This window comes from Acanthopagrus latus, chromosome 9 (assembly GCF_904848185.1).
Source record: "Acanthopagrus latus isolate v.2019 chromosome 9, fAcaLat1.1, whole genome shotgun sequence".
In the NCBI taxonomy this organism is placed as follows: domain Eukaryota; kingdom Metazoa; phylum Chordata; class Actinopteri; order Spariformes; family Sparidae; genus Acanthopagrus; species Acanthopagrus latus.
In genome coordinates, this window is record NC_051047.1 from 19,187,814 (window position 1) to 19,461,461 (window position 273,648).

At 42.2% G+C, this 273,648-nt stretch overlaps 8 protein-coding genes and 4 long non-coding RNA genes across 26 annotated transcripts in view; 4 read left to right on the forward strand and 8 right to left on the reverse strand.

The window, feature by feature from the left end:
• Window positions 1–5,374, forward strand: part of LOC119026003 — a 7,116-nt gene extending 1,742 nt beyond the window's left edge. Inside the window, exons 2-4 of the long non-coding RNA XR_005076987.1 lie at window positions 1,663–1,766; window positions 3,889–3,982; window positions 4,059–5,374. This is a non-coding gene — a long non-coding RNA (uncharacterized LOC119026003). The remainder of the gene's footprint in view (window positions 1–1,662; window positions 1,767–3,888; window positions 3,983–4,058) is intronic.
• A 14,104-nt stretch (window positions 5,375–19,478) lies between these two features.
• Window positions 19,479–37,650, reverse strand: asmt (acetylserotonin O-methyltransferase). Its single transcript, XM_037109900.1, has 8 exons — window positions 37,125–37,650; window positions 35,316–35,490; window positions 34,995–35,124; window positions 33,453–33,521; window positions 29,948–30,066; window positions 23,313–23,453; window positions 21,135–21,257; window positions 19,479–19,936 (listed from the first exon to the last, which is right to left on the reverse strand). The coding sequence occupies exons 1-8, from the start codon at window positions 37,224–37,226 to the stop codon at window positions 19,719–19,721; spliced, it is 1,077 nt and encodes a 358-aa protein (XP_036965795.1). The 5' UTR covers window positions 37,227–37,650; the 3' UTR covers window positions 19,479–19,718.
• Window positions 37,651–39,995: 2,345 nt separating this feature from the next.
• akap17a (A kinase (PRKA) anchor protein 17A) lies at window positions 39,996–47,468 on the reverse strand. 2 transcript variants are annotated; one of them, XM_037110729.1, is made up of 8 exons: window positions 47,311–47,468; window positions 46,132–46,482; window positions 45,740–45,958; window positions 45,138–45,350; window positions 43,279–43,427; window positions 42,745–42,985; window positions 41,609–41,707; window positions 39,996–41,386 (listed from the first exon to the last, which is right to left on the reverse strand). In XM_037110729.1, the coding sequence occupies exons 2-8, from the start codon at window positions 46,471–46,473 to the stop codon at window positions 40,484–40,486; spliced, it is 2,166 nt and encodes a 721-aa protein (XP_036966624.1). In that variant the 5' UTR covers window positions 46,474–46,482; window positions 47,311–47,468; the 3' UTR covers window positions 39,996–40,483. The 2 variants fall into 2 exon arrangements, with proteins under 2 accessions (XP_036966624.1, XP_036966625.1); XM_037110730.1 differs by lacking the exon at window positions 41,609–41,707.
• A 2,008-nt stretch (window positions 47,469–49,476) lies between these two features.
• Window positions 49,477–55,568, reverse strand: sowahca (sosondowah ankyrin repeat domain family Ca). The gene is made up of 4 exons (XM_037110726.1): window positions 54,661–55,568; window positions 53,563–53,966; window positions 52,463–52,852; window positions 49,477–52,206 (listed from the first exon to the last, which is right to left on the reverse strand). The coding sequence occupies exons 1-4, from the start codon at window positions 55,007–55,009 to the stop codon at window positions 51,742–51,744; spliced, it is 1,608 nt and encodes a 535-aa protein (XP_036966621.1). The 5' UTR covers window positions 55,010–55,568; the 3' UTR covers window positions 49,477–51,741.
• Window positions 55,569–55,883: 315 nt separating this feature from the next.
• Window positions 55,884–65,724, forward strand: sept10 (septin 10). Of its 2 annotated transcripts, XR_005076961.1 has the most exons (11): window positions 56,026–56,055; window positions 57,093–57,207; window positions 57,750–57,945; window positions 58,106–58,292; window positions 60,816–60,977; window positions 61,405–61,501; window positions 61,853–62,021; window positions 62,098–62,230; window positions 62,611–62,789; window positions 63,402–63,553; window positions 65,271–65,724. XR_005076961.1 is itself a non-coding variant. In XM_037109921.1 (10 exons), exons 1-10 carry the CDS (start codon window positions 56,026–56,028, stop codon window positions 63,415–63,417), a joined length of 1,284 nt encoding a protein of 427 aa, XP_036965816.1. In that variant the 5' UTR covers window positions 55,884–56,025; the 3' UTR covers window positions 63,418–65,724. The 2 variants fall into 2 exon arrangements, 1 of the variants encoding a protein (XP_036965816.1); XM_037109921.1 differs by having other exon boundaries at window positions 55,884–56,055; window positions 63,402–65,724.
• Window positions 65,725–66,946: 1,222 nt separating this feature from the next.
• On the reverse strand, window positions 66,947–68,251 carry LOC119026152. Its single transcript, XR_005077056.1, has 2 exons — window positions 68,074–68,251; window positions 66,947–67,423 (listed from the first exon to the last, which is right to left on the reverse strand). It is a non-coding gene; the product is annotated as an uncharacterized LOC119026152 (long non-coding RNA).
• Window positions 68,252–69,347: 1,096 nt separating this feature from the next.
• Window positions 69,348–183,071, reverse strand: LOC119026232 (E3 ubiquitin-protein ligase SH3RF3-like). 5 transcript variants are annotated; one of them, XM_037110428.1, is made up of 10 exons: window positions 182,366–183,071; window positions 114,923–115,198; window positions 109,733–109,828; window positions 99,951–100,259; window positions 98,928–99,043; window positions 94,749–94,919; window positions 88,891–89,174; window positions 83,499–83,824; window positions 74,906–75,261; window positions 69,348–74,808 (listed from the first exon to the last, which is right to left on the reverse strand). In XM_037110428.1, exons 1-10 carry the CDS (start codon window positions 182,807–182,809, stop codon window positions 74,640–74,642), a joined length of 2,547 nt encoding a protein of 848 aa, XP_036966323.1. In that variant the 5' UTR covers window positions 182,810–183,071; the 3' UTR covers window positions 69,348–74,639. The 5 variants fall into 5 exon arrangements, with proteins under 5 accessions (XP_036966323.1, XP_036966322.1, XP_036966324.1 ...); XM_037110427.1 differs by having other exon boundaries at window positions 74,906–75,264; XM_037110429.1 differs by lacking the exons at window positions 69,348–74,808; window positions 74,906–75,261 and adding an exon at window positions 81,592–82,185.
• On the forward strand, window positions 182,660–183,680 carry LOC119026234. The gene is made up of 2 exons (XR_005077076.1): window positions 182,660–182,801; window positions 183,081–183,680. It is a non-coding gene; the product is annotated as an uncharacterized LOC119026234 (long non-coding RNA).
• Window positions 183,681–191,166: 7,486 nt separating this feature from the next.
• edar (ectodysplasin A receptor) lies at window positions 191,167–231,254 on the forward strand. Of its 7 annotated transcripts, none has more exons than XM_037110736.1 (12): window positions 191,167–191,472; window positions 206,430–206,496; window positions 209,832–209,951; window positions 212,444–212,625; window positions 216,963–217,048; window positions 222,756–222,830; window positions 222,984–223,109; window positions 223,229–223,303; window positions 226,484–226,556; window positions 228,693–228,981; window positions 229,110–229,173; window positions 229,688–231,254. In XM_037110736.1, exons 2-12 carry the CDS (start codon window positions 206,446–206,448, stop codon window positions 230,071–230,073), a joined length of 1,527 nt encoding a protein of 508 aa, XP_036966631.1. In that variant the 5' UTR covers window positions 191,167–191,472; window positions 206,430–206,445; the 3' UTR covers window positions 230,074–231,254. The 7 variants fall into 7 exon arrangements, with proteins under 7 accessions (XP_036966631.1, XP_036966628.1, XP_036966632.1 ...); XM_037110733.1 differs by lacking the exon at window positions 191,167–191,472 and adding an exon at window positions 201,724–202,262; XM_037110737.1 differs by lacking the exon at window positions 191,167–191,472 and adding an exon at window positions 202,289–202,747.
• LOC119026386 lies at window positions 197,885–204,063 on the reverse strand. 2 transcript variants are annotated; one of them, XR_005077132.1, is made up of 4 exons: window positions 203,852–204,063; window positions 201,361–201,456; window positions 199,510–200,883; window positions 197,885–198,519 (listed from the first exon to the last, which is right to left on the reverse strand). It is a non-coding gene; the product is annotated as an uncharacterized LOC119026386 (long non-coding RNA). The 2 variants fall into 2 exon arrangements; XR_005077131.1 differs by having other exon boundaries at window positions 199,510–201,197.
• A 9,358-nt stretch (window positions 231,255–240,612) lies between the features above and the next one.
• On the reverse strand, window positions 240,613–254,544 carry LOC119026327 (coiled-coil domain-containing protein 138-like). Of its 2 annotated transcripts, none has more exons than XM_037110618.1 (15): window positions 254,113–254,544; window positions 253,637–253,706; window positions 253,293–253,407; window positions 253,102–253,205; window positions 252,605–252,768; window positions 252,308–252,445; window positions 252,029–252,148; window positions 251,419–251,496; window positions 251,108–251,227; window positions 249,960–250,112; window positions 249,680–249,796; window positions 247,824–248,028; window positions 245,600–245,773; window positions 242,545–242,683; window positions 240,613–241,711 (listed from the first exon to the last, which is right to left on the reverse strand). In XM_037110618.1, the coding sequence occupies exons 1-15, from the start codon at window positions 254,191–254,193 to the stop codon at window positions 241,585–241,587; spliced, it is 1,905 nt and encodes a 634-aa protein (XP_036966513.1). In that variant the 5' UTR covers window positions 254,194–254,544; the 3' UTR covers window positions 240,613–241,584. The 2 variants fall into 2 exon arrangements, with proteins under 2 accessions (XP_036966513.1, XP_036966514.1); XM_037110619.1 differs by lacking the exon at window positions 254,113–254,544 and adding an exon at window positions 253,797–253,948.
• A 4,272-nt stretch (window positions 254,545–258,816) lies between these two features.
• Window positions 258,817–264,375, reverse strand: LOC119025791 (frizzled-7-A-like). Its single transcript, XM_037109729.1, has one exon. It carries the CDS (start codon window positions 263,006–263,008, stop codon window positions 261,305–261,307), a length of 1,704 nt encoding a protein of 567 aa, XP_036965624.1. The 5' UTR covers window positions 263,009–264,375; the 3' UTR covers window positions 258,817–261,304.
• Between the last annotated feature and the right edge of the window lie 9,273 nt (window positions 264,376–273,648).

Below are 273,648 nucleotides of genomic sequence, written 5' to 3' on the forward strand. Positions count from 1 at the left end.
CACCGCGGGCAAAAATGATCCAGTATTTTCATTAAGAGTTCATTAAACTTCTCTTTTGCCGGCAGCGTAACAGGCCACTTTACATTCACAATTCATGTGTTGATTGTCAGTTTTAATAAGCCGAGGCGTTTGTTTTCATGCTATTCACTCATTGAAATGTGCTTTAAAAAAATCCACCCACAGCTGCAGCGATCGAAGCATTCTCTCATTTATCTTGTGATTTACCTCATCGTTTGCTTTTGCTTGTGTGTTTGTGTGTTAATTCACACACACGAAGAAGATAGTTTGCATAACTATAAGACGCAACAAGAGTCCTCAGTGCTCCACAGCGAGCATCTTACAAGGATAGAAAGATAAAACAAAAAAATGCATTTTATTGCCAGTGAAATTATTTACAGTACTCGTTCACACTGGGGCTGGTGAGACTGTAGAAACCAGCAAAAGTGAGCTAAAAGTATCCAACCAGAAAATTCCCACCTCCTCCCTTCAGTGCCGCTCTAGAAAAAAAAGAAAAGAAAATATTTATATAACCAGTAAGAAAAATAGATTTCTGTGCAGCGCTCCTCGTGTCCTAGAGTGCCTTTAAATATTAAGCTGTGGGTTTTACATGAAGGTGAGGAGAATTATGATGAAAACACCAGAAGAAAATGGAAAACCAGAAACAAGTTAGATTCATTATTTACTCAACAGAGCTACCAGCAGGCTTTGTGCAATAGTGACAGATATCAACATACTGAAGTGTTTTCCTGTTCATAAACATAAATCACCAAGTCAGACAAACTGTTTATTTTACATTGCCTCTTTTGTTTTATATAGCAAGTGATTTCTTAAAGGAATAAGTCTCTAAAAAGAGAAAAAGAAATATACATTCTCAACCCTGCTGATCTCAGGGTAAGATCATACTGCAAATCCATCTTGCATTGCAGCTTTGTTATATGTATTTTAAATTGAACTCAAAGCTTCAAAACAATGTTCTTTTATACATGTTCCCCTGTAATTTACCCTGGCGATTTATGTGTATATATATATATATATACTATATATATATATATATATATATATATATATATATATATATATATATGTGTATATATATATATATATACTATATATAATGGGCATGGGTAAATTACACGGGAACATGTATAAAAGAACATTATCTGTGGAAACATTTCAAAGCTAATTTGGGGTTTGCAATTTGCACTCTTTGTGCAAGATTGTGCAGGTTTGAAATGCAAGTTCAAAGGCGCCTGCTTCCTTTTCATCATTTGTGAAGAAGCCTCAAGGCAAACATGGTGACTGCAGCTATAAGTGTACATGAGGAGGAGGGTGATTTGCTGCTCCATTACATTACCTTGTAATTTTGTACCAAGAAAACATCATTGAAGTGTTGTGGAGGAGGACATAACCAGACCGTTTATGTTGTACAGAGATGCACACTTCCACCAAGGACTATGGGATTAGCTGCAGTATTATTAACCTGACATAAACACACCACTTGTGCAGTGATGAAAATGACGAGTGTGATACAATATAACGGGAGGTTAGTGCTCGGAACTGAGTCACGCTCCTCTGTGTACAGACCCAGAAAGTGATGTTGAAATCTGTCATTTAAACATATTTTATCTAGAATATTTCTCATATTCTGCTTATTTTTTCAAGGATGATGTCAAAGAAAACTGCAGATGCCTCAATCAGCCGCGGTGCTATCGGCTCTGAGCTGCAGCACCGTTCCTCATCAGGATTCATCAGGAAGATTTAGACAGGTAACATGGCATGAATTATTGATAATATGATCGTTTTAACCCTTCAGTGTCATGCTTCCACAATATCTATTGTATCTTAGTTCTGTTTTTGTCCGCACCAAATCATACTCTCTTATATTGTAATTTGATGTGACCTGTAACATCAGGCTCGTTGGCATTTTGTTGCCATGTGATTAATGAAATAATCTCAACTACAATTAGAAATAAACAGGAATACATATATGAATTGATTAAATGCAGCTCTGGATTGATTATGCCAGCTAGCTAGTACAGTAACGTCAGTGTATTACAGTTATTCTCCATCAATCCATTATCTATTCATGCTAGGCCACTATGTAGTTTTAGAGAAATTAAAGAATTTAAAGACATTCAAATTCGGAATTTTAATATTTACAGTATTAATGAGGTAATAATACAAACTACTAATTAAATAAGTTGTTCTGAGAAGAAAATAAGGTCCCCAAAACACTCTTTGAAGCTAGAACGGTGGCAGGGTCCGCCACATATCAACAAAGTAAAACAGCGTGAACCTGTGTTGTCCTTTAAGGTCACTTTGTTCATTCAGTTTATTCAGTCATGAAAACACAAAGTTTGTTGATTGAGCTTCTTTATGCATATAAAAAAACAGTCAATGAAGATCTTTGTCTTCTGATTAACTACATAGTGAACCTTTAATATGTAATATTACTACTGTTCATATGAGGAACCTTGATCAGTGACTTTGGGGGAAGTTTCTGACATCTGTAATCCGACTACCTCGTGCTGCTGACGCGCTGTAGGGTGGAGGTCAGGTTTGATGGATGAGTCAAACACTTCATCGAGGCTGCTGCTGCTGCCTGTGTCCTAATTTATTTGACGCTAAAAGTCAATGTTGACTCATTTCATTTTACGTGACGTACTTTACTTGCTTCATGTAATCACGACACATACAAACAACCTCTCGTGTTGTTTAGGAATGAGGATAATCGTCTTGTAAATGTTCAGGTCAGAGCTCTCCTCCAGGACCTCCAATCTCACTTGCGTGAAGTGCTAAACTAAAAAAACAGAACTTGTAAAATAAAAGCACAGTGTACTCGCGCCCCATCTGTTTTTTTTTTCTGTTTTTGTTTTGAGGCTATGATCGTGTCTGGCCTGTAATCTGCACCCATAAAGTCGGCACTTCTCTTCTGAGCATCTCGTAACGTTTGAGTAATCCTCGCGGACTATTCTGTCAGGCGCAGATGGAAATATGGCAATTTGCATTTTTTTTTTTTCCCCCCACACCACGATCTCAGCTACAGCTTCTGAAATGTTCTGCTCCAGTTTGCGCTCCCTAATCAAACTTCACATGTATCCGCGTTCATTTGGCCGCTGTGGTGTTGATGTTCCGTACGAGCTGATGAGCACAGGAACAAAGAGTTGGACTGGAGCGCCGATATCCTGGGACATTTTGTGCACATGAAGGAGAAGGCTGCCTCTGGCTTATATCCTGCATCAGACCTTTTATTTCAACTTTTGCCATACCTATCATGTTTGACAGCACATTTCCATTCTTTAAAACAGAGTCCAATATTCACCCCCATACTTTCAGATGAAATGAATAGTTCCTACTGTGGCCTTGTATTCATTTTTTTCAACTCTTTGTCATTGTTTGGCTTTTGGTTTCTTGTTTTATTTCGTAGATTATATCCTCATCTGTCAGATTTCAACTTCCTTCTGTCATTGTCTGTTTTCCCGCTCTTCATGTGTATGCGCATGTTACATTTGTTACTTAGCCGTCGTCTATTCCAGTCGGAGTTTTTCCTTTTCGCCTCCTCGGTCCGTCTGTTTCTGTTTCGTCCTGTGTCTCCTGTGCTCATTCTCCGGTCCTCGTGTTTTCCTGATTTCTGTCCCGTGGCTTCTCGTTTGCCCTCAGTTTTTGTGTTTCTCTTCCGAGATTTCATTAGACTTTCCTCTGCCTGCCTGTTGTGGCTTGCTTTTTGGATTTTAGACTTTAGTTACCAACATTAAAACTCACTTTGTGTTCTTTTTACATGCGTGGCTACCGTTTTGTGTGAACTGTAACTCTGTTTTCGGATGGAATATTTTTGTCGCGTTGATTTCTTTGCTACTGACATTCCAATCCCCCTCGTCTTTCCAACAGGCACGGTATCAAACGCAGGTGGTAATTATCGAACGCTTAATCGTCGCCATGATTTTCACGAGCTGACACCTGGGCTCAGAGGAGAGCAGCTCTGGTAATCACCGCAACGTTGAGAGAAACCTTTGCACAACAAAATGTCAATCCGATGTGACGTTCTGTTTTCCTTCCAGATCGGACCCCGCCTAATTGCATTGAAAATGCATCACTGTCACATCACATCCTCTAACCGTGACTGATGAGGAGGAACATACAAGCAAACAGCAACAAAACTGACGGAAATACAAAGCAGCAGCACGAAAAACACTGATTTTCTTGTTTCACGATGTGTCTGACATTACTGACGTGAATTATTATCACTCCCATGTCTTCACAAACATCGCCTTCAACAAGTGAATGTCCTTCTCGCAAAGGCAACTCCTCACTGCATTATGGCAACAGAAAGAAAAAGAAAAGGCGAGCCGCCCCCTTTCGCTCTGCTGATGCAGTCCGCTATCTGTCTCATTGTTTTTTCTCTCTGCGTCTCACGGTTAACAGCGACGACAGATCCTTTCTCTTTGTTTTCTCGAGGCTGCTGCGATGATGATGCACACTCTGGAATGAAGACGGATGTGAGAGGGGAAAAAAAAAAAAACGAAACTCTTTCTCCGCCAAGTCACCTTCTCGTGTGTCATTGTGGAGCGCAGTTATACGTAAGACATGTTCACTGGGTTAAACAGTTTTCTTTATTTTCTATGATCGAGATTATTTGCGGGCTTGCGCTGAACTGTGTGTGTGTTTTTTGTGTGACTACATCCTCCGCAGGGAATTTAATCTCTTGAATGTTGGCACTTAATCCGATCATTAAAGGGTTAGTTTGGATTTTTTGAAGACGGGTTGCATGATGTACTTATCTGCAGTCAGTGGATTACCGACAGCAAAGGGCCCACCTCGAAAAATCATTATCCGTTTAAGTGTGCGCTATATTTAGAATAGTACAGTTTTACCATAACTGTCAGACATCCCTCTGTAATTGGGAACTGAAGCCAATATATCCATATATGCTTTCTTCAAATCAACCAGATGCAAAAAAACAAAACAAAAAACCACTCTGCTTCCCTGTCGGTGCCACGCGCTGCTTCTTCACACCAGGGGTGAGCCGATGGTCATCTACTGACAGGTGATACACCGACTAGGTATAAGTACCTCATATGTACAACCCCACATCGAAAGACCTGGACTGTCCCTTTAAGTGGATCATGTTTCGGGTCCTTGAAACATTTGAAAATCCCACGAACGCTCTGACACTTTGCCAACAACACTGAAAACAACTTCTAGCGATGGTTGTTGCTGTGCAGAACAGTACCGGTGAGAGATACAGGCGGGATACATTATCAGTGCAGTCGCATGGTGAGAAAGGTCAAATAAAGTTTACTGAGTGTTTTTTCATATTCATTTTGTTCAGCATTTGTTTCTTTTTGCATCAACCACTGTCGCTTTGATCTGTTGGTTCCTGACATGTCGACAATGTCACTTTTATCCCTCCATCTGTTCTGTTATCGGTATTTTTTTACTTATTTCGTGCTGAATCCTCCTGCAATGACCCAATTTCTCCGCAGAGATCAGTACACTTTCTGTCGTCTTTGATGTCCTTTTGTACATTCTGCTATATTCATCCCGTCGCACGTCTGTGACAGTGTGTTTTTGTGAAATTGCGAGACGCGAAATGTCTTCAGACAACCCTGAACCGAGTCTTGCATGGGGAGGCTGAGTTGCCCCGGTTTCATAACCAAGTAACGACAAACTCACCAGAGCGCCTGCGACGCATGACTCATAAAGATATGATTTTTTTTGAAATGCTAATGAGGTGAAGATTATACAGAGTGGAAGAGCGAGATAGAGGGCGAGAGACTGAGATAGAGACAGTAAGACAGAGGCAGAGATTCTCCGTATCGCTCTGTCTTTTGCCGTAGCTGATATTCACGTCTTCACCGCTGAACGTATAAGATAGTTTTTAAATAATCTGTCTTTACCAGCTTTAGTATTTCATGACTTTGCGATGAGTCAGAGAGGGAACGAGAGAAAGCTCTCTCCCCCTCTCCCAGTCGGAGTTTAGGCGCTAAAAAGCCTGCAGCGCTGTGAGAACCTTACTTTGCCTCCCCCTCTCCCCATCTCTCTCTCTCTCTCTCTCTCTCTCTCTTTCTCATGATCGTGTGTGTGTTCGTCTCCAGCGCAGTGGAACAGGGCTAAACAAGGTTAAAGAGAAGGTCAAACACAAATGGACACAGTTAATCTTCCACCTGTCATTCTAGCCACGTGAGACGGCGCCTCCTCCAGGAAAGACTCAATTATCTTTGTTTGGAGAAAATAATGCATCTTCTGAATCACCGGTTGATATCCACCAGCGCGCCGGCAGGTGTTTTACCTTAAAAAAAAAAATGTTGTACGAGAACGAAAGAAAATAAGGGTGATGCTGATTGAAACGGGATCAACAGGGGCTGCCGAGCGCCTCCGGCACATGTGCGGATTTATTTTAGTAAGTGTGCCATCATTCCACACACTATCTCACTCATCTTCGTCCCATTATTCATCCCCACTGTGACTCCGTCCTCCCCCCCTCCACCCATCTCACATCTCCTGTTTTTGTGTTCTCACTCTCGCTCTCATGTAATTTTTCTCCCTCCTCTCTCTCTCTCTCTCATCATCCTCCTGCACATCTCCTTTCTCAACACACCTCCATCTTCTTTGCCATTTGCCACATCTCCACCATCCCATTTCTTCTGTTTCTTTTTCTTTTTTCTTCTTTTTTTTTTTCTCCCGGTCCACATAGCACTCCGCCTCTGTCTTTTCCCATCTTCCGGCATGTTGAGCTTGTGAAGGTCATTTTAGTGTTAGAGATGGTGGTTGTAGGGGGGGAGGGGAGGGGAGGGGAGGGAATGATGCAGCTATATGCAACGGCTTCTCCAGATAACTGCAGGAGGACGGATGGATGGATGATAAGAGCGGGAACGTGCAAGCAGAGAAACAGAAAAGACAAGGGGGGGGGGACAGAATTTCCCTGCGACCTTTGTCTGCATCCCAATGAGGACACACTGCGCTGCTGTTTGCATGCATGCCGCCCACGTAAAACCTTGCCTTTATGGGTGCACCAATGCGTGCTGCTGCCATTCGTTTTAATTAGTGGTCCATCATGATGGTCACTGCTTCAAATTGGTTTAAACGACAGCGTCATTATTTTGCATTTTGCAGTTAGCGTGTCCTTGTAACCCCAAGCTGGCTGTTTGAAAACCCTCTACTGAGCACAGATTATGGTTTAGAAGGATGCATCTGTTGAAAGAGTTATTTACTATCAGTGTTGATGGTTACATGTTATAATAGTTTTTTAGCTTTAAGCATCTGATCATGATCTAACGCGTTGCTAATAGGATGTGTGGTAATATTACTATAGTGACTAAGTCCGGTAACGAGCGACTGTTCAAAAGATCCATCCGGTTGCTGACAGCCGGTTAAATGTTGTTCATAGAGGCGCATGACAATATGTCAGATTGTTGAGATTCTCCACAATTCAGTCATTGAATTCATATAACAGAAACCAGAAGAAGTGAGGAATAATTCTGGTAAGCAAAAGAGACAGACAAATGTGTCATCTCCTTTTAAATCCCTCAAAAAGCCCTAATTTGGGTCCATTCTGAAATCATTTATATTCCTTTAGTCTGAAAGCATCCACTGATCCAAAGAATCAAAATGGCTTTTCTAATAAAAGTAATCAAAGCTGTGAATATTTCCCTGTGAAGTCCATCACTTGCTGCCTTCCAGCTTCTTTTGACAGGAGACGTATTTTCTCCTCTTCCATCACAGTGTTGTTGGGTATTTTTTGTATTCTCTGTGTCGCTGCCTACAACATGAAAGTGTCCTCGCCTCTCTCTGTTTAAATTTCACCCCTGGACTATTGCAATTGCTCCAAGTTTGGATAGTCAGTCGGCTGTGGTGGTCAGACAACGCACGCTGTAGCTCTTTTTCTTTTTCTTTTTGAGTTGCTTTGTCTCAACGTAACTGAAAGTGAAACATAAGGAAGACAACTGATGGATGGTTTTATAGTTTATGGAGGCTATAGCTTCACAATATTAATCTATTCCACTGATAATGCCCAGCGGTTATTTTGGTTAAAGTGATATAGGTAAGTAAGTAATATTGTAAAGAAATGCATTAGTCTGAAATGATAAACAGCTAGTAATATGTAATACATGACAAGTAGTTTGCCCAGCACTGCTCACTATACGAAGACGTTTAATTGCGCGTCTTTTCTTTCAGCTTTTCCAAAAACAAGTGTGAAAGTGTGAAAACTGCCAAGTGTTAGCATGCCTGGCTAACTAGATTACTAGTTACAGTAGTAGGCTGATTGGTAATACTACCAAAGAGCATATGATTAGCTAACTGTATTATTCTGGGTGACCAGTATAGGTATAAATTCAAGAAATTTAGACAAGTGCATCCACTTGAGAGAGTTTTGACTAACTTTAGAGACTTTGCACTGCTCTCCGTTGGATTTGATGAGAGTTACACTTACCAGCTAAACTCTTTACCCAAGATAGCATATAACCAATTAGCTGGTCTTAATCCTTAATCCTGTTATTATTTCCTGTGAAGGGGGAGACCATTTTCAAATACAACAAATAAAGCATAAATCTAACATCTGTTGTCTGTCCAAGTAGGCTGCACAGTGTTCACTCATACAGGGATTAGAATAAAACCACGGTCTAATCTTATTGTGCTGTAACGTGGTTTGACTAGATCCGTCCTGCAATTATAATAACAGTGTTGCTCCTTTATTTCTATACCATACACATAAATCATTCACTGGTGGCAGGGTTGCCATGTCTGTGAGACGAAACCACGCCAAAAACCAGATCAGCAGAGTAACAGTGTTTCTATCTTTGCCAAATGTGTGTAATGTCTGCAGTAACACCAAAAATGTTTTGCATGCCAGCAATAAAGGCAGTATTCCATAAGGAGTTCTTTCACATCCATCCTAAAATGACCTGATGCGATTAGTTACAGGTTATTGTAAATAAAATATAGTTTTGTGAATGTGTAACTTAGACAAATGAACTGAAGCCAGAGCAGACCTGATAGCGTTTATTACAGTCCACAACAGACATGGGACCGGAATTGACCCCCTTTGTAATTATGTGGATAATATTGGATATTTTTAAAGATGTATTGACTGCAAAATTGGAACTGTTCCTGGTTTTCTTTGAGAAACCTTGTCACCTCATGTCACCTAAAATATGATGTTACTGTTTGGGGTAAAATCGGAAAAGAAATGTAAAATGTAGTTATCATATCAAAGGAGCCCAACATGCTGCCATAGGAAACACATTTAGAGTTTCATTTAAGCTCGGAGACGGCTCTGTGAATACATTTTCGGTATCATAGCATGTTGACAGGCGCTTGTGGGATTCCACGCAAGAAAGCGTTTTTCACTCTCAGATGAGCAGTTTCAAAAATGTTGTTTGGATTCTGCCAAAAATGTCAGTCCCCCTGCTGCGTCATTGTCATACAGCTTGCTGCTATCGCCTCTTTTCGCCCCACATCTGGTAAATGCACGGTTGTTACTGGGTTTTTTTTTAAACTGGCCCAGTATTTTGCAAATACCTGAGCCGTTCCCTGGCCTCTGTGGAAAAGCGTGTGAAAAGAGCAGACGGAGTTGAAAGAATGCTGCAGCAGAGCCGAGCCTAACCCCAATCCCCGCTGCTCGAACTGACGCACCGAATCAACATGAGTGGAGGCGGCTAATAATCCGTGGAATTAAATGAATGGGAGTCATTTCCCCTTGTGGATGCGCTAACTTGAAAGTGCAGCACAGATTAGTGGCACTCTGTAGCCAGATAACACGTACGAGAGCAGGTGCGTGTTTTGTTTTTTTTTTGCATATGGGATTAGGCCACACCTCTGTCTTATGGATGTGACTTAGCTTCTCAAACAAACAGGCCGTGTGCTTTGCCCGTTCTGATCCCCTCGGGTACGGGGACTGGGGCGACCCTGGCATTTACACTCTAATGAAAACAATCATGGGAAATATGTTAATCTGCCCGGCTGTGGTTGGCTGAGACAAACTGTGCTCTTTCAAAAAGGCCAGATGCTCCTGTGAGTAATCACCTATGGCAACTGAATCCATTTAACCATAACCATTACAGCTCAGTATCTGACCTATGCATGTGATGTAGTTTACACACTGAGCGGCATCAGAGAGATGCATATCCAGCTCCCCCATTGGATTGCAGAGCTGGGCTTATCTATTTACAGTCTCCAAAACAGCATTTTTTTTTTTTTTTTTTTAATCACCTGGGTACCCTTTACAGGTAACGACCGAGGGGGAAATGTATCAGCTTGTGAGGACATCATTATCAAGTGGAAATGACTCTGCTCAACAGTGCGAAATGCTGAGAATGATCAGTTATACACGGTGGACTAATCCTGGCAAACCAGAACAAATGATGAAATGAGCTGAACTCTTCTGCAGTATATAGCTGCTGGAACTGGGATGATAATAGCTGTGAGGAGAAGAATTATTCAGGCTGGTACAGACCTAACATGACTAATCACAGAAGAATACACAGCAAGGTGCACACGCTATTTACACTGTGTAAATGTCACGCTTATCTGCCAAATAGTGATGATAATATGTTTGAGCAACTGTAGAAAAATAATGAAACTATTCCCCCCGGGAAAATAATTATGCAGATGAGTGAAAGTTGAACTCAACTGGCAATTTCAATTCAAGATAAAATACAGATATAGATGATTTGTTATATAGAGTGTTGTAGGGATATATAGGGACATATGTTTTGGAGCTACTATGGAAATTGGCTTCACCATGGTTCCCTCGACAAAAAGCCTATGGGACTTTTGAAATGGATCTTGGATTACTGCAGGGAATGAGCTCTATGAACACATGTTTATGATACTCACACGTTTTGTTCAGCAAAATAATCTTCACAGTTGTACGGCACTTTAACTATAGTCGGCCTGTAAAGACGGACCAGTGAGTAGATGAGTCTTTGTGTTCGGTGTCAGTGACAAATTCTGCAGTCTCATTTGGCCACTTGTTAGCAACCACCGTTTTTAAGACTTGTAAGCTTTATAATTAAATTGTGGGACATTTAATGGTGTATTTTATGTTGTTGAACAAAGCGTGTAAACATCTTAAGCCTGTGGTAACCACAGATCTTATTTCAGGCATTTAACCAAAGACCAATTCATATAACCTGTTGACTTTGGGATGAGGGAACCATAAGTGCAAAAATGCTGACCGATTTCCATGTTTTAGGACTCTAGTATTACCACAGCACCCTGTTACCGATCAAATCAACATGTAACACACTAACATCTTCATTTGTTGTCACACTTGTTAAAAACGCAATCCTCAAAGCCACTGCAGGGAACTTCAGGGAAAAGATAACCAAAGTAAAACATAGTCCATGTTTTGGATCTAATGCAACCTGGTCTCACCCATCTACTACAAACAAATTACATAAATTACATTTTACACTTTGAAATGGTTTGCACTGAATACGCCAAGTCCAGTGTTGCATGTTGGCATTATGACAGTCCTTCCCTTTACTTTCTGAGGAGAGCAGATCTGTATCACGGTGAGTCTGCTTTGTCAATGGCTGGCTAGCTAACTTAAGGGTGGTACAGTATGCTGGGCACAGCTGTAGAACTCCACTTGACTTACATTTTTTCCCACAAACTGGCAGCTACTAAGAGCGACAAAGCACGGATATCGCATGATACCAACACTATTATGTTACTGGGTGACCAGCTTTGGTAGAAACTGGAACCAACTACACGTTATCGACATGACCTGTAACTTATGGACAAGTGGCTACGTTACGTGAACTCTCGTTTCCTGGCTCAAAATCCTGTGTTTGTCTGTCTGCCATCAGCCTCACCGTTTTTGTACTTTATTTGTTTTCCACAGAACTTAATGGCAGTTGAACTTTGGTGTAAACACTGCATCCAATCAATGTCTAAAGTTGAGTTATTGGAAAGCTGATTGAAGCGCCTGGACAATCTAACGTCTTAATTGATGAATTAGTGAGTTTTAGAGTCGCTGGAAGGAGGATTGTTTTGCCTTTGGACAGACCCGTGGAAACTGAGATTGGTATTGATCTCCTCGTCTATCTCCGGGCAAGAGAGCGAATAAAGTGTCATCAATGAGAGGCGCATAATCCTCTGACGTTCACCGGGCCTTTGTGATGAAAAGTTCAAATGTGAACTGTGTAAAAACTTGTTAGTGCTGAACAAGATCTATTACAGAAAAGCACAGGAACACAATGGTTTATTTGTTTTTTAAACTGCCGGTGCGTGGGCAGATAATAGCTGGGAAAATCAAACCTACGCAGAACCCGTTTTAATGGAAATCACCTGGAATCCACTTCAAAGAGTCCGCGCAACCTTTTTCAGGCAGCCACATACTGCACGGCTGACATTTACACCCACTACTGTTAATTAATGGTCTAAATCTAAAAATAAACATGTAGATTACCACGCACGGCATTTCAACTGTCACCTCGTGTGTGGATGTCTAGTTATTAAAACAAAATGTCAGCCGTTTTTATTTTTTTATTTTTTATTTATGTGTCGCGAGGGCAGCGTAATGTTTTGTTTTCCTGTTCCTGGGGATTTAGATGCCACCTTCAGCTACAGTGGTACAAATGCGATGATGACATGTGTCGAGACTTCCTCTTTTATTCTGGCTTTAACGCTGTGAAAAATCACTTTAATAAAGAGAAACATTTGGATCACTCTGTGTGTGTGTGTGTGTGTGTGTGTGTGTGTGTGTGTGTGTGTGTTCCTCAGCTTGGCTAGAAGGAGCGAATGACGTCAAAACAGCGACATTGGTTGTATTTCTGTCCACAGTCCTTCTTTTTTTTTTGGGAGGGGGCATGTGGGTGGGTGACATGTTGCCAGGAGCAGAAGTGACAACCTTTGTCTGAAATATGTCTGCCAAAGTGTGTGTGTGTGTGTGTGTGTGTGTGTGTGTGTGTGTGTGAGTGAGTGAGTGTGCGTGTGAGACAGACCGTATTTAGTCATGCTAAGGGGCAGGACAAAGATACAAAAAACAGAAGCAACAGTAAGTGACAGAGGGGAAGAAGGGCAAAATTTGAGGGATTAGTCATTATCAAGTGGAGAAGTGGAACACACACGCACACACATGCACACACACGCAGTGAGAGAAACACACACACACACACCGCCCACGAGAGTACAATCACCTCTCCAAAGGTCTCCACTAACATACATTTTCTATTTCTCCATATTTGTAGTTCATGAAACTCGACGACCACCTTTGACTGCGTCTGCATGCATGTGTGGTGTGTAGATGTGTGTGGTGTGTAGTTGTGCGTGTGTGTGTAGCCTACAGGGCAGACATCTTTGTCTTCAATTCAATACTGCTGTCACCGGCCCATGAATTATGGAAGTGTTTGGAAGTGACAAAGCACGGCTTACAGCCAAGAGACACTTTTATTGAGCTGTGAGATATGATGGGTGTATGCATGTGTGCACGTGTGTGTGTGTGTGTGTGTGTGTTTGATTGATCCCGTAACCATGGCTCCACTCATCCCATCTTTTCCTCCTCGTTCTCTCTGTTGAGGTAACACTGCCATCACAGCCGCCGCCTGCTTCCCAACATGCAGCTGTGCCGCAGCAGAACAAACAGCGGTTTAGCTGAGGTTTCCTCACCGACAGCATCCGGCTGACGTCGTCTCTGCTCTCTCTCTCTCTCTCTCCCTCTCTCTCTCTCTCAGGTTCCTCTCCAAACTTGTGTTCATGTATTCTTCTCAGCCACATACAGCTCTCGTATTAAAAATATGTCTGGGCGAATATCTGGGTCCCGTTGCCTGTTCAAGAACGCGTGACTGAAATACTAAATAAGTAGGTCATGTCAGGTGAGGTAAACTGTGGATGCTCTCGCGTCAGGTTACTTCAGCAACAACGGAAGAAGCTCTGAAAAGCTGATAACCATTTTATATTTTTCCATCATTGTAAAAAAAACTGCACTTACTTATTGCATGTTCATACTGTGAAAAGGTCCATTTAAAAATGTTTAGGTGATGAGAAGTTGACGGTATTCTGGGTTATGCATTCGTTCACACACATGAATTGCATGGCCATTAATTGGGAATGTAGCCAGAGGTGATCAAGTTAATCAGCTTTTCGCAGTGCTATTCTAATTATTGTCTCTTAAAACAAATACCGTAAAACTACCGTGAACAAATCTGAAGGTTAAATGTGAAGTGGTTATCAAACAGACGAGCAATGTGTGAGACTTTCAGTTAAAAACAATCAACACATGAACAAATATAATGAAAAGAATTTGAGGTTAGAATACTGATTACCTAGCCTTGGTGTGTTCTGTCTGGAAACACAGCTTTATACCTCAGAGGCAATACTGACACTTGTTTCAGATCATAATGTGAGCCATTCAGTCTAATACATTTGTGGAAAATTTAGAAGAGCCGCAAGAATAAATCATTTTATCTCCATTCAGGTTAGCCGGTACAGTCGCAGAACGTCTCCAGTGCACACACTCTATGATCAGGTGGATTTTATAGCTGGGAAATGGAGCTATTTTGGTGCAGGTACCCTGCTATCCTCGTTTCCAGTGCAGGCAGACTCAGCTAATGGAAGAAACATTAGTTTATGAATTTATTTTGTTCATTTATTACACTTTGATAGCTTAAATGTAGCTAACCCATCACTGGCACTCTACCACCTGAAGCTTTGGGCGTTATATTATCAGACAGTTGCCTCTTGCTGCCGTGTGAGACAGGATGAGATGGGGCTAGTTGATTAGCGTGCTAACTCCACTCAATATCTCTTTGACTCAGTTTTTGGACATCATCACTGTTCTTTCCAAAAAAAAAAAAAAATTTAAGAATAATAATGACGGGCTCTGCGCAGACATTTTAATGTTTTATGTTAAAAATCCAGGCCACATTATACAAAGAGTTGTCAGATTAATTTATAGATTATAGTCCTGTTTTAGAGTATGGCATGTACTAATAGTTTTACAAATTAATTGGTTCAGAAAGGAGGAACTGCTAAGTTAGTACATTTTAAAAAAGAAAAAGAAAAAAAAAACACCCAGTAAAATCTAAAACCGGTAGACGGCTCACCCCTGTTGTGTGACTCAGCGACTCTTCTGATCACGCCGAGATTTTCCAGGAGGTGTGAAGCTCGACTCCGACTGCTGTTCCCACAGAGGAAAACAGGTCGTAGCTCTCAGTTTCCTGTGAAAACTTTGGAATGAAAACATAACTACATCACAGAGAGAGCCAGGAGCCCTAATAAGCGCCACACGTAGACACACACATCCTCACAAACACACACGCACACCATACACACACACTCACACATAAACACAAACACACACGCTCTCTCTCTGGGCATAAACTGAGTGTGTTCCCTGAAATACCCTGAAGTTGTTATCTTAAAGTGGCATCCTGGAGCTTGAGGGTGGGAGGGTGCGTGACTTGTGGAGCAGATTTAGAGTGTCCCCAAAGAGTGTAGTACACACAGACACACACAGACACATACACAGAACGACGGGGAATAAAGACACACAGGTGAACGCTGACAATTTCTGCCAATTACTACAGACATGTTACAACACACACAGCAGGAAACGCACGCCGACATACACACATGGCCGCAAGTCACGATTCTTACTGCGTGCTGTAATTAAGAGATTCTCAGGAGAGTTTTTTCTCTTTTTTTCTCATCATTTTAACTTTTCATCTATTCCCTGCAGGCGAACGTGCTTCTATACGTTATAACAAGTGTGCAGGAATCATATCGCAAACGCACACGTGTAAGGCTGTTCTTGCCGAATTACGATAAGAAATGTTTGCTTCATTCGGCGGACAGGAAGTAGGGTTGCCAGCCGGACTCAGGGGCGCTACCGTTACGCGACACGCATCGTAACACACCAGGCGCCGCTAATCTGTGCCTTACTTCGAGATGTTTCCTCCGGTCGGAGTCAAGTCACGTGTCCAGCGTAGCAAAGAGAGTAGAAGAGGCTGGATGTCCTCAGCTCACCTATCTCTCCTCTTCTCCATCACAGTTCCCTATTTATATAGCTCTAAACTTTGGAGAACCATCCATAAAACCCACTCAGGTTGAACCCGAGGCCGGGGCAATAATAGCCTCATGCGATGGAGCAGTAAATGGAACTGAAAAGCAGAGAGGAGAAATGTATGCACCTTTCTCTACTGAAGTGGAAAACATTGACCCGAGTCTAAATCATTGACGAAAAGCGAGGGAAAAGTACTTGAAGAGATACTCTCACAGAATTACAGCTGATTTTGTAGAGGCACCGGGGGTTGAGGGGGTGGAGGGGAGATCTGTGAAGTCTGTTTGAATGCAGACTGCAACCAAATTGTGTCTGAAAAGCCTCTCTGGCTGTCTTTAAGTGAAACTCCCTGCCGTAATTATTCACACAGTTTAATTACTTTGATGTCCTGAGCTGCCTTCCCTTCATCAATCATTTTTTCTTCCTGGGAGTAATCAGAAAAATCAAACAGCGGCGATTTGAAGTGGGTCCTTTCCCTTAAAAAAAAAAACAAAAAAACACACAAAGCAGTTGGATACTTTCATCCGGAGAAAGTTAACTTTCTTTTACCTTGTTCATTAAAGTCTTAGAAAAACCTTGTTCCTATCTAATCAGGCTTTAACGCGAGGGGGGGAGGACTAATAATTACGGAGGAAGTTAAATCAGGTGAAAGAGAAGATTGCAGATTTGGATTAATTCAAATTTATACTTAAAGGGACTTCTAACAAGTTATTTTCTCCTTTTATTTTCACACTTTATCAAGAGAAGATGTTTTCCTGCAGTGAACCACCATGACGTTGGTAATACTGCACCGCGGCAGCACTGGGCGCTGTCGCCCTCTCCGCACAGGTCAAGCTGTCTCCAGCCTCAGCACTTCATCTCCCTTCATTAGGCCGACTCTCTGTAAAACCGTCCACAAGGATTTGACATCAATTCTAATTTGTTGCACTTTGAAGTCTGATTAATTCACAATTACTGCAGGGAGAAAAAAAAAAAGAATGGGAGGATGGAGAGGGCAGCAAGAAGGAGTGGGTGTTACAGAAAAGAGACGGGGGAGAAGGGAACAGTGGTGGTACGGTCCTCTGAATGCAGAGCAGAGAGAGCTTCAGACAATATTGGTGTGCGAAGGCTGATAATGATCTTCCTCAGCTGAAGAGTGAGACAGCTGATATTTTGTGCAATTATCTTCTGGCAGGCCTCATTTTTATGCCAAAATAGATGACGGCTTGTATTAATGAAACTGAACATGAATTATATCCACAAATGCGCTCTCAGCGAGCTGATCGGCACAATAATGTCTTCCAGAGAAACTGCGTCACCGGAGGTGGGGCGCGGCGACACAATGAGTTTTAATAACGGGCTGATATCTGCATTTTGGATATTTCCTGTGCTGAGTCACTGTGAGGAAGATTTATTGAGTCGCGTCCATCATTACAAAGAGCGCGGCGCAAAGACAGCTTTACCGGGCTTTTAAGAGCAGTAAGAGGCGAGCGGGGTTCAGACAGGATTGCGCGATCGGAACAGATATGCAAGGCGGTTCATCTTCTTAGCAAAAAGAGCGGAAGCTCACACCGGCCGCACAGCTTCTAATAGCAGCTGACCTTTTCGGTGTACGGCTAATCATTTACAGCCGAGCAGGAGCGAACTGGGCTTACGTTCTTACTTGTGTGAATTTAGAGCAGGCTTACGTACGGAAATATTCACATTGTAGTACTTTACTGATTAGTCTGTTGATATAGGGTGTTAGATTAAGGAGCAGCTTTGCCACCGATTTAATTTGGAGATGAGTCATGTTCTGTTCCCGGTGATGTAATGTACACTGCTGATGGTGATGCTGCCAGGTGATGATGACAGTGTGTACATTAGTAGTATTAGTAGTATTAACAGGTCCTGTGGGTTTAGAGGGGACACTTACAGAGTCCTCCACAGAATTGAAATGACGCAGGACAATTCTCAAGGGCGTAAGCTGCCCTGTGCATGTGTTCACGTCAACTGATGTATGTTTCCATGTCAAATTATATGTTTCTGTCTTTTACTGTGTTTTTGTGCTTGCTCATGAATGAATTGCCTGCACGGGACAAATGATAATTGACTTAACTTTTATGTTATGTATTTTGTTGAGTTGTGTTATTTTCAACAATGTTCAAACCCAGTGAAACTTTATTCAAGTTAACGATGTGTGTCATTTGGTTGCACATCACTACTTCCAAAAAAAGGAAACCAATGAACACATCTAAAGTTAAAGCAGATGAAACTTCATCTCTAATCATGTGTGCATAGGTCACATCACAGAGATTTTTTTCAGCAGTGATGGCCCTTTAATGACATATTCGCCAGCAGCAAAGCAAGTTTGACCCTGGGATCATTTGTGTTTATTCACGTTACTCATACAGTGTTTTATCCGCTACTGTACAGTAGCTGTAGGCAAACGTTGGCGAGATTTTCTTGCATGCCTCGAGACAGCTTGGCACGCTGCTTGCTCATTGGCTCCCTGACACTAATGAGATTACCTCCTTAGGTTTTGAAAGTCTGGTTTCCAGCCCTGTCTCCTCCAGTCAATAAACAGCTCTGGATGAGAGCAGAATCTGATGTGACTCCAGGAGCGTATTCCTCCAGAAGGTCTGGCTCTGTACCCGACTCTCTGGCCGGCTCTGAGCAGCTGATCAGCAGCTACTGTAAATGTTTTGTGTTGACCAAGAGCCCTCGCAAACACTACAATACATCAACAAATACAAGTGTAAGAGTCGAATCTTCCTACAAGTGAACCATCTCTATATTTATGTGTCAGTAGATGTCGTGACCTTAGCGTAAGCAATGGAGTACATCATACATTTTTCACAGATTTCTTTCAGGGACCAGACGACACAATTACTGCCTTTTACCTAAAAAAAAGAAGAATAACTTCTCTAAAATGGACCCAGGATCAATAGATGGTGTAATAAAGTGACTGTGATTTACTATGGATGCATGGAGCACAGCTGCTTCTCTCGCTTTAATAACTCTCCTCACTTTGTTCTACCATTTATTATATGCTGTGGCAGAAATAATTCTCTCTTAGTCTCTTCCGAGCAATACAGGTGGTATTGCTACTCTGCATTTTCTGTCCACAAAAGTTATGTTTTCATTGCAGTTTTACAGAAGCCAAAGAACGGTTTTGGAACTTTTTGAAGTACGTGCTTGAAATGTGTACATGCAGGTCTTGGCTCACAGACAGCAGCATGCTCGGTGTCCAAAATAATTTATGAAAGCACTCCTGGTGGATGTGAAAGGGTTGCTTGTGTCGATGGAGCCAGTAAAATCAACACAGCACTTTGCAGCTCCAAACAGCTTTCAGCCACTTTTTGCTCTTTTGTTTGAATAGCTGGACTGATTAAGAACCCAGGTGCTGGCAACTGCCCGTGTCCATGTACTACAAGCTGACTCCTGTTCAACATGAAACAGCAGCCAAAGTAATTAAGTGATGAAGAAAGTCTCAATCACAGTTCATACCAAAGAACTTTAATTTGTACGTTTTCAAAGATACCAAAATGTGCTAATTTACAGGAAATGATAGACAGTAATAAAAAATATTCAGTATGCAAAATCAAGCAGCTGCACAAATGGGCATTGAGTTGAATATGTCATACAGATTCAATGAAAAGTAGTTATGTATCACTGATGTTTTACAGTGTGAGAAACTTTTTTGATATGAGGAAACTTGAGGTGAAAACAAAAAGGCAGTTTTCAGTGGGTCTCAGGTCTCCTTGTGTCCCAGCACAGCGTCGTAGATCTTCCCAGTGAGGCGGTGCTGGATGTCGGAGAAGCCGGCGGCAGCGAGCAAGGCAGCGTACTGGGCGGCCGTCCTCTCCCTGCCCTCCGTCTGCACCAGCATGTTCAGGGAGTAGAGCTGCACTGTCAGCGGGCCGGAGCCGTCCTCGAAGAGCAACGCCTCCACCAGCAGCACAGCGCCTCCTGCAGGATGTACCAACGGGTCAGCTCTGTTTGTTTGTTTTACTCCTTTCTTAGTTTTGTTTCTCTTTCTCTCTCTCTCTCTCTCTCTCTCTCTCTCTTTCTTCAGTTTCCCATAAACCCAGTATCATCAAAACAACGTGGTTTAATTAAAACAATAACTAGCCAAACTGAACATGCTGGTATATGTACAAAATCAATCTGCTTGTTTTGTGGGGAGGTAAATCACGCTGTCCATCAGAAGCTAGGTTTCTATTTCAATGTATCACAAAGTTTAACTACAACAACAACAGGCAGAAAAAAATGTGAGCGAATGCACATTTCTTTCATCGTCTTGTCCTCCTCAGTCACATGCTTAGTGTACGTCATGAGTTTGAGAAGACTGAATGACAACCAGGTTTTATGGCGTGCAGGCAGTGGACAAGGGCATGAAGGGAGCTGGGTGGATGGTTTTGGTGCTGAGATAGAGCTGTGTGTCATCGGCATATGAGTGGACACTAAGACCATGTTGGCGGATGATCTGACATAGCATGCGCACTATGTAACTGGCAGTTTATCTACTGTTGTCAACTTGTTGCCAACTAGTAAACAACCATATTTATGATTCATTTAGTTTGATTAAAAAAGGAATGCAATTGGAAGACAAGAATTAAAGCTTCTTCTATACCTTATATCATAGAAGACGAACACAGGTGTAAGTAATACCATTGTTAGTTGTTGCATTGCATTGCCATAACTGAGTGCAACAGAGACATATATCATAATATTACCAACACCTGTGCTTTCTGTGTGACAGCAGGTCAACATGCTCTAAATGTGTCCTGTGAGGCTTTAATGTGACACAGCTTTGTACAGGTTGTATTATCTGTCCAGAAATGAATAGGCTCTCATACTTACATTATTTCCTTGTTTTAAGACACACACACACACACACACACAGACACATGAGAGGGTTTTTGTGCCTCCTCATAGAGTCTGCTGCTTTCGTGTGTGTGTGCGAGTTTGTCTTTGATCAAAGTCAGAAGGACAGACTTTTCTGGGATCAGCTGCATTGTGGGATACAATCTGCCATCTCATTTCAAGCAGGGGAGGAGAAAAAAGAGTACTCATCTCAGTCACAGTCAAAGACACACACGCACTCACTCACACACACACACACACGCACTCACTCGCTCACACACACGCACACACACACACAGACCTGGCTTGCAGGCTTTGTAGACTCTACTAAGTAGCTCTACGCAGCGTTCATCTGTCCAGTCGTGGAGGATTCTGGCGAGGATGTAGAGGTCAGCCTGCGGCAGGGGGTCTTTGAAGAAGTCCCCTAAACAAACACACACACACACACACACACACACAAACACACACACACACACAATTCAGATGCACTGAATCCCTAAGACGCAGCTATATTTGATTTAATTATTTCACATAATTATTAATTATGTTGACAAGCCTTCCAGTAATGAGACACTGATTCTTTAAGTGTTTTACATACTCAAACATAATTAATTAAAAGGGGCTGATGTCTGTTGTAATCATGTTGTGTCAGAAGGATTTGACCCAACAGTGTATTTTCAGCCTGCTGTCCAACATGGCTCAGGGTCAACTTCACTTGCTGCTGTTTATAAACTGTGATAAAAATGAGTGTTTGTGTGCCTGTTCTCGACTCAATTCCACGACTATGCTGTCCAATATAGCTGTATGACCACCCAGAGGTCTGCATAACATTGATGAAAAACGAAAACTATATATCAGTGCTTTTCATTTTCTTTTCGGTTCCTGTTGTGTTTGTCGCCATTCGCGGCAACGAGAACAGCAGGAATTGATTTTTTTTACTCCAGGTTTTCAAGATCACAGACGGCTGAGAACTTTTTCCCTCCATGTGTGGGAGCCGACAGCACAGAGCGCGAGACATAAATTGACAGTTTTGTACACAATGTTTTCAGCCCAGCAGCAGAAGGAGACACAACAGTGACCGCATCAACTGTGTCTCAATTCTGCTTTTACTTTTAGATCAGACTTGGAAAAAAAATCTTCAAGAAGATGTTGGAAACGCTCTCTCTGTACATATAAAAGTGCTCATTCTAAAATTACACAAACATAACGACATAACATTATTTGTTTCAGGTGACTATACAATAATGGACTTATTTATGAGCATTTATTCCATTCTAAATGATGTGTAATCATTGTCTTTGTGTTTCTCTTCATGCACCATGATGGTCCCATTTGCACCTTGTGATAACATGGAATATATTATCTGGATAAGAAAAGGTTAATACAGGTATAATTGCCCACAGAGGGCATTATTATCAGACTGAGATCAGATCAGCCACACTTAATCTGCACCATCCTAATAAGATCGGATTAGAGCCAGGTGTAATGCAATCTTTACAGCTTGGATGCATTCATTGATGGCTAAAGGCGATGTCTTATATCTTTCGTACTGTCAACCAGTCTTATTAAAAGACCAAAACCAACAATGTGTTTGTCCAGCTCTGAATCCCTCAGAGTTTATCTATTCCCCTTTTAAGCACTCCAAGCCGATTCTTCATGAGGAAAAAATCCTTAACTGTTAACAAAAGTCCATAAAATACAAAGGCCAAACACAAAAGCTAAACAAAGGGCTGACCAAAAAGAGCAAAGTAAGAAACGGGAATAACGAGAGGAATCAGGAACCAAAAGCTGGAAACTATGGACGGGAAGACGGGACAGGAAGAAGACAGGGAAGCAGAGGATTGTACTGTGGAACGACACCAACAGCAAGACATTCCCCAAACTGTGCTCATGTGCAGGAATACAGACAGCTGAGTGAATATGTTACCAAAGGAAAAGCAATATAATTTTTAAAAAAAATATAGCTTAAACACTTTGCAGCACAGTGCACCACCTCTCCACACACGGTCATCTACTGCAGGTAATGCCCTGACTAGGGATGTGTACCTCACACAACCCCACATCAAGAGACTCAAACTATCCCTTTAAAGCTCCTGCTGGGAAGATAGTAATACTGAAGCTTAAGGATTTTGACGCGGAGGTCAGCCGCAATCCGAAAGTATTTAGAGTTAAGTATACCCAGAAAAATCTTGCAGAAGACCCTTTCTTTGGCAAGGAAAAATTAAGTAGCACTGATGCAGCGATGGCAACGTGCCCCTATTGTTGACAAGCCCACCATCTCTGCTGGTGTGATTTGCATATTGAGATCTGATCACAGTGCAGGCAGATTTCAGAGCAGGAGCATGCTTATTAATACAAGGTGTAAATGGTGTGTGTGTGTGTGTGTGTGTGTGTGTGTGTGTGTGTTTCTAACTGCACTTGAACTGTCTGTTTATGATTAAAAATGTCAAGTGATGTCACCCAGCCCTAATGACATTACCTTCGTGGAAGCCTATCCTCCGGTCGCCCTCCGAGAAGAAGTGTTCCCTCGACGTACGCACCACCTTGGGGAGGTCAAAGATCGTAACGGTGCATTCTGGGTAGGCTGACGTGCACTGCTTGGCTAATGCTCCACTGCAGCCTGGAGAGAGAAACAGAGAGAGGCACCTTTAGTTACGGCGCAATGAACGCACACAACCTTCATTAACAAGGGAGTTGCACCATGCTCACACTCCACACACAGAGTCAGACAAGTGGAACAGATGCTTTCAGGTATATACCCATTATTTATTTGCATGATTTGTATTCAGCTGTATGTGGCGGCTTTGGGAATATGGTTCATCTAACATTCATGCCAATAAAGCAGACTGAAGTGAACTGAATTTAGAGTGACTGAGCGAGAGAACAAACTGGACAGAGCTCACTGTCGAGGAATCCGACTGAGGAATCTATTCTAGGCGAGGGCAAAGAAAACACACACACACGCAATGTGATTGTTATCTGGCTCAAACCGATTTCACATGCTTGAACCTTTACATGTAAATCATGTTTTTCATTTACGTAACAAGCTGCAGGTCTCCAGGGAGGACAACGCAGGTCTGTTGATTGGTCAGTCACTCCATGACTTTGATCCAGGCTGAAATATCTTGACAACTATCAGAGGGATTGTCACAAGATTTGGTGCAGACATCCGTGCGGCCCAGGGACTCCTCCTCTAGCTTCACCATGAGAGTGACATTTTTGATTTTTTTTGGGTCAACGCGTTGGGTTACCGCAACGCTCGTCATTTATCACTAAGACTTGGACCTCACATCCTGATTGCATGGTTACTATACTATCATTCATAAACAAAACAGTGCTCCACTCATAACGAAGCAACCCGGTATGGTAAGGTACATTTCACAGTTTCAGCTGTTACAGTTTGGGTTGGGCTGAATTGTTAAGTGTCCGTCACTGGCAGAGCTTCAGGATCAGCAGCTAGAGAGGATTCTTGTCACCGTTCAACTCTTGGGTCACAAGATAAAAGATGTTTATAAAACCTGATTACTCGCTGTTGAACGTTAATCATTAGGGGGTAGTGGCCAGGTTCAGACCCTGCATGCATTAAAGTTTGCACGTCTTGCACTGAACGCTGTCTTCACAGAGAGAACAGCAGCTCATCGATGGGCGCAGGTCGGACCTGATTATCTGACAGGAAAATAACGAAATCAAATTAGCATACGAGCACACACAAACACATGAGGGTGGAAACAGGGTGTGTGTGTGTGTGTGGGGGGTTAATGTGGAAATATGAATATTTCAACTTGATGCTTTGGCAGCATTATTATCAGCGTTCACGCTTCATCAAGAAATCTGAATATAAAACACAGAGCGAAGTGTGCGAGACAGATAGAGAGGAAGAGATAGATGAAGAATGTTTGAATGACTGATGGAGAGGCAGTGAGGTGGAATACGGGATCAAAAGATCGCACTTTGACAAACATACAAAGGCTGCCAGACATAGTTGTGTGTGTGCGTGCGTGTGAGTGTGTGTGCGTTTGTGTTTGTGTGCAGGGCAAACTGTCAAACCCAGTAGTGCCTTCCTCCTAATAGGACCTGCTGCTACAGTATCAGTCTGTATTCTTGCTTTATGTTTTTTCACACACACACACACACACACACACACACACACACACACACGGGCGCTTACATCAAACAGGGGTCAGCAGAGGAGAAAAATCAAAGAGCAGCTAGGAGGAGCGAATCCAAACACTACACGCAGCTACGAGACCCCGAGCTAACCCGTCTGCCTTAGTTTGTTAATGAAATCCTTTGACGGGAGATCGTGATTGATACGCTGTGTGGATACTGTTTTGTTTTTCCTCCTCTTTGTTGGGTTTTCAGACTTTTTACTTTCATTCAACCTTTATTTAAATCTCGAATCAATCGGGGCACGGCCTCATTTTTTTTTTGTGCTGTCAAGAGCAGACGTTAAACAGAATAAATGAGCAAACAATACTGTTAAAAGCAGTTTTGTTGGCGAGCAGAGTAGGTTGTGTGGTTCTAATGTGTGTTGTAAAAGGTTCCCAGTTATGGTGACTGAACCAAGCATTTGAACGGGTTAGATAATGAGCATGGGACCAGTTTGATGAGGAAGTGAGGTGTGACGGCAGCCCAGTCGCCAGAATGAAATGTTGGTGGCACTGTGGGCGCATGTCAACAGCTTTCTTGCAACTAGAGAGACAGTTCAGAAAAGAACATCAACTGCCAACATTAAAGTGATAGTTCAGGTCTTTTGGTGTGGGGTTGTGTAAGTACACCACAAGTGTGGAGAAACAGCATGTGCCCAGGAATGCGGACGTTGTACAGGTGGTTAAAATATATATATTTTTTGGATTATGAAATAAGTCAATTAAAATACATAATACTAGCAAAATACTGCAGAATTTCAAATTAAAACACTGAAATACAATAAAAAAAAATGATAATAATACAATTTTTTCCTGCAGCGTTTTTAATTCAGCTAGTGATGCAGTTACATTCAATACGCGCTACACTCAAACTGATGCTTAGATAGTAAGCAGAGGTAAATAAAAAAAAATTCAAAAACACCACAAACATGGCTCCAAACAGGAACAATAGGGAAGATAAGTGCGTTGACAGGGCTACTTGCTCCATTGATGTAAGTGCTGATGTTTCTGTGTGCTCTGTAAAAGTGATTAGTGTTATTCTCACACAAATATGTTCAGGGTTGAAAAAATCTATTAGAAAATGGGTTGTGTACACACACTTTCTATTTGTAATGTGTCAGCAACTAGATACTGCTGACTACGTCTGTATCCGCCAAAGTCAGCTGTGGCAGGGAACCACCGTGGGAGAACTCCGCTGATTTTACACATCAAGATCAGTTTATTTACAATGAGGAGAATTCTCCAGCCTGTGAAAATAGATGTATAATGTACCTCTGTGGCCCTGGAGGAGTTTTTGTCAGTGCTCAGAAGATATCATCAGGGTTATCGCCACGCAGACTTGAGACTTTAACTTTTCAGAGAGAGCCGGCGTTACAAGCTGGGAATGGGAGAGAGACGGAATGCACATTTTAACCGTAGGTTGGTCTTTGGTGAGCGACGGGACTGTTGCAAATATACTTTACTATCTACACTGTCTCTAATTTATATCTGCTTATATCCTGTACTATCACTACATAAAATGGGCTCTGTGAAACTTCGGTGTTGTGCTGGAAGATGGTCGTTAATTCACGTTAGCGGTCTCACGTTTACTACTGTGGCTCTCTGTTAGCGGAGTCCTTCACGAAGAAGATGAAGGTCACATTTTCCACATCACGTTACAGTCCACTCACATATGGGCAATTAAAACACGTGAGCTGATACAAATAGCCACACAGAGCATCTTTAACATTACACATAGCACATTTTACCAACGTTTGTTTACTTCTTAAGTGATGAAAGTTTGAACACACTTGTAGTATCAGGGCTTTATCTGAAGTAAATGATGCGAATATTGTTTCATGACTGAGTTTCTTGCGTGTAGCAGCATGAAGCAGATGGCTATTTACATAAAAATAACAAGACAAACATTTTGCTTCAGAACCATGAATATAATTCCTGTAGAGTTGCCGTAACCTTTAAGTTCATTATGCATTTTTAAACAAAACATAGAACTGAACTGTGTGTTAAATGTCACATTAAAATAAATCTAGGTGAGCAGACCGTCAGTATAGAATACACCTTTTTTTTTTTTTTTTTTTGGTCAGAGACATGATGAAGACTCTGAATGCGGGCTGGCTGATCCCTGATCTGGACAGAGCGACAGACAGAGCACCTGAGCAGCAGGTGTGTGCAGACACAACAGATGCTGTGTGAGAGACAGTGCAGTCACTCCTGCTGTCCGCGCGCACACAGATTTCTGGTGAAGCACCTTAATGCATAAACATGAACACACAACCTCACGCTGAGGAAGTCACAGAGGAGAGGGGGCCGACAGGAGGACCGGTCCTCGATGTGTGTCTGCGGCTGTTGGTGTGTGAGTGTGTGTGCTTTTAGTGGCTTCACAGCTCCCCTGTGTGGTCGACCGAGGTGTCACACACAGGAGGCGGCCAAGAGTGGGAACTAGTGTTTGAACAATGTGCTGTTTCTCAGCCTGACTGAGCTTAATGTTGCAGTTATAATTAAAACAGAGAAAAACGTGTGTAATTTAATGTGTTAGGCACTTTTCCGCATTTCCACGTCAAACTAAAAGACATTCAGTCGAGATTAGAGCATTGTTCAGGGGCTTTATCTTAACCGCCATCCTGATTGAACACAGCGGGGGGCTCTACGAAACATTGATTGCACATTGGATCATCCATCTCTGAGTATAACCTAACATGTGGACATTACAGCTACATTATTATCCATCATCTGCTCCCTCTGATCGATCGAGGGGCTCATGAGCGGAGACAACGTCCGGCTCCTCAGTGCAGTTAAAAGGACGCGAGGAGACTGACTGAAACAGAACCTGGCAACTTCAGCACAACAAAAGCTTTTTTTTTTTTTTTTTACTCTATTATTATTCATATCATGTCACTTTTTTTGGCTTATTTCTTCCTCTGCTTTTGATCCTGCTCTGTTCTTTTTCCTGAAGTCCTCGCTTCACACCCTCACACCGTGCAGTTCATGGTGTGTTCGTTCAGTCTTTTCCCCTCACTTTTTTTTATCCTTGTTGCACTTTGCTCTGTGTGTAAACTGTAAGCTGTAAATCTGATTTGCCTAAAGGAGCTTACACAGCGGAGATCAGTCAAGAAGGCTGTTTTTTCTTTGTTTTGTTTTTTTTAACCTTTATTTATCCGAAGACTGATGAGGCTGCAACCTCTTGCTTCACATTTAGACATTTCACATTCGGAGTGTCACAACAGATGGAAGCTAAATTAGTTTGCAGCCAACTGGAACTGCTATTATTTAATGGCAGAACCCTTGTATGCTTGAGAAAAATCCATGGGCCATATACACATTAATGCAGATTTATGACAATAATGCTGTTTTCAGATTAAGTTGCATATTGAAATGCTGCCACCACAGGAAAACTGCTGATTTTATCCGTTCTCTCGGTTGTCAAACTACAAAATCACATATTACAGTCATTATTGGGCAAGAAGAAGGGTAAATAAATAAACTGTTGCAGCAGAGATGGCTGGATGCTGCATACTGAGCAGGTTAAACCTCTCTGATGCCTCCAACACTCTGTAAACACTGATTTTAGCTTTCAGTGTAGACGAGCTAAATGTGCGTTTGCTGCCCTGTTAAGCATTTTACACTGCAAAAAATGCAGCTTAAAAAAAATGTAAAGAAAACAATGAATAGAAGATGTTTCTGCCAGTGGAAGAAACTAAACTAAACAACAAGTCTTAAGTTCATGTCTCTGAAATGTTATTTTCTATATAACTGTGTCTTATATTAATTTGACTGAGATATTTTTGACAGGAAATTATACTCACTAAGACTTTGAGTGTTTGCAGTGTGATGTATAACAAACAGGACATATCATACCACATTCACATTACATATTTGTGACCTGACCTTCATATCAGCAGATGGAGGTTACAATAGTGGCGTTAAAGGCAAGAAGGCTGTCAAGCCAGTGACCACAGTTCAAGACCGTGTTTCAACATTTAGCTGTGGGACAATCCTGGATATTTTCACAGACCTCTGGACAATATGCAGCCGTGTTTGTTGAGACAAAACAGGTATTTTAAGCCAGACGATGATCTGGTGGTTATAAACACAGAGGATGATGGTGGAGTTCCAGGCAAGAGGGCTGCCAAGAGATTGACCACAGGTGGAGACTACGTTTCAACATTTTTGAATGTGAAACAAGCGGATAATTTTCAGGAGGCCTGTGGACAATTTCCAGCTGTATTTGTGCAGACAAAATATGAACATTTATGAAAAGAAGTCGGGAAATTCCCAGAAGTGTCTGTGGCGTCATAAAAACTGGTATTTTAAGCCAAAACATGATGCTTTCCAAGTGGTTTTGTGCCTAAACCTGACCAGACCATAACCACAGCGCTGTCACAAGGTGAAATGGAAAACAGAACCTCCAGAAACATGAAGTTGCAACACGAACAAATCCGTGGTGTGAAGAACTTTACACGACCAACATTTATTCTGGGAACTGGCAGGTAACCCACAAATTCTGGCTGATATTTAATATTTATTCAAAGAAACCAAAAGCTCCAGTTCCCTGTTTGTTCACTGTTATCTTTGTTCAGCTCTGAAGCAAAAAACATCATTTTAACAGCTCACATTTAAAAAAATTTTACAGACGCAGTATAATGTCAATACAGTGAAACTCCAGGTGGAGGTGACTTTGAGTTGTGTGTGTTGGGAAAGATGACTGATTTACTAAGAGTCATTAACTCAGCGAGCCTGAAGGGTGGGGCGGGGCGGGGCGGTTGCAGTTGATTGTGTGCACACACACGAACACACACCCTACTGTATGAATACTGTATGTGTGTGCGGCTGAGCCAGCTGTCTCCTCTTAACGCATGACTCCGACAATTTTAAATGTTAATGACTGAACCCACGACCTTATGGAAATGAGATCCGGTGACTCGATAAACACACAATCGCGCACACACACACACCAACACACACTTACCTCCAAGGTCACAGATGACCTTGAACGGCGACAGATCGAAGGCCGTGACTGCGTCTTTACCGCAGATGTTCCAAATGGAGTTCATTAACTGCATAAACTTCACCATCTCCTCGTCAGACCTGCACACACAGAGAGGAGTCACCACTGCCTTATTATTATTATTTTTATTAAAGTCTTTATAAAAAAACGAACTTTCTTTGTCATTCCCTGTGAGCTGTCACCTAAGAGGCAACTTGCTTTATGTCCACTAACAAACACACACACACAAACACACACACACACAAACACACAGCGCCGCTCCTCGTGTACAAAGTGGCTCCCCGTGGCGACACAGTATGTGAGAGTGTGTGAGTGTGTGTGTGAGAGAGAGAGCGATAGACAGGGTGCAGCAGAACAGAAGAGCCTGTGGTGACTGCTGCTGCTCTGAGGAATCTCCACCTCATCACCCAGCACTCTGCCCTGCCATGGGGCTACACACACACACACACACACACACACACACACACACACACACCGAGCATCCTCTGTGCTGTAACACTAGAATTCTGTTTATCCAAACTTGCGCTCGGCCAACAAACTTTTCAGATGTCACGCTGACCTCCAGTCGGACTTTGCAAGTGAGTCATTGTCGCGGCCTCAGACTCTGATTACATCGGATGTGAAAAGATGAAATGACTGTGAGGCCAAACAGCAGCGCTGTCAGCTCTAATTTGAGAACGTTTTGGACATAAGTTATTGAACGCCCCCTAATGATAACATCTGCGTGTGCTTCTTGTTCCCCGACTGATGCGCACGATCTCATCCTGTCTCTATATTGGGGTGGTGGGAGGGGGAAGATGCTCAGCCAGGTTAGCTCAATACATCATCGTAACGTCGTGGTGGTTTATGATCCGTCCTTTCTCCGCACAGACATGACTCGTCCGCCTCAACATGCCAGCAGCTCCACTGTCAGAGTCATGGCTCATGGCTGTGTGATCACTGTTGTGCATTTTACTGCTGTCTTGTTACTTTATCCTCTCTGTCTTATCAGCAAGAATAGAAGAAAAGACTGACAAAGCATGTTCCCATGTCCTCTGTGGGAGAGGACATTGGAACAGGCTTTGTGAAGATCATTACATCAATTATGCGTTTTACTGTACGTGATCACTGCGTCCTGAGCAGGTTTGCAGTGCGCTTGTCCTGGATAATGGACAACACTGACAAAATATTAGAAGTATTCATGTCCAACAGTTTTATTTTGAATGTGTTGTCAATGTATTTCCTGTTAACTACCTAGACTCTGACGGCCCACAACAATCTAATTTGTCCCGCCATAGTTTCAAAGTTTTCTGCACAAGGCACCGTTGCATTGCTTTTCCCGCCAATTACATGCAGTGGCCGGTTGCGCGTGAACCTCTGCTACACAGTCGCACCGCGCCAAGGACGTTTTAGCTTTTCCACAGTTTGAATGACTTTTGTCAGTGCACATCTTGTATTGTTTCCCAGCAAATCGTACAAAATAACATACTAACTGCCGAATTTATATACTTTTATACTTTATATACTTTGGATTGGTGCATTTTACAGCACCAGTTTACAAAGGTTTCATATCAACATACAAGCTTAGACAAGTTTGTTGCAGGATGTGATCTATATACTTTCAAGCTTGTTAACCTAAACAATTATTCTAAGACGGGTCTGCCTAAAAAAAAACAAATATACTGTAAAATACTACATTTAATATCATTAACTATGTTCCATTCTTCAGTTACTGGACTACATTTTTTGCAGGACCACATCAAGTAAAATATTACAACATAAATCATCAGACACATCTGTCCTCTCTGGATAGTAAAAGACCTCAAACGTTGTATTCCAAATTCTCCCTATGTCTATATATATTACATATATATATTATTTTATATAAATATATATATTTGAAATATCAGAACCTCTCTAAATCCTCGCTCTCATGCCTTTCTTTCCTCCAAATCTTTTCTGCTTTCTCGGGTAGGAGGACTTGGCTGTAAATTATTCAGGTGCAGTACATGGCTGGTTAAATGGCGGTGAGTAAACAGGAGTCTGAGTCATCCAGCCAGGCTTTGAAGCATCCTGCTCCTTCTCCAGCGCTCTGAGAAGCCGCTGAATGACTTCAGTGGTTGTTTCCTCTTGCTAATTTACCCACAGTATTCACAGGGGAAATCAGCGGGGACAAACAACTGCTCCTCCACATTAAATCAATTGTGTGCAGGTGCTGAATTTTTTTTTTTTCTCACCGGGTATTTTCCATTTTCAGTCAATTAAAGCTGAATTGCAAATTCATCTGCACAAGGGTGCGTTGAATTTTGTGTGAATATTCTCATTCTGCGCTCATCTTCTCTCAATGAGGCAGCTCCTGTGAGATGATCCGCTTCGTTTCAACAGGATATCAGAACAAAAACTGCAAATGCAGTGGTTAATTGTTTAATTAATCAATTATAACATTGATTGGCAATTATTTTGATGCATTTTTTTTATTTCCTTAAAATAACTAACTACAGCTAACTTTTTAAAATGTGACTCTGATGCATTATGAGTAGTAGTCGCGAGTCACTCTCCCTCTCTCTCATCCTGTTTCCTGTCATCTCTCAATCTGTCCTGTCAATCAAGCCTTATAATCAGAAAATGGAAATACTCAAATGTAAGTACAAGTACTGCAAAACTGTACTAGAAGTACAGTACATGAACAAATGTGCTTAGTTACGTTCCATCACTGGTAGCTCACAGTGCAAAGAAATACGTCTGCCTTCACAGTTTTGTTCTTTCTCAGCTGAAGATAAGTCAGTGAACAGTGCAAAACTGCGAGTCGTACATCTGCACGTGTGTTGGTACGTTTCACTTTATTGTTCGGGTTTCAGATCCTGCTGGAAATGTGCATTTTAACATCTGTTTGGTGCAACCGACCCCCTTCCATCACAGTACAACTGCTTTTTAAACCGTGCTCAGATGAGGACATGGGTTGAGAGTGCTTTAGCGAGTTATTCCACAGTGTTTCAGCTTTGATGGCCTCTGATCCCTCCGGGACTGACACTGTTTTAAAGCACGGGGCCTCGGGCCGGCGGATCAAAATCTATTAGAGAACAAAGTGTGAAACTTTCAGCGTGTGACCTCTGAAAACTGCTGACCAGCAGATCAGCGAAGCGTTAAAACTGCGGGCACCAGATACTATAAACACACAAGACCTCAAGGACAATGGCAGATATATTCCGTCTCTCTGCGCTCCGAGCTTCCTCACATCACTGCCCACATCCTCTCTCTGTCTGTCTCTCTGTCTCTCTCTCTCTCTCTCCATCTCTCCCTCTCTGCCTCACACATCCACTGCTGCTGCCTAATAAATCCCACAGGTCTGTTTTTTTTTTTTTTTTTTAGGATGATGTGAGAAGAGAGTGACGGACAGGCTTAAGATGGAGAGACAGGGCTGGAATGTAAATGAGCGGGAGTGTGTTTGTGTGTGTTTTATCTGTGTGTGTGTGTGTGTGCTTCTTACCTGTAGAGAGCTTGAAACAGGTCTTTGGAGTTGACTCCAAAAGCCTTTTCATACTGGTTTCTTCCCTCTCTAGAATAATGAAAACACAGAATTACACACACATGACGTACAGGGTGTGTGACTCATCCGATGAAGGGAGGCTCTCGGTATTGATCGTCTCACTGCTTCATAATCTGCTTGAGCTCCGTCTCCCAGTTGAAGTAGATGAAATCAATAAGATCAAGTGTGTTGACATGAATCACACAACCGTGGTCTGTGTAGTTTAGGGAAATTGAGATGTTTCTATTGCTCACAACCACACACAAAAAAAATTGTTGTTTTGATCAAGATGCCTTTATCTTTTTTCTGTCTCCTCGATGTGTTCTCAGTGTGATGGACTCCGCTCGTCAGCCACAGTGAATCCAGTCACGCCGCCTGACAGCTGCCGGTCCTCCCTCAGACATTACAATGAGACTAAAGATCCATCTTGAGACGCTGTTCAAACAGAGGAGAGGACGGGAATCCGCATCCTCGGGCTACAGATCAAAGCTGCAGTTCTCACAGCCTCTCAAAGCCCACCTGTCTACTCTGAAGCTGCTGTTCTAACCGGACAACATCCTTCTTGTGCATGTTCATGTTTTTTTGGGAACTTTCAGGCACGTTATTGTTTATTTGCTCATCATGTCTGGCTCTTTTGGTTCACCCTCTCCTGCAGTGTCTCTAGGTTATATTTTTACATTTTATTGTGTCAATTGGTGGATGTTCTTATAATAAATGATCTAAGGTTCCTTTCAAGTCACATTAAAGGTACAGTCACAAAACAGAAAAGTTTGCTAAAATCAAATTGCATCAGTGTAGTCAATTTTGAGTTTTGTAAAAGGTGATATAAAAACACTTATGAAAGCCTGAATTTTTATTTTTTCTTATTTTTACCCCAGACCACGGAGCAGCTTTATTCCCCTGGCTGAGAGACTCCTGAACTCATCCTCAACAACAACACTCAGTGCAGGACTCAAGGATGTTAGTTATTTTAGTTTAAACCCTTGTTTGCAAAATGAAACATAAGTTTACCTTGCAAAATAAAAATTAAAACACTTAACCATCACTAAATATGTGAGATAAATTATCAATTTATACTAAGTTAAACTATATCATACAGTAATTTCACAATTTAATTATTTATAGAAGAAATTGTTTACTACTGCTGATGTTTGTAATACTTCATCTTTAACCATTATTTCAATGGCCAATAAAAATTTACACTGGAGGTTTTAAACCTTTGCAGTTGCTTAATAAATGGTTTATAAAGCATTTCGTTGTTTGTTAACAGTGAAATAACTATTTACTAAAGGTGATTCATTATAAATGTACCATTTGTTAATGATGGTCAGATTAGATACAAATCTTAAGGAAACAGGGGAGAAGTTATGACGATGGCATCAAACAAACAGAACATCCAAAATGTGCTGTCATCTGTAGCAGCTTTCCATGATCAGTGCTCCGTGGACATAAACGTGACAAGAACTCTCTCTACTGTGAAACTGTGTCCATCAGTGAACTGACCTGACAGCGTCGGTCAGGTGGTGCCAGCAGAGGTAGATGGTTCTGGAGCTGTACTGGATGGACTGGTAGAGGGACACGGGACTGGAGCGGGTCAGGTAGACGCTGGCCTGCTCTGTGTTGCTGTAAAGCACTGAGCACAGGTGGAGGGGGGAGGTGGAGGAGGAGGAGGAGATGACTGAGAGTGACTCACTGCAGGTGTTCAGACAAAGTTTCACCTTTTATGCCTGAATGTGAGAGAGAGAGAGAGACAGGCGCACGGGACCGAGACAAGGGGAGATGTGCATGTCATCATAATGTAAAGAGGGAAACCAGAGTGTCTACCTCGTCCGTCGTCCTGGTGTGTGTGGAGGAGCTGCAGGCCGCTGCAGGCAGCCAGCAGCCTCTGTGTGCCGTCCAGGCTGGCTCCCACCGCCTGACTGATCTCCTCTGCAGACAGGGGGCGCTCTGCACCCAGCAATACATCGAACACCCCCAGCTCACAGGAGGAGAACACCACCTGGGACAGAGAGAGAGGAAACAGAGTAGAAATGTTCTGTGTACTTGTAGAACTATCGGATCAACTGAATCAATAGTCATGTATCTATATATTCACAGTAATCAGGACTGCATTGTTATGACGCAGCAAAAAAGACTTGAAATAATTATTCAAACTGCAAAATTAGTAAAAGTGAAAGTACTCTTTCTGCAGAGGAAATGTACGTATCAGTGTTTAACTATTATATCTGATGTTTTTTGATTAATATGACTGGTGCATGAATGCATCTGTGTCATTTTGCTGCTGTAAATGTTTAAGACTGAGCTCATTTTAACTACTTTATCTGCTGCTGGATAGTTTAATAGTAGCAGTTTAAGTTCATATCTCTAAAAATCAAAGTCTAGTTTTCATTGGAAACAGAATCCTGTTTTCAGCGTTGTGTTTCCAGGTGATGCGTGAGGATTTTAAAAGAGATGATTTAGCTTAAGAAGTCTGAGAATTTTCTCAACCCAAAGGAAAATCAAATATTCAAATATTCACATTCAATATCACCACATTTGGTGATGTGTTGCTTTTCGCCTGACAGGAAAGGTGTGATCTGAAACATTACTAAAGCTTTCAGACAAACATATCAGGGTAACAAGTACAATTTGCCTCTAGAATATAGTGGAGTGGAGGTACAAAGGTGTACAGTGGACATACCTTGAATTTGAACTAGAATGCAGAATAGAATAAATGTACTTAGTCACATTCCAACACTGATCTTTCAATTAAAGCATCATCATCATCCGTCCACTCCCCCACTCTGTTATAGTGCTGTAGACAATTATGTGCACTGTCTGTACGAGTGAATGAAAGGTGCTGTAAACTGACTTGTGGTTGGTGACGAGGCCAGAAATAGAACCGACACCGGATTCATTTTTCACAAATGATGCCAGCACACATGGGTGTAGTTCACTGTTTAGAAATTTCCTCAGGCTGCAATTAATGATAATTTTTTATCTCAATTAATTGATTTGTGAAATTTTTACACAAAATTTGCCGTGGAAACAGTCACAACATGTGCTGAAACATGATTAAATCAGAGCTTTTCATTTGATTCACTGATTTAGAGGGCAAAGTCGATGACGACAAATGCAAAATAAAAAATAAAAACCCCAAACTCACAAGTTTAACCTTCATTTCAGTATTAAGGAATCCTTTCACTGTAGCCACATACTTTTGACTGATTTGTGCTGAGCTCAGTTGGTACTTTGCGCTCTGGAAAGAAAATTAGAAAGTCCTGCTGTGGACGATAAACAATGAATCTAAAAGATGCCCATCACCTCAAACCAGAGCCCAAGATGGCATCTTCAAAATGCATTCAGTGTGTCCAACAGTCTAAAAACCCAAAGATATTAAGCAGCAAATAGTGTGTTGCATTTTTGATCAAAGAGTCACTTTACAATTGATTTAAAAAGTTGACAATTGATTAAATAAGTAGTTAGTCAGCTAAATCTTCTCAGCTCCTCTGACACTGTGTCCTTGTGGCTTTAATATGTTTGATGCTATGACAATATCAGCCACCGAAGAATGTGATTATCTACACTAACCCTCAGGATGCAGAGAGAAAACTCTAAAGGTGCAGCTCTTTGTGTGACCCAGTGTGTTATTACCTTCGAGATGAGGAATCCTTCCATGTACTCGAGTATCTTTTTGGGGTACGTGTCTGCAGCAGGTGTCCCCTCAGGTGAACACACCTCCTGATGTTCAGCCATGGCCTCTTATTTTGGACGGTAAAGTGAACTTCCCTTCTTCAGAGACGCTTCGACGGGTGAATGGAAGAACGGAGGAGAGGACTGACCTAGACCCAGACAAAGTGCCCACCCTGCTGCAAGCAGTGAGAGTTGCGAGTGGTCTAAGCTGATTACAAGCCAGATAACCCAGATTAGAGCGGGGGCTCAAGTCTGCTTTGGACAAAGAAACAACTCTGTGGAAACACACTGCTGCTTTGTTCATTATCACTCGCACTTGGACACACTCGGGTGGAGACTTTCACTCGGCGCATTCTCATACCAGACGTGTTTCCCACAGTTTTCATGGCCCCCCCCAAAAAACGTGTGTCTGTCTCATGATGGATGTGCTCCTCTCCTCTCCTCCATATGGCCTGATTGCACTTACGCTGAGAGACTAATGGCAGCATCAGACCTAATGACAAAGACTGTCACGTCACGCGCCTTGATGAGGTTATGCAGACACTAATCAGTTTGACGATTAATTATTCATCCGCGCAGTTCATTAAGGCAGCCGTGCACGGACCGGATGTAGATATGGCAGCTGGAGTCAGGGAAGTTGTCACCTTGATCTTTCACATGAGGTTTTGAGGACACACAAAAAGTTTTTTTTTTTTTTTTTAAATGGACATCAGTTGCTCGGATGACAGCTCCGTGATCTTTACATCATTCAGGAACTTTCTATGGACGTTATTTTGTTTTTGTATTTTTATTAAAAATGTAATTAATACTGACTACAGTGCAGTGCAAGAGAGGGATGAAGGAAAACTTCACCCAAAAGATCTAGTTCAGTGGAAAGTTAGGTGGTCCACAAAAAGTTTATTCACAACAAAAGTGTTCATAACAAGTGAAGTAGATGGGGACTTGTTTTAAAACATAAAAAAGAAAAAATGTGAAAATGAACATCTTTCTTAAAATAAATAAATAAATAAATAAAAAAATTTACAGTAGAGTGCAAGAGAGAGATAAAGGAAAAGTTCACCCAAAAAATATGATTCAGTGGAAAGTTAGGTGTTCATAAGTGTTCATAACAACTGAATTAGATGGGGACTTGTTTTAAAAGAGTCTCTGGGAGCCATAAATGATTTGAAACATCATTATTTACTCACTTTTTTTTTTTTTTTTTTAGCCAAGATCGTATCTAAATTAAAGATTAGTGGACCCTTGACTGTGCGTTGAGGTTGTAAATATTTATTTTTTTTCATATCACTTTGGTATCTCAGGGCTTCCGGAGTCTTGGATTACACTGAATGATGGAGCCTTTTTGTGTGTGTGTGTGATTTTAAATGGCAATATGAGCAGTGCATAAGGAGGTGCTGTAGTGCTGCAGAGGAGCCCTCTCCTATAAATCTTGTCCTCCTGATGTGAGAAAACATGTTTATTTTGTGCAAACGCTAACAAGCATCACATCACCATGATTTTAATAGGTTTTTCAATGAATAACAAAATGTTTCCTCCCAGTAATAATAAAACAAATACCAGTATGAGTTATTTAACCACTCTGTGCAGCCCTAGTATCAAGTATTGTACTTTTATACTGGTATTATATCAAGATCTAGGATTTTGGAACAGTAATGACCGTCTTCATCTTCAAACAATGCAGACAAATTTGTTTTCAATCTTTATTTCAACCATGTGAGTGCAAGACATGTTCCATTAGATCATGAGCATACAGTGCACAGGACAAAAGGGCTTTGCCATAACAAGACTGATACAGCAGAGTCAACAGAACTACTTGAAAGACGTCCCCAAAGCTGACGTACAGTTCAGAGAACAGTCAGAACAGTTACTAGTAAGACAAAAGAAATGAATGTTGCACCATGTTGTCTGATCCAAACATCCTATATTTTACTTGGTGCTGTGCTGGTATGACTTGAACCCCAGAACAATGATTAAACTAAAGCAGTCTTAAAGTCATCACTTGTAGTCGAGACTCACACGGAGCAATGAAAGACAGAGTGCACTGCTTGTTGAGTCAGGACCAACATCAAGTCTTCACATAACTCACACACTCCACAAAACACTTTCAAACAGAAAATCTTCAGAGATAAAAACTAAAACTAGTCATCGTGGAAATGCTCGGCTGAGCTCGACGATGAATCCGTTTGCAGGACTCGGTCGTATGTTTCTGAGCTGCTTGTCAGCAACTCAGCCAATACTGAAGAAGTAATCCAAGACATGTTTTTTCAGGCTGTCTGCAGGTCAGCCTAAATACAGAGGTATGTTTCTTGTAGTCAGTGGAAATTTCACATTTGCAAAGAAAAAAGAAAGCAGCCATTTATTTTTTGTCTGGTCCTCTACTTAAAAGTCTTCCACAACTGTGGCGGCTGTAACTGTCACTGCTACTGGATGCTTTTGTTTTCTAGGTGTGGATGAACAGGTTGGTGTCACATCAAAATAACAATCCCACCGTCATTCATGCACACAAGACAACTGGCCTGCATAAAATAAAGTCATCAACAGGTTTTTTTTGAGTACTCAGTAGGATCAGACTGGTGTGTTGATCTAAAATCCATTGGGTTTTGGATTAATAAACTCAAGCTGCAACGTGATGAAATCATTTTTCTAATTTTCAGACAAGAGGTTTAAAGGGGCACTACGCAGTTCTGGAGAAGAAATTCAAACTCCGAAATGTATTATTTACTACATCAATGAGTATTAAAAGAAAACTCAGAGGAAAATAAGGTCCCCAGAACACCGCTTGAAGTAAGAAATGTGGCAGGGTCCGCCACATATAAACAAAGTAAAACAGTATGAAGTTGTGTTGGCCTTTAAAGGTCAGTTTGTTTATTAAGTTTGTTCAGGCATAAAAATAAAAACAGTAAAAATGAAGATCTTTCTTAAAATTTCTTCCCCAAAACCACATGGTGCTCCTTTAATGTGGGCCAAATGTTGCATTCAATGTCTTTCACACATGACAAAGAGCAATATTCTAGAGTTTTATGCCACAAATTAACAGCTGTCAGGAGCTACAATCCAACAATATGAAATGTGAAAGAAAAAAACCCAAAGATTGTTTAAATCAACTCGATAGAATCAACTGCATCATTTACATGCCGTACACATACATAACACACTTTAAAATGTGATTTAAGGTAATTCTTCTGAGTTCCTTCAATGATTTTAATGTATTTCTTATCAACGTTTTTAAATATCTCGCATTGTGATGTAACTCAATAAACTGTATGTGCGAACCCGGGAGGGGGAATAAATCAACCAATAAACCGATCAGATTGATGAGGTCATCGTCGTCTGGAGTGACTCCTGTCTCTACTGTTGCTGTGTCTCCTGCACCTCCGGCTGTAATGACTGTGACTCCTCCTGTCTCTGCTCCTGTTGCTGCTCCTGGAGCTGCCCCTGCTGGGCCTGCGGTGACTGTGCCTGTGGCTCCTCCCCCTGCTGTGGCTCCTCCCGCTGCTGCTACGGCTCCTGTCCCGGCTGGAGCTCATACTCCTGCTGCAGTGGCTGCGCCTCCTTCTGCTGTGGTGACTGGAGCTACGCCTGTGACGACTGGAGCTCCTCCTGTGGTGGCTAGAGCTCCTTCTCCTCCTGCTGTGGCTGTGGGAGCGCCTCCTCCTCCCGTGGCTATAGGGGCTCCTCTCTCTGTGGGAGCGTTCCCGGTCCCTCGCTCGCTCCCTGCTGTGCCTGCTCTTCGCCCCCTCTTCCCTCCTTCCCTCCCGGTCTTTCTTCCTGTCCTCCCCTCCCCTCCTCTCCTCTCCTGCTCTGTTTCTACCCAAACTTTGGGAGTGAACGCTAGATTTGGACACCTGCTTCTCTTTGCTCTCAATGGCTTTGACTCCATTAACCCGGCCCAGGACCCCCAACATCACATCATTGACACCGGGATCAGAGGCCTCCTCACCAGGACCAGTGTGCTCCTCCTTGCCTGGAGGTCTTGAAGCCTTACTGCTGCCCTTCTTCAACAGATTACAAAGCAGTCTCTCCCTAAGCTCCTTCTCTCTGCGCTGGAGCTCCAGTGCACGCTCCTTCTCCACCTCCACCCTCCGGAGCTCCTCCTCCTGCTTGCGCCGGCAGGCCTCCAGCTGCTGAAGTCGAGCCAGTTCCTCCTTCTGCCGAGACTGCTCCTGCTTTTCCCGCTCCTCCCGTTCTGCCTTCTCCTTTTCTTGCTGCTGCTGCTTAATGGCCTGGAGGAGGAGATGGACACAATGTCAGTAATGAAACAACCCAGGCATATTAAAAGGCACCAAAGTATATCTGCCAATCCATCTTAGCATTTATTTTTTTATCCAATGTGAAACAACAATGCCATCCGTGATTGATTAAGAAGTAGCTTTCACTCTCCTGTCTACTGTCAAGAGAGAGTGTGAGACGCTCTCTGGTGTTGCCTCCCCTCTTGTAAAACGCACCTTGTAAGTGCACCTGGTTGTTGCGATGTTGTTCGGTGCACGTTGGTTGTGACTCACTTCATGTTTAACAACATGCTTCCTCCACATGCAGCTCACCTGCTGTTATAAGAACAGAACAACAACTCCATATCCATGGCTGACTTTATAAAACTTACTGCTGATGAAGAAAGCAGATAGCTTTGCTGGTAGAGAGAGAAAGAAAGGCTAGGCATGTCTCTGTGCCTGCATTAAGGTGGACAGTAAATGCAACACTATGTAATCTCTTTTGCGATTCTGAATAAAGTAGATTTTTGAGTCAAATACCCACAATGAGCAGCCCCTCCCCATCACACATACACTGTGGGGTGTGGGGAACACTGCTTTTTAAATCTACATTTAGCAATTTTCAAGATATTCCAGCAACTTACACACAGTAAATTATTCAAAATGATTATTTGCCTTCCTTTTTATGCTATGAACAAGAGATGATAAGAGAATCTGCCTGATGTGTGGCACACTGTATAAAGCTAAACAGATATGTTTTAGCGTCACCATTCCCGTGTGCACATGCTCTACTTATATCTTCTCTGTTATCAGATTTGTAACTCACAACGTAATGACAACTAAGACTCGTCAGCTTTATTCTTTTATTCATCAAAGTGAGGACTGATGAAACCACATCTAAAAGGTTACCCTCTTGTGAAACAGCAGGAAACACTTGCTGGGTTCTGTCCAAAGCTACCAAACCCACCTGTCTGCACATATTAAGCTCACCAACACCTCTGTTTTATCTTGTTCTCTTTAAAAACTGAAGTTGTGGTTTAAAGGCTGGCTATGTGCCAGACTACTTCCATGCTCATTTCTTGGAGTGTTGTCTTATTACTTAATGGACAAATATGTCCTTTAGAGATCAACCCCAACATGAACTCTAAAGAATAAAGTAAGCACAATAAAGAGTTAATCAGGCTTGTGAAGTGTCAAATATTAGAACCTATTATTTACATCTGATTTTAAAATTACCAGATAAAGTATAGCAGAGTTTTCCAAAGTAATAAAGTATCCAATGTGCAGACAGTTACCTCAGTGTTGGTGCATTACACCAGTATCTGTAAGGATGTGTGTGTGTGTATGTTGGTATCCTTGTGCACGTGTCGTACCTTGGCTCTAGCCAGCAGCTCAGCGATGAGCCGAATCGATTCCAGGTTGCGCTGAGCCAGCAGCAGCCTCCTCTCCTCCATGGCGATCTTCATCTGCAGCTTCTTCTGCTCCTCTTCCTGCTGTCGCCTCACTCTCTTCAGGTTCCTCCTCTCTTCTCTCTCCCGCAACTTTTGTTCTCGCTTCCGGATCCTCTCCTCCTTCCTCCTCTCCTTCTCCTCCTCTTCCTGCTCCCTCAGTTTCCTAGGGGAAAAAAAGTAAACCATCTTACATGAATATCTGTTGTTACAGGATGATTTTTTTGTTATCAACTCTTGTGAACAAGGCTTTGATGTAGTGTAGTGTGACTTCCACGGTGAGTGTAAAATTAAATTAACCACGCATGGATTGTTACTTGTTGTTGTTCTTTCCCATAAAATATTAATCTAGTAGTATAACACCAAGCACTGTTGGGTCAATGCCCTGATTCCCAGAGTTACATGAGTCCTTCGCCATCATAAACCAGCTCTCTATTCGTCTTTTGTGGTTGATCGTACCTCTCCTCCTCCTTACGTCGCTCCTCCTCTTCCTTCTCCCGTCGTTTCTGCTCCTCTCTCTGCCTCTCTAGCTCCTGTAACTTCAGCCTCTCCATGCTCCTCCTCTTCAGAGCCAACTCGCTCAAGTGTTTGCTGGTGTCGAAAGCCACCTGAGAAACACACAAGCGCAAAGACACAAAGCTTACAAAAAGTGCTCTCATGGTATACATAGTACTGAGTAAAACGTCTTGGTTTTCCTGCACAAATCTCTTTTCAAAGTGTTCCAATGGACAAGCATTCATGATGTATTTGTACTTCTTTGCATTGTGTTGTGGTAACTGCAGCATGTCCAGCAAAACCCAGACCAAAGTCATGTCAGCATGGATTATAAAATAATTCAAGTCTGATGTTTTGACCAAAAGGTTTAGAATATTTTGGCATAGCAGAGCATTCCTTCCAGTGAAGAACAGATGGTAGAAGATATTTATTACAGCAGCTTGATAGTGAAATTGTAAACAACAGTAATTAGTTAAATAATATAATGAGTTGCCTGTTGATTACCACTGTGCCTTGATTCAAACTGATCAACTAGGCATATGAGATTAATATCAATTTTCAAAATACTTTATGTCATGTGCAAGCAAAATTAAACCCTTCATGCTCAGGCAAGAACTGGTCAGATTATGAGATGCTCTCTCTTCATATATCTACCAACAGAAACAACCAAAACTTGCAACATTTTCTTGTGTTCCTCATTTCTTAAACAGGCCCTCATTATCTTCTTCTACTTTAATTTAGATTTCACAGTGAAGCTTTATTCTGTGGATTAAGAGTCCTGGCTCTCCCCTCCCCTCACTACCCTGGATATAACGATGACACAGCTTGAATTCTCATTCCACTAAAAGGTCTTAAAGCTGCTGCATGTCTCTGAACAACACAATGTAATTGCTCAAATCTGCCTATCCGCAACATTGCTTTAGAAGTTGCGATCGCTGGTGGCCTAACACACAAAACATATTTAATTTTATCACCTGTACCTGCAGCCCATGGATGCAGACCTTTGCAGGTAACATGGTGGTATTCTTGGTCTGTCTGGCCTCTGAGGTCATATAACAGATCTGCACGTGTCTAACATATGTACGCTGCTGTGGGGAAGGATTTTACAGTGGTTGAGAGACTGAGAAAATAATTTTAGCCACATCTTCACAACAGTGAATTAAACCGTACCAAGACATTAGAAAGTTATATCCCAGTACATGCTGTGCAGATTCCCTCAAGCTCTACCTTACAATAATTGTGTTGAGGCAAAAGTTATGCCTTGTTGAACCGCCGATATTTTTAGCTGGAGCCCCATGCGTGAGCCGCCCACTGTCAACACAGGATTCTCACTGAAATTAATTAGGCTTTTCCACAAATATGGTGCCACTCTTTTCTTTTGCAACATACTAGCTCCAATTTGCACTGACTTGCACAGCCTGCCAGGCTAGAACAGTGAATTTAACATCTGGAAAGTGAAGAAGAAAGAAACAGAGCTGCGTTCACCATTTACCTTACTAGGAGAAGAAATCTGTTTTACAAATTAATTTTCTAAAAAGCCTGCCTCGAGTTTGTACTGACCAGTTTCTCTATCTAGGATTGCCAAATTATGGCAACTCAGACAACCTAGTCCAACTGAATTATGAACACCAGGTTGTGAGCTTCAGAAATAGGAAGCATTTAAGAAATGGGTTATCAAATCATGTTGAGGTGCTTACGTTAAGGTAGGAAATACTTCAAAAGTTCAGTCGATATTTGGGTCAAGAAATAATTATCACTTCCCTGTTCTGTTCTTGTCACAACTATCAACATTGATGGTGAAGTGATTTGGGTGTCATCAGTACCTTGATGTTGCAGGCCACTGCCTTGCCATCGTCTCCTTTCAGCATCAGCTTCATGCTGCGCAGAGTGTCCATTGCCTTGGTGAAGCCACAGTACTCCTGGTACTGGACATAAGCCTCGAAGTTCAAATGCCCCCCAAAACTGAATGTGTTGAAGTTCTTGTCCAGCATCTCTTCACGGTACGGGTCCAGCATGGGGATGTCAACATTTCGCACCTACAAACAAAAAATAAATGGCAAATTGACAAAATCAAATATGTTATTTATTTCATTTTTTTCTTTATCTTTATATCAATGACATGGCAATATAATACGTGACTTTTGGTGATTACTTGCAATGCTTAGATTAACATTTTGATATAAGTTTAATAGTTAATGCTTTATAAAAAAAAAGCCCATACATGTCGAATACACCAGCTTTATAAGCAGGAACTACAGCTCTACACAACAGTAACCTTCCATCTCCCTCATTATGTCACTCACATCAGCTGTGTCTTACAATCTAGTGGGACATGACCTCATTTTAAACTACTAAATAAAATATTGTGAATCCCCTGTTCAAGTCAGCTTCCTCCCAAATATAGAAGAGCACAAGCATGTACTACCTTGCCAAATGTCTGGAAGACCGCAATAAGGACCTCTTCGGAGGGCCGGTCTGGGAACTGGCTGTCCTTCTGACTAAACCAGCGGCAGGGAAGTCCCTCTAGGTGGATGGTGTCAGGCCTCTCTCCCGGCACAGTCTCGTTCATGTCCTTGGCATCGCGGAAGAAGGAGTCCCAGTCGTGACGTGTGGGGAAGTCCACCTTGTTCTCTACCGCACGAACCTTTGGGACAGAGGGAAGAAAAAGGTTGATATAGATTCAAGTTACAGTATATTATATATTACAAGATAGAACAATGGAAACTTAACTTTGCAATCATTTTGGATGCTTGATTGCACCACATTATACTAGGAGGTGTTCCCAATAGTCATGATCCACTACAATGTGTGCCTTACCTTAAGTACGTCGGTAAATCCACTAAGTTTGATGCTCTTCCCATCCAGACGGCTCAGCAGGCTCTTGACTACCGTCTTGTTTTCCACCTCGCCCTCAAAGCGAATGAAGTCCATGGTGCTCTTGGAAATTCGCAGGGCTGAAAACTGCTCAGGAGTGACCATGGCCTTTACCCTCTCCATCACCTCCCAGTTGGAGATGCTCTTGCCTGGAAGCTTGAGCTGGGGCAGAGCCACGCTGATAGTCATTTTGGCAATGGGCTTGAGGTACAGGTTGTACTCGGAGGAGAGGCACACTGCCTCTGTAGTGTCATGGACGATGGTGGTCATTGTTGCTGAAGCCATGATGGGAAGCTGGAGGAAGGTTGGAGGGACAGCACAGACTGTTAGCACTTGTTAACTGTGAAATTGAAATAACCCTGAATTAGGACTAGTTCTGGTGCTTTAACTTAGGTTAATCATATACTGTTTTACAGTTTAATGTTGCACTGATGATTGGCAAATACAATAGAAAACATTGCTAACCGTATCTATCCTAGCTGAGCCCTCCAACTGGCAACTGAGCTATCCTTCAATTTCAGAATAAACCACCCAAAAGCTTGGTTCGCCTGTTATCATCATTTATACAAACGTAAACTTCCTCTGAAAACAGATTTACCTTTACAAGCTTCAAACAACTAGCTAGCTAGCGTTAGCGTGACTAGCTTAGCTGTTGCGGTAGCATTAGGGGTCAATTATTTATGTTGGCTCCATTAACCAAGACTAATTCCGAGCTCTGGAAATGCATTTTATTATCTGTTTGTGTCAACACTCTGAGAGCAAGCGTTACGAAACTTTGTATGCAAAGACGTACAAGCTAACTGTAACGTTACTAGCTTAACGCTAGCTGTAAAGTTTAGCTAGCTTTAGTCATTCAAAAGAGGCAAACCCGAGGACTTTCTAAAACGGACATCTAGCGTTAATATCACAGACTATATTGTCCAAACTATTAACGAATAAGCGCAAACCGTTTATAACCGTCTTATAAAAACGGCTAACATTAGTGCTAATTGAAGTTAGCTGTCGGCTAGCGTAGGTTAGCCTGAAGTGTCCTGTAACTCTCTCGCTGTAGCTTTCAAACAAGATCGGCGATATGACATGACGTTATACTACATTACTACAGTAAATCTAACCGCTACTCACCTAACATCAGTTAGCTTCCGGAGAAAAAAAAACAACAACACACGTATTGTGTTGATTTGTGAAGAGCCAGATTCTGTGGAGAATAATGAGAGAGAAAAGCCAAACTATATGTCACTTCCGCATTCAGTGACCTCTGACCTTAAAAGGAACCAACGTACAGCAGCAATATGGCGACGTCATTCAAAACAGTGACACCACGTGGAACATGTGGTAAAGTGTCGCCAATCATCAATACATTTGGTTATAGACAATGCCAGAATGCAACTAAGTACATTTACCTCACTACATTTTGGAGGCAAATATGGTACATTTCATTCCACAAGCTATTTAATAGCTGTAGATAATAATTAATTTGCTAAATATAAATTATCAATTAATAAATAAGGACATATTTATATTGGTTAAAGGGGCTCTATGTCGTTTTGGAGAAGATTTTCAATATTCACAGGATTATTAAGTAAATGAGACAAACTCAGAAATACATATTATATATATTATATATAAATACATTCATTTCAATTCTGACAAACCAACAGTAACAGTATGTTTACACAACAGTATTGCTAATTTTACTGAAGTGAAACATCTAAATACTTCATCACTGGTTTCAAGTCAAATGACCAGTTGAATGGAGGTCAACCGTGTGTAGTCAAAGGCTATTTTTCAATAAAAGACACCTGTATCTGCAAACAACTATTTTGTATATAATATGTCACATTCATTTTGATGATTTTGTTGAAATATTACTTCACTTTGACCTTGAAAGGTCTTATCTGTCAATTAGTATACCAATAAGTCACAATGTATATGCTTTGATTCAGCATTATAAAGCAACATAACATGCTTTTATTGCCACTCTATGTCATGGAGCAACCTACATCCATTTGACTGTGCACATTTGTTCTAAGATGTCCATGGCACAGTTAGTCAAAAGTCACTCTTTGTTTGAAAGTCATCATCGCTGTGGTAACAGTTCAGGGAGAGGGCGAGTGATGGGGATAGATTGGACTTGGATTAGTCCAACTGCGGAGGCCCCAGGCAAAAAAGTTGGCACACTTTCCCTGAAAAGATGGCAGAGGAATTTACATAATAGGCATTACTCCCCTCAGTTTGTATGTAGGTCAGTAGCTGCAGTCAGACAGGCTCTCTACTCCATCCCGATCAGCAGTCGTCTACCAGATAGCCCGCCTAAGGCAATGGACTCCGAAATCTAACAGCCCAGTAAAAGGCACATCACTTCACTGACCTCTATAAATCTGGCTTTGACTCGTAGATGAGCGCAAAAACAGAGATCAGAAGAAAAACATCAAAAGAGCTGTCGCTGGCTCGAGAGCTTTTACAGTTACACAAGCAGCACATTTGTGATTATAATGAGCGTGCACATGTAATCCTGCTTTTATGTGGCTGATTTGTTCTGGTAAACATGAAGCGGACGACAAGACCCAGCAACAGGGAGCTGGAGGAACATCAGTGCCATGAGATGAGCGTCAGGGCTGCGGTTATCTGTTGAGTGCCAGGCACTGAGTCTGTTTGGCTGCAAATATACTATATCCTGTCACACATATGATGGCTTAACTTTCACAAACATTTTATACTCATTTAAATCTTTGGGGATAACAGCTCAACTACATTCCTAATATATAAAATGACAACTTATTTTCCTCTGTCACTTCCTCTAATGTGTAACATGCTGATAAAACCTGGGAAAATCATATCTACACTTTGTGAACTTTAATTCAATATGTTTTCCTCAAATGTCAACCCGAATTTCAACCCAGAAGACAGTCAATATCACTGAGTCTCACTGATCTTGCAAAGATGTTCTGTCTTTCTGATAGAAGTACACACGCACACACACACACACATACAACAGGTGCAGAATGAGGACCGGTTGTCAATATATTGGATGCAGTGTTACACTGGCAGCTTGTGTACAGGAAGCTGTGGATATACTGTAGATGCTGGACCAAAGCTGGCAGAGGGGGTCATCAGATCATCAATTATTCAGCACCACCAGACAAGGACAATCAGTCGGTGTCAGCAGGACTGGCAGACATAATGTCCGGGCTTCATTCGGAGCTCTGACTGGTTGAATTTGACCCCGCTGTTCACTGCATTATTCACCATGACAGCTCTGATCACCATGTGGTCCGTTTGTACACTGACTTGAGAAAAAGAAAAAATATTGCTTTATTTCATATCAACGATGAGACATGAAGGGGAAGAGATGACAGTGGCTCAGAAACAGTGTATTCACATTAAAACTTCACAGTAAACGACGACTTTACAGACATGAAATTAAAAACGGTGTGCGGCATTTACATTTCCCCTATTCATGCATCTTAAAAAGTGACGTCAAAGTGGGTTTGTACAATACATCTCTACATCAAAAGAGTCAACAGTTGCAATTACACGAAGCCCTATGATTTGAGTACAAATGCTACAAAGTAGGAAGGGAACTCGAGGGTGTGTCACTGATCCAATAAGGTTTACATATTTGGGGAAAAAAACAGTCAAAAAGTCAATGTGCTCCTCAGGTAGACAGACAGCATGTCCTGGTTTAGACTCTTCACTATCCATGATGATACAGACATGATCGATGAACGAGTGATTGTGTACATGCAAGGTGAGTCGATACAGGCAGTTTGTTAAGTATAAAATCTGGTCCAGAGTGATGCGGAGGATATCAATCTGTATGTTTGATTGCATATTTGCTGCAGGATTCATCGGTCCTACGCTGTTTATCTATGGAAAGACCTTGACATAAATAATAGAACACTGTAATCTGCTTTAATAGGTCCATACCAATTAAAAGGGACATTTCACTCCAAATAATTACAAAAAAAATCCTATTTATGTAGCGCTGTTTATCCATTTAGATTGCTTGCCTTCTCTCAGGTTTAATGGAACTAGATGGTGCTCAGATCTCTCCTTGTCTCTTTCCAGGAATCGCAACCCCCCCTTACTAAAGATTATCCACAGTCCTTGCTGTGAACAGTTTTATGTAAGAACTGTTTTCTTTCTACCGAGCTACAGCTGCCGAGTTTTTCAGATGGAAGCGTGCATCTACTAATGGACTCATGCGCCCTCAGCTGTGCCGTAGATGCACATTTCCTTCTGTGTGGTTTTACGGTTCAGTTAAAAGAAACAGCTCCAACGTGAGACTGCTCACAGCAAGGTCTGTGGAGTATCCTGAGTTACTTCTTCTCTCTTTCTGAAAAAGGGCCGTTGCTGATGGTTTCACAAGCTAAGGGCCAACTATCTCCTTTACATTCAGGAGAAAGGCACACATCTCTGCCAGAACCAGGAAGCTAACATCAGAAAAATCTACATGGATAAAAAGTGCTACAGGTTAGACATTTTTTTGGTTTTTGGGGGTGAACTGTTCCCTTAAACTCCCCCACAAAAGAAGCAACTTAACACTGAGTGAACTAGACTCACGAGGATTTGAGGTACATTATTGAATATAGAAAGACTTACAGAAACCCTGTGAAATAGTCCAACTGTGAACTAAAGCCACGACAGCCTGGAAATATCCCCCAATCAGTGTAAGTACTGAACTTTTAACTTACTTTTTAGAGCTCCAACTTCCAACATTTTACATCTAAATGTGTAACAATTTGATCGTTTATCAAATTACAAGCATGACATGGGATCAGTAATGGCTGGCATGATTTTAGTTTGAGCAGTTTCTTCCCACAATCACAAACTTTCTTAAAAGTGACAAGTGCAAACATGACAACTGTACACGGCTGTTTGGACGCACAACAATTCTGTGGTTACAACAGTTGGAATACGAGAAATTGCTACTGAAAAATAAAAAAAGATTTGTTCATTTCTAGAAAATAAAAGTCAGCACCGTCCAATCAAAGGAGGTTAAAATATAGAAAATTAGTTCTATGAATATATTACTTTACTCTGCAAACAAAAACAGGAGTTTGGATAAATGTGTGAATGCAAAACCAAAGTGTTATTTTGAAATCCGTCACCACTGTGAGATCAAACTAAAGTGAAAATCTGATACAATCCTTCATGTTGTTTTTGTTCTTGTGTAAACATTGTTCTAGTGTATCAAACAAGAAAACACCTGGTGTAATGACTACCATTTGCTCTAAAACAGAGCCTAGAAATGAATTGTCGTGCTAAAGAGAAAGCTACATGAACTGTGGCCTGCCCGCAGTGATCAACATAAGCCTAAAAAAATTGCAATAGAAACAAAAATAAGTTACATTTTTAGAAAAGCATACATTTGTGGTTTATTTCTTTAAAAAAACCTATAATAATAAAACCTTCAGCTTGACGCTATATATTAGAGTGTGTACTATTAATTTTGGTCATTAAAATGTCTGACCTGTCAGCTTATAAAGGTGAGTAAACTGGGTTTTGTCAATCGAAGCGTGTCAAACTGGTTTATATCTCTACATCGGCGCTTCATCCGAACAGGTTGGACAGTGGGCGGGTTCGGAGAGGGCTAGTGGGGAGCTCTTCCGCTCTTCCCACCTCCCCCGGGTCCCTGAAGGAGGCGCTGTGGATGATCTGGGCTCGGTGGCGTCCTCGATGCAGCCGCGCGTTCAGTCGGCTCAGGGACGACTTCCTCTGAATCCCCCCTTTGGTCCTCCCGGCTGCCATCGCGTCCTCTGCTGACTCGGCAGGTGGGTTGAGGAGTCGCAGTGGGTTCAGGTTGCCTGGGAGGACTCTGGGAAACCTCCAGCCACGCCCCACGGTGCCGACGGTGCTGGTGTTCTCGTTGTCGGACTCGGCTCCAGGTGAGAGGACCACTCCCTCCTCCTGCAGGTCGGCGGCCAGCGGCGGGGAGAGGTACTGGATGGCTCGCCTGCCGCTGTAGTCTCGGGCCTCGGGGTCCGCCTCCCAGTCGGACAGCAACACACGGACCACCTGTCAATCAAAGCACATTGTGTCCTGTCATTTCTACAGAATTTACTGGTGGCTTCTTATCTAAGATTTCTCTGATAGCAGTACTGTACATCTTTATGTTACATCAAATAAAATTATGACGCAAGTTATCTCATTCACTCGTAAAAAGAAGAACTAAATGATTCCAGCAGGAGCAGACAGAGCGTATACAATCATCTCCTGCCTCACTGAGCCGGCGTAACACATGACACCAAACTCCCACCGTCATGTAACCCACCTGTGTGTGTCCATGCATGGCAGCCAGGTGCAGTGGCGTGTATCCAGCACTTGATCTCACATTTACATTCACAGGTACAGCGTTGTCCTTGGCGAAGGCCAGCAGCTGGGAGAGCAGCTCGGCTTTGCCCTGCTTGGCCGCCCAGTGGAGGCAGGTGAAGCCGGTCACAAAGTCTCTCTTGGTCACCAGGCCGGGCTCCACGAGGAGCAGCGACTGCAGGCTCTCCCACAGGCCGTCTGAGGCGCACAGCATCCACTCGTGTTCCAATGGGTCCAGGGTCACTGAGGCGCAGTCGTCGTCGGTGGCCGAGGAGAGGAGCGAGGTCGAGTCTCCGTCGCTCCTCACTGAGTCCCGGAGACGTGAGCCTCGGTTGATCAGAGACCTCCGAACCTGCAGAGAACAGAAGCCTTTAATACAATGATTGTTTCATTTTGTGCAGGTGATGAATGATTTATGGAAACATAAAGATAGCTTTTAGACAAATTTTGCAAATTCACTGCTAAAATTGCTCTTCACAGGAGCTCAGCAGCACTGCAAATACACAACACTTAAATGCATTATTTATTGTCTTTTGGGGAAGACCAACTGAGCAAAAGTAGGCCAAATACCAAGGTGTTAAGCACTCTGTTCAGCATACTTAAGGAACAAAAACAGGTTATTATAGAGGTGTCTTCAACAGAAAACGTTCCTATGATCCTATATATCCCATGATGATCAACAAAAGAGGTAATCACAATAAGAGGTCAAGCTGGCTAAGAGTTACGGTAAGCTTCATTACATCACCGTGTCAGATTTCTCAGTTACATAATCCAGGTGGCAGGGGAACCTGCTTAATTTCATCTAGGGATGACTGTGCTGCATTCAGGTTTTCGCATCACACCCAAATATGAAGCACCTGCTGTGAGAGCTCTGGTTTAGGTGTAGCCAAGCGTTTGACACGATTCAAAGGCAGCAGCATTTTTCTTTCTGTCACATTTGAATCCCATTTTTATAAACACACTTTCTCTCATGCTCAGTTTGTTTATAATGCTGCCATGAAAATAAATCATAAAACAATCGACCTGGAAGGATTTTCATACCAGGTAAACACGGTGTCCTACCTGAGGAGAACTACTCATCATCAGCTCGATGAAGTTCCTGCGACTCCCCTTGGGCGTGTTGATATCTCCGACAGGGTCCAGCCCTTCCAAGGCGCTGTCCTCGGACAGGCAGCTGATGAGCATGGCCCGCTGGGACCCTTTGGACACCCTGCGTGCACCTCTCACCTGCTGGCTGTGGGACCCTGCGGAGTGAGCCTGCTCCAGATCCGGCAACCCAATTACCGGGGCCGACTCACGCCTCCTCCTCTCCCTCAGCTTCACCTCCCCTCCTCCTCCTCCTCCTCCTCCTCCAGAGGTAGGAGACGTTGCATTGGTCTTATTATTCTGGGAGGGGTCTGCAGGTGGATCGTTGCCGTTTGATTGTTTGTCATTGTCCAGGCCTGCTGCTGGTGTGCTGGATGCTCCTGTGGAGACATGTTTTTCTTATCATTGTCATTCAGCTCTGACTTCATAGCAACCTTATCATTATAATCCTCACATGTATGCATAAGGGACAGATTTGCTGTCCTCTTGGCTTTTATTATAAGCCTGAATTATTGTATACTCTTTTGATTACTTTAGTCTAAGACAGCATGGTAGGGACTGGCCTTCATAAACGATGGCCAGGCGATGATATTTGTTAAAGGGGCCCTATGTAGTTTCAGAGAATATTTACAAATAGCACTGAAGTGACGATACAAACTCAGAAATATGTGTTTGACTGAATAAACAAGCAGTTCTCAGAGGAAAACAAGGTCCCCAGCAGGCGTTTTGAAACTAGAAGTAAAGCAGTATGACATTATGTGTTCTATTAAGGTCAGCTGGCTGATTAAGCTGATTCAGTCATGAAAACAAAGATAAATTGTTTAATTAGGCATACAAAAATCAGTGAATGAGGATATTTCTCTTATGAATTAAAATCTTTTCCTAAAACTACATACTGCACCTTTAATGATGGTGTTATTCAGAGGTAAAGGCAAAGTATGTGGGGAGAGCAGATGTAATGCCACTGATTGCATAAATGTGCAATATGCTTTATTAAAAACATATATACGTTTACATAAATCTTTAAACAATTAAGTCACCACACAGTAACACTGATTATGTCACGTCCCTCACCTGTTTGCTCTTTGTTGTCAGGGTTGCCGTTCACATAGTTGCTGTCGTCCTCCTGGATGTTACCGTTGCACTCAGCGTGATCGTGGCCGCCTGTGTCCGCACGCATCACCGACCCCGCGCTGCCTTCAGCCTTCAAACACACAAATTTCACGCCGTCCTCCACCTTCACGAAAGCCACGCTGTCCACGATGCGAGTCAGCGCCTCGCGGTCCACCCTTTCCCTCGACTGGTCATTTTCTCCCAGAGCCGATAGGAAATGATCGATCAGCTCCATCTGTTGGACCCTCCCTCCTCTCTCCATCAGGAACTCCTGCACGGCTCGCTCCGTGCACGGGGACGCCATCATCATCCCCAACACAACGGCCCGAACAAGAGCGCGCAGAGGGCTCAAATTTTGTCGCACTAAGACGTTTCAAAATGACTCCATGTCGGTGCTCATGTCATTCACGGAGGTCGGTGACAACGGATGACAGCATCTTCTCTCCCAGGTTCCTCCTCTCCTCCATGGGGAGTGTCGAGCTCCGGCAGATAGGGGTCGCACGTAGTTGAGCAAACGGCTCGCCACGGCAGAAATCATGCTACATTCATGTGCTCCTCGTAAACACGGCTTTCCAATTAACATTAAACTCTAGCATCTGGTAAACGTGGTCAGATTAAGGGAGAAAGCGGTTTTATTGTCACGCTGTAATGGCGTGAGAAGAAGTTGAGTATATTAGGGGCGAAATGGGATTTCTAGCCACAACCTGTTGATTTGTTGTATTTTTTACTAGACATGCCATTGTAATCTTTTTGGTCGGTAACAGTAGCTAACCTGGCTAACCGAACTAAGTAAACAGGTATTAAATTTATTGTTAAAGTAAATGTATTCAATTTCTAATTCTGAAATTAAAACAAAGCATCAACAAAATAATAGAAATAAACTGTTGGATGTAGAAGCGCTGAATCAGCTTTCCAGTTTTTCTGACAGTCCGTAACATATCATTTAAGCGACTGGGAAAATTAATTTAGGCTGTACCATTATACAAAGAGGGGGGGTGGGGTCAGTCGATTATGACAGTAAATGAACATTCCTTGGCTATACATGTTTACAATTGTACTGTATTTTATTTCAAAACGGTTGTGGATGTTTCAGTTGCAGTGACAGCCTACACTATTTCTTATGTTTTGTTTTAGTCTGAAAGCACAACTACACATCTTCCCCTCATTCTTGTCTCGTTTTCAGTAATCTAGTCTGTCCTGTTGTCGACGGTAGACGTAGTGAGGCGGTCCGGATCAGGGTTCTAAAAAAAAAAAGAAGTAGTTCTTCAGTCAGTTTTGTTGTATTATTTCAAATTGTACCTTGGAAATTAACGTCTGGCTTAAACTATGGCTTCTTCGGATGTTGCCCGTCAGCCGGTGAGTATTTTCCTTCTTGGTAGATGACAAAGGACAGTGTTCATATTTGACAGTTGAGCAGGGAGTGTCCGGGGGGCTAACGTTATAGTTAAGTTAGCTAACTTACCGCTAGCCCGATAACTACTCTCTGTTTGTGAGGTTACTGATAAAACTTGACCAACATTACAATAAAATAAACCCCGCATAAACCCCGTAATATCGACATATATTCAGAACACCGGCTTTTCAACCTCAATTTTAAACTTTTCAAAGGGTATACGTATATTTCTTGCACCTAAACACACCGCGGAGGATGCTAGCTAACGTCATGCTAAATTAACGTTAGCCATTCATCAGTTAAAAGTTTATGAAAACATTTGTAAGTAAAGTGAATTTTTGTTGAACACTCGTGTGCCACAGTTACCACGGCAAAAGAGCCAAACTTTGGGGCATATTTTACCGGTAGGTTTTGTAGGTTGCGCTAGTTATGCAGTTTGTTAAGCGCAACTAAATCGTTACTTTTTTGAATGAAGTTTGGCGTGTACGCTATTCGTACGAAAATATCTTGCCTAAAAACAACTTTGTTGACACACGTTGAAAACAAAGTTTACATTTATCAATGTATGGAAGTTTCCGAGGAATTTCATTACGTCAACAAAGTGTACAACATCGTCAGTGGGTCAGGGTCGCTCCCCTGCTTAGCTGGCTACCGGATTTCGGGGGCAGGTCAGAGGAGGACGTGAAGACAGCACAGGAAGATGGATTAGCCATTGACTGTTCTGTGAAGTAAACCTTTTCTGGCTTACACTTTAACATAGATCCGGCGCTTTTATTATATGTTTTTCTCTCATATTAACAATGTGGTGAGCATGTTTTCAGGTTAGGTTAGGCTTCTATATTAAGAGCCTCTTTTAAGTGAGTAACCTTAAAAAAGTGTGTAAGTGAACAGTTTCTAAAACTTAATATTGTTACTTTTGCTTCTTTTCATATTCAAGGGGAGAATGGTTGCAGGAACTTGAGAATGATCCCTGTGTGTCTATGTGTGATTTCTCCCTCAGGATAAAGGAGTCCGGCCCTTGTCCCTGGCTGGCCATGTGGGCTTTGACAGCCTCCCGGATCAGCTTGTCAACAAGTCCATCTGCCAGGGCTTCTGCTTCAATATACTCTGCATCGGTACCTTGTCATGCACTCACACACATTCATACACAATACACACCCTTGCTGAAGCAAATACACATAGGATGTTGCTACTTAAATAAATTCCTCACTCAGGTGGTGCTACCTGTACACACACACATTGTTTTACTCGATAAACCTGATTCACTGCTATTGTGTGATATTATTACTGCTACATTGCAGTGCATTGTTATCACAGTAGCAGTACTTGATACACTCAATGACTGAGTATTAGTCTGAGTTGGAGCTGAGGTAGACAAGAGATCAAAGGAGCATCTTGTTGAGAAAGATGTTGCTGTATAAATGTGTGGTTGGATGAATGAGTCATATTTCTTACTCAATAATTATCAACCATCTATGTGTTCTTGGAGATTGTGAAGCTCAGTGTTGAGTCATCCTTCTCCTAGCAAATTAGTTTTTGGAACATTGTTTTGAAAGCATTTTTTTTTTGGAGTGACAGTTGTGTGATACTCACACTAAAAGGGTGTGCGGTGAAGTTCATTAACTTGAAATGGTGTCCCATCCCTGGTTGGCTCTAGGTGAAACTGGTATTGGCAAGTCTACCCTGATGGACACTCTGTTTAATACCAACTTTGAGAACTTTGAGTCATCCCACTTTGAGCCTCAGGTGAAGCTGCGGGCTCAAACCTATGATCTTCAGGAGAGTAACGTCAGACTACGCCTCACTGTGGTCAACACCGTGGGCTTTGGAGACCAAATGAACAAACAAGAGAGGTAGGAGAGAGTGTGTGTGAGAGTGTGTTTTTCACAGTGAAAAGGTGTTTTAGATAGTTTGATTAAGAATACATTTATCCTATTCAAAATGTATGGTCATTGTGAACTAATCTGTATTTACCATCTATAATACCATCTGATCTTTTTGTCTGTCTTGCAGCTATCAGCCAGTGGTGGACTACATCGACAGGCAGTTTGAGAGTTATCTGCAGGAAGAGCTCAAAATCAAGCGCTCTCTTCACAACTACCATGACTCGCGAGTCCACGCTTGCCTTTACTTCATCTCCCCCTCAGGTCATTCACTCAAATCCCTGGACCTGGTCACCATGAAAAAACTAGACAGCAAGGTAGGAGAAGGTTCGCTGAGTGTGGAAGTGTGAGTTGTTTTCCTGTAGATATATAATATTTCTCAAGTAGCATAGGCAATTTGAAGGTACCACTTCTCCCAGACTGGGATAGACAGGAAAGTTTTTTTAATTTCTTGTGGGAATGTCAGGCATTCAGGAAAATCAGCCACAGGCTCAACTATGTAAAAAAGAGAACATTAATAAACCAAGCGTTGTAAGTTGAGTATAGGTTGGATTCCCTGCTAGGGATCCAAACAACTACAATTAAGTAATTATGTGTATGTGTAATTTAAATGTCTACAGTAGTAAAATAATAATACGTTTATTTTGTATTTCTGGTGCCGACTAGGGAGGATGGCAGTGTTTAAGTATGAAGTCTACTGATCGCCCACAGCCTTAGTCACACTATTCGTGTTTGTAAGGCAGCCTATCATTACAGCAAACATGCAGTCAAATTTGTCCAACTTGAAAAACAGAAGAATAAGTAATAAAATATTGGAAGAAACTCTCTTTAAACATTACTTTATCATAAAGACAGCCTGAAGATGGTTTTTGTTAGTGTGGTGAAGATTCTGTTAACTGTTGAGGCAATGTTGCAAAGACATTTTATTGTACAAAGCTTAAGGGGATCAGCCACATCAGTTAACGTGCTTTAAAATGACATAACTAGAATTTTTTATTTTGTCTTTACCCGATGTACTAGAGAGGAATGAGGTTTGTAGATGCATGAACATTTTCAAGAGTTGAATTCCAAACACGTTTGACTTTGAAGAGATGTTAGTGTATTGACCTACACCAGTCCTCAGTTCTTGGACTGTATTCTGTAGATATTTTAAAATAGACTTGTTCTTTCTGTTGTGCTGCAACAGAATCCTCGCCAGCATATTGTGTAGAGGAGATGTTGGTATGCCAGAGAGCTTTTTTTGTCAATAGGAATGCAATTTGCACTGAAGAATCAGATTTGGACACTACATGAGACCTTGACAGACTTCTGTGTATGTGATAATTGAAATTACCATATTACAGACTATACTGTGGTTGGAGATGTTTGCTATCCGACTGGTTTGACCCCTCCCTTCACTCTTGAAGTGGTCAGAAACTTTCCCATGCTCCCTGTGTGTAGTGACTTTGTGTTTTTTGTGTGTTTGTGTAATTTCGCTGCTCTGCAGTGTCAGTAACCCTGGATTTGCGTGTGAATGGAGTATAAAAAGCAGTGGAATGCTGTAATCACCTCACGCACACACACTTGAGTTGTCCTTTTGTGCCACTGTACAGATACACACAGAAAGAACCATTTGTTGAATGTGCAGCGCTGACGGAGAGACAGTCAGTCACTGAGACAGCTGTTGGAGCAGATCTCCTAGCATTGTTTTGTTTTCTCTGCTGGGATCTGTGTGTGTTCTGTACGGTGTGTATGGGTGTGTGGTTTGGCCCAGAAGCTCGTCTAGCGACAACAACTCATTCCAGCCCTCTCTTTGGTACGACGAGTTGACGGACAGACATGCAGGAGAGGAATGTGGGAAGACTTGGACAGCAAATTCGGCTGCTGAGCCAGAAATAACATCAGTGAAGCTGGTTTATATAACACTTATCTAAAAGCAGTTTTGAAAAGTATTCTAGATAAGGTAATCTAAACAAATACGGTTGGAATTGTTTGTACTATTGGATGCCGTTTTAATGTGTCTTTGCATGGAGCTTCATGGTATCTTGATCAGTGAGACCAGCTTGTTTTAGCTCTGGTACCACAATGTAAGTTTGCTTGGGAGCAACTCTGATCCAAGTTCTGAAAGTAAACTATTACCTTTTTTCCCCAAAACCTGTATTAAATACAAAACTACATTAAGGGAAGAACATTTAGGGAAGCTAAGTTTAGGAATTTGGGAAATTTTCCCAACATGTCTCATCAGTCACTTTGTGGAAGGTTAGAAGAGCTTTGCAGATCTGGGGAATTTTCCCCTGTAGATTCTGTCCTCCAGCTCCAATCTGCTTCCAAATGCAGCGCTGGTCCCTTTTTGGGAACACTCAGTTCAGGTCATGCAACAGGCTGACCAATGCATGAGTAGCGAAAAGACCAAAGTTGTAAGTAAACTAAAAAGTTTAATTTATCATACTTTAAGGAAAAACTGATGGTCTCCTGTCTCCTTGTTGCTCTGGGACAATTTTAAGCCAGACTCAGTCATGTAAACCTACATCCAAGTGACTTCTGTGATAGTAGGCTAATGTCAAAGGAGACTTGGGTTTGATGGAAACATGTGAGAAGATACTGAGTGGATTAAATGGGACATAATGTCTCTACGATTTCCCACTTAGTCATCTTTTTTCTCTTGCACCTCACTTGTACTTTAACAACTTATTCGTGTTCTAACTAAAAAATAAATGTGTATGTTTTACAAATTGTTGTAAATGTCTAATGTATCTCTTTACATCTGTAGATAATACTATTTATTTTCTGTAATGACTGCTGAGATAGAAGAGTCTGTTATTGTGTTCATGTACATGATCATGTATCACATCCCGCTGCAGGTGAACATCATCCCGGTGATCGCCAAAGCTGACACCATCAGTAAGAGCGAGCTGCACAAGTTCAAGATCAAAATCATGAGTGAGCTGGTCAGCAATGGTGTCCAGATCTACCAGTTCCCCCTGGATGATGAGACCGTAGCTAAAGTCAACACTACAATGAATGTAAGTAAACACACAGTCTGAGTGCTTTCTCAGAGTCGGGATATGTTAGAAAGAAGACCTGATTGAATTGTATTATTTATAGATTTGACAACTTTTAAATATTTTGAGTCAAGCTGTGATGTATTTGCAATAAGTTTATGGTTTGTTTGTGTGGATTTTTCAGACCTACACTACATTTCCCTAGGCCTACAGTTGTTTTATTTTCAGAATTGATCTTTCATTTCTTTGTAGCATCAGCAAGAATTTAAAAATACTGCAGACATGCAGGATTTGTGTACTATTGTGTGAGGGAGGCTACTGAGGGAACTGGTGTAAACAGCTATGACCTAATAAGTATAAATGCACTTTTACATGCACTTAAGTTTCCAAGCATCATTTGTTTAATCCAGCTATGTTTATTTTATAATAATAACCACTGTCTACACAGGGTCATTTGCCATTTGCTGTAGTTGGCAGCACAGAGGAGGTCTCTGTTGGCAATAAGATGGTGAAGGCTCGTCAATATCCCTGGGGTGTAGTACAAGGTAAGATGGATTATTGTTTGCCTGCTTTCCTGTGAATATGATGCCAACAGTCGTTGTGTTAATTGTAGGAGCACATAGATTTAATGGACACCTATTTATCTTTTTCATGCCTGACATCTTTCCCCTCACAAGGACTTGCACACGTCGAAATGAAACTTTGGCTGATATCGCTCAATACACTGTAATTTAATTTTGAAATTAAGGAATATTATTACTGTGACTGTCACTGTATCAATGCTTTTATAGCTTCATATAACATCATTGGATGAAATCAACAAGAAATGTGCAATATTTAATATCAGCTCAATGGCTAACCCCACTATTCATCTCATATTTATCGATGTGTGTCAGTGGAGAACGAGAACCACTGTGACTTTGTGAAGCTGAGGGAGATGCTGATCTGTGTCAACATGGAGGACCTGAGAGAGCAGACTCACACTCGCCACTATGAACTGTACAGACGTTGCAAACTGGAGGAGATGGGATTCAAAGACACCGGCCCAGAGTGCAAACCTGTCAGGTGAGTAGCTCACTGATAAACACCTATGTGGACATGGTGTACAACTGATATGACAACCATGAGTGTGTGTGTTCAGCTTGCAGCAGACCTACGAGGCCAAGCGTCAGGAGTTTCTGGTGGAGCTGCAGAAGCGAGAGGACGAGATGAGGCAGATGTTTGTGCAGAGGGTGAAGGAGAAGGAGTCTGAGCTGAAGGAAGCTGAGAGAGATGTGAGTAGACACACAAACACAAACTCAGCATGTTGTGTGTTAAAAATGGTGTATGTCCTCCCCTATTTAGTAGTTGTTTGGAAAAGAAAACAATGATCAAATGGTAAAAGCACTGTCATGTAAATATGGACTTTCAGCTTTGACCTGCCAAAATCAACTCTGTAGTTGTAATTTGTTACTCATCAAGGTTTTTTTCTTTTGTCACGTTAAAGCATTTTTTCCCCCTTTTTACAATTACACAATACTAATTTAGTGTGGGAGAGCAAAACCACATTATGAGGAAAGTAATGTGTCCCGTAATGGTTTTAATTTGCTACAAAGAAAGAAAGAGTGGGAGCATCACTGTAACTCAGCTCTTTCGTTCTCTGCCTGTGTTTCAGCTGCAAGGTCGTTTTGAGCAGCTGAAGCGCCTCCACGCAGACGAGAAAGCAGCCCTGGAGGAGAAGAAGAGACTCCTGGACGATGACCAGAGTTCCTTCAGCAAGAGACGAGCTGCCGCCCAGCTCCTGCAGGCCCAGAGCCTCACTGCCAACGGCAAGAAGGACAAGGACCGCAAGAAGTAAGAGGCCTCTCTAAAACCTGATGCTGATGTTTCATGGAAGTACTGTCAATCTATAGATTTACACATCAGAAGCTATTGAGGATGAAATGAAACTTTGACACGTTGCCACCTGCTGGTAGAATGAATATAGGAAAACAAATCAGTGTGCATCAGAGTGCATTGAGGATTTTTTTTATTGAAAGAAAATTGATTGCCAACTATTTTGATAAATGATTAATCATCTTAGTTGTTTTTTTTTTCCCAAAGGTGTAACTCTGGAAATTGTGACAGGCAGTTTTCACAGTTTTTGAACATTTCACAGACTAAACGTTGCAGCCCTACTGGCAGGATTTTGCAATCCCACACAGAAAAAGTGTTTCAGTCATGAAGTATTGAATATGAGTGGAGTAGATATCTTGTAATTATAAACACAAAGACAGAAGAACAAATTCACTCAAGGCTAATGCATTGGGGGGGGTAAAAGGCCACGCAGGCTTTAATTGGATGTTTAATTTGCTTAAATACAAACTACTAGATCCAGACAGTTAGATGCCAGTGAATTCATTAACATGAATTTGCTGTGAAATGGATTCTCAGCTCACTTAAACTCCCTCTTGTTCTCTCTTTCAGCTCTGGCTTCATGTGAAGAGGGATCTGAAGTACACTCCAGTATGACCAGTATAACCAGTGACATTCTGCCCACATCCTTTTCCAGCCCTTTTTGGGCCAGTCTCTAACACTAACCAGGAAACGGCCCACACGAACCAGCAGTGTGTGCCAGTGTGAGTTTGATTTTGTGCCAAAGTTTAATGACTGTACCCTTGAACCCTGAGTACACTTTCCTCAATGGTATTTTTAATCTTCTTTGTGGGTTTTTTTTTTTACCTGTGTGTTATATTTTATATTTATCCTTTTTTTAATATAAAACTCTTTAATTTTTTTTTTCCATATACCTCCCCTTTTTTTTACTACTTCTGCTTTTGCCCAGACTGAGGGACACCTCAGTGTGTTGATCCTCCCACAGCCTCCTCACTTGGAATAACAATACACTGAAAGGTTCTTCTTCAGTAGCGTTTAATCTGCCTGCCATGTCTATAGTGAATTATGCTTAATGAGTTGTAATGCAGTCCAATGACTGTGGTAATGAGACAGACATCTGTCACGGGCTTGTAATTTATTGTAAAGCCCCTTTCAGACATGCTTGACTTCATGAGGAGATTTACATACATTTTTGTCTCAATGTCGGAACAAACACCCAAATCACAGAAATACTGGAGCCTTCTGATCTAAATTGTTTTCTCTCCTCTGTTTATGACTAAAGAACAGTTGAAATAAAGGATCATGCCTGGATAATCTTTTAAGTTCCTTAAAGGTCCAATTTATAAGAATGTCCACCTGGACACACACTGACCGTCAGAATTTCACAAGCTGGGAATGACACTCAAAAATTTCATTTCTTATAAATTGGATCTTTAAGATGATACAATGGTAACAGTTTTAAATTACCTTTTTTAAATTTAAATGTTTTCAGAAAAAACAAAGAAAACAACTGAACAGTTTTTTTTCTCCATCTGTTCTGAAGTCAGGGAGAAAACAATTTAGATTCCACTTATAAAAATGTTACACTTGTTTTTTTTGTTTTTTTTTCGAACGTACCACCCGGGCTTCCATACAAACCACCATAAATGAGAAAAATAACATTTCCAGAGGAGAGGACTCTGTTTTCATTCCTCCTCTTGTTTGTGGTGGAGAAAGATACCTTAAGATACATCATGTCACCACCTAACAGCTTGTTATTTTAAACTAATCTGGCATTGTCAGATTGTGTGAAATAGGCTGCGGAATGTAATGCTCCATACATAATTGATGACAAATTTATCAGCAAATCTACAGGGTTGAATAGACGTGGTGCGAACCAGAAGGGAGCGGGTCATTAATGGAGATGGATAATAGAGAGAGGAACAATTGACAATCCATCACTTTTATTATTTGTTCAACTCACAGCTGTTCTCCAGCAGCTCTGCCACTGCAGTGACAAGAAATATAGTGTGAGCGCTGCAGCTCGGTGTGTAATAATCCTGTCCTGTTTCACTAGATCCTTTGAATGCTCTTAACTTAACAGATTTGCAGTTAAATCCAGCGATGCCATAGAATCCATGTCTGAAAAGGGCTCATTTATGAAAGCATGATCACACGGCATTTTAATTCCTTATCCATTTGCCGTTTTATGCCAGATATTTTGCTTTTCTCACACCTCCTTTATGTTATAAGTTACGAGCACACCAGCATTACAAAAACCTGCAGGAGACGCACTGATCCTCCTGTTGTTTTAAAGGGAAAGAGTCATTTCTGAACTTTTATCATCCATCTCAACACAGTTTTACAGTTTTCTAGGAACTTGAGGTTGAGGTTTGGTTTTGGATCTGGTACATATTACTGCATATATTTATATAAATATATATATATTGTGTTTTACTTGCTCCCTTATCTTTTTTTCAGTTGAAGTCTGTCTGAAAAGAGCTGACTCATGGAGAAAATGTCAGTGTTTGTTGAGGGAATGCAGGAAGGGAAGTGGAGCGGATGCATCTGTGACTGTATTTTTTTATCATTCTGTTCACTTCTCTGTGGAGACGGGGGGTTTAACACCTCAGCATTTAAACAGTGCAGAATAAACCAGTAAAACTCTGTGCTGCTGATTTCCATTTACCCACAGACACTGACACTTTATATTCACACTAGTACTTCCGATGTGTTAGTGCCTTATCTGTGTGAAGCCTGTGTAGAAATACACTATCTGCTTAACTTGTACATCCAGGGAAACACACAGTGCCTAATGGAGTAACACTTGTCTAAGACACTTTGGTACTACACTTGTATTTAAGGACTAAACAGTGTTATCTGGGAGCTTTTTTTTCTTTCTTTCTGAATAAATTTTTGTATTTTTGTCATGATACACTGCTTGTCTGTTTTCATCTCACAACACCACATCACATCAACGAATCACAACCACTTTTTCCTTCATTTTATACCAAAAGTTCCAGTTTAAGAAATTTGTTTTGTGCAGGTTCATAACAGTGATCATAATTTTTTATAAAATTGGTCCTGATACTGCTTTCTAATATTGGTGAGGTCACTAATATGTCAAGCATATGTATTTTGATATGATATAAATAAAGGTTTTCTCCATTGTTTAGATGGTGCGGTGCCAGTGGTGGAGTCGGTAGGTTCCACTTTCAAGAGAACAGAGGTTAGACTTGTACTTTTGCTTTGTGATCTCTAAGTCATAACCCAAACAAATCAAGACACACTGTTTTGCAAAAATTAAAAAACCTTTAATAATTGAGCTTAGTGTCTACGTGTTTCAGCTCACAGTCTTTATCTGGGCATTTTAAAAGCAAGTAATAGCTCAGCGCAGATATATTAAGGCTGACGTCATATGCCTGGCGATCTAAGTAAAACTATTCATCACAGGCACAGTACACGTCCTCTTTTTGACTTTTATATGCCCTGATGAAGACACATAGAAGCTAAGCCCATTTATTAAAGGCTTTTTAATTTTTGCAAAGCCTTGGATTTTTTTTATGATTTAGTGATCACAAAGCAAAGAAGAAGTTTAACCTCTGTTTTCTGCTTTCATGAAATTACCTTGAATCCAAAGAGCATCTTTTTACATATATAGTTGTGAAGCAGCACTCCTAAACCAATTTGGCATTTGCTATTCCACTTCCAAACAAGTAAACTGTAAATGGTCTTGCGTTTCTATAGCGCTTTTCCCAGTCCACAGCGCACTCAAAGTGCTTTGCAACACTTGTCACATTCACCCATTCAAACACACATTCATACACTGATGGAAAAGAAAAAAAAAAAAATGGAGAAAAACCTGTTTCGAGGCAACGTTTGTCAAGTTTTGTCATGTTTGTTTACAATCCTCATGTTTGACGATGTGAGGTTCCATTAGAGTTCAGTGCCTCATTTCAGGGTTTGTTCTGTTTAAAAAAAAACAACAATATCTGTGGTCTTTCTCAATCGAACTCATGACCAGAAGCATCCTGTACTGAAGCTAAACTGAAGCCTTTTCATTTCAAGTATCTGACCTTGGGGATTTTACAGTAAGGTGCGATGTGTCCTGGTGTACGCCGAGTGAAAAGCAACACAAAGACAAGCAAGACTGCATAAATGTTTTTGTTAATTTTATGTTCCATTTATCACTTTTAAACGATTGCACCAAAGGAGAAAACACTGTAATTTGTAAAGACTCCTGACATAACTCCTCCTCACTGCTGTGATTCATTATAAAAGAAATGCTACTGTAGAGGCGCTCACATTTCTCTCCCTTTCATCAGCAGCTAAGAGGATAGAGGATGATCACAAGTGTCCTTTTTGCTATAGAGGAAGATTTAGGAGAGAGAAGAAGCTTAACGTCTTCTCTACACATCACTTGACTAAATCTGAATGCACACACACACACACGCACAGATGTACCACCTGGTTGAGGCCTTGTTCCCTGCAGTGTCTTACCCTCCGGCTCTGTTGCCCTTCATATGACTTAGAGCTGGCATGCAGACAGGTAGACAGACAGATCTGGCGTAAAGCAGAGGAAGGCTGATCGATTCCCCGCGGGGGCCTGCAGCACCTCGCTGGGAAGAGGGCGCCTGTGAGAGAAAAAAAACAAAACAAAAAACATATCACCAGGACAAACTGTGGGAGAAGTGTGGCCGTTTATGTGGACTTACACCTCTAGCTGGCCGGGAAGTGATATCTCCCAGTGTTTCCTGCCAGAGCCGAACACTATCTCTGCACTGCAGAAATCTGAAAAATCAAAATCTGCTTCTTGCCTCCAGCTCTGCTTAAATATAGCTGTTTGTGTGTCAGTGTCAAGTTTTTTTTTTGTTTTTTTTTCTGTGTGCACTCACGTCCAAGGTAGCTGTCATACCCCCTGCACTCGCACACACACAGGCGCTCACATACCCTTGTCACCTTTTGCTAGTCACTCTAAATGCAAATGGAGGTGATCATTGGAGACAGGCCCGGCTGCCGGAGAGATGAGGTTGTCATTTAAGGGGAGTGCCGGCGACACTCTGAAATTACCAATTACACACCTCGTTCATGCCAGTGTTGGCTTCGAGAACACGAGAGAGACGGAGGGGGAGAAAGAGGAGAAAGAGGTGAGGGAGGACATGAGGGGAAGATGGAGGGAATGATGGAAAGACATCAGCATGTCAGCGTCAGCTTAATTTCCAAACCTCCTTCACTTGCATGTCTGTAGTGATGAAGACGGTAATATTCTGTCAGACAACTGTACCTGGAGTGTTGCTCATAAAGCTGCGTAAGCTCGTAATGAGCACATTGTGAGTGCAGATAATTAGAACTGGAGCAGGATATAATATGATTCTCAGAACGAATCCTCCAAAGGGCAACTGAGAGGCCCTAATGGGCTATACGGCTAATGTGTTTGCTAAGCATCAGAGTACACAAGTGTTTCTGATCACGCTCTGAGTTATCTCCATTATGAAGCTGCAGGCGGGTGTACGGAAGCACGCTGCTGCCACGGCGGGAAGAAAATAGATCAGTATCACATCATAAAGTGAAACGTGTCGTTGTGACAAGAAGAAGTTGTAATTTATGTTATTATGAGATATTTTCAAACTTCACACGTCCAAACTTGTTATATCAATATACAATTCTTCTTACACTCACAAGAAAGGTTATAATGTGAGAATTTGTTATAAATTCTTTAACATTACAAGATATTTTCACCTTACAACAAGAAAGGTTAATGTTATATTATCGTGTGATGAAATAAAAAATAAAAATTTAACACATTATAACAAGGAACATGTTAAATATTCACTAACACGAGACATTTTATTGTTATGATGAAATAAGAACGGAACATGTTTTAGCAACAAACTTGTCATAACAACATCCTCTTGTTCTTACAACAATGTAAAACGTTCCATTTCACAACACTGCATAACACATTGTAACAAACTCATTATAAAATTGTAATATTTTCTTGCACTAACGTGACGCTAACATGTAACGCTTCATAATGTGCCAGTTTAGCGTTTTAAAATGTTTCACATGAGCAAGATTATTTTCATGTTATTACGAGGTATTTTTGACGAAAAACAAACTTAACTCATTATAGGAACAAACATCTTACAACAAAATATGATTTTCTTGAATTCATGTTTTCATGTTCTAACCTGATCATTAATCGTTAGAAAATGTTCAACATTACAAAAAGATACTTCATTGTTATATCATCACGTTAACATGCAAAATGTTTAAATTTTAATATGTTATATGAGGTATCTTGTCATAATATGACATCTTTTTCTTCTTAATGCTAAGAAGGGAACATATATACTGTAAATATACTGTACCTGAGTTATCACATGATAAACAGTGTCTATCTAGATCAAGAAAAGTTTTTTGGCATAACAATAAAAGGTATCACATTATAAATGGCTAATTTTCTTGTCATAATGTGATCAGTTTGTATAAAGGTTGTTACCTGGCATAACAGCAACAGGCGGTTGTGTAGATGCAAAGATAAATGACACTGAAAAATCTGTTTTAAAACAAAGGCATTTATTGCGAAAAATGCACTTGACATGAAAAAACAATCAAATTAGCCACGGGTCATCAGTACAAGACGATGTATAATGATCACATGGTAGAGAGCGCTGGGCACGGCCAGTGCAGAGCATGACTTCAATGGCACAAAAGGCCTATAAATATTCTGCACAATATAGAATTATATATATACTTTATTTTTTTTTCTTTTTCTGCTTCGCTCGCTTCAACCCAGACTCAGTCCCGATGAGGCGTTCACGCAACACCAACCTTTTTCATAAAGGTCCTTTTTTTAATGTAAAGAGCTACATACAGAGGCCCCCCCCCCTTCCCCTCACACACACACGCACACACACAGACACACACACTCAAACAAACAAGTATCCATAGGAACAAATATGGCCGACATCTAATTCAAGATGGCAGGGTGAGTGCTCAGGCTTCCTGGAAGAACAAAAAAAAGGGAGTGGACACTGATGTTCATATCCCAGTGAAACTACTGGATGTGCAATAGTTTGTATCACGTTGTGTTCGCGTCCAGTGGGAATCACCACCGCTGTTCATGGCTCCTTCTTGTTATTCAAGCCGTCAAATTAGCTCCCGAGTGGTATTTACAACCAGGAAGTTGAGCCGAAAAGAAAAGCTTACATCACGAGGAAAAAAAACAAAAAAAAACACGAACAGCATGAAAACATTTGTTCAAGATATCTGATGTAAAGTGACCACCGTGCAGTGGTTTCATTCCTGATGTTTCGACTGTTGTAAACTCTCCTCCTCCTCCTCACAGCATCAACCTCATGCAATAAAAAAGCAAAAAAAACAAAAAAAAACAAGACACAAATGAGGACTTGTGCTTAAGTCTGACTTGGTAGAAATGAAGAGTCCTCTAGTGCAGCGAGTGCACAAACAGAAAAAGGAAACCGTTTTTTTTTGTGGGATCTGCTGGTCTTTGTCATTGAGCCGTGAGAAACAACAACCAGCAGGCTCATCATTTTGATAAGAAAGTAACTAAAGAGACTAAAGACAGGCTGCTCTGCCTGATAAGAATATGTTTGTTTTTCTGTGTGTGTGTGTGTGTGTGTGTGTGTGTGTGTGTGTGTGTGTGTGTGTGTGTGTGTGTGTTGGCATTTGTAGGCACTAGGGTTTGACTGACAGGTTTTGAAGGCCAATGCAGATATTTTTTGGACTGAAGCTTCCACTAATATCTTCTGCCAAACTTTGACATTTAGTTTTTTAGCACTTTTTTTTCTTACTTTTTTGAACTAGAACACTTCATTAAAGGATGCAGAAATATCACAGTCTGGTTGTGTGAAACAGGACTGAATAATTAGACAGAACTGGTCAATTGAAAAATTAAATAGTAATAAGCATCGTATCCAGGATTCTGACTGAAAAGTGATATATGTCAGTCTAGCCATAGTCTTTTATGTGTGTGTGTGCGACTTCCAGCTGTGACCTGCCGGCAGAAAAAAAAAACCCCTTAATCTAGTGTTTTTGGTTTCATCTGTCACCCCAGATGGACGGGATTACCCAGACTGCACTGCCAGCATGATCGCAGAACACGCTTCCCTCTGTCACGAGTGTGTGTTCAGTTTTCTTTCTCACAGGATTCTTTTCCTCACAATGAGCACACGTTTCTTGTGCTTTCGTCTCCTCAATGACAGCTCACATCTACTTCAAGTTTAAGGCCAACCCGAAAACATTTGCTTTAATTTGATGCCTACACCCTTTTTTTTTTTTTTTGCAATTTTCACTAAATGAAAAGAAAAGATCTGTCATGTAAGAAGCTGACATGACCGTTAACAGAGGAATAACTGGGGTGAGAGGAAACATGTCTTTGAGTCTGAATTGTTTGACTTGTGCTTGTTCTCTGCACGTCTGTCTGCGGAGAGCCTGTTGCAGAGTCTCACATCTCGACTGTTTCCTCTGCAGTCACATCACATGGGAATGAGAAATGACAGAAGTTTCCACCTGTTCTGGCGCCGCAGCGTTTGTTGACTCTCTTTTCCCGCTTTTCACTGAAGCAGCGCAAAGAAACAAAACAGTTCTCCGGCTAGAATTTCGTTTTTGTTGTTTATACCCATGTGACATTTTTGAAGTATACCAAGGAGGCTGGAGTGTGCTTAGCCAATGGCAGACTATTGCCTTGTTATGACCCAGTCAGACATTTGTGTGCTCAGCCAAAGAGCCAGCTTCACCCGTGTGCACATGGCCAGTTTGTTTGTGCTGCATTCCGACACAAGCAGGTGAGGAAAACTGTTCATGCCCTTTAACTTCCGCTCATACATGACCAGTGTTAAAGCAACATTATGTAGGCCAACTATGATTTTTTTTAAAAAAACCTAATGGCACAAACAGAAGCTGAGGTGGGATGCAGGTCAGGTGCAATCTACAGAGATGTGTAACCCTTTAACGGCACTATTTCTACAACAGTATACAGACGACACTGGATAATATCTCACAGATAGAAATGTTTTTCCCTCTAATTTCCTCCGGCTAACAGCTAACTGCTGCTAGCTGTACCTTCCACTCAGTTAGCTTAGTTAGCCATGTAGCTAGCTGACTGCTTGGAACACCAGATTTAAATTTTTGGTGACAGTTTTTGCTTAATAAAGGCTCCATAAGAAACGTCGAGCTGGACTTGTTGCTGCTGGGGTAGTAAGTAACATTAGCTAGCTTGCTAAGTTATACGTCTCTCGATGTTGGCTGCGTTTGAAAACAACTTGCTAGTTTTTGATCACAAGCTAAGTCACCCCGTTTCAACATTTCAAGATTTAATCGGTAGCATGTTAAAGCCTTAAAGAACTAATACTGTCATGATGCTGTGGGACATGGTTTGTAGTTAGCATCTGGGAGTGGATTTACAACTGTGGTGTCGCGCTCAGAAACTGTGGGGCTGCCTGCATAATGTTGCTTTAAAATCCTGCCGACCTCTCACACGTACACACATTTGCACACACACACACACACACACACACACACACACACACACACAGAGTTCAAGCTCTAAGTTTCGCTGTGCTTCTATCTCCAGAAACAGAGAACAAAGGTAGATGGTTGTGGCTGGATGTAAACTAGACAAGCCTGGATCCACACTCAGGACGTAGAGATTCACAGAGCGGACTGTACACTCACTGAAGCCGTACAAAAATACTCGATTAAAGGTCGACAATATCAGAGGACAAAAAGGTGTTGTCAAAGGTTGGCAGTTGCGTGATGAAAAACACGCGTCCCTGCCTTCTGATTGTGGATTTTTCTCCCCCTCGATCGTACATTCTTCCTTGAGCGACGAATCTGCACACGTTTGGTTTCACGATATTGCTGCAGTCATACAAAAACTCTCAAGGGTTTCTCAAGAAAAAGGCTGAGGAGGAGGAACTGACGGTATTGTACTTCCAATAGGAGATTTCCAACTATGTTAGTGATACATTTTTGGTTGGTTAGTTGAGGAAAAAAAGGATTATGATTTTCTTAGTATCTTGTCCAGCCAAAGAGGCTTGTGACTGAAGAAGGATGTGACGAGTAGCAACGGAAATCCCTTTTGTCAAATAAATAATAACTGAGTGTGTTAAAATACTGTATATGCAGATATATTGGCAGGTTGTATCAAATATTACCAAGTGCGTTCTTTGTTTCTATGATCCCACACAGAAGATTACAAATAAATTCTTTCTTACTACATTCAGCAAGCCAGTTTATGCAGTTCAACCCAGCTGTGGGAGATCTAAAAGGATAAATTTAAATAAAAAAGGGTGTATAAATTTATGTAAGGTTTATAAATAGAAAAACAAATCACCTAATTCATACCTTGCACCATCAGTTTTTTAAATTAAAGTTCCTGTGACAGATCATCACAGCATGACTAGTTTGGGACAACACAAACACCTATTTTAACATATATAAAAAAACAATAATAATGCTACATGCATCGTTTTTTTTTAAACATATATCCTGTTGATAAGAAACATATGAGCTTGTTGTCACAAACTAGACACGGAGATGTGCTTACAATGATCCTGGAGTGTACGCTCACACACTTCCCCCCCATCACCTGGCCGTAAATCGTCACTTCTCAAACAAAGAAAGCACCCGAATTCAAGTTCTGAGGTCTCAGTGGAAAGCAGAGCTAATGCTTTTTGTGCTAGTGTTTGCTGGTGGATGATGCCAAGGAGGAGAACTGGGAGGCAGGGTTTGTCTTTCTGTGCTCTCTCAGTCTGTGTGGTTTCAGTAGTCAACATCACGGAGTCTGGTGGAGCCCGTCCGACCTCAACGCTGTCCCCGGGGAGGGACGAGCTGCCCTGTTTCCTCTGTGGCTGGTTGAAGCTTAGGCTAGCTTTCCTGTGTGTGTGTGTGTGTGTGTGTGTGTGTGTGTGTGTGTGTGTGTGTGTGTGTGTGTGTGTGTGTGTGTGTGTGTGTGTGTGTGTGTTTGTGTGAACTGATTGAATTGATACAGGTTTTTAAAGATGGCTATCAAACTATTATTGAGGTTTAGTTTTCAATTTGATTATTCTCAAATCTATAATTCTGGTGTTCATGTTCTATTTGATAAACTGCCTCCAGCGATGTCACTCACTGGCTCCGTTGTCTTGTGGGTAATGTAGGCGCAAGGTTTCGAAAAGCCGTCCACTGGTCAAGCATTGTACTCTTATAATCCTGATCATGCTGTTATTCCACCTATTCTCTTCCCTCTTCAAAACCTGGCGCCTACATTACCCATAGGGCAATTCAGCCACTGAGTGTCATCACTGTAGGCATCTCATCACATTACATGCAGCTTCCTCTGGGGCCACAAAAAAGGCTTCATACTACATTCCAGTAGTGCACCCTAAGACTTGTAAACACAATTTAATGTGTAAAATAGGTCAAGCTACCCTTTAAATCCAGAGACTTACATCAGCTCACATTAAGCTGCTAACCCTTAAAGTTTGGGTAGCACTCTAATAGGGTACACATAACAACCATTGACTAGTTGTTTTTTAGCATGTATATTAGTAGCATATTGGCTCTATATAATTCATAATCTGATATGCATGCTCATAAGCAGGTAGTCAACAGTTAATAGATCTCCCCTAGTGTGCAGTATAACCCTTTTAATAAGGCTTAACAGCTTCTTAAAGCAAGTTTCTTTTTGTTTATCTTATGTAATTCTAGGAAACCAATGTCAGTCCATCCCTGTGTGTGTGTGTGTGTGTGTGTGTGTGTGTGTGTATCTGTGTGTGTGTTTTGGGTGCTTTGTGACTCAGAAACAGGAACAGTGTGCGTTCTTTTGTCCACTCTTTTTCCAGTTCAGAAACTCTCGACGAAGCTGCTGGGAAACAGGCCGGTCTGTCCCGTCCTCTGCAGGGTGCCTTTGTACCAGCCGTCCTCCCTCTTCTTATGGACAAACACCACGTCCCCCTCCCTCAGCTCGATCTCTGCCTCGCTCTGGGGAGGGTAGGGCACCACCACACGATACCTGCCACACACACACACACACACACACACACAGAGTTACAACACACACAAGGCTGTGGGGACGTCCAATCTAAATGAATTTGTGTGTGAGTGCCCACCTCTCTCTGGACAGAGGTTTAGGTTCAGGCCGGAGGACCATCAGAGCACTGCCTGCACGTGTTGCCGGGGGCGACCTGGGGAAATTGGTATCCAGGGAGCCAGACTTCCTGTGCAGAGGCTCCAGCCCTATGGCCCCCATATCGCTCTCGATCGGACAGGAGCCGGCTCGCCCCTGTGATGCCATCGGACAGGAACCTGAGCGGGCATGGTGGTGATGGTGGTGCGGGTGGTGGGCGAGATCGGTGGGGCCGGCCAGCGAGGGGTCGTTGGTGGGCGGGGAGGAGGGAGGTGAGCGAGGTTTTTTCTTGGCCGCCGCCCCCGACAGCAGCTTTAATAAACCTCCCGCTTTCCTCTCCTTCTGAGGACGGACAGAGCGAGGGGAAGGGGATAAGGAGAGGATGAAAGGGGTGAAGACGGAGACCCAGAGAGGAAAAAGACCACAAACAAACAGAGATGCTGGTGAGATTAACAGGAATATATGTTTCATAAGGCCTATCTTGAAAAGTGACACGTCGGTAATGAAAGCGTCTGTGTAAACAATACGTCTACAGAATATTTGCCAGCACAGAACACAAATACCCGGCCCACCCATTCATCAAAAAAACACATTTATGAAACAAATACAAAAATATTTTCCCGTTGACTCCATATGACAGGTGGAATAAAACAGGTAACAAAAGCACATTTGTTTCACCGTGGACAGAGAGTAAACAAGGTGAGTCATTCTCCTTTTCAGTATTCATGGGGACAAAGTCTCACCCGGCCTACCGGAGGACAGTGACATTATCTTTTTATATGCTGCTGCTTCGGTGACATTTATGTTGAAAGGACACAAAAGGACATGTCCCCTGCAATTTCTGTAATTATCCACACACCTCCCTCTGTTTTAAAAAAAAATGTTTGTGATGCACTCATAGTCCCTTTGCTTTGTTTTTGAGTGTGAAGCTCAAGTATGTAGCTGAAGCCAGGAGACAACTAGCTTTTCTTAGCATAAAGACATGTCTGTGTCTTGACAGACAACAGTTAATATATCCACCTAGTACTTCTGAGCAGCATGTGATAACAAGACCCTGCAGAGTGTCTTTGCCAAGAAACGATTATGATAAGTAACTTCCTTTGTACATTTCTGTCTGTGTATGAATAAAAAAAACAAAAACAAGATACAACATGTCAATTTGGGAGTTTTTGAAATGATAATATGGCAGATTTTTTTTTTACTTAGAGCAAGCTGTCCCATTTAAAGACTTCTTTAAATGCATGCAATGTGGCCTTCCTTTCCTTAGCCATGAAGGATCCAACCGTTGCATGCTTTGCGGCTCATCGCATCCAAAGATTCATTGCACGCTGGTGGTGGTTTGAATTTGCTTTCAAATACAGGAGTGGTGCTTTGTGACACAAGGGTAAAGGAAAAAATTCCCCAACCACCAGACCCTCTCATTTAACAACACTCTGTTCGGCCTTCATGTCTAGGGAGGCCATGCAGTCGTAGACCTCATCCTTCGAAGGATGCAGCCCCCAATTTGAGACACCATGACTCAGGCAGAAATGTTCAAGGATGAGGAAATGTATATGAAAGCTCTATTCACGTTATGTTTGGTCTCGCTCGCCAAGTTCCCTCCTCACCCCTGACTTAGAGAAGTCACAGAGACAGCAAATCAACTGAAATGCACCGTTGCCACGAGTAAAATGAAATAAATCTCTGGGTCAGAGCATAGATGCAAACATTTGGGATAATAGGAGTGCACCGTGATGCAATGAGAGTGATTTCAATCCTTTCACTTGAATCAAAATAGTGAACTATTCCTTTAAACCAGCGTTTACGGTCACAGAAATTAATGGTAGAGTTCAGTTTATGGAACTAATTTTTTTGGGGGGGAGGGGTTCACAGTTTAAGAAAAACAAAGTGACAGTGTTGTTAGATTTGTGATGTCCTGCCAAACAGAAAGACAGTTTCTGCCTGTTCATTTCACCCCACATGACAGTGTGTCACGCCAGTTATTGTGCATGAAGAGGACAGGTAGTTCAGCCATCGCATCAAAATAAAGAGTGTTCGAGTGTTCTTTCTTTTCTTCTTGTTCACTCAAGGCTCAGTAGTGATGGGAGTAATTATCACTCCAACAATAAGTGTTCACAGGATGAATGCCACCCGGTCACGATACACATTGTAAACCGGCAGGTAGCCTTGCGAAGCGGCAAACTCTGCGATTCTATGAGCTGAATGCACATGCACCGACTGTGCTGGTCTCAAGAACAAACAATAAAGCAGCAGATTCATGGTTTTTTTTTTTTCCCTTTTCCCATGTTCGATTATGGAGGAGCTGCACAATACTGTCCATGCAGCTCAACTCTGTGTGATACCATGTGTGATTTGTGTGTTTTTCCTCATAGATCAATACAGAGCATGCCTGAGCATAATTACATTTTTTTTTGTGGATGCATCCGTATCATCCTGTCTCCTCCTCAGCCATCTGTTTCCTTTATATGTGGGCTGCTGGATAAGGCGACATTGTGTTTTTTTTTTTTTTAGATTCATCTTCCATCAAACACTGTCTTTGCGACGCAGTGATGGACAGTTGCCATGGCACAGCATTGTGGTGTAAATATGGAAGTATAATATGAAACTCAGAATACACACTGTTCGGATATTGTTGTATCTAAACAAAGGCCTTGTGGTTTTATATTTAAATCTGGATTACAGAGAGCACCAGAGAGGGAGAAGGTGGACGACGCCCGCCTCCTACAAAGTTCAATATCAAACACGAGAAAACTAATTTCACTGCTTCCAAGAGAAGTGTTACAAAACATGCTGATTAAAAGCTGACATTGATAACTCAGTGACATCCAAACTTCAGCAAACATTACAAATGTGATCAGCATTTGTCAGTGGCAGTATGGAAAGCGTCGTCAGCCGCAGCGCATGCAGACCACTTGGTGTGTCAGCGCACTCCAGCACACAGACGGGTGTGAAAACAAGGAACGCATTTTAACTTAAATGAAAAAGTATCGAGCACAAAGGGCTGCAGAGCTGCTGCTGCAGACAAACACTGGCTCTGTGACCATCAGCTTTTGTCTGTATACTTTGCACCTCACTGCCCGAAACAACTCAATGATAGACCACAGTCCGCCAGGGAAAACGGAGGGTTTTAAACGAGTAAGCTTTGCAGCACAATCATCGGGATCCTCACTCTCTGTAATTGAGAAGATTGACTGCTCCCTTTCCAGCGAGCATCAACCAGGATTTCAACGTTTATTTCTAGCTGAAACCTGGGTGATATCCGGATGTCAAAGACATCTTTTTGCTCTCCGCTCAACCAGGTGAAATGTGTAACCATGTTGCTAATTTGTTCATTTGTAGGTAGAGAGAGAAGATATTGATTAGTGTGAACATATTTCTATGATGGATGAACACACATTCATACACATTTAATGTTTCGTATAAAAGTGTCATAAATTTGGAGCTTTTATGAGCTGTCAACAAGTAGCTTCCAGGACATAAATTTTGCCTTTTCAACTGTTTCATCCATTTTTTAAAACATCATTCATGCTTCTGATTGAAACAAAATACTAATGTTACAACTTACAGTAATTCATACATTCATACACTGATGGCGGTGGCTGCCATGCAAGGTGCCAACCAGCACATCAGGAGCAGTTTGGGGTTCAGTATCTTGCCCAAGGACACTTTGACATGCAGACCAGGGGAATACAACCAGCGCCCTTAAGATAACAAGCTGCTGGCTCTACCCCTGAGCTGCAGCCGCCTCAGCAACATGGCTGAGGTGATCTACTGGACAGATTCCTAAACCTTTGGAAAGTATGAATCATTCGCATACCAAAATGTGTAACTTGAGCCAGAGTTCCACTTTATTACTCTAAACTGTAAACAAAAGAGGGACAAACATGAGCACGTTTGCCCTCTGCCCAACAGACTGAACGTCAGAACCAAATACATTTTTTGGACCCTCCAACAACTGAACCCATATGCGCTGACATCCACACTGACAAGCTACACTTGTTACTAAACACAAGAGGCAAAGCAGTTCCACAATTTCTGTGCAAAATCAAATAATTAAAAAGGGACACGATAACAATTCATAGCTCTAATGACCAGAGTTAGTATAGAGTCGAGACAGCGCAGGAGAAAAGTGCTAACAAAGCAGGAGAGGCTGTATAAACAGTCTTGACTCAGCAGATCCACTATAGGAAACAAACAGCACGCCGCTGCTTTACTGATACGCATCTCCCTAAATACCAAGAGCTCATTATTTCCCACATAATGCAGGATTGTGCAGCCTTTCTGTTTAACTTTACATACATCTGATGATGCTAACTGTCTGAGATGCACACACATTAAAATGCTCCACTGCTTTGGACACATTCGGTTTTCCTTCCTGTCATCCAAACACAGCTGGCTTTGAATCTTAATTTTGGGGCGTTGGAGGAGAAGATGGAGAGGAAAACAAAGATGAGCAGAAGGGGGGGGGGGGAGATGGCGGGATATAAATAAAGGGGGTTGACAGGAGGACGGAAAGAAGCAGAGGATGGAGAGGCAGAAGCACAGAGAGATGTAGAAAGAGAGATGGAGAGAGGGCGGTGGGCCTGAAACCAGCAGTATACAGTGAATAATCGCTCCCTCTCCTCTCTCATCTGCAGGCTTAAAAGCTTAATCTGCCTCCTCTGTGTGTGTGTGTGTGTGTGTGTGTGTCAAAAACTGCTGCTGTCGTTCCAGAACTAACCATCAGATGGCAGCACACGCTCACGGTTCTCTGTGTCATGAGGGGCTGAGTCCAATTTTTGGAGGAGTGCCTTGCTCTGTGGCACATCAGCAGGGTGCTGAAGCTGATCCGAACCCCTAGTTGTTTATTTCTCTTTCTTTCAACCTGCTGCGGCACAGGGGTGTTCAGATTGCTCCGGGTTGATAGGAGTGATGCCAGCTTCCGTCCACCCACTGAGCTAATTACCCTATCATTTACTCACCCACGCTCATCACTCTTTAAATGCTTTTAAAAATTATGCAAAAGAGACAAGAAAAACATTTAAAAAGAAATGACAAATTCGAGAGGGAAATGGGGACAAAAGGCTACACCCTGAAATGTAATCATCAGATGGATCGTGGTTATTTTTGCTTGATGTATTTTCCTGCTCACAGCTGTCAGGTTAGCTGCCTAAAACAGAGAGTGTCTTGTCTTGACTGAAAACCAGGGTGTCGACACACTTTAAATGCCAGAGGGGTGCAAAATAAGCCTTTTTTGGTAATCACTGAAGGTAAAATGTGCGGTCAGGTGGAAACAAAATAACACAAAGTAATAATAGAAGGTAAGGATTGTATTACCTAAGCTCAGGATCCCCTCCACATGTATCAAGTCAAGGGGTATAATATCAAAACCTTTAGTCGACATTGCGTTGTTGTAGACAAATTTGAGATTCTGTATTGTTCTGTGTATAATATACCTATTTGACCAATCATTTTCTGCATTATTTCATGTTAAATAAACTACTTTTAAGGTAGTCAGATGAGCAGAAACTCCAGCTCTCCCTGCAAGAAAGCAGACAAACTGTTACTCCTGTCAACTGGTATCACTGTGATATCGAGGACTCTCCTATGCTGGTTCTATCTGAGACCTTTATGATGAGAATTCATCATTATTCCTTACAATTAATTGTCTAATCGACTTCTTGATTGGATTAGACCATGGCTACTAATGATATTCATGAGTGCCCTAATTAATTATTAATAAATAATCTCTCTCTCTGGTTTTGTCAACACAAACATGGCTGGAAATTGTCCAGAAGCCTCCTTAAGAAAATCCACTGGTTTCACTCTTACAAATGTTTAAATGCAAGCTTGGCAGCCTTCTAACCTCCACCACCATCCGCTCTGCTTCACGATATGACAGTCAGGTCACAAACATTCAACATGAACATCATACCACTCGTTTTGTAGAAATGTCAATATGGCACTGCAAATGTGAACGTATCAGTGGTTTGCAGAAACTTTGCATATCACACTTGTTGTTTGCTGAATATCGGACCAGGATTGGCTTCTGAACATTCATGATGTCACAAACAATGCTTGTAGCCCCGCCTCCTAAATTCAGATTCTCACTGAGCACAGAGAAAATTCACACTTTGAGCGCTGAATGTGAAAACAGTCTTCTGTTGTCTAACTCGGAGCTCAAATATTCCACTGCAGGAACAAGTAGAAAACTGGAGGGGGCCTGGATCTGAAGACATCTTCAGACATTTTCCAGACCTGCTGAAATCCTGCGAGCACTTCAGACTTCTCAGAAATGGTCGACAAACACATCTCAATGTCCAACGTAATATGTGTCTGTAATGCTGGCTGAGCTCCAGACAGTGTGACAGTGTGTCCAACAGAGATTATCCTAGCTGTGTCTGCCAGACTGTTATCATAGCTGCTTCATCATTTCCTCTGGAACAAAGAGTGACTCTGTGGAGCCTCATCGCCTTCAAACCTGATGTTCCAGCTTTGGCAGAGCTCAAAGCAACAAAGGTACGGGTTTGGGAAGAGGGTCAGGCTGAACATTATTTAGGGGGATGATATGATGATAAAGTATATTGGGAGTGAGACTGACAAAAGCTGTATTTTTCTGCCAATATTTGCTATCTTAAAATGTGATCTGTTGAGCTACCCGGCCCCCCAAAAAAACGACAAGTATTCTCGTTTTCCTCCAGAATTTTAATCTTGTCAAGGCGTAAAAAAGCTTCTGCAAAAGCATTTAAATCATAACTGGATGCTACAACAGCAGCAAAATCCATAGAGAGGTTGTCTCTGGTATAGTAGCAGCTCGTTATGGCTGAGAGAGGGAGATCATCACTTAAGATTTATAGACAGCTGAGGAAAATCCCTCCAAAACAAACCAGAATGAGCAAAAAAAAAAACATACCCTCCACTTGTGATAAGACGGGAGCATTCTTTAATGTGATACAGTACTTAAACCATCCTCCATCCCACCTGTTATGAGATATATTCAGTACATGAGTCATAATCCTGAATCCGAGTTCAAGCCATCCTCGAGTGTGACGATGTAAACAAGGCCTCTTCCTGCTGTTCCATAGTCAATGAGCTGTTTGTCAGCTAGCCATAGATTAGCTGTCCCAGACAGTGGAGCCAACAGTGAAACAAATGGAGCCGAGACAGATGCGAGCTTTCGGTGCCATCCTTCACTGTCAGCTCGGGCCCGGTTTAACATCCACAGCCTTAACGCCGCAGATCTCATAACGTACAGGACGGCATTTCAGCGTTCGTGCCAGCTGCCTGTGTGAATGACACTCAGTGACGGAGGAGAGGACGGCTGGCACCTCACACCCAGCACATCTCAGATTTGCACACCTGATGTGGTGTTGAAGTTAATTACATCTACACACACATACACATATATACACACACACATACATATATACATTGTATATATATGGTGAGTTTTATTTACAGGATGACTAAAAACGTCAAAGGACTCTGTGGATTATTTCCCCTCACACGTTTATCTGTCAGGTCTGAAACAAGATGGATTGTGTTCTCTCTAAATGGAGGTGTGGACTCGCAACACACGTTCAATATTTGTTTTGCCTTATTGAATTCACCGCAAAACAGATGCCTGACTGTGGATTTTTTTTTTTTTTTTCCGAGGAACGGACCGATTATCGTCCTGGCTGATAATGGGGGCTGATAATGCAGCGTTTTTTTCCAATTATCAGCATCTGTCAGACTGCCGATAAAATAAACTAAATGATCATGCAACATGCAGCCGTCGAGCTGTTTTTTTTGTTTCACCATTTGCCTACCTGAAGTCTGCAATTGGGTTCTTTATTGTGTATTTCTTATCAATCAGCTTAGATGTTCTTTGTTAATACAATATGATCTTTCTGAATTCAATCCCAGCAACACATTTCAAACAGGCAGAGCAAACAAAAGACTGTGATAGTTCCTCAGTAACACCTTTATGGAACAGGCTGATTGGTAACAGGTGATAGTATCATAAATTATTATTTATGTTTCTCACGGCATACCAACTATTCCTGGAATCAGCGTTGTAGGTGGTGTCATGTGAGGAGTTTTAATTTGTCTGTATGTGGTATTACATCAATACTTTATGCATGTTAAGGTGTCGATGAGACAAAAAAATTTACATCTTTAAACCAAATAATTAACTGATTAACGAAGAAATCCATAAGCAGATCGTACAGTTTGGATTATGATGTCTTAATTGGTCAATTTTTTCTTCAGATATGACAACAGGTTGCACCAATCTGTATTTAAAGACGTATTTTATGAGCAAGAGCTGTGATTTTTTCCTTTTTCAGAATCCAGTTTTCACCTTGTCTTCATGTACCTGAGCAAGTTTTTTTTCCTATAATTCACTTTGCAACATAAGTATAAGTAAGTCCACTCAGCTCTTGATTATACATGTGGAGAAAATGATGGAAGTTGTACTAAAATAGTAAAACGTCTAATCATTCTATTAGAGAACATGTGCTCTGGAAACATTATTACTATCTCAACAAAGGACCTTTCACAGTTTGACTGCTGAATGTTGGCTGATAATGGTTATTCATGAGGGTGAGGCTCACCTTCTCTGCTTTGGGTGCGAGGGCGCCCTGGGTGCTGACGTGGGAGGGGCCCGGCAAAGGCGGCTGCAGGGGGCTGGCCGAGTCCCCGTTGAGCAGCACCGCTGACACGTTAGGAGGCGTGAGGCAGGAGAGGGGGGAGGAGAGGGGCAGGTGGGGCCGTGAGGCGGGTGAGGAGAGGGGCGAGGGCCCTAAACTGGGTCCCGGAGACACCATGGAGAGGGGACGACCCGACTGGCCGGGGCAGCGTGAGGGGGAGGAACTCTGAGGACGCAGGGGGGACAGGGCCACTGTGGGGCGCTCTGGACTTCCAGCAGGAGGACTGTGGACTGAGAGAGACACAAACACGTGTGAGGATGATTGTAAGAGGCTTTTAATGAAGTAGCCATCACTCATCAGAAGACAATATATCGATGCTATATCATTATTTTGATATGAGACTATCATCTTAGATTCTGGACGTCATTGTGACATGTGTTGTCTTCTCCTGGTTTTAAAAGCTGCATTACGGACATTTGACTTTGTCGTCCAGTCCTAACTTTTATAAGGCTTTTTCAGGAGATCTTAAATTATCATGACACACACACACACACACACACACACACACACACACACACACACACACACACACACACACACACACACACACACAGAACGATTAAGTAGTTATCAATATATTAACATTTTCTATTACCTGAATAATAGATTTGATCAATTAATCACTGCAACTCTACTGAGTAGAGAACTTGTGTTAAAAAACAATCCGACTCTGGTCTGTAGGTCTGTCTGGTCCCCCTGCTGCTGCATGAATACAGAACAGTCAGTCATGCTTTTTTGATTTTTCCTTTCTTGTGCATGTAAAACATCTTGGAGGTTAAACGGTCTAAGTCCGCACCAACAGAAGCCACAGAAAACACTGCCCCTCAATCGCCTCGTAAGCAGTCCTCCCTTTAATTCTGTGACTTTGTGACATCACACATCATGTCACCATGTCACACATATACATAATTCATGCCTAGCAGGTATTTTTTGCATGCAAGAATGGATTTTGCACAGCTGCTCTGATGTGTTTTTGAGCATTAAAGCATATTCTAGTAGTAACCCAAAATAAAATTATGAACCTGAAAATGAGTATAATGTGTCTCCTTTAACACTATTATAAAAAGAAGTGCACTTTTAATGTATGTAGCCACTCTATTGGATTGTTTTCCCAACTTTAGATTGCTGGTATGTCCATTTCTATATACTGTGTAATACAAAATGTAATTACTTGTTAGGCTCTACTGCTTAAGTCATAAAGGCTTAAGCTTAAGGCTGCTAAAGGCAGAGAAACACAAGAGACTGAGTAGATTAACGCAGTTATTTACAAATTACTTATTTAATGTGTGGAGTTTAATTCGCCTCACTTGCACATCTTTGTGCCGACTAAAACAGACATCCACGGGAAGAACAGGCCAATCTGAGAGGATGAGATCCAAAAATGTGTTGCTAAAAATATTTTGAAAAACAGAACAAGCTGTGAATAATCTAAACTTAACTCGAGGTCCTAATTCTGAAAAAAAAAACCCAACCTTTTTAGAAACAAAAACTGGCTGCGATGTCCTGAGTTTGGAGCTCTTTTCTCAGCCTTTAATTTGTATGAGTGCAGTCGGTGCCCATGAGGATAAAAGTACACAGAAATACACACCCACATAAGCATGCATGCACACACACAGACACACACACACACAGGGTTGCGAGCCACCTGCTCTTCCACACTGCAGTACTCAGGCAGAAATCCATAGAGAGGCACGCTGGTCATGTGATAAAACCACTAAACGCCAGAACTATGCACATACTTTATCTTGTAATGGAGACCAGATGTGTGTGTCTGTTTGTGTGTACGTGAGAGAGAGAGAGAAGGGAAGAGGTGGACAGAGAGAGGCATGAAGCTCTGTCATTACGCCTCCATAAAACAAAAAACACAGTGATGTCATTCAGATGTGTGTTTGTGTGAATACGTACGTGGGAGAGCACATGGCCGCGCGTGTGTGTGTGTGTGTGCATGCACGCACGCGCGTGAGTGTGTGTGTTATCCTTGGCAGTGTGCTCACAGTGCGTACTCTCAAAAGAAACCTTCACCATTATTTTCTCAGAGGGAGAAAGAGGCGATACAAAGGGAAGGAGAGAAAGGGATGCCGGAGAGACGAATGGTCTCTTAGTGGAGAACAAGGCCAGTGTGATGTCGAGACAGGTGTGAGCGTTGGTGAGAAATATGCACGTGCGTGTGTGTGTGTGTGTGTGTGTGTGCGCGCACATGGCAGGAACCAGCAGTACTACTGTACATGGCGTGTTGTGTTTGTGCATATTTTTTATGTTTGATTGCATGTTGTAACACCTCAATTGTGCTGAATTATTGCAATTCTTCTAGCGCGCGGTACAGTGTGTTCTTGTAACTGTTCTGCAAGAGTGGTTATGTTCAGTGATGATTCAGTGAGGTCGTATAGTGGAGGGAAGGTAAGAGTGTGGACAGGCGCACAGTGCCTGCTTCCAACATCACAGGGCTTCACATCCTGTCTCGGGAAATATCCTAAACACTGGCAAGGAAGGCGTTTTGCTAACACAGACAATGTCACGATCCTCCTATATGGTGCAGCGTTTCATTTTATCTCAGACATATTCTTCGCCCTTTGCTTGTTCTTCTCTATTCGAGTTCAACTTTTTTGAACGACTCCAATTCCAGAAGTGAATATTGCTTCCATTCACTCTATGGACACTTTAGAAAATCATTATATAAAGAGTTTTTAAGCCTTTTAAACCTATAAAAAACTGACTACAATGGCACATGATTATGAAAAATGTGAAGGATGTCTCCATAATGAATGATTCATTTTCAGTAACTTCCACCTCACAAGAACCAGAACATACAATGACGTGAAGTGATTTTGGTAAATGTTACATGGATTTGCATTTCTATAGCTCTTTTCCAGTCTGCTAACACTTATCACATTCACCCATTCGCACACACAGTCAAACACCAGCCATTCCAATGCGGGATTCTGCCTCGCCGTCAGTGTGAGAGTTACGTATGCGGGGGGCTCTGATCCGCCTAGTAACAGAGCCGAAGCAGAGGCGAGCTGGCGTCTGTGTGAACGGAAAAGCCGGAGTGCAAGCTGCTCATCAGGATCATTTCGGGGTTCAGTATATTGCTCAAAGATGCTTTGACATGCAGCTGGGGGAGCCGCAGATTCAAACCAGCAACCTTCCGAATACTGAACTCTAGCGGCAATCTACAGCCGCCCCATTTTCCCCCACTTTTTCGGAGTCTCTAAAAGAAATGCAGCATGTCAGAAAAAGAAGCTCATGGTCGCACTGCGCTAAAAGTAAACAATCCAATTATGAGCAGGTCTGTTAGCTGATCTAACAATGGACAAATCCAAAAACGTGGCGCATGAAGCTGAAAACGCTCGACTTCCCGGGTATGTAAATATCTGGATCTTGCGTGTTGTGCGGCCAGTAGAGCGTGCACGCGAGAGGCTAACTTCTGGTTTAGGCTAACTTGAATAGGAATAAAGGGATTTAATCATGCAGCTCGTCTAGACCTTCCAAATATTATTGGAACGGAATGATACTCTCTCTTGATTTTGCAGGTGTGGGGACGCTCCCAAAAAATGTATCCATCATTTCACAGACACTTCTTTCATGATGTTAGCTTAAGGGAAAGAGTATTTTTGGGCAACAGTGCACATCATGACGATTTAATTACACGGCCACTTTGAAAATTGGCTTCAAAGCCTGGCGCTCTTCCTTGGGGCCTGGACCTGACTTTTGCAGGCGCTGTAAACATTTCTATGGTGACAGCGGATTCCATCAATTAGTGACGTCGCTGATGTCGATGTCGCGGCAAATTGCATTTCCATCACCAGCTTTATCATGCAGAGTCGAGCCGAGCAGCGCCTGGGATGGACTCATGACCACGGCTATCCCATGACAACCCCCAACTCTCCATCAAACAAGCGTGTGTTGTGAGACTCAACTCATGTCTATGCAGGAACCCTGAGAGACTCTGTGTGCTCAGCTCCCGCGCATATTGGAGCCTCTTACTTCTTCTTTGTTGCGGTTTGAAGTTTAGTTTCTCTTCAGCATCCCTATTCCCACTTTTACATATCTGCTGTTGGCTGATCATATTCACTTTCAGCTGTTTCAGTTCCACAGAGCCTCTTTAAAAAAACACCTGTGAGGGTCTGTGGGGCCTTTAATCCACAACAATGCATCATAGTCATAAAGTTGATCATATGTAAAATCAAAGAAGAGACAAAATGACAATGACTCTGAAAAGTACTGGAGTAAAAGTATGAAGTAGCCCAGATGGTTTTTTAGTAACAAAAGTACCTCAGATTTGTACTGAAGTGTGCTGCTTGAGTAAATGTTCTTTAGTAAATGTTTCTGTTACAGTCCGCCACTGACGACAGCGTCCTCATGCACAAAGCATCGTCCATGAAGAAATTGTTTTCCTTGTTCCCGGCCTAAAAAGAGCCCTGACATCGACGCCCTTTTAAAAAATAAATTGGAACTGAAACTACCGCGAGCCAACCCCACTGGCCGACCTCATTAATGCTCTCGCGGCTGAATGGGAGCAGATTCCTGCAGCCAGGTTACAAAATGTTGCGAAAGATGCTGTTACAGCAGCATGTTAATGGCCGTGGTTTTAGAAGGAGATGCTCAACAATCTCAGTGATCTGAGCCTCCACAGACATTTGACCAGTAAGTGAATGCAGCTAACTGGATGCCATCACTTGCTCATTTTTGGCAATCCTCGAAAGTTGGATGATTGCCCAAAATGAGCGAGAAGATGAGGCATTCTAATGATGATGACCGAAACTCATCCCTCTCATTCATCTCGGGCAATCATCCAACTTTTCAAAGCTCTGATTTTAACAGCACTGACGAAAATGGAGGTTAAGGAGGCTGCTGCGAGCATATGCCTGTGAATTCTCACTACTTGAATTAATGACTGATCAATATTCTATTATTCTGTAATCAGAGACCAAGAGGGCTAAAATGCTGCAAGGTCCCTAATGATTTGGACTCCTTAAGGCCTGCAGGCTGGTGAACAGTCTTAATACAGGGCGTGAGACATCCTCATGTGATTAAATGCTTTGTTTTAACATTCGTCTGGAGAGATGCAACGTGATTCGCCTCTCCCTTCACATTCCTTTCTGTCTCGGTCAAGACAATTATAAGTATTTTACTTGGTGGAGCTTTGCCATTATGTTAATTTATGATAATCAGGGATCATGTGATCTGGGTGGATCAATAAACAAAACTTCTGAATTAAAAAAACAAAACAAAACAAAACAAAAAGCTTAATAATTAAAACACACTGTGTGTATTTCTGCCGTGTGCTCCTGCTCACCCAGCTGCATTGAGGTGCGTGCCTGGTTAACCGTGTGCTGACTGGAGCGCAGGCAGTTCTTCAGCTGGGCGGCGGCAGTTTGGGGCGAAGAGGCGGGACTGACGGTGTTGGCAGGGTTGGTTGAGTTTACCAGCGGGGTGGAGGGTCGGGACGAAGAGGGCCCCGGGGAGCTTGGGGACGAAGGGTCAGAGATTTTACTCCCCGCCTGACTGCACCCACTTCCTCCTCCCCCGACTGGACTAGACAAACACGAGCCCCGAGAAGCACCAACTCCAAATGGAGCCCTGCGGAGGGGAAGAGAAACATGTTACAAAAAAAAAAAAAGCATTTGGATCTTGAAACAGGGGTTTGGCTCAAATATGTCAACAACCTTTCTGAAGGACTGCCATGACATTTGGAACAGATATATCAACACATGGTGCCCAAATGATGAATCCTAATGATTCTGCTCATCTGCCTTTCCTCTAAAACAGTGTTCCTCAGTCCTGGTCCTGAGGGCCCGATTCTCTGCCCCAACACAAATAATTGAAATTAATGTGTCATTATCAGGCTTCAGCAGAGCTTGATGACAAGCTGATCTTTGGTTCAGGGGTAGAGCCAACGTCTTGTTATTGGAAGGGCACTGGTTCGATTCCCTAGTCTGGGAATGCCATCAGTGTATGAATACTGTAAGCTGCTTTGGTCTGTTAAATGTAAATGATCACTTGCATCAGGTGTGTTGGAGCAGGGAAACAACTCAAATACGCAGGACAGGAGGAAGTGACTGAAGAACACTGTTCTTACACCAACATGAGGAGGTGGGCAGGGCTGATAAGATCTAAATATATAGGTCAGCTGATTATCGGATCTCACATTCAGCATTTTTCTTCTTCTTTTTTCTTTTTTAGAAAATATCATCAACGCAGACTTTGAAACCAGGAAAAGACAACACTTATATCACGTAAATGTTACCCTTCCCTTAAAGTGCATGGAATAACTCGACACCTACAGCACAGATTGCCATGAAATTCAGTAAAGACGCTCTTTAACTCCTCATGGATTAATTCTCTGGCCCCATCGTCGGGTCAGATTCAGATTCAAAATGTTTGCGAGGTTTTCATCAACTTCGGCCGTGCTTTGTGTTCAGTGCAAATCCTAGCATGTTAACAAGCTAAGTGATGCTTCTGAACATGGCAACCATTAGACCTGCTTATTATGTTAAAACTGTCATCATGTTAGCACGCTGTGATGTTAGCATTTGTTCAAAACAACGCTGTGTCTGAGTCCAGCCTCACAGAGCTGCTGTAGAATGTGTACTACAAGATGTTAATAGCCGGTATTTAGTCCGTAATAGCAGAGCAGGAGCTGCGAACAGTATTATTATCCTCTGTCAAAGTGAGTGATTTCAGTGCTTTTATCCGGCCGGTGGATCAGCACGACACAGCGTCCCACTGTAACATATACGGAGCTGCAGGCTGCAGAGTGCTGAATGGCAGAACAGTGAGCTGAACATTATTGACTCGACGGTATTCACACTCTTATGGCTGCCCATCGACTTCCTGTCGCACACATGCAGAGTTATGGCTTTCTTTTTGTGTGTGCGCGTGTATGTGAGCCAGTGGACACAGTGAAGTCACTCACAGATTCTTTGATTTAATGTTCTCCGTAGGCAGCATGCTCACATACACTCTAGTTTTAGCTGCTTTTTGTGTTTGTTGGGTTTTAAAACATGTCTTGTAAATGTCCACACAGGTATTTAAGGCTTCTGTCTGTAACTTTAAGACTTTATACGATTTTTATGACAGAAGAAAATCATACATAAGCAAAACTGCTTTGTTTAGGCCTCTGAAGCAGCATTCAGTCCTTTATGACGCGTTAAAAATCGGGATTATGGAGAGAATCAAGCGCAACAGAAACAGTCACTCCTGCACAGACAGCTGGCAGTTGATTTAAATTGTGGAGAAATGTGAAATAAAAAAAACGTGTCTGCTTCTGTGGTTATTTCCAGCCAGAACTGTAACATTCAAACTATGCATAGTAAAACCCGGTGGTCATACCTGTCAGACGCTTGGCCAAGGAGGTTCAGTTTTCAATATTGTCTTTTGGTTGGTTGGATTGTCAGCAGGATTACACAGAAACTACAGAACAGATATCCACGAAACTTGGCTGGAAGATCTCAACCAAGAATAGACGCACACAACTTCTGGTGCCGATCTGGATAAAGGGACTGATCCAGGAATCTTTGAGAGCTAGGGTGTTTTTCAACATTTTTGTCGATTCCTGGATCCATCCTTTTTATCCAGATCTGCACCAGAAGTTAATGGGGTCTATTCTGGGCAGAGACGTGTCCCCCACCCAAGTTTTGTGGAAATCTGTTAAGCAGTTTTCTGCGTAATACTGCTGACAAACGGACACAGAAAAAAAAACATAACCTCCACAGTAACAAAAATTGTGATTAGTTCTATAGAATCCTAGATGACATTAATTCGACGGCATTCATGAGTTCTTGCATGGAATCTGAGGAAACTGTCAAACTTTGATAATAATAATAACGTGTAAATATTCAAACTGCATTTGAGAAAGATTGACATGCCTATTTGGCCGCCTGGTCGAACTCTACAATTTGTGTGTGTGTGTGTGTGTGTGTGTGTGTGTGCATCTTTGGCAGCCTCTCATTATCATATTGAGAAATTTCTGAGCTGCACTGCAGACAAAGGAGGGGGGAGAGGCAAGGAGGAGGGAGGGAGGGAGGGATGGAGGAGGAAGGAGAGGGTATGCTTGCGTAAAAATAACAAATTGCCTCTCATTTGATTACTCGCCCATCCCGTCCTTCTCTCTCCCCCCCTCTCCTTCTCTCTCTCTCTCTCTCTCTCTCTCTCTCTCTCTGCTTCTCCCTCAGATTGCATAACTGCCGAGTGTGAAGCAGCCATTCATATCCACTGGAGAGGGACACCTGCTGTGTTTGCAGCCGTTTCATCTCTTTGTATCATTTTCTTTTTCTTTCGCTTCTCCATCTCCATCTACCTCCTCCCCACCCTGCTGCTTTCTCAACTACCTCCCATTTCAATTTCTTCCCATCTTTCTCCACCTCTCTCTACCTCCGTCAACCCTTTGTCTTTCTCCTCTCTCTGTCTATCCAGCATCTTCCTCTTCATCGTCTCATTATCTTTCGCCCTCTACTTTGTTTCTCTTTCTATTATTCTTGCTTTGATTTCCCTTCCCGCTCTGTCTTTTTCTCTTTCTGCATCATGGAGCAGAATACAGATTAGACGAACAGCCACTGCAAAATGTTTTCACGCGTACGGGAATAACGAGGGTAATTAAATCGCCCAATATGATTTTGGTGCACTCATTTTTCTGTTTTACTTGGTTCTAACAGCTAGGAGTTGCAGTGTTTAGGATGATGATGATGATGATGATGATGATGATGATGATGATCTGCGCTGTGGTATCTGGTCGCCCAACAGAGGTGGCATCAACTGGCTGCTGTTCTGTATTCAACATTGTGTTTAACTTGGCGAACAGGGACGAATCTTTAACTAAGGGATATCACCATGAAACTCCCCAAGTTCATTACTTGGAATGAGACGATTGTTTTCTTTTTCAAACGTTTTCTGAAATATAAAGTTTACATATGCAAATGAGGCATTATCTAATCAAATAGGCACTGATTTGCATACATTTCCAGAAATCTGACCGTTGGATGAAGGCAGGTTCACGATTCTCGCTTTGTTTCGTTGACACATTAGTGTCAAATGTTTTCACTGAAGTAACATTAGACATCTATTCATTTTATCACTCCATAAATCAGAAAATACTGGCAAGTGACAAAAAAAATCTATTTTCTGGATGTCTTTTATGAATAAATGTTATGTAAATCAGGCTATGAATAATATATGAACAACACCCTCAGTGAAAATCCTCTGACTGCAGTCAGGAATAAAACTGGAAATTTGGTGGATAAGAGCTCCTGAAGTGAAGATTTCTGGCTCTGAGAGTGAGATATGTATTGTAAAATCCCAGTTTTCAGGAATGAAAATAAAACACTAATTCTGATATTTTGTGTTTAAATAAACAGATGAGGCCTTCTAATTACCTTTCCCACCTGTGTTCGTTTGTTGGTTTGTTTGGAAGGATTATACACAAACTACAGGACGGATTTTCAATGAAGCTTGGCTGGAGGACGAGTCTCGGCACAGGACATACCCCATTAACTTCTGGTGCGCATCCATTTATTATATCATTTCCTCACTTTCTTTAAAACTGCAGAATACGGTTATTTTTGTCATTTCGTTTATCACACAGGATATAATGCATGGATGATGCAAAAAATATCAGGCATATTAAAGTGGCTGGTATCTATGAGTGAGTAGTACAGTTTCATGCAGATGAAGGGGACTGTTGGGCCGTGGTGGAGGTATGTGCTCTACTTAGTGCTATTCTAGCTAAATATGCAATAATTAGCAAATGTTCAGGACAGAAATATGCATCCATATAAAGACACAGATGTGTGTTTTGGGTGATTTATTTCCACATGTTTAAGAGGCAAAACAGCCTAAAACCTTCAAACTGAACAGAGCATGAGTCAACAATGTTTTCACCTGAGATGTTTTCGCCTCCAGAAGATTTGAAATAATTAAGTTTCACGATGTGTTTTAAAATCTCTGGTTTTGTCAGCAAAATCAGTGAAAACTGATTTTTAAGAGTTGCCGAACCTGTCCTTTTGTAAAAATAGATCCAGCCTTTTCTAAAGGATTGGAATCTTTCAAACTGCTATTCATGTTGTTACACCTAACAAATGAGAAGGGGCTTAATAGTTTACTGCTCCTTACTGGTAAGCATTTCTTACCAGTATTGGTAGTTTTACTGGACAGAGCTGAAGCATGTGTGCAGTACAAGCTAAAGCACTAAATTATAATCAGGACTACAGCACCTTCAGATTGCGCCTCCGCCAACTCGAGCCAATAAAATTGCTTTTTGGGCGTGTCTTTGAGACAGGAGGCACAGTGAGTACGAGGAAACACGTGCGCAATCACATCCCATAACAAGGAGCAAAAATTGCACCGCTCAGCCTGATTTGTATGCCGGTTCAGTCGAAGCCGGGAAATTACCAGGAAAAAAAAAAAATTACAATGCAAATTACAATGGCTGTGTAAGCGTTTCCACCGCCTTTTACGTGAGGACAAAATTAGGGGCCTCTGATTGTCTCGCACCGCTGGGTTCACGTGAACGATCGAACTGAACTGAGCGATGGATGGAACACACGTGTGAAATAACAGCTGTTTGAAACTGCATATGAACATGTTTAAGATTGTGTTCTTAACTTTCCTATGTTTATAACCTTTTGTGTAGTTTTCATTTCACAGTTGGTTTGGGAATCTAAATGTCTGTATTCCATTTCAATAAAACCCCTCTGAACTGAATTAAATTTTGAAGAAAAAGTCCCTGACCACCTCTGTCGAGCCAGCAGCCCTCTCACCTGGATGAGGTACTTCATTATGTCCCAGAAGAACAATGAGGCTGAACTATCTTCATGCGTAACATTTGCCGAATTCACAAATAGGCTCCAACAGTCAAGAAATTCTTGTAGAAAACGTTTAATAATAATAAAGTTTCTCCTTACTCCTGAACTCATAAAATTGATAGATCTTTTAATGGATTTTGGGGACTTTCTTCATGGGTTTCAAACGTTGCCTTGATTGGTTACTGTTTTTGTAAATTTGACATGTTAACCGTCAGAAAAATGTTGCCATCTTTCGTAAACTAACTGTAAATGATGAAAATCAGTTGAAATAGTGTGTGCAAACAGCTACGTTTGGAAATTAATTATCAGCACATTTCCCTCCAACGTCCCCATGCCCGAGCCTGAGCTCACTGACCTGGACACGGGGGTGACGTAGTTCCCTGGGAAGACACCGGAGGCAGCGGTTCTCAGCGAGGTGCCTTTGAACCACCCGTCTTGGCACTTCTCTGTCACCCGATACATCTCCCCTTTCCTAAGCTCAAGCTCGTCAGCCTTCTGGGGCTTGTAGGCGTATAGAGCCAGATATCTGGTGAACAGACAAGATGTGAAAGTGAGTGAAACAATAAAGTCTGCAGGAAATATCAAGAAGCTCTTCGCTAAATACCAATTTTCTCCCATGTGGATTACCCCTAATGTGTTTTATGCAAAGTAAGCAAAGCTATTACAAAATGCATAATGCAAATAAATGAATGAATAAAACAAATGAATGAACATTAGCAAATCAGCCCTTTGAAACACAAGAAGTAATCTCTGTCAGTGTGTTAAGAAGGGAGGAGAGAATTCCAAATTTCAGGGCTCTTTAACTTGAATCCGAACCCAAAAGACTTCTCTGGTATCAACAAAATGACTCCAGAATATTCACGACACTTTCCTTTGTTTAGCTGTGAGTAACAAGTTGAAAAAAAAAATCGTATCGGATTTCAAGATTTTTCATCGCTGTTTTAACAAAATAAATAATAAAAAGTGTATATTTTATACATCTTATGTTTCGTTGTTTAACTGAGATGTACAGTGTGCGGGACAGTGCGGAGCCTTCACGCTGTTGATGTTCCACCAACTCCTTTGTTAATCCATCAAACAACATTTTGATCTACAATAGGATCTTTGTCAGGAAGAGAGGAACTGTGGAGGCTGGTCCTCCCACCAGATACTTCCCATTATTCCCAGTGTGTTTCAAGCCTGTTTCTCGATTTAAACAAAGGATGAGAAAGAGGAGGTGGTAACTGTAAATATGAACATCAGATATTACTCATTGGTTTCCTTTACTTTATCATGGAAAATCAATTCATTTTGATGTTTTTTTAACCAAGTTAAGACAAGCTTGTTTTGGGACCAGACACACCAAATTGATGTCAAAGAACAAATGGTGATAAAAGGCTGACTGGTCATCTCACAATGCCTGTGACTCAATTAAAAAAGCCACACTTGAACACACCGTAAAGACATCTCGTTCGAGTGTTTCCTTGGTGAGAGACAATAACTCTCCAGACCACGTGGGAGTGGTGGTCTGTTCTATAGACTATAGATGTACAAACTTTTGTTAATACCACGGACATTCAGCGACGGCTCTGACATCAGCTGCTCAGCTTGTTGTCTCAGGGCCCTTAAAGGTTTCAATCTGTTTTACTTTGACAAGGAAAATTTTGAGATACATTTGGGAAAAAGTACATTTGAAACTCGTTTCAGTTTAGTTTTTGTTGTTAAAAAGTTTTACTTTGGTTTTCGTAAGTTTCACTTTATAATAGCCATCATTAATAAATGGTAAATTTACAGTTGCATAAATATAATAGTATGTATCAAGATATCAAAGTCCCAGATAAAATACAAAGGACATGACCTCAGTGTCCTCGATGGTAGCCAAGGCCCTGCCCTGGATTTCAAATTCGACCCCTCTGTTTAAGCAGCGCTGACACATCATTTACTTGAACAAGAAACTGAAATTAAAGATTAAAAAAATTACAAAGTAACCACTGGCCTCCGTACTGATTTATCCTGTTTTTTTTTCATCTATATGTCCTTCTGCTAACAGGTACACTGATGAATGTGGTACTCAGCATCTTACTACAATGGGATGTGACCATGTTTATGTATCAAATAAATGGATACTGTGTCTATGTTAACATATAAATGAGTTTCTGGTCCTGTCGTCTGGAGACATTCGTAGTATTTAGTGGCAGACTCACAGACAGATGACGATATGACCAACACAGTAAACAAGCCCTGTGTGCGCTGCCTCCTCGTTGTCATGGTAACAGATGTGGGGACTGTCTCCCATCTCCCCATGGCAACAGGAATAGTTGCCAGGTCAAGATGGAAACGTCCGACCTCATCAGCGTGCTTGTATGTGTGCACGCGCACGTGTGTGTACCTGGTGGTACTTGAAAGGTGATATTATCAAAGCTGACAGTGTTGTTGTATTTGACTCACATCCTGCAGGCAAGACACCAACAATAAACAGCACACACACTCACACGCATATGTAGCCGAGCCTAGAAGTTCTTTGTTAAGTCTCCGTATGAATGATGAGTCATATTTTGTGGGCCTAATGATGAAGCCTGATCCACCGAGCCCACTTTAATTTACATTCTTGAATTACACATGCATTCCTTGTTCTGTGGACTATAACAAAAAGGCACTGAAGAGAGATTTCTGTCTTGTCGTGTCATTATAGCCTATATTACAGAAACTATCGGTCTATTGTATTTTATATGATTAAGCCTACAATTAAAAATATTTATTCCTATCTCATAATTTTGACTTTGATCCTTTGTCTGCATGCTCATCAATGTGTCTAAGGTCATTCATTAATTTGAAAATGATCTCAGCTATTTCATTTCTCTATATAGGATATTTGGGCATTTTGTTGATAGTAACTAAAAAGTAAGGTAATAAGTAATGTATTAATCTAAGGAGACAGTAATATTGTAATGGAATATGCTACTTGAAAAAATATAGGTAGTGATACCTAATATATTGTATTTTGCATTTTGAAACTAACAAGTCTAATCTAATATCAAACTTGCCTCATATCACTGTAAGTGTTAAACCAAACATAACTGCTTCATCATAATTTGAGTTCAGCAGATCTAGGATCGGCATCAAATTGTCTCGCTCATAGATACCAGCCACCTAGTTACGAGTTAAAGAAAGTGAGAAACAAAACCTGGATCCGTCTCTTCATCCAGATCTACATTATAACAGGTCGAGACTTGTCCTCCGTCCAAGTTTAGAGGAAATCTGTTCCATAATTTTTTATATAATCCTGCTGACAAACCAACCAACCAAAGGACACGGGTCTAACCTCCTTCGGGAAGGCAATGAGGTTGTCGTACTGCAGAGATGGCCTCCAAATCATATATTGTACACTTGTATTGTACAGACCCCAGCAAAAATATGATCATTTAAAAAAAATGTCAGTGAAAATGAAATGCAAAAATGCTCATTCCCACTGTCAATGTAACTCATTCAGCCCTGATAATTACATTGGTTTCTCAGTTTCCAGATATATCCAACAATGTCCTCATTCTCGAGGTCTACAACTCTAAATTGGTCCGCTCAAAGACAGAAAGTTCAAGAGCACAAACATGCACTCACCTTGACGGTACCCGTATCTTTCTGGCAGTTTACCGGGCAGATTAATTACCAGGTAAATTATAGAACAGTCTTGCTCAGCGTTGGCGTCTCAGGGGCCATCTGGATGTGACTAGTGAGGTTAAATTTCCACAAGAATTCAATTGTGTGTCTGTGTGTGTGTGTGTGTGTCAGGTGGCTTTTGGCTCCTAATCCATTTGAGAAATAATCATTTTGGGAGGTAATTTATGTCAAGAGCAGAGCCTCCAGCTGCAGCCTGTGTAAACTAGCTACGGTTGTCTTGTGTATTCACTATTCATCGTCTGCATGTGGACTGTTTTGGCAAATTTTGGACTGATAAATAAAAAAAATAACTGAAAAAGGCTCCTGCCAGAGTTTCTGGAAAGCCTGGAGGGTTTAAGATGCTGATCATGTAATCGCATGTCATCCCCATCTCCTCTTCTGCTCCTGTCAACTGTCTGTCCAGTGACAAATAAACAAAAAATCCCTGCAATCTCTAAAAAGCTGACACACGAAAGCTTCACATATTCTGAACTAAATGTGCATCCAGCACTGAATTCCTGAGTAACGACTAAGCACCGTGTTGTTTGCTGTACAATAAAATGTATAAGCCGGCGCTGTTGACAGCCTAGTTATGAAACCCTGATGTAAGCATCACACGACTGAGGTAAAGCTGAGTGACTGTATTTTTCCTTTCTGAGGGGGATTTCATCCTTGACCAGTGGAGGAGTAAATGTGGTTGCAGAGGTGGTGGAACGTGGCCAATAACTCCGGGCACAAAAGAGGAAATATTTTTAACGCTGCCAGGAGGCGGGTTTGAAAAATCTTGGATCTCAGGCACACATCCGCTCTGTTGAAAAGCAGACACGAAGGGATGGAAGGAGGGACTTAAAAGAGCCAGGTCGCAGGTGGGTGAGCTGACAGCACCCTGAGGTGTACTCACATGTTGAGTGGCAGCTGCACCTTGGCGTGGGCCAGCAGCTCAGAGGTTATAGATGCCACTTTGGGGGGCACCAGTACCCCTGCCGAGGATGGAGAGGGACCCGGGTGAGACGCATCCTAAAGACACAAAGATGGAAAGTGGGGGGTTTCTATTTAGAATAAATGATTACCTGAAAGCATCCAGAGGCAACAACTATAATTAAAAGCAATGTGTCTCTTTTTATTGAACTGTCAGAGTGGGTGATTGGGGAACCAGTTAATAGAATCAATTAGAGTGACTAAAATGAAGTGTTCGTGTGTGTGTACTGCCTATATGGAGCCCGATCAAGACATCAGCTGTAATTGCAGACACTGTATATCTGCATCAGCTTATATATTTACATTTCTGGGATAAAAAAAATTACAGTGAATGAATGATATAGTTGGTACGGTTAGCAATGATGCAGCAGTGGTGATCTGCGCACAGTACACTGAGGCTGTGGTTTAGCATCTTGCTAACTTAGTAGCACGAAGCACACAGGCCCTGAGCCCGAAAAGAAAAGAGGCGCTGCAGCAGCAAAACTGTCCTTTAGCAGCTATTGTTAGCATGAAGCAAACAGCCTCCGAGCAAAAGAACAGAACTGCAGTGGCAGCCACACACTCCTTCAGCAGGTAATGTTTGCACAAATCATACACCAATAGCAATACGGAGTAAGTGTTGCAGCTAACACACCTCCCTGCTGGCTTACGAGAGCTACTGGCTGTTTCTCTTTTTTTCTGACACTTTCAAAATGTGTCTTACTTTTGCTGGTTTCTACAATCTTACCAACCCCAGTGTTGATACTATCTATGCTTTTCGTGCTAAGGTATACACTTAAATACAGTGTTTGAGTATTTTCAGCACTTTGCTTTTCATATTAAGATTTTACATGCAAAACTTACCAAACATCCAGTTATTTTTACTCACATAAAGGCTCATCCTGAATACCACCTTTGCTACGTATTATACTAACTGCAGATTGTATGTACGTGTTAGTGAGTGTACCTGGATGCGTGCAGCCGCCCTGGGGTCGGAGGAGCTGATGAGGACTGGGTGGGAGATCTCCATACTGTGTCTGTTGTTGAGTTGGGCGGCCCTTTGGCTGACAGACAGCGCCGAGAACGAGTGCCTCTTCTTGGCGTTCTTCTTCCCTTCGCCTCGCCGATGACCTGAGCCGTTTCCGTTAGACGGGGAGGCGCAGGGGGAGGGGCCCGGAGCACAGGAGCCCAACGGCGCCGGCTCAGAGCTCGGACCCGGAGCGTTAGTCGGTGTGGGCTTGTCGATCTCCATCAGCTGCTTGGCTGTTTCGTTTAACTGCGAGGAGAGGGGGAGAGAAGAAGAAGTTCGGGTGTTAGCGTTGAGTCCTCGGTGGTGCACATCCATGACAACATCTCGGGGAGAAGTGTGTTTGTGTGGCCTTTTCCTCGCTTGTTCTCGCTGGCAGCTTTTCACACCAGCAGCATAACAATCATCACTTACAACAACCAGTCCAGTGAGACTCACTCTGTGTAACGCACACTCTCACTGTCTCTTTTTGTCAAACACTCCCACACATGAGCATCACTTTCCCTTCACCGGGAATCATCTTTTGCTCCTCACTTGGGTTTCACTTCAGGTCATTCTGAGGTAAACTCTGACACGTGAAAAGCTTCAGTTAACTATCAAAGGTGCAAAAGAAGAAGAATTTTTAACATACATTAGGGCAGAACAGTATTACAGGGTTTACCTCTGAGAATTTGATGATGTAAGTCCTCACTAGCGCAACACTTAAAATTAATCCCTTCAACTCAATTTTATGCCACATTGAAACACCAAATCCCCGATGTCTCCTTGTTAAACACACAGTATGTCATTTCTACTCTCTCATTCGGGTCCCTCATTCAAACCAGTGAAACAAAAGACCTAATTTGATGAAGTCGTAAAGGAGCGTTGGATGATGGGAGTTATTGTCTTCATTGCTAATGAAAAACTGGCGTGACTTGGGCAGAAATGTTCACGGATGAGGTAATGTTTCATGAGTTCCTTCCTCACTCTCAGCGCCCCTCCCAGTAGTCGATCCAAGATGGTTGAACACATTTTGGATCATTTGCAAAACACAACAAATATATAACACAGGTCTAGTGTTTCCCTTTATTTATAGTTATTTTCTGTTCGATAATGCTTTCAGGAGTAAACAGCAAACTCAATATCTGATGTTTGCAATTTCATCAACACACAGACAATGATGCAGAATTAAATACAAAATTAGTGAGGACTTATAGAGAGATAAACAAGAAGAGGATTTGTGCAACACACTGCACGAAACATAAAAGTAATGCAGGGGGTCGAAATGAAGATCTGTCATCTTAGCGTTTTCTAATGAGGACCACAATAAAAATAAGCTTTTAGCTCTATTGTGTTTTCATCCTCAACTATTTTAATTGCATGTCATGACCGGGTGATTGCAGCCTTTTTAGTGTTACCAAATAAACATAAGAAGTAAACATTTCTTCAAGCACAGAGAACATAATTAGCTGCATGCATCGGCTGGTCTGGTCACAGCTCTGGATTTTAAAACATCTGAAGGACAAACAGCTGGTTTTAGGAACCACAGCTCCCTCTGTTACTACACGTTTTTAATAAGAGGTGCAGAAGTTTGTCAGATTCTAAAACAAAGTTTTGCTGATCAGTCTAAGTGATCATTCACCTCTTTCCATTTAGAGCTTCACTGATAAGATTTGGTAGAGGAGAAAATGCACGTGTTTGTTATGATTATTAGATAAATCATTTTAATTATTAGATCCAATATTGGCCACTTACTGCATAAGATACGGACACAGCTTGCAGGGGTGAAAAGCGAAGCCAGTGCAGAAGTGCCTTAAATATGTTTTTTTTTCTGATGGCCAGCAGGGGGAGTTCCAGTGGTAACAGAAAGAGGTCTGGTTGTATGTAAGCTTATGAGAAAACGACCCTACTTCTCACTCAATTTTCCTTCTTACTTCACATAGCACTTTCCTAATGAGTTTAAAGTATCAATCACAAGTCTTCTTCAATAAAGTATGATGTTAATTTTGTAAATTATGGTCTCTATTAGAGTAAACGTTCCACTCTCTTGATTAAATATGGGCACTTCTGACTCCAAAAACCCATGTTGGTGAGAGCTGTGATGTCAAACTATAGGCTTCAAAAGTAGTCCCAAAAGCAACAGGTGACGCCGTGATGGTTCTACACTCACTGATGCAGATTCATGTGAGTGTTATACTGTAGCTTTTTTTTTTACGAGCACCACACAAGTAAATTGTGCACCAGAATTCAGGTTGTGCTCTTGGTATACTCATTTGTGGACACTGAGCGGATCAGGAAATTAGAGAATCTACCCACAGTTGGTGGTCGGTGGATCTTAATTTCAGACTAGCATCGGTGGGGAAGGCTGCAGATGAAGATGGATTTGAATGGGAAAATTGACTTTTTCAACCTGTAATTTCACTTGTCGCATTAGCAAGGCAGGGCAGATATTTGTTTATCATAGTGGCATGACAGAAGGAATGGAAATGTGTGGATGGGTGTTGTTCAGTACACATCCAGTTAAGCAGCAAGTTGCAGTATTTTAAGAAATGCCGAAAAAGCACATAAATGAGATATTATGACATCTTGTCAATGTGTTTTCAGCCCCGCGGCTGTGAGCACATCCTGATTTTAAAACCTGGGTAAAAACGTCTAAAGTTGGAAGCTCTGTGACGGATTATTAAGTGTGTTTGACAGTTATGGGACTTTCCGGTAGTTTAAGCTGGCACGGAAGTAGTTTTATTGTCACACGTTTTATGTACCGTCCAATCACTCATCTGTACAGTCGCTACAAGCAGGCTGCCGCTCATTAATTCTGCTTACTCCAACACTCACACTGCTTCTCAATGTTCCTGAACTACCTGCTGCTCGCAATTTGACTCCCTCCACCTCCCCAGCCTCGTTCAGCGGGGCCATTAGGTGTGGTTCCGACGGGGTATTTCTTTTATGTGCTCATGTTCGTCGGTGTTCTTTATCTCAGGCGCCACTGAGGAACAGACGGTGCGAAGTTTAGATTTGTTCCGTCGTTTGGGCAGAATGAGTGTTCCGACTTCAATGATGAGTTTAAAGCAACATTACGTAACTTTTCAAACTTAAAATAACAGCTTCAACACCATGTTGACTAACTTCAGCGACAGGGTCGGATCACGGCATTAGACACACGTTTACGTCAACATACAAATTGCACAAAAGGCCAATTTCTACATTATGTTGCATTAAAATAGTGTTTTTTGGCAGATATGACATTTAAATCTAAACGTTTTAATAGATTCCAACACTGTAAAAGTCGGCAGCACATTACAAGCAGGTAACAGTATTAAATATCTAAAATGGAACATTTCAGTCACTGTCTTTAAAAATGGATTACTTGAAAGGATTACTTCATTTGTTCTTGTATTGTTTGCTCTAAAATTGAGATGAGGTGCCCATTTCCAGTTTGAAGAAGCACCTGGTAAGTTTGAAGTGCGGCCTTGATATATTGGTCCTCGTTCATTGTAGTACAAGTATGTTTCTCTTATTCAAATATCAGAAGAGATTCCCTCTCTCTCTTTTTGGCGACTTGTTTAGTGAGAAATAAATTTAGTTTGCTATATTTTGATGTTGTTTGATGTGTATTACTCTCACCTTGATTCTGTGGTTAACTGAGGCTGTACAAATAAAGAAAAGGGTGAAGGAAAACTACTGCCAATTTTTTTCTTTAAAAAGCATTAGTCAAAGGACAAAGCGTAGCACATTTGTGTTTGCGCACTTGTATAACTTCCTCTGAGGACAGTTACATGGTCTCTCCAAAAGTAAATCCAAAGTATTTAGAATGTGTTACTTGACTTGAACAGTCTAATGGGATACGTCACAAATGAAATGTTAGGGCGTGTTTTCAGTAATCTGTAAAGGAATATACTTGAAATCTTAAAGGGGAGAGTCTCTAAGACACCGTGGCTCGATAAACTACGTTGTCTGAGCAGCCACACACACACACACATCACCACACACACAGAGGTCAAAGTGAAAACAGGTAAACTAATACGCAGACAACATCTTCAGCCTCACTGACGAATTTACATCGCAATCATGTCTGCTTAGCGTCGCCTCGAACTCCTGAATAATCCCTCGAGAGAAAGTCGAGCATTTCTTCTCCGTGTGTGTGCGCGCGTGTGTGTACAGCGCCGACCCGTCTGGGCTCAGTGTTGGTGATATCGAATTTCCATATTAATAGATATGCTAATCAAAGCCAAATCATATGCTAATGAGTGTGATGGATCGACGCTGCAGATGTAACTCAGTTTGCTCTCATGAGACGGACACACACACACACACACACACACATACCTACACACATACATACTTACATACACACACACAGAAGGTCAGAGAGGCAATGCACTCACAAACATTGTATACCGTGACCGATTAAGTTAACTTTTACCCATGTGATCTGAGTTTGTGTGCTCTCACACACACACACACACACACACACACACACACACAAACATGACTGCTGTGTCAGTCTCTCTTTAACGGCCGCTGCTATAGTGCCTGGTCATGCTGCAGTAAAGGTGATAAGGGAGTGTATTTGTGTGTGTGTGTGTGTGAGGGAGAGAGAGAGATGTTGTTGATAGAGACAATTCTTCACTGGGTGCTTTTGGCTGAATGAAATCTCCAAGGTCATCTGTTTTGTGTTGAGCTAACTGTACTTTCTGTACTCGGAGCCTTTTGGAGGGTGAGCGTTCTCTCCAGGTACCGCCGAGACTCGCGCTGATGAGCTGATATCTGCACTGCGAAAAGGATAAGCCAGCAAGATACATGCATGCCCATGCACACACACACACACCCGGTGGCAGGTGTGTGCCAACTCCCTCCTGCAGCAGAGACGGGGCGATGCATGAGGTGAAAACAAGGCAGGAAAGGAAAAGAACAAGGTGTCCTTGACGCAGCTTTAAATGACTGACCAAAAACCCTAAATCTTGATTATGATTAAACCTCGATTCTACTGAAAACACGTCTGCACTTCCTTCAAACTCATCTAAGCTGACAACACATCCACAAAACTTTCCCACAATACAATACAACCCACTCAGCACAGCCACCAAAAGCCAAGTCTGGTAGCATATATTCATTAAAAAAAAACACATGATGCAGCAACTACCTCGCTAACTACCAGCCCCGTGTGAGGCCACTATCTGAAGAGGTGACAGACGGAGGTGAGACACTCGACCCTCACCTGAACAGAGTTTACCCACCACTGTGCTAGTGTTTTGGATTCTGTACAAGATGAATTTGACTGATAATATTTTCCTTGAAATATCCCAATAATATCATTGTTGTGCCATCTGACAAGTGGTCACAGACCGGGGATTTGTATTTATGACAGTGGTGTTGCACTCAGAAACTGTGCCTGGAGTCAAATCAAACAAAATGCAATTTTCAACAAAATGTTGCTTTAAGTACAAGAAACACATGCTGATGCAGAACTCTTCCACTGGCCATAACAACAAAGACTATTGACAAGTGCATGTCTGTTTGTGTTGACACAACATTCTCACTGTGCTTTTTGTCAACTTTTTTACTTCTATCTTTTCATAAAGAATATGTTTATACTCAGGAAACTTATCAAAGAAGTCCTTTTTTTGACAGTAGGATCAGAATGCAGGTTCTGTATCTGCATCTATATGAAATATTATACTAATACGACGCTCTGCCAGCTTTGTGTTAATGCACAGTTCTAAAGGCAAATCCCCAGTGAAGACAATGGTGACAGCGTTGTTTGGATCCTTTACAATCCAATTTCTACGGCAATTAGTTTTATATTTCTATTTTTATACATTATACATTTTATGGGTGTAATTATACTGTGCAACTGTCCTTGTTGTTGTGTTTGCTATTGTTACTGTTATCATTAATCCTGCATTATTTTTCGATCATACTATCTTTATCTTGCTTCGTCTTGTTTCATTTCTATTCTAATCACTTTTTCCCCTCTGATTTGATTCTTGAGCTGCTGGAACAGGTGAATTTCCCCAGCGAGGGATCAATAAAGTCTTATCTTGTCTTATCTTAAGGCTGACACACTGGCACAGCAGGGGTCACTCCAACAAAAAGACCGCAGGGTTTGGAGCCCACCCATGAGCTGGCCAATCAAATCTCTGTAATTGCACCTTTTCGGGAGATTACTATGTAATGTTAACTGCAAAATTGTCCCTTTTACCTACTGATCACAGGGACAGGGGATAAAGTGATTGTCACTTTAACAACTCTGCAGAGTTGTAACATCCTTCCTTGCACTTTTTGGCCTCCGATAAGCCTTCAAACTCAGAGACGCATGGCTCAAATGGACTAACCCTCTCACCACTGTCTCTCACATGCATCCACCAACGCTGAGAGAGCCGAGCCCTCCTCAAACGTAGTGACTGCCAATCACTTCACACACTCCCCGTGTAATTTGGAGACTATTTCGGAGGCATCCCCATCATCTGCAAAACCCCTCATCACCGATCTATGTATCTGGACTGCCAAATATTAACACAAGCAGTCTGTATTCACATCTGAGTGGTGAGACAACAGCTTTAAGAGGTACTTTATATCCAGAGAGACACAAACACACACACACACACACACACACACACACACACACACACACACACACACTCACAGATCAGCAGAAGTCCAGCTGGGCCCTTCTCATTAAGCTCTCACTGCAGACACACACACACACACACACACAGAGGCGACATGCCCCTGTACCCCTGCTGTGCCAGAGTGATGGAGCGGTCTAAATTATTGATGCATCTCTATCTAATAGGAACCCCTGTGTGTCTGTGTGCGTTTGTCCCGACTCCTCTCGGCCTGTGGCTTAATCATCAGCACCTAAGAGAGTCGTTTGGTCAAACAGCTAATTTCCGCGACATGATTGGATAGCCAAGAGTCCAATCCTTGTGCAGGCTGCAATCCCAGCGAGAACAAGATAGACAGCTACTTTATTTATCTCCAGGGGGACATCAGCATGTCACAACAGCAGTACACGATAAGACCACGTGATACAAAGAATAGCGCAAAAACAAATTACTAGTCCCAAACTATCTGAAGCAAGGTGTGCAACCCAAATCTAAAGTTAGAGGATAAAAAGATGCCTCGTGCCCAAAGTTGAAAGTACTTCATGGAGTTTTTAACTGGTTATGAAACTAATCATGACCTACATAAGAAAACGAGACCATCAGAAGGGAGATGTCTCAATATAGTAATTTTCAATGCATGTCGGATTCCCTGCAAAATCAAATGATACGATCCCTGACACGCAGACCAGAAGAACCTCTGTTTACACTTTCCACTGCAAAGTTCTGCAGTAATTGTAAAAGGAAGCAGGTCAGGAGAGGCAGACCAGGGGACCCCCAAAGATATTTGGTAGATGGGGCCCCTGATGGCCACATATAATTCATAATTTTGCAGGGACAACTATAAACACCCCTTAAACCCCCCCTAAAAACAATGCTTTATGTGTTAATAATCAGTGGCCTAATAATGTGGATTAATTACAACTTGATGAAGTTGTTTAGTCATCAATTTACATTTGAATTGTTCTGCTAAAATTTTGGTGTCAGTTTATTTCCAAGGTAATAGTAATAAGCGGTGGCTGTGTTGGTAAGTTTTCCCTCAGGCTCCAACAGAATCTGCAGTCACCACTGACCAGAGAACCCCCCAAAAAAAAATTAAAAGGCACAGTGACCAGGCACAAGCGAAAACACGAGCAGGACAGTGATTTCATATGTATATATGTATATATGTGAGTATTATTGCATGTGCTTTGGAGTATATTCGGGTTATTCGAGTGTCAATGAATTTATGTTCTCCTAATAGCAGATGAGACGCCTAAAAGCAGCACGAATCCCATTCGTCTCTTCATGAATACACAATGCACGCGGCACACTTCATGTGACCTTATGAGGCTCTCATTGTCTTGAGAAACACACAGACACAACAATACATCACACTTTTCCTGAACTCTCTCTCAGTTTTCAAGGTTTCATCATTTGTTTTTCCGACGGTGCCAGGAGAGAATCAGCGTGTTCACAAATGTGTGCTGAGAGACCAGATGCCTGAACAACAGCCCCCCCAAAAATGGAGGAAAGACAGTTTCTACGAATGGCTTTTTACAACGGCTTAAAAGCCTTAAATGCGATCCAGAGCAAATTGTGCATGATATATATATATATATTTTTTCAGCTGCTCAGGGATTAAAGTAAACTATATTTCACTCTTGACAGGCATAGCAGTATGAAAGAAGGTAAAATGTTTGGGGTGTTGGGGGTTTTATCCTTTTTACTGAGAGGAAATCCCTCAAAGAGAACTCCACCTCGGCCTGGTTCAAACAGCATCGCTAATGTAATTTGCATTTAAGGGGCAATTTTAATGCTGTGGTCGTGTATTCCTGCAGATAAGTGGTCAAAACATAGACGCCATGGAAACACCTGGAGCTTGAATGCAGTTAAATATACAAGCACACACCATAAACCTGTTTATTTTTGACTGAACGTTAAATGTGTATTCACTCTTTTATACCAAAGTCAGTAAGGCCCGGGTCAGAACCCAGCAGGGGGGGAAGAGTAACCCATTTAGACTGACTGCAAACACACAGACAAGAGAGATTAAACAAACAACAGTTGTTCACAATCTTAAATTATTGCCCACATTTTCTTTATTATACTCTTTTGTTATATGTTTGTATGTGTAATTCAAGCTAAATTTACGTGAGTATTTCCCTTTTATGCTACTTCACATTTCACTTCAACTAAATATCAGATCTGAAAATCAGTCAGACTCACAAAAGGGTTGCGAAAAATTCACTGAAGCATAGAAGCTGTGTATTTCTATCCATCTAATGGTGCCAGGCAGCGTCACCAACAGTTGAGGCGGAGACTGACGGAGCTCCTACAATTTCAAAAAGCCCCCGTCTTTTTCTAAACCCTCAGAACATAAGTTAATTGGACTTGCGATGTGAAACCTACTAGAATCTCTGGACTTCGTCACAATGAAGCTGCAAAGAAGAGAACCATTGTCTGGTTGGTCTGAACATTCATTACATCTGCTGACGCTGTAAGACTTGAACACATTGTCACCATCTAAAAATATCCGACTACAACAAATCTCTCCTTTGTCACGTCCTGATATCAAAACGTGTCCGTCTCTATATAACACATCTCTAATTACAACGGCCAATGAACTCCGACAAGAGCTGTGTTTTCACCACGCATCAAGACAAAAGTAATGGATGACAGAACAGCGGCAGCATGTTAAACTTGGACAGAATGCCATTTAGTCCATATATATCTGACACCAGGTAATACTAATTGATTAGTGAACCGTACTGTTATTACTTTCTTTCCCCCCGCCCTTCTCTAAAGGCATCTGAATAAGCTGGTTTCCACTCTGGTGAACGATGAGGGAGCCAAACAGCACCGATATATAAGTTTATCATCAAAGTAGTTGCGAGTGTTTGTATTTGCGCTCGCAGACACAAAAGATTTATGTTATTTCTTGTGAGAGTAGACGGGGTATACTTTCACCTCGGGGAGGAAAATGTGCTCTGCCTCGGCTCTCGAAAGTATAAAACTATGATAAATGAAAACACTGTGATACAGGTGTTTCTGCTGCAGCATCGCTTTCTACAGCTCTGTCTGTGATAACTTGATGTGTGAGAGTTTTTCTCTCAGTGTGTGTGTGTGTGCGTGTGTGTTTGTGTGTAGAGTGTTTACCTCCACGTAGAGAATGGGGAAGATGCCAATCTTGTCTCCCAGCATGCCCTCTGCCCAGTTCTCATCCACTCGCCTGATTACAGTCAGCACCTCATCCTGGACAGAGAGGAAATGAGTGAGCCCACGCACATACACACCGTTGGTCGACCGTGTGTGTGCAAATAGCTTTTAAGTTGTTTTTCGTATCGCTCTGGAAATATACCAAATTTGGCGTAAAAACAAGGAAATGATGCAGAAGTTCACTGTCCAGTCCCATGTTTTTAATCAGAACCTTTTCAAAACAAATCATCTCAAACGCTTTACGAAGGTACGTTTGAGGACAAACAGTTTCCTTCTGGTTTGCTGAGGCGGCTGGATCCACAGACCTCAGAAAAGGTCAGCTAAAACCATTAAATGTGGGTGTGTAAAAGTCGCCTCATTAGTTTCATGCGTTTCTGTTCTCTTCCAAACCAAGAAACAATGCAACAAACGTGGTGTTCTCGCATGTTGTAGAAAAGATGGAAAAGAAAGATCTCACAGACGCCACTTTTACACGTCATACAGACAAACAGGAAACTTCAAGTTGCCTTTATTTCAAATGTCATTCAGTCAATTGCTTTTCAGTTCAGTTCATGAGGTCTTGTTGCTTATCCCGTCTGAGCAAAGAGCCCAGAGTATGTCTTTTCAGCCGTGTGAAAAAGCCGTGTTTCTTTCATTTCAACTTTGACATGGCCGGCTGCTGAATGCTTCCCTGTTCTGCAGCAGCAGTGCAAAGTTTTGGTTCAAATCTAGAATAATTCAAGCTAAAACTGGTTTGGTGAAGATGAAATTCTGTGGAGGAATGACGATGATAGCTCGAGGACAATTTTGTATGAATATTGATGTGTCTGCTTTAGTTGCATTGTGAACCGAGCACAGGGTGTGCTGCATATTTTTGCAAAGTCCGTCTCGATGGATCTGTACATAAACTTTAGCAACTGATGCAAACCGGCATTTGTGAGTGAACCTGTCACCAATTCACATCATGGTTACTTGATGAGAATCTTTATGATCAAAGTCTCTAAAATTTAGCAATTTTGAAATGATTAAGCTTTTTTTAATTAAAACGTATACTCTACTGACTCATGAATGTCTGACATGTATGGTTTCTTGGACAATTACTGATGATTAACGGCTAATTGTGTTTTTATTCCTTTTTATTTACGCTGAATGGAAGATGAATATTTTGAGTAAGTTCTCCGTGTGGACTTGTGTGATTAAAAACAGCAGCAGCTCAGACTTCCATCAGCCTCCCACGTGTTGTAGAAAACACATTGCGCACCTGCAGTTTATGTTTTCGTGAGGTTAAATTGTTTTGACCATCTGCTAATACTGAATATGCAAAATGCTTTTTTAAAAAAAAAAAAAAAATTTGCATTCAAAATGAGAAAAACACTCAAACTTTTGTTTTTTAGTATAAAGTGGAACATATGCGATGTTTGAATGTTGCTGTAAAGTGAAAAGTATTTAGTTCTGATTAGATCTCAAAGTAATCCAACCTACACCTTCATATTAAACACACACATCATTTCAGATATATTAAATACATTTATATGTACAACAGGCACGCTGTATATGCTGATGTAACTAAGTATGTTTAATTTTGAGTTACTTTTAGTATTTTCATTTTCAGCTTTATACTTGTTCACTGATACATTTTGGAGGCAACGTTGAACTCACTATATTTATTAGATTACTTTAGTTTCTAGTTATGTTGTAGATGATGTATAATTGTTGCTTTTCTCGATAATCAGAAATTAAATAAATTACTATGTTAATCGTAAAGCGGCTGAATTTTGGGTCCTATAATAGGTCAGGTATACACACTGCATACATACATGTAAATACATGTGGAATGCTCTTTTCAATTGTACTTCTGACACTTGAGTACATTTAATATCAGACACTTTAAGACAATTCCAAAGTAATATCTTAACATGATATCTTCACTTGAACTCAGCTATGACTTTGGGTCCTGCTGACAACAGACCCATAGGGTTTGATATAATCTGCTCTATTTTATTGAATAATATTCTCAGCAATATTACATCCGACACTCATTGGAATATATTATGCTCCTTGTTCACCACATACACACACACGCCCGCGCACACACACACATGCGCAGACTTCATCATGAAAGTATTTCTCCCTCTGCTGCTTTGTCTCCTCACAAGAATTCGAAGGTCGTGGTAAGACCATTAGGGACGGAAGTGATAATGCTGGTAAATGACTGTGTATTAGTCATACTGAGTAATTACCTCTCACACCGAGAAAACAATATCACACACACTGGTTCTGCATGACAACACGCACTCGGCGCACCACGGGGGCATGGATATGTGCAGCACTGTCTGGCTTTGTGCGACTTTCAATCTTTAACCTGCCAATTAGTTTGTCCCTTAAAACGCGGAGTTATGCGAAATAGGAGCGTCTAATCAGTATCTGCTGATCTTGTGTCGTGTGCAGCACGTTCGAGACAAGGTGCGCACAGTGTGGTAATCAGTCTTAAAACACCTACAGAGATGTGTACAGTACAGTGTAATTTAATAATCTGTCTCTGCAGACACACTCAGAGTACAGAGACAGAGTGAATGTGTCGAGCGTTCACTCCGAGCACAAATGAGTCTGTGTAACAGCGGGAACAAAATGATAAGCTTAGACGAACAGAGCAGTACATGGAATAGAAATTACTGTTTTCATCAGACCCAACCTTGATTCAAACTGCTGAAGGACAGTGCCTCCTCATCTTGTCATAATCTCCATCCTTTTAGATAGTATCATTCCAGTCATGCTATGACAAATGGGGACGGTTTCCGGATGTCAACCCCTGCTGTCATCCACTTCAAAACACAAATGCATTTCCACACAGTCGGACGCGAGGATAATTAGTCAAAATCCTGAATTTAATTGACTTAAACAGATCCAAATATAGAGGGACACCCCAGCACAAAGCAGCAGCGTGATGCTCCGCTAATTAAAAAAAGCTGCCATGGTCAAGATAAAGCAGAAATACATGCCATTTGTTTTTTACACCTCCCAGTTCACACTTACCAAACTCAAACGCACTCTGTGATCAGAGGCCACTCTGATCCAGTCCTGTATCGGACATGTTGGCACACAGAGCCTACCATAAAGGATTCGACTGAATATATCACAATGTAACAACTTGCTCATTAAGAACCCAGAGGACCCATGAACACCCCTTGGTGCTGGTTCTGATCCAGTGCCTCCTCTGGACAAAATGATATGGCTCTATAGTGTCTCTCATGCTTGCGGAAAAGCAAACTGTTTCATAAAAGGTTCACAGCTCAAACCAACTATGATGCAGCTCTCAGTTCGCTTTGGTCAAAAAGGGGATGGTCCTCTCTGATAACATCTCGTCAGGCAGTAGCTGTTTTTTGTACAGAATGCCAAAACAAGCTGAGTACACAGCACAACGTATAAGAAGTCTTACATGATTAATAATAATCACAATCCTAGATTACAGCAAAGAGCTGCGTGCATCCCTCCACTGTAAATGAGTGATCTTCTCAGCCTCCCTCAAGGAGCTGTACTCCACAGTAAAACTGTATTAGTATGAAACAGTAAATCGACTTTATAGTATTTCAGTTTTCGTGGCTGTGCAGATTTTGTTTTAGGGTTCTATCGATCCAGCTGTAAAACAACTGGGGCCTGTTTTATTTCTTCTGACTTCTTGGCTTAAATATTGAAGATTTTGAGTACGAGCTCAAAGAATCACATGCAGCGTCTTCATTCCAAAAAATATCAGTCATGTTGAAAAGCTCTCTTCAATCCAGTCCTCATGGTCAGAGTAGACTGGTAGTGATCCTGAAACAGGCCACAGCTGCTGCTGTAAGTCATCTCCACCCTCAGATTGCCTCATATCAGAGCCGCTGAGCGAGGAAACATACAAAGTTAAATTCCACAAAGGAGAAAGGCCTGTTCTGATTTTAGCATCATGCTGGCCACAAAACAGTCTGATGAAGCTCATGTTAATGCACCAATATTCCTATCAGTCGATAGGACATATTACCACCACAAAAACACAAAGATGTCTATGTCAGTGAAAAGTATGCTTGGATTACTTAAGAGGCCCAATATGTCAAAAAGGTCTATTTGGAGGGACTGTTTTATTTATTTGTGGTAATGAATTATACAACTACAAAGATACACAAAATGACCACAAAGAGACATAAAACAACAATTAGGAGGCTGAAAAAGACAACATTCAAAAAAGGTAACACAAAGAGACCAGTATTGCAAAGAGACACACAACGACTATAGGGACACAAAAAGTACAACAAAGAGTCAAAAACTACCACAAGGACACACAAAAATCTACCACAAAGAGACAAACTAACAATAGAGATGCAATGGTACCACAAAGAGACACAGAAGCATCGAGGAGAGACAACTAAACGCCTAAGGGACACAAAAGTACTACAAAGAGACATAAAACTACCACAGTCTACCTTCAAGGAGACATACAACTAACACAAAGAGACACAAATGTACCAAAAAAGAACCACAAAAACAACCACAAAGACACGAAAATATAACACAAAGAGACACAAAATAACAATAGAGAGACATGAAAATGACTACAGCGAGACAAAAACCAACTACAAAGGAAAACAAAAACTTCTTCAAACACAGACAAAGTGATTACAAAGAGACACTGTGTCTCTTTCAGTCTGAGTATGGTCGTATGGAGGAGAGGCTGGGGAGGCCACTTTACATTTCTGTGTGCTTCTCTCGTGACCACTACTGAACACGCTACCTACTGTCAGTGGCAGTTTGTCAGCAGCAGTAGCCTGAAGATTTGATCTGAATTTGCTGCGGGGAACACATGAGTTTACCTCCCAAAAAAAAAAAAAAAATGTGACACAAGCGAAATGTGGAGTAAATAGAGAAAACTTCAGGTCCTTTGGGAGGCAAAAAAGAAGAACATGGACTTCTTATCCTGTTTAAAGTTGCTGTGTTTCACACTTTGAGAACAAATCTAAAGATTAGAGTCTGTAGTGATAAACTGTTAGTGTCCTCCAAAGAACTAACCTCATTCTGAGTACATCCAAGCAGCCTGTCTGTGTTTTTATATTAAGTTTTCATCCTGTGTCTGACATCAGCCCAGTGTCCTCAGTTCGATGTGTGTGTGTGTGTGTGTGCTACCTTGCTGAAGGCCAGACAGTCTTTGTCCTGGTCTTTATCTTTGACCTCGAAGTCGTACAGCGCTTTGCCCTGCGGCGGAGTTTGGCTCAGCGGACGCAGCAACTGGATGTAACTCGCGGGCAAGAAACCATGACAACCGCTGAGCTCGCCGTGGTACCAGTTGTCGTCCACCTTGCGTCGCAGGATGATGATGTCACCCTTGGAAAACTGGAGATCGCCTGGCTCTTTGCCTTCGTAGGAGTAGAGGGCTTTACCACAAGGCAGCGCTGGGATATTCTGAAAAACAGGCACAGACACCGACTTAACAAACAGCTGTGTTTCATACATGCATCAGAGGGAAAGTTATATGATATGTGTCCTCATGCTCATTATTACAGCGAGTTAGAAAATGTCGGTGCTCAGCCAGATGTTATCCTGCCTGACTCGAAGTCAAGAGGGACTTGAGGCTGAATTTTTGATCAGTCTTGATCTATCTGATCAAACGAAAAACCTACAAGTGACGTCTTTATCCTGGAGTCTGGTCAGGACACTTGGGGTTTGGGAGCTCCCAGAGGGGCTGACAGCAAATCTGAGCCGTCAAAAGATGGTTCTCAGGATAAATAAGATGGGGAAAAAAAACATGAGGTCCTTTCTTCTACTTCTGCCTCCTTTAGTCTCCTTCTGTCTTGTGAAATATGGGATGTTTTTGACGTCGTACTTCAGAGGAAACAATCTCAGAAGGAAAAAGTCACTTACATCCACAATCATCTGTGCCATTAGAGGTAATGACACGTGCTAAAAAGGTTGGGAGCCACTAGGTTAGAGCACTCACGCTTTCTATTTTAGACACTTTCGTAATTTGCTCCCGCGCTGCCTGATGGGCAGAGAAGATGAGCAGATTACATGCCAGTTATCTTATCCTGCACCGGGAAAAAATAGGGTCTCGGTGAGAATAGGATGTTCTTCTGTGCTGCAGCTCCATGTAGTGATTAACATAAAAGGTTAAGATGACAGGTGCATTTTTTACATGAAAATCTTGCACAGAGAAGCATTAAGTGAACCTCTACAGAGGATTAAAAGCAGAGCTGTCAAGTAGCAGTGTCACTGTGGTGAAATGATGCTACACCTCGCAAATGCTGGGGGCCGACAAATTCCTGAGTTTACAGTGAACTGCGGTTCATTATATTCTTCCTGTTAAGGAGCTGGAAACTGTGCTTTTTGTTCTTTGTCTGGAACAAATCCGTTTCAAGTCTGTTATGTAACAATATAAAATAAGCTGTATGGTTCTGTTTTGTTCTTCTCGTTTCATTTTTATATTTGTTGGATCCCGTATTTGAAGAAAGGCACAAATGAGGCATTGAGTCCTGCAGTGATCAGTAAATTAATTTTGGGGGGGGGGGGGGGGATGCTTGGGGGCAAACTGTTTTTTAAAAGAACTCAAAACAGTGGGAAATCCAATATGTTGCAAACTGTTGGCACGGGAGACAAATTTGTAGCGCTCGCCTTGGATGGTTGGATATGTGCTCCGAGTTCCATTTTTATTCCCTCCAGCAGTGTGTGAGATATGACTGGTTATTAAAATGTTTGCCAGGTAATTGCCGCTCCCACCTTGGGCCAAACACAGTAATTTTGAAAATGCCAGAGCGGCGTAATGCACGACCCCCTTAAGAATCATCAAATTCAAGTCCGTGGTGTCTTGCTTATCACATGTCAAGGACGGACACACGCGCTGACCAATTTATCCTGCAGCAACTGATTCTTTACATGAGGCCAGACTTCTGTGAAGAATAATCAAAATGCTGCACTGAATTGAGTTTATTTCAAAGTAGTATAATACTTTGCATTAAATTCAGCTTTAACTATACAAAATTAACTAAAATGATCAAATGAATGTGGAGAAATATCAGCTTTGATGTTGTGTCGTAGACATCTTCTGTTGCAGAGACGTCAGCTGAGGTTGGCATGCTAACCAGACAGCCCCGGCCCATTCTGTATCATAAAACTAATCCCAGTTAGGCTACTTAGGGACAGGTGGTCAATGAATGACACAGCATACAATGATGGCTGAACCACAATTACAACCAGCCACTCCCGGCAAGAAACCACGTTTGGGGGCAAAGACAATAAGTGATTGAATGGATGGATTAAGTTTGGTGCTGAACTCACGACATGTTCTTGTAGACTGCTGAGGAAACAGCTGTTAATGCTAACGTTGACCATTTAGCGAAAGCTTACAAAGACCTACGGTAGATGCTGAGCATCAGTTGTTATAACAGGGGTGAACAACCTCACCTGCTGCATGTCATGCTGCCCCTCGACAATCGACAGGTGGCCAGTTCTTACATACAGCACCTTTTAAAGTCCTTTTAACAACAAGTTTTTTCGTATTTGATCAGTTTTCACTTGGTCACACGCTGAACTGCAACTGCAGATCACAGCCCAGAAACCCTAACTACACACCACAGACCATGAATATATAATGTACAAATGCATAGTGCTGTCACAACACTGGAATGTCTAACTTTGAGAAAAAATACAAATATCAGTACTCATTAATTTAAGAGGAAACTTAAAAAGGCTGTGTGCACTGTGTGTTTTTAAGTGTTTAGCTCTCGGATGAAACTGCTGTCTGAGATTCCTGAGGCCTGGTGGCTCTGAATGGGGATTAGCTTAGCTTTGAGAATTACAGATGGCTTTTGATGGACGAACAACAGCAGTTTAATGACTCATCCTGTTTATTACTTCACTGGTGTTGAAATCAGTGCCGTCACCAACCTCTCAAAATTCTTTGTATGTGTTTTTCCTTCTGATTCCTTTTCCTTTTCTTTTCTTTTCATATGGACATGCCTTTCCTTGTTATTGTCTTTGTCAGCCAAAACTCTTTAACTCTACTCTTCCCATCTTTAATGAGCTAACAGCGTCACAAATTGGAGCAAAGGACTTGAGGCAAACAATGCTGTTTTGTTTTTTTAACACACACGGCTGCTGTCTTGGATAGGATATGCAGCTTTGGCCTCAATCTTTTAACATGACATCATGTAGCTATCAAGTACATTTTAACACCCCTTGGATTCCCGCCCTAAAGAAAGTCAGCTGGAAACGTTAAAAAAGTCAGCCGGAGAGTGCCTTTTCACCCAAATTATTAAGCTGCGTTAGCTCAAATAGCGAGCTAGATATAGCTGATAACAATCTGCTATCGAAGAAAATAATGGCTTGAAATGAGAAGCCTGCTGTTGTTGTCTACATCTTTCAGAAATCATGGAAGTATTGTTTAAAAAAAAATACTTTTTTATTTGTCCTGCAACTGTTTTTAGTGTAAAATATTTTAATGCTGTACTTGAAACGAAAGCGTAGCAACAGTAACTGATGTGAGCGGGACGTCAGCTGAGACGTACTTGAAACAGGTTATATATTAAAAGTGTGTAGATCAGATGGATGGTCCAATAAAAAGGTCCAAGTTGAAAAGCTAATATAGCTTTTAACCTGCAGACGACATAAAAGCTTCACTTTTTACACAGCGATGACGAACAGCCTTGATATCATCTTCACACCTATATTCGCACTCTCCACCCACCACACACACTCAGCCAAACAGCAGCACACACTTAATATACTCAACATGATCTTGAAGGAGACAAGTATTAAAGGGCGCTTATCTTAAAGACGATCCAGGTAAACAGACGGCAGCGTTCAGAAGAGAGAATGCATGAAAGAGAAACAACTCCTTTTCCTCCCCCGGGAAGCGGTTTACAATAATGCTATGACACACAAACACTTGCACACACACACACACACACACACACACACACACGCACACACACACACACACACACACACACACACACACACACACACTGTTTTTAGACACTCACACAAAATGATTCTCCCCAGACGCTACACTGAGGAGAACAGCCAGAGGCTCCAAGCAAAATATACTGAGATCAGTGATGACGCAAAACCAGGAAACAGACACAAACAACGAGAAAACTCACGTCTAATGCTGCCTCCAACTACTGTTTCTGTACTGCGACTGCCACCTGACACTCTGCTCAACCGCAACAAGACATGGTCAAATGTGTGTGAGCAAAGTCTGTGGACACCCAGATATTATACAGCCACAGGTTAATGACCCCGATTACACATTTTAAGTGTCTCACATCTGGATAAAATAGAGATTTGATTTACACTTAGCCGCACATTTGAGACTGTTGGCCCCGTTACAAATAATCCGTCCTTAACAGGCTCCACTCTGTTGGCTTTCCACCAGAGTTTGCCATCTGTCTGCTGGGAGTTGCTCCCATTCATCTATAAGAGTAAGGGCGCTAAGCCCGTAGTCTTTGTTCCCATTCATCACAAATGTGTTGGTGTAAAGTTATTCCACAAGGAACTCACTGATCTGAATCTGTGCATAGGGGCATCATCAGGCTGAAACAAATATCACTCCACAAACTTGGCCTAAAAGTTGGAAACCAAACTGACTGAAACCATGAAACCAGGCTCAGACCAAGGAGACGAACCACATCAGGGCTGTATGCCTCCACAACATCTCTGACCTTTGGGATATCAAATGTCATGTCATCATTTTATCCTTTGTATTTACACATTTGTATTTGACATCTTACCTGGTCTCAGGGACCTTGACCTCTGACCTTTGGCCGTCAAATACTAATCAGTTCATCTGTGATTCATACTGAACATTTGTACTGAATCTGAAGACTTTCCCACAGTACATTTATGAGATATGGCATTCACAAGAAATGGGACCTTCACCTTTGACCCTTGGCCACCAAAATCAGTTCACCCTTGAGTCTGAGTGAACATTTGGACCAAATTTAAAGAAAGTCTGTTGAGGCGTTTGAGATACCGTGTTCACAAGATTCAGACGGATAGCCTGTAAACATAATGCCTCCAGCCACCGCTGTCACCAGCACAGAGGCATGAGAATAAACAGCAATTATACAAACAGGTGAATCCAGATGCTTTCTGTTATTCACTGCAGTATGTTGATATGGTTATATCAAAGCAATCTGGCAGTTAGATGAAGCTGAGGGAGCAGCACGATGACAATGTTTGTATTCGGACATGAATGTGTACACCCCAGGTGAGATGTGTGTGTCTGTGTGTGTGTGTGTTGTAAACATCGCACCTCTCAGAAGAGAATGAGAAAAACAAAAGGAAGCAAAACAGAGTTATGGAGGGCAAAGGGAAGAAGAGGACTGAGAGGAAAGCGGTGAGAAAAAAAATCAACAAAAGGAACAAGGAAGAGGGATCAAACAGAGGTGAAGGAGACGAGTACAAGAACAAGAAAATAACCAGCTGAGGAGAGGAAGCGGGAGACGCAGACAGATCAGAAGCAGAGTGGTGAGTGAATGATCTGAATTTTGACCCTATGGAAACCTGTGTGATAAAAAAAAAAAGCTTTACATCCTACAAACTTCTTCTCACAACTACACTGTGGTTAGAAATATTATCACTGTCTGGATTTTGTTTGCAGGCAACAATTTTTGTGGGTAAGGATGTTTTTTTTTTTTACCACACAGTTGGTGGGAGAGCTCCCCGGCCGGACTGGTGCTGAACACAGAACAGGGCTTTGACAGCGGAGACCAGAGTTTGGTTTAGGAAACAAAAAGCACTCTGGATAACGACAGGAAAAAGTTTGCGGTTTTGGTTAGATGTCAATAACGTCAACAAGTTTCTGCTGCTTCAACTCACTGAGGCTTTTTTGTCTATCAAAAAAAAAAACCCTTTAACTATCCTATGGGTTCTGTGCAGACATCTCTCTTCAATAATGTCGACGATGCTCTGTAGATGGTACCAGTGATGTTCTTGGCTTTTTTAAAAATCCAGCACTGTAGAGCATCTCTGTCCAGGGCCGTGCACGAGCCATGCCAGTTTGTGATGCCAGGATGCTTTCAATTGCCCCTTTGTAAAAGTTAGTCTCCGGAATTTAGCCTTTCTTAGTGTCTGTAGGTCGTAGAGCCTTTTCTGTGGCTGGGTGGGCTGTTGTCGTATCATCTCCTTACAATGCAATGCTCTGTTGGGAAAACTTGAATCCTGGCAATCATGTGGGTGTCACACATCTACCCAAATACCGCCACAGACCAAGAACACCAAGTACACCCTCTCATGACACAATGCGCCCCGCCACAGCACAAGAACTGCTCAAGGCGTCGATCTGACCTCCCAACGCCCCTTATCCCAATCTGATCCAGCATCAGTGGGATGTTCTGGGAGAACTGATCCACTGAGGCCCCAAGGTGGATCCAACTTGGCTCTGACAGGACGAAGCACTGCCACAGGACCTCGCGGCATATCCTTTGGTGTCTGGCACTTGGTCGTCAGTGGTGAACTTTTTAGTCCTGGGGGTTGCAAGTTTAACAGTTTCTCAGCCGCCGCCCCCCCAAAAAAAAGCAAGACCAATCACTTCAACAGCACCACTGAAGGAGCTGGGGGTGAACACCACCCCGAAGTGAGCGTGGTGGATGGTATTGGAGATAAAAGGGAGAAGAGAAGAGAGGAAGGAGAGGAAAAACAGCATCACCTCTCTTCTTGTGCTTTCCCGTCCTCTCCTGACTTTCTCTCTCCGTCTTTTCTTTTATTCCCTCTCTGTCTCTCTTCCCCTGTACCACCAGACTTGCGGTGGCCTCCCAGAGGCTGCTGGAGGGCCTCATCAAGGAGCTGCTGGGTTTGATGCGCTGCGCAGGGAGGAGGAAGATGGCTTAGCTCTCTCTGCCAAGTGCATCACCTACATCCAGGGGCAGGCTGCTGTCTCTCTCTTCGCTCAGCCTGGGGCGGGAGGGTCAGGCTGCATGAAGGAGGCCTATATTTTAAAATGGAAAAAGATCCCACCTGGATCTAGACACCAGGGCCAACTCCAGTTTTTGGCGGTCGTCGTGTTGTTGTCATTTCACTGCAAGTTCTTAAGCAACTCTCACTTTTTAATGGTGAGATTTACTTCCAGTTGCAAGCGGAGAACTTGTTGTCTTAGCCTCGGTTCAAATGCAAATAATTGATACATAAGGTGTGCTGAAACATCAGCAAAGTGTTGGCTCTTCTAACAGAATCAAAGTTCAACATGATGAGGCCTTGAATTCCAGGCAGAAAAGACATTTTCACGACTTCAAATAACATGTTGCAACAATGAATATACAACTGAAAGAAGCACCTTTCCTCTGCACTTAACTTCTTCTTAACTTTTCTTTCTCTCTCACTCTGCTATCCTCCTGCTCTTGTTCTACCCACTGAATGGCTTGAGTGACTCGGCAGCGTCGGTGCATTTCTCGGCGTCTCCACAGAACTGTAAAGACACTTAAACACATGCACTTAACTCCATAAATGTTCAGGCCAGTCTCTACTTGTCTGCATTACGATTTGAACAGGAGCTCGTAACGTCTCTGTAACTCTAAAGTGAGGACATGAACGGATACTGCAGGCACAACAGTTATCTGAACGTTCATGCACAGCATGTGCATGTACATACACAATTATACATCTATATATAATTCATATACTGTCTAAATATAGTGGTGAATCATCCCTGTGCCACAGCAGTGTCATAAATGAAACATTTAATTATCATGTAAATGCGGAGGGGAATAAAATCCATTTAATAAGCCATTCTGAAAATGAAATACTGTGGATAAACCAATTCCAGCAGCAATGTTGTTCCAGGAGATATATATTTAAGCTGTCTTATCCTTGAATATTTCTTTGTTGTTGCAGAGCAGGGTGGAAGAAAAAAAGTAAAAATCCCTTGGAAAGCCGCCTCAGAAAATTGCATTCTACGTGCACAACACGATCAAAGTTTTCTCACTGTAATTAACTTCGGTCCAGGAAAAACTGCTTCACGTACAGAACCAGCATGATTTGAGTGTGTGTGAGGACACTGGGGCTAAAGCTTCAAACTCATCTGAGATGTCTCGTTCATTTTCAAATTTGAGGAGAGGATGCACCGTTACACTGCAAGATGTGCTATCTGAGGGCAGCACCGAAAGCAGCACTCGGCCATTTGCCTGCGACTTTTAAATCCATCACCGGAGCAGGCTGCAGGGATAACCGAGAAACGCTCTGCTGTGTTTGGTGTCATTACTTTCAAAACCACCAGTGTTGCCTTGCTGTGCTGCTGCCGTGGTGAGAAGAGAAGCTAATCTATCCAGAACAGTCGCTTCATGTGTGAAGAGAGTGGAACTGTGTGAACCGCGAAAAACCCGAACCAGTATTGTTGCATCCTACATGTGTGAAAAGGGTTTCTTGGTATTGTACCTGTCGGCGGCACTATATCATCGTCAGCCAAACACGCAAACACACGCACGCATGTGCACACACGCACACACATACAGTTCTTATGAAGAATGCTCTCTCACCCCTGTGGTGCAGTAATTAGTGTTTGTGGATTTCTCTAATGGACAGAAGGACTGTGTGTGCGTGAGTGTGTGTGTGTGTGTGTGTGTGTGTGTGTGTGTGTGTGTGTGTGTGTGTGTGTGTGTGTGTGTGTGTGTGTGTGCGTGTGCGTGTGTGTGCGTGTGCGCGTGTATGTGTGTGTGTGAGAGAGAGTCCCCAGCCCCCTTGGGGACTTACACACAAACACACAAGTCCTTCCATCAACCACCACTGAGACTCCCATCTGTTCAAGTCTAGCAGTGTGTGTGTGTGTGTGTGCGTGCGTGTGTGTGTCTGCTGTAGCCATAAGGTACAGGGAGGTGACTTGTCCAACATGGGACTGACTGCTCCATTCAACAAGGGCCCAATGACACACACACGGTCGGCCATGTGTGGTTGATTGGTCGATGAGTTGGTCGCTGTGGACCATTTAGGACATCAGGGTTTTTTGAAATTTTTCGATATATTGATAATCACAGGAAAACAGATTTTCCTTTTCTTGATTAACTGAGGGACATAAGCATGCTATTGCTTGTCAAAAACACTAAAAAGGTTAAGAAGCCATGAATTTTGACTAGAAATTGGGGCATAAAATTGTCAAAATTAGTTATACTCAGCCGCTATACTCAGCCGTTATACTCAGGATTTAAATCAGGAGCAATCTGAGAAAATTGGTCAAATCTGACCAGCTTACAGTTACCTACAATGATGCCGTGTGATTTTCAGCGGTGAAAACGCACAGAACGAAATCTACTGCACATATTGAGTGTCTCCTGAGGATTCCTTCAAACGTTACGTCTCACTTTGAAAAAATTAACCTAAATAGTAAGTAAGTAACTGTAGCATTATATTTTCACAACGGAGCTTTGGGTCTAATAAGGACGTAAATTAAACCCGACAGCATCCTCCTTAGCTGACACAATTGCTGCTGTTGTACTGCACTTTGGGGAAAGTTAATAAAGTCACCCAGGAGAGCTGCAGTCTTTATGCAGCGACTGCAGCTACTGCACATCCCCCGTGGCCCCTATTAAGAAGACAAAAGCTTTGATGCATCGATTTTACTTACTTGGAGTGTATAACTCAAAGAAATAGGCCACAAAATGTTAATACGACTCTACCTGGAAGGGCTGATTACAGTACATCACAACCATAGATGTCTGAAAAAAGACAGAGTGTTATAACAACAAACAATTTTTTTTTTAAAAAAGCTGTAAACATGTAGGTATACAGGCTTAGAGTTACATGGAAACAAACCCTAACAATCTTATATTTTTAGCAAGTCTGTCAGTCATTGAACCACTCTACACAAATATCTCAAGGACTACTGGATGAGTTGCCATTACATTTTAAAGACTTTTTAGACTGCTGGGCTGCTTAGAATGCTCACAGATGACGATTTCATGTTAACTTTTGTCTTGTTCCCTGACGTCCCTATCCCAGAAATAGCGACAGTCGATCAACTGAAACACACCGTGACCTTGAGCCAACTTGTGGATTTCTCTCGGCTTTGGGATAATCTACAGCACACAACTCAACAAAATACAGTTTAACAAAGGTCTGCCGGTTCTTAGATATTTTAATGCAAAATGGAGGTGGTTCGGGCATCTTGTCAGGATGCCTCCTGGGTGACTCCCTTGGCATGACCGACTGGGAGGAGGAGACCCCGGGGCAGACCAAAAAGCTCACTGGAGGGCCTATGAATCCCATCTGGCCTGGGAACGCCTCGGGATCCCCCAGGAGGAGCTGTCAAGCGTTGCTGGCGAGGAGGAGGAGGTCTGATGTACCCCTCTAAGCCTGCTGCCTCCACGACCCGACCCCAGATAAACGGAAGAAAATGGAATGATGGATGGATGGATGTGTGCATAATGTGACTAATGTGATGTAAGTTGTGTGAACAAAGGTATATAAGCTACTGCAGCAAGTAGTTTTCTTGGCCAAACAAACTGCACGAGCACAACAACAGCAAAAGTCTGCCGCTCCTGCAACATGTGTGCCGTTTCGGGCGCCGTGGCACACATCTTTTTTCGGGAGTGACTGGCAATCGGCCTCTTCAGTCTACAGGAATGAGGATGTGCTGTTCACAAAAGTGTGCGCAGATTCCGCGGGATGTTTGAGCGTTTTGCGAAAAGATGAATCTGCTTACGCACAAACTGCTTTCTGAACCATCTGCACACTAATGAAACAGCTGCTGTGAACACAGATATGCATATAAATCTATTTAGATGTGTAAATCTATTTGTTTATTTGTTGTGGAGAAAAAAGGAGAACACTGTGAATCAAAAGGAGAAAAAAAAAAACTTCATGGAGTGTGAAATGGAGGCGGCTGTTGTCGGGAGGAGATTGAGGCTTTATTGCTCGGCGGTCGTAGTGCTGGTGCGACCAATGAGAGAAAAATATGGCGAAAGGCAGCGCACCACAGCTGCAGTAAATGCTCAGGAGGCCAGACCGACTTTTTTCTTGTTTTTAACCTGAATGTAGACATAATGCTACAATTTACTGGTAAATCTTTTTGTTCTTTTCCTATTTATTTTCAGGCCATCTCTGTGTGTATCTCCGCCAAGTCATTACTGTGGAGCTTTTTTCATATAAATATATATATATATATAAAATAAAAAAAAGAAAGAAAACTAGGCTGCTGGAAATCCTGACAAACTAGTTTTTAAATCATAGCTGTCACCATGAATCATCAGGCTTTGTACTGTCACACTGACTGGGCTGTATAGTTTCCTCTGGTGGGGTCAGGAGTCGCCGGAGCTCCCTGCCCTTAACAAGCGTCTGACTTCTATAACTGGAAACTGCCTCATGGCTGCTGCCGCTCCTCAGAGGGAAAGAGACACAGATCTGATGGAGCTGCTGCGGTGAACCAGATATCCAGCACCACGGTACAAACGTCAGGTTATTTTCTACATGGCTTCCCAAGAAGAACAAAAATGAAGTATAGCAGAACATCAGGGCTTTTGTCAGTAGTTTTTCCCAAAAGGAAGGATTCTGTTTTAATCAGCTGTGTTCTGTTCGGGAAATTAGAAAACCTAATTCAGAAACATTCAGGCTATGTTAATTCCAAAAGAAAAATCCTGCCTTGGAACTGAGCCTCTAGATTCACATGTCTAGGATGGTAGTCTTTGGACAAATGATCTGATATGGTTGTTTAACACGTTCTCACTCCCAACTCTTCAAATACAGGGGGCTGGTCAGTGGTCTTAAGTCAGTTAAGTCAGTTTTAGTTAGGGTTTTCCAAAAAGATCGTACTTTGTATATCTACAGTCACTCTCGTAAATAAACAGCAAGTGACATAACTTACATGCTGCACTGTACGTGACATCGGGACCTACAGGACACGAACACTGGTCTCTGAAGGGAAAGTCACTCAAATAAGCCACTCATCCCAGCCCCTTATTCAGGCATTTCTCTCACTCTTTACACCACTGCACTACAGGGAAGTTTCAGATATTACCTTAAAATACAAAAACACACTTTAACTAGGATAGTAAATGGAGTTACAGAGAAAAAGAAGAGAAAAGAAAAGAAAAGAAAAGAAAAGAAAAGAAAAGAAGCTAGACACAACATGACGTCACGACTTCAGCTTTCTATAGTTTTCCATGTCACTCACGTTTTGTAACTACAGCCCTTGTGTTGGCGCAGGCGACCACACAGCCGTACTGTGGTTGAATGCATCCTGATGGAGGCCGGAGGCTGTAGACGGAGCTCCAGTCTCAAAAGGTTTGCCAGGCCTGGGGCATCATCTGTGAGCATGCACCAAAATGACTTTTTCTGGAGATTTCTGATTCCTCCCTTTGACCCAACTGACCATGCAAAATGTCACTCTCTGAGCTGTCCTTAAGGTCCGCTTCTGAGCACATGTTCATGCAATTTACGAGATAAGAGGCACCAAAGTCAGAATCCATTGCTGCTCTTTATCGTCATCGTCTGAGGCTGATTAGCTCGTGCGGCTGCTGGGCTCGATCCTTCTCCCAGTGGATGTCTTCGAGACTCAAATCGCGCACTGAAAATTCAGCTCACAAAACTTTGACTGACTTTGCATGGCTGGCGAATTCCCACGGTCTCCAGAATCTACATATGCTTGGTTCAAAGACGTGTCAAGTTTGTTTTAACGAACTGAATTACACTAACACACTCTGTTTTGTGAATGACGGCACAGACGAAAAGCACAGATGAATGAACAGCCAGTGTACCAAACGCATGCTGGGGCGCTTATCTGCTATTTCTTGCTTACAGTCTGGGATCCGAATGAATAAATTGCTATAAATGATGAATGATGAAGTAGAACAGCTCGCACAGATCATGGTGAATCACATCCGCAATTTTCTCTGCCTTTGAAAGCAGCACGACGCGCCGACCACAGGTTTGATATTTTCTCATTTGACAACCAGTATTCTTCGCTGGGATGTGGGAATTGCAGGTGTGAACATGCAGCATCCAAATATTCTGCCGAGCTAAATTCTTGCGCCTCGTCTAGAATTCGTGTTTCGGGACATGATGGTAATCATCAGAGCTGTGACTCTTCACTGGCCTCGTGATACAATTACGATCTCGATTACTTATGATTCTCTCCTTTCTTGATGTTAAGAGTGTTAGTAGAGTCGACTTAATGTGAACTTTACTACTAGCAGTATTTGTGGATTGTTTTTTTTCCTTTCATGGTCAGCGGCAGTAAAGACAGGGCTGGCAGCTTCTTCTGTAACTGATTGTGTTAAACAGGCAGATGATATCATCCCGTGTTGATCACAAGCACCGGAATTTGAATCTAACCGAAATGTTATCGTGGTAGACCATCGGATTCTGGTAAATATCACGATATAACATTGCAGTGTGATGAAACCGGTGATTTGCACACCTAGAGGTTACACAAAGCATTTGCCTCATCCAGTTCGTGCTTCTCAGTAAGTCCATAAATCTGAAATGTGCTCCGAGATCAAAACATGGGGAGTTTTTTTGTTTTTTTAAATCACTTGCTGCTGATCTTAATGTCTGCCCACAATCCAAAGCAAGAGAGCGACACTGACGTTGCCGCCTCCTGCCATCGTGTTATCTTCATCCGAGACGATAAACTAGCACTTTAATGACATATATGAAAAAGCAAGCTCTGTTTCAAAGATTTGTTCTGATGTTTTGAACTGTAGTGCAGGAATCCAACGAATACAAAAACTAGCAGTCAAAGGAAGACCCTCAGGAAAATGTGACCTTGGATGGCACTATGGAGCCTACAGTGTTAACTGTTAGGAGACATGCACACACACCTGCCTGAGGCGTCGGCGCGTGCCTACGCACTGTTTACAAAAGTCAAAAGAAGAACAATAGATCCACAAAGTATCACCGCACACCTGTGTAGTGGAGCTGACTTTGTCAACTCCTTGACATTCTTATTATTCTCAAAAACAGCTTTAAATAAATAATCAGAGAATATTTAAATCCATCATGAAGCAGCGGTGAAATATTCATTTTAATTTCAATACACTGCACGGGTATTACAGTTACGTGTGCACTGTCTGTTGAGGACTGAGACTCAATTTTTTGAGGTTTCACTTCAAAGGCAACATTTGCATAGAGAGTAGAGGATGTGGAGGAGCTTCAGGTTAAGTGAGCTTTGAAGGAAATAAGGAATTAAGGGGACTAAATGGTCTCGTTTGGAGTACCGGAACACATTCGCTGTCCTGGATTCACTCATGTGTCGACTCCGCTGCTCGACAACACTAACATTCTCCGCACCGAGCCCAGTGTGTGTGTGTGTGTGTGTGTGAGACTGTGTGTGAGGGATGGTGGATGGCGGATGGGACAGGATGTTCCACTCCGCTCATATCCCCATCCATTTTTCCAGCCCTGAACTGTTTTCTGTCCCCTGTAGTCCATCTATTCACCTCCCTGCACACACACACTCTCTCTCTGTCTCTCTCTCTCTTTAACTGTGATTACTCTGCTCACTCTTCTTCTCTCTCGCCCCGTCCTTGGAGGGGCAGTGGGCCATTACAACTTTTTTTTTTCCTCTCCCCCTCACCGAAAGCGTGTGTGAGTCTGTAAAAGAGAGTTTGTGTGTGTGTGTGTGTGTGTGTGTGTGTGTGTGTGTGTGTGTGTGTGTGTGCAGTAATAGCATAGTAAATCTGCAGAGGTCTTTTTCCACTCTGCTGTGAGAGCGGCATTCGATCATGCTGTGCTGTTTTATTGGCGCAGACACTAAAGTACAACGCAAACACACACACACACACACACACACATACACACACACACTTTCACACACAGGTAGGGCAGTATTACCTGTGTCAAGATAATGTCCATTTGCTGACTTTTTGTTGCATAATTCAAGTGAAAACGGGAGAAAAATATCACAATCCGTCCACACATTTTCTGAGAGTTGTCACGGGAGAGTCGATAAATAGCAAAATGCTGCGTTCATCTAATTCTACAAAATGTAAAACAACAAATTATGTCAACACGCAACCACAGTCATGCAAACATCAGCACATCCACACCAAACACACACACACACACTCACAGAGAGACTGTCTGGCAGTAATTCAGCGCACTATTGATTCACTTTCCATCTATAATTCATGATACAACACACACCTTCAGGTGAAGTGGAGACACACACACACACACACACACACACACACACACACACACACACACAGACTGGCAGTTTCTGAGAAGTAGGAAGACGAGAAACACAACACCACTCACTGTATAAACTTAGACACACACACACACACACACGCACTTTAACACGAGTCTAGCCGGCAGCGACCAGGAGTTCATTCATCTCAACCTTGCCTTCACCTCTCCATCACTCCCTCGTTCCTCCTCCTCCACGTCTCCTCTATTTCTTGAGTCTCTCAGCTCATCACTCCAACTTAGCTAAGGTGCCACGCTTCCTCTCACTCGTCTTTTGAGACTCGCTACCTTTTCTTAATCAAAAGGAACGTTTACAGAGAGTCCCGGATGACAGCATCCTCATCCTCTACCAAAATATCACAGAAATCAGCCTTTTAGATATCGAAATTTAAAGAGCCATACTTGACGTTTTTCTCCTGTTTTCCTCCAAAATGTCTGACACATTTTCACACCTTTTCCCTTTCTTTTTTTGTTACCTGCTGCTGGCACTGTACAGTGTGAAGTCTACTATTCTGTTGCACTATTCTGTTAATATTCAGACACTAGAACTGAAATGTGGAACAAATGGGTGTAATGTTCAATTTGTGAAATATGATCAAAATTCAAAGGTAGCTCCAAAAAGGGGAAGCATATCACCAAAGTTACCGACATCTGCTGCTCTTTGCTAGCCATCGCAGCTAATGTTAGTAAATTGACGCATGGTCAGATAGCTGCTGACCCAGTCGCACTACAGTTTGTCTGGACTGACACCTCGGATCACACTGGGAGTCACCACTGGTATTGAGGCCCAGATCAACTGGATTTGGCTGCCTGACGTGAGACTGAACACAGCTTCCAACACTGTCGGAGTTCAGTTTGAAGACAGGGGGATGAAGTACAGAGGTGATTTACAGCATCTCTGACCAAGACTATGACTTCAGGAACGACAAGACATGGCAGAGAGACAGGACAGAGCACGGAGAGCCATAATACTCCCACATCTTACTGAGAAAAAACAACCCAAACCAAGACTGTTTTAATGAGTTATATTCAGTTTACATGAAGTTTGAATGAAGCGTGTTTATGATGACTTAACGAGGAAATTGATCTTGTTTTAGTTTGTAAAAGGGAAAAAAGTTGAATTCAGAAGATGCACTGTTGTATCTTTTTATTTAGTGAGGAAAATAGAAGTATTTCAGTATTTCATTTCTTGAGTTTTTGTCTTGACAAGCAAAAAACATGTCACTAACAGAAAGAGACGAGTGGAGACTGGCATAAAATAACATGAAAGAATTCATACGCTCACTCCTACTTATGGATATTATTGTCAGTTTCTCCTGATGAAACAACGTGAAACCGGCAGGGATTTACTCCCACCTCAGAGCTGCAGGAAGAGCCAACAACAACAACAACCCACAGTTTCACACATCAGCACGCACACACACACACACACACACACACACACACACACACACGTACAGTACATATGTGCACTCTCTTTGTTTTAGTAACATACGGCAAAAATCGATTCACAAAATGCGTTTGGTCAGTGAAGCAGCGTGAACACTGAAGGTGTTGATCGTGTAGGTCCAGTAGGAACGTATTTTTTTAGCGAGGGTTCACCTGACGTTGTCTTTTTTTGTACACACACTAAGTCTTTGTGTCTCTGTATGTTATATGGTGTGTTACGTGTGGGATACATGAACAATGTGGCCTCTTGTTATACCTCAGTGTTAGATCGGGGAGGAGCTAAACCCTGAAAGCTCTTGGAATACAGACTGAACTGTGTCCAGAGTCAGTCTTCTTGGCCTGCACTACTTATTCAAAGGAAGACACTTTCACATTACATGTTCATGACCTGACTGTGGCAGCGGCAGGTGGAGGGGATGTCAGCGGAGATACAGACGAGAAGGCCGCCAAGCCAGTAACCACTGTTCCAGACTGTACTTCAACATTTGTACGCATAACACCACTAGATTTTTAAAACAGATCTCAGAACAGTTTCCAATCGTATTTTTGACAAATCCTCGGGACATCTTCTGCTGTTTGCGGCAACTAAAACAGCTATTTTATACTAAAACATTATCTTTTTCAAAACCCCTTTGCCTAACCCTAATCAGAGCAAACACAGTGTTGTCAAAACATAAAATAGAAAAAGGCTTGAGAACGGGGTTGGTATTAGGGGAGGGATAAATGATACCTCACTGAATACAGACCAGAGGACTGAGTATGATGCGTACTGAGAGTTTCAGCCTCATTGCCAGGATAAAGTGTTGGAAGTCAACATTAACATCAACGTTTAGCCTGGCGCTCCCCTTGGAATAATTCAAGAAATTGATTATTCAGTGATCCTATATTCCTCCATGCCTGGCCTTTGACGTCACCACTATAATAGGTTTAGCTGTGCAACCCTGCATTTCTCAGCCCACTATTCTTCACAGTAGCATTCCTATGTTGTCTATAAGCACCCTGCTGTGTGCTTTGGATTCCACTTGACAAAAAACATTTTCACAGATGCACACATGAGACAGTATATGGAACACTATCAATACATATGTGTGATCCTACAAAGGAGCGAGATGTGACAGAGAAGAACCGCTGCACCTCGAGACAAGCTGTCAAAATGAATTACAACTCGTCACGAACGTGCACACACACAAACACACTCTTATCTTTAATCTGTCGTCAGACTTTTGTACAATGTCATATAAACTTTCATCTCCGCATTGAATATTCTTTGTGTATAACACCCGTGGCGTGCTCTCATGACTTAATGGCAGGCGCCCCGTATCAAGGGTATCTGACTGAGTGAGCGACTGAGGAAGAGGCCGCGACAGAAAAAGAAGGAACAGGCAGCGAGACGGGAAGGAGCAGCGACAGCGAGCTTCAGTACAGAAAGCTCGGGGATCGCATGCATATTCATAAGCCTCATTTCCATCTGAGCTGCGAGAGAAAGCGCGGATATGTAAGAAGAGAATACATCTTTAAAAAAAACACATACAGAGGAGCTTGTTATATATGCAAGCTGTTCAGTGCCGGTGGAATTGTGAATAAGGATGGATGTCTTACCTGGTGGGGGATCCAAAGTGTCGAGGATGGAGATGTCAAGGAAGGCAGAGGGGGGAACAGAAGAGGAGAAGAGAATTAGTATCAGCATAAATAAAATGAAATAAAATTAAATTGAAAAAACAGGGAATTGACAGCATTCAAAGCAAATCTCTGAAACTGGCTGATGATTTTCAATATCTCATCACGTGAAGCTATACTGTACAGGCGCTGTTAAATCATTAAACACATCCTGCAGCTCACACAATGATGCAACACAAACACGACACGCCACCCGATGACTCCCACAGGGCCTCGCGTCTATCGACATCAGCGATGTGCATTTCCGATATAATCCCATGTGCAGCTAAACAATGGGTTTTTTTCACCTCACGTTAATTAATTTAACAGAGGAGGCATTTCGTTTGGAAAAGGCGGCTGTTTGAAATTCAGAAATTGTCATCATGACGAATGTTTTTGCTCTCAGGTCTCCTCTTTGAAACTTTGAGTCTACCTGATTCAATAAATCGCCTGGGAAAGATGACATCATGATGAAATAAATGAAATAACGATGTTGCGAATTAGAATAAGATGTTACATGAGACTAAAGAAAGAGTCAAAATAAGTCAGAAAATGCTGCCGTGACCATGAAATTAAATAAAATATGTTTTCACAAAACTGTATGGGCAGTCAGGCTATTTGTGTCTCGGCCCAACACTCTGGTCCTCAGTGAAATATCTTGACAACTATCTATTAAGGTTCTCGACCCCGATGAATCCAAGTTCCAATTAGTGTCAGAAATCATCCAGACGGCTTCATTTTATGGTGTTCAATCTCCATTTCTATTCCTCCGTCATAAATCGTCATCCCAGTCGTCAGGAGAGAATGTTGGCTGTTGACTTTTCTACAAGCCGACGATACGTTTACATCATACGTGTTCACATTACATATTTATAACCTGACTATCACTGCGAGAGGTGGCGGGGATGCTGGTGGAGCAACAGACGAGCACGCTGGCAGGAGAGCGACCACAGTTACAGACTGTGCTTCAACATTTGTAAGTGTCAAACCACTGGATGCTTTCAAGGAGACCTCGGGACAATTTCAAGCCATGTTTGTGGCTACTAAAGAAGGTATTTTAAACATGGCCACAAAATACGCAAAAATAATATTTCTAACACCATAGTCTCACCGTGCACGTGCTTTAGATGGATAACCTGAGGTGACTGAGGATAAAGCAGGGCAGAAACAAAAGGATTCTGTTCATATATGTTTAAAGAGCATTATCGGTCACATGTTAATTATTCATCCGCCCTCACTTACATCCCTGCTGCGTCGTAAGAGATTTGTTGTTTCAAGGGGCCGTTGCAAACACAAGCTGGTTTGAACTTCTGAATTTTGTGGTTGGTACAAAATCCTAAAAAATGCTGATCAGTGTTTCCCAAAGCCCGAGACGGCGTTCTCAGATGTCTCGCTTTGTTCAAAACCCAAAGAAATTCAGTTTAGTGTCATAGAGGGAAAAAGAAAGCGGAACATATGCACATTAAAGAAGCTGGAATCAGAGAATTTTTCCTTAGCAGATTATGCCCAATAGTCTCTCAAAGTAAAGGAGAAAAAATGTGGTTAAAGTAGTAAAGACAGACTTCCTTTCTCAACCCCCAGAACTCCTCTTGTCTCTGACGTGTCACCCTGTCATCTCCGCAGCTTGCAAACGCTTCCTGACATTTTAACCTTTGAGTACAACAGAGCCGAGTCCTCGGGGTCAGAGGTGTGGCAGGAAGAGGTGGTGAACAAACCTTGTTAGTCTCCTCTGTCATTATCACCCGGGGTTCCCGCTGCGCTCTCATTACGAAGCTGCTCTTTTCTACAGCCTCTCACTGCGATTCAACCGACTGCCCTCACACTGGCAGCGCCTGAGAACTGACTCGAATATTCACAGCCAGAAAGTTGAGGTGTGTGTGTTCGTGTGTGTGTGTGAGAGTGAAAGTGAAGAGAGAGAGAGATTTTGAAGGCCAGTAGAAGACCGTCAATGCAGGTTTGTCGAAAATTCAGTCCTTATGAAAGAGCGATAGAGAGAGAGAGAGACAGAGAGAGAGAGGCAGGGGGCAGGTGGGGTTGTGGCGGCTGGCTATAGCTGTCACGAACGTGCCCTTTCTATTGGCCCCCTCCTCCCCTCTCCAGACCCCTGTTACTGTGGCGACAAGGGGCCTTGAGTGACAGATGGTTGCTGAGGCGTGTCTGCGGTTGTTAGGAGCACTAAATGTGTCAATCACCGCTGCAGATATAAAGAGCTTAAAGGATATATGCATGGCCGAAAGAAACAGACACCGCAGTGAGTTCAAGTGTGGAGTATGTACACAAATACATTTGATAGTGTCTCGAGGGACTTAAGTACATAAGGTTTCACATGTTCAGCCAAAAGGACTCATTTGAAGGTATTTATTTCACTTCATAGGAGTTAAATTAAATAAACACTTCTTTCATGTATGAACTTTCTCTCCCAGTGCATGTTGGGATAGGCTGCAGCACCCTGCAACCCTGAGCACAATTCCTGAAGTGAATGGATGGATGGATGGATGGATGGATGGATGGATGGATGGATGGATGGATGGACGGATGGATGGATGGATGGATGGATGGATGGATGGATGGATGGATGGATGTGCATTAGGATTCTGAAACTGAGAACCAATTCCACTCTTATATAACGACTCCAGTAAAGAGGCCAACCCTTTATCATTCAGTGAGCACAGGGTGGTTTGTTTTTTCGTGTTTTGAAATAAAAACAGATTGACATATGAAACCTTTTCTGTATTTTGTTTTCAGGGACTGGAAGCAATCCGATTGAAAGTACATTTCTATTGATTCGCTGATTATTTATGCCAAAACAAACTGAATAAACAAACTCTTCGTTTTCATGACTGAATAACCTGAATAAACAAACTGACCTTAGAGACACAGTTTCATACTGTTTCACTTTGAATATATTTGGCGGACCCTGACACATATCTAGGTGTTATGGAAAAGATGAACGTTTGTGAGTTTGTGTTCTTACCTCATCAATATTAATAATATATAATATAAAAATTCTGAGTTTCTTTGGCTTTCTTCTCCAAAACTATGTACAATTTTATAACAAAGTTGGCCCTGCTTGTTTGATAAACTGATCAAGAATGATTCTGATGGCTGGTTCATTATGTATGTGGAGCCTGCATGTCGCTCACAAGCAACAAACCTCCATGTATCCAAAACCATTTTAAATCAGACTGAATTATGTAACATCAGACTTCTCTTATGAATTACTCACGAAAAATGAGAACCGTGGGAGAATTCTGAATTCTGTTCTTCTGTATCACGCAGTGAAAACGTTGTTGCAGGACGCGTTCGAGTTAGTTGACATCACACGTCCTGCGATATTTTGTGTGTGTGAACGATATAGTGTGCAGCTCTCGTGTGGAACATGGATCGTGGACTACTGTGAAAACTCCACACTGGGAGGTGGGTATTACAAACCTCATCGAGATGATGATGATGAGCAGCAAGTCAGACGACCCCTCTGCCTCTGCACTCTCTTTGCTTCTTTCTGTTACTATTTCTTCCAAGAGCTGCCCTCGGCTGATGAGATGGTGAGACACGAGCGATAGTGACATGTCTGACCGATCAGATGAAGCTAACATGGATTGACCTCCCTGTTCTTTGACCAGTCTGCACATGTGACACAGAGGGGGTTAAAGCGAACGCACAGAGACAGACAACAAAACACAGCCTGTGCAAACGTCTGATCTCTGGGCCGACATTGTAATATAAACCCTACATTATATTTTACATCCTAACACAAAGAGCAGAGTGAAAGAGGATCTCAGACTTTCACACTGCACTTTCAACACTGTCTGGTGCACGCGCGCGCGCGCACACACATAAACACACACACACCACAGAGCATGTGTACACAAGAGCACTGAAGTCAAAGGGAACACAAACCGAGGTTCTTCCCCAAGGCTCTCCGCTGAGTACTTGTTGAAAAGGAGATTCCTCAACCATGATGTCAGCCCTTCACACACTACACCCAGTGGTACACACACACACACACACACACACTCTAACAACACACATACACACTTGCATTGACAACAAAGATGATTGGAGGGGGGGCTGCTGGCAATGACCAATCAGCTTACAGTAACACGTGATGACAGCAGGTCCATCTCTGCTATCTTCCCTTCTCTGCCCAACACCTCCTCTTCCTCCTCCTCCTCCTCCTCCCTGCATGTCTCCGTCTTTACATCCACCACCTCCTTCCAGCTCCACCTGGCATGTCTCCCTCACTAACATGTCACATCTTCTCCCTCGTCCTGTCTCTCTCCCCGTCTCCCTCCGCCTATCCTCCTTCCTTCCTGCTCCGTCTCATCCTGTTGCTCCGGGGTGTTTTGTCGTAGTCTCGTTCTGTTCCTCTTTTTTTTTTTTTTCTTTTTAGTTTGACTTAAAAAACAAAAGCCATTTAATAAGAAAGCAAACATCAGCGACACTGCGATGCTGGGTCAAATAATGATCATACAGGAATGACAGATATATTCAGATTCTTCTCACCTCTAATCTGCTGGAGATGAGGCATTTCATGATGCTTTGGGACAAACTGCTAGTGTAATAGTTGGAAATGGAAAAGGCCTCAGGCTGCACTTTGAATCAAAGTGCAAACAAGCACACAGAATTAATGTTTTTCTTTCAGATGTCTTTATCCATTTTTTTACTGTTGTGCTGTCTTCTTCCTCTTATTGACAGAAACCAAACTCAAACCTGCCAAATGAATAAAGAATACATGTTGGCAATGTAAGTTTCTGAACACAGTTCATGTTTTCTTGAAACTTTAAACTTATTTATGTCACAACAACTTTCTTGTCCCTCAGTTTATCTTGTGATGCTTTTCTTCGCTGTACTTGTGATCTGGTTAGGTACAAAACCATGAGGCCCAGGCTAGCTGTTAGTATGCTAGCTTCAGTAGATATCTCTTCAACACAATACGCTGACATCAAAACTGTTATTTTCACATTCTGTTGATAATTTTAGCCCAAAAACTTTTATCCTGCACCTTTATGTCATTTTCCAAGCAGAAATGTTGAAAAATGTGTGACAATTTGCTGCTCTTCTTTCATTTGGGACGGTGATGAAGAGTCTTTGGGTTTCTGACTCTTCGCTGGACACAAAAAGCAATTTGAAGAAGTTACTTTAGGCTCAGGAAAATTGTGGGAAGCATTTTCAGAGTGTAATTGGCGGATTCATTTCTAATGAAAATGATCTTTAGTTGAAGCCTGAACCTAAAGCTCAGTTAAGCTTGTTTTTTTTTTTTCTCTCTCTTTTTAATCTCAGCAGCACGCCTGATTAGTTGCGGTGAAGTGCTTTAAGGCTGCTTAGGTATTATACGGACTACAAGTCCATGCAGGGGGGGAGGAGTAAATTTCCTCCCAGCAGCACAGCGGTCGACATTTACCGAGATTTAACTGTAGACTTGGGAGTCTTACATCAGCGGGAACACGGCACACAGAGAGAGAGAGACACAGACGGAGAGGGTGAGAGTCAGAGAGTGGCTGAAAACACTCCTGACCCTGAGTAACTATTTGTTTCATTTCTCCCCTGGTGTCATTATTGTACACAACTCCTCTTCCTCTACTGTACCATCCACTCGGCCTCCATTTGTTTCTCTCCAGACCTCCGTGAACCTGACACCTATAATTACCTGGCTCAACTTATTTAACCGTGTGAATTAAGTGGGCGTCGCTGCGGTTGGGGAAAACCACACGGACGCAGTCACATCCACTCGGGGGAGAGTTTGTTTATGTAAATGCGCAGAAACACGTGCCTCTGATGAGCCACGCTTGAATGACACGCACGCGGACGGCCTGAAGGCGTGAGCGGCACAGAATCAAACAACCCGACGGTGCGAGGTGTTAAAACAGGTAAACGAGTCTGACAATCAAACTCCCGCCTCGTGCATCGCTCTTTCTTCTCAGCGACACCCAAAAAAAAACAATCGTGAATAGAGCGTTCGGTCGCACAGTGAGACCAAATTAATGAGCGGACGCTTGTGTTTTCACCGTGCACATCACTCTTTCCTTTCTGTAGATGGAAAAAAATCTATATGCTTGTACAGAAGGTTGAGGTTTTCACAAGGCTTTCAGAGAGCATGCAGTGTACGGTCACCCATCAATCCACTTAAAAGATCATTTAAAGATGCTGCTGTAAACTTCAGACTTGGCCCTGAAATCCTCATGACTTTAAGGTTTCTGCGCATCCATAGAAACTTGTGATAGATGATTCGACACACTTCACTGGTGCCAGTTTGCCAAAATGTGCAGAAATATAGGCTGAGAAAAGTAGTCTCAGTTTTGTCTAAGCGCTACATGACGTAGCTGATTGAAACCTCACATGGAGAGCGCTCCGTAAGCAGAAAACAACTTCGACTACACAAATCAAAATTAATGACTGAACACGTGCAACAAATCAAACAAAGCTGTGTTTTCAACCACGCGCATCAGTTCTTTCCTGAATTTGGATTTTTATTCAAAGCTTTGCAAAGCATAGTCCACTCGCCTCTCGTCTGAAAAAAAAAAAAAAACAACACTTCACGTTTTTAAGATATTTAATCCACCACTTTTGCACGCAGGCATTAAGGCTTTCACGAGGCGTTAAGTGAAGATGCAGTGTACGGTCCGCGGCACATCATGTGTTTAATGGACGGTGGAAGAAACCTGATGTAGCTCACACTGATTTATTTTGAAGACCATCCAGCGAGGTAGACTCCGTCATGCCATTAGCCTCTCTTTGTCGGCAGTAAGCTGCAAGCTACATTACCGAGCTAATGAAGCCTGAGTTGTTCGGTTTTTGTGAGCAAGGGGACGAGCTTAATCAAATGACGAGCCCACAACTGATTTTCTTCTCTCTTCCAAAACTGGAGACTGTCTTTTTTTTCTTTCTTTCTTCTTTTCTTTTTTTTTTTTTTAACACGCTATATGCCTGTAAACCATGCTGGCTGGTGTAGCCCGTTTGATGTGCGTCTCCAATAAATTTCCAGCAAGCGAGATGATGCAAGACGCACTGCAGCGCTCCAAGTCGATACGAGAAATTACATTTTTAATGGAGCTCTGGGTAATGTATAATGGAAGCAAATGTGACCGGGGGTTGACGCCACAGATTTATCTAAAACATAAAAAACAAAACTCTTAAAGGCGAACGCTTTTTTTTTTTTTTCTTTTTGCTGCGTAAATGAGCCAAGTATGAATCTGTGAAGTGCAGCCTTCTGCACAGACAAATGTTCCCCAGAAACTCTCAATTATTCATCTTCACGCTCGCTGTGTATCGAGTAAAAAATGCCTGTTTGATTTGTCGAGCAGGGGTTTAACAAAAAAAAAAAGAAAAAAAAGATAAGAATGGCTGCATTTGGTAGAGGTCACAGTGAGGAATGGCATCAATAATGTCTACAGTGACACCTCGGGGCTGATGCAATAGTCGTCACATGTACAGGACAGCAACAACAAAACCACAGTTCACGAGTTGCGTTGACAGAATATCTGATAGAAACGATCACATATGTAAAGCGTGTGGATCCAGGAGACGACCCACAAACTTTACATGTATCATGATGTGTATCTGATGTGCTGCGCTTGTGTTGCTCCCGCACGTCAAACTGTCAGAGGTAACAAATGTGTGTTTCCCACCATCTCAAACAAAGACACACCTCCTGTACCGTACATGTGATTAATTGATAGCATGCGCTGTATAGGTTGCCTGCAGTCGTTAATTTAACACTTCATTACAGCTCGTTAGGACGACAGGGAAAAAAAAAACAAAAAAACGCTCAGCTGATAATTAACGCAGCCAATGGGAACGCTTCATCTGGAACAGGTTTATTCTGTGGAGACGCAGCTTTACAGAGTGCAGCCTCGCATATGGAGAGACTGGGAGATTTTCTCTATGGAGCGGGATGACAGCGCCGCCGGCTGAGGCACTTAGATACACTGGTGTCACTCACATTCAACGGTCCACTGATCCACTGTCATTACACCTAATCTCTTTTGTAATGTGAACATCCTGTTGATTTTAATGAAGTCCACCCCCTGAAAGATTGTCTTACCCCGCACATCTTCGTCTCGAACACATTAATTTGTGTCAGGAATGCAGTCGCGTCGACTTGAGGCGCAGTTTCGATGACTTGACGGAGACTAAATGACCTGAGACTCGATTTGACTTGGGACATGATAACTCATATGTCTCGTCTTGTGTTCATTTTTATGTTTTGAGTTTAGATTTATGTATTTTTTCTAGTCTGACTTGACCTGACTCGCCAAAGAAAGAATGATTCACGACTTGCTTGAGATTTGAGCCGAAGCACAAGTCTTGCAACATCTGAAAGAGAATCAAACTGATTGCACTAGGTTTATTTGCACACTATTGCACATTATTGTATAGAAATTGGTTCACTAAAATGGAGTTTAGGTGTACTTGCACGGAAGCATTTCTCGTCATAGAAGAAAAGAAGATTTATGTCATTTTAAATCACCGAAGCCCTCAACTGCTGAGAGATAACATGCTGAAATCTGAAAAGATGCATTCCAAAAACAAAACTGAATGACTCAACCAGAAAAGAAAAAGAAATAATAAAGCAGAATTCGTCTTCAGTCCGAACAAAGAGCGTTGAAAGAACACGGATCAGTCACCCTTGGGCTCCTACTTTACTGTGAAAAATTGAGGTTAAACCTGAGCAGAGAAACACCTGAGAGAAGGTGCACCGTGAAATCTTTCATTCTTGACTCGGATCGCGGCAGATCGGATTTTTTTTATACGCAGCGCGGACGAGAACACATTTGCGAGGTTCAAAATTATTCATTCAAACCCACTGCGGTGCCGAAAAGCCGAGCAGGGAAGGTAGCTTCTCAGGATCAGACCGGCTCTTTGTCATCTTTATTCATTTAGAAAATCAAAATCTACCGTCATTGAGATTAAATTTAACTACAAACATCAAAGAACCTCGTTTCTGGCTCTTTCGCAGTAATCTCACTTTATAATAGATGAAACCTGGTCCAACACTTTTTAAATGGTTTGAGAATATTCAAACAGTCCCTTAACAGCAGAGGAGTGAATAGCAAATTTAACAAGACTGTGACAGAGCAGAGGAAAATAAAATTCACTCATGAAAATCTCTTTTCGGGTGCGCGCACTCAAATCAATCTTTTTTGGGGAACATTTTGAGTTTCAGAAGACCTCTTGTCAGGTCCTTTCCGATGTTCAACGTATCGATTTTTAATGTTATGGTTTTAGTGTTAATGTAAGGACCTGGTTGTGCCTCCTGTGTATGATCGTGCAGGGGTAACCATCACTTTCAGTAAAAAGATAATTAACCAGTGATGCTTGAAAACCCCAGAAGGACGATTAAAAACACTTAGCGTTACTCTGAAGGTCTTTGTAGAATCCTCAAAAGTTTCTATTAACGACCTGAATGAAAAAAATCATCTCTCCTCTGAAAGATAAAAAAGGTTTTAACTTGTTTTTCTCAGCGGAAACTCTGTTTCCAGTCCTACTGTCGGGCTGACATCCTTCTTATGAATTAGAAACAGAGCTAATCACCGGCTAATTATCTTTTAGAGAAACTGATGGTTATCTCTGTGACCTGAATAAATGTTTGTGCATGAGATCTGAAACTGAGGTTAAGTTGAGGTTTGACAAAGACGGCCAAATAATTAGAATTAAAAAAAAAAAAAATACAACTTCTCATTATGAGCATAAAGACATGATACATATATTTCTATATTCAATATGGATTACACTTCCTGAGTTTGTTGTGTGAGTGTCGCAAACAAATGATCATAATTCCACTCAGAAATCATAAGAAAAGAAGCTCCTGTAAAGAACTTGCCTTAGAAAGCTCATGTTTTAAAGTTTTCTTTGGTATATATATAAACCAGCGACGGTTGTCTGCACATCCGTGGGTAGACTAATAGCTAATTCAGCATACTTTTAATTGTGCCAATTGGCCAAAATGTGGAAAAACAGGCAAAGAAAGTACTCCAAGTCTTCTCACAGAGAGAATTCTGTGAGAAGAAAAACTGCAAGCAGCTCTGAAAAATTCAACAGCTGCAGTCCTGGCCAAGATTTATATTGTTATGTTGTCTAGTCTTTGATTTCCAGGCTTGATTTCGGTCAAAATAGCATGCGTGTGTGACGCTGCTCTGTAGCTGACTTGAAAGTCAAACAACAATGACTTCAGCACGAGTTATGGCTAAAAATAAAAGAAGATCAAACAGCAAACTTGGATCACCACCAGCACTGAAGCTGCCACCATATTACAGCCAACTTTGTTTCCTTTTTCCCCAGAGGATTTGGCTTCATAGACAGAGAGTCGTATAAAACACGGGAAGGTGTATGATGAAAGTCTCAAGAGTTATGTGGCGTAAGACAACTGGTCCAACAGGAGGAATAAACCAGATGGGACAGCCTCGAACCAATTTCGCTGCAGAGATACAGTAAAAAGCCAGCATTGGTGAATGTGAAACCGTGACAGAGTTATTGTAGTACAAGAACATGAACAGCATCAACAAAATCTGACTGACTCCTCCTGTGACGTCGCCAGTCAGCGAGCGTGCGAGCGAGCGCGTGACTGAGTCGATGACATGGTGAAATAATCTGGACCATTTCAAATACTCCCTCTTTGGGAAAAGTAAACAGTATTTTTTCCAGTTTTTAAGCAAATCTCCATTTCAAAGTGCACAAAATGCATAATTTTGTGCCCCCGTGCACCTTGTTACTTTGAAATGCTAATGATGGATCGTGCTTGGCGTCTGCGTGTGCATGCGTGAGCACGTGAGAGAGACTGAGATGTGTGTGGTTTGTATAGCCTTGCTGTTGACTGAATGACGTCCTCAGCTCTCATTTGTCCCGTTTGCTCTCATTTGTCTCACACACACACGCAATCTCAAACCACAAACTCTATCTCCTCCTTTCTCTCTCTCTCTCTCTCTCTCTCTCTCTCTCACACACACTGCAATGCTCCATATCTATCTTGATGTACCAGGAAGGTGAGCGCTTCAGCAGCCATTACTCCTCATATATCAAGTCATGCACTCCGCCGCCTCCCAGGCTATTACACCTATACATCTCACACACCCACACTGCTTTTATCTCTGCAGTTACCCGGGAAAAAGGTCACGACCTATGTAGGGTTCATTAATCATGCGGCGCGAGCAGCTCTGATCGGCGCGTCCACATTTATGAAGGGGCGGAGACTGACCTTTGTGAAGCGTGGGTCACTTACAAGGGCCTGCGATATAAAGCGGCGATAAGCATTAAAAGTGCATTAAGCTCGCTCGTACTGTGGAACTTGTAAAGACGGGGGGAAAAAATAAAGGACAGGTACGGAGATGGGGTAGACGGAAGGATGGGGCTTTTCCAGTGGCGGTCTTGACTGCGCCGAGTCAAACCACGCCGGACTGATTTGCATTTCCATCACCACTTTAAATGCGCCAAATTCAGCCGAGACAAGCAGAGATGGACCGTCTCCCAATAGCGTCCAGGAGGGTTGCGGTCATGTCTTACGACTGCATCCAACTGCTGAAAACTCCTCTGCAGGGGAAGAAAGAAAGAATGGCGTTTAAAAGTCTCTTTGTGTTCAGCTCTCAGTACTTTGTAGCTTCTCTTTGGGTTCTCTCGCTCTCTACCTGTTTGTACTCTCAGGCTGCTTCATCTTGTTGTTTCATCATGTTTGCCTTCAACAGGAGTCACAACCCAATGAATGTTGTATGTTTCTGCAAAATTCATATGTTGAACCTTTATGTACACACTCTGCTCATGATCTGGTTGGGTTTAGGCACAAAAACCACTTGGTTTGGGTCAGAAAAACGTCACGCTTTGGCTTAAAATGCCTGAAATTTTGTGAAGTTGCTGTTGATGAAAACCCAACATATCCTCATTTTTACTGCTTCACAATAAATCTTCTTAAAAACACACTAATGGGGGACTTTTATTGTGAAGAATATACAGGACGTTAAGTGTGTTTCCTTGCTTTCAAAGCTAGCTTTGTTAGCTGCTATTCTTCAACAATAAGCTCAGAGGAGGAGCTTAGAGCTTCTGACAACTAGTCAAAGATGTGGATCAGCCAGATGCTTGTGAATGTCTTTCAACTGGGCCCAACTGGGTCGAGCCAGGCCAGCACATGTGTGTGGAAAGGCCCCGTTTGTGACACCCTGAGCAGCTCAGTCGTCCGCCTGGATCCAATTTTGTGACTTTGTTGGTCTGTTCTGTACACGCAACATCTATTACGTCTGTCCATCCAGTTTCCTTCCATTGTTTTTCTGCCTCAGACTTTTCAGGGGGACAGTTTTTTTCTGTGCTTGTATCAAAGGTCGAGGGATAGACGTTTTCGATCACGGTGCAGATTTTAAAGCCCCATTCAGGCAATATGGCTTGTGATTGTGCGCTGTATAAAGCCAACTGACTTGACTTGAATGACAGAATACTGAAATAGACACAGGAAATGTGTCTGCCAGAATGAATCTTGAGGTAAATTGACTTCTTCTCCTCCTGTATGACCAGATGAGTCAAGATGGGTCTGAACGTTTTGAAGCAACATTTCCTTCTCCTGACATCTACCCTCACTGTGACTTCTGCTCATTCTTCACTGTGTAAAGGATGAATTCTCTATATTAACATTTATGCTTTTGGTTTTCTAGTCCTTTTCAGGGCTTTGTGTGTGTGTGTGTGTGTGTGTGTGTGTGTGTGTGTGTTAGGGATCTCTCTTGGCAGCCGGATGAAGAGACAGCTCTGCGGGAGATGACAGTGAATAGTAAAAAAGGGGAGAAAGGATAGATGTTGCAGTCGGGGGAAAAAAATGGTGGTTTATCTACAGAGTGTGTGTCCTTGGGGGAAGAAATAGTACAAATGCCAAAATGAAATCTGATTGCCAAGCGATCCCCAGGAAGTGCAGTGCAACGGCACTGAAGTAATGAGCCTAAATGCAGACAGAAAAACAATGAGAATTGCCACATTATACATCTGGGAACTCATTTATAAACACTGCGTACGCACACCAAAAAAAAAAGGTCGGTTTGAAAGATGTAGACGCCACTTCTGACGCATGCTTTTGACAAGAGCATGTGTGCAGCTACGGGTTACACAATAACAGGGAAAGTCGTGAGATAAAGCCGAATATTTTTAATGAGCCATCTGACACAGCTCCCTCCAAATCAAATAATTACACCCTGTCATGGGAGACATCTAAGTCTAATCAGTGTTTGCTTGTTTTTGTTTTAGAAAATGACAAGTGGCTAATGAAGTGTGATGTGCTCTTATTAACTTGATCTCCTATTCTCGGCGTGAAAAGGATTATTGGAACCTGCAAAGATGAGACAAATCACACAAAAGCAATTATTTCCGAAAAAAAATAAATATAATGAACAAGGTTGTTGGACTGCTGAGGGTTATAAAGGAATGAACACCTGAACCAAGCGGGGCGAGTGAGCGGTGGAAGCAGAGAACATGGGAGGACACAACCTCCGAGGCCAAAGACACGACTCGTAGTCGACTCGCAAAAACTTGAGATGGCAGCAGCACTGCCACAAACATACATAAAATACATTAATAATTTGTCTTTGCAGTATCACTTCAAAAAGAAATAGAGGAACAACAAGTGTTGATGAGATGGCACAAAGAGTGATGCTGGAAGGATTGTGAGGAGACAGCTGACGAGGGGGAACCTCAGGTGAGCTGTGTGTTCCTGCTCTGAGAGCTGATGAGCCTCCTAATAAACTACTCTGTAACTCACAGCACACTGCGCTGTTGCACCAGTGGCTCTGTACATTTGGAGAGTGAATTTTGGGCTACTATGAAAGCTCTACAGTCCTATTCAAATCGTAAATGTTGATGTGCTGTCATGGTCACCACAAACATGCTAAAACTGGAATGCACCCCATCCAAATCGATGGACTCATGTCATCATGTGTAACTGTTTTATCCCTGTTTCAAGGGGTCGCGGTGTTTGTTGCTGGAGCCGATCCCAGCTGTCTCCGGGCGAAGGCAGGGGGCATCCTGGACAAGTCGCCAGCTCATCACAGGGCCCTCAGGAGCAACTAGGGTTCACTATCTCACTCAAGGACACTTCGACAACTCAGCCCAGGGGAGCCGGGATTTGAACCAGCAACCTTCCGATCACTATAAATACATAGAATATATAAACTAAACTTGGAAAGCCCCTAAAATTATTTTTGTGATTTGGCATAGTTCATTGTTGGAGCCTATCGTATCTCCTTAATAACACATTCTCGACTCGAATTGCAGCCGTTCTGTATGTTTTTTGATGAAAAAATAAACAAATGTGCAGCTCTGGAGCAGATATCAATCATCAGTATGAACAGAAATAATACATTATTTCATTGAGAAGAAGAAAAAACGTACCGCCTCTACATCATTACTAATACTCTTAGAATAATAGGTAACTTGTACTAAGCTAATTAAGTCTATCCAAAGATTCCCTTGTGTGTGTGTGTGTGTGTGTGTGTGTGTGTGTGTGTGTGTGTGTGCGTGCGTGTGTGTGCATAGGTGTCACAAATGTGTGCGACACCCCAGAGAGCTGACTGGGAGACGTGGAGGGATTGGATAGCAGCGTGTAATGACTTCAGGGGATGAGGGGTGGGCTGGATCAGGTGGCACATTAGGTGGGTGGACCACTAGAGCACACACACACACACACACACACACACACACACACACTTGCACAGGAATAACACAGGCAATGCTCACAGATATACAGTATACAGTAACGCATACCGACTGACAGAGGCAGGAAGACACACATGAAAGTCGTCAGTCCACACACATGCACTACACATTCCTCCCTGACCTTCTGCTGACTCGTCTTGACCTGGCAGTAACCCCGAACCATTAGCAGACAGCACACACACACACACACACACACACACACACACACACACACACACACACTCGTATTCTCAGCTGTTCAGCTCATTCAATCCTCCCCAGTGTTCAGCTGCTTCACTGAGCTGATTTCTCTCCACGGTGTCTTCTTCACAGCTCTATCTGAGCCTCCGTCACTTCACATCTCTCCGGGGGATTTTCTCTCTTGCTGCCACTGCATTTTATACAGCTGTTAATTAACCAGCCCCATTGAACGCCGCCGTTCTGTTTTTTTTTTTTTTTTTTTTCTGGGAGAGAAGCACAAAGTAAACATAAAAGCTGCGGAGGCCATTACCTTTGCGATCACCTACAGTTAATAACAAGCTGAAAGGGAGGTTTGCTATCTCCGGAGGTGAAACGGCAGACAAGTCGACGTTGTTATTCCCCTTTTTGTTCTCAGCTCTGTTATCCTCCACTGTCAAAAGGACAAGAACAACATTAGACCTCGACGTGACTGACTGTCTGATCTTGTCTTGTCTGAATGCACATGAAACATATTAATTACAAGTGTTTCTACACATAATTCATATTAAACGTGTCTGTACTCGTGTGTGTAGTGCACAAATTGCTACTCCAGGGAGTCACAGCTAATCCTATTACTTTTGAAATGAGCCCCGAGTTCTCAAAACTCACATATTCTGTCTGTATCTGAAGTTGTTTTATCATTTCCGCCCGCGTACGTACTGTACACACACACAGGACGCTGCTCGGCTGCTGGATATGAGAGAGAGAGAGCTATCAGTAACAAAGACAAATATTCATCAAATCCCACCAGACAATGCATAATTCATCACATAGGGATTTGAATTATATATGTCGATAATCAAATATTTATAGTATTTGCATTTTTTTCCTTTTTTTTTCCAAGAACAGGATTGGCTTAACGTGACAGAGGGCTGGAAGAAAGACAAGAGGCAACGTGGGATTTAGGACGAGATGATTAAAAAATAGATGCATTCTTTTCCCCATGAAAGTTCATTTTTTAAATTACATAACTGCACACCTTCTTCATGAATGTACACTATATTACCAAAAGTATTCGCTCACCCATTCAAATGATCAGAATCAGGTGTTCTAATCACTTGGCCTGGCCCCAGGTGTATAAATTCAAGCACTCAGGCATGCAGACTGTGAAACAAGACATTTGTGAAAGAATGGGCCGCTCTCAGGAGCTCAGTGAATTCCAGCGTGGAACTGTCATAGGATGCCACTTGTGCAACAAATCCAGTCGTGAAATTTCCTCGCTCCTAAATATTCCACAGTCAACTGTCAGCTCTATTATAACAAAATGGAAGCGTTTGGGAACAACAGCAACTCAGCCACGAAGTGGTAGGCCACGTAAAGTGACGGAGAGGGGTCAGCGGATGCTGAAGCGCATAGTGCAAAGAGGTCGCCGACTTTCTGCACAGTCAATTGCTAGAGAGCTACAAACTTCATGTGACCTTCAGATTAGCCCAAGTACAGTACGCAGAGAGCTTCATGGAATGGGTTTCCATGGCCGAGCAGCTGCAGCCAAGCCACACATCACCAAGTGCAATGCAAGGCGTCGGATGCAATGGTGTAAAGCACGCCGTCACTGGCCTCTAGAGCAGTGGAGACGCGTTCTCTGGAGTGATGAATCACGCTTTTCCATCTGGCAATCTGATGGACGAGTCTGGGTTTGGAGGTTGCCAGGAGAACGGTACATTTCAGATTGCATTGTGCCAACTGTGAAATTTGGTGGAGGAGGAATTATGGTATGGGGTTGTTTTTCAGGAGCTGGGCTTGGCCCCTTAGTTCCAGTGAAAGGAACATTGAATGCTTCAGGATACCAAAACATTTTGGACAATTCCATGCTCCCAACCTTGTGGGAACAGTTTGGAGCGGGCCCCTTCCTCTTCCAACATGACTGTGCACCAGTGCACAAAGCAAGGTCCATAAAGACGTGGATGACAGAGTCTGGTGTGGATGAACTTGACTGGCCTGCACAGAGTCCTGACCTGAACCCGATAGAACACCTTTGGGATGAATTAGAGCGGAGACTGAGAGCCAGGCCTTCTCGACCAACATCAGTGTGTGACCTCACCAATGCGCTTTTGGAAGAATGGTCAAAAATTCCTATAAACACTCTCCTCAACCTTGTGGACAGTCTTCCCAGAAGAGTTGAAGCTGTAATAGCTGCAAAAGGTGGACCGACATCATATTGAATTCTATGAGTTAGGAATGGGATGGCACTTCAGTTCATAGAATGAGTAAAGGCAGGTGAGCGAATACTTTTGGTAATATAGTGTATTCTCTGTTTTTGGACTTTTGCTTAGATTAATTAGAGGCTAAAAAATGAGGATGAGGGAGTTACTGACCTGGTCCAAACCACTGTGATGCTACACACACACACACACACACACGACACGTGCGCACAAACAAACACAGACACACATATGTACACACTCGTCATCCAAGCCACCCCATGTTCAACAGATCTACATGATGTCTTTGGGATTTCCAGCCAAGAGAATGCAGGTGGGCGAAACAATGGGAACGCAGAGTAATAGAATATGTTTCAATCCGGTCCGACGGAGCCGCAGTGAACACAACATTTGTGATTCGGTGAGACGTACACATTTTTTTGTCCACCCTTGTTGAAATTGCCCCAATGAATAGTGGATTTATTTCTCCCCGAAATAGATGGATTTGTTGAAGATAAGAAGCAGATTAACGCTGTGTGTGTGCGTGTGCATAGGTTATAATTCTTTTTAAAGGAGATTAAACCTTTATTTTGGCACACATCTTGCACAGAAATGATCCTTCTTACATACACACATCGACACACACTCTCTGCGCTGCGGGGAGTGTGATCGGGAAGTGGGCCAAACGAGAGAGGGATGGAGGGAAGTCGCGAGAAAATGAAAGAGAGAGAGAGAGAGAGAGAGAGACACTGAGCGTAGACAGAAGGATACAGAGGCAAGTAGGGCAGATGTAGCGGGCCACGGTGGGTCAGATAACGCCTCACTGATGGAGAGAGAGACGGAGAGAAATCCGATCCTCTGATACGCTCTCTCTCTCCCTCTCTCTCTCTCTGTTTCTCTGTGTGTGTCATGCTCTCTCGCTCGTGGAGCCACCGAGTCTTACAGTCGAGCACGCAGCTGTCAGCAGCTCGCCCTCCGTCTGTCTGCGGCAGCCCAGCAACACACAACCCCGCCATCACAAAGGAATTAATACTGCACATCAGTGTCGTGAGGGTATTCTTTAAATCACTTCAAAGGGGCTCAATATCAAACACTAAAGACTCTAAAATGTTGTACTGATTTTCATTTGAAATATTGGGTCGAGTTTCCAGGTCTGACAAGCAAAGCCAGCGCAGAAGTGACTTTCCAGCAGGGTGCTAAATCACCGGTTGCAAGAAGAAGTCCATCTGTATGTTAGCTTATGAAAAAACTGCCCTATTTCTCACTTGATTTATCATCTCTGTAAACACTTTCCTGATGAGTTTATGGTCTCAATCACTCGTTTCAAGTCTTCTTCAATGCAGCATGATGTTCATTTTGCAAATTATCATCATATTTGGAGCAAAACATGCTATCAAGGTGGATTCCAGTCAGATCCAGTCAGGATATCTGGAAACAGCTTGGGAGGCAGAAAGCTGAACTTCCAAGTCCTGAAACTACCCGGATCTTCCACTTTTGACGCTAATGTGGATAGGAATAAAATCATTAGGCTTCTCTAAATGTCCCAAATGTCATCGGCCCAAATGTCTCACATTCTAAACGGGTCATTTCTCAGGAATTGTTACGCTCAGAAAAATGCATCCACCATTTAAGAACCGCTTCTTTTTTTAAAACGTAAGCTCCATTCAATAGTTAGCGGGACATTTGATGAGAAACCATCAAGATGAATCTCGTGGTGGCAAAAGAGGAAAAGCTCATTAAGCGATTTCCTCTCAGGACCATGACTGTCGCTACAAATCTTCACATAAATCCATCCGGTCTCGAGATACGTCAGTCTGGACAGAAGTTGCACACAAGGGCAGTGTGTCAAAGTGAACTTAGATCGATAATTACAGCCGGCAGCTCAGTTCAAGCTTTTCATATCCAGTTCAACATGTTCATACTCAGTCAAGACTCTCTCTATTTTCACATTTTACACAGTCGAGTAGCTCTCTGCAGCCCTGGAGGTCTAACTATCAGCGGTAAGAGTGACTGCCTGTCTGACCAACTGCAGTGGATAATTTCTGGTCAACTGCAGCACTTTTACACGGAGCGGGCACAAGAGACTGACTGACACACTCACGGAGGAAAATCATAGCAGGGCTCAAGCTTTAAGGGCGGAAGGCTGCAGATCCGCGATGCGCTGTATCTTTCAATTTTCTTGGAAGCACCAGACTTGAAACTCGATAAGAGTCACGGCTAATGAAAAAAAAAAAAAACTGGATAAGAGTTCATAACAAAGGAACTTGATTAGTTATAAAGAAGGGAAAAAATAATTTGATAGGAGTCAATTTAAAAGGAATGAGATAAGAGGCATTCATGGGCGATAAAGGAACAAGAGGATTAAAATGAGGATAGCGGAGAAAAACTTGTGTTACTTGGGGATGAAACAGGGCATCCGTCATATGTGGGTGAATGTCAAAACAGTTTAACAGCGCTTTGTTTTGTTGTAAACGTATGTACAGTACATTATGGCAAACAATTCTGAACTGCTGTTGTCAAGGTCAATTTTGCATCTTTTCACTTGCTATATCTAACTCCCACACGACTCTCGTATGTATAAGAAGATTCTCCCCAGTCACCGCGAAACATATTAAATTCAGGTCAATACATTTTCTGCACATTTTGGTCTGTTGGAGCTTGTTGCCAGATTCAACGTACAGAATGTGAAAATCACCGGATCCATACGCTAACAGGGATACATTACAAGTGACTGATTGAGAAGGCCACACTCGAGCAACAGACCACCTTAAATGGAGGTTAGCGCAGATGGAGTTTATCTACTGAACCAATTCACACAAGGGAGCGCCGTAGCACTGGGGTTCAGGACCTCTTTCATTCTCCATTGCCTCGGTAATGTTCGGAAAATGTTTTAATGAGAAAATGTTGTTCTTTTCCTCCGCCGGAAACGAGGCAGTTCATCTGGAATGAAGGGGCAGATTACACTAATACACTGTACTTCAATCGCAGGATAATGTGCAGGGGATCCTATGGAGGAACAATATGGGAGCAATAGAGAAGGAAGGTTTTGCGATAAGAGAGAACGGGGGGGAGGGGAGGGGTTGAGGGGAGGAAATCACAAGTGAGGAATAAAAGTGTATTAAAAAAGGAAAGGGAAGGGAAGGAGCAGGCGGTGGTGTCAGATGGAGCAGGCAGATGGTTGGAGGATGCGTTTCCAATCAGCCTGGTGATGGGAGTGAATCCTCAAACACTAAATCCACAGAAATCCTTACAATCAAAACACGCGCATATATCCTCACTACAGGCCAGCCTAAAAGGCTAAGTACACGCTCCTCTTGCCAAAAAAGCATCATGTTACTAACTCCCACTAACCGGCCGGAGTGATCTGAGCGCTGTGGTGCCTCTTTGGACTCGTTCATTTTTTTTGGACGCTGTAGGTGAGAGCACTACCTGAGTGACTGAAGCGATGAGTTCGCTGGCAGTGAATCCCATACACAATCAATATACACTATATTACCAAAAGTATTCGCTCACCCATTCAAATGATCAGAATCAGGTGTTCTAATCACTTGGCCTGGCCCCAGGTGTATAAATTCAAGCACTCAGGCATGCAGACTGTGAAACAAGACATTTGTGAAAGAATGGGCCGCTCTCAGGAGCTCAGTGAATTCCAGCGTGGAACTGTCATAGGATGCCACTTGTGCAACAAATCCAGTCGTGAAATTTCCTCGCTCCTAAATATTCCACAGTCAACTGTCAGCTCTATTATAACAAAATGGAAGCGTTTGGGAACAACAGCAACTCAGCCACGAAGTGGTAGGCCACGTAAAGTGACGGAGAGGGGTCAGCGGATGCTGAAGCGCATAGTGCAAAGAGGTCGCCGACTTTCTGCACAGTCAATTGCTAGAGAGCTACAAACTTCATGTGACCTTCAGATTAGCCCAAGTACAGTACGCAGAGAGCTTCATGGAATGGGTTTCCATGGCCGAGCAGCTGCAGCCAAGCCACACATCACCAAGTGCAATGCAAGGCGTCGGATGCAATGGTGTAAAGCACGCCGTCACTGGCCTCTAGAGCAGTGGAGACGCGTTCTCTGGAGTGATGAATCACGCTTTTCCATCTGGCAATCTGATGGACGAGTCTGGGTTTGGAGGTTGCCAGGAGAACGGTACATTTCAGATTGCATTGTGCCAACTGTGAAATTTGGTGGAGGAGGAATTATGGTATGGGGTTGTTTTTCAGGAGCTGGGCTTGGCCCCTTAGTTCCAGTGAAAGGAACATTGAATGCTTCAGGATACCAAAACATTTTGGACAATTCCATGCTCCCAACCTTGTGGGAACAGTTTGGAGCGGGCCCCTTCCTCTTCCAACATGACTGTGCACCAGTGCACAGTACAACGCGCATCCAAAGCAACACACAGGAGATCAGCCCACATGTCACGACGTCTGGAGTCTGGAGAGGAACAGCTGGGGGTATTTTGGGTGGAAACAAAACTGACAGAACAGGTAAAGATCAGCGCGTGTGAAGGAGCTGGAATGTGCGCTTGTGTCAGGTGTGAAGGGATGGGTGGGCCGTCGACGTCATCGGCGGACTGCAGCTGCTTGTTGACATCATTACCAGAGGACAGCTGAGAGCAGCTGCAACACTGAGGGGACAGAGGGGAGTTTAGGTCATTGGACCAAACCCTTAACTCTCTTTGTCACTTTTATGCCTTCTCTTTCTTCCTTCTGAGTATCCCTCTGAAGCCACGACCGTCTCCTCAACAAACTTTGGGAGTTTAGCTCTGCGGGCCTCACACACAAGCTGCCAAAAATACAGCGCGGAGAGTAGATTGGAGTTATAATTGTGGTTCAGTCAGTCTGAGGTGCAGTCGACCAACACGGTTTACGTTTCAGTCTCTCTCACACACACACATTATACAGCATGCTGTATGTTTACTATGCAATCACAAGGGGCACAGAGCATTTTGAGACCAGACTGCAGCCACACACACGGTGATCCAAGTAGAGTGTAGCGAAGAAAACCGTGTGTGTGTGTGTGTGTGTGTGTGTGTGTGTCAGAGTAGTCTGGCCAAAAACCACAAAGCCAGGGGAAGCTACTGCCGCTACAGACGGACACATGCAGACACACACACACACACACACACACACACACACACACACACACACACCTTCCTCCATCTGTCTACTTAGCGGGTCAATCATAAGCTCATTCACGCAGAGAAAGCGAGAGAGAGAGAGAGAGAGAGAGAGAGAGAGAGAGAGAGAGAGAGACTGACGGGATCTGCGGCCCGCCGGGACCGAGAGCACATTCACATCCTCGCTGTGTGAACCGTGCCGGTCGGAACCAGATTACGCTGGACTGAAATGGGATTATAACGAACCGAACTGAATCATGCGGTTCTAAAACTGATTATATTGAATTAGTGGATTACACAGAACTGGATTATATGAGACAGATCAAGACTTTGGCGGAGCGGGGCAGGAATAGATGGCAGTGAATTAAAGTAGACGGAATCAGATTATATTGAACTGAACCCGATTTTGACTGCAAGAGAGGCAGTGTGACTGTGGAATTACTGGTAATAGAATTATAATAGGTTGAAATGGATTATTTTGGCATAACAGAGGTGTATCAGCACAATGTCCTTTTGTTCCATTTCATTCTGAGCCACCCGGGTTTTTAAAATTAACTTTAGTCCAGACTAATGCGGAAAATTAATCAGTGTATGGATTAGCAAGCTGCTTTAATCATCAGACAGCAGGTTAAGTCATTTATAAGGAATATAAAGGATTCGTGTGGAGATTTGCAGCTTATTCTGTATCATATCACTGTAAACTGCATATCAGTGTTGTTACAGTGGAGGTGAAGTGCTCCTGTAACTTCAGAGGGAAAATAAAAACCTTTTTACTCATCAAAGCCTGAATTTCTTTAAGTTTCTGGACTTGAAAACATCACTTTTATCCCTTTTCGTGACATTGGAGGATAAGATCACCCATAAATGAAAATTCAGCCATTACCGACTCACCTTTAGGTCGACGGAAATTCAGGTGAAGTTTCATAGTCTGCAAATCATTTCTTGAGCTTAAGAGCGAAACAGCGTTGCGGCATTCTCCGAAATAACCGAAACAGATGGGGACTGTTTTGAAATGATATGAAACAAAACAATATGAAACAACCCGAAGAAGGGGAAAACAGCTATAAAATGGCGCCATACAGGCTGTACGGCATTTAAGAAGACTTTATTCAAACATTTTCAAAAGCCAAAATCGTCTCTGTGGCTGCCAAGCTAAAGCGTGTGCGCCCACCCTGCCTGGAGTCGGTAAACGATCTGGACTGTGACTTGATGGTTTAAATAACATCTTCTTAAATCAACTTGGGATACTGGAGCCTTGGGAGACTAGGATTGGACAGACGAGCTGTATGGAACCATTTCAAGTTTTTCTTCATGGTTGTTTTTTTGTACATCTACTTTAGCTGTCGAGGAAAATGCTGCAACGCTCCAGAAGTGTTTTGTGGATTATGAAAATGAGAGCGAGGAGATAAAGCATGAATTTTGTAATTTCGGGGTGAAACAATTAGTGAATTTAATTAGATTAAAATCATCAATAAGGAAGTCGCTCTAATGATCAATAAATCATTTTAAATGCAAAGGTTTCTCATATTAGCTTGCTCCAGCTTGTGAGGATTTCATACTTTTCTACTAAATTAGTTACTAAATTATGTATATTCGGTTTTCCATGCAGGTTAAGGACAACATTATGAGGTTGTTAAGTGCTTATTTCACTTTTTTAATATTTCATAGACTGAACGATTAATTGGATAAAAAAATAATTGGCAGATTTTTTAGTTTTATTACTTCAGTTACCAGCTCTTAATTCAAGATAAATTATACATTCAGTTTAGAACTTATTTCATCCTTGTGAGAAGTCTGGTGTGATTCATTTCTCTTATTATCAGTATCTCCCATGAAGAGACTAAAAAACAGTAATGAAATTATTCTCGTTTTGCAGCCTGATATAACTTATTCCTCTGTGCCGCTGAGTAACTGGGTCAAACCGCACACAATGGCGTCCTCTCTGTTAAAGTGTCCTGGAGCAGGACAGTTAAATCCCAGGGTGCTGCTCAGAGTCTGACCTTCAGAAAACTCTAAAGCCCCCCGCAGGGATCAATAGAGGAGCTTATCATCATTATCTGACATTAAATTGGTGGCGTTCATTATATTTCACTGCACCCTTTCTGGGACGGTGCTGTGAAATACCTCATTCAGATGGCAGGTCAAACAGCAGCAGCCAAGGAGACACACACACTCTCTCTCTCTCTCTCTCTCTCTCTCTCTCTCTCTCTCTCACACACACACACACACGCACACACACACACACACACACACACACACACGGTGGCAGCTCACATACCACATACAGGGAAGCCTCAACCCCGTGAGCACTGACCGGACTGGCTCCAAATGTCTCACACTTACACACAAACACACGCACACATACACACACACACACACAGATGTCTGTAGACCACCAGTGGGACACCAGACCAGCCCACCTGTCCACTCACGGACCCCCAGTGGTTAAAGGATCAGTGTCTGGTGGTGTGTGCCGAAGCAAAAGGGACAAAACCGATCAGAACCAAAACCCTTTTTATCTGCATCTGTCTGTGTGTGTGTGTGTGTGTGTGTGTGTGTGTGTACGCGCGCGCCTCATGAGCCACGAGCCAGTCATAAGATTCAATTATGAAAAACAGGAGATCTTTATTCACGATTGACAACAGCAACACACACAAACATCTGCAGTGTTCAGAGCCATCTGTTGTTACAGCCTGCTCAATCAGTCCCTGTGTGTGAGTGAACGTGTGAGTGTGTGTGTGTGTGTGTGTGTGTGTGTGTGTTTGTGTGAATGCCACATATTTCCCTGTTAGACATAAACCATTGTCTTCTGCGTGTGTGTGTGTGAGAGAGCGAGAGAGTGTGTGTGTGTGCAGCTTGTGGCTAGGAATGTAGGCTGTCTGCGAATAGGAATGTCAGTCAGCAGAAACGTCTTTGCTTTATCGTATTGAGAATATGCAGAACTAAACTTTCACACACAGTCGGACCGATGACTGTCTCCACCAGATGGTGAAATAATATCAACTATGTAGGAAGAGGGAGACTTTAGCCCATAAAAAAAAAGATTTCAACACAGCGAGGAGAGCCTCAGTGATAAAGGACGACATTTGCACTAACAACGCGTCTTGTTCCTTCTGATAAAGTTTTTATGGACTCAACGACGCTGAAGCAAAAAGTTAGCATCCCCGAAAACAAGATCTTTACACAACACTCACACTCTGAGGGCTAAATCCATCAATAAGTAATGTGTATCTTGATACATCTAGCAGTGATGAGGTCAGTAATCTCCCTCCTCATCTCTGCCTCTTTATTCATTATTATATTCTCTTTGATGAATGTGATGGCCGGTGACATATTTCTTTTATCTCGGGGCTAAGTTTCACACACACAGAGCTAGAAGTCAAGGTTATGTAATAACTTTGTGTGGTGTGAGAGAGAGAGATTGCTCTCTGCTAGAGGCACGACCGAGTCACACAGCACAACAGTTTACTCAGATGTCATTCACAGTTCAGCTGGCTTAAGCGGGGTAGAAAAAAGTCATTCTTTCAACTGTGATGGATGTGGAGCAGATTGTTTGATCGCACACGACACAACTGGGGCTGCGGCGAGCAATTACTAATGACGAATAGGGCTGCGCTGGATCATAAAACACATGGGTCGGATGGAGGCGGAAATGACTTCGCTTTGCATTCGTGCGGTAAAACACGTGATGCAAGAAACTTTTCTCCAAAGTCTTAAAGAAAACTAAACATTCAAGATGTCCAGCGTTTGAACCAAATCTTTAAAAACTACGAAAATGTTCAATATTCATTGGATAAAGTGGAACACATGCCAACCCTGACACATACTGAACAGCTGCCTTATTGAATCCATGGTGATGGATTTATCCATCCAGTCCAAAAGCCTTGATTTTTGGCACAAAATAAAGACAAAACCAGGGAACATTTTAAATTTTTCTGTGAAAAATGAACGAAACAGTTCACTGATTATCAAAATCTGTTAAATGTTAAAACCAGTTAACTGACTAATCGCCTCAGCTCAGTTGGTTATTCCACAAATTAATGCATTTTTTTAGTCTTTTCAAATTGTGAAAAAAGAAGTCTTCTTTGTTAGACAGTCAAAAACACATCAATATTATATTTTAATTGAAAACAGAGGCTGGGAATGGGAATGATTGGTATATTGTCTTGACAAATCACTTTAGTATTAATGATCTGCCTATCGCGAATTTGTTCAGATTTCTGTGTAGTATTTGTAGTAATCTTGGGCTTCAGAGTCTTATATGTCCTTAATCTAATTATGTATTCAGACAGGAAAACAAATGTGGGAGAAGACTAACTACTTGTAGTTTTTGGCATGGAAAACAGACAATCTGGAAGACATTAAACACCAACAGAAACACCAGCTACATTATGAGCAACTGTCAACAAAACAAAAGCGCTGGCCTTAAAATGCCCTCATCAGCTGCTTCCCACTGCGTGTACGTGTTTGCGCGGGCGTGGGTCTATATGCATGCGCCGAGGGGACGTGAGTGACTTATCTGGGACGGGGACATCACAGGGAACAACAGCGCCAGAAATTCAATTTTCTGGTGGCGATAGAAGAGGGAGCGGGAGCGTGACTGAATAGGTGTGACTGCAGAGGTTTTCCTTTAATACAGCCAAGATCATACAATACACAGAAGAACGGGCCGCCAGGAAGAGCCTTCCTGCTGACATTGTTTTATGTCTTAGAAAAAGTGTGCGAGCGTGTGTGTGCGTGTGTGTGCGTCTAAAGCTGCAGCAGCTGAATTCAGCAGATACAGCGGAGCACTGTAGTGTCACTCAAAACCAGAGGGAGCGAACAGAGGGAGGAAGAGAGTGCACACAACAAAGAGGAAATACAACAGCGAGGCCGCGGCAGAGCTGGAGAGAGGACATTAGTCAACTGAAGAGGAGGGCTGGTATTGTAAAGTGTTTACCTTTTATTTTATCACTTACAGGCTATACATTAATTTAGTTTTCCCTGGGCTGTCACCTATAAGTGCAGCTCAAGCCCTGCAGTGCCGTGCTGAATCATGAAGGCATCATGGTGTTGCCCGCTGCTGGCCATTTTCTCTAATGGGTGAAAATTAGTCAGCAGGTGTAATGGAGACAAAACACCTGTTGTAGCATCACTGTTCAGGGATCAGAGACTGTACAAATAGTGGACAGAGCTAAAGTTCTGTAAACCTACATTCTCTCTAATGTCCAGCAGCGGGGGCGGCTTCGCTGGTTTCAAAAATAAGTCAGATTGCATGTAAGCTTATGAGAAAACAACCCCACTTCTCACTTGATTTATTATCTCAGCAAACAGTTTCCTAATGAATTTATGGTCTCAATCTTTAGTTTCAAGTCTTCTTCAATACAGGGGGATGTTCACATTGTTAATTAGGGTTCCATTTAGGGGTAAAATAGACAATTAGGCGAGGTATGTTTTTGGGACTTGCTTCCTTGTGATCAACCACAGTGTTGGCTCAGTCAGGTCTGATCGGGATATCCTACCCAGCTCCACTGTCTCTTCCAGATATGGCCACTTCTGGCAAAAACCAACACAACAGTCCACATATCCGAGAGATTACACCATGAATGCATCACAGACCTGGATACCAGGGCATCACTCACCCTCGCTTGCAATTTTCCCCAGTGGACACTCGCGGTATTCCATTGAAAAAAAATCCCTACAGCCAAAAAAGCATTTTAGATCTAAAAAAAAGACATTCCAATCTACAAACACGGTTAATTATGACTCTTTCTGTTATACATTTTTGATTTATATTCATTAAACTTTCTTGAGCTGAGAAAGTGATTTATCAACATCATCGTAATGTAAAGTCTTTGGCCACATAACCAGGAAGTAAACCCGGAAACCTGAAATCATTTTTGGTGTATGCGCCAGTTAAAGCAGTTCTCATTTGACTGAATGGACACCATGTTTGAGTTCAACATCTCGTTCTGGCCACTATGTTGCTACTTGCTGGTATGTTTTGGGAGGTGTTGAACAAAAAATATCATCAAGACACAAAAAAGTTGCACTTTCTTGACAAATGTGACAAAACAAAAAAAGTAAAGAAAACATGGTCATCAAATATCACAGCATCCTCATTTTAATAGTCGTTTCCCAGCAAATAAAAATCCTGATACAAAAATTATCATTCCCACTAACCGTGAATGTCTAAATTATCGTAAAATGTTTTTTTAGCCACATCGTGCGGCTCTAAGTAGCAGTGAGGCTGTCGGAGCTATTGGCCACTGTGGGTGGTTAGAACGCTTTCCATACATACTTCAAATCTCTGCTGCAGTGCTGCGTCACAACTTAAATTTAGACCTCCACAGCAAAACATCCTGTACTCAAAATAAGAAATGGAAACAACGAAAAGCGCCTCGAAGAGACGGAGCAGCGTCGCGCACTCACAGAGAAACTCACCAGCTTCACAAAGATGTGTGAACACACAGCGAGAATCGTGAGAATCTGAGACTGGGACTATTGTTAAAGTCCCTAAAATATTGTCATTTGTCTTTGTCCCAGTAGTCACTCTTCAAAGTGCATGGTGAGGATATCTTTTAGGGCTGTTTGGAAAGAGGCAGGAAAAATGCAGATTTTCTGCCAAGACGTTTGTGTGGGCATAACAGCTCTCACAAACATCATTTCATGCTTTTACTTGAGCTTGCAGCATCTCTCGGTTAACAGTTTTAAGCAAAACAGTGCATTACAGCCAATTAAGCAAGTGTCACTCCGGGTTTATTTTTGTCAAAAGTTATGTTATTGTATGGCTGTATAGCCCAAAAAACAGACAACTGCTTTGAAAAGTTTGCTCGTCATGTACTGTTGTTGTTGTTGTTATAAGAGGCTGTGACATCTCAGGAAGCTCATTTCGTGAACCAGGGGGCACGGTGGTGGTGCCGGGCTACTTTAGATATCTTCATGGCTGCAGGTGTGCAAAGTGTGAAATACAGGGTGACATTATCACACATTCTCAGGGGCTGGTGTTAGGTAATCAGCAGTAACAACCGCAACAGCTCTTCTCAGTCCCTGTAAAAAGCAGCGCTCTCACATGACGGTTCGGTAACAGAGCGGAGAGGGGTTTCTCCACAGAGGAAACCTGCCTTTGAATGTGCTGCCAAGGATAAAGGATGTCTGGCTATATCTCGCATTACAAGACGTATCAAAAGTAATGGTTACCTAATTTATTTGGAAACACAACAATCCGAACAAGAACAAAGAAGCTACAAACGCTGAAGCTGCAGAAGACGCATAAAATAAACACAGAGGCAAGAATGGCAGCAAGCAAGTTGTTTTTGCTTTTTCTTGAAATGATTATTAATGTTAGTTTTAGCCCAAGATGACTGGTTCTAAATGCATTTTCATATCAGTACTGCTGAAACAGGAACAAAACAAGTCCCTTGATACATTTGTATTCAGTGTTTCCCACACATACTTTCCTCAGGCAGGCCACCCAGGTATCTGAACAGCTACTCAAAGCATTTTATAGTCAACTCACCTGCGTTTTTTTAGGTCGACTTTATAAAACTTACTGCTGATGAAGAAAAGCAAACAGTGTTGCCGGGAGAGAGAAAACAGAGAGCAGGAACAGAAAGGAGAGGCAAGCCAGTGTCCTAATTTAAGATGGACAATTATAGCAACACTTTGCAGAACTAACGTAGGCAAACTCCTGACTTTTGAGTCTCATTCTCAGGTCGACAAAAACACCCCAACCCCGCCACAGACACACAGCCATTCTGTGGGAAACACCGGTGTGGTTGCATGAACCCACACTTCCTGTAACGATTATGAGTTGCTCCTAAAATAACGAATTAAGGGTTAAGGATTAAGGACTTTTTGTTTCCAGTCTACAGGTAAAGCACTATTGCAACCTGTACATGTGATGCTTCAGGCACTAGTCTTGCCACCCCTTGCTTCAACAACCTGATGATGCTGGAAAAAATACAGAAAGTATGAACCAAGTGACTACAATGGTACTGAATATTCCTCAGGCATTAACTGGCAGACTCCGTTAGACACCGAACTCCAACCAACCGGTTTGATTCGCACAGGAACACAGATGTTTTTTGGGGGGGTTTTGTGTTATTTTTCAACAGCCTGGTGCTGCAAGATTTAATCAAAGGACCCACGGTGGAAAGGAAAGCCTCGGAGCTGTTGCGTGTGACAACCGTTGGAAATAATTAAACACTGATCCTGACTCTGCCTGCCTTGCAAATTGCCACACTGTGATAAAACTATACAATTTATCTGCGCAATTACATGTTGCAGCTGGGTGCTTCCGCGGCTGTTTTTAATATGAGTCACCAAAACAGAGGACAGACATGAGTAAAGAAAAAATACAAATTAATATGTTTATATCTGATTTTTTTTTTTTTTCTGTCTAACCCTCCAACTGGTAGCTTGCCAAACTGGTTTCAAAGACAGCTTCTGCCGCTGTACAGTGGGTTTCATTCCTATCATGGCTCTGACACACTGATTTTTTAATTTATTCCCAGTGGTCTGCTAATATACTGCGCAACACTTTGTCCTTACCAAGCAGCACAATGGAACTGGGGTGCTGGGAAGAAAAGGGGCTGCAAAAGATAAAGAGGATAGAAACGGCGCAGTGTGTTGATGAGGAGAGAAATGGGGTTAATGTGAGAAAAAGAATGTGTTTTTCAGAGAGGAAGAGGGAAAGCCATGGCTGCAGGGTCTGACACTGTCCCAGTTTTACTCCAGTGCCAGTATCTCCTGTGGCTCTGAAGCACATTTCCACCAAGTTGATTAATGCTTGCCATCACAACCATCGCCAGCATCTTTGAAGACCGGAAAAAAAAAAAAAAAAACTCAACTATGATGATCCACATAAAATTTCTGCTCAACGCTGCTCCCAGTTTTTAGCCTAGTTTCACTCTTGATTGCCGGAGACAAACAGTTCTGGGACGTGTTGGCATGACGGTGGAAGTAGGCCATGACTGCACAGCTCAGGTTCGTCTGCGGCTCATTATATTCATGGCAGCAGCTACTGCAGAGTTTGCACAAATGGTTTCTATGAAAGCTGATGTCGCTATTTTGTGTCGGTGGCAGATTTACGGTATCAAAGGTGTTTTTCAATTTGCAGTTTTTTTTTTTATTTCTTAGAAACAGAAACGGTTTCATTTCATTTTGTTGTTTTGGTCTGGATGAGAGAGTTTTTTGCTCTGAACCTTGTTCTGTGTCAGACCGATGAAAAGACAGAATACGATTACACATTAACAGCATCGACAGCTGCAACAATTAGTCCACTAAAAGAAAGATTCTTCGCTTTTTTAAGGTGACAATTTGCTGGTCCTTCTTTGTCCCCTATGATAGTAAGTGCAGAGTCTGTGAGTTTTGGACTGTTGGCTGGACAAGAAGAAATTTGAGGACTAAGCACTTTTCTGGATTTTGAGACATTTTAATGACCACCCAGGATTTATTTAACGGAAACCACTCTATTCTAACACACGACGGCTTAGCTTATTGTGAAACAAACCTGTGAAAGTGTCGACACATTAGTTCTTGATTGGTGTAAGATCTCTAATAACCCTCTGTCCGTACCCTGCCTTCATTTCTTTCATATTTCTGTACATTTTCTGAAATCTTCCCGATACCGACTAGTGGACCAGTGCCTCCTCTGGTCGGAAGTTTCCTCTGGAAGTTTAAAAACAGTGGAGCTTTTTAAGGAGAGGTTATGTGACTTGGTGAGAAGTTCTCCTGGGCAGAGAGACAAGCAGCTACTACAGAACAGCTAGTAGGAGAACTGGAGACTGGACTGAGAGGTGCCCTATAGATGTTAGTTAACATCAATGCCAACATGAAGGAGGCATGGAAGTATGTGGGTAGTGATGGTTATATCATCTGAAACTGACAGATCTACTTTCAGACATAAAGGGAGTACTGAGCCTTAACAGGTCATTGGTTTCATGCCCTAAGAAATGCCTCCTCAAATTCGTATTTGTTTTAAAAGATGGTTTGAATCCACATTTAATTTCACCAGTCATTTGGGAACAAACTGTTACACACAAAAACCAATAGAACAGTCACTCAGATGGCAGAAGGGCACTTTATAACAACAGATCGAGTTTCCTCACACACAAAACTAATGGTTTTAATACTGCCTTTGTTTTTACTGATCCTGATTTTGAGTCTGATAACTGAATTGGAGGCTCATTCTGTATTATCAAATCATGACATCCCAGAAGAGGATCCATCACTGACTTCAGTGTGTGGCAGTGATGTAGACACACACACACACACACTCGTCTGGCTGGTCTTCTGTGTGTCTCTTATCTGCGCCTGTATAGGGATTTGATGCTAATTCATTCCTCTTATCAGTCACGGTTAGCCTCTGCTTTGAAAGAGCAGACATCAGGAAGTGCCATTATAATAATGGAGAATGATCACAAGAGATCATGACTTTGGTTTGTGTGGAAATTGATTTTGATACGATTCTGTCATAAATGCATTAGCGGGGAAATGCCAGCAGAGCACTAATTTCTCTTGAAGCTGCATTAACAAACCACAAGACTGTGTTAGAACCAGGCAGAGGGGGATGACACAAACACACATCTCACATCTTAAAGAGAAAGAAAGAAGAGTGAAATAACAAAAATGAGAACCAGATGAGTCGTGAATTATAATCATGGTCTCCTTTCAAAACCTTTCAAATCACCATTACGTAGCACCCCCCTCCAAAAAAAGCATGATGGGTCAAGCTGATTCAACTGATAATGGGTAAACTCTGAGGGTTCCCGGCCGGCAGCGATATGCAGCTCATGCCAGACAACAGCATGATGACCTATGGTGTTTTAATAGAGCTGGCAGGACCGGGCGATGGAGGCTCGAGATGAGTTTGGGCCTCGGCCAGCTGTCTGAGGACGGATGAAGAGAATGAATGGAGAGCTGAGTGGAGAAGTGGCTGCAGTCATTCTCTGGAAGTCCCTCTCCAAGCAGACAAACATCACTCAGAGACAGAGACGAGTGTAATGAAAGAGAGGGAGCGGAGGAAGGAGAAAATGAAACATGAAAGAGATGACAGTTGATGCGCAGCGGCAGAGCAAGACGCTGAGGGCTTTAGTATTCAAAGAGAGACGCTAACTTTTAGTTTGAAGACTGTCAACGATTGTGCCGGTTAGACGAAATGACACATTATTAACACACTGGCAGTCATCTTCACGGTAGCGACTTGTCAATTACGAGTTAGCCACGCTCTGAAGCACACCCTGCCAGCGCTGAGTGTATAGTGCAGGATGTGAAGCACAGAGTACTTTGTTCGCTGGTTTGAAGTCCACTGGCGGGGTCAACGTCTCAGATGTCTTTGCTAGTAGTTGTGGCTGTGACTTTGCAGGCTCACCAAAGATAAAACATGTTCTGTTTTTTTCCCCTCTGTGTGCATAAAGTTGATTACTGCATGGGTGTGATCGATTATCATCATGCTGTATTGAAGAAGACTTCAGACTAGAGACCATATACTCTTTAAGAAACGGTTTACATGGGTAATAAATCAAGTTTGAAGCTAAACATTTTCGCATAAGCTTCAATATATATCTCTCTCTGTGCCCATTCAGTAACTGAACGTAAGGAAACACTAACTCGCTTAGAATGAGAGTTCCTAAAAGTGTGGCTTTAACTTTGGGGAGTTTTGCTTTCGTCCGATTTGCTTCTTTCTTTCCTGTCTGGTTACACAGATGTGATGACGTGTCGCAGATGTCACTGGTGCAACATCAGTTTGCACTATGGTCGTGTTTATAGTTCATATTGAGGAAGCAGATAAGGACAGCTTTCTGTAGTTCTTGTTGTCAGCTGTGACGGATAAAAAGCACAAAGACACACGATGGAGCGTGCAAGTGTCAAGCTGGGATTTACAGCAGAATAAAAACTGTGACATCTCTATCTGTCTCTGGAAATGAGGTGTGGATTTAGAGATGATGGAGCTAAAGTTTCATCACAAACACATGCTGGCATGCACGCACACACACACGCACACAATATGACTCACACAGGATAGAGGATAGAGCCACCTACACACACACACAACATTCCCAAATACCCACACATTCGCTTAAACAGGTAAACCCAAACAACAGGATTGCTCATAAAAGCCAGGACACAGGGGTTTTTTTTTTGTGGTTTGGTCGTCTTAGTCAGAGCTGATCCGAAGCTGAACATAAAGCAAACACCATCAGACAAAAGGTCCTCGTGAGCTGTTCAAGCTGCGCGTTCCATTTCCATCAGTAGCCCTTTTCTTGCAAGCTTGAAATCAGCTACTTTGCTGACATTAATAAGGTGACACAGCGAGAACAGTGAGAACATTTTCTCAGGTTAAATGACTAAACTGCAAAGTGAGGCAGTGCCATTTTGGCTGTTAACACAAATACAGTCTGTAGTCAGGTTCGGACATTTTACCACCCACAGAAGACACATATTGAACTTTAAAAAAAACATTTGTCATGCAGTGTCCAAAACGCCTGTAAATACTTTGGGTTTACCCTATGAACTATAAAATGACACTGATGTATATCATAATATGACATATGTGCAATGCAAAATAACTAATCTGTTAAATGTGAAATGCTGTCTTCAATTCCGAAAGAACATCGCACCAACAACAGAAACCTTCTTAACTAATTCCATTAATTTTTAAACTGACTCATTAATTGAACAACAGCATTTTGCAAAACAACAGAACAGCATGATAACAGCTTTACAACATGATTCAAGCAGAAGTTAATATACAAAATATTGATTTTTAACAGTCTTATATCACATCCATGACCAGTCCACGCCTGGTGATATAAGAGTCTCAGGTTTGGCAGCAAACTTTAAACAAAGTGTTATCATCAGGTGGCTGTGATTCGCACTTTGCACTAACAGCCAGGTAAACACACCTTCAATGAGCCTACTTACCATTAAGAAGCTCACACATTTACTCTCTCAGATACAGACACACACAGGCACTAACATGCTCAATGAGGAAGTAAAGTGCCAGGCTGTCTCTGAACATGAATGGCACTGCAATGATTTCACCTGACGACAGAGACGAACACATAAAGCGCGAATTTGTACTTAAAGAGGAGAAAACGGTCTGGCACGTCTTTGTGCATCGCTGCGTGTTACACTCCTGACATGGCTACTGTAGTTCACATTTACAAGTTATCTTTCTAACTACTGTAATTTTGTGTCATGCAGAATCAACACCTACAAATCATCTCCACATTAAGTGTGATATTAGTCCGCAATTACTGTAAACAAACAAGAGCATTTGCCAAGTGCTCTGGCAGCCTGTACCAGCCTTTACAGTGCTTTTTTATATGACTGACCCATTTTAAAATTCCCGTATAACCAACACAAATCCATTAACTTTATACTCTGGGATAGTCACTTGGCTACACTTAATGGCAGTAATCAATCAAACCAGTTAGTGGTGATTATAAATCATTTAAGTAATATTACAGCAGAACAAAAAGGTTTACATATCAGAATTTGCTGTTTGTCCTTTGAATTTATGATGTATTGATTTATGATAAATAAAGAGTATTGGTCGGACAAGACAAGAAATTAGAAAACATTACTTTGGACTCTTCCTCTCGTCAAAGCCAGGTGCTTCATTTCCATCAGTACCCTTTTTTCGCAAGATTAAAGTTAGTCACCTAACTGGCATTAATTAGGTAGTGGTGTGAGAACAGTGAGAACATTTTCTCAGGTTAAATGACTAAACTGCAAAGTGACACGGTGCCATTAAAGGCGGTTTATCCAAAAGGCGTCTGTAGTCAGGTCTGGACATTTAACCACCTACAGAAAGACACATATGAACACATGAACTTTAAAACGTGGTAGGACTCTTAAAATGTCCCAAATGCCTGCAAGGCAAGGCAGTCTATTGGAACGATTCCAAAACATTTGGTGAATATGAATCATTTACACAGGTGAGGTTTAAAAATACAAAATTTCTCCTTAAAGTCGTGATCATTTATGTCTTTTTTTTTTTTCTTTTTTTTAGGAAAAAAAGGTTTAAATGTCAAAATATGACTTATGATAGTTAATGAAGAGTCTGGCTTTTTGGACTATTTGTTGGAAGACAGAAGCAATTAAAAGATCTGAGATAATGAGCACTTTCCAGAGTTTTTGACATTTTATAGAATAAACAATCCATTGATGTTTAAAAAAGTTGGGAGACTGATAGATTATGATGATGCTTATTGGTCACAGCCCCACTTAACAAAGTCAGAGTCTCAGAGGCTGCACGATATCTTGTACCTGAGGAAAATGGCAGCCAGCGCAGTGTCCCTGGAGACGAATTTAATAGCAGAAGTGTTTCATTATACCAGTGTTTCCATTGTTCCCAGTCTGATAGAACACAGCCAGAGGGAGGGTGGAATTTGACCTCCCTTCTCCGTGCTTACATAATCCCTGTCCTGGAGGGAGAAAACTGCCAGATCCCTCTTACACACACACACACACACACACACACACACGTATATGTACACACATCAGACCCCAAGCCAAAAATTCACTACATAACTGCCGCTGGGCTTTTCATTGCACACTCCCTTCATTTCTAACATACGACCATGACCAGCTACACACCCCTTAAACACACACACACACACACACACACACACACACACACCAGCCTCTTTCTCCAGGTCCAGCACTGTGAAAGGTCACAAAGTTCGTCTTAAAAACATGATGTGGCCAAACAACACACGCAGATGATAATTTATGCGCACACTGTACAAAATACATACCATTTCTGAGCACACATACAAAACCACCAGAAAACACCACCCTGAGATGCATACGCCAAATAAAATATGCAAACTTTCTTCATAAACAAAATACATATACGCACACACACACAAGCACACACACACACAAACTCACAGGGCCAGCAGTGGATGTTTGGACACAGACGTCAGAGTGGAAAGCTGATCACACTTGTACTGCAGCCATGAGCACTGTGGATCAGAGTGTGTCCCGAAATAACCTGAAATGTTCTTATCTGACCCCCGAAAATTCACACACATGCAGCAGATGAGTCTCACACTTGTCCTCGGCGAACGAAAGGCAAACTTACAATAACCCGTAACATCATTCGTTAGATGTTAGTCATTAGCGAATTCATCATGGCCATCTGGTTTTTCACTATTACTGTCACGCTGAGAGCAAAGAGGATGGACTGGAATGCAAGAGATGGCAGACAGACAGATCAATAGCAGAACTTTATTCAGAAAAAAAAAAACAAAAAAAAAAACTGAACATACGAGTTGAGTAAGACCGAACTAACAACTGGACTTAGATACGGACAAAAATGAGGAGGGGATGGGGTGCAGGTGAAGAGAGGAGGGGAAGCACAGGTGAGGCAGGTGAACTGATGAAACAAGAGAGCAGGAAAGGGCGGGGCCAACAACGCTGATGCAGGGCAGGTGTGAAGGGAACTTCACTGGAGAAACGCGAGTTGGCTTTTATTATGAAGTGGGCTAGTCACAGGAAATGCAATGTGTTCAGCGAGTTTGGCCCTTACAGCTGTAACATCAAAAATGTGTATACAGAGAAAAACAAGGAGTAGTTTTATACAGTCTGTGGGAGTAATGGAACAAGACGGAGCCTCAAAGCACAGGTCAACAGGATTGTTGTTTGACAGGAGGCCATAAGACGCTTCCCAGCGTTGCACACCTGACCAAAACAGGTGACACCCTCCAGCAACCACACAAAAACGCACTGCCTGCACCCGGCTGGACGAACGGCACTCTGTGCAGAGTGGCTTTGCATTCGCACAAAGCAGCCAGAATTCAACTCAGTGCAAATAAAGAGCATGTGACGTGACGCCCCGCCTCTTGAAAAACAACGCGCGGCTAACCTGACAACACAGAATGAATACCTTGAAAATGACGCATCCTGTGGACACGTAGCTTCAGCCGGCTGTTAGGTGAAGAGCTTCACTTGACAGGCTGCACACCTCCAACTTCTCAGTGAGGTAACCAACTCATTTCAATCCAAAATATTGTTGAAAAGGTGCTGTTGCCTTTCACTTTGACAGCTAATCTTACGCCATCGTCTTGCCGGTCAACTGTCCATAAGTGAGACGTATCTCCTGCTTGTCTGTGCTGTGGCAGACATCTTGAATTTACAACTATTATGTCCGACAAAGTATTGATTTTTAAATTAGCAAAACGAAGGTGGGGGGCAAGTCATGTAATCAATATATGTTAAACCACCATCTAACACTGCAACAGAGCCCACTACTACATCAAGACTATCAGATTTTGTGATTAATTATATGATACAAAACTGCTATAACTCTTTAAATATTCAGTTTCAATGATTTATATCTCATGAAAGAAACATTAGCTTCCTTTTGGAGTCTTTGGTAAAATGTTTAAGTGTAGTCAAAGTCCAAGTCCAAGACATTCAAACTTCTGAGAGGTCCAATTAACAGATTTCATAAAGCAATTTATTGTAAGGTTGAAGGGAAAAGATCCTTTGGGAGGGAACGAACCATCTCCGAGAGTTCAATCAGTCCTACGGGTAAAGTAAAAAAGAGGTGGAAAAGAATGATTTCACTGGGATCCATAAACACTGCTGTGATGAATTGAAGTTGAGAGCTGTGAGAATGAACAGCAGGTCGATGAAGAGGAAGACCTGTATTTGCTGCCATGTTTCCAAATTCTCTTCAGATGTGTGTGTATCTGCGTGTGTGTGTGTGTGTGTGTGTGTGTGTGTGTGTGTGTGTGTGTGTGTGTGTGTGTGTGTGTGTGTGTGTGCGTGTGCGTGTGCGTGTTTGTGTGTACGCACAATGATCTCTCTTCTCTGCTCCAGCCAAGACTCTGTTTCCTGCCAAGTCTAAAGTGGGTGGTGGGTGCATTTCAACATCTCTCCATTACAGAGAAAGATGAGGAGGAGGCGGTGGTGGAGGAGTCGGGTTTTTTTGCGACAAGACAGGAAGGAACAGAAACGTATTAACACATATAGAGTACACACACCTGCACTGTCTGACACCTGGAGGAAACCACAGTGTGTTTCCATGAATCTGTTACCCCAAGAGAACCGTTCCACTTTTTCAAGCACATCGCCGGTGGAACCTCATCCGTTATTACAACAGACACACACGCGTAGCGTTGATGCAGCTGGAGGAGTCAGAGTCTCAGCACCGGAGTAAAACTACCTGGAGTCACAAACGATTACTCCCACATTAGAAGCCGCTCGGAGCAATTTTACACACCAACAGTCCCAGCTGGCAGCAGGTGGTGACTCTGGTTTGGCCTGAATGTCGCCGGATTCATTAATCAGAAACCATGTAATGTCATGCCAGTGGAGAAGCTGTGACTTTCCCACCAGGAAGTGGCACATGAACGCCCACCCACATCGAACAGGATTGTAGACGGTGCGATAATTATGAAGCTGTCGCTTTGCACAACATGGCACGTTTTACTACTTCATGTGTCGTATAATAAAACTGCCTATAGGTAAGCGCTTATTTTAGATGGTGATATACATCCTGCCACTCTTAACAAGTGTAGGATTGTTATTAATTATCATTCACACTCCTGAGGTGTGAATTTGAAATCTCTTCTATTTACATGTTGAGGAACTATAAACTCTGTAGCTACTGTGCTTTTGAGTATTTTTTAAGTTTTCTAAAAGAGTACACAATGGTTTTTTTGGACATATCTGTTGGCTTGAGCCTCTGGAGCTACGGTTGTATCCATGTTCCAGGGCTGGAACATGTTAACGCTACCCAATTAGTATGCAAAAGATAGCAATGTGAATTTCCATGTTGTCTGACAATCGCAGGATATCTAACGGTTGAAAAAACGGTTTTTACGTTGGAAACAACCCCCCTGTCTCCTGTGTGTCTACATTCTAATATCTGTGTGACTTTGAATGCCTAAAATGTGACGAGTGAGACATCCTGTATCTACATGCTGTCCTGTGCCATGTTTTAAATGCAACCTCAAAACCACTTGCTCTTTCTGATGGATGCTGACTTGACCAGTGGCCAGTGACATCTCACCCTCATCTCCATAGTAACAATAGGAGCCGGCATGAGGGGGTTAACCTTTAACCTAATGTGTGTCTGTGTGTGTGTGTGTGTGTCCATGTGTGTATTTGTGCAACTGGGGGATGGGATTGATGGGATTCCACCCATACACCCGTGGGAATAGCAGTCAAGCTCCAAAGCTTGTTTAGGCTTTAACACCCATTATGCATCAACCACCCCCCAAACTAAACACCACACATGCACACATGCACACCATCTCCTTGCACCATCACACAAGCCATAGGCTTCAGTCAACCGCCACCATGTCTCCATCCATCAATCCATCATTGGACCGAGCAACAGTCCAGCAATACTACTACGTGAAGAGAGAACATACCAAGGTTACACTAGTTGGTCAGATGATGGCAAGAATTCGATCAAGAGCTGACGAGATTGATCTTCCTCAAGTTGGCATATTATCAGCATGATAACCAAACCTGTCAACTAACACTACTCATATCCAAATTCTATCATTTAATGTTTTGCCAGAAGCGACTAGTTCAAGGTGTTCAAATCAGCAAAAGAAGCAAAATTACCAGTTATTGGTAATCATCTTTGGCCCAGCTTTTGGCACCCCTCTGGCCACCTTCTGATTACTGAATAAAATACACCAGATGCCAGTGAATCTACTGACAATATTTCAAAGCAGAGTAAAAAATAAATGCACATTTATAGGCTCTTCCTGGAGGACAAGAGTAAAATTCTGGGGGAAACACTGATACAGTAATCTTTGGCATGAAAATGGTTTAAACGATAAAAATGTTGAATTCCGACTGTGGGCAGCTTCCCCGCAAACCATTCAAAATCCAATTGTACCTTGTGTTTACTGGTGGAAAATAGAACTGGTAAACAAACATACAAGCATGCAAATAGATGAATGCATGCTCTACGTTTGCATACACACTTTTGTACACACACACACATGCACACACACACAATGAATAAAAAAAAGCATAATTCCCAAGATATCCCGGGAGGCACAGAGCGCAGTCATCTAGTTTTAACTACTCCTTAAATGGCAGCATATGCATGAGTGTGTGTGTGTGTGTGTGTGTGTGTGCGGAGGGAAGCTTCATTATGTGGTAACACTGAAATTAATCAAGATCTCTGCACATGGACATCGGAGGAAAAGCGAGAAGGAAGATGAGAAAGAATGAGTAAAGAGTGACAGAGGAATAGAGATGTGTGTGTGTGTGTGTGTGTGCGCGCGTGCGTGCGTGTTCATTTAACAATCTGGGTTGAGAAAGGTTGAGAAGGCAGAGAGAGAGAGAAGTGCCCCCCCACCCCCCCACCCCACACACACGCAAACACACAAACACACACAAACACACATTCATGCATAAAGAAAGAAATGTGTCCAGAGAGATATTCACAGACTTGAGAAGATGAGTTGTGAGCATCTGTGTAGCCGTGTGTGTGTGTGTGTGTGTGTGTGTGTGTGTGTGTGTGTGTGTGTGTGTGTATGTGTGCGTATACAGTGTCAGACCTTCCTTCAGTATTTATGAAGTGAGGGGGTAATGTGAAGGTAATGACTGAGAACTTGTTGTTTACTGCAAGAGATCGTTAGTTTATAACATTAATGAATGTGTGTTTGGGTCTGTGTACTGTGTGTGTGTGTGTGTGTGTGTGTGTGTGTGTGTGTGTGTGTGTGTGTGTGTGTGTGTGTGTGTCTGTGTGTCTGTGTCTGTGTGCGAGAAGAAACAGAAAAATGAGGCTCTGTCTTACTCTGTTGTTGTGGAGGTGAGGGAGATATCAAGATTAAGTATGAATGGAGCTGTAGAGCAGAAAATGTTGTGTGTTTGCTTCTGTATTTCTGTGTTTTGGAGGATTTTTGGTAAAGTGAGAACATTACGATCCATAGAACTTCCTAAAAACATGACGGTTGATGAAAGAATTGGTTTGAATTCGCTTTAGGTTAGATGTGTGGGTGTGTGTCTATCCTAAGTACAATACAACACAAAAGACACAGGTTTAAAGGATCATTACAGGCCTTGGTAACAGGCTACATCCTTTTTGAAACCCCCACCTAATCCTTACACACACACATATGGGAATGACAAGGCAAAGCGATGTCTCACTCCCAAGATGAAAGCAAGTAGCGTCGTTGCTGCAGTAGGTTGCCAAGGGAACCTCGGGCGTCACCGCAGCAACTCCAGGTAAATACAGGTATGGGTGAGGATCAAGGGTTGGGATCGTTTAGACACGCTGCTTTGATGGGAACTGGACAGGCGGAGTGTAGGCGGAAAATTGCAGTAGGTTTTCCCGCAGCTGTTCATGTGTGCAGAAACCCAAGATGATCACAGCGTTGCCCTCTGCTGCAGTTTGCTTACATATTTGATCTGATATCAGCGGAACGTGACATGAGTTGATTCAGATGTGGCATTTTGATTGTCAGAGCTCTGGAGTACCATCCGATGGTTTGCATCTCACAAAAAACGTGATCCCCGTGCAGAGATGCTCAAAACACGCTGTTCGGTACAGATTATCTGGTAACGTGAGGGGTTTACAGATCCAGTATCAGCCTCCTGAACTGCCCACAGTGGGGCTGCCTCCGTAACGTCAAACATCTTTGACATTTACCATTAAAATCTGGATGATAACATTGGAACTCTCGGAGCCGGACCACAACAACCAATGAGAGAGGCATCCTGGAGCAGCGGATGGTGCTGCCAAGACACAGTAAACATTCTAGCCCTTGCGGGCTAACGGCAGCTAGCATACTACTATTGACAGAAAGTTACCCCCCAGATTCTTAGACCCGTCTTGGCCGTGTAACTGTTGGACCACAGCTGAGTCAATTTGCACACAGCAGATTGAGCCAGATAGGAACAAAAACAGCGGAAAGGCAAAGTGCATCAGCCAATTATCGAAAAAAAAACACCCCTGTGCCCCCACATTTAAGGAGGACAGAACAAAATAGTGTCGCACATGCCAGGTAACAGACACCTGCCCTGTGGACGGGACTAAAATCTCATCCAGACTTGTTTAACCTTCTGCTTTTGTTTGTTCCACCTGCATCATGCTAAAAATTGTAGCACCACGCCAATCTCCAATTTGTTCAGGTCTGTTTCCCCCATGAGATCATGTGAGGGATCACATGAGGTGGGGCACTGTTCCCTCTTGGATGATTACTTTATCTGCAGTGTGTGATGTGCCATTATTTTTGATCTTGTAGCGTGTGCATGTTTAAGAAACGAGAAGAAAACCTGCCAGTACAGTTAGTATTTTAAAAGTCCTGCAGCGTGAGCTACGAGCCTGCAAAGCGCTGCCAGTGTGTAAGAGTTCTTCACTGTGGGTTCAAAATGTATCAATATTGAATGTGTCCAAATCGCAACATATTTGCATTATACTTCGCTTCCCTGGGTCCTCAGCAACACTCCTGCCAAGTGTCAAGTAGATCAGATGGATGGTTCTTGAGATATGACAGAGCTTCTTTGTTTTATAGTCAGATTGTATTCACGCTCCTGTTTGAACATTCAGTTGATCAAAATATAAAATGTTTAATACTTTCAACACAGTAAAAAAAAATAATCTTCACCCAGACAATTGTAAAAATCTATCCTTGACAGGTGGAGGATCAAATAAATACACGAGCCTCATGAATACCAAATAGGAACCTGGGTTAGTCACTCAGGTGTAGAAGAGGGACCATGTTTAAAAGCTCCAATCACTCCAGGAGGACACACACCATCCAAGGTCGACCAGCCGAGGCCAGTCTCTAGGAGTCATCCACCAGTGTCGATGCGACTGCAGGTGTGGATTAAATACTATTTTAATGCCCGCTGTTATGAGCGCTCTACTTTCAAACATTTGTGTCAACTAAAAACTTTTGATCAAATCAAAGTCAGTAAACGTAGAAGGTTCTGTGTTCATGTTGTGCTGACAAAGCCATCGGATGAATTTCTCTCGTCTGGTTGAGGTTGAGTTAAACTATAGCTGGTTGAATCGTGGGGTCTCCAAACACAGGATATTACATGAATACATCATTCTAAAATAAGCTATGCTGCATGCTGTCCCGTGTGAAAATGAGTCCACCAATAACCAAGAAAGCGGTTTCTACGAGTGCGTAGCTCTGTATGTGTTCCATGTGTCCAAGGCCGTGATTTGGCAGGGAAATGTGCAGGATGACATATGGCACAAAGAAAGAGCCGCAACTCGCTTTGAAGTGTTCTTCGAGTGAGCGTAAAAACAAAGACAAAACATAGAAAAAGCACAAACAGAGTGCAAAACTCCACCAAGGCTGAATGATCCTCCAAATGTGTTTTGTCAGTAACGAGAACTGTTTTGAAAATCTGTTGATTGAATCACTGGATTGATAGATATTCACAACATGCATGTGCCAGATTTCTGTCTTTTAAGTTAGTGTAGCACTCAACAAGAAACTAGAGAAAATGTCTCACACAATGTTAAGAAGTACTTTTACAGCTATTGAATTTCTATGTGGCACCTGGCCCGAAATCCGACGACAGATACCTGGATCTGGATACCAGGCTATCGAATGAACACACAGATCATCACCACTGAAAACATAACCGCTTTGGAAGAGGTAACAAGAACAGTTCCCTGTAGTATCAGCTGTTGTGAAGTTATTAAAGACCTAAAAAAAAACCCGAATAAGAATTTAGACCGACTCTCCCACAGAAGACTAATTTTCCACCTTTTTAAAGTTACGGTATTTAAGTACGTGAAGCAATCTACATGCATTAATCACTCTGTATTTCCCTTGTGTGAACAGAACTTAGAATATTAGACCTCCCCCAACTTTCTCAGCTCCCTATAAAAGCCTGCGGGCACATTTCCATGAAACTGCAAGTTCCTGGGGAAAAAAAACGAAAGGATGTGACATTTATGCCGCTCCCAAGTGCCTTGCCTTACATTTGCTACCCCAGAGTGCCAAAGGCATGCAACTGAGTGCCGAAGTCACGCCCCTTCACAACCCTCCCCATGGGACCTTGCTTCAGAAAAAAACTTTGCATGGTAGTGAACGGAGAGGAAACAAATCATTGCTGATCCCACTGGAGTTGTGCCATGAACTACACATGTGATGTTTTTGAATTTAAAAGATGATTCTGCTGCTCCCGTACACTCACTGACGAACTCTGCTTTCACATTCACTGCAGTGACAATCATAATGTGGTGTTGAGGTTTAACCTGGCTAATATTCGCTAATGCGAGCTTTCTTGCTAACCGTAGCAAAACACCGTCTTGAGTGGGTACTGTCGGCTAATTCATCCAGCATGCGAGGGGTTAAACTGGCTGGTTGGTTAATTGGCTCGCTTGCCATTTGCAAATGACTTTATCAGCTCACTTTAGGAAGCAACCAACACCAGATCCATGCAGCAGAGAAAAATCTCAGCTACCTGTATCTGTTTTGCTATCAACCTGCTGCATTTCTATTTATTTTCTGGTTCATATGCCAAGAATCAGGACATGGCTGTGATATAAACCAGATCAGCAGCATTGCACTCGGAACTGATAAGAGCCTTATCATGAGTTGAAGCAGCGATATTTGGTTTTCTGACAGACTGATCTGAGACTGGTTCCTGATGGACATCTTGTCCTTGTTTATTTTTTATTTTTTTTAAAAGAAAAACACACTAAAATGTTCACACAAATATATCACAGTCCCATGATTCAGCTTACACGACACTCGTACATTTTTAGAACACCTCGTCTGTTTGCAGACTGTATGTGCTGTGCAGACACGCGCCTGTCAGGGGAACAAGTGGCGAGTCATCTCCGCAACAGCTGATGTACAGCACTGCAACTGAGGGAGCAGTTACGAGGTTGCCAAAGTCATCAACCGCTAACAGGCTCAGCATTTTTTTGTTTGGGGTAAATGAACAAAAACCATGCGACTAAGCACTTAAAGGCTTGAGTCGGTGCCCAGAATCAGCACAGAAAATATCAATGAATAGGTATGGGGAATATTCTTGTGAAAAAAAAAAAAAAATCTGTGTTAATTTTATTCTAGGATGGTATTTGACTTCACCATGTCCTGGCAAATTGTTTGCCTCTGAGAAGTTAATTTCAACACAGAGGCTGGAGGAAGAGAAATCTTGAACCTCGGTCAAAGCACGAGGACAGTTGACGGAGGCTCCGAGAGGTACAAACAGCGGGACGAAATAAAGAAAAAGAAAAGAGCTTGTCTTTGCTGCTGACTCAGCATGTCTGCCTCTCCTTCCATTACCATAGCAACACATTCATTCTCATCCACAACCCTTAATACCTGACGTGGAGTGCTCTGTTTGACCCTTATGACTCCCTCAATAACTGCGGTGGTACTGCATTAGCGTGTCACTCAAAGACCGATTTAACTCCCTTTGCAAGACCCCTGCTCTTTGTGTGCATGGGGGTGGGTAAGATCCACGTGCACGCGCGCACACAATACACACAACACACACTGTTAGAGCAGATTAATTCACACTTTCATCACCAGGCCTTGGTCCCAAGAGAGCCTGGAGGAGACCTGGGCAAAGTGGCTGCGGGGATTGAAGAGCGTAATGGGTTGTAGGTGTGTGTGTGTGTGTGTGTGTGTGTGTGTGTGTGTGTGTGTGTGCAGTGTTCAGTGGGCAATAAAGCCTGTGTCCACTCTGGAGGGCTCTCTCCATGGGGTCCTAAGACAAACACAGACTGGCTGCCACTACGTTCTTTCTGAGTGTGCGCAGTGTGTGTGACTGTCAGGTTAACCATCTTTCACACAACTTCTACTTTTCCTCTCATTTCTCTTTTCGTCTTGTTTCCAGCCCTTTCCGGTGTGAACACTGGCTGCCGTTCCCCGTTTCCTGACACTGTAAACTGTTGGATTTTACACTGTTGGTTACACTCAGTTTACTTGAGACGTCTCTATGTAACAATTTTTCTGTTTTCATTGGGCATATTTGAGAGGATTGTAACATGACATGAAATATTAGACTTTCCGCGTCTTGCCCGGTTCCCTTTACAAGCCTGTGGATGATTTGCTTAAGATGTTTAATGCTGCTGGACTTTGGATTTCTTTGTGAAGTTGCTAACATCTTTGCTAACATTTAGGAATGAAGTCTGCTAATGTAACTAACGATCAGCTTCCAACACAACACAGAACTTCCTCAGAGCCCCTTTAAAGGATAAGTTCATCCATAAAATGAAAATTCAGTTACCATCTACACAGCCCAACACAGATGGAAAGTCAGGTGAAGTTTCGTAGTCCATAAAACATTTTTAGATTTTCACAGCTAAACAGCGCTGCAGTGTTCTCCTAAACAACTGAAGTAGATGGGGACTGGAAGAACAGATAAAACAGATCCACACAGCTCATCAAGAAGATCCGTTTTTTTGCACCCTTGACACGCCTTCAAGCCCGTGCACCCACTTTAGATGAAAAATTGCATCTTTGCAAATCAAGTTGGGGGCTCGCAGCTTCTGACAACTTGGCTTATGCCGGAGCCACCAGTCCACATCTGCTGCAGTTGTTTAGCGAGATGCTGCAACACTGCTCTGCTGTGATGCTCTTTGTGGACTATGAAACCTTCATCAAGATGAGGGTGAGTCAACAATGACCGAATGTTCATTACTGGGCGTACTTCTCCTCTAAGCTCTGTAGGAGGTCATGAGCGCTTGTTTAAACATTAACAAAATGATTGACGACTTTGCCTTTTCTGCTGTTTGAATCCAAACATGTTACCACTCTTAAATCGCTACATCTCAACTCGATTCTTGTGTGCACCAGGCATCAAAATTGGCCTGCAGGGAGTGCTAAAGTTTATTGAGTGAATTGCAATTGAGCACTAAGTGTTAGTGGAAATGTCACTGAGGGTTTGGATTCCTGTTCATCGCCGTGAATGACTGACTGCCCGCCGCCGCTGCACTTCATCACACCAAAGCGCTCCACTGCTCCAATCAATGGCCAGGCGATGCCTGATAGGGTCTCGTAGTGCCGAGTGCCCCGTACGAGGGTGTGAAAGCTGATGACAAAAGCCTTTGTTAGCCTGATAACTCACTGCATCCCTCTCGCCGGGGACATGGTGAAACTCAGAGAAGAGGCTTCTGCGGGGGGGGGGCAGGGAAGACATGAACACACCTGCCTGCGACCACCCCTTACGCACCACAGCTCGGAAGAAATCCCACTGCATTTATCAGCTCACCTTAGACAAATACAGCACATCCGTCTCAACAAGTCGCCACACGTAGTCTGAAAATGTTGCTTTTCTTTAGAGGAAATCAAGCTGTGAGTGAGGTGAGGTCATGGCGATCGCCCGCTGAGTTGTTTTTTGTTTTTGTGTTTTTTTTCAAGATTTTAAGATTCCGGTCGAGGGAACATTTTCTCGCAGCCTTATCACATTTTCTGTCTGATTGCCACATTCCTCGACACATCCCTCATTACTGCTGGGTAGAGACAATGCTCTGGGTGCACTGCATAGCCAGTCGACAGGGCTCCCCCACTCCTCTTCACACTGAGCGCCGGGTTATGAAACCTGCACGCTGCTGCAGCCTGTGGGCGACTGGGCTTCACCAGGACTATGGCAACAAGGGGACGGCAGACAGGTGACCCCTCATCGGTCTACAGCGCGTCTCTCCTCCTCTCTCAACTCATGCTTAATTAAACCTCAGTGGGATCCCAGGATGCTCAAGCCACATCTGGGGATATCACAGGCACAACTGGTGAGGGTAATTTAAGCAAAAGCAATCAATAGACAACAATGTGCATCAGTGTTATAGAACCCACAGTGGAAGAAAAACTTGGACTCTGCCTCCAAGTTTATTCCTCATGGTTGTTGTTGTCAAACAACCTCTGCTGCAATCAGCCTCCCTGCGTGTACAGTGTGTAAATGTGCATCTATATAACCGCGCAGCAGCAGCAGCTGGATATCAGTGCGGGCAGCATGCTGAACACGCTGTTCTCCATCTCCAGCGATCATCGGACATAAACAGAGAGAGGTGGGGGGAGATCTGTCCCTACGATGGACCCTCCAGAACCACATCCTGCCGCCGCTCAGTGGGAACCGAGCTTAAAGTTGTGTTCTGTGCGCGCCGAATTGAAAAAAAAAGGGAGGGAGGGAGGGAGGGGGAGCTCGTAAAACTGTGGGATTCTGGTGATTTTGTGAAACATTTCAACATAGTTTCACAGACAGAGGCGCTGATTAGATACATTCACTGTGTGTAACGGGGGAAAGTGACCAACCTTGACAGGCGAGCTCCTGGTGCCGACGGGCAGCTCTCTAATCGCGCTGCCCGGGGGAGAAGCGGATATCCCGGCTGCGTACCCCTGCAGCGAGCCCACGGCGAGGGACTGCCTGCCGCCTGCTCCCACTCCTCCTCCTCCTCCTCCTCCTCCTCCTCCTCCACCTCCGCTCCCTCGCTGGGGCCGCTGCTTGATACCGTCCAGGAGGCGAACCAGGAGGATGTTCGCCGGCAGGTCGTCCACCCCGCAGTCCACCAGAATGCGGCACTCCGGGCAGCGGAGCTCGTTCCGGGAGCTGACGATGTTTTCCAGGCAGCGGCGGCAGAAGGTGTGCTGGCACGGCAGCACCTTGGCCGTGGTGTCCAGGCGCTCCAGGCACACCGAGCACTCCAGCAGATCCAGCAGCGACGAAGACTCGTCCATGTCGGCGGAGAGGGTGAGCATCTGGGCTTCAGTGTCCGTGGGGACGCCGCGGCGACTGGTTCGTGTACCGGAGAAATGAGCCGGGGGCGCAGAACATTCTGGGAGGCAGCCAGCGGGACGCGCCACGACCGAGTCCCCCCGCGCAGAGCACTTATTACCGGCGTGTTGTTGAAGCTCTCCTCCGCTGATCCGTACCTCTCTCCGTCTCTCCCCTCAACGTGTTTCTGTTTCTTCCTCTCTCTCTCTCTCTCTCCCTGTCTCTCTCTCTCTCTGTCTCTCTCTCTCTCTCCAGCAGCTGAGCAGAAAGCAGTGAGGTCACGCTCTCATCATCATCACCATCCGCGCGCCGATCAGAAATGCGGGGCGCGCTCACGCACCACAGACAGATTGATACAGACGAGGAGAAAACGAGAGACAACTACACCCAGCAGCTCCACCACCACCACCACCACCACTCACACCCACCAGCAGGCAGGCTCGCTTATTATCAGGTTCCCCCCTCACACCTTCACTCCGGAGCTGGTGTCACACCTTTTCCGACAAACCTGAGAGGCTGATGGGAGGTTTCCTGTCATCTCACCTGCTCTGCGAGTGTTAATAACACAGAGTCCTCAGCTGTGACGCCAAGTTCGATCAAGTGCATAGATGCCTGTGCTTCAAACACGGCTCACAGGCTGCACGACAAACACCAAATATAACTTTTTTCAGGTTTTTTGTTGTTGTTGTTGTTGTTGTTGTTGTAGTTTTTCAAACCTGACAAGCGCAGACATCATCTTTATTACCTCATCCGTTTGAAAAACGGGACTTTTGGTGATCAAGAATTGGTTTCTGGCGACACCTGGTGGCCACGAGTCGATCCTTGTTTTGGTTTTTCCATAAATCCTTAAATCTCCCTGGTTTCATTCATTTTTACTGAACCTGCTCTGTAATTTTCCACTATATAGACCACACAACCTGCCAACAATCTGTCAACAAAAAAAAAGAAAAAAAACAATTATTATTCTGGTACCTAAAGGGATCGAGTGAAACAACATAAAACACAAAACACCCTTTTTTCAGACATCACGAGATGAAGTGTGATCTGTGATGGCAATGTTGTTGGATAACTGCTCAGTGTGAGTTGCACAAACTGTTACATCACGTTGTAAATCACATTATTGGCAGACACAGAGAAGATGAAGGTAAAAAAAAACAAAACGCAGCGCTTCCACAGAATCATACCTTCAGGATGAATACTATCATGTGCTGCGTGATGGACACAACACAGTCAAAGGACAAGGAAGTGTGTGTGTGTGTGTGTGTGTGTGTGTGTGTGTGTGTGTGTTTGTGTGTCGTTTCTCAGCCGTGACTGCAGGCTTGCTTTGCCTGTCCACCTGTTCAGACCTGCTCCTCTCTCACATTCAGGCCTGGAGGTGTAGGGAGGGAGTGATTGAGCAAAATGTATGTGTGTGAGTTAGCGCGCGTGTGTGCATGTGTCTCATACAGTGCATGTGACATAATGACGCCTTCCTGGGTGAGGGGTGGGCCAGCTATTTACCACCCACGATGAAGAAGCAGAGGGGTGGACCGCTGGTGTACAATGAGAAAGAGGGAGTGTGTGTGCGTGTGTTGTGTTGTGTGCAGCCTTCAGCATTTACATTGATTAGACAGACCATGTTGTTTACTTCACATGAAAAAGGACCAGTATTGCAAAGGTTTTTTTTAGTTTATATTGTTAAACATCGTGCTATTTAGGTGCAGAAATGCAGATTTTGAAACTGAATGATGGTTCAGACAACAGCCAGATAGCACTGAAATACAGATAAAAAAGGCAATCTGAGCTGAAGCTTTGAATATTTTACTCCTGCAGGCCACGTGTGTGGTCGTATGTGTTCGACAGCTACACACAACAAAACAGCATTAATGAAATCTCTTCTTGTGGTTAGTAATGTGGAATAAATTGTCACAGTGGGACCCAAAATCAAAAGAAAAACCCAGCCGCCAGAATAAATTGTTTGCCACGTTTGGTTCTTCAAGCCACTTTTTAAAAAATGGTTTTGTAGCTTTAATTCAAAATGTTTGTGTTTTCGACAAAGCTGCATTTATGGTCCGAAACACACTTGGTAAGGGTTAGGAAAACCTCATGCTGTGGCTTAAGATACCTGCTCTGGTCACCACAAACACGACTGAAAACTGTCCAGAGGCCTCCAAGAAAACATCCATCCGTTTGATTTCACAAATGTGGCTGGATATGTCAGAAGGTCGTGTTAAAACACTGGATGTTGACGCCATGAACACGACTGAAGATGTCCACACTCCCTGTCAAAAGTATTCCGTCTATGTTGCCACAAGCACGGGTGAAAATTGTCTCCAAAACCTTGTTAAAAACACCAGGTTTTGTCACCACAACCATGGCTGGAAATGCGCCAACGTCCGTCAAAAATATCAGTTCTTGCTGCTGTAATTACGGCTGAAAATTGTCCTGAGGTTTCCTTACAATCATGCAGTGAGTCCTGAACTGTGGTCACTGGCTTAGCAGCTTTCCCCACCTGCAACTGCACCACCGGCCCTTCCGCCTCCAGATATGAACGTCAGGTCGTGTAATGTGAAAGTGATATGACCCCTTTTGCAGGAATGTCAGGATGTTGCGTGGCCTCTGACATGCACAGATGTGGTTTTCAGAATCATTAGCTACAGTTTCTCTGAGAGACTTGGGCTGCAAAAGGAAGGAAAGATAAAAGGCGCTTCTTCTTCTCACAACTGGAAAGAAAAAAAAAATCTGCAATCAAGTGAAGGTCGAGTTCCTTGAAATAATTATGGGGTGACTGAAAGACTTTCTGCTGTGGGATGAAGCTGCCCTTGCGTTTCACCTCCAGAGACCTGACATTTCTCACAGGTCTGTGTGTATCACTGTGGCTGCAGAACATTGCAATGCTCCGGCAGTTCAGCCGCAAAAAAAAAAAAAAAAAAGTATGCGTTGATGTTGTTGTCGTCGTCGAACCCTGATTTTGTATGCCTCACCAGCACAAGCGGCCCACGAGTGCTGGCAACGAGCCCGAACTCATGGCTTGTCTCGCTCTCTCTATCGTTACCCACTCATGTCTCATGCCCAGTGCGTTTCATCTGCTTAATACAATTCTCCACAGCCAATGATTCAGAATTAGAGGGGAAACTACAGGGACAGGCGAACAAAAAAAAATGATTATTGGGTGAAAATCCCCTCAATCCATTTAAGCGGCATCGCCAGGGCTCCCCGGTGGACACAGCGCCGTCAATAACAAACAAAAGGTGGATGCTGCTTAAGTAGCAGATGTGTCAATTAGGGATGATAACTAGCATCACAAGCTCCGTGAGATGTCACCAAGACTGAGCTCTGTCCAATAACCATACGTGTAATTACTGCATGTGCACAGCACTAATGTAATGATGCATGTTGTGCTCACGCTGTACAGGCTGTCATGAGTCAGTGTTACAGGCTACTGATGGACACAGATTATGCATTTGTACAAGATGTTGTATATTTTCTTTAATTTATTCATGTAACAGATATAATATATAATACGTCATGCTGAATTTATTTGCTTATTTCAAACAGCATGTCCAGTTATTTCATATGTGAGCACCAGTTGTCGCATTATGTCATTCTGAGTGTTCTGCTGGTGCACTTCTGTCTCCAACTATATTGCAATTTGTTGGTTGCATTTTCAATTTTATGACAGGGAGGAGAGAGAATTGTGCTTAAACTTCACATTGTCTTATGTTGCAACTTTACATTTCTTTCGGTTCGGTTTTCTGTTTATCTCTTGTCACAATGCCGTGCTACTGCTCTGGTGAGGTTAAGGCACAAAAACAACTTGGTTATCGTCATGAAATCATCACGGTTTGGTTTAAAATATTGTGTAAAGACTACTTTGAATTGCAGCCATGCGAAAGTGATATGACAATATAGTCTGTAGCCTATGACATGTATGTGTGGATGTATCCTGGTGTCCTGCTGACTGGGCTGGCTGGATATCACAAGGTTTCCAGGAATGCAGCTGGAAATTCACCGCGGCCTCCTTCAAAATATCCAGTTGTGTCACACTTACAAATGTTGAAACACAGTCTTGAACTGTGGTCACTGGCTTGGCAGCCTCCTCACTTAAGTCCACGACCATCCTGTCCACCTCCTGATATTAAAGTCAGTTACACCTTTTCTGTCTTTCCAGTGGGCTTTTAGTGATTTTAGTTATCTTGTTATTTGTATGTTGTCCAGTGGGAAATTCTTGTGATGATGATAAACCGCGGAATTCAACTTGACCTGATGCATGTGTTCACACTTCTACATCGAACTTTCATCGCCTCTTTTATCATCTTCATTTTTTTTTTGTTTTTTGTTTTTTTTATCAGTAATATCAACAATAACTCTCACCCGCTCCCTTTCCATCATCTCTTTGTAAACACAAGAGTTCTCCTGACGACTCCCCTGGAGAAAGATTAAATCTCGTTCGCCTGAGACAATCAAATACGATGAATAAGAAGTGTGTGTGTGATCTTCTCTGTGTACCTATACGTACCATACACCTCTCTCCCATCCGCCAATGTCCTTCGTTCATGCAAAAGTAGGTTAGCTGACACGGCAGTTACCATGGCAACCGGCTCTCTGCTTCCTTGTTGAAGTGTAGTTAGAGGATGTGAGTGTGTTCAGGGTGACGCTGACAGTGGTGCTAACAACGCCACCGAGTCTGTAGTGGGTTCACTTGTTCAGCATGTGATCCTCCGACAACAGCTTTTTTTCCTCCACATCACAAAAAATGGACACAAGTTTCTAGAGAGCAACATGTCAACTGAGATTCCAGAGTGTTTTTTATGACCTGTAGTGTTGGAATATACAACCTGTGTTTGATCTGGAAGATGAAGTGAATATTTACTGGTTTTTAATTTGAACTGAATCAGATGAAGTTCTACATACAGTCACACAACATCAGTATGTAAATGTGGAATTCAGTCGAGTCTTTATCCCCCCCTGTGGTTTTAAATGCAGACTTTTTCATTGAGGATCATTTGGTAGATATCAAATATTAGGTGGAAAAATATCAGCTATTGCATTTTTATGTTCTGTATTGCATTGGTTTTAATCTTTGAAAAATGAAAAAGCATATTTTAAACTTCTCCTCTCAGAGCTCGAGCCTCCTTGGGGCTCATAAAAAAGCACGAGGAAGTTTGTTTTTAATGATTTTTTTCCTCTGCAAATTGAAGTTACCCTTACTTCATTATGCCGAGAAGTAAATTAGGCCTCCGCTGACTGCTATCTTCTCTGAGCTACAGTACTTTGATGCGCCGCTGAGGGGGGGTTAAAACAGGATAGCCGGTCTGTGACAGCTGCTGCACTTAGGCTATCTGAATATTTAAACTCAGATCTCCAATATTAATGTTTGTAGACCTCAAGACTCTGTAGAGAATCAAAATACAATCTGCCACGGATTAAATGCATTCATGGACCATGTGAGTTACAACCGTATGAGACGTGAACATTCGAATTTCAGTTCATATATTAAAAAGCTAATTTTGATATGTGAATTCCACATTTTTTACAATTTATCTGACATGTAATTTGCTGTTCTAAAGTGAACTAAATCTTTAACATGGGAAAAAAATGTACATTTTCACAATTGATTGGCTTTTTAAACACGCAAATGTAAATTTCAACATGTGAATATTACGTTTTCAGGGATAAGTGATGTAGAAATAAAATATTGCATATCATATTCCTTTTCCCGGTCGACCATGTGCCCGGTAACAAACAAAACTGCACAGATATTGTTGTTTAGTGAGGCATCATAAATGCTGTTTCTCCGTTTTGTTTCCATCATCTGATTTATTACATTTCATAGATTCTTCCATGTATCCTCCTGTAAAATGCTGAAGGAGCCCCATCAGGTTATCGGTGCTCCTACACAAGGTTTTATGTTATGTTTCCTTATCAAATAATCCCTAATCTGATTGTGTTGAATCTTTGTTTGTCCCCTTTATACCTCAGCTTGTTTCATTGTATTGTCTCATATATAATACATGTCACATTATCTTAAATCTCGTTATATCCCATTTCACCTTCTGCGGAGGCAGTTGCGTGTGTTTTCGTGTTCAGCCATCCATCATAGTAAATACAGGTTGTGCTTAATATGTGTTTTTGTCCGGTGCGCGACGGAGCAGCCATCATTCTCTCAGCAGAACTCATCACTCTTCTTGTTATCCTCTCCTCATCCTCTCTTTATCCTCTCTTCTCATCTAATCTCTTCTCCTCTCATCCTCCTTTTCAGCCAGGAAGCCCCTGGATCGACATCAATGGGCCTCAAAAGGAACGAGGGAGACAGACAGAGACACGAAGGGAGACGAGAGATGAGGACGGAGAGAGAGGGGCAGGGAGAGTGAAAGAGGAGGAAAAAAACAAAACAGAAAGTGACCAAGAAAGATGAAGAGGATGGAGGTAAACAGAAGAAGAGAAACAGGAACAGTGGGAAAGACAGAGAGACGGCGAGGGGCAGAGTGAGTAATTACAGGACTCCCAGTGTTTTCAAAGCCCCTCTTTTATCTCACCCTTCCTGTGGCTGAGAAAAAGAGAAGCAGCGGAAAGAGGGGGAGGAGGAGAGGAAGACTAAAGTCCAAGCTTTAGTCCAACTCAGACAACAGGCACCAGTCATCCACATCACACACACAAGCAGACGACACACTCAAACTAATTTATAGCTTCTGTTTCAAAGACCTTTTCTTATCTGAAACAAGATGGCTGTGTGTGTGTGTGTGTGCGTGTGTGTACCTACTGTTAAGTACTTTAACGTTGACCGTGGTAATATTCCCAATAAATACTGAAATATATCCAACTTTTCTGTCTCAGTCTGTGAACATTGTGCTTGTTATTTCTATATGTTTTATGTCAATACATGTCAAAGGTGACAGTGTACACTGTTTTAACCAGTAGAAGTTGAAACTGTAGTGGTAGCATTAGTAAAAATAGAGAGTGTAAAGTAAAGAATTACTGTGTTGAACTATATATATACATACATACAAATATATATGACAATATCAGTCATTAATAGCAATAGTAGCAATATGTGCAGTAGTAGTGATGGTTGCTGTTGGTAAATTTGGATTCTGTAAACTTGTAATGAACATTTTTTCAGAATTTCATAATCAATAATTTAGAAAATTACTGGCAGATTAATCAGCTATGAGGCTACTTATACTGTACAGTATATGAACATACACAGAAATTATGTGGCTATGTACACAACATATAACATATAATATATAGAAAAACTAAATAAAAGCGCAGTGGTCCTTACGTTTGCTAATGGTATACTTCTTTAAAACAAAAAATAAGAGTATAATTCAGTTTTAGTTGATTATGTACATATCAGAAATATAACAAAGTTATACTTAGGGATACTTCTGTGTTTGTACTTGACACGTGATCAAGACATGGAAGGATGTCGAGTTGAGTTTTCACTGTTATGTTCCTGTATTTTGGCATCCAACACACAGATCTACTTGTTTTAAAAGGTTTGGTTCATAAAGAAAGTGAATGTGTTCTTAATCCTGAGTATGTTGTGAATTTGTTATAGGTGTAGTTAACTGACACAAAAGAGTCGCCTTCTACTTTAAAGGTGCACTCTGTAGTTTTGAAGACATTTTAATCAGAGCTAAATATACAAAAACATCTCTTGGTTTTAATAACTGTGTACACTGAAAGCACAACACAATTTAATTCAACTTTGTTTAAATGTGGCGGACCCTGCTACCTTTCTAGCTTCAGACATTGTTCTAGAGAGCTTAGTTTCCTCTGAGAGCAACTTGTTTATTCAGTTACGGAAAAACATAAATAGGTCTGAGTTATATATATCGTGAATATTAAAAAGAGATGAGTTTGAATTCTTCTCCAAAACTACTTAGTGCACCTTTAATCCTGAATATGTTGTAACATTTTTTACATAGGTGTGGTCCACTGGCACCGTAGAGTCAACTTTAAAGATGCATTATGTAGCTTTGAAGACATTTTCACCACGAGAGAGAAACTAAATAAACCAACTCTCGGTTTCCATAACCGTATAAACTGAACTGAACTAAACTTTTCCGAGAACAGCTTGTTTATTCAAAAGTAAAGTAGATAGTCTACATAGTGCCCCTTTGAAGAAACAATCAAAGGTGACTTCCAAGTATAAAACCTGAGTAGCCTAGTTACCGGTGTGTCAGTGAACGCAACCTGGCGACCGGTTTGTGTTCATCCCGGTGGTGGTCTCTCTGACTTGAAGCCTGCTGCCACTGCGCCTGCGCGGCCACTAGATGGCGCGGTTGAGTCGTAGCCTGGAGCGCGTTAATTGGCCCCCGCCGCGCGGAGGAGAGTCTACCTGGGCCCACGTTAATCTGTCTCTCATTCAGGGCGGAGGAAGCTTGTCATACTTTCTTTCTTTCTTTTTTTTTTTCTTCTCATCAAGGAGGAGCCTGGAGACACACCGACGTGCTCCAAAGTGGAGGCTGAGGCACAACTCAAACTGTGCGGAGTAAAATAAAGACCGTCAGACAGCACACCTCGGCGATGCTTACCCGACACCACGCCACAGATTGATCACCGATCGGCAGGAGCGATCAGCCGCCAGCAGGACCCGCAGTGCCAGCTGCCGCCCCCACACCTCTCTCCCTCTCCCCCTCTCTCTCTCTCCGAGCTCCAGGTAAGACGTCTGTCTGAGCAGCTCCGCTCTCAGGAATGCGAGGACGGATTGCTGCAAGACTTCGGGGGGGAAATTCCTGAGCAACACTCATTATTGTGGCAAACAAACGTGCTTTTATGTCACTTTTTAACTTCTAAGAAACGCAAGCAGGAGTTGGCTCTTCTCTGCTGAAACAGGACTTTGTAGGCTTTGAGGCAGACACACTGCAGATGCGCGTCTTTAAGGAAAGTCGATGCATCTGGTTGAGGTTATATTCGCGGTTATTTGGGTTGAAAATACGCAGTTTAGGTGACATCTCGTTTCACTGACTGACCACAGTGGGACACGTCAGGCAACACAATGCAGATGTTTGTTCTCCAGTGCATGAGGCTGGAGGACTGTATCTCTCCAGGATGACTGTTTGTCTGCCTAAAATACATTTTTTTTTTAGCACAGTGTGCACGTTAACAAGCGTAACCTGGAATACATTCTGAAGTATGTAAAGGTACGTGTTGGTGCAGAGGTTGTAGCCCAAGGTGGAAGACAGACGTGATTGCTTTCTCACATCACTTGCCTCACAGTTGAGGCCTGAGTTGCTCCTTGACAGGGCTCTCAGACAGCACAGAGTCACTTATGGTGAAACCTGTGCTGCAGCAGCAGGGTTCAGATAATTTAATTCTTCATCATAAATCATTTTAATGCTGCGAAATAAGACGTATCACTCCTGCAGTGTTGTTCCTCTGAGACTTTATTTATTTATTTATTTATTTATAGCCGTTTTGTTGGAGAAACTGTGCGTTTGTGACCTCACACATCTTTCTCTCGCTGTCTGCATAATTGTTTTTTTTGGTGCCGCCTGACTGTCCCGGGCCCCGGGGCCCCCGGGGGAAGTCCTGCCCGCAGACAGGCAGCCTGGCCCGGCTGGGGACATGCCGGGTCCTGCCGCGCCTCTGAAGTCTGCTGGCTGGCTTTGAACTGTAGCTGCTGGAGGTGGAAATCAATCCGTCTCTATCTCCCCACCACCACCTCCTCCTCCTCCTCCTTTCTCCCTTTTACTCTTTCCCTTCTTTCTATCTCTCTATCTACCTCCGCTCTCTCCCCTCCTGCAGCCCCCAGCACAGTGCGTCTCCTCTGCCATCGAATCTTTTAATGTTCCCAGGTAGAAAGGCGAAAGGAGACGCAGGGAAGAAACAGGGGAGGGAGTGTAACTCATCTTCAAAAGGAGTTCTTGAGGATTAAAGGGATGAAGGCAAAAAAACTAACAAAGCCAGCGCCTGTAGTCATGATCATCCTATACTAGACTCAAACGAATGGATAATTTGTGTACTTACTCATCGCTTAATGCTCCTCGGCACTAGAATTCACACAATGACCCTATTTATTTTCGAGTGATATCATAGAAAGAAAAAGGGATTCTTGTGTGTGAGTGTGTTTCGTTTTTTTTTTTCTTGGGAAAGTTATTGTTGAGATTTATGCCGCAGCTGATTCCAATCCACACAGCATATCCATTTCCCCCCCGAATCCGAATTTATAGAGCTCAGGAGGCCTGTTATGGCTGAACGTTGCATAACGCTTCACACATCTGAGACTATATTGTACCAAACACATAAGAAGCGGTTTACATATGGAAGTGGAGTTATTCAGTTCATTAGGTTATTGCATTTAATTTATGGCGTGGCGGTTTGTAGAGGCTTTTATCCAAACAACGGCTACATTTACTCTTAAATCCTTTATGTATTGTATGATGTATAGATTTGTAGTAACCGTCTTGGAGAATGTAAGTTTTTTGTTAGATTTATAGGCTAGTAAAGCAGTCCAGTGGAAGATGAATCCAAAAGAAAATACAATTTTGGCTCACAAAATGGGCATTGTTGTTTTTAATCGAAAACAAATTCTTCCACATGAATGACTGGTGTTGTACTTTTTCTAGCGATGCGGAAATAGACACAAAGCTTTGATAATCTGTTTGTACTGAAGTATATTTAAAGGTGCCCTGTGGAGTTGTCACTGCTCGCACATTCAGCATTTGTTTCCATCTCCACTGACGTGTTGAAAACATTCCCGTTGAAGGAAAATTGATCTTGAAAAGTTGCATTGTTTACATCAGTGTTTACTTCCTGGCAGTCTTCACCTTCCCGGCCTTGGTTGGTATATTGATTTTGTTTGCTGGTGCTTCTTGGCTACCTGTAGATTAGCGGAACGTATGTGTAGTCATCAGCATACATGTATATACGGCCATCAGCATGCATGTATCTGTGATGCTGAGGATCTGCATGTGCTCAACACTGGTAGGTCTTATAAACCAGTGAGTATTGTTCTTTTAAAGAGGAAACAAAAGTCTTCTTCAGATAACATCCTGCCTTACTGTGTCCCAAATAACTTCCCCGTGTAACTAATAATTGCTGCACACCAGGACAGGCAACTTTGAATAAGTCAGTGGATCTTTGGGACCCCCCGAGGGGCTTCCAGGAGGTCCTCGGCAAAATGCGAGGTAGCTGCATTTCATTATGTTTTAATTTACATGCACTAATCTCCAGCAAAGCAACATAAAAAGGGAAAAAAAAAAGTTTTTTAATCATAGGTTTCACTCTCACCGCTATTATTTCCCCACGAGCGGCGCAGACGGTTTAACAAACCAATACTGAATCAAAGGTTGAAGCCTCTCCGCGGAGCCCCAGGGAGCACGTTTTAATCACGCTGAGGTTTGTGGTGTAATTTGTGTCTACTTAAGAGTCCTCCGAATGGAAACTGCCTCAGTTAGTCATCAGTGTTTAACTATTTTGTGGAAAAACAGAAATACAATGAGGTATTTAAAAAATCCTATTTTTTTTATATATTACACAAAATGATTAGTTGTTAAGACAAAGCTGAAACAGATTGTTGTGTGGGAGTGGGCGTCTTAAAGTAACAGCTTCTGCACGCCATGGCAGGTTTTAATCCCACGTTGTGGTGTGTTTTGGCAGACCGTTGGTGGGTGGGAAGTCGGTGAGGGATCACGTTGTGGGGCACCTGTGCAGTCTGGTGCTGAATCTGTAGTGATGTTGCGGTCCGAACTGCTCGTGTTGGCGAGTGAAAATACGCTTTACAAGAAGACGGCAAAGATGCCTCTGTTGGTTTAACATACTTAAATTCTTAAAGTCTTCATTTTTTTTCAAAGGGCCGTGAGGATGAAGTTGGCTTCAGCCTCACAGCCACATCCATTCATCAAGAAAAGCTACTGCTCAGACTGGAATTAGCCCAACCCAGTCACCAGGATAAAACGTTGGCGGGTAATGTTTCTGTAAACCACTGATACATTCATATTTGTATGTGTCACAGGCCCATGTAGCATTTCTGTCTGTCCATATTACATGTTTGTGGCATGACTTTGTGGAGGGTCTGGTGTCGGAGTTACAGGCGAGAACGCTGCCAGGCCAGTGACCGCAGCTCGAGACTGTGTTTCCACATTTGTAAATGTGAAACCACTGGATATTTTTAGGAAAAGGACGGGATCCAGCTGTGTTTGTGCCGACCAAAATGCCATTTTAAAGCCAAAAACATGATCTTTTCCTAACCCCAACCAAGTGTTGTCAGTGCTTAAACCCAACAAAACCGTAAGTATAGTGTTGTTTTAACATATCTGTGATTTGCAGAAACGTACGTCGCCAACATTTTTTAGTTTTCTTTTTTCCTGGCGATGTGGTCGAGTTATCCAACGGCTAGAAACACTCTGAGAAGGCGCAGATTAATGTAAGAATACTTCACAGTGGGTGAAATGCTGACAGCAAGCAGAAGCGAACAACACTGATACAACGCTGATTTCTTTTAACTGAAAATAACTATTGTAACACTAACGGTCTTTGAGTAAGGTCATTTATATTAGAGCTGTGGTGGTGGTGCCCATGTGTGGCACATTCTTTAGTGGAACCTCTAACCCATTTACCAAGTAAAGTAGACTCAATTTTTGTTGGTTGTTGGTTTCCTCGATTTGGGGTTGGCAACTCTGGCACAGTGTTTGCCTTCAGTCCGAAACCAAGAAATCACCAACATTAGGAGTCGACCGATGTGGCTTTTTCAGGGCTGATACCGATACAGATAATCAGAAATCAAGGAGACTGATAATCAATATTTGGAACTACTATTAACTTGTGAGAGGAAGTTGCATCAAAGCCAGAGTAGCGATATTGATAACAATTTTTCTAATATCAAAAACAGTTAATGTTCTGTCATTATACTTCTGAATATCTCACCACCAAATAATTCCCCAACACGAGGCATTTCTTTGCACATTTTTCTGTCAAATACTTAAAAACATGCTGAGTTAAAAACGCAAGACAGTTTTTTTATGGTGAAAGAAGGAATGCAGAGATGCAAATATTGCAGAATAATCACTTTGCCAAAGTAACAATTTGTGTCGATGCTCGTGTCAATACTATAAAACAAGGGGAGGAAGGAAACACCTTTTACCAAAGCACATGTAACTTTCTTTTTGTGTCCCAGATGATGGTTTGTTCAGCAATCCCTTCATTGCAGGTTATTTAAAAAGGGAAACAGTAATGTGTGGAGATAATAGCTGGTTGCAGATTAAGCTTTCCCACCTACAGCCGCTGCAAAACAAACAGAGACGGAGACAGAGAGAGAGATGTTCTGCCCCAGCGGAGCTACAGAAGGGAACAAGGGATCAGGGAGAGGAGACGATGAAAGACAGATCACCGGCAGGCACAGAATCAAAGAGTTTACAGACTGACTGGAGCTGGGATAGGTGTGTGTGTGTGTGTGTGTATATATGTGTGTGTGTGTGTGTGTCTTTTCATGTGCTCTAAGAGTTTGTTTTTCCTGTGCAGCGAATGGGAAGCTGACAAGTAAGTCTGTAATTAAAGCAATCAAAAGATGAAGAGAGATGAAGAGACATCACACACACACACACACACACATCCATACGTGTGCACACACACATTTCACGTTGTGCTCTGGTCATGTATGTAATTTTTATTTTTCGGAGGTGTGTTTTTCTGCTTTGTGGAAGATCTGCTCATTATTTAAGGAATCAGGTCTTCCCATGACGTCCTCTCTGGAAAACAGAAACAGAGACACCGGCTTTTTGTGTGTCCCAGTTGCAGTAGTTTTCTCGTCTGATTTGTTGGTGGAAATTCAAGTTGCTGCAAAGCAATGTTTTGACACTCCTGTGAAAACAATGTTCACACTGATAAACCACGACACTGCAGTTGGACGGGATCGGGGTAAATAGATTTTTTTTAGGTCGGCAGCAGCAGACGAGAGCCAGCTGTTGTCTGAGGTTTGTGTCTGTCTCCGAAGCTGGAAATCGCTTTAATCAGGGGTTTATTTTCACATCAAACTCAAGACGGTCATCATGTTGCAAATTAGACCTATCTGTTTATGGCTCATTTAGTTTGCGATATCTGAGCCTTGATGGCTACTTTGTTCAGTGAGTTTGACTTCCTTTAGCACTAAAGACTTGGAGAACCGGAAGGAACATTCGCAAATATGCGCGAGCCTGAATTGCAGAGAATGATGATTAATTGCAGCTATAGTGCTTTTCCCCAATCAGTGCGTTCTGTTTAGAGAAGTTTGGAGACTCCCCTCATGGTCTGATTCACCTGAATGTGAAAGTGGTTGGTCTACTTGACTAACAGCGCTGCTGCCACCCCTCTATTTACCCTCAGACTGCACCCAAATCACAGAAAGGAGACAAAATGCCAGCAGCACATTCCTCCGTCATAATTCACCCTTGAGAAAAAAAAAAGACAGACAGGGCCACTTAAAAGTGGATTGACAGTGGAATGACCAAATTCTTGAACACACACTTGGAATCATCGCTGAAATTCAGAGCAGAAAATGTAGAAATAGTTGAGCTGATGTGTGTTTTGATGCTTTTCGGGTGGATTATTCGAAGCACAGGCAATAATAATGGTATCTCATACACTGAAATAAAATGATGATAATAAGATGAATTCCTCTGATTGTATCCTCATGAGTTAGAAACAATCACAGCTGCATTTGTTGAAGTGTAAAACCTGATGTGAAATATAACAAAGTAGACCGAACGAGAGGCGCAAACCATCCGGTGTAAAGATAAAAAAAAAAACACGATGTCTCGTCAGAGTGAGTTTTTCACCAGAGCCGGTGGAGGTTTAAATGACAGACTGCAGGAACTTGATAGCGGGGAAGTCCACACTGTTACTGGTTCATGTTTTATATGCAGACCCACTAGACTGAAGTTTTATCACCTGTGAGAGTTCATGTTCAGATCATAAATATTAAACTCTAATAACATCAAACATGTTGATGATCTGTTGAAAACATAATCAGAATTCTTAAAATGACACAATAACACACTGGAACATACACACACTTGACTTACATTTGTTAAGCAACAAATAGTTTTATGTGGCACTGTGTAAATAAAGGATAAATAAATGGCAGGCACCTTATCTTCCTGTCGTTCTTTTTTTTTTAATCCAGACATAATTGATGGCATGGTGACAGGCTAATGATTGAAAAGATGTGTCTTTCCCTATATTAGATATTCGTGATGATTCTGTTAATGGACGCTCACAAAGATCAACTTACCATCATCCTTGGTTGTGATCTTATGGTCAGGTTAAGGTTAATGCACAGAAACCACTTGGTTGAGATTAGGAATCATGTTTTGGCGATTCTGATGCTTCAAACTATCCAGTTTTGCTGCCACTAACAGAGCTGGAAGTCGTCCCAATGTCTTGTTAAAAATATCCAGTGGTTTCATGCTTACAATTGTTTAAATGCTGCCATCTTGACTAGCTGTCACACCACCACCATCTCGATAGCTAGCTAGAGTTATATCTGTTACTATTTAAGCCAGTTTGGTTTGGTTTGGTGTTGAATCATACTCTTGACGGCTAATAGAGAGTTTTCTTTTGAAATCTGCATCATGACGATGACCACCTCTTCTTGCATCAGAGGCTCAATGATGGCGAGTGCGATATACTTGCTGCTTGGTTGGCTGGAAGGATTCGGGGCGTTTGTGTGTCAGAGTGGGTAGCATGTGTTTGAGATCCTGCTTGAATTTGGCAAGTTGAGAACTTGGATCTGTAAAAGGATAAAATAATCAGCTTTTTTTTTAAGGGATAGAAGACAGCATTGATTAACTCTGGAATTTGTTTATGGCCTGGAAGAAAAGGGATTATGTGTTTTAGTGTGTGAGCGTGTTTCTTTTAGAGTGATATGAGACGGTGTCCGTGATCAAAGCCATCAAATACTGTCAGAATCATCAGCCACCATCAGACTCAGCCAAACAATATTAGTGTAAGCACAGAGGAGGTTGCTTTAAAGAAAAGAAATAAAGTAAGACAAAAAAGAGAAAGATTTCAATGGGAAACAGATTTTCCTTTTAGACGACAGAGATCCCTGGAACCACACGCTGCTGATTTAATTGTCCTCAGAAATTAAGTGCTGTGGAAGCGCCCACAAACCGTCCTCGAACCACTTTCTTCATGTTCTTCATTGATTTGCTCGTTGGCAGAGTTCCCTCGCCACTGATTGGCCCATTACTTAATCGGGCAGGAAGTCATTATCAACTGGTGTAATGAATATCCTTTACAGGGTTAAACACAGATGGTGAAAAGCCGTTTCCCACACGATCCGTCGATAACGACATTAAGAAAGACACAGGACAGTTCAGAGGAAGAGACTAATTTGGGATACCTCTTAAAATAATTAATTAGTTGAATGCTAAGCCAAAGTGACAGAAAGAGCCACGTTTAACAATGTTGGGTGAGTGGTATCTGTTACATGTTCCAGTAAAAGTTAACAGCAACAAAGCGCCAGAGTTGGCATCGGTAAAGTCTGTTTGAGGTTTGCTTCTGATTTGTTGCATTAGGTTTGTGTCCCAGAGCTAAGGAGCAGATTTTCCGAAATCCAAACAAACACGTTGTCCTTAAAATTGCGCTTACACGTACATGAAGAAGTAAGCTAATGTCTGTTTTGGGGATTTGACAACTAAATAAGAGTGTAAAAGTGGCTCATTCACATTGGCCACTTTGAAAAACACATACCAAAGATCTAAGAAACTGGATTTACCCGAAGTGTCAGCTTGGCCGTGTTTTTATTTGAAACCAGCTGGGTTTACAGTTACTGGGTTGCTGGATTCATCTTCAAGTAGAGCTCCCTGTGGCTCGGTTGAGTGTTTTATTGAACTGCATGCTGCTGTAGGTTGGAAGCACGGGGATATCTTGAATCTTCCAATTATTAAACTGCAAGCCCTCTTCAGGCCAAAGGCAGAGTAGGTAATGATGAAGACCGCAGTGGATTTAGCTTCCGAGTCTGGGTAGAAACAGATACTGACTCGCAATAGATTGATCATGCAGTAAGAATCTACCGTTTATTAAAGTCCAGAGCATATTTGTCTATATGACTGAAGACGAGCCTCTTTCACATGAGAAACAACTGATGTTTTTTAGGGTTCTGTTCTGCTCTTGGGGTCTTATAACTGTGTTCTTTTAATGACTGTCAACTCATTAAACAGTTTCCTCACAAGTTTATTTTCTCAGTCGCTAGTTTCGTGTCTTCTTCAAAACGTTCTCCATCTCAACTCATCACATACAGCTGCTCAGTTAGTGGATCGGCGGTTAGCTTCAGACTACGACGCTTTACCTGCCCCTCTGATGTGCAAGTGCAAGTGAAGGCTCCACAGTAAGACTTCTGGACATTTATTAATGTTGCTTAAAAAAAAGGTTTGGTTAGGTTGAGGCGCAAAACATACCTGGATGGGTTTAGGAGCAGATCATATGTTGGGTTAAAATAACCATGTTCAGTCACATAACTAAGTCCCATCATGTTATGTAGTAAAAGAATGTAACTTTCTTGCATAACTACAAGAAACTAGCAATCTTGACTCTTCGTCACACACAGGACACAAACCTCCAAATTCTGACTTTTCTCTGGGTAGATGTTCAAAGGGTACCTAGTTACAGCGTCAACTTTAGAGACATGGGGCCACTAACCAGGCCACTGTATTTGAAGCTCTGGGAGTACAAACAGGATTGAGTCTCTACCACGTTGTGTCCTCAGGTTTTAAGTCAGATCCAATCAGGATATCTTCCCCAGCTCGACTCTATTGTCCAAATATGGTCACTTCTGGCTTGATGTAAAACTTGAGGTTTCAGAACAGGGGGCCCACAAACCAATGGGGGACATCAAGGTGGGTCCCGTCAACCAAGACCCTGTTACTTGATTGGTGGACTTGAACGCTCTGCTTATAGAAATTAAACAATTTGCTGACACATGAACGTCTAAAGCGTTACGTCAAAGAATACAAACACAAGGATGTAGTCATGAGGCGATGCCAACTCCGACTGCCAAGAAGAAGAGGTAACAGGGGCTCCTGTCTCCTTAATGTGTGTGTTGGTATGAGATGATCTATGGGAATTTCCATATGCCGACCCCTCCTTTCACCTACAGGGTATAAAACATCCCTGTAATGACTTTTAACTCAGCCTATCACATTTGGCTGTCACATTTAGCTGCAGTCCATATCACTGCAGACTTAATCCTGCTTTGAAGTTTCCTGCCGGATTCTTAATGATATTAAGGCATTATACTTGTCACTGTGGGCCAGGGAGCTTTGATGAGAGATGTCTTCTTTTAGGGCTCATTGGATTGCATCAGATGCATTTTTGAGGTCAGTGGGTTTGTTATTGTGCATTTTTAAATGAGGCAGAGTAAATTGTCTTGCCATAGTTATGTCGAATTCCATATTGGATTTCCTTCTGCTGACAAAGAAAAGCAATCAAACGAAACCAAATGAGAAACAGAGACGAAGACGGAGCTAATGAAAGGAGGCAGGGAGGGCTGGAGGTTGTTGACAACTTATTAAGATGAGAAAACATTGCAAAATTATAAGGCTTTTAAAAAGAAAAACTGTATTCGTACAGAAATCTAGCAGCTGAAATCCACTCGCTCGTACTGGGAGCTGCCCGACGCGATGGCTGCATCGCACTGGTGCCATGAGAGCTGCACAGGCCCTACCTGTTAATGACACAGGTAAAGACAGAAGGGTTATTTATCAGAGATTATGTGGTCGTTAGAAGATTCATACCCTCAGGGGGCAAAAGACTTGGGCTGACTTTCATCTCAGACCTGCCCCGACAGAGAGCGAGCGAGGGCTGGAGACACCGAGACAGGCTAGAAAGAGGTAGAACAGAGTGTCAGGAGACACACGGGCTTCAAACACAGAGGTGTGTGTGTGTGTGTGTGTGTGTGTGTGTGTGTGTGTTTGTGTGTGTGCGTGTGTGCGTGTGTGTGTGTACATCACTTTAACCCCATAATGAGTAGCCTTGAGGGGGTCCACAACCATTTGGCAGTTCTTCATTTCCTGATTTGAAAAAAAAAAAAGTGCTATCTACTCTTTCATCTCCTCAGCAGCAACACACAAGCCTACACGTATACACACATACATTTGCATACACAAGCACACAGACACATGCAGACACACACACAAACACCAGTTGTGGTCTCACCACAAGGACTTGTGCAATTAAACCCTATTTTGCCCTCAGAAGCTAACTCTGCACGTATTTATCGGTCATATATGTGTTAACGTGTGTGTTTTTGTGTGTGTGTGTGTGTGTGTGTGTGTGTGTGTGTGTGTGTGTGCGTGCGCACGCGTGTGTATGTTTGTGTAAGCTGTAATTAAGTGAGATCAAAACCCTTCGGGGGTCGGGGAATTAGCCATCATTGAAGATCAGAAGGTTTTTCACTCAAGTCTGCGACAAGGAAGAGTGAAATCAGAGGTTTGGAGCCAGACAGACAGATTGTGACCTGAGATAGCAGATGTAATGGCAGCTTCTTCCTCTCTCTCTCTCTAACACACACACACACACACACACACACACGCGCATGCGCACACACACGTCTTTGATGCTTCCGACAGCTTCAGGTGGATTTAAAGTTCAGCTGTAGATGTGTTGAATTGATTTGTCCTGACCTCGGGGCACATCAGTCAAAACAACAACACTCTTTCATGTCAGAACGAACAGTGTCAGTGTTTGTGTTTTCTTTAGCGCCACTCCTGTGGAGAAGGTACGGTCAGGTGAGGGCAGCTGGGACGGCTTGATTAAAGGTTACGGAGTGATCGCCTTCATGGCTAATGGAAACCCAGCGCTGTCTGTCGTTAGATAGAGGTCAGACACTGATTATCTCCTCAGTACTTCTTGTTGTCTTCACACGCTTTAGAAACTTTGAACGCGTCTTGTTGGAAATGTCACTTATTTCCTGATTATGTGCTTAAGTACAAAAGGACTCATCCACACTACAGAAGGTAACTATGGAAACATATGCGCTAGTTTAATCACTATTCTAGCGCCGCTGCTATCCACTGATTGTTGATTATGTTCCTGATTTGTTTTTTTGTTTTGTTTGATCTATAAAATGTCTATAAGATGGTGGAAAATGTCCACCAGTGTTCAGCAAGATCACATCGTCAAATGTTCTGTTTCATCCACAACCCAGAAATATTCAGCCTACAGTCGGTTGTAGTGAAGTAAACAAACAAACAAACAACAAAAAAATCTCATTTAAGAAGGCGGAATCAGACAACTCTGATACAAGGACACAAGATTTATATTTTCCCCTGACAGAATTATTATTTTATATTAATACAGATCATTGAAAATTATTTCTCATTTTCTGTATATATATTTTTGTTTGCACACAGACAACATTGCGTAAAATCAAGATAAGGAAAAGACGAAATATGTGTCAGGAGAGGTCAGTTAGACATCGGGCACACAAACAGACCTCCCCTCCCTCACAGAACAAAACATTCATAGATATTAATATCACATTAATTGGTGAAGTGCAACAACTATCTAACAAAACATGCAGAAAACAAACCAATCAGTAAACAATGATCCAACAGAAAACAGAGAAATACATTAAATAATAATACAAGGAAAAAATAAGGTACACGTTCAATAGATAATTAGACGTGATAGATTAAATGTGATGACAATTTCCTTTTAAAATATTTGAAAAAACATATCTGCAAACATTGTGTTCACAAATTAAATTAAAATATATGATCTTTTGCTTCTAAATGAAAAAGTTAGACACACTCGTGCAACCAGTGTACAAAGTTAGTCTGGAGCTCTGTTAAAGTGTAGTTTTGTTCCTCTTTCAGGAAAAGTACTGATCATTTTCACTGTTTTGATTAAAATGTAAAAAAAAAAAATACATTTAAAAAAAGGCAGCAAGTTAGAACAGCAAGGTTTCAGTCACTTCCTCTGTCCTCCTGCGGGGGGTCTGGGTGTGTCATCAGCTCTGTTTATGGTGTTCCATGTAAACCCATAAATCATTTATGAATACGATAATTTTCCACGGCATGTATGGAAGCCTTAGATCCAAGAAAAGTGTCTGTACACACATTTAAACATCCACCTGCACCGTCAGCATATACAGTAGCCATCAGCACTGAAGGAGACTCCGTGAGAAATGCACTTAATTACAGTCATTACAGGTGCGTTTGTGTACATTGTGTATTTCACACTAACTGGTGTTTGGGTTTGGGCGTACATAATGTGCCTTTAAATCTTACTGAAATGAGTGTCACTGTGGTCCATGAGAAAAATAAAAAAAGCAGATTCTAGTTCTAATTTCTCACATTCATCATCACAGAACTGTGACTCGCAGCTTTCCATTTGATCCTAATGGCCAGAGAATTCACTTATCTGGTTGCCGGGTCGATCAAAGGACTGTAGCGTTTGATTCTTTTTGGGGTCTTATTGACTCTGATATGGTGGAGTTTGTTGGCTCGAAAAATATTAAATGGAGGCGTGTAATTAACTTGTAGATTAGAAGCAAACCATAATTGGAGAGAGTTAATTTAACATCCAGCAGCGGCGCTTTGCTTCCGCCGAAGCCTGCGTCGTGTTTCAGGAAGCCGACGGGAGTGGCGCGCTCTTATCTGTACTGCCACCCTGTCGGAGACCACACACACACACACACACACTTAGCACAAATACACACTCACAATGAAGTGCGAAGCCGTGTGTTCTTTGTAAGTTTGTTTAAAGAAAACCATAAAATCCTCAGTCAGTCAGGAAAGCAACAGTGCAGCTTCCAGTGAAAGAGGGGGTTCCTCAGAATTCAGAGCTCAGTGAACAGATTGCCATAAACGCTGCAAATCAGTCGGTGTGCTCCACTTTCTCTCCCTCCGGAGGCCAGTGATTTCTTTATTCGCTGTATTTATTTTCAGTTTGTTTACAAGTCCTTGGCCTTTTTTCGCTGAGCGCGTCTGAGCTCATTGCTCGTCGACTCGCTTCAAACACGACCTAGGAGGTGAATCTTTACCCTCGCCAACACATACCCTTTCAATTAGGACGTCATTTAAACACACAAACACACACACACACACACCGACACACACACAAAAAAAAACAATGCAGGACAGTAAATATGTAATTGCAGGCTGGATCTTGCGGACACATGTGCAAAAACAATAATAAGCAATTGCACATTACCACACAGGCACATGGACTCCCACGAACACACGGATGCTTTATGCCTTCCTGAGAGAAACACACACACAGGCTTTATGAAGCGTTGCTGTCAACAACTTTAAAAGTGCATCCAAGCTCCTGCTGTCATGTCAAGAGGATAAAATACGAGCAAAGCACATTGTGACACATTACTGTCTTACTAGGTGCTTTCATGGCTTTTAGACATTTGCAACCTGTTGGTTTTACTGCCAGCGGTCGTAAAGAAAATCCTCAGCCGGGAGACGCAGAGTATATAAGCCTGGTTGCTAAAACAAACACACAATCCCCTAATGACTGTTTACCCGGCGTCCACTATGTGTGTGTGTGTGTGTGTGTGTGTGTCGGAGAGCATCGCAGCAGCGTTCTTAATTTGTTTTGTGGGACTCCAGCAAAGCGGAGGAGGATTATACAGCGATCCACTCACTGAGCCAAGAACAGGATAGAGCGCTCGTCTTGGACGCAAATACTTTAAATACAACTTGTTCAAGGGACATTTCAACCCCAAAAATCAAAAATACAGATCTTCCCTCTCACCTGTAGAACTCTTTTCTCTTTTTTGGTGTGTTTTGGTTTGAGTTGGGGGAAGCAGGAAGTCAGTGACTGTTGGGGATGCCGAAGGGAAATCTAGCAGATCATCATTAACAACCATTTATAACAATTTGAGATGGTTTTGCACTACAGCAGAGTGTGAACCTGAACACCAACATGTTACAGGTCAGAGCATCTCCAGTCAACAACAGGAAGGAGATCAACAGAGATAGAGAAATTCTCCAGACTCCCTTTATCAAATTATTACATTTTGTGTGTTGTTGAGTATGGAGAAACTTTCTGAACTTTGTGAAGCGCTGATCTGAAAATTCTTAATAATTCGGGGCTTCTCGTAAATTCGGCATATGTCATGGCCTCGTTTTAGGGGCTGCTGCAGCCCCCCTCAGCACCTCTAGAGGTGTTGTGATTTTAGGTAATATATTTATATATAGTTTAAGCCCAGCTAACAGAGTAAGGTCCCCGTGAAACAGCAGCACTACACACACTAGGCACAGCGCTACAGGCCAGTTTTGATTTCAACAGACATTAATGCCCGTGTGTGAGGGAGAGACATAAAGAAATGGGCAGATAATTGAATGTTATTAAGTGATATCACCTCCCTTTATTGAAGCGGAGGTAAGCCAACAGTGACGTGTGCCTGCAGTTATGAGACGGAGGAATGCCACGGGCTGCTCTGTTACTATTACATGTTTATGGGCGATGACGTGATGGTAACGGGACAGTGAACTCATCTGGGCCACACACACACACACACACACACACACACACATAATGTGCCCATTGACTGCACTACTGTTGGCAGGAATGTTTGGATTCATGACTTCGCTGTTTTGTGAGTGAAGTCTGGTGCAGAAGAGTGATTGTTTTACAACCAATGACCGTCTCTCTCTCTCTGTTTTTCTCTCTCTCGTGCAGGAAGAACGACGCAAACATGTCAGAGAGGAGAGGTCGGAAGATGCCCAGCTTTCTGACGTCGTTATTAGTAAGTTCTCATCCTTGGTCTCCGGTGTCTTTCTTCCAAAATCAATTTATGGTATCTTTGACTTTATTTCCATCACTTCCTCCCTTTTCCCTCCATATTCTCTTTTTTTGTCTCCCTCCCTTGCTTCACTCTTCCTCTCCTGTTTTTTTTTTTATTTTTTTATTTTCCTTCTTCTTACCCTCTTCAAAACCCAGTCAGCAGTAGCCTAACTCTAAAATCATCATCTGATTTCTGGTATCCTCTGAGCTGCTGTTAGTCCGTCGGGATGGATCGCAGCCACAGTTGACTCCACGCTTGGCGCGGCGTCACCCAGACTTTGGGTGTTGTGTGCCAGCAGCTTGCACAACTTTGCAGCACTTGTACCAATTAGTCAACCAAGTTTTCCAGAGACGCGATATCTTTATAGTCTGAGCGTGAATCTGGAGATTCTCCGCTTGTTTTGATGTCGAAACCCACTGGCGGTGTTCCCTATCAAGCTCCTTTCACCTTAGCCCCTCTCTCCTTACTGCGCTCTCCTCTGATCAGTCGCTGTGTGCACCTGCAGGCTGACATGCAAGCACTTAGTCAAGAGGGGAAGAGATCCTGAGATGTGCCGTTGGAAATGCACCGCGACGAAATCAGAAACCACAGTCCCCCTTTTAATTAAATCATCCCAGTCCAATGTCACTTCAAGTTTAAAACCAGCCATAACTGCTGAACTATACCACCTAAAAATGCCCGATCTTTCATCTTGATCCGTGCTTTATGTTCTAAAAAATACTCAACAGATCTGTCTGTTTATACAGATCCACACCAAAAGGTAATGGGGTCTATCGTGAGCAGAGATCCATCCGTGTACATTTCGAAGTATTCAAAGCGGAAATCCTGAATTACAAACTGAAGGTCTGGCATTAAAAAAAGTGTGAATTAAGGAGGCTAGAGTGGCCTTATTAAAGCTACTGCTGAGTTGCATTGTGGGAAATGCAGGATCCAGATACTTAACTGAGACTATTCGTGCTAAAAGTCAAGATATCGCATCCTCTCCTTCCTGCTGTGATTGTGACCATTCTTTTCAAAAGTTTATCTCATGAAGCAGATACATTCAACAATGACGTACTCAGACTAACCAACGGGATGAGAGGAAACGCTTGTCCAATCGTTTTTCTTACCAAATTAAAACTACAAGTTCAGATTTGGACAGTGAACGGTGGAGAGCTTATTCAATCATTGCTTGTAAAACTCTACCAGGTACACACGCACACACACACACACGCACACACACAGGCAGAGTTGAACAGAACCTCAGTCAACAGTGTCCTGTAGCGGCTGTCATGAGATGGTTCTGAGGAGGAGGAGGAGGAGGAGGAGGACATTTTAATAAAACAACAGAGAGCTGATGGAGAGACTTAGTCATACAGTCATTATTTTCTGGATTGCAGATGATTTTTTAAAGTCAGTTAGTTTGTTTGGAAGAGGACAAACTGTGCTGGTAAAACTTTAAATACCAGCTGCTACTTATTACAGTGAGCCACAATGACACAATGCCACACACACGCACACACACATGCACACAATGGACACACAAGTCAATCTGGTATTGTGCAAACTTTTCTCTCTCTCTCTCTCATGGACACACAACAATGATCTCCACTAATCTGAGTATCACAGAGGATCGAGTCCGGATGTGATGTTTGTTGTTTTGCTCTTTGGTTTTAACCAATTAAAATGGCGACGTTGATTTGTAGCCTGTTGGTTTTGCTGAATAAATCATCCGTCTTCCCCCTGCAGTGCTGTTCTCCGCTGCTGTTGCAGATGTAGAGTATGAATCATTATTGGACTTTTTAAATGTGTTCGATAGAAACAAGCCAATGTACAAAATGTTGTGTGTGTATTTTTACAGTTTTATATATAATATTAGATAAGACGTGTCACAAATCAATGGGCTGCAGTCAGCAGTCCACCTGTGTCGCAGTTAGTTTGGTGATGTAGAGTATTCATTCCAATCGAATTGTCAAATTACAAACTAAACAGACGCGCACATATTTTTTTTTTTTTACATTGCAAATAAACTCTAGTGCAAAAAAATAGCGTGTTTCTCTAGATTTGAAAAGTTTCAGCAAAGTCAATAAAACTGATTTTTTTTGGTTTCAGCTCATTCAAACTTTTCCTGACTGATCAATCACAGTCTACAGATTCATTTGAAGGAATCCAGCCCTACTGTTGTACATTCAGCTGAGAAACAAACGTGGAAGATTGTATAGAGAACCTCGTCTCTCATAATGAATGTTAAAATTAGGTCTTTTTATTTTAATATCAACATATTCATTTATATATGTATTAATGCTTTATATCCTATGGGCAGCATGAATACAAAATTAGATATTTAAACAAATGGAAGGTTTTATCAGTTTCTATAGTAGTTGATTCACAAAGGGATACAACCCCCCAAACAAACACACAAATAAATAAATAAAACAAATAGAAAAATTGACCATGCTTTTTCATTAAATTTGACCAGACACATTTACAAAACATATTGACCGAGCAAACGAATCTGAGCAAGGAAACATGAGCAAAACACCTCTCAGTTATTGCACTTTTTTTTTGTTTTGGAGATATGCTCGTCTTAGATATCCTGTTATGTTGTTGTCTTGTTCCTTTTTCATTCTGTAGATTCTGTAGAAGTTTGCAGGCCTAAACTAAAAAACTCGAGGAAGTCAGTAAAACCATAATGGCGGCTAGAATTATTCAAATCGACCTGTGCCGCCACAGGTTCGCACCACACGTATTGTAACATGATGACACAAAAGACGGGAGCCTTGACAGTCTGGATTTTAGTTTAGATAGGCCGAACGACAGCAAGCGGTCTGTTTTCATGAGAGATACATTTTTCAACATGTATTTATTACTTAAAGCTGTGTGGATTAAGAGAATACATTTTAATCAGAATAGAAAACTCTTCATTGGCTGATTTATGTTTTTATGTTTTTATGCCTAAACAAACTAAATACACTCTCTTTTTTTAAATGTTTAAATAAACTGAATAAACAAACTGACCTTGAAGCACAACTCAATCTCATACTGTTTACTTTGTTTATATGTGGCGGACCCTGTTCTGGCGACCTCATTGTTATTATTCAGTTATGGAAAAAAATGTACATGTCTGTGTTTTTACCTCATTGAATGTTAGAATGTCTGAGTTTGAATTTCTATAAAACTACATAGTGTCTCTTTAATTCCCATTTTGTTGGCTGATCTGATGCTGAACTAGCGGCACGTCCAGTCACATGTTTGTTTTCGCACTTGGACAGTGTCATTAATGTGTCATTAATCACGTTCTCTGTCTGTCCCTCCAGGTGTGTTGTATGTTTGCCAGTGCGGAGTATTCCAGCTGTGGAGAGTACGAGTTCTTCAATCAGACCAGTAACAGCTGCCAGGCCTGCCCTCAGTGCCAGCCGGGACAAGAGCCACATATGGTGAGACACGAACGAAAACCATTAATTGAGCTTATAATCCAGTTTGTCACTATAATTATCGCTCTGTGGTTCTTTTTCGGTAATTACACTTTGTGCGAGCGTTTCATTAGCGGTGTTTGCAATGATTCATTCGGTATCAGATCAATCAGTGATCATCTGAAATCCAAAAAAAGACAGCGCTGACCTCATGAACCGCCGTGTCGTTCCTGTTCAGACCACCCACCGCACACATAGCTGCACAGTGAACAGTGCCTAAATTCAAATGAACAATGTCTCACGCTTTATTGCTCTCATCGACACCGGTGTGAAGGCATGCATTACGCCGAATGACTCGCAGTAGCCACACAGTGATTTAGCCTCCGTCAGTCAGCCTGCCGACAGCCAGAGCGAGCCGGAGCCAAGGTAAACGCTTCAGCTGGCACCCCGGGGTGCCACACCCACCTGAGAGAGACAGCCGCACTCAAGGGTGAACAGAATGAATTATAGCCACCGTAATTTATTCGGGCGCAGCAAATGTTGTGTATTCTGAGTATTATTTTGATCTGTAGTTTTAAAGGTCGCGTGTTGATTCAAGTGAATGGGTGCAGAGTGCAGTAAATTACATCTGGATCGACCTGTGAAACATGATTAGGGCTATAAATACAATTTATGGAGGTAGTTTGCTCGGGTTGTGGAAATTATTACCCCTTTGACCCTTCTACGTGGCCCTGATTCCTGATTCTTGGTGGCGTAGTGGGCTACATGGCTGTTTTCTTTATAGCAAGCATGAGACAGTCGACATTAGTTTGATCACGTCTCAGCAGCAAAGTAGCTAGATGGCTAGTGCTACATTGTTGTTGCTGATTTGTGATTGATTTTGACATATTTCAATGTTGCATTCCCCCCAGTTCCTTCTTCCTTCTTTCCTTCCTTCCTTCCTTCCTCCCCTTGAGCTTCAAAAGCCTGTTTAAAGTCTCCTGATTGTACCATCTGTGTGTCCCTCCTTCCTGCCTTGTGTTCACAAAGCCAACATGTGCTTCTAGTGAGCATCCCAACAATGTTCGAACTTGTAAAATCAAGCAGGACAGAGACTCCAATGAGAGGCTCAGTGTGATCAGGGCACGGCTCTGTCATAAAGAGTAATTAAGTCATTTGTGAGCGATAGAACCGCCCGAGAAGAAAGAGGTTCAGTCGGCGAGATGAGAGCCTCCTTTGCACTTTCTCCTGCCCATCTGATCCTCGCTGCCACTGTCTGTAATTCATGTCTGATTTTGTTCCCCTGAGCTTTCCCTACAAGTGTGTGTCTGTGTGTGTGTGTTTTTCTCAACACCCTTTTAATCATGGGATAACGATAGGGTTCCTCTTCACAAGAGAGGCTTCAGAAAGTACGTGCTCACACACACACAGGCACCGCACCATGAGAAAGACATTGTGCATCTCATATTTGGATTGTGTGTGATGTTGCTCTGAAGTCGGACTCATTTTTCAGATTTTCTAGCTTTTTAATTAGCGATGAAGTTGATGGTGAGACGAGGAAACATTAAAGAAGTTTCGAAGCGTGACATGTGAACGCTCCCTCAGGTTAAAGATGCTTAATATTAACTGCAACCTCCCTGGTTTGACTCTGCCTGAGAGCTTTGTTAGCCTGTCACCACCCTCTCTCGTTCTCCTCCTTCCTTTCCTTTCATTTTCAACTTTCAACAGTGACAGTCGATCCTACTCCCCCTAGATTAATGATACGCGTGATTAAGATAGGTGACAAATTTGCTTTGAAAAGAGAGGAGCTTTTGGTCGGAAACAGTTTAGCGTGACGAACAGAAGCAGAGGCTTCTGCAGTGACTCGGATGCTGAAGATCCAAGGCGAGCTTTAACCCAAAGCGACAAGATGTTGCCGATAGCTCGGCGCAGTTTTATATTAAACAATCATACCGAGACTCAGGGGCGTCAAACAAAAGGGAAGAAATATCAGATTTCTCTAAGAGTGGGTCTACTGTAGCCCAGAGCTAAGAGGCACTGGCTTCTTTTAATAGACAGATGAAAGGACGAGGGAAATGAAAGATGTGTGTGTGTGTGTGTGTGTGTGTGTGTGTGTGTGTGTGTGTGGCCTCCCCACTGAGATGAACTAACGATACAGAGAAAGAAGGAGATGATGACACAAGACAGAGTGATGAGTTGGTCATCTTAAACACAACCAGGCATGGGGAGCTGTACACACACCCACACAAACACACACACACATACACACACACACACACACACACACACACACACGTACACACACACACACACATCTGTTTCTATCCATGTCCTAATCTGGCAATACATGACAAAAGAAGAATCTGATTGGTCACAGAGGTCCGTGTGTGTGTGTGTGTGTGTGTGTGTGTGTGTGTGTGTGTGTGTGCTGTAAATCATCTCACTGAGCGCTGAGTTTATGAAGAATCACACTTCACCAAACGCACTGCAGGAGATAAATGTTAAACAAAATGTGTGTGTGTGTGTGTGTTTTGCAGACCTGTGGCTACGGTGTGAAGGATGAGGACTTCGCCTGCGTGCCGTGCCCGCAGGGGAAATACTCCAAAGGGAAGTACGAGATCTGCAGACGGCACAAAGACTGCGACGCCCTCTACAAAGCCACCGTTCGCGTCGCGGGAACTCCGGACAGCGACGCAGAGTGCGGACCCTGTTTACCGGGGTAAGCAGCGCAAACACGACAACACAGAATCCATTTAAACCCATGAAGTTAAAAACAAAAATCCAGGAGGCATTTACCACATTTCTGTTTATAATCAGCTTTCATTGAGTTTGTGACCTCATTTGAAAAAAAAAAAAGAAAAAAGAAAATACCACCAAGACTCTGCCATCGAAAGAGTGCTCACCGGATCGCTTCGATCAGGGATGCCCAAACTTTCCCTCAGAGGGCCTAAACTGAATCTCGATGGTGGGCCACGGGCCAAAACTGAGCGCCTTTTGTGTCGTACTCTAGCGTTAAGACACAAAATGTTCTCATAACCGATTGACTTCCTCTGCTCATTCTCTGCCCGCCGTGCTCAGATTATGAAAAAAATAATTAATGAATGAGGGTAATTTATATTTAAAAGATTTTTTTTACCTACAAAAATTAAAACAACATAATAATATGTATTTTAAAGAACTTTTTCAATCGAAATATTTTGGGGGCCATGTTAAAAAACGCAGTGATCATTATTAAAAGTCTTTTCGTTGTCCGCCTCAGAAAAAGGCATAATGTAATCTTGAAGTCTCACAAATCCATTAAATAAATCTACTTCCTTATAAAACATTTGCAAAGACAATTTTTTTTATAATGACTGCAAGGCGAGCCTCAGCACCGAGCACTGAACGGGCCGGACTCTGCGTCTAAGGTGGGTTGAGATCGGGCTCGCTCAGTGTGATGTGGCCGTGAGCTTCAGAGTTTTCTTTTTTGTGTCCACACGTTACATAAAGTAAACACATAGGGCGATTTCACGCTTCAGCGAGTCCTCAGCGAACTCGGCTCTGACATGTAACAACACGGTGCACCGTGAGCGAAGTTTTAAAGAAGTTATGGCAGACGACCTGATTAAGAACATCCAGGAATTCCCCCCAACGGGAACATTCACTGAAAGTGGTCGAGGATGTTTGTGAATGAAAAATAATGGAAGAAAAAACATTGTTTTTGACTGCCGACCTATGTATTGGTTGGCTGATATCATTGGCCACTATTAGCCTATCACAGCTGTTTGATATGAAAAACTTATTTTTTTTAGCTAAATATAAAGCAGAAAATGATGCTTGGCGTAATTTTCTTATTAAATTTCCAGTGAATTTTCAGTGCACTGACGTCATTTTTGACCATAAAGTTTAACCTTCAAATGTAAGATATCCAGCACCAATTACAATGCAGCGTTCAACGACCACATTTTAGGGATCACTCCAAAGAAATGTGGGTGTATCGGCCGTTATATCGTTACCGGAATATTTACTCTAAAACGGCCCTTCGTCTTCTTCTGAACACATTTTCATGACTCGTACACAAATTTGCGTTTGTTCGGGATTGCAAAAGTTTTATTCGTTGTTTATTTTAAATGAAAAGTAAAACGTTTCCGGATGAAGGTGGACACATGATCGCGCTTACGCAGCTGAACCAGACGTATAGACCGTCTATAGCAGCGTACGTCAATAAACAATACTGCTGAGATAGTTTAAGGAATGTACTGCAGGACCGGAAGTGAATTCAGACGACTGTATTTATTACGAACATTTACATAATGTGTACTTTGCATACACAAACAGAGACGCTGCATATGTACATTGCCCTGTATGACTGTGTTCAGTTGCTGGCTCGCGTACGGTACGGGCACATTTTCTTTAATGTAACATGACTTGACATGAAGGGACCACCCTGTTGTCTTCCTCCAAACACACTGCCTCCCATTGTGCGCAAACACACACTGAACCTCTCCATTTGCATACAACAGCTGTGGATGTTACGCCGCTGTCACTTAAGATATCAAGTCAACGGGTGTGCTTAAACGTTACCAGACCTTCCTCTCCGCTTCTCCCTTGCTGGTCCTTCCCATCATCCATCACTCCTCCTCCTCCTCCTCCTCCTCCTCCTCCTCCTCCCCCACCCCGCGCCTCTCCGGAGAAAAAGTGACTGATTGGCGTTGTCGACACCAAACTGTTAATTTTCTTACAGCGTTGTTAACTTTGGATCTCCCGCTGTGCAAAAGATATTTTATACATGATTATTTGCTGAGGGGAAAAAAAAAAACAGGATTATTTTTCTGACTCGTATTTCATCTGATATCCATAATTAAATGTGGGCAGCTTGTAATTAAGTAAGCCTTGAAGTAATTTGCGTAAATAAGGGAGATTCATGATTTTTCGACCCGTTGACTCCAACAGAGAGGGTTTAATGTTCAAGTCTCCTCCTCTTGTCATCGATCTGGATGCCGTCCTTCCGCCTTCTAGACTTCTTGGCTCTTGCTGTCCTCTCTCAGGACTGTCTTTGCTTTGAATTAGTAGCGTGATCGTTGCAGGAACGAGTGTGCTCGGCATCTGTGCCATAAATGCCGCACCGCATGTACAGATCCTCGCGCGGCGCAGTCAGTCCACACACGTCTGATGCGGAACAGAACAGGCCTGAACGGCTGCGACGAAGTTCACTCGAAGGCCTGATTCTCAGCACAGAGCAAAAAGACCTGGAGGAATATGAGAATGAATCTGTCATGAAAGACGTGTTTATCCGCCGCTCTCCCTGTCAGCAGCTTCAGTAGCACTTCAAAATAATTCATGTTATAGGCTGTAATTAAGTAATGATTGCGTAGATATATCAACGATGTCTAAATAATAGGCAACAGCACTTCGCGAGTTGGGATGGTAATTATTACAAAAATGCAGGTGGCTGGAAAATTGCATATGCATTTTTTTAATTATTAATAACAGAAATGCATCCAGTACGCTCAGAGAACAAACCTCATCTTTTATTGTGGCTCTAAGCGTTCATCAGCGTCATCAGGCTTAGAGCTGAAACACTGGGATTGTTCTGATAGATGGTCTCCGAGTTTTGTTCATTATTTGTTCCCGCAACTTCCGTGCACCCGTTACTTTTCTTAAGTCTTGGAGAAGTGCGAACTGCTTTTTTTCCATCGTAATAGTATTAAAGAAACTTGATGTAAATAACTTTATTATCAATTAACAAGTCATTTGTGGGCTTTTTGGCAGAGTGTACAGCTGTTTTTGTCACAATACTGTTTTGCTGTGATAAAGGAGAGATAATATTTGTGCTGCTCCACCTGCGTTGCAGCTTGTCCATTTTGTGTCCATCCAGCTCTTAAATATTATAAATACGATATGAATTTCTGTTAGAGGTTTAAGACAATTTTAGAATGGGGAGTGACAAACATCTACAAATGTTAAGGAGATTTACTTGACATTTATCATAGAACAAACAATTTAGAATGAAAAACAGTCAATCAATCAGTTGAAAAATCAACCTTTATCTATACTACAGGGATCATTAAGGGGTGACCCTCATTTACAGTGACACGGAGGGTGAAACAAGAACAAGAGTATAAACTGACAAAGAAAAGAAAGTCCAACAAGTATGAGTCAAAAGCCTGCTATTAAAATACGATTGTTTTATGTTAGATAATCTTACGAAAAGTAAAATAATTCAATGTAAAATAACAGTCAGTCACATAAAAGCCATCAACTGTAATAATTGCACATCATTTAATAGATACATTGAAATAATTATATATAAAATCAAAATACAGTTAACTGGTAACAATTAAAACAAGATGAGTTAAAGCTCCGTGGAACAAACCGTTCTTCATAAATTAGTCAGAAAGTCATCTCTCAGCAGTTGAACATTTGTCATTTTGTAGCTAAACCACAGCGACTAATGTCTAATGAAAGAAACCCCGAAAACAAGCACCAGCAGACGAGTTTCCCTCAACTGCCTGTCCACCAAAACCCTCAGAAAGCTTCATGAACTCTCCTGATGCTCAAGTGCTGCTGAAAGCTGCAGCTGCTCCGACCGTCTCAACACCTATGAACGGCTTCGCTCGATCACCTGCTGGCTGCATACATCAAGTGTTCGCACCGCTTCATGTGCTCAGGCCTTAAATGATTTACTGCCGCTCCACAGTCGCTCACAGGCTCCCTGCAGCCTGCTGCTGTTCTGGCCTCCAACAGCCGCTTCATGACTCAGGGCGATAATATGCACCAAGCCATACTTTGTGTCTGCAGGGCATCAATTATGTACATTTCTTCACTTAGTCAAACTTTTCACCTCAGCTGCTTCCAGCTACTTATGCACCATGTAGGTATGGTATGTCTCAGCGGCAGGGAGGCCACGTACTGTACGCACACACCTGCCGTGCCTGCAATTCCTTGTTTGAAACTGATTTTAATTTAAGAAGTTCGTCCGCTAAGTTACCTGTTAGCCTAACCAGGTCTAGTGCAGCCTTATTATACAGTCTTAACAAGTTGCCGGATTATACTCATGTGTTTTATGTCTCTCAGGTATTACATGCTGGAAAACAGGCCCAGGAACCTCTACGGGATGGTTTGCCACTCGTGCCAGAACGCACCACGAAACACCAAAGAATGTAAGAACAACCTCTTCACAACGTTTTCGACCTTTTCTTCTTTTCTTTTCCAGCCTTTATCTTCACAGCTCTCTGTCTCCCCAAACACCGACCTGGTTTCCACTGGTTTTAAACGTGCCAAATGTCAAACTTTCATATGCAAATGACAGGAAATGAAAGAGGACAGGCTGTGTGAAAGCAGATGTCGAAAAAAAAAACGCGGCGTCGGTTTTTAGGGAACAGTCGGAGGTCGAAGGGAGCGCTGAGTTCTCCCAGGACCCTCTGAGTCAAACATCCTGCATCTCCTTTTTTTTTTTTGTGGGCCCAGAGGGGTGTTTGGCAGCTTATCCTTAACCTCACTGCCTCACTCATTACTCTGCATACCTGACACTGTGTGTACATGCATCCGAGTGTGTGCGCGCATGCGTGACGCCGAGCGACCACATCCCATCGACATTAATATTTACCAGAGGATGTCTCCATTTCTCAGCTTCCTCGTCACTGTCACCCCAGTAGATGGCAGTCAAGCAAACAATCATTTTCTGATATTTTGATGATACATTTTTTTTTTGTTGTGTAATCTGACTTAATTTCGACACAAGTGATGACAAAAAGGGGTTTTGCCAGGATTAGCTTTTTTTTTGTTTCATCTGCAAAGAAAAGGAGGAAAAAAGATTTTGCCAGGTGAAAAAGAAAAAAACCTTGCCAAGATGATTTCTTTTCTGCTTTTTTTTTTTTTTTCCTTTTGTGAAACAAGTGAAAAAAAAGTTTTGGCAGGTGAGAAAGAAATGTTTTTGTAAGGATAATTCTCTAACATTTGTTTTTTCTTCTGCCAACATTTTTTTCTCACTTGCTCAGATGAAGAAAAAAAAGTACCTTAAAAAAAATTATCCTGAAAAAAATAATAATAATCACCTGCCAAAACTTGGCACTCACGTCCCTGTGAGGACGATGACAGTTAACACAATCAGGTTGAGAATCAAACACTGTGATTTAAGCACTTGCAGATCTAATAATCACCAGAGCATTTGTCATGAAATAGACCAAAAAAGAAATGCTTTAAGATAACAAAAATTAACAATCAGGATGTGCCTGTTGATAGAGTTTTGATTTCTTTCACGACATCAATTCAATCTCTTCGAGTAACATGCAAGAAAAATGTTTCCCCTTAAAAGATGCGGGTAGTTCATGTGTTTTTTTTTTCCCTCAGTGTATAGATGATTAACATTAACTAGTAACGATGAAAAGGCAGCGAAACATCCTTGAATTTTTCAGAAGAGCGTAAAAGGTAAAAGTTATTACTGAACAAGTATTAAGTAAGTAAAGTAATCATCCAAAACATCTTTCCATCGGCAAAAAAACGTATAATTTATATTCATCCATCCTAAAAGATTTCATCACAAACTGCCCATCACACACAACATTTACATTTTTGGGCATTTATCAGACGCTTTTGTCCAAAGCGACTCACAGTAACTCGTACATACATGCTGCCATGCAAAGTGTCGACCAGAACATCAGGAGCAGTTTGGGGTTCATTATCTTGCTCAAGGACACTTCAACATGCAGACCAGGGGAATCGTACCAGGGACCTCCCATGAGCCACAGCCGCTCAACAAATGTTTATTTTATTTCCGCTGGCATCCTGCTTTCTACTTTTACGATACTGAAGATCTTGATCGATGAGTTCTTGGTCGTGTTCTTTGAAAAAGGGCTCGAGTGGTTAAATGTTGTGGTTGTTATGTTTCAGTGCTTATTTAAAATCCTTTCAAGACACGCTGGAAAAGATAAATGACCCACAAATGTAAATTAATCATCATCTTGTGTACTTGTAAGGTTAAGCTGAGGAAAAAAAGAGAAAAAGAAAACTGTCAATACGATGAGTTTATTGCAGAGCTCGGGCCGGATATTTTGTCCTGCTGTGCCCTCTGTGGGTTTGTCCAGATGTGACGATTGTCAACGGGATCCGAACAGTGTTTTTGATCCTCACTGATACATACTGCTGTGTGAATGATATTTATGGGCCCATGATTGCTCGAAACCCCCTGTGAGTGTAATTGAAGAGCCCGGAAATGAATGTTATTGTCATTGTGTCATATTTAATAAGAGCGTTTGGAAAGACGAAAACCCCAAAAAGCAGCCCGGGCCTGCAGAGGAGAGGGTGTGAAGGCGGAGCAGGGAGATGGGCGGGCGTGTGTGTGTGTGCGCGCGTGTGTGCGTATGTGTGTGTATGTATGTATAAACACACACTTTTCAACAGTGCCCTAATTGTTTCTTCAGGCATGGAAATGAGTGAATTTGATGCTGTGAAGACGAGCAAATGAGAGATAAAATGATGCAGCGCAACAGAAAACATTGATCGTGTGGAAAGCAATTTAATCTTGTTGTGAGATTTATCACACTTTTTTTATTATTATACAACATAGAGTACAACGTGTTAACTTGTGAACATTAGAGGTGCTGGTAGGAGGATTTTCTTGCTGTTTCTGGTCCTCATGCTAAACTAAGCTATGCTAATTTAAATTGGTTTGTGAGCGGGATTACACGAAAACTACTGAGCAGATTTACATAAAACTTGGGTGGAAGATGAGTCTCGGCTTAGTTCTGTCCGCATCAACTTTTGGTGCTGATCAGGTGAAGGTGATGGATACGGGAATTTCTTCTCACTTTCTTAAACATTGCGAGAAAGGAAGTTTTCCTAATATCTTAATAAAATAGAGGGAAATCACTTAAAGGTAACAGATAGGGATATCAACCTGCAACAGCCAAGGTACCAACAGTTTTAACATTATTAACTTACACTACTGACTCGGAATGATTGAGGGGCAGTGGGCAAAAAAAAAATGAAAAAGTGCACCACATGTTTGCAGCAGAAAGAAGAGAGGACACTTCACCACATTTTGCCCACTGGACTGGAAACTAGAGGACTCTTTACCATGTTTAATCTGCCGCAGAAGCATCAAAGAGGGAACTTTTTCTGAGTCCACCGTGGATGTGATGTGTTTGTCAGCAGCTGAATGTTTTAAACTTGGACCTACCAGTTGAACAGTTATTGGTAGTTTGATATTAGGATTGATTGAATTACCGGTTGGGTCTCGTACTTGTGAGACTTAATCATTTATTAAAATACTTTTTTGGCCTGTTTACTAACCAGTAGCTAATATTTTTGTTTTAAGAAATGGCAAAGAAATGACAGATTTATCCAACGGATAACCGTCACATTTAATTAAGTGATTATGTTTATTGATTTAGGGTTATGTAAACCAATGATAGGGAGATTTAAACAGATGATAAGGAATAATCGAAGCGTTTCCAATTACAACCTTACGGTCATTAATTAAAACCATTAATGCAGTTTGGTTTCCCCCAAATTAAGTTTGATTCATCTTGATAAAAAAACATCACACAGAGCCTTTTGTATTTATGCTTATTTGTTCAATCATTCTGTGGTACATTTTAATTAAAATAAAAACCCTCCACAGATGATAATTTATAGCAGTATAAATAATACAACCCCAACCGTAAATTAAAAAAAAAAGAAAAGAAAAAAAAAAAAAGAAAAGGAGCTGAGAGCCGGGGGTTCTGCTCACTGAGGGTGAAGGCAGGCTGACACTCGCCGTTGTAATCTGTAAATTACCCCGGCTCCTGCCTCGCTCTGTGTGTGCGATAATTAAAACTTCAGTGGGTATGAGAAAGATAGATGATTAGCATGTTAGTGCTTGCGCTGATGCTACTCTTTGGCAGGCCAGACGTCAGGAGTCTGTAGGCATCTCCTCACTTCCACTGTTGATTTTAGTGACTTTTGCTGCCATTTCTAAGCGGGCTCACAACATGTAAATACTTGTAAAGATGACAGCAACACAGATCAAAAACTGTGTAAACTTGATATCACAGTTTCACACAGAACTATTTATCAGAGGTTAACCTTCACTTTATCCCTGCTTTGAGGTATCACGATTCCTCCTTCAAACCAAAAAAATGCTTTGATATTTTTATTTGTCTCCCGCTCTGTAATCCTGCGCCTCACAGTTTGTTTGGACCTGATTGCCCTGCAGAATTATCATTTTGCAGTGTGTGTTCAGCCTGCGAGACATGATTAGGAGATTAAAACCACAAGACGCTAAACAGAATTCCAGTTCAGGCTCATATCTTTATCCAGAGAGTGTAAACACATACCCCGAGTTAATGTCTGCAGCCACAGGGCACTGGTGTGTGTGTGTGTGTGTGTGTGTGTGTGTGTGTGATGTGTGTGATGACATGAGGCTCTGAGACCGCGGGAAGCGGTAGGGCGCATGCCAGAGAGGTCTACAGTTTATCAACTCTTTGAAATAAAAGACTGATTAAAAGAGCCGATTTATGAGCTTTCCGGGAGTTTAAAGGTTCATTAGGAGACGGAGGGTGAAAAAAAGAAAGAAACAGTTGATGAATAATCCAGACAGAGAGACCAAAGGGGAAGAGGAAGAGGGAGGTGATTGGAAAGTGAACAGAAAGAAACAGAATACATTTTGGACAGTGAGCTTCCTTCCTGTGTTCACACAGTTTGTTTACTGTGGTAGGAGAAGGCTTAGAAGAGAGACTGCTACTTGCAGTATGAAGTCATGCAACAGTGTTTGGGGGAAAAAAGGGTCAATCAAATGAAAGACAACATAGCCAAAGCTATGTTGTCTTTGCCAGACAGCATTTCTGGTGCTTTCTCCTGTAAAACTGTATAATTGCTTGAGACTACTTTAAAGAAATAGAGCATTAATATTAAATAAGGAGACTTGATGCCACTGTCGTGTCTGTGTGGTAGCTTAGATATGTTGCAACAGCCAGGTGCTGGTTAGCGTAGCTTAGTACAAACACTGGAAACAGGTGGAAACAGCTAGCAAGGCTCTGTCCTGACATATTTCACCTACAAGCACCTCTACTGTTCAATAATATGCATTTTATATCTTGTTTCATCATCACTTCCAAAAGAGGTCTTCGCTAGTCTTTGTGCCAAGCTAGGCTAAGCGGCTGCTCACAGTAGCTTCATATTTACAGCATAAGCACAAGAGTGGTGTCGAACAAAGAACAAAGCAAATAAGAGTACTTTTCTAAAAATGTTAAACTATTGTTGTCATCTAAGTTAGTGCGGCTCACTTTTGGATGTTAAAGAACATGCGCTTAAAGAGATTTGGCTGGCTGCTGTACTTTTGGTTGTCAGTCATATAAACCAAGGAAATCTGACCATTTTGATCATTTCGGCACTTCCAAATTGATTAGCAACTGAAAAGACAATGGATAGTGGAAAATCTAGAGGGATATTGAGCAATATATCAAGGTAAAACAACATATTTGATAACACGTAAGCTGATGTTAGCATTCAGCCGCTTCAAGCTAACATTACTGTTAAATGTATGTTGATATTTTAAAATAATGTATGCCTTTTCTTATCCCATTTTGTAACAATATCAAATATTAGCTAGGAAGTGCTTTCAGGCTAATGTTAGCTGTTGTCTAATGTAAGCTAAGGGGTTAACAAATATGTTGTTTTATCTTTTAATATAGTCTGAGGTCCCTTCAGATTCTCACTGTCCATCATCTTACGCTTGAAGACCGCAGTGCAACACGTTTAGCTGCCCACCCGGAGTGTGATGTCAGAGAAAAATGGCTGCTGTGCACGCTCTAGAACAAAAGATAACGTCACTAAGACATCCAGAGTTAATGAACTAGGATTCAGAGTGTCTGCGTATGTGTTTCACAGGCTCAACCAGCGGGCAGAGAGAGAAACCTGTAATTGACCCTGGCAGCACGACTGTGTTCCCTCATCCACACAAAGGTAAACACAAAAACACACAGGCAAAAATATACAAGACAAGCTTCATCGAGCTCCAATTACCACCCATTCTTCCTACGCTACCTTTGTTCTGTCTTACACACACACACACATTTTTTAATAATACGACTTTACATCATTGCCGCCATGTTTTAGATCCCACCGGGCAAGGTCACCTAGCAACGGCCCTCATTATTGCCATGTCGACCATTTTCATCATGGCCATCGCCATCGTCCTCATCATCATGTTTTACATCCTGAAGGCCAAACCGAGCGGCCAGGGTGAGACATGCACACGTACACCCACACACACATGCACACACACACATGATTTCATGTCAGAGGTTGGTGTTTATGTTTTATGATGTCCCTCATACGTGTGTGTGTGTGTGTGTCTGCAGCATGCTGTTCGGGACAAGTTGTGAAGGCTGTGGAAGCTCAGGCCAACAAACAGGAAGACAAGAAAGATGTCCCAGGTGAGACGCCTCACACACACACACACACACACACACACACACACACACACATTGAATAATTAACAGGCTCACGCAGCCTTTAAGCGTCTCAATGGCTTCCTGTTTATTGTCTTTCACAAACTGATGTAAATCAAGTCTGGCCTCATAATTTTGGATCCCTAGCAGGAACAACAGACTTTGTTGACATGTACACTAGAGGGTTTGTCCTGGTTTGGATTATATTACGGTTATGATGTTTAAACGAAACATAAATATTTGTATTTTTTATATCCTGATACCAATAATATCCACATTTTTGCCCATATGTTCACAGGTGTAGCAGACACTTGCATGCCTTTGATTCAGTACTCCATCTACAATATTCAGGGTTCTCAGGACTACATCAGGGCTTTGACGCAGGTTTCTAGAAACACGTTAGGACATTACAATGCAAAGACATCACAGAAACTGTAATTCTTCAGAAACACTCAAAGTGCTCATTGTAACACATGTCTTTCATAATGCAAAAAGTACGAGAGGATATGTTGAAATACGAAGAAACAGTTGCTTTTCTGAAACAAAGCAAAGTGTGAGCTCACAATAATTGAGCGACATTAGAGCCTGTTTGTGTTCAGTAGAGACCAGCTGATTTTTCTTCATGAAACTGTCAGTTTATATCTGTAAAAAAATGAACAGAACGGATCAATTATAGTTTCCATAAAACGTAATTCTCAGTTTGCACAATTCCCAAACGAGAGCCTACAAAACATGTACTCAACAACAGAAGCAGTTTTAACTTAAACTACTTAAAACTACAACCTGAATAGTACAAAGACACACAATGCTATATAATTATAGTAACATGAAAGGCTGTAATTATTTTTTTTCCACCCTTAGCTTTAACGACTCTGAAATTACTCAAAAATGTGACTCAGCACTTCATTTGCTTCACTGTGAGTCTGAACAGATGTCACCCAGCAGTGCTTACACTAACACTGTATGTAATTCTACTCAATCCTGCAGAGAAATCCGCTCTAACCTTGACTCAGGTAACTGTATGTCTGGCTTATTGGTTAAGCCCCAAACGCGGCATGTTATCTGTCCACAGGAGTGTTATCCAACACTTTCCTGTGGTGCTCTGGCTCGACTGATAATGATTTAATTCAAATTGAAGCTGCAAATTGCAGATGAGTTTGTAACCATTTCCTTCAGAGATGAACTCAGGGCAGAATAGTCTGTGGAGTGGCAAGTTTGTATGAATTGACGGAAAAATCTCAATATTTATAAACTTCAATTCTGAATATTTGAAATGGCTTTTTACTCTTCTTTCTGACAGCAAGTTGAAGCACATTCGAACTTTAATCCGCAGGCGCCTTCACTGGTGTTTTTGCGTATGTCAGAAGCTTCACATCCCTAAACTCAGTGCAGACTAAGATAATAATAATCATCATCAGTCATCATATTTCAGTAAATTAAAACACAAAGCGCATTGATCAAAATAGTTCTTAATGTAGATAATATTGCAATAATATTATTTCCTCACTCTGCCAACATTTGCTTATTCTTCTTGAAATATGTTGATCAGATATTCTCAAAAATACAAAATAGATAGATAGATAGATAGATAGATAGATAGATAGATAGATAGATAGATAGATAGATAGATAGATAGATAGATAGATAGATAGATAGATAGATAGATAGATAGATAGATAAATTCTGAATTCAACACGAACAAACTGCATCATCTCATCACACTGACTGAATCAGTCACTGATACATTATAGAGTTGGCTCCATGTGTCAGTCTAGTTTGTATGTGCATATCATTGTTGGCAGCAAAATGTATGCAAATACAAGTGTGTGTGTGTGTGTGTGTGTGTGTGTGTGTACTGCAGTACTATGAGTACATCATGAGTACATCGTGGTGGAATGTGAGGCTTCCCAGGCTAAAGCCATACGTTGCTGTAGGCGCCATTTCTCCTGACAATGATGCTCTGTTCAATCTCACTCGCAGACTGACTGACTAACCACGTACATGTGGTGTGAATGAGAACGCCCCCCCACACACCCCCGCACACACACACACACCTAGTCTGCATCTGCAGCCACATAAGCATTATGTGGTCAAACATGGTCGCAAAGTTAATAATGTAATAGCTAAGAAAGCACGATTAAGTAGTTACAGTATGATTAAAAAATAAATGTCTGCTTTGTCACTTAATGTTTCGTTGTTGCTGTGTGTGCGTGTGTGTGTGTGTGTGTGTGTGTGTGTGCATGAATGCATTGGTGCGTGTATATATGGGATAGAAGCCCATTGCTCGGAGCTCAACCGGAGCTAGCTGTCAATCATGTAGACACAGACTTAATAAGGTTGTGAGATGAAAGACACACACACGCACTCTTGCTCTCTTTCTCCCTCACACACACACACACACAGCATTCGTTCCACTTGTTCACTCATTACGCTGTCTATCCCTATCAGTGTCCGCGATGTAAGTGTAATTAAACATAATCGTCAATGTAATTGTTTTACACACCTTTCAGGCAGCAGTTCCTCAGAACGCGGTGAACATCCTGTTCGCCTCAGGAATCTGTCCTTTTTCTCGTGTGCTTCAAGTCACGCCAACATCGATTAAAACACGGAGGTGTTATCGTGTTTTGCATCGAGATGAAAGATCAGAGCTCACAAAATCAGATTATGAGACCTTTTCTATATTTACATTTTTTATAATCGAGTACTCTGCTAGTGCTGGTATGTCAATGAACGTAATCTGTTTTGGAAATATATATATATATATATATATATATATATATATATATATTTTTTTTTTTTTTTTTATTATTTTTTTTTTTTTTCTCTTTGGTTGATTACACATATGCTGCCGAAATGAGGCATGTGCCGTCGCTAATAATTAAACACAGATTATGTAACTTTCAAAAGAGTAAAAAGCATCATGACACAGGAAAATCTCAAGGAATGAGGGTCAGTTTAACCATCCACAGTGGCTGTTGTGCAGCAGAAAGTGTGAGCGAGGGCGTTAAATCGTCCTGCAGATCTTTGGAGAAGTTCGGGTGTAATGACAGATATTGGAACCACGACTCTTTGAGATCTGAGCATATTTTGCAGTGTTGTTTTTCTCTTCTGTTTTCAATATTGTGGAGAAATACTCACTAAGCTTTTCTTTCTTTCTTTCTCTAGACAATGTGGTGATCTACTCAGAGAAAGATGAGTTCGACAAAATGAAAGCTCCACCTCAGAAGACAGTGAAAAGGTGAGAGGATGTGTCTGATTCACAAACAACTTCACCACACTTTTACTGTTAATATAACTGGATGACACTGGATTTGGTAGAAGCTGATAATAAGCATGTTAGGGGGTTCAGAGCATTTGTTGATTACCTTGATGACAGGTGAGATTAGAGATAAACCACTAAGGCTTGGGACGATGGGGTTGGTCAAATGGGTCATTTTTGACTGTTGGTAACACGAGACATGGAAATCTGTCTCCTTGGTTAAAGTCCTGCGTTTGTTTCAACCACCTTCCTTTCGAGGACTTTTTAGCTCTTTATGCCACTTGTGTATGAATGAGATCTATCTGCTGTATCAGTGTATATTTATGCTTTATTTTGTGCTTAGTCTTCAGTGAATATTACATGTGTGTGGAGAACATGGTACTCTGCTGTGTTTAAGTGCACATTATGAGCGCGTGTGCTTTTCTTATGTGGCGTCAGAGAGACTTTGCAAAACAGAAAGAAGCTTTTGTAAGGAAAAAAAAAAAAATTCAGCATCTGTCCGTAATTAAGCCACCACAGAACAAGTCACTGCAGTAGTAAAAGCAGTGCTGCTGGTTGTTGTTTTGTTGTTGTTTCTTTTTTGTGTCTGCATATACGTGTGTGTGTGTGTGTGTGTGTGTGTGTAAAGGTATGTTAAAAGCAAGATCAGTTGAGGTTTTTTTTTTTTTTTCCCCCTCCCTTGTTTTGTATTTAATGAAGCAGAGAGCCATTATGTAGCTTTGGAGCAGGCAGAGAAGTGGGTCTAGAGGGGGGGATTGGTAAGGCAGCATAGATGAGCCCTGAAGCCTAGCAGACCTGTAAGAGACCAAGTGGGGGTATTTATTCCGAGCTTCGCCTAAAAACCACTGCCAGGTGAAAGCATGTCCTGGCAGACAACAAAGAACGACAGTTTTCACACCTTCGTCTTTCGGCGTTTATCTCATCCCCCGCGTGCAGACAATGCCGCTTTATAGCCGCTAGTGGCTAACGTGCAGAGGAGAAGTGTGGGAGTCGATGATAGCTTAGAGTACTGCACCCAAACCTACAGTGATCCATTGTGCTCCAGTGTTACAGCCCCTGTAGTGAACATGCTTGGATTAATATGCTGTTGCAATATATGGGTGTATGTAAGAGAACAGATGAGACACACAGGCACGTACACACACTGCTCAGCATCAATGGCAGTAAAAACCGTGTGGTATAGCAGCATGCCAGAGGATGTGCTAACTCACTGCTTTAGCTGCCAGAGTGGGTGTTGGATGTCCGGGGGAAACAATGCCATTTTGTGTGAGCGTTCAGGAGAAGAGCGTGGGACTGCGGAACAATGGCATTCTGTGAGCATCTCTGTCAACAAGGTGCTTTTGGGAGAAAATCCAGAACAAGCATAAGGGGAGGAAGAGGCCGGGTAATAAAATGATATTACATGGTATCATGTGGTAAAACGCAGGGCTATTTCAGTCAATCACAGGAGGGGCTCAGAAACAGCGGCAGCTATGGCAACAACAACAACAGCATTCTTCTCCCGCTTGCTTGTCAGCGTTCTCACCGAGTTTGCAGAGACGTGAGTCATTCTGTAGGACATTAGCGGTCAGCTGCAGCATGAAATCGCGCCGCACAGCACCAACACTATGTGCACAGTTTTGTTTACTAGAACGAGAAAAATTGCCTATGCGTGTGTGCATGTATAGGGCTGCGCGCAAAGCAGTGACAGTCAAACGCATACTGGTAATAGTTCCGTCCGTACCGTAGGAAAACAATGGTTTGCTGGCGATGCGACCCAGTGTGATCTGCTGCCAAGGCCACTGACCGAGCTGCTGTATTTGAGGACTTGGGAGTGAGAACATGTTGAGCTAATATGTTGGGAAGTACACTCTCTTGCTGAGGGTCACATACAATGCCTGTACAGCAAATAAGAAAAAGCAGCTGGTTAGCTGAGGTTAGCGTGAAGAGAAGAGACAGTCACCATGGCTGAGTCTACTAAAGGTAATAAAATCCTTGTGCCAGCACATCTGAAGATAATGCAAGTCAGCGCCCTGGTGTCCAAGAGATAGGCCAACACACAACTGACTATAAACCATCAATTATTTCTTTTTGTACACTTCATGTGTTCAAATGTGTTTTTCCCTTTGTTTGCAGTGAAAATGACGCGTCATCAGAGAACGAGCAGCTGTTGAGCCGCAGCATCGACAGCGACGAGGAGGCGGCGTCCGACAAGCAAGGGTCAGCCGAAACCAGCAACCCCAACCCGTGCCTCGTCAATCTGGGAAACAAGCCTGACCTCTGCCTGCTCTCTCTGGGCCTCTTGGATCGTGACCCAGCCTGCAACGGGACAACCACCAATAACATCCCGAGTCCCAACCACATCGCCAGCACCAACCACATCAGCAGTGCAAATGCAATCAACAACAACAATAAAACCCCAGGGGTAGGAAGAGGGAGCTTTTAAAGATGTTACTATCGTAAAAATATGATTACAAACATCTGCCGTTCAGTTTGATCTTGAAATCGCACATTTTGTGCTGCTATTTATTTATTTTTATTTTTTCTACACAGATGCTTCAGAGTCGAAGGAAAAAGATCCTGGATCTGTACGCCAGAGCCTGCAACGTGACAGAGGGTAGGTCATTCATCTTGCCGAGCCTTGTAATCAAGAAGAGATTTCTGTCAATACTGTGGGGGCATTTTCACTTCTTTCCGGGGGAAGACAAACTCTTTACAGACAGTGTTATTAAGTGTTGTGTCTGTTTTGAAGTGAGACATGGTATCGACTGCCATTTTCAAGAAAATGGCTTGATAAAGTGGAACTTTGGAGGAGAGAAGTCATTGCCTCGCTCCACAGACACATTTTTCACCAGTCGGACTTAATCCATACTGAACGTTTGTTAAAAAAATGACTTCCCCCTAATGCCTGAAGAGGCATCTTTTCAGATAACATCAAATATGAGTGCATGGAGGCTGAATGCAACAGCAGGAAAGTAGAGGAAGTGTGAAAAAAGACCAAAATATGAAAATAACAGCAACAAAGTACATTTTTGAAGGATTCAACTTAAATTCTCACATATTCTTTAAATCTTGATATAATTAACTGTGTTTGTATAGCAGTAAGTTCTCACACTCCTGTCTCTGTCCAGGCCTGAGTCCCACTGAGCTTCCCTTTGACTGCCTGGAGAAGACCAGCCGCATGCTGAGCTCCTCCTACAGCAGCGAGGCGGCCGTGGTGAAGACGTGGAGGCATCTGGCCGAGAGCTTCGGGCTGAAGCGCGACGAGATCGGCGGCATGAGCGACGGCCTGCAGCTCTTCGAGAGAGTCAGCACGGCGGGCTACAGCATCCCCGACCTCCTGACCCGCCTGGTACAGATCGAGAGGCTGGATGCCGTGGAGTCGCTCTGCTTGGACGTTCTGGGCAGCAGCGAGACGGGGGTGGCTGCCGGCCGGCAGGGCATCAACAGCTTTCACAGCCAGCTGGTCTGTCCGACCCAGTGCTCATCTCCATCTCAGCGCTGCGCCAGTGTCTAAATATGTGGTGAAGAGACTTCAGAGACTTGGGGGTCTTCAGGACAGATACTGCTGACAAGGACAGCTCGTATACAGTATATACCTTACCCCCATCACATGAAGAATGGCAGTGAACCTCCCTGTGCACAATTCTTTGCTATGATGGATTTTCTCTGTCAAGAAGCTAGTTACCTAACAGACTTTTTATGGCCTTCATAATTTTCTGTCTTTCTAAAAGTGTGACAATTTGAGAAAGATCCTAGTTTGCTAATTTGAATCTGTCGTACTTTGCTCCAAAAAAAAGGAAGAGTTTCTCTCTCTCGAATGCTAGGAATGTTTTCAGCAAAAAAAAAAAAAAAAACAGCTAAACTGTGCGCTGGACGCATCACAGTTAAAGTATTTACACCCTTTTTTTCAAAAGTTTTGATGCAAAATGTGTTATGCTGATGGAAACCAGCGCCGATTCTGTGCCTTTCTCACACCAGTATAACAGTGGGACGACTGAGGATGTCTTCTTTCTCGTCCTCTAACTTCTGGATGATCATGCAGCTGACACGAGATGTTCGCGTCTGCATAAAGTATAGTAGGAAGCGACCCGGTTTGACCGCAGCATCAGTTATCATTCGTAACTTCATCTGTGCTTTCATCAAACAGGAAAGACGGCAGATAGTATGAGCTCCCTACTTAAAATGCGATTTCTTTTGCCCCAGCTGGAAATGCTAAAACTTCACTCAGTCCAGCTTTCATGTGGAAAAACATGTGGACATTTGGGGACAAACCGCCTCGTGATGTCACCAGCCTAAACACGACTGCAGTCAACATTACACAACAGTATTGTCATTTATTTAAGAACTACCTAAAGACGAGCAGTATGAAAACTGTGTTGTCCTTTAAGGTTAGCTTGATTATTCAATTTGTTCAGAGTTTGTTTATTTAGTTTGTTCAGCCATAAAAAAAAATCAGTCAATGAAGATTTTTCTTGTCTGATTAAATTTTCCTCCCCAAAACTACATACTGCTCCTTTAAAACACAGACATACAGAAAACACATTTAAGTTTTGTTGGCTGTTTTTTTGTTTTGTTTTAACCCCATACAATACATGAATATAGCATCACTCCTCTGCTCATGTTCTGCCTGAACACACATGTAAATCCCAACTGTAATATACACACACACACACACACACACACCATTACACTCTGTTACTACAACTACTTCCTCAGCATTGACCCAGTCTGTGCCCCCCCCCACCCCTCATAATTCTTCCTCTTCCCGCTTATTCGCCTTTTACCCCAATGCTGCGGTCTAGCGCTGCCGCCAGCCCTAATTATTTGGCGTGTGGCTCCCCGGGCCCCTAATAGGCTGAAGTGTTGCGGTTTACAGAGCGGGTGCAAAGTGCCTGTGATTTCCAGCACCCAATTAAGCATTTAGGGCCACTTAACCACTGAAAGCCCAGTGGAAAAGTTGTAAAAACCCTGCATTAAAAAAAGAGAGATGCCACGGCACAGGCATGACTAAACGCCCTCGGGGTCGCTGCGCTGTGAACGGTGCACAACCGAGCCTGTCGCGGTGGAAACGGCCGTCCTATAACGTTTGACCTTAGTCAGCTTTTGTGGTCGGCTCAGTCATGCTCAGACAGGATTTAAGCTCCCCTCTCCCCAATGGGACCAATATGGCAAATGAGAACAATATGCAGTCGTGTGGGCTGTCCTCTTCTGAGAGGCAGCTGAAGCCGATTAAGTGTTGTACGTTCAGAGACTGCGGGTGGCTCTGATAAGCATCAAGTCAAACTTTGTGAAGAAAACGCATCACATTAATGCTCATCTTAGCTTCGTTAATAGATGATGTTAAAAGATAAGATGCTGTCGGTCAACGTAAGGCCTCCTCCAGCAGCTAAGCTTCAAAACTCAGCATTGAGCTCAAAAAGACCAACTTTCTTTCACAAACATTGCCAAGACTGACTTTGATCTCATGTCTTGGGAACAGGACTGATCTTTAGCTGACGTCTGATGCTGTCAGCACACCGTCACATGAACACATCACCTGCTGCAGATGCTTTTCTGTTCTTCTTCTACACTGCAAGCTCTGGGGCTGGACTCCAGTACTTGAACCCGATTAATGTGCAGGTTTATCACGGCTGCGTTCATAATTAATTTTCCCTTTAACATCTGCCGTCAAGGCCAACAAAACGGGCCAACTCATTTGAATATATTTCCTCTTGAGAGCAGGGTTGTCTTCACCGAATCCAATTCGATTCAAAACAGGTTTAACTAGTCGTTTTTTATGATGTTTTATGCTGTTGGACTTTTGTAAATAATAGAATTGGTGGTTTGAATTGAAATGAAATGGACCCGAGCCCTGTTTTCAGACAGGAAAAATCTTGTCGTACATACATCATGCTGATGAACCACGGAAGCCAAACATGAATTACTTACCTCAGTAGCACACACAGTATAGTAGAACATGTAGAAACACACACACACTCATCACCAAACCAAAGTATAACTGTATATATAACTTATTATTGTACATAATGTATACATTAATAAAGATGTATGGCAAAAACTGCTTGTTTCTTTTTATTTAACAATGTGAAAACTGGGTTTTTTTAATAAGGAATTTAGTTTTAGAGGTGATTTGATCGGGCCGACAGGATCCAGAATTTAGAACAATCTGCCCAAAGGACTTTAAATAAAGTATTGCAATATCAATAAATATTGACCTGTTGACTGAGTGGCAGTCGAGAGCACTAGTGCTGCAACCTAAGACAATACATGAAAACAAACAAAAACTCAAGCGCAGCAGGAAAAAAATCCACATCAGTTTCTCAATGTGCAGCATTTAGTTTGCGCTGCAAACACACACAATATGACCAAATACTGTGCACAGACGTGCTGCAATGACACACAAAAAAAGGTTTCAGGAAAAACATGTAAATACAGAAATGTGCATGTGTTTTCTTGAGTTTCTCTGCATCAGTGTCAGTCAGTCTGAGAGTGACTTGACTGTCTGAGCCAAACTTCATGGCATACTCAACCTTGTCAACCTCGTGTTAGTGCTGAGGTCAGGGTCAGCGTTCATCATCTCCAGTGCATGATGATGCTCGGTGGACCAACAGACATTTCCCTCCATACAACCACACTGACAACATGATTAAAAATGTGTCTTAAGTATGCCAGTAAATATAAAACACAATAACTAGCAACACAAATTAGACAAATTAGCAACACTGGCTTTACTTTATCCCGCACCAGTTTGGTGTTGCGACCCAGTGTCAATTTAATTGTATTAATGTTAACTAATACCCCAACAGAAGGGTTGAGTAACCCAGCAGTGATGTAAAATTAACACTGCCTCGGGTCAGAACACCCCTTTGGTACTTCTTGATAAAGTTAGCTCAGCATGCGTCAGTTCCTTACTGACCCATGCTGGGTGAATGTGGAACACATTGTTTTTCGGTGTGTGGTACAGACTCTTAAAGGACCAGTGTGTAGCATGTAGTGGCATCTGGCTGTAAGGAGTGCACTGTTTGGTTTGTCTGCCCTGGGCTACCGTAGAAACAAGGCAGTGCAACCTGGTGGAAGCGTTGTTGTATCCCCCCGTGAACATGTGGTGCCCCCATCCTTAACACAGGATGTATATGTGTGTATGTATACTGTTTTACAGACGTGCACTTAATATATCCTTAAAAAACGGAGCCATTTATATCGTGTCAGAGGTGAATGACACTGAGATGACCCCATGTATTGTTCTGCCCCTCAGTGTTAGGGTGCCATTACAGCAGACGCCGATCGGGTCATTAATGGTTTAATGAAACCCGATGGAAAATATCTATTAACAACATTTTCCAGCTCATTCAGTACTCCCCAACAGTTAATTATAGATCATTAAATGTGACAATTTAACTACATGGTTCATAAGAAATCATTTCCATGGAAAAAGACTGTAGGGGCATTCAGGCATTAGTTCTCACTCTCAAATGCCCTTTTATCTCCCTCACTGACTTGCTACTGCAAGTTGCGAAACCAATTTACTCCTTCTCACAGATAATAGCTTAATTCTTCTAATTTCACTGAATTATAATTTTTGCACAATCAGAGAGGTTCTGAGTGAGAAGTTAAGATAATAAATTAATTCTTCTTATTTTACAGAATTATTTCTTTGAAGCGGAAAAGGCGTTTAGGTATTCTGTAACCCTCAGACTGGAATAAGACACAATCAGATTTCTTTGAATACTTTTTACATTTTTTTTGCAATACCTGGAGACAGAATCGCTGGGGTGTTGATAAACTGTTTTTATCACATACATATGTCTTGCGTCATATCTCACCTATACAAAAGTATTAGACTCATCAACGGCAAAAAACCTGTTTTGAGGTGGGTTTTTTTGTTTTTTTTTCCTGGTACTTTGCAGTTTGTAACTTCCTGTAAACACGATACAAATGTTGATGACTGATCCTGCACTTGGGGGCGTGTGTTCATTTTTCTTTATTTTATAACGCTGCCATGGAGTTTGCCGCTCGGGACTGGACCTGTACAAAAACACAAAAGTCTGGACACATAGCTTTAGTTGATGCTAAAGCAACTGCTATCAAATGCGCTGATAACCAGCAGCTTCTCAATGAACACTTCTGGACCGGGAACTTACACACCCTCCAAAAAAACGACCTTGGAGGACAGTGCCAAGGTGATTTATGGAGTTTCCTGGAAGACAGATAACAGCAATAACCACTAACTGCTGCTAAATGTAATAAGTTGCCATTAGCTCAATAAGCAGTTCTTGCAGACTCAGCCCCTGGTAGGCCGCCTGGGTACTGTATTCCCTTCTTTAAACTAGCCTCCGTCTGTCAACCATCCTGGTCCAACCGTGGAGCTGCCGGTCCACGGAGAGTCAGCGTCTGTGTTTTCACAGGAAACACGTGACTATGCTGAAGCAACTAGCATCCTCTTCACGGAGACTTTAAACGGATATATTTAGATTAGTGGCTTGTACGGCGCCGTGTTTGTTGGGATGTGCATATTGTAAAACTGTTTTTTGTCGTTTTGTATCTGTCTTGAATTGTTTTCTAATGGCTGTGGCTGTTTTTTATCTTTAGCTGCTGCCTGTTTTTTGGCCAGGACTCCCTTGAAAAATAGATTTTAAGATATCCCGGTTACATAAAGGTTAGAAAAAAAAAAGAAAAAAAAAGCATGCAACATGACCTGCACCAATACAAAAAGCAAAAGACCATTACTCCAATGAGACATTAGCTACGACCATGTCACCTCTGCATAACACTCTGTCATCAGCCTCTTTATTGTGTGTGGGCGTGTGTTTGTGCCAAGATTCCCGAGGCCTTAGCTAATTGATGAGGTGTGTATGTTCTGGCTCTGGATCTGAAGTCAGGTTCACAGAAGGTCTGCCTGGCACTGCAAATGCCAGTGACGCTGCTGTGGGGCATCACATCAGCGCTGAGATCTTTTTCTCGTCATGTTTCCAATATTCACAATAGCCCACAGATAATCCATCCCGAGTGAAGAGCCTTTTTCGCCTGATAACACGCACACATTGAGCAAACATGTACGCAGATGTGTGTCTTAAGGGGCTGTTTTAGTGCTTGGCTTGATTTTAAATGAGGAGGAGGATGAGGATGAAGAAGCCGCGGAGAGCCACTTCAGGGCAAGGAGTGCCAGCCATGAGACTAATTAAACCTCCTCCAGTCGGTAACACATTCACCTTTCGCGCAGCAACTACACACACACACACGCTGATCCCTGTCAATCGGCTGGAAGCACATCAAACAGCGAGAGCTCAACTACTGTCCAGACCTCAGGTGTGTTTTCTGCCGCTTTTTGGGATCCAGAAGCGTCTTGCCTGATTCGCGGGCTGAACTGTTTCTGCACTCTTAGTAATTAAATTCCTTTCAACAGCAATAACTTACAATTGCGCAATTAAATATTGACTTACGCACCGTCACACAATGTTATAAAATACACTTAGCAACGCATCTTGCAGTTAAGTGTGAAATACACAGGAACAGATGCTTTGTGAAGCTGCCACTTTGCACCGATTCGCAGTAATCATGAGAAAAATCTAAAGGAGTTAGGACACAGAATGAAAAGGCAGGAGACAGGAACAGCGGCTCAGTGATTAGATATATTTTGCTGGGAATAACAGCGTTCAGAAGCACTGACACATACTGACAGACAGAAAAGACATAATGCTGTAAGAGCGGTTTAAGAAGCTTCCATCAACGCTGAACCTCCGAGCTGATTCTGCTGATGCACTGTAGACCATCAGCAGTCTTAAACTTTGACATTTCAGGAGAATATGCTTATTTGCTTTTCTTACGTTAGCCAAGAAGATTGATACCACTGACAGGTGAAGACAAGACGCAAGTAGCATCAAGCTTAGAAGAGCAAAGACCAGAAGCAAGGGGGAAGCAGCTGGCCATGCTGTGCAGATGGACAGACGTAAAGAAGGAGTTATATTAAGTAGATTCTATTTGTGTACAACTCCAATAAACAGATCTATTGAATGAATTAGTGAGGTAACCGTTCCCACCTGCTTTCATTTAATAATTGTCCACAGGCAACCAAGAGAGACGAACAGGTCTCATTTTTCACATCATGTAAAAATCCTCTCAAAAATGGGCAATAGTAAATTGTGACAAAATAGTACGTGATGCCCCTTTACGGCAATGACATGAGCAGTTTCAATGGCATTATCCATCTTTTGGCAAGAATGCGAATAAGTACGTTTCCCAAAATGTTGAATTGTTGTATTTTTTTATTCAAGCACCAGTGGCGCTTAACGGAACAATACATGATCTGCCAAAAAGTGGGAAAAGTTTTGGTCTTCTGCAGATCAAATTTGGGATTACTGTTAAACAATTCACGAACTTCAGCCCTTAAAGATTCCGAGATTTTGGAAAGATAATGACAAGGAGGGAGACAGAAATTTGGAGAGACACTGACACACCAAGCTTGGCCAAAAAAACACGCGGGCAGAGAAGAACGAGCGACATGTTTGTGAATCCTCAATTAGGACTGACACTCGATTTTTTTTTTTTTTTTTCCCCCAGATACAATCATTATCAGATGCAAAAAGAGGTTAAACAAATGGGGATTTGGAAACTCCTTGTGATCTGAGCCTGTCGACCATAAATAACCCCTGACAGCTGCTTCCACTCACAATTCCTTCACACACACACTACCTCATTTATAGTCAGGTATATTACCAGACCCTCCATGTGCTTATCATATCACTCAAACAGAATATTTATGCATAGTGCGGCTGGCAGAAAAAAGAAATATACATTTGGTGGTCTCCGATGTCAAATCGCTGATTGACTTGACTTTATGGTTGTGCTGAAGTGGAACCGCTAATGTTTCCCCCTGCCAGCTTCCCCCAACTACCAAATAACATCTTAATGAGGTTTACCAGCCAGACCAGAGCGGGGCCACTCTATACGGAAATTTTCTGAATTTTTGGTTCACTGGAGAAAAAAAAGAAAAAAAAAAAAGCAAACATAAATCAAGATCAGCGTATAGAGCCTTATAAAAGGTAACAAGGACCAGACACTGCCACGCTGACTGCAGTGCCGACCAGACTTAACTAAAGTCACGAGAGTAAATAAATCACCCGTGGACAGTTCCTGGAGTCGGCATGCAGGCAATAAAGCCCTGTTAAAGTCACATTCCACCCAAAATCTATTTGAATTTATGACACTTGCAATCAATTCAAAATAAAATACATAGGATCTAATCTCTTTTATTCACTTTTATATTCTGCATATCAACATATTTCCTCTCTCTCTCTCTTCATAAATGCATGCATATAGGCAGTGGCCAGTTATTACTTCACTTCTCCACTTAAATAAAATGCAATCAAAATACAACAGCTCTGCCTTCACATTGCTTTTCTACAGCTTAGAGATCACCTTCTACAGCATCTGCATGGACACTATGGTATCAATTTTGAGATCTATCTGTCCATCTAGATCCATCCATCCACCCATCCTACCCTCAGTGGGTCCTTGATCCATATGCTCAACATGCACGATCCTTCGTGCATATGGATGAACACAGGTGAAGCGAATTATGTTGCAGTGCGTTTTATTTCTTTTTTTGGCTCGTTGAAATCTCGCTGACATCTTTGTAACTGACCAGACTCACGTTGGCCGCAGCTTTTGAGAAATGTGGGAAACTTCCAGCCTTCTTTCGCAGCCATATTTCAGAACGCTTTGAGGTCATCTGTTATCAATGGCTGGGATCAATTTAGTCAAGGAAAGTGGAGAAAAGGGGGACAATTGGATTTGCAAGGTCTACCAAATGGGGGGGGGCCTCTAAGCCTTACAGGTTCTTAATGTCATAGAAGTACTCCACAAAGGATTACTTGATTGGTAATCCGACATTATTGCACTCATTTGTCAGGCCGGTAAATAGCGCAGCTCTGATCGGCTGTCATGTGTTACCACTCAGCTCAATAGCTTCAGACTGAAGCCAAGGCAAAAGATGAGTCAATAAAGACAGAAATTGATGAACGGCTTCACAGCGTTTTCAATCATTTTGTACTCAATCTGCAGAGTGGACGTGCTTGGAGGCAGAAGAGATGGATGCTGAAGAAAACGGTTGACGATAAACTGATGATCTTGACAGAGAGCTTTTATTTACCGCACAGTGTCTTGCCTTGATGTGACAGGGTGAAGCTGGGTGGCTCGCTGAAGAACGGCGGTCACGGGATGAGTGTTTACGTGGCTGCTGTGTGCCGAGTGTGCTGATCACACAGCCTGATGATTCCATCTGATGTCATCCAGATGCAACAAAATTCACAACAGCCACAACTGGAACGCAATGTAAATACTCTCTTCCTCTGTACTGCCTGCAGAATACGACCTATTATATCTATTATATAATCTCCACTGCTTACGGCTGATGACGGTTACCGAAGTGGTTAAAATGTGTCGGAGAGAGAAGGAATTTAAGGTAGGACGAGACTTAATCAGGGCGATGTGGTCAGAAGGAACGAAGGGGGATTTCCCTTTTTTTGCTTTCTGGCTATTTAGTTTCACCCCCAGTGGAGATAAAAATGATACTTTTTTTATTTACAACAACACAAGAATTTTTTAAAAGGCCAATAAAAATGAAATGTTTTCCAGTCTTTTTCTATAAAAACAGATGCGGTGCCAGCGACTGAGAACAAACCAAACTCATTTGGGTAACAACATAATGTATCATTAAAAAGGGCTAAACTTTAAGCTGCAGCTCACTCCTGAACTTTAAAAACAGCCGATCCAGAAGGTTCCAGACCGATCAACAGAAAACCCTGGTTTCAAAAAGGCTCTAAACAGAGTGAATCAACTGTAAATGTTCAGCATGTTTTCAGGATGCACGAGTTCCAAAGCTGCTTTTTCTTCCACTGCACCGTAAGATGCTACCTTTTTTTTACATTAATTCCAATACCACCATGTGTGCCCTTTTTCATCATCAGCTCTACTGTGGCTGTAACGCTTGGTGTCTGAAATCACTCACAGAGTCATTTCAACCCAAATATCTGAAACAGGTGGCATTTATTTGGGCAGAAGATTTCATTTCACATATCTTTGCCCCTCTAATGTTTTCATTTTTTTATAGATGGTGTTTAAACTCTCCAGGTTGACTGTCGTTACTATTATTATTTATTTGATTTATGCACAATGCTACATTTTGTTTTTGCCATTTTCTGACCACACTATGCAGATTTATTTTTCCTTACATGTAGCCCTAAACCGAATGTTATAATGAATATCTGATAAATTATGGTTCATTGACACTCATGTGTGCAGTACAATTGTAAAAAATAAATAAAAATATTTAAAGGCTTCTTTTCTCAATTTAAGGCTGTTTTGCTTCTTATGTTCACTTTTATAATATATACTTTGCAACACATTATAGTAAAGTGCACATAATAACCATCAACAACTTCTCTCTTAGCGCGCACATTAGTTTGGCCTCACTTCAGGATGTGGAACATATTCTAAGTATGAATTTGGAGTTGTGTGGCCACCAGTGTTAGTGTTATTAAGGAGGAATGTTGCTGTGGTACTCCCACCTTCAGGCCCATACTAAGCAAAGCATTTTACCGTTGTAATTCAAGACCAACAACCACCATACTATACCATAAATAAGCAGTATTTTGGTGGCTATGAGGGAAAACAATTATAACTGCATACTAAAATGCATGCTCATATGCAACTAGTTAATGGTAATGTACACTTTGATATAAAGTGACTGATATGTTTCTGCCAAATCCAATACCGATTATAGTGAACGATGTTTGGAGCCAATATACATTTGCAGTAAAAAATAAAAATGTTATTGTCAAAATTTGGAAAAGACTACTGAACTACTGTTTTTCTGCTACACTATACTTCCACTCCACATTTATTTGATAAACTTTGGTTCTCATTTACGAGGCAGATTAAAATCAATCACTGTTGATGAGCTGTGACGTGACACTAAACAGTTTGTGTTGTGGGCTGGACACTGAGTGAGCTCACAGAGTGGTGACTGCAGACAGAGAGGATGCTGCATCGGCGCTAAAGTATTGCAGTTTTTATTTTTTCTTGTTATCAATAAACGTGTCTAAAACATATAAAGAAACATTAGTTCAATTCATTCTATACTAATTCACACTTGCTCTATATTCTACATTTGATCCAAAGATCCAAAGACACATTGTTCCAGCAAGGTTTTCAAACTCACTTTCTTTGAACCGAGACCTCAACAGTTTCGCAGAATACCAAACGTGGACTTACTTCAGGAATCTGGACACTTTAAAAACTGGATGCAGCGCTTTCAAATTCAGAGCAGCACAGCACTTCTGAGGGCTTCTCAACGAGTGCATTTTGAACATTGGCTGTAATTGTTCCAGTCCGACCAATCTCCTCCATCAACCATCCCCACCAACGTGTCCCATGCTGAGACCATTAGTCCCATAACCCACCCATGCTCTGGAACAAACAAATAAGACATGTTTATACAAAACATATGGATTTCAGCATTTCATATGCAGTCCAATCGTAACGTCCTTCAGTTCTTTTTGTTTATTGCCATTAAAAAGCTTCACAGTCAGCTTCACAGTCACAGCGTCTCTTCCTCTGAGCACATCAGACACCCATTAAGGCCACTTGGCAAGCATGACACTCATTTAAAAACAAATGGGGAGGGTTAATGCAGAGGGAGAAAAGACTAAATAAAAAACAGTAAGGTCACAAAGACCAAAACATACACAACAGTAAAAAAGCGCATTTGACGGACAAAAGAACTTCAAAAGCATACTAATAAATAAATAAGGGATGTGTGTCTGTGTATCATTTGAGGTAGGATGGAGCCTTGAAGTACTGAACAGTTGGAAATATAGTAATTACAGTATGCGCCCATATGAAAGACCGACAACCTGCTGAAGGACTGAAATACAAGGCGAGTCATCTTTAAACAAGCAAAAAAAGTCTGATTTTATACAGAGACCTTCAATCCAACATCAGGCAGAGAAACAGATGTGAGTGAGTGTTATTTAAGGTTGTGCAGGATGGACCTGAGGTTGAGGCAGAGGAAGGTGTGCGTGTGGTTGGTTTTGTGATTAAGTTCTTGTATCTGAAGGTGGAGGGAGGACAGTTCAAACAGACGCCGGTTCTTCCTGAGAAAAAAAAAAATCAAAGAAACGCAAACGAAAACCCCATGAGTGAGTCACACACACTGTACTACAAGCAACAACAATGAAGTTTACAAGTAAGAAGTCACAAATAGAGTAAGTTTTTACTGCCAATGATTTGTTCATCGGTTAAGGTTTGTCTTTAATTGAATCATGATTTAATGCTGGTGTGTTTCTTTCGATTCTAACATTGTTATTTGAATTTCTCAGCTCAGCTTTCCTCATTATGGCTAGCCAGCTAACTCTCTTTCGAGCTTCTGACACTGAACAAAGCTAAGTTACGGATATGGGTGGGAGACAGTTTTCTCGGATGCGTGAGACAATTGGAGGTTGCCATCAGAGCAAACAAGGGAAATAGTGAAGATTGCAGTGGTGCGGCTTATCAGAAACACTGAGGGGACGACGCTCAACCCTAATGACATGCTGAGTCCAGGAAATACACTCCACTAAACTTCTCCAGATGTGAGTGGTGGTAGAGGAACAGTCAGAAATCACCAAAGTTATCAGGATTCAGCATTTGGTGAGGATGACTGTCTGTGCAAACATTTTCAACAATCCATCCAATAGCTGAGACATAAAAGTCTGGACCACAGTGGTCGACCAAGGGACCAATATTTCTATTCCTGGGGCCATTTGCATGACGATAGATTATGAGTAGCTTTGAAGGTGTGGATTTCAATTTGGACTTCAGGACGCAAAAAGCTCAAATAAATACATGGCCCTCATTAAAGCTTGATTTTTTATATCTGAGCATGCAGGTACTTCCTACCCAGGATCAGAGGCATGTCAATCTGTGTTCAGTGTATGATTTTGTCTACCTTATACTTGAGAGCTTCTGCAGAAGGATGGACAGCTTCTCCAGCGATGGGAGCTCCAGACGAGGATTTTTAAGGAGCTGAGAGGCTGTTCGGAAAAACTCCTCACAGCTACACGCATCCAAGAAGGGATTTAGGTAGCCTACAAACACACAAACACAAACACAGCAAGGAAAGTAGGATATTACTAAAACAATTTCTCCAATGAGCAACACATTGTTGTCCAATGTTAAAGCCTTTGAAGAGATTGTCGACATAATTCTGCCATGCTCCGCGGATTTGCATACAAATGAAAAAAACATGGAGGCACAAACAAACCATGAAAATCCCTTTAACAATCAAAAGCAGTTAGACAGGGACACACATGCTGGTCAAAGTGACCCTGCGATGGCTGGTTTTGGGAAGAGCTTCCATATTGTCGATGTTAACTCTGACCTTCCGTTCATGAAACTGTAACTTCACACACAAACACATACTCAGACACACACATACGCTCAGAGCCACACATATACACACAGACACACACACAGATGAAACAAAAGAGGGACAATAGCATCAATCCTCACAGATGGGAACTGCACATTTTTTAATGAGTAAAAGCAAATGTGGCCCTTATGAAGTCCTAAAATTAGTCACTTCCTGGTAAATAAACATTTGTTTCTGCTAAAGACACATTCCTGCTCCTTCAAAAACTAACTCTCCACTGTCTTAGACCACGCACAAGGGCGAGGGAATACAATCTGAGGCGCAGAGGGACTTTTTGGCTGGTACAGAGGTTCTGCTGGCAATAAATCACAGCAGAAGATTGGACAGAGAAGAGTAGGATCAGGTTCAGTTAAGAAAGGATAAGACGGGTAGGATCTGATGGCACGAGAAGGATAAAGCAGCAAAGGACAGTTTGGTCAGTCTTGTTTCCAGAAATTACATCACTTCATCTCAAGGTTCTAAAACATCTATATACAATTCCCGTTACTGACATGAACTATGTCTTTTCAACATTTTACAGTATTTCTTGCACATTTCAAATGTTACAAACACCAGTGCTTTCAAACCAAATCCTGATCCAAATGACAATACTTTAATTGTTCAAAAAATGTCCAGACTTGAGTGACAATCATTCAGCTGGGCAGGTCCTTTTTTACATTAATATTATACATCAAACATCATTTTGCTTGTGACTGGCACTAACAGTTTTATCAGTTTCAGAGGCATTAATAATGTATCTTATGAGCAGAAGTATAAGGCCAGAGATATATTTCCTTTTAACAACACGTTTGCAGGCGCATGACGGCTGACTCAGCTATCCTGCATTTGCACGGAGCATTGTTTGTGCACATCCCCATACATGAACACGATGTGTCCACAAGATATAATAAGCATGTTGTTTATGTCTGCGGTTTAACAGCAGCCTAACATGTGTGCAGCACCTCTGCTCACACTGCCCAGTTTCCTGATGGGTCTTTATTATTCTAACGTGCTACATTCTATACATGTTTGGCTATATGGATACAGATGGAGACAGAGAAACACAGACACATTCCTCATGAGCTTGATGGTTGACAATATATGCAATGTGGGATCACGTCAAATCGTATAAACCTTGTTTAAAGTAATTTTACCAGGTCAGAGGCTTTTTTTCTTTTTAACCTGCAACACCACAGAAACATGGAACAACAAACACATCTGTACTGTGTCGACTATGAAAGAATGCAAACACACATGTAGGTCCATATGTGACCATGGAAGTTAAATATACTGCATGTTTGGTAATGTTTGGTAGTGAGCGCACCCACTGTTTACCAGACATCAGTCAAAGCCAGTAAAACACTGTTACTGAGTCTGGGCTGAGGTGGCCGACAGCATTTTTGTGATCCACGAATGTGCTATTAAGAAGATGTGTTGTGTAACTGGCAGAGCAGTCAGGTTGTCGCACTGTGACCACAGACACGTGTGTGTTTTGGGTACAGCTACACCTTTTTGTTTTGTTTTATTTTATAGGCAACCTTCAGGTGTAAAGCGGTCTCCCCCTCTTCCTCACCCCTTTCCGTCTCCCCTCGTTACTGCCTGTAAAATACAATAATTAGCAAGTCCTGCTAGACTTACAGTCCCCTTAAAACACACAACTGTATGTACACACACACGCACAGCTCCAGCCCCAGTCGCCTCCAGCACATGGCTCTGCTGTGTATTAGCAAACAGCAGTCTTAAATGATATGGCTTATAACCCTGCTGACCTTGACCTTCTATGGAAACACACTGCAGCTGTTCCCTCCTCCGTCAAGTCTTTCTATAAAAAGGGCCAGGAGGTGGTGAAGGTCCAGCGTTTTCAGACCACAACTTCCCAATCTATTGCCTGACCGGTGCTTGTGATGGATGTGAGCTCAGAGAGGCTGTTACTTTCCACATGTGGTCTTTTATGCTGGGATGATGTGGCAGGAGGAGCTGGTATAAATCAAAGTAAATAGTGATAGTAAAGACAGTACATAAATCTGGGCTAGAAGAGTGATCACAGCAGGCTACATCAACCACAGACGGTTTCCTGAGCAAAGTGAGCTGTGTATTTATAAAGATCTTGAGGTCGGTCACCAGTGATGTACTACGACAGGCTGGAAATTTAACTATAGCATATATACAGTATGTACTGTGTATAGTATATACATGGCTTTGCAATGCACTTGTGTAAATGTACAAATGTAGAAAAATGTCAACTAATGTCTAAATAAGTGTCACTATAGTGGAGTTTCTGACTTTAAATGTTCTGCTTCAGAGATGTACCTTGACTTCATTTGGACTTCCTCAGTGCCTCAGTTTACTAAACATTAACGTGCAAAAAAACCCTATAATTTAAACACTTTTGACAAAACAATTCGACAACTAAACTAAACTACATTTATATCTTTTTTAACACATTCAACAGGAACAGTTCTTCCTATTTTTGTTTGTGTTTTCATGTCCAAGGAATGACTTGTGTGAAAAGAAACCTGGTGCACATAAACACTTTATATCACACACAGGTGATGGGCTCTCTTCTACAGTCATGAGGCACATGCCTACTTACGGGACTGTTCAGTTAGCTGCATCAGGATGTCTACGGGTGTGTTCAGACCTCCACGGCCAGCACGAATCATCCACAGCAGCACACACACTCCTCCATAGTGGATGAATAGGCCTCGGCCCTCCTCAGACATCAGCTCGGTATGGAGACTGTCCAGAGCCTGGGCCAGCACATCAGCTGAAAGGACAGACAGACGTATGTAAATACAGAGAAACTTGGTTCTGGACTAGATTCTAGACTGTCGCATCTGGACTGGTAAAGATCATTTGATGAATGCCCGGACAACTGTCATTTAAAAAGATGGGTGTATTTTACACAAGCAGCTTGACGAACTTGTGACTTATTGCAGGTCAGAGCTCAGCCGGTTCAAATAACATTCTCATACATGTTAAGTGTTTGGAAGTGCAGCTCCAGGCTACCAGTGAGCTAGCTGTGTCGTCATTAGAGTGAAGGCGCATGTAGGCGTAGTAGGAGAGAAAGAAAATAACACTGGGACAATTGTTGTGTCACATATACTTGCCTAGGGTCTTTTTATGTGATTATGTGATTAAATAATTTCAGTATTGAAATGTCATTTTAGCCTTTCAGCTGAAACAATAATACTATTATTATTACTATTTAGCTGAACCCACCACATAGTTGGCATTTTGCTTGAAACTGACTCAAACAACATAGTTGCTGACTTAATTCTTTTGATAAAATAATTAATTAAACAACTCATTGAAACTCTAATCTCATCTTTGTACAATACATCTTTAGCAGCATTTTACCTGTTCAGTCACAGGACACTTGTCCTCCATCTAACCTTTCCCATCTGATCCCCACTATCCAAACTGCTTCCTTTCTTTCTCACACTCCATCACTGTACTTTGGGCTTAATGCCTGCCATTCTTCTGCCATCACTTTTCAGGTCCAAAACCAATTTTGCCTGACAATTTCAAAAATATGATGTGTGACAATCTGAAACAGTTCTGAGAAATTCTAAAGGTCTGAGAAAATGCTTTTCGAATGTCCAAAAGTGCTGGATTTATACATCCTGACACGGGATAAAAGCTGTCCTTTTATTTTCGACTGAGCTTGGTTAGTTCGTCTCAGAATGGTACCTATTATGTATAAAATCTCCGATAATAAGAGGGGGAAGAAACATCTCTCCATTATATCCAATCTGGTTTCATGTCAATCCAGGCGAGGGAAGAAAGCAAACCTGGTGAGCAGACTGACAGAAAATAGTCTATATAGAGACATACTGAGGGAGCCCTGAAGCATTATGAGCAGATGGAAGGTCAGTTCAGAGCAGAGTTTCATAAAATATGTCAGGATATGTAGGCTGCACCCACTGACTGCACTCAGATTTATAGTGTGGAAGGCCAGGGAGGAAGATTTGGATCTAGCTGAAAGCCTTTTGCCCTTTTCAAATATTTTATAGGAGCAAGAGTTAGAGGCTAAAGCCAGACTAGCTGCTCTGTGAGGGTAATGCTCTTTGTAATGAAAACAACATTTTAAGACAGACATGAGTAGGGGTCCAAAGATCTGCAGTGCAGCATATTTCCTTGCGGGTTCCTAATTGTGACCAATTTGACTGTTTGTCTCTACTTTTCCAAGTTATAAAAACATTTCTATTTCCTTGATTGCCAGGGGATCGCTAAAGTATTAAGAAATCATTCTTAGGGACCATCTTGTGTATTTAAAGAATTTTAAGGCAATCCATTCAAGAGTTGTTCAGATTTGTTAGTCTGGACTACAGTGGAAGTCTGATGGACACTGTCTTCCCTTGTGCCACAGTGCTAGTGTGGCTAGAAAACCTCGCCTTGATAACAATGTTTAAACATTTGCTGATTCACTGATCATCAGAAATTAATTGCCAATATCTATTATGCATAAACTGTTTCATCCATTTAACAATCAACATTTTTCACTTTTTCTAGTTTCTCAAACTTGAGGATTTATTGCTTTTCTCTGCATTATAATGCTACAGATCGAATATTGTAATATTTAAGATGTCCCTTTTACCTCAAGAAAATTTGGCAATTTGCCAGTTTATCCTGACACTTTACTGATTAATCAAATAAAAAAACAGTATATTTATCGATGATGAAAAATGTCACAGCCCTACTACATGATTCATTATCCTAAACCTTCCATCCTGCTGTATCTTCATAATCTAACACCAGTTTGAATTTTTCAAGTTTAGTTCATTAGATACAGTATGTGTGTTCAGTACTATTACCTTGTGTGACAGTACGGAGGATGATGAGGGTGCAGAGGAGGCGTGTGTGAGGACACGGGCTGCGGTAAAGGGGCCAGCTCCTGCAGACTCCACCCACAGCCCCACCGCAGGACTTTGGATCATCATATGTCGCCACCGTTAACTCTGCTGGTGGCTTTGATACCTCCTCTCCTATCCGCCGCAGAGTGGCAGATAGTGCTACATGCTGTGCAGATCGTCAGATACAGACACACATTTGTCGTTGCACGTTCATGACTGTGCCTGCACTCACTTACTTTAGTTATATAACTATAAAAATAAAAAAAAAAACAGGAACGATATGCCTTCAATGATTTCCATCAAACGCCGGTCTAGAAAACACAACATCACCCTGACTGGGAGCCAGCAGGCTTCTTCGCTGAATAACTGATGGATCCAATAAATCGTCACAGTAAACTACAGCTACTATCTAAGATTTATGTATTTCCAAAGCAGTAAAGAGCAAGTGGTTTTCAAACTCACATCCTTCTCCCCAGATTCTAAGCTGCCTCCCTTCTTCCATTAATGCACTGTGGCCCAATAATGGTTGGCTTTTGTCTTAAAATTCAGCACATATTGCAGCAATAAGGCAGCATGTGATTCCAGTTGAGCATCAAGCATGTCACTGCGCAGATATGACATGGCCTGACAAACATATATGGGGGGAGCCAAACACCCTGCGGGAGGATTGGGGAAGAGGACTGATGTTTGGAGTTGGAAGCTGTGGGTAGAGAATATGGTGGCCAGGAACATAGTGTGAAGGCAGGAATTTAAAGCCCAATCCCATTATGCTCTTTGCCACTATTCCTCTGTTTTGCATTCGTGTCAAAGAGTAGGATGTCCCAATTCTTGTTGGTATTGAGGGGCGTGTTAAGGATACACGGTGCTCCAAATTGAGGTTTTTCAGAGGCACACTTCAAACCAAGGGTTGCGTGAACTCTGTTGTTTCAACGTGTTGTGATTCTTCGTTTTTTATAACAAGTATAAAACAACTGCAACTACTTTTCAGATTAATGGACATAAGCTAATAGTAATGGGCTAAAGGCTAGATGCCTGTATTTGACCTTTTAAAATAAAATAAGCATTAAAAGTGAGACTGAGAAACAGGGACAGCCTGTTTTGATGCCTAGTCTCTGCTAAACACACAGTCAGACACAGAGGGGACTTCAGATAACCACACTTGTCATCTGAACGCAGGACCTCCAAACATTAAAGCCCGCCGTGCTGCGAGGGGAGATGTAGCGATAAAGTGGATATTACCTACTTGAAGCGCATGTGTACTTGTCTGATGTGTGGCTCGAAGGGAAAGCTGTGCATCGTGTTTGATTTCTGCTGCATGATGTTGTGAAAGTGACTTAGCAGCTTTCTGTAGAATAAGATTCTCTCTCGCAAGACCAGTTTACAATAACTACGGAATGTGCCGGCCAAGGAATTGACAACATTTTTTAAGAGACCATAATCTCTTAGGAGGCATAATATGGAATTTGTAACAGGTCAATCATTTATTTATATACTCAATATACAATATATCACGCATTTCTGGTATTTTCTCTCCCACATGTTGTTACTTTTGGACAGAATATAAACAAAACAAGATGAAGATTTAATAAGTAGCCAGCGGAAAAGGTTGTAAACATCTTCAAATGGTCACAATTAGAACCATGCCTCCTAAAATCAAAATTTTCTTCAGTGGAAGTCTTTACAAATTTAAAGACAATGCAGAAAATTAACATACATACCTCACATGTTCTACTGCTATTGTACTCATTATGTATGTTATTTGATGCATCCTGTAATAGCAGAGTTTAGCCTCAGGAACAATTATACCTTGTCTTTACCTGTGCACTGCTATCCATATGTCTCAAAGCCCAGTGGATGAGGCGAAGAAGGTGTAGGAGGAGGTCAGGTTCTGTCGTAGGAGTGAGATGAAGCTGATCTGCTAGTAGTGGCAGCACCTAAAGAACCAAAAATAACTTATTTGTCATTTGTCAATAACTTTGTCATCCACAAAACTGTTTGGGTTTGTCTTGATTTCTGTCTCTTTTGTTATCATGGGCAGCAAAATATGCATTAATGTAGTTAAGCAGTTAAAAGCAAGACATCATACTGACACTACACCTTAAGGCATCTCTCATTGAGAAGGACCTCTGGAGGAAGACACTGGCTCATTCCTTTCATTCGGTTTGCTGCTACCGATGAGAACGTCTGTCCATCAAGGATCCAGTCAATCAGAAGAGTCAGGAGCTTTGGAGGAGCAGGACTAGAACTGCCCTGACAGACGAAGGGTGAAAGAAATAGCAGTTCATTTATAAACACTGTAAACTTCAATCATCATATTATTTTTTATCAGTATTTCTATTTTTTAACCATAATTATAATCTGTACTTAATAAATGTTTAGGACGCTAAATACCTGTCTTTAATTGCCATTTTATTCAATTAACTTATTGTGGGGGGTTTTGGTGTGAATTCTTCATTAGTTAATCAGTTGTGAAGTACTTGGAATTGGATTTGATTTATGTCAAAGGTATATATACCTTTAAAACTAAAGTATGACTTATTGATTGATTCAATTTGACCTTAATTATCTGTAAGATGACATCACATCTCGATCTGAGGTCCATGACAAGTCCTGCACAGAGTAAAAAATGAGCCCCAATAGATGCAGGGAAGTCAGGATCTAAAGAAACGTCTCTAGAATTCATAACTGCATCTATCTGAAGTTCAGCTGTGGGACACGCAGTCATATTCAGGGAAGTGTGAACATTACATCATGAATGTGATTTCACTGGGGCGCCTCAAGGTGTTAATTAAAGTGTGAAGAAGAACGATAATGAAATGAATGTTTGGCTCCGTCAATGTTCTCTGAATAAGGAAAGGGGGAAAAAAAAAATCACTCTTAGAATGACAAGGGCAGCTGTGTCAACTGAACTCAGAGCTCGACTGCTTCCACTGATAATTCATCTTCATCAAGAACTGCGATGATAACATAATAAAATCACAAACTATGATTTATCATGTCAGCTGGCAGCATGAGTGTGGTTTGTGGAGAAGGACAGCTTTACTGTTTCCAGCTTGGATATGTGTAAATGAGCTTGTTAAACGTGTCAAACAATACTAAACGATGTGCTCAGTGTTCTTCAACAAGCACACGAAAACAAATTAAGTAACGCGGCCTTAATTGGAGTAAATCCTACTGATTGGTAAAAGATTTGACTGGGAAACAAACACACACAAGACAGCACAACAAGAGCGGTGTTAAAGTACCTTCTTGTTGGGTTTTCCAGAGGCAGCAATTTTCTCCATTTTGGTTGATTTAATACACTCTGTGCTCTTAACACTCATTTTCTGACAGCCTCCTGATGTGATGCTCTGCTCGTATTTTCTCTGAAAGCAATAAGTTGATGAATGACTGCATGAAAGAACATTTGCTTTTCAACACATTATGGAAAAAAAAACAATTTCCAAGCTGGAGGAAATTATGATTTACAGCCAGAATTTCAAAACTTAAGGCCTCTCTATAAAAGAAATGTACCTGACTCTAGTTATAAAACACACATTGAATACTGTGTTCTTACCTGTAGGTTCTCAAGTCGAGCCTGCACCCTCCTGGACTGGCTCTCCAGCTTCTTATTCTGTTCACTGATCTTATTCAACTGTTGATTTAAAAACAGTGGATGTAAATCTGCCATGCAGGGCCACTGTCTATAAAAACAGGCTGTATTTTGTTAATTCCACATAAACAAATCAGCACACTTTCTCAGATGGGACTGATTTTTAATTACTTTTTGTGAGATTTTAGTGTTGGGGGGATTCCATAGCTGCAAAACTATTAAAAGTTCCCAGCAGACACTTCAACCAAGAAAACAAAAGCAGATTCAGTGATTTCTTTATTACTGAACATAACTGAAGAGGGTTATGTCATATCGCCCTCCTGTGGTACAAAGTGCTAACTGTTCAGTACGAGCCTTCTAGTCCATCAGTGATGAAGTGAAACCTTGTATCTGTTCATTTATTTCAAAAATGTATGTATTGAGGAGTTGGCTGGCTTTTCCTCCACATGTTTTCTCATTTAAGAAACTGCAATATAACAGCCCCAGACTATAGAGATTTATGACTCTATTAAACTTTGGAGACACCCACAAAACCCAAAAAGACAATCCCCACTTGTATGTGAATTGTTTTCACCTGTTTCTTCATGTTGTCGTTCAGCTCCTTGATGGTGTCGAAGCTGGATTTGAGCCTCCTGTTCTCCTTGTTCCTCTCACGTACAAGATCCTGCAGTTGGCTCACCTCTCGCTGGTGTTTCTGGTGACACATACAGACATGTTCACGCATATTGACCAACAAACGCCTCAGTGGTACGTAACCCTATTCAGTACACCGCATCCGAAATGATATTGGCTTGTTTGACACGTTTAATTAGTGCAATTAGTCGATTTGGATGAATGTATCTGTGTGTCTGACCTCCTCCACCGCTAGTATCCGAGTGTGCAGCATCTCCTCCAGTCCGGTAAGTCTCCCAAAAGCCTCCTCCTGCTGCTTCAGCTTCACCTCCCGCTCTTGCAGCTCCCTCTCCCACTGCTGCTGACTTTGTCGCTCTGCCTGCACACACACACGTACAAACGCATTGATCATACTAAACTTTTGTTTTATGTTAAATAGTAACCCAAACTAACATTTGACTCCAGGCAACCAAACCAATATTTTTCCCTCATGTGGATATACTGATGAACCACTATTATAATAGTTCTCCTCTCTCACTTTTAGTTGTTCGTAGATTGTCATCATCTCTTGATACACCTCTGCTAGTACTAAGGGAGAGGAACGGCACGAGTCACGGAGCTGTCGAACTCTCTGCAACCTCCCGCCAGTCTCAGTTTCCAAGGACCCAGGGCTACCATGCAGACAGGAAGGCAAGGTCACATCTGGAGGAATGAGGCATGATAAAGGTAAGCCCGAGGCGATCTTAATGCGTACCTATAACAGAGGCTGTTAGGATAAGTCACAAATCCCAGCAATAACAGGACTTCAAAAAAATAAATTACAAGAACTCCAGGGCCTGTTTCATTATTCATGATCTTGTCAAGTCATTCATTTTCAAACTACAATCAAATCAACATGTCTGTGCTTCAAAGGATTTTCCTCAGGAAGCAGGAGCCCTGAAATTATTTCAGCATCACTTTTTTATTTAAGTTTGCTATAAGGTGGTGACTTTGTTTGGTAAATGTTTTCTGGCTCTGACACACACACACACACACCTGTTTCTGTAAACAGCAGCTGAGAGTCCTGAAGAGGAGCAGCGGTAACAGAGTCTCCACTCAGATCTTCATCACTGCCTTGCAGACTACAATCACTGGCAAACCTGAGGAAAGATAGCGACACATTTTGATCGTGGCATACCAACCATCTCAAAAAAGGTTATTTGTGTGAGTGATCTCATTAGACTTACTGGTCAGGATGGTGGGTAACTGCTTTGAACAGTTCATGTAATGCTTTGTCATAGCTTTTCAACACTTTGCTTGGCCGTTTGGATCCGTTGGCACAAATGAGCCTTTGTACAGCCTCTAAAATAGTGAACATAAAGCATTCTTAGGCATATACATTCAAAGTATCATCATGCATCACTTTAAAACACATTTTACACTGTAAATATCCTACATCATTATTCACACTTTATTAATGTTTTTCTCAATAAAGAGGAATATTAGTGGTTGTAACTACATGTGTATTTTATTAGAGACTTGTTAGAGAATTTAAATGAAGTATTTGAGGTTATCTGAGCATATGAAGGACCTCTGTGGGCCTCCTGCGAAGTGCACTTCACATCACTGGCTGCTGGAGTCATGTCCTCTGACGGTGCCATCTATAAACCAGAGACACAGGGTACAACAGGACGACATTATTATTCAACTGCGTTCAACGTTGAAGTTACGTTATGACAACAAGAGCTTACTTGATGAATGAACTTCGCAAAAACGTCAGGCCCGACACAACAGTACTTCTGTTTATGTTTCATTTAAGTTTGACTTGAGATTTTCATTCAGCAGGATAAATGATAAGTTAGCTAAACAGACATGGCGACGTAGCTAGGCAACGACAGGAACGTTTCGGCGTGGAAGTAAGCTAGGCTAAGTTAGCATTAGTTTGTGGATATCAATCGCACGTTGGCCCACTGCAGCCAACGTGCAGCTGTTTGTACAGGACAGCACTGTTACAATGAAGTTATCGAACAAGCTGAGTTTGTCTGGAAGTTGTTTAAGTCGTCCAACCTGTTTCCTCCTCTCCAGATATTTCTGCTTCAGCCTCTCGACCATAACCGTCTCATCGGTGTCTCTAAACCACGGGTTCATGCCTGCTGTTACTGTTTATGTTAGGTTAGTGTTCGCTATGATACTGTTAAACTCAGCAGAGTTTAGGCAAGAGATCAAATAAACACTGCATACAATCAACTTCCGGTGAACGCTTTGGGATTGGGAGGATTTCCATGAATGAGGCTCGTGTATTTGCGATATAACGTAAAGTATTTTGAAACTAATCGTGAAACTTCCGGTGTTACTCTTCTTAGCCGTATTGACTTGACGTAGCCCCGTGTTGACTAGAAACAAAACACGGACTAAACTTGGTGTTTGGGTGACTGGTGTCGCCTTCCACTGCCTTGTTATTGTCGATGCCGTGATTGGCAAGTTATACAGTTAGTAAAATCATCACCGCAACCCGGTTTCTCTGGGGCTGTGCTCCTTCCACTCCGTACCACAGCGGCAAAGTGAGCCGCTGTATGCGAGAATATGGCAATGTGAACCGCTGTCTGATTTTCGTTGCGCCTGAACTAGAGTAAATACGGTAAGCCTGGTCCTAGAGCACAGTGAAGGTCCTAAAAGATACGTATTGCCTACGTGCTTTTGCTGACATGTGTTCTTTATGAAGATTGGACATTTTCCTCATGTTTAATCAGATGTAAGTTTTATTTGATTGATCGTTTATCAGACGAATCCAAGTGATTGTTTAGTATGAGCATGACTGTGTGATAGAGTAAGGCATCAGGAAAGACCATGAAAAATTAACCTATGAAGGAGTTGATATGATGTAAGGTCAACGGTCAGAATACTGTGTATAGAGTTTATTCATTTTGTGTACCTGTGATAGAGTGAGACATCGGGAAGCAGATGGAATGATAATGAAGAATGGTGACTTGGTTTTAACCATAAAGTCCAAATTCAGGAAATTCAAGTATAATATTTCCGGATTTCATGCATGATGATATGAGATGATATTTGGAGTTACCAATCACAACAACCATTTACAACTAACAACAACAACAAAATAAATAAATAAAAGCTCATCCCAATAAAGCCCCCTGAAAAAGAAAACAACAACAACAACAAAAAAACATTAGAAACAAACACAGCTGACTCCCTACAGCAAAGAGAGTTTTATTGTGAAATTTCAGCAAACAGATACACCGGGATTAATTGTTTAATACCATTAGAGTTAAAGTACAAACTACAAAACTGAACCGACATACAGTACTTTTCTTGCAAAACATCTGTTACCTGATGATGGGTCAAGCGCACAGATGTGGTCAATAAAAAAAGATAAAACAGCTTTCACTTAGAGGTTAGTTTGTGACGCTGCAGCCCCCTCTACAGATAAACAAGTCGAAGTACACAGATGCATCATACTCGGAGAAGAAGAGAAGTCTGTTGATATTTGCCGTCAACAGAACTTCAATCATCAGACCCCAACAGTGTTTGTACCCTTCTATTGTTTATTGTCAAGGCTTCATGACTTTGACAAAAAACACAATTTTTTCAAGCCTTTGATAAAATGAGAAAATTACCTGTTTCAGCATTTGAGAGTAGACTCAGCAGGAGTCTGATTCATTTCTTGTTGGGTTCTGATGATTGATGTTCCGTTGATGGCAAATATCAACAAAGACTTCTCTTCTTCTCCAAGTGAATGAGGGTCTTCTCCAGCCCTCTTACAGCAGACTTCGCATTCAGAGGAAGTTACTTCAGGTCTGCTCATTCTTCTGACACTCCTGCTCTGCCATAACACAGCAATAGGTAAAAAGACAAAGAATCACAAGGACAGGGTGAAATCAGTCATCTGATAGCACAGACAACCTATGCAGGCATTGTACATCTGGAAACGGTCTGGTACTCCGTAGCTTAGAGACTGTGCGCATGCGTACAAGAGACGGCCAAATTTACAACAACTTTAACCGCTCGGCGATCGTGGAAGTCAGCCCAACCAGCACGAAAAATATCTGGGTAATCTGGAGCCGTATTCTTCACAGTGTCCGGCCAAACAGACGGATTCCCTCGTCAGGTTCGGTGGCGTAAGATATTAATTACCAAATAACAAAACACGGACTGAATGATACCACTGTAAAATGACACATTATAGCGACGTTATGTCCACCTGCCACATTTATACAGGTGTTTTACTTCAGATGCATCATTTGATTCTCCCAAAAACGTGTTGGCCACCTTTGAACCATTTACAACAACACGTTTTATAGTGGCGAGGCTTTCTTAATATTTTCACTTAAAGGAATTAATGGATTAGCCTTATTTCAAGGCCATGATGTAGGAGAAAGAAAAGAAAAAGTCAAATAAAAAAAAATGAAATACTGATAATTGATTGCTGCTGAGTCTACTCTCAAATGCTGAAACAGATCATTTTCTAATTTTGTCAAAGGCTTGATTATTTATTTATTTATTTATTTATTTATTTATTCAGTCAGTCAGTCATTCATTTTTATTTTTTCGTCAAAGTCATGAAGCCTTGACAATAAACAATAGAAGGGTATAGCCGAGATGACTCCAGTGTATATATGCACCACCCCCGTGACCCATCAGCTCTATATAAGCTAAGCTCTGTGTATTGTGGAGTCATCCCGGCTACAAACTAACAGAGAATTCCACAGCTATTTATATCACTCTACTGACGTCCTGGTCTCGTTGATGGTGCCAACTTTCTTTTTTTGCCAATTATCATGTCCGGCACACACTCACAACAAACACTCACTCACCAGAAAGTTTTCACATTTCAAATTGCTTCGCTTTTCCAGTTATTGGCCTCCAATTGGCTCAGATAGCCTAAAAAGAATTCTCATCAAGTAAAGCATTTTTAAAATTTAGACTTGCTTTGTACTTTATTAAAATTATTTCATCCAAAAACGTCACGATGGTGACATGTTGTTACAAGTTAATTTCCCTGTTGTGGAATAAATAAAGCCTAGGCAATCTAATTTAATCTGATCTAATCTAAGAAATGTTATGCAATTTTGATTATATGAGATTTGAGAGTACAACAGCAAGAATTTGTGTTTCTTTTGTGATCTCCCAACTGAACCTTTTCTAACAGCTGGTTGACCACAGCACGTATGGTCGTGTCCAGCAGAGGTCAGTATCAGCTCATCTGTGAGGACTGTCCATCCTGGAGGGTCCGCAGGTCTTCTGGTTGTAAAAAGCTCTTTATGCCGCTAGAGGGAGCTGTGGAGTCTAATTCATTTCTTCCTGGGTTCTGATGATTGAAGTTCTGTTGACGGCAAATATCAACACAGACTTCTCTTCTTCTCCGAGTATGATGCATCTGTGTACTTCTACTTGTTTATCTGTAGAGGGGGCTGTAGCGTCACAAACTTACCCTAATTGAAAGCTGTTCTATCTTTTTTTATTGACTACATCTGTGTGCTTGACCCATCATCAGGTGATAAACCGACGTTTAGCAAGAAAAGGACTGTATTTAGGTACGCTTTTGATGTACTTTACATGAGTATTTCCCATTTCTACCACTTTATACTTGGACAAATACTGCACTTTTTACTCTACTACATTTATTTGATTTCTTATGTCATTCATTAATTTGTAGAAGGCTGCATCAGTGCCAAAGTAGTGCATTTTTAAATAAATGTCATTTTTGTATCTGCAATCCAGTAAAGGCAATGCAATAAATAGCAGCTACAATGCTCAGATGAGGGCTTGAAATTTGTTTTCATTTTTTTCTTTTTTACTCTATCGACGGTGACATGTGGTTCCTTTCTTGTGACAATTGTAGTTATTATTGTAAGTCGCTTTGGAAGAAGGTGTCTGCTAAATGCCCTAAATGTAAATGTAATCAGATTAAAATAGCAAAATCTGATAACAAGAAAAATGTTGAACATCCTATTGGATAATCAGTCAAACCTGAGTACATACGATGTGTATACCTAGACGTAAATACATGTTTGATTTACTTTTACATGTACCTTTAAATCAAAGTGCTTTTATTGCCAGAAAATTACTGTTGACAGAGCAGTATATATTTATCACATCTTTACTTTTATATTAGATACTTAGGTTTAAAGGCTTCTACTCAAGTTAACCAACATAATATTTTAATATGACATCTTAACTTTTATGTAATTGTGAGTTTTGGCCACTATTCACAGCATGAAAATAAGGGCTCTTGCTAAATAAGTAAAGTTATGAACAACATAAACAAGCAACACATGATAGGCAATATATTAAGGTGGCCAAAATATACTGAAGTCACATTTAGACAGAATAACTTGTTCTTGCAATTATAAAAGCAGCTTAACTACCCTGGCAGTGCAGGCAATAAAGGGTTATTCTCATAAATACGGAAGATTGGAGGAGATGTGTCGTTGATTTGTTGGCCAAATTTCCAGCTAAGTGGCTCCACAATGTTGCCTTGTGTGTCATTCCATAAAGTCATGTGTCAAGTATTTTCACTGGCATTCCTTAATAGGCTTTCAGTGCAAGCAGTCGAGAATACTTGCGGGGAACCTTGGTTTTACTTGTGCTGCATTATCTAGCATTAAATACCACGAATATGTTGACAAAACAGTCTGAACTTAAGGCCCATTTACTCAGAGATTGAGACTGTTTTGTCAACTGCGTCTTTTTTAAGGTCAAGATTTCAAAATGCACATGATTTCATCCCTGAACACAAACGACAGGGCTCACTGCGTTACAAACCTTATCGCTTTTATTCAAACTGTACACATACAACAGGCTTATCTCATTAAAAAAAAGACAAGTAAAAAAAGACAAAAATGAGTGTCCCTATAAATACAATATGCCTTTAAAAAACAGTCTGCGTTAACTTGGTAGGTTGCATATGTTCCAATAAAAAAAAAATAATTAAAAACCCACACTCATACTCCTTCTGAAAACTTAGCACTAGACAAAGACATCAGTCTGGTATCATTGACATGGGCAGATCTCAGCTGCCTGAAGACAATCACAGAATACCTTTGCCTTGTTAGGTCAAAACTTGATGGACGAGAGATGACTCATGTGTGGTGGAGTGTTGCCCCGTTTCCTTACTCAATCCTTTAACCAGGGTTTGAGGTATGTCATTCGTTGTGTGTGAAATGGGATATTTCATGTACACAAACTGCTTCAACAGCATACTGCACAGAGTTGTACGCAGTTATCTACTATTAGTGTGAGTGGATTGTTTACGGCTAACTAGAACACCAGGTCTATACAGGTCATAAAGTGAGTGTTCTCTCGTTGCTGCAGGGCGTTTCCATTCATAGTTTACATGTAATGTATATAGAGAACATGTGTTACAATAGAGGAAGAAAAACTTCTGCCTCAAAGCTGTCTGAATCAGGGGGGAAACATCTTTATCTTGTGTTTCCCGGCAAGAATTGCTGATCTGAGCAGTGAGTCAGAGAAATAAAATTTCTGATCAAGTTCAAAAAGTCAGTCGTTGCGCACATCAGCTGATTAACAATGGGACTAAATCGCTGACGAACCTTTTGCGAATGATAACTGTTCCAAAGTGTTGTGTTTTCTTACTAGACTTTAAAGTGATGAGTTTACCATAACATTTCATAAACAAACAGCCTCAATCCTGAAAAACACTTTGGGCTTGGCTTATTTTAATAAAATGAGCATTTAGTTGACAGGTTTCCCTTCTACTGTGTTAAAAGGGTTCCATTTATTTAAAAAAAAACATCACAATCTCATTACGATGCAAATTTGATGTTTAACTACACCAAACAAACTGCTGTATCATCACCAGTAATTCAGTCCCAGTAAATATGAAAAAAATGACAAAATATTCTCACATAACCCTTGACCTCAATCCTGATTTCTTGTTTTATGATTTAGAACATTTACTATGATTTCTGCTTCCAAACAGAGAGGGGGGAAAAAATGCAGTTTTTCTGTGTTTCAAACTTGGATGTATCCTAAAATAAAGATTCATTAAAAATCTAAAATCAAAACCATTCAACACTCAACGAGAAATTATACGGGGGTAGGGCAGATTCAGTTACAGTGGATAGAATACAGGCGTGAATGTGTACAGTCATCTTAATCCAGGATAAAATAACGTTAAAAATCCTGAGCAACCATTTCCACCCCGTACGGATTAAATCTGGATCCTTGAAATGGTGCTTTGGGTGTCTTAAAAGCTTAAAAAGTCTTTGATGAGTGATCCAGCAGTCGAGAGACCACACACAGAGACAAACAATGAGCTGTTGTGTCTTCGTTGCAGAGAGTGGAGGCCCGTGTGTGTGTGTGTGTGTGTGTGTGTGTGTGTGTGTGTGTGTGCGTGCATGTGTGTGGTCTCTCCCTGTTTGATCCAGGTCATCTTGTAGTGAGAATCAGTCATTGTTTTTTAACACTATTAAACTTTAAGGATAGCTGTGCAAACCAACACATAACTTCATTCACCTTCGGAGTGAACATTCAATACAGGCGCAAATACACAACAGACTGGAAAACTGAAAAATTATTAAAGTAGAAAATGAAATAAATGTTTTGATTTCTGGGCAGCCACTTGGCACATAAATGGCAGAGTGAGTCACGAGTTGATTCGTTCTTCCTCGGATTAAAAACAGGCGAGATTGTGCTCTGCAAAGTCTAAACACACGTATTTAAGGATTTTCAGTCTGTACCTAAAAGCAGAGTAACTTCAAATTTACATGTATAATCCAGGCATCCATAATTCATGAATTCACAGTCAGAGGGTGTGGCTGCTGCGGTGGGGATCAAACCTTTGACCTTTTTTGCTGCAGCATGGACAGACCCATCAGTCTTTTTCTGTTATGGTGCCTTCCAGTGAGAGACTCTCACCGGAGTAGACAGGAAGTACATTCAAATTGTAAGATTAAAAAGGATATAATCAATAATATGGAGTGAGTTTTCATATTAAAAAGTAACTTCACCAGTCCAGGTACCTGTGTGGCCTTTTGCAACGAACATAATCCAAAAATGCAAATGCCAAGAGTGACAAAAAATAAAAAGGATGTATATGAAAAATTCGTCCAGGTTCTTTCGATATAGAGTTTTGGTGTGGGTCCAAAACCTGATTTGCTCTCACACCTTGAAAAAACACCGAAAAAAATCTGATTAAAAATGTCCAAAATAGTATTAAAATGAAAGCTATTTGACCTCATTTACATGGTTGCTGTATCCAAACTCTCCTCTCCGCACTTCAGACTGTCGTCTCTCCATGGTTACCGTTGCTAAGGCGCTTGTAGAAGCTCCGCCATGACTGAAGCGTCTTCCCGGACCAGACCCAGAAACCCGAGGTGATCCCGACTATCATGGTCATCAGGTATTTGATCATGAACACCGTGAAGTCCGGGGTCATGGGGGCGAAGTTGTAAGCCGGACAGGGTACAGCGAAGCGCTTACAGGTCTGCATGTGCCAGGTCCGCTCCCAGTGCTCCCTGAAGGCCTGCTCGTAGAAGTAACAGGCGATCACTATGGTGGCCGGTACCGTGTAGAGCACACTGAACACCCCGATCCGCACCATCAGCTTCTCCAGCTTCTCCGTCTTGGTGCCGTCGTGCTTCATGATGGTGCGGATCCGAAAGAGGGACACGAACCCGGCCAGGAGGAAGGACGTGCCAATGAACAGGTAGACAAAAAGGGGAGCCAGGACGAAGCCGCGGAGGGAGTCCACGTTGAAGATGCCGACGAAACACACTCCTGTCAGGACGTCGCCATCAACTTGACCCATGGCGAGGATGGTGATGGTTTTGATGGCTGGGACAGCCCATGCGGCCAGATGGAAGTACTGGGAGTTGGCTTCGATCGCCTCATGGCCCCATTTCATTCCAGCGGAGAGGAACCAAGTCAGGGACAGAATCACCCACCAGATGGAGCTGGCCATACCAAAAAAATACAACACCATGAAGAGGATGGTGCAGCCCTCCTTCTTAGTCCCCTGGGCCACCGTCCTGTAGCCGTCATCCTTGAATTTATCCACACACACAACTTTGTCCTCCAGGAAAAACCCAGCGGCATAGGCGACCGCCACCATGAAGTAACACCCAGATAAGAAGATGATGGGCCTCTCGGGGTACCTGAACCGCCTCATGTCCACCAAATATGTGAGCACCGTGAATAAGGTGCTCACACAGCACAGAATGGACCAGATCCCGACCCACAGTCGGCCGAATTTCACCTCATCCTCCCGGAAATACATGATGCCCGTTGGTTTGGTGGGCTCACAGGGCGCCCCGCAGTCTTTGACCCCCATGAATCGGTACCCCAGGTAGGCAGGCACCTCCAGCTGCAGGGGACAGGAGAACTGGTGGTACGTGCTGTGCTGGGGAGGGCGTTGGTTGGGTCGGCCCATGTTTGGGGGAAGGGTCACTGGGTCGGGTGCAAAGGGGGAAGACGAGGAGGCTGGGCTGCTGGGTTCGGATGTGTTCTGGCCGACGCAGATCTCCCCGGCTCCGTGGACGGGGAAAGCCTCGCAGCGGAGTCGCTCCGGCCACTGGAAGCCGAATTTATTCATCAGGGCTTCACATCCCTGCCGTGCACGCTCGCACAGAGACCGACATGGGGGGATGGCCTGCTCCAGCACCGTGCAAACAGGCGCATACATGGAGCAGAGGAAGAACTTCAGGTCCGCAGAGCACTGGACCTTCACCAGAGGGTAGAACTGGTGCACCTCCAGTCCGGCGTCCTCCTGGTTCGTGTGGCCCAGGAGGTTCGGCATGATGGTCTGGTTGTACGCGATGTCGGTGCACAGCGGGATGGAGATGGGCTGGCAAAACCCGTGTTCTGGTATAGATATCCCGCTTTCACTGTTGTAATGCTGGGCAGAAGTGAGCGAGGACAGCCCGCACAGCAGCCACATGATCCGCAGCAAAACGGAGCCAGTGGTGGACCTGGCCGCCGCCATAGTTGAGGAGGAGGGGGAAGGGAAGGAAAAACTTTGATCCAAGTAGGGCGACTTGAAAAAGGCTCAAAAGCAAAGAAAATCTTGAGAAAATGTCCCAACTCTTATCTCATTGTCCGAGAAACTCGACTTGAAATGGCCGCAATTGTCTTTCCCCTCGTATTTTATGAAGATAAATCCAAATGAAACGTTCGTCGTGTCATGACTTCTTGATGGTCTTTGTAAGTGACTCCAAGCAGTCCACTCTCACTCCCAGCCGGGTGAAAATCACACTCAGAGTCCCATTTTCTCGAACTAAAGCGAACCCGAGACAGTCCAGCGCGTTGAAAACTTAAGCGTGGTCACTTTCGCGCAAAACAAGAGACGTATAAAAGTTGAAAAGTCTCACATTTCCATCGCTTTTCCGACTTGACTTTCCACACGGCGTCGGTTCACATGCTGAGCGGTTGGAGTCCAGGGGCTCGCTCTGCTCGCTCCGTGCAGATTCCACCGGTTTCCAGGCGCCCCCTCCATTCACAAGACCCCCCCGACAGAACGCAGGGCGCCTTGAAACCGGTGCTGCGTCTCAGCGAATCAGAGCGTTTGTTTTCCTACAGGATTCGATCTTGATTGGTTCTTCGTCCCTATGGAAGGAAAATGTGTTACAGTAATTACATTACACCAGAGATTTTACAAAAAAATAACATTTATTATTAGTTTTTTTTTCTTTCTTTCTTTTTCTTTCTTTTCTTTTTTTCTTTTTTTAATTTTTTTACTGATTTACAATCAGCCTGGAGCATTTAAGTCAAATTAACTTCTTGCTTTTATGAAAGAAAAAAAAACTTATTCCATTTGTCAGCTGTCAAAATCTTCTTGTGAGTCTTCTGTCTTGAAGTGTATATTTCTCTTCTTTACTTTTACTGAATGTTTATTGAAAAACAGAGCCAACCATTCAACTATAGAAGGAATGCTAAACTATTTTGCATATTTTGTATATTTTACAAATAATTAATACTCTGTAATGTTTTAAACTAGGCCCAGTGTGTGACACCAGCCTGGGGAACCCACTGGTTGTTACTGGTTTTTCTATTGTACTATAATTCAATTTTAGAGTAAAACACAAACAGAAATATGTTTTTTTTTTCTTTAAAGCGTTAGTACGAATAGTACTTGGGTAAATGTGGTATAACATCTGATATTAAATGACTTAAGTATTAAAAGCAATTTTTTTCTGACAATAATTCAACTTATTATTGGGGCGACAGACTACTGGTCTGGCTGATTATTTGATCAGTGTTAGTAGTCAGTGTTTTTTCGATAACTATTACTATTTTTATCCGATTGCAAATACAATTAATTAATTCCAAAATGTGCCAATTCAGCTCTCAATAATTGTATTGAAATAAAAAGTTATTGATATATTAGTTGATATTTGCCTCCAAAATGTTGTGAAATGGGAGAAGATATACTCAAGTAAAGTACAACTACCTCAGAATTGTGCAGTAGTTGATTACATTTATTCGAACTAGTAAATACTGAAATAACGTGCATGAACATAGCTCCTCTGAATTCCTGCATGCATATTGTATTTTTCAGTGACATAGTAGTTAGTTAGTTAGTTAGCTTAGTTGGCACTGCAGCTAGCGCCCCTTTTAGTTGACGTGATTCTAAGGTTTGGAGCACCAGGGGAGTGTTGATATTCCACTAACACAGGAGCTCAGAGGAGGGGGCTAATTTCTAGCTAACTAGCATGCTAACATCATAGACTTCTTTGACATAATGGCAAACATCACATTCTATTGATAGTTTTGTTATTCCTGTAGTGTTTTAGACTACAATTCTAACATAAAATCTGATTATCAGGCATACAAACAGTAAAGTCAGATTATCCCTCTTTGTAGACCAACAGTTTCTAATAGACCAGCCGGATAAAGCACATTATTCCATTTCTTGCTTTTTTCTGTGCTTCGAAAGCTGCAGAAAGTTGTGTTTGAATCTGTCAGGTTTGAAGCTTTTTGCAGCTGTGAAGTTAAGCTGAGTCTCTACACAGTCACTCACTGTGTGTGGGACATGTAAACACACTGCAGCACACTGAGCAAACTAAGAGAAAAAGAAGCCAAATGGATTCCAGCATCTTAACCACTCGACCACAGCGAGCACCACAAGTACCTGTTGCTGTTTACTGCTAAAAGGCTTTCATAGCAAACAGCCAGATGCAGCTTTTGAAATTATCTGTATCATTGACATTCAAAGTAACAACAGGCAAGGCAGCAGTAATTCAGAGTGACAGCGTGATCAATCTGCCCACAGGCGACCAGTGTGGGAGGTTCCCAGTGGCCCTTGCCTGCATTTGGTGTGTTTCTACCCTGAGTGGGATAAAAAAGAAGGTGGGGGTAGATTGTGGTGGGGGAAGGGACAGGAAGAAGAGAGAAGGTCGAAGAGGGCAGGGGGAGAAAGAGAAGTGAGAGGGGGCAGGAAGAAAAGCTGAACCAAAAGGAGAAGTCAGGAGTAGCTGATCACAGTTTTTAAACTGGCCTTTATGAGTGTAGACAAGTTCGATTGAATTAGGCCAATAGTCTAGTCTGGATTTCTGGCCCTCTGCACAGTTACTCATCAAGTGACTGAGTCAGGCAAACTTTTTTCCAGCTAGCTTTAAAGACTCTTTGTGCTGCCTGTCGACTATAATGTGACAGACTGGATGCATTGGACTTTTTAAGACAGTCCTCAGGACAGGGACTACTTTGTCTCACCCATCAACTAAACAAATCAACCCAACATGCTCAGTTCCTGCAGGTCGAGTTGTTGGGCGTTTATTTAGCCTTTACATGCTTGAATTAGGTCAAATTACACAACATAATAACATCACATGAATCCACTTTGTTACGGTTAGTAATACATTGCTATAAGTCCCAACAATGTTTGTCAGTATTTGAAGGAAAAAACAAAAAGCAGGATCTGGGTAGATGGATTGACAGTGTCCCCGCTTTTGGTGGTATGCATCTTGGACATCTGCTGATGTTTGAATCCAGCTGTGGATGTTTGTTGCATGTTATCCTCCTGTGCCTTTCCCATCTTTCCTGTCTGGTTCCACTGTGTACAATTAGAGAAGAAAATCTTCTTGCTTTAAACAAACCGACCTCATCGTGGTTTGGAGTTGTTCGGAGACACACAGCTGCTGTGGGGTGAAAACTGTGACCTTTGTGTTAAAGTGACCTAAGAAAATACTTTATGATTATATGAACATACGAGTTGAATGACACGTAGCTGGGAGCCTCACGCAGCTCAATTATCAATCTGAAGGATGAGTCAAATGTTCTGGCCGTTGCTTCTGACGATAGGTTTGACGGGTCGGGTTGAGCCTCGGTAAACACAGCTGATGAACAGCTGTGGAATAACTATGAACTGCAGGTATTAAAGCTATTGATGGCGTACGCACACTGATTTCCCAGGAGGGTAGTGGACAACCCACCATCTGAGCGCAACATCCCACAGAACCAGTGATGTTAGACACCACGGACCAGTTGAAGCAAGGGTTAACAAAAATCAGTGGTGGGCGTTTTTTTGGCTGCCACAGCTCTGATGAATTAACTTGGTGTTGTTCATAACATTTCTAGAGAAATGTATTTCAACATGTTGCTACACCGCTGCGTCATCTGTTCTGTGTATTATATATGGAACACGATATCCATATATCCAAAGAATAACAGCATGTTTTTATGCATATTAGATATCATGAAAGTACCAAACCAGGCCTTTCTGCTGTTCTTTAATGTGTGTGGTTACAATCACGACAAATGAAATCAATTCCTCGATAACCTAAAAGGGGAATAAATACAGATAACTCTGAAGAACACTGTAATAAATATTAAGCTGTCACAAACTTTCAAAGTATCAGTAATGGAAAATTGTAAATAACAAAAATATGTACAACAGAAATGGGTGTAATAAGCCCCAGTTAATAGGTAATGAGGTCATTTAAGTCACATAAGCATGTGTAAGTGTTGATAATAGCACAATAAACACCTTTATTGTTATATGTAAATTATTAGCACTTAAAAGAAATGGATAAACAGTTTATAGAACGTTCATAAAATCCATTTATTGGAATTGTTTGTTTCATAAACACATTTACTGAATTTAACTAATTTACCAGTTATGTGACTTTTAACAACTTTAATGATGACATGAGGGATGTCGCTTTGATCATCGAGGCCAAAAGAATTCATGATGATGGTGTTTTCACAATATCTACCCACACTGCGGGAATAATGTTGCTCTCACCTGTCATCTTCTCTGACATACTGTTGTGCAGCATTAGCGGTAGCAACCAGCAAATTACTGCGCTTTCTTCTCCTTTGTCTTTTTTCTTTGCAAAGGCAGATGGCATTTACATCATCTGCTATCACAAAGTGACAACCGAAAGGTGGAGAGGTGCTGGATTACTTACACAATATCACATGTGTATTAATACCATGATATCAGTATTTTATCCTTAAATATCATGTTAATTATCGATAAAGGTAGATTGCGACACATTAAAACGTCATAAGAGGTAAGTTACTTAGATCCGGGAGCTGTTGAAAGCCTTGCTAACTGATAATAAAGGTTTTATAAATATGTATAAATCTGATATATTACAAATGCTAAAGGTTTAACAATGACATAACACATACGTTATTTAATCCCAATACACATGTTTATAATGCTATTAACATTGAATTTTCCAAAACTCATAAGGCTTTTTATTAACGTTGTAAATACATTGCTCAGATGTTACTTCAGAGTAACAGTAACATGATAACATTGTGTCATGTCACGATACAATTCTGCTCGAAAATTATAAATGATCATATTTAAACCACACATCTCATGACATGGAGATTGCACGTGTCGGTTCAGGTGGGCCTCCACATTTTTGAATGGGCTTGGATTCACTTTGATCTCTCTCACACACACTCACACACTCCTCGTTTCTCCCTGTGGTGTAAAACGCAGCAGTTAGCAGCCACACCAGGTCAAATGGACGCACTTCATCATGTTTTACTGTAGCTGTTTGTTTGTGTGTGTGTGTTTTGTGTGTGTGCGTGTGTGTGTGTGTGTGTTTATGTAGATAGTGTCTGCAGTGGTCAAGCAGATGTAGGCAGTCCAGCAGGTTTCCAGACAGTCAGTTCAGTGTTTGGGCTGCGGTCTGCTGCCGCTGGACATCTGCTAGCAGGGGGAAAAAAAAAGTGTTACACAAACAACAACTAGATCTACAGGAGACCGACGTGAAATAAACAAAACAAGAGAGATTCTGATGGTTTGGACTGTGCTTGGTCGGTTTAAGGATAGCCCAGAAGCATGACCGCCACGCAAAGTATTTGAGCTACCGTGTGAAACCCAATACTGAACAACTATTTAGATGTGGAGCTGAGGTGGAAAAACACGAGCCGTTCTGTTTGGTCTGAGGAGGGTTTCTCATTTGAGGATGTCGCACAGGACATGTTGGCTGACCAAGATGGTCTAACCAACGTTAAGTGTTTTGAAAGGAGTGAGCTTTCGCATTTAATGCACCATGTCGGTGTATGTTCATGCTTTGATTTATGTGTATGTGTACGAATGTTGCAAGAGTGAGAGATCTTTATTGTCCTACTTTGTGTGGGTGACAACTAAATTTTAATTAATTCATCCATCTACTGATAACTAGACTATACGTGACTAGTAATCCTTTTCCAAAGCATACACCCATCATTTTTTGACTGGTGTGTTGAAAATCTACAAAATAACATGAAACTTGTGAGTTGGTGTGATCGATTATTCATCACAGCGATCATCAATGTCTGGGATCACTTCAGGTGAAGCTGTGTTTTTCTTGCGTCGTAACAAGAGTGGATTTATATGAAAAACCTGCAGGGCAGGGGACTGTGCGCTTGGCTGAAAAAGTCAACAAGCATCAGTTTTGGACCTCGTCCCGTCTATGTCACTATAAAAAAACAACTAATGTGACAGTGAGCCACCTGTGGAATTCATACAGAAAGTTTGGGTGTCCAACTCTTGTTGTGAGAAACAAGGAAATGCACACTCCCTCCCAGAGGTCTTTCTTTCTTTCAACGACAGCTAATCTAGCAAACACTGTCAGTAACATCATACAATCAGCTGCCTTTATAAGCTATCGCTAAGTATTCAATGTTAGCATTTCAGCTGGTGAAGACATAATGTTGTGAGCACAGCATCAGACTTCATCCCTTCACTTGCCAGGCGCTGTCTCCAGCGAGTTATCTGTTGTTTGGCTTCTGTCTCTATCACTATCACAAGCAGCTGTAATGAATATTTTTACTTTAGCTGAAGTGCTGCTTGCATTGTTGAACCAACAGAGAATTTCACTTTAACTTTACTGTTTTGGTTCCCTCTCACCATTCTCATATTATTTTTAAGCCGCAGCTGTTTCCGGGGATAAGCTCTGATGAAGCGTTATACACAGCGATCACCGCCACGATGATATCCTTTCATTTTCTACCATTGTTTTTTAACACCAAACAAATTAATGGCAGCACTGCGCTGCCACAGTCAGTGGTTTTACATAGGAAAAGAGCTGTGACAGGTCTCATAACAGCATCTGCATCTACTAATTATGATTTACATTTGCACTGGGCAGTGGTTTCCAAATTATAAGGTGGCATAACAATGGTGGTAAGGATAATTTACTGTCCCTGTGATATGGCTCGTTGATCTCGTCCTCTGTTACAGGTGTAAGGAGCTCCCAGACCACGTTGTCTCCCAAATCTGCAGACATTTTTGGTTGTCTTTCTTCATCGTTGAGTTAACTGCTGACTGCTGCGAGCTGCTCTCTCCTGGTTGTGGGTCGCACATGTAACACGTCGCTCTGCCTCGATCTTTTTACGCAGTTGATTCTGCGGCAAAACAACACAGCGCCCTTGTTCCATATTCGTACCTTTTTTTGATAGAACGTTTAGAGTGAAGGAGAGGAGGGATGACACACAGAAAAAGGACGCGGATTGGACTCAAACCCCGGGCCACTGTGTGGGACGCAAGCTCTGCCAACTGAGCTACTGGAGCGCCCCCCATTTTTGTACCTTTTAAAAAGCTCAACAGCTCGACTTTGAACAGCTGTGTCGGTAAGGATACTTTGTCCCGGCACAAAACAGCAGGCAGAAAAGTTTAGCATCCAGCTAGCTGGTGAACAGGAAGTGGATAATTAAGCAGCTAAAGAGCTTACATTTCCCTCGGGACAGTGAAAATATTGCACTTTCTTTGCTCTGATGGACACAAACACAACTCTAAATCAATGCTAATGGCCACATCTCTTGGATGTGTAGAAGAGCAACAGTTTGCCAACATAAGCTGACACAAAAATCACTTATTGCAGGGCCCACCTAAAAATAAATGTACAGACACTCACCAGCCAAAAACTCAAGGATAAAGAGGTTTTGCTATCAAGGTGAGACTAGCACCCGCAGAGCGGGTCGTCATGGCAACAACAATGAAGGAAAGCAGAAATAGACCAGACAGCTAAAGCTAACATGCTGAAACATAGTGGGGAGAGGCGTCTGATTGGCTGTGGGGGATTATGGGACGTCAGTTACTTCAGAGGCATCGGAATGAGTGATGGGTGTTGAATATAGCAGCTTCAAAAGGCCCGCTGTGGAAGGTGCAACATAGAAAGAAAGACAAAGAACATTTCTATTCTATACTGTTCGCCATACGTTGCTTAATTAAGCTGTCTCCTGCCAGGTTTCCTCTGTGTGTGTGTTTGAGTCATGGGTTTGGTGTATGTATATATAGCATTGTAGAAATATGTGTGGGACACTCGACTGAATGGGGGGAGGGGAGATCGACCTTAGAAGAAGTCAGTAGAGAGAGAGAGAGAGAGAGAGAGAGAGAGAGAGAGAGAGAGAGAGAGGAATGCAGGCAGCTGGTTTGTGTCTGTCAGTGCAACACAGAGAGCCTACAGTACTGGACTACACACACACACACACACACACGTACACACACACAGAGTGATGAAAGAACGATTTATTTGGACCAACAGTGTGTGTTCGGCCCAGAGGCAGGCAGCAGGAAGCTCACTGACTGACATCTCAACTACTGGGACAAAAAAAAAAAGCCAAACGAGAGTGTGTGGCCGGAGAAATATGTGCAGTAAATTACAAAACATTAACATACCATCATATCAAATAGTCATAGTTAGCAAGGGTGTGGATGTAACCAGATCAGATTCTATACAGTCATTAAGAGTTATACTTAAAAGCCTGTCACTGGTTTTGGATTCCGTGTCAGACAAGCCATAAATTAAACCTGTTTTTCATGAGTGCTGAGGATAAATTGAGATGTCTCACAGCCTGAGAAAAGAGGATGCTCTGTCGTCTGGTGGCAACAGTACGGCACAAGTTTTATAAATGAAAGTTCTGTGTAGTAGCTTTAAGTACTGGGGTTTTGCTTTTATAAAGTTATTATCATGAGCATTTGTTCAGGTTTATTTACTTGTTACTTCAAACATAATCAGTAAACCCAACAGTGTGAAGGGAAGTTATAAAAGTCCAACCATGCTGGCAGCACAGCCTGCTCAGGGCTAAATGCTAATGTCAGTATGCTAACATGCTCACAATGACAATGCTAACAAGCTGCTTTTAAGCAGATTTGTACCATGTTCTTCAACTAAGTTTAGGCTGCAATCATGCTATTAAGTAATATATATATATTTATATAATGAGTGGCAGTGTCATATTTGTGTAAAGTGAGTTCAGTTCAGGTCTTAAATGTCATGAGGCCTCAACACCTAAAAGTATAACGCAGGTTCATGCTCGGACTCTGTCTGCCAGTCTGCAGCAGGGTAACAGTTTGTGTGCTGGGTGGCAACAGACCACGATGATCATTCAGGCCTTCGACACAGGCGTCGTGTGTGGTAAGCGTCCTGAATGGCAGAGATCTCCCTGCCAATGGTCTGCTCTGCTGTTGTTTCCACTCTCCGGAGAGTCTTGTGGTTGTGGACAGAGGGCTGCCAAACCAGCGAAGTGACCAGTCAGAAGGCTCTCAATGCTACGTCTGTAAAAAGTCTGTGGGGTTAGCCGGTTCAGGCCAAACTTCTTCGGTCTCCAAAAGAAAAGTGGGCAGAGAAGTGACTGTTTGTTTCAGAACAACAGTGGCGGCTCCTCTGAGGTTAGCATAGATGCTGCTAGCATCAGTTACATCAGGCCTGGAGGGTTATTTCACTGGGGATCAAGGATTTTCTCTTGACTTTCGGTCACAGTTTGATTTACCAACCGGCTCTGCAGGTGGTAGGTGATAGACAATGATACAAGTCCCCACTCCTATTTTCAAAACGTTTCTACTGGCTTCTTTTCGGATTGAACAAAATGGTGACCGATTAAAGGGAGTGAGCGTCAGTTTGCCTCTCCAAAAATAGTTTGCAAGAAACTTGTAGCGTGAACTCAGCTTAAACGAGCAGCAGGCAGCCATGATGGACACCAGTTCTTGGGAACAATCGGGAGGAGGTGGTGTTGTCAATTCCTCGCCCCCTGAGGCCTGTTCAACAGGAGGTGAAGCCCCCGGCTGCAGAGGGCGGTGTCAGGTCCGTGACACCAGATCTGTAGGCAGCGGATCGTACTCCACTAGATTAAAATACACTTTCATGCATGTCTTTATTTCTAGGTCTTGACTGCACTTTTTGATGAGTCCCTGAACATCTTTCAGTCTTTGGCTTCAAACAGAAGAGTGACAAGGATGGGTCACTCCGCTCTGGACAGTAAAGGTAGAACTGGTTTGTCCTGTTGGAGTCTTTGTTTATACGCTCGGAGCAGCAGACTGGAGATATGATCTGCTCTCCCAGAAGGCGGGGTGGGGGATGTTTGTGCAGCAGTGGTCCCATGTGCATTCACCTCTGCTAGGTATGTGAACATGCTGGTGATATTCTCTTGGCCCCCGTTGAAACTGAAAGCTGCCTCAGCGTGGGCATTCTCCAAACTGTTGATAATATCGCACAGTTCATCCGTGGCCTCAGCTCTGTCTGCTTGTTGTGGAATGTAAACTGCAGTTGCAATAATAGAGCCGAACTCTTGAGAGACGCAGGCGAATCCACGCCAAGTTATGAACCAGTGAAAGAAGATTTCTAACGCCGCTGAGAGCTCGTGTGAGAGTTAACAGACTCGTGTTCTGGCGCTAAGGCACGCTTAATCCAAATAATCCGTTTTTTGTTTTTTTTTATAACATCTTGGAACTAAACATCAATGATGGAGAAAAAATTCAGACCCTTTAGTGAGATAAAAGTACCGACGCTGTAAAAATACTCAGTAACAATGAAGAATTTGGCATTGCGATTGTTGCTTTAGTAAAGTAAGATTATGCAATTATAATCTTGAAATTTACTTTTAGTGTTTAGAAAAATGTCCCTTGTGACTGTAATACTATCATACGTTATATCATTACATTGAATTTTACTCATCTACTGATGAAAAAAGTGGGATTTCGCTCTATAGTTGGTTAACTTGAAACTCATTTGAACTATTTTGTATAGGACTAAAGATTATGTGTATGTGCTGATAATTTTCTTGATTGTTTCCAGTTTGTAAAAAAATTCTGAATATGGTCGGAAATGCCATCACAATCATCCTGAGCCGTACATCTTCACACTTCTTGTTTTGTCAGCTGGAATCATGAAATGTTTTTGC

Bases quoted from the DNA above. Each gene is read 5' to 3' on its own strand.
- akap17a (XM_037110729.1), bottom strand. From the start codon at position 46,473: ATGGCTTCAGCAACAATGACCACCATCGTCCATGACACTACAGAGGCA. The intron at 42,986-43,278 runs GTACGATCAACC...TTTTTCCCCTAG, and splicing joins CGACGTAAGGAGGAGGAGAG to GAAACTGAGGGAGCAGGAAG. The intron at 41,387-41,608 runs GTGCGTTTTACA...CTCCTCCTCCAG, and splicing joins CAACCAGGTGCACTTACAAG to GCCATTAAGCAGCAGCAGCA.
- sept10 (XM_037109921.1), top strand. From the start codon at position 56,026: ATGGCTTCTTCGGATGTTGCCCGTCAGCCG. The intron at 56,056-57,092 runs GTGAGTATTTTC...TTTCTCCCTCAG, and splicing joins CGGATGTTGCCCGTCAGCCG to GATAAAGGAGTCCGGCCCTT. The intron at 61,502-61,852 runs GTAAGATGGATT...GATGTGTGTCAG, and splicing joins TCCCTGGGGTGTAGTACAAG to TGGAGAACGAGAACCACTGT.
- LOC119025791 (XM_037109729.1), bottom strand. From the start codon at position 263,008: ATGGCGGCGGCCAGGTCCACCACTGGCTCCGTTTTGCTGCGGATCATG.
- edar (XM_037110732.1), top strand. From the start codon at position 204,459: ATGAAGTGCGAAGCCGTGTGTTCTTT. The intron at 217,049-222,755 runs GTAAGAACAACC...TGTGTTTCACAG, and splicing joins ACCACGAAACACCAAAGAAT to GCTCAACCAGCGGGCAGAGA. The intron at 223,110-223,228 runs GTGAGACATGCA...GTGTGTCTGCAG, and splicing joins GGCCAAACCGAGCGGCCAGG to CATGCTGTTCGGGACAAGTT.
- LOC119026327 (XM_037110618.1), bottom strand. From the start codon at position 254,193: ATGAACCCGTGGTTTAGAGACACCGATGAGACGGTTATGGTCGAGAGG. The intron at 253,408-253,636 runs GTCCTTCATATG...TCACTATTTTAG, and splicing joins TTCGCAGGAGGCCCACAGAG to AGGCTGTACAAAGGCTCATT. The intron at 252,446-252,604 runs GTGAGAGAGGAG...GTGTGTGTGCAG, and splicing joins CAATCTACGAACAACTAAAA to GCAGAGCGACAAAGTCAGCA.
- asmt (XM_037109900.1), bottom strand. From the start codon at position 37,226: ATGGCTGAACATCAGGAGGTGTGTTCACCTGAGGGGACACCTGCTGCA. The intron at 33,522-34,994 runs GTCAGTTCACTG...TCATTATTCTAG, and splicing joins CACCTGACCGACGCTGTCAG to AGAGGGAAGAAACCAGTATG. The intron at 19,937-21,134 runs GTCTGTGTGTGT...TACATCCTGCAG, and splicing joins CTACAAAGCCTGCAAGCCAG to GAGGCGCTGTGCTGCTGGTG.
- LOC119026232 (XM_037110427.1), bottom strand. From the start codon at position 182,809: ATGCTCACCCTCTCCGCCGACATGGACGAGTCTTCGTCGCTGCTGGAT. The intron at 109,829-114,922 runs GTAGCACACACA...CTCTCTGTCCAG, and splicing joins ACTGTCTGGCCTTCAGCAAG to GATGAGGTGCTGACTGTAAT. The intron at 94,920-98,927 runs GTGAGTACACCT...TCTGTTCACCAG, and splicing joins GTGCAGCTGCCACTCAACAT to ATATCTGGCTCTATACGCCT.
- sowahca (XM_037110726.1), bottom strand. From the start codon at position 55,009: ATGATGATGGCGTCCCCGTGCACGGAGCGAGCCGTGCAGGAGTTCCTG. The intron at 53,967-54,660 runs GTGAGGGACGTG...ATGTCTCCACAG, and splicing joins TGACAACAAAGAGCAAACAG to GAGCATCCAGCACACCAGCA. The intron at 52,853-53,562 runs GTAGGACACCGT...TGTTCTCTGCAG, and splicing joins TGATGAGTAGTTCTCCTCAG to GTTCGGAGGTCTCTGATCAA.